The sequence below is a fragment of the Echeneis naucrates genome, chromosome 7 (assembly GCF_900963305.1).
Source record: "Echeneis naucrates chromosome 7, fEcheNa1.1, whole genome shotgun sequence".
NCBI lineage: Eukaryota > Metazoa > Chordata > Actinopteri > Carangiformes > Echeneidae > Echeneis > Echeneis naucrates.
The window spans coordinates 14476814-14695351 of NC_042517.1; the positions used below are offsets into that span (position 1 = coordinate 14476814).

The 218538-nt window shown below is 41.6% G+C and overlaps 15 protein-coding genes, 1 long non-coding RNA gene and 1 other non-coding gene across 26 annotated transcripts; 16 read left to right on the plus strand and 1 right to left on the minus strand.

Annotated features, from left to right (window-relative positions):
* Window positions 1-19071: 19071 nt before the first annotated feature.
* Window positions 19072-37362, plus strand: ngfa (nerve growth factor a (beta polypeptide)). Its single transcript, XM_029505734.1, has 3 exons — window positions 19072-19264; window positions 35505-35612; window positions 36096-37362. Exon 3 carries the CDS (start codon window positions 36107-36109, stop codon window positions 36992-36994), a length of 888 nt encoding a protein of 295 aa, XP_029361594.1. The 5' UTR covers window positions 19072-19264; window positions 35505-35612; window positions 36096-36106; the 3' UTR covers window positions 36995-37362.
* A 4423-nt stretch (window positions 37363-41785) lies between these two features.
* Window positions 41786-53340, plus strand: LOC115045824 (tetraspanin-2-like). Its single transcript, XM_029505743.1, has 8 exons — window positions 41786-41984; window positions 47578-47680; window positions 49627-49724; window positions 49819-49893; window positions 49999-50082; window positions 50178-50234; window positions 50355-50438; window positions 50531-53340. The coding sequence occupies exons 1-8, from the start codon at window positions 41916-41918 to the stop codon at window positions 50594-50596; spliced, it is 636 nt and encodes a 211-aa protein (XP_029361603.1). The 5' UTR covers window positions 41786-41915; the 3' UTR covers window positions 50597-53340.
* A 2616-nt stretch (window positions 53341-55956) lies between these two features.
* On the minus strand, window positions 55957-58618 carry LOC115045813 (mitochondrial glutamate carrier 1-like). Its single transcript, XM_029505731.1, has 9 exons — window positions 58520-58618; window positions 57939-58064; window positions 57696-57751; window positions 57307-57397; window positions 57081-57199; window positions 56801-56993; window positions 56546-56703; window positions 56376-56451; window positions 55957-56230 (listed from the first exon to the last, which is right to left on the minus strand). Exons 1-9 carry the CDS (start codon window positions 58540-58542, stop codon window positions 56071-56073), a joined length of 1002 nt encoding a protein of 333 aa, XP_029361591.1. The 5' UTR covers window positions 58543-58618; the 3' UTR covers window positions 55957-56070.
* A 33281-nt stretch (window positions 58619-91899) lies between these two features.
* Window positions 91900-107634, plus strand: camkvl (CaM kinase-like vesicle-associated, like). The gene is made up of 10 exons (XM_029505712.1): window positions 91900-91994; window positions 93143-93274; window positions 93473-93547; window positions 94394-94532; window positions 95384-95504; window positions 96121-96196; window positions 96349-96485; window positions 96749-96827; window positions 96918-97005; window positions 105498-107634. The coding sequence occupies exons 1-10, from the start codon at window positions 91900-91902 to the stop codon at window positions 106974-106976; spliced, it is 2421 nt and encodes an 806-aa protein (XP_029361572.1). The 3' UTR covers window positions 106977-107634.
* A 674-nt stretch (window positions 107635-108308) lies between these two features.
* uba1 (ubiquitin-like modifier activating enzyme 1) lies at window positions 108309-122719 on the plus strand. 2 transcript variants are annotated; one of them, XM_029505706.1, is made up of 26 exons: window positions 108309-108522; window positions 111633-111749; window positions 111829-111887; window positions 111992-112160; window positions 113204-113338; window positions 113432-113538; window positions 113618-113705; window positions 113793-113925; window positions 114010-114107; window positions 114338-114484; window positions 114811-114987; window positions 115226-115333; window positions 115443-115523; window positions 116150-116302; window positions 116786-116951; window positions 117108-117304; window positions 118387-118451; window positions 118679-118874; window positions 119448-119522; window positions 119626-119815; window positions 119977-120062; window positions 120153-120245; window positions 120514-120705; window positions 121125-121226; window positions 121319-121419; window positions 121531-122719. In XM_029505706.1, the coding sequence occupies exons 2-26, from the start codon at window positions 111633-111635 to the stop codon at window positions 121664-121666; spliced, it is 3171 nt and encodes a 1056-aa protein (XP_029361566.1). In that variant the 5' UTR covers window positions 108309-108522; the 3' UTR covers window positions 121667-122719. The 2 variants fall into 2 exon arrangements, with proteins under 2 accessions (XP_029361566.1, XP_029361565.1); XM_029505705.1 differs by lacking the exon at window positions 108309-108522 and adding an exon at window positions 109948-110177 and having other exon boundaries at window positions 121531-121666.
* On the plus strand, window positions 120843-120944 carry LOC115046919 (small nucleolar RNA U6-53/MBII-28). The gene has a single exon (XR_003840990.1). It is a non-coding gene; the product is annotated as a small nucleolar RNA U6-53/MBII-28 (small nucleolar RNA).
* A 504-nt stretch (window positions 122720-123223) lies between the features above and the next one.
* On the plus strand, window positions 123224-128777 carry arhgef3l (Rho guanine nucleotide exchange factor (GEF) 3, like). Of its 2 annotated transcripts, none has more exons than XM_029505717.1 (13): window positions 123224-123447; window positions 123775-123823; window positions 123945-123992; window positions 124517-124573; window positions 124716-124823; window positions 124899-125057; window positions 125443-125505; window positions 125601-125697; window positions 126244-126320; window positions 126512-126769; window positions 127336-127506; window positions 127758-127950; window positions 128236-128777. In XM_029505717.1, exons 1-13 carry the CDS (start codon window positions 123410-123412, stop codon window positions 128481-128483), a joined length of 1566 nt encoding a protein of 521 aa, XP_029361577.1. In that variant the 5' UTR covers window positions 123224-123409; the 3' UTR covers window positions 128484-128777. The 2 variants fall into 2 exon arrangements, with proteins under 2 accessions (XP_029361577.1, XP_029361576.1); XM_029505716.1 differs by having other exon boundaries at window positions 123225-123447; window positions 123942-123992.
* A 141-nt stretch (window positions 128778-128918) lies between these two features.
* On the plus strand, window positions 128919-134564 carry usp21 (ubiquitin specific peptidase 21). 2 transcript variants are annotated; one of them, XM_029505726.1, is made up of 11 exons: window positions 128919-129843; window positions 130309-130365; window positions 130465-130582; window positions 130672-130786; window positions 131044-131163; window positions 131261-131325; window positions 131425-131612; window positions 132628-132706; window positions 132796-132903; window positions 133610-133724; window positions 133856-134564. In XM_029505726.1, exons 1-11 carry the CDS (start codon window positions 129688-129690, stop codon window positions 133947-133949), a joined length of 1215 nt encoding a protein of 404 aa, XP_029361586.1. In that variant the 5' UTR covers window positions 128919-129687; the 3' UTR covers window positions 133950-134564. The 2 variants fall into 2 exon arrangements, with proteins under 2 accessions (XP_029361586.1, XP_029361587.1); XM_029505727.1 differs by having other exon boundaries at window positions 133610-133741; window positions 133856-133891.
* Window positions 134565-135394: 830 nt separating this feature from the next.
* Window positions 135395-138943, plus strand: LOC115045826 (rho-related GTP-binding protein RhoA-C-like). Of its 2 annotated transcripts, XM_029505745.1 has the most exons (5): window positions 135395-135455; window positions 136014-136169; window positions 136748-136868; window positions 137024-137154; window positions 137243-138943. In XM_029505745.1, exons 2-5 carry the CDS (start codon window positions 136014-136016, stop codon window positions 137414-137416), a joined length of 582 nt encoding a protein of 193 aa, XP_029361605.1. In that variant the 5' UTR covers window positions 135395-135455; the 3' UTR covers window positions 137417-138943. The 2 variants fall into 2 exon arrangements, with proteins under 2 accessions (XP_029361605.1, XP_029361606.1); XM_029505746.1 differs by lacking the exon at window positions 135395-135455 and having other exon boundaries at window positions 136014-136142; window positions 136781-136868.
* A 334-nt stretch (window positions 138944-139277) lies between these two features.
* rbm10 (RNA binding motif protein 10) lies at window positions 139278-148683 on the plus strand. Of its 3 annotated transcripts, none has more exons than XR_003840904.1 (23): window positions 139278-139394; window positions 139930-139976; window positions 140062-140605; window positions 140686-140856; window positions 140941-141010; window positions 142456-142529; window positions 143368-143454; window positions 143591-143651; window positions 143750-143908; window positions 144002-144162; window positions 144262-144359; window positions 144622-144709; window positions 144854-145058; window positions 145156-145265; window positions 145350-145431; window positions 145780-145871; window positions 145950-146135; window positions 146547-146741; window positions 146904-146960; window positions 147050-147244; window positions 147418-147465; window positions 147576-147687; window positions 147916-148683. XR_003840904.1 is itself a non-coding variant. In XM_029505709.1 (23 exons), the coding sequence occupies exons 2-23, from the start codon at window positions 139960-139962 to the stop codon at window positions 148004-148006; spliced, it is 2847 nt and encodes a 948-aa protein (XP_029361569.1). In that variant the 5' UTR covers window positions 139278-139394; window positions 139930-139959; the 3' UTR covers window positions 148007-148683. The 3 variants fall into 3 exon arrangements, 2 of the variants coding, with proteins under 2 accessions (XP_029361569.1, XP_029361570.1); XM_029505709.1 differs by having other exon boundaries at window positions 147576-147631; XM_029505710.1 differs by lacking the exon at window positions 139930-139976 and having other exon boundaries at window positions 139279-139394; window positions 147576-147631.
* Window positions 148684-148766: 83 nt separating this feature from the next.
* lrrc23 (leucine rich repeat containing 23) lies at window positions 148767-151318 on the plus strand. Its single transcript, XM_029505733.1, has 7 exons — window positions 148767-149667; window positions 149749-149869; window positions 149962-150103; window positions 150390-150520; window positions 150614-150750; window positions 150872-151076; window positions 151168-151318. The coding sequence occupies exons 1-7, from the start codon at window positions 149483-149485 to the stop codon at window positions 151198-151200; spliced, it is 954 nt and encodes a 317-aa protein (XP_029361593.1). The 5' UTR covers window positions 148767-149482; the 3' UTR covers window positions 151201-151318.
* A 737-nt stretch (window positions 151319-152055) lies between these two features.
* Window positions 152056-161488, plus strand: tktb (transketolase b). Of its 3 annotated transcripts, none has more exons than XM_029507173.1 (14): window positions 152056-152332; window positions 154302-154419; window positions 154526-154639; window positions 154776-154873; window positions 155463-155705; window positions 155978-156105; window positions 157536-157732; window positions 158664-158828; window positions 159223-159379; window positions 159464-159594; window positions 159692-159775; window positions 159937-160033; window positions 160216-160335; window positions 160614-161488. In XM_029507173.1, exons 1-14 carry the CDS (start codon window positions 152226-152228, stop codon window positions 160784-160786), a joined length of 1932 nt encoding a protein of 643 aa, XP_029363033.1. In that variant the 5' UTR covers window positions 152056-152225; the 3' UTR covers window positions 160787-161488. The 3 variants fall into 3 exon arrangements, with proteins under 3 accessions (XP_029363033.1, XP_029363034.1, XP_029363035.1); XM_029507174.1 differs by having other exon boundaries at window positions 152057-152332; window positions 155514-155705; XM_029507175.1 differs by lacking the exon at window positions 154526-154639 and having other exon boundaries at window positions 152057-152332; window positions 155514-155705.
* A 1852-nt stretch (window positions 161489-163340) lies between these two features.
* LOC115046643 (uncharacterized) lies at window positions 163341-164035 on the plus strand. The gene is made up of 3 exons (XR_003840939.1): window positions 163341-163501; window positions 163665-163795; window positions 163915-164035. It is a non-coding gene; the product is annotated as an uncharacterized LOC115046643 (long non-coding RNA).
* A 50-nt stretch (window positions 164036-164085) lies between these two features.
* Window positions 164086-174546, plus strand: LOC115045666 (extracellular matrix protein 2; the record flags this gene model as incomplete). Its single annotated transcript, XM_029505451.1, has 8 exons — window positions 164086-164136; window positions 164436-164613; window positions 165125-165240; window positions 166791-166923; window positions 167002-167159; window positions 167289-167428; window positions 172135-172461; window positions 173792-174546. Coding segments are annotated over 8 exons (1281 nt in total), but the record flags the coding sequence as incomplete, so codon positions are not given.
* Window positions 174547-179265: 4719 nt separating this feature from the next.
* Window positions 179266-192962, plus strand: bgnb (biglycan b). Its single transcript, XM_029505997.1, has 8 exons — window positions 179266-179541; window positions 185851-186115; window positions 188925-189037; window positions 189664-189877; window positions 189990-190100; window positions 190488-190581; window positions 191158-191296; window positions 191379-192962. Exons 2-8 carry the CDS (start codon window positions 185866-185868, stop codon window positions 191574-191576), a joined length of 1119 nt encoding a protein of 372 aa, XP_029361857.1. The 5' UTR covers window positions 179266-179541; window positions 185851-185865; the 3' UTR covers window positions 191577-192962.
* A 594-nt stretch (window positions 192963-193556) lies between these two features.
* On the plus strand, window positions 193557-199963 carry b4galt3 (UDP-Gal:betaGlcNAc beta 1,4- galactosyltransferase, polypeptide 3). Of its 2 annotated transcripts, none has more exons than XM_029507017.1 (8): window positions 193557-193857; window positions 194406-194499; window positions 194594-195153; window positions 195329-195564; window positions 196839-197029; window positions 197128-197250; window positions 198054-198158; window positions 199100-199963. In XM_029507017.1, the coding sequence occupies exons 3-8, from the start codon at window positions 194871-194873 to the stop codon at window positions 199455-199457; spliced, it is 1296 nt and encodes a 431-aa protein (XP_029362877.1). In that variant the 5' UTR covers window positions 193557-193857; window positions 194406-194499; window positions 194594-194870; the 3' UTR covers window positions 199458-199963. The 2 variants fall into 2 exon arrangements, with proteins under 2 accessions (XP_029362877.1, XP_029362878.1); XM_029507018.1 differs by having other exon boundaries at window positions 194410-194499.
* A 5258-nt stretch (window positions 199964-205221) lies between these two features.
* atp6ap1lb (ATPase H+ transporting accessory protein 1 like b) lies at window positions 205222-216708 on the plus strand. Its single transcript, XM_029505453.1, has 7 exons — window positions 205222-205355; window positions 212393-212430; window positions 213008-213090; window positions 214909-215147; window positions 215464-215514; window positions 215669-215912; window positions 216287-216708. Exons 1-7 carry the CDS (start codon window positions 205222-205224, stop codon window positions 216521-216523), a joined length of 1026 nt encoding a protein of 341 aa, XP_029361313.1. The 3' UTR covers window positions 216524-216708.
* Window positions 216709-218538: the final 1830 nt, after the last annotated feature.

The window sequence follows — 218538 nt, forward strand, 5'->3', positions numbered from 1 at the left end:
TATGTTGCACCAGTTGCTACTGGTGCTGATGATATCATATAAATACATGATTCACACCCATAATTACTTATCACTGCACTTCTGATTTCCATCCTTCTGTCTCTCATGCTGATACACACACACACACACACACACACACACACACACACACACACACACACACACACGAGAAAGACTTACATGCGGTTGGGTCACAGTGATGTCATTTTACAAACATTCAGTACTGTGCACTCATGAAGATCTTGACGATGAAAGTGAAGTAAGTTGGTAAGAAACTAGAAATCTTGTCCATGGGCAGAAAGGCCTGACGGTAGAATTACATGAATGATGCTGCGTTCTTACCCAGATTGTTCTTCATATTCTGTGCTGTTCAGCCCGGTCTCAGACAGCAGCTTTTTACATTTAGGTCATCATTTAGGTCCAACTCTTGAACTCTAGCTGACTGGAGAGTTAAGTTAGAAACTGGGCTTTTGAAATTTCAAGCATGGCAAAAATGTCCATATACATTACTTAAATTATTAAGGCTAAGGATTCCAGTTTTCTATCAAATGTGAGATGTGGTCAAGTTATAATAATGTATCACAGAGTGTTTAGATTGTAGAATATAAGTTTACAGTTGGTGGAGGATTGGTTGAAGTTAGCAATGTTTTACCAAAGTGAGTCGACAGGGTGACTGAGAAAGGGTCTTGTGTGGTCCCTCTGGGTTTGGAGTGTCTTAGTCAGAGGTTTACGAATGGAGTGGAAGAGACATCTTTATGGCTTCGAGGCCCTCTCCTGCCACTAGACGACACTAAACACCCGGACTGCTCAGTGCTACAGACCGCTGGGAGGCCCAGAACTTGACATGTATGGATTTAAGTGTGTTCGTGCGCATGGATTTGTGCATGCTGCCGCATCCATAAAAACTAGATCCCATCTGCAGAATAAATTATGAAAGGGCACCCGTCGCAGAAAAGTTTCCAGTCCTTTTTCCCTGAACTGAAGGGATAAAGTGATAAAGCAAATGCAATGCATTTGTAGGAGTCTATTCAGAGCCTTTTCTATGGAGGCGAGCGAGTGGAAAAACACAGCACCAATTACAGTGAAGGTTAAGCTTGGCTATAATCTCAGGCTAAAATGCTTACTGCAACTATGAGTGTAATACAGTAAGTAACTCCACCTTTGTTGCGTAGACTCAGGATATTGGAATACCTCCGGGGTTCATAATGAAATGATTATGAAATGGTCCCCCATGTTTGAGCGAGGTGATGGTGCTCTGTGCTGAGCGCAGGGTGAAGCCACCACATCTTTTTCAAGTTAGGGAGGCTTAGACCTACCTCCAGTGACCGGAGTTGATTAGAGCAGTGCCTGGCACAGGAGCAGGGTGTGTCTGCCAAGCTTCAGCCACCCAAGATGTGTTACAGACACACACACACACACACACACACACACACTTTTTTTTTTTTTTTTTAAAGCAGACTTGAGAATATAACTACACCCCTTATTTTGGGAACTCATACCTAAAATGGCAACCACAGATTAAAGGGAGTCCAGGTTCCACACCATTTCCAGTCATTCAGGTTCAATTAGGTGCCTCATTCCATTCTTCTGGCATCTTTGGAAATCCTGTAAAGTAACGAAGAAACAAGAGCTGACCAGCACAAAGCAGACTTTTTTAATAAACCCAGGTGACCACTGTATATTTTTAAATCAAATTTACCAACATTATCGTGGATCACTCATCGTGCTGCATCTTTTCCATTCATCTTTTCATTCTTTGTTTCACCACTGCAGTGTTTTCTGCTACCCCGCCCTTTATAGACTTCAGCATAGAGAAAGCTCATGAGTGCTAGACCCCCGCCTCTCCCACCATGAAAGAAGTACATCAAATATCTCAGAAGAAATCCGGACAGATGTGTGTTTGAGGAGAACATCTGTCCTGAGCTGTCCTCGTGTCAAATGAGGTGCCAAGCACAATGAAGCTCAATTGAACATTTTTCTCAGAGGACTGAAAAGAGAAAAAGAAAATCTGCTTTATGTACGTGAGGAGCTCTCTCAGATGACAACTATCCACCAATTTCCTCTCAAAAGACTTGGCTTCCTGAACTTTGGCTGCAACTAACATGAAGGAAGAGTAGCTTTGGATGCTGTGTGTTTCTTGGCTTGGTGTGCTAACATGATCTCCAGCCATCATCAGGCCAGAAGGTGAAATATTTTGGAAGAAGAATGAAACTAGGTATTTAGCTTGACTTTGAATGAGACTATGGGTTTAGAGGCAAATTATGATTGATGATGATGAGGATGACATTTCAACATTTTATTCAAAGGATAAGATAAAAAAAAGGTGTTCTAACAGAAAACATCTCATCGCTTGTTTTCATTTAAACCAGCTTGTTTTTAAAAGTTGATCCGGGTTGTTACTCATCTTGCGCCTTTCGTTTCATGGTTTTCACCAGTGTTTAACTGCCTAAGTAATTTATGAGACGTGACATGAGTTGTGTCATTGTGACAAAATCTGACTGTCCACCGAAGAACTGGTGGCCAGATGACAAGACTATCTGTAACCACAAGAAAACTGTCTATCAAAACTGACACCAGAAGAAACTTCAGTCTCACACTGATTTCATTAAGCTTTGCCCTCAATGGACTATTAATTTCAGTGTAAAATCTCAGAGGACGTCAGTCAAGAATGAAGGTGAGCAGTCAGCTCCCAGACCGCAACGCAGGCAATCATGAGCATGAGTTTATCCTTTTCCACACACTCTGACAGACTGGCTGCACAATATAAACCTCGATAAAGAAGTAAACTTCTGTAATACAACTTTCTATACACTTTTAGTCTGTATGGATCTATTTGTCCCACCAAGTTACCAAATTCAGACTTGGTGTTGTGTTTCATGATTTCTGTTGAGCGTCCTTATGTTAGAATATGTATCCAAGTCACAGCCAATCCGTCTAGTCTTTAACCTGCTTCAGCAGACAGGCTGCGAAGATGTTGTGTACCCACCGTCCCTGAACTTAATACAGCTTCCTCAGTGATGCTTCACTGCAGGCCCTAAACAAGAGACGTCAGCCTTCCTCCATTCATGTTTTATGGTTTGGAGATTTCTTTCTGAAAGACCTTGTCACTGAAGGTCCTCTCGCTCATTGCGCTCTCAGTCCATCTTTCTTTCTCTTCCCATTTCACGTCCTCCCTTTTGGTCCCCCTTTCACCGTAGAGCTGTAATGCTTTTAGCAGATGCTGTTTTGAAGTAGCAGATAGTAGCTACTGTGTGGCAGCAGATGTGTCCTGTGTTCTGGATTTTTGTTTATGGCTGTAACTAAGCCCTGTAGTCCAGTACCAGCCTTGCTGTCTGTCAGATATTAACTGCAAACCACCACACACACACAGGAATAGGGGGGCCTCAACGTCCAATGTGGTTTTGCACATTCATCTGAGTAAATCTCGCTCTTTTCACTCATGTTTGCTCGCCAATTCATGTAAATTGTACATAAAATCATTTTCCCCTAACTTTCAGAGCTTCACTAGTGTCAACTTGCAGAGACTTAACATTTACCATAGCTTGATTGTATTTTTGAGATTTGGGAATCCTTTCTGGTGGTACTACAGTACGGGTCTTCCGCACTTGGAGCTTCACCATTTAGCTGCCAATTCATATGCCATAACCTTCAGAAAATTAACAGGTCATGAGAATTGAATGTTGTAAAAACTGATCATATCCTCTCCTACTGAATGATCTTTTTGTTGAATAAAGGGGGGACACCACCTGTCCTTGGTTTACCTTGTCTCTTAACCAATATGATGAAACAATCTATAAATGTACACTTGCTTTGATGGGAGAAAGGGTCCCTGCAAAGGAAATGACTGGAACTAACTGAAAATATAACTGTCTGGGAATCTACAAGATAACAAATAGAGAAAAACAACATTTTTTTTTTCATTTCAAGGAGAAAACTTGTGCAATGTAATAAGAGTTTGCTCTTGTTTTTGTCTGGGAAAAACTTAAGAAGTCATCTGAAGTGTATCCTTCTACAGCAGCAGCAAGAAGTGCATCTAACCAAGCAGTTCGTAGGAATTCTTAACACAGCTGATTCTCTTGTTTATAGCAGCGATTCACTATATCCAGGGCCTTTCCAGTAAACTCTGACTTTGGTTTGTTCTAAACAAATGACAAAATGGTCTTGTACAAGTTTGGGGATGGTGGATCTGGTGTGTGTACTGATGCACATGTGAACTGTTTGTCCCTTCTTGCAATATATCCCAGGCCCTTGGTGGCTCTACAGCAAGCTGGTGAGCTGATTTCTATTACATGCTAAGCATTAACATACTGGTTCCTATTTAATCCCCTTTTGGAGACTTTGTTTGATGCTGATCTCTTTTTGTCTAAGCATACCAAAGGATGGATCAGGACCAAGTAACAGGCCTAAAAGCTCATAAAACCTTCAGATCCAACCCATTTCATTTTCAGAGCGTATGTTTAAGTGAGGAAAGCCATTCTGCGTTGTTGTGACTGAATCTTATGCAATTGTTATTCCTTTTCAAGTACATCAGTGTAGAGTATAAATTAAACAATATTCGACTATTTGGAAAAGACTAAAAACCAACAGCATGTTTCTAAAGTTTGTTTTAGCTTGTGGTTGTCATAGTATTGTTTGTAAAGTGTCGTAGTAAAGTAGTAAAGCTGTTTAAATGTCCATTTGTTGGGTGCTATTGCTGCTGTATATTTTCACTTCCCCTAGCCCCCAAACTATGTGCATGGCATTCAAAATAAACCACATCGGTACATCCAGATTGTAATGCTGTGCTCAGTGTAAACTGTGAGACTCAGCTTATTGAAAAATGTAAGCACTTTGTAATACCATACCGGGCAGAAGTGCCCATCACTCAGCAAGGTTGAAAGGATTGGAAGGTCGTGGTGGAGGAGGTGCATACACGAAAGTCAGGAGTTTAGATTGCCTAACCTTAACAATACCTTGACTATAGCTGCCAGTTACTGTAGTCAGCAGTCGCAGAATGTCACTAAATGTAATCTGGGCTATTGTCCAGTGAAAGGAAATGTTCAATATCAATGCTCGTATGTGATGACAGGATTGGTTTGCAAATGTTTGCATAAAACACGGATGACACAAAAGCCAGATGCATAGACTGCCTATTCTTTCATGTCCTGTTCGTTCAGACAGGACATGAAAGAATAGACCCAGGTGGCTGGTAGAGTTTTTAACGTCTGGAATCACCGTGGAGCATTTTTCCTGTGAACTTGCACAGAGGGATGCATTTTTCTTTACTGACAAGTGTTTTATATGATCTGATTGATTTAAAGGTGGCAAGGATCCAACAAGTGCAGAAATGTGCCTGCAAAGGCAGGGAAGAAGAAGACTGCAGTCAAACTGCACGGCTCCAGAAATCAGATTGTCACTCAGTAAATACCAACGAATGTGCCTTCGATTGCAAACGTTTTATGTGGAAGGAAAATGAGTGAAACTTGTTTGTAAGACCTGAAAGATAACACAACCAATGTGGTTTGATAAGTAACGCGGAGAGTGAATATAAATGAGTGCATGTGTTGCACTCTCAAAGAGACGAGACTCCTCCTTCTGTTTGGCAACTTTGTTCTTCCCTGTGCTTCTTCTTCTTATTATTATTATTATTATTATTTATTTATCTATTTATTTTTGTGCAGCTGGAGTGAACATGACAACAGTACAGCAAACCTGCGCGCTGACTGAAAAGTGGTGCCCAAAACTGCCTCCTTTACCACAATGAAATAAGGTAGAGCATCAAGCAAAATACTCGAACAATCAACAAAGAAAGGAAAGTGCATTTCTCCTGTAGCTGCCCCCATGTCCCCAGCATTCCAAGCTGTTCAGTATTTCTAGGTCGCAACACCCTCCTCCAATTAAAAAAAGTGTTGCCTAACATCTTTCCTATCTCATGACAATAACAATCATCAACAGGTATCAAGTAAGTAACACACATTACAAATTACAGGATTAGGTTATGTCATTTCTCTCTTCCTTTTTCAGGAACTCCAAAGGCAAATATACAAGACTGAATGTCCAGTCTGTCAGTATTGAAGGGTGAATAGTCCATAGAAGTATTGGTGGGCCCCCCAGTCTTCACCAAGGGCCAAAAAAATTACCATACACACCCAAAAATTATATATACATATTTCAATGCCATACATTCAGGCCGTTTATCCTAATAAGAGTACACATTACATCTGTTCCTTTGGACTTTGTGTACTGCACTATTATCTCACCTTAACTGATGTATTCAGACAGTAACCCGTTTTTGTTCTCATTCTCACTCAAAGAAGTATTCAGATTGCCTGTTTCTGTAATATGTGTTTTCAATACCAGTAATGCCAGTACAACCTAACCATGAACTGTAACTTTTATTAGACAAACGTCATAGTATGAACTACCCAGCTAACTAGTTTATTCAGTTAACTGTAACTCTTTTTTTTTTTTTTTTTTTTTTAAATCTTCTCTGTACCCATTATGACAACATGGATACATGGATGATGATCTGGTAGAAGAGTCATGGCCGGTTCCTGAGGATCTTTCAGCGCTGTAAGGTCGGCTGACCCAGCTGGTCATATGTGTAGATACGCCTTGGCTGTCTGGCTCTCGTTGGCCTCTCCCTCCGTGCTCCAGCTTCCCTTTCTCATCCTCAGATTCAGCATCCTCAGATTCGGCTGCACGCACACAAGTCTGTTCCTCCACACAACATTTCTTCTCCATTTGCTCCTCTTCAGGATTCTCCTCAGGTATAAGTAGTTCCTCAGGCCTCAGGCCGGTTGTCTCCATTCATCAAAGAGTTTTCTGGCTGCTGTCTTCCCAGACTTGTCCTTTGTCGCATAAGCCTGAGCGTACTTGGTGAAATGATCCACGACTACAAACTTGTATTCTTCACCTCCCTCACTTTTTTCCAGGTTCAGATAGTCAATTGAGATCATTTCAAATGGTGCAGAAGTTTCAATGCTCTGGATTGGCGTTCTGGTTACTCTGTTAGGTTTTTTCCTTTTTATGCAGAGACACACCTGTCACATAGTGCTCCATTTTCTGCCTCATCGTGGGCCAGAAAAAGTGTTCTCTGGCAAAAGCAACCATTCGGCCTGCCCATAGGTGCCCCATCTCCTCGTGCAGATGTTTGTAAATGATGGCTTTCAGGGACTCGGGAACAACCAGCTGCGATCTGGGCGCTGTCTCTCTCCTGAGGATTCCCTCCTTATCAACATGCAGGTGGGGCCACTCTCTGATAAGCCGTTGGACGGCTTGACTCTCTGCCAGCTTCTGTCTGTGTTAAATGGGAATATGTTCTTTTCAGCACCAGGATTCTTTTTATGACGGGATCTGTGCCTTTAGCTGCTCTGATGTCTTTCGCTGTGAGACACTGCATCGGCTCACAGATACTGCTCCCTTCCGGCAGTGCGTCTGGGTTACAGGTGATGGCAGAGATCCAATTTATTTCTCCTGTTTTTTCTATCTCCAGAGCTTTTCCGATGCATTCAATCACCTCCTGCTGGCACTCCTGTGTACATTCCTGCATGATTAGCTCGATGGGCTTTGATCGCTGAGATAAAAAATCAGCATCCCTGTTTGCTGATACAGGCCTGTACTTGAGAGTGAACCTGTAATCTGCCAGTCCTGCCACCCAGCGATGTCCAGTGGCGTTGAGTTTCGCTGATTTGGTGACATACACCAGTGGATTGTTGTCACTGTACACAGTAAAATGGGGTGCATGAAACAGGTAATTGCAAAAGCATTCAGTTATGGCCCATTTCTGTGCCAGGAATTCCAACTTGCCGGAATGTAACTTGTAGTTCCTCTCTGCCGCTGTTAATGTCCTGGACGCATATGCTATAACCCTGAGTGTCCCATTTTGTCGCTGGTATAAAACTGCACCCAGGCACTCTTCTGACGCATCCATGTGTAGTACAAAGGGTTTCTCAAGGTCTGGATATGCCATGACAGGTGGGTTCGTCAGCTGACTCACTAACTTGTCCAGTATTTCTTGATGGGTTTCTCTCTACTGTACTGGGTGAGATGGTGGCTGCTGAGCAGACTGGCGGCCAGCACCGTTTTTCTTATGGTTGTTCTTCTGCTCGGTCTTTTGCATTGCCGGCAGCTCGTACAAAGGTTTGGCTGTCCTGGAAAAGTTTGGTATATAGGATTGATAGCAACTAAGGAAACCCATCAGCTTTCTCAAATCTCGAACAGTGGTTGGTGTCTCCTGTCTCAGAGCTTGTACCACCTCCATCTCTTTGGGGTTCATTCTGTAACCCTCTACTGAAATCACCCAACCCACACAGCAGACCTCACGTTTGAAAAAGTCAAATTTCTTGGGCCCTCACTTTATGCCACACTGCTTTTGTCGCTGTAGAACCTGCCTCACATCCTGGATGTGTTGTTTGAAACTGCTGCTAAACACCAGCACATCATCCAAATATGGGGCGCAAACTTCATCCCTGAGGTGCCCCAGGCATCCCTCCATGTAGCGCTGAAAAGCTGCAAGCGCATTAGTGAGCCCAAATGGGATCCTGACCCATTCATAAAGTCCCCATGGTGTTATGAGTGCCGCACAGGGTCTGCTTTTCTCACTCATGAAGCCCTGGTGATAGGCTTTACCCTGGTCTAACCCAGTGTCCCAATCATCTTTTGCAAACACGCCACATTCCTCTCTGAGCATCTTTCGTACCTGCTGCTGTTGGCCCTCAGACAGTTGACTCACATCCACGGGTGGATCCCAGGGCTCATTCTGTGACATCTGGCTGGGTTGCTCCCCTGAGGGTATGACACCGCCATCTGCTGAATGAGATTCCTGGCCCTCCATAGGTTGTGCCTCAAGTGGGTAAATTGCCTCAACACTGTGCATTTTCCCATCATCCTCTTGTTTCAGTTGTATCAGCTGTTCCCTGATGGTAAGTCCTGTGGGCCATGGTGCCTCTTGGTTTGGCTCCAGCGCGACATGTGACACACTGAGCACTCTGATTAATCTGGCCGTCCATGACTTCCATGACTTCGTTTTGTGGTATAGTGACAGGTCGTCTGCCGAGTCTGGCTATGTGGGGATCACTTTCAAGTTTTTGTTTTTTTAGAACTGATAAGACAGCTCCTGCCATTTTACTTCTCGCTTCTAGTGCTGAGCTCAGTCTCTGCACCACGTGACCATGTGAAATACAGTCTCTGGATGTGTTGTTTGTCAGTGTCTGCTCTTCAACCACATTAAACCGTATGATGGGGCGTTCAAAGTCACTGTTGGATACCAGGATTGCGACCAGAATTGGTTTGTCACTCATTCCAGACACAGCACTTTTGGACAGGGTGAATTCAACTCACATCCATCCTACATAGGGAATATCCGTCCCGTTTGCTGCTGAGAGGTCCAACTCTCCTTCCTCAAGCAGCTCCTCCACTGGTCTCACCAGGCAGGTATTCCTTTTTCCAATTCAGTCCCACAATTGACACCTGTGAGCCTGTGTCCCACAGTACGGTGGTGTCAACACCACCAAGGGAAGCTCGAACGAGACATCTCCTCCCTACCAGCTTGGCAGTTTGTTGCTGTTTACCAGTAAGAGGTGTTCTCAGGTTAAACTGATGCCCCTTCTCTGTCTTTTCTCCAGGATGGAGTAGAGTCTCAATTTTATTTGTGGACGCTGAGATGTTTTTGGTGCGACAGCCTGACACCCAGTGTTCTGCGCTGCCACATTTGTAACAGTGTCAACATCTTCCTTTAGGGTTGGACACCTGACACTGCTGACATCGTCTCGGGTTTGCTGCCCTGGGCTGTGGCTGATATTTCCGATTTGTCTGCTCATCTGCTCTCATTGTTTGAGGCGTTGGAGTCTGGTGGAGGCTGGCGATTTGAGTGGTGAGGTTTTGGATGGCTTCACATATGGCTTTGTTACCTTGATCAACTTTTTCCATCAGTGTGTCACAATTGTGTGTCTCACTTGGTTTACTCTTCTTGACCGGTTTGGGTGTGCAGCTTTCCTCTCCAGTTTTCTCATTGTCCTCACTTACTGCTGCAACTCTTACTGTCCTTGCTTTTGATACTGCTGATAACTCGTCCAGCAGCTGTCATTTTTTCCAAGAGAACGTCTTCTTTCACTTTTCTTTCACCTAACCCTAACCCTTTTAAGTATGGTTTTAAGTCTGCTCAGATCGTATCATCATGAAGGTCAGTGATCACAGTTTGGAGGGACTGGTTTTGAATCAGCTCTTCACTGTACTTTAGTCCAGACTCATCTCTCTCTCTGAAACAAAGAGGATTTGCTGTCTCAGGTCCATGGCTTGTACCAGAAACTGGATTAGTGTTTCTCTTGGGTCCTGAACTGCTCAAGTGAGGAAGTGATATAGCTCTGTGGCATCCCTCTCAATGTAACGAGTCCGTAATATCTGTCTGCCAGTTCTCAAGATAACTCGTCAGTTTCGTTCCAGGAACTATATACTACTTGTCTTTCCATGGCGGCATAAGCTGATTTATCCTTTTGGTTGGGTTCTCCTATTTGTCCAACTATTTTTAAGTCTCTTCTGTAGAGTGGATAGGCAAATACAGTGCTTCTGACAGGGATAGCGGCTGGTTCTTTGGGATTTGGGGCAGGAATGCACTGACTTCCCTAATCTGATTTATTGGGTGCAGAATCATGCTTCTGGTGCGCTGTTTGTTTAGGCGGGGCTTCATCACAGCTGTCATTTTCCTCTTTTAGTTTGTCAAGTTTGTCATTTAACTTCAGCAGTAGAGACATCCCCTTGTCCTCTAGCCCAGTCCCAACTTCACTTTCAACAAGTGTCTGTCACTTTCATCCACAGTCACATTGGGTGTTAGACAAACATCGGTTAGCTCTGACGCTGACAGCTTCAGTAACTTTTCTTCTATCTCCGCTAAGCTCTCCCAAGCGGCTGACATTTGTCCTGCCTCGGCCATGATAGAAGACTTTTACCTTCACTCCTCCGTTGATGCACTGTAGTTGAGCTTAGCATGCTAGGCTACCGTTATGTCTGCTTGTTGCCGTTGTCCATCCACTTTGTGGTGAAAACTTCAACCGGGCGGAAACACCAAATTTATGTTGCACTCTCAAAGAGACAGGACTCCTTCAGTTTGGCAACTTTATTCCTCCCGGTGCCGCTTATTATTATTATTATTTTTTTTATAGTTTTCTCTGGTGCAGCCGGAGCAAACATGACAACAGTACAGTATTTTTTTTTTCTTCACCCCCCGCCGCAAACCTGCGCGCTGACTGACGTAAAGCGGTGCCCAAAACTGCCTCCTTTACCACAATGAAATAAGGTAGAACATCAAGCAAAACACTCGAACAATCAGCAAAAACATGAAAGTGCATTTCTCCTGTAACTGCCCCCATGTCCCCAGCATTCCAAGCTGTTCAGCTCCACAGAGCACTTTTAAAAGTTTCTTCATCATTTACCAGTAACCCATAATAACAACGACATCTCCTGATTAAGAGTTACTATCCTGTATTACAGATCATTCACATCTACTTAAGTGTTTTGAGAACCTTTACAGCCAGGCATGATAATTGTCTACATGGGTTATTGATCACCCCGTGCTCCCTTGAAGGTCGAGTGCGAGCGTGATAGATGTGGTTCCAGTGAAATTGGTGAGGGTGTGTCACACCACATGTGACATGACTGGGAGTGTTTTGACTCTTGGTTACAGGTGTGGGAGGTCCTGCCTAAAGCTTTGCGGGGGTGGTAATTGAACTTTTCCGAGTGTGATCCTTAATAACCAGACCACTGTTATTTTCTCTCCTTTTTGCATTCCAACTATGTATAGTAATCACCCTCAGGGGTTTCACTCTACTTTTGCTTTTTACCTGTTTGGAAAACCTGTTTGGGATGGAAACATCCTGGGGTCTCCGTGATGTCATGAGTTTGTTGTAAAATAACTTCATATACCCTGGATGTGAGAGCTCCAGTTTTCTGATTCCAGCTGTTTCCTGCTCCGTAACAACACATACCTCTATGTATGTGACCTCTGGTATACAGTACAATTAAACAATTTTGATTGTTATAATGTTGTCTCCGGTTCCCATGTCAGCTGCTGTAGGCCTGTACAACAAAGGCAGTGTGCGAAGAGACGCTTGGTGATTTATGTCGCACTCAAAGACTTCACACTGCTAATGGAGCATCTCTGTGTCAACATGCCGAAGACAGAGAGATTAAATCTATTTTATTCCCAACTTAAGGAAAGATGACTGAGGTTGTGTTTGGACCTGTGAATGTGTGCATGAATGCCTGGGTACATGTGTGCGTGTTGCCTGTGACTATATATGCAAGAGTGTAAATGTTGACCTGGTTTAACCTGTTAAAAGACCCACTGTGGGGTTTCTGAGGAGTAAAGCCAAGCCAGCTGTTGCTTTGTTCCTATCCCAGGTGTCTCTTTTAACTCACCCCTCACAACTGACTCTGCCTCCCCTCTTTGCTCTTTCCTCGTCTCCTCCTCACCCAACCCTCCTGCACCTATTCTTCAGGCTCTAAAACCCCTCACCTTAGTGGATACTTTTTTCGGAGACAAAGGTTTTTTGCGTTCCCTGATCATTAAATGGAATTGGAAATGTCACAGCTACCTCAAAATAAGAATGATATTTTGAACAATGGTGTCAACGCAGGAGCTCTTCAACTTTTGAATGGAAGTGCGTAGTGGTGGTTTAGTGCTGGCACTTTAGTTTGCAGGAAACACTTAGACTTAATTAACACATTCACCACTTCATAGCTACACAGTCATCTGGCAGCAGAAAGTGATAAGCATATCAGAGAAAGCAGTTGTTATGTTATATAGCATCGGCTCTACTGAAATAGAAACACAAGCAGTCTTAGAAAGTGAAATAGCAAAGTAAAAACTTCAGACATGGAACCATTTGCATTAATCTATTTTCTGTTGATTGCCAATCAGACATCTACATGGGGTGACAACTTCCATGCAGAAATGATGGGATATTCAAGGAAAGGGCGACATGCTTGATTGACATTTAACCTCAGGTCCTCCATAAGGAAAGGTTTAATTGCATGACAGACAAAGAGTGTTTTCTGTTGTTTCACTTTATCAGTGCTCCATGTCTGCCATTGAATCCTTCAGTAATGACTATTAAGAAGTGCCAATGCTTCATTGAACACAGTGGAAAAATACCAACAAATGTGTCGTAACACGAAACAGGATTCCTACAGTGTGTAATTTTAAAATTAGTTTTTATGGTTGCTACATGTTGTTTATATCTCACGATACTGATTGTTTATTGGCAACCGCACAGCGAAAACAGGTGCCGACTTTCTCCGGCTTAGTCAGAACTTATACTGTGCAAATTACCACAAACATAAAGAAAGAGAAAGGGGGGAAAAGTCTTTGACAAATTGAGAGAAAATAATTATCAGTGTGGCATGATGTGTTGACATCAGACAACTCTGTCAAGCTCCTGAGTTATTTTTGATGTTTTAGTATGTCACGTCCTCTTTTATTTTGGTTACTTATGTGTGTTTATCTCCTTCCCCAGATTCGGTCAGTCCTTTTTGAAGTCTTCCCCTCACCTCCTGTGTCACAGCTATATGTTGCTTCCCCTGATTACCTGTGTAGATGTCCCCAGTCTCCTTTCTCTTGTTACCAGTTCTTTGTATGTTGCCTTCGTTCCAGGATTGATTTTCCAGTAAGTGTTTTTGTGGTTTTTTTGACTCATATTCTGCCTGAGAACCTTTTGGACTATTAAAGGCTTTGTATTGCTGACCTGCATGTCTGAGTCTTTGCCTCTGTGACCTTGGCCCTGGTCAAACGTGCTGTGACGTGTGCTTGAATGTGAGTCACAGGAGTTATTGGAGAAAGTTCGTGGTTGTTAAGACTTGACTCACAATCAATGGAATTTGATAACATTATTCCTGGAGGGAAAATGGGAAAACCTGCTAAGAAAATATGAATTTGAGTCAATATCCCTGCTTTAATCAGCCGCAACTGTGACTGCTGGTGGAAAGTTGACCACAACATAGATTCTGATATGTGAGTGAGGATGTGAGCCAAGTGATTTCCTGCTCAGAGCTGGTTTCATTTCTTTCTCTTTTTTAATTTATTCCACATGGGAAATGTAGCCAAGCAAGCATGGCTCCTTAGACAGTCTGCTCCCACATTTTTGCTCCTTTATTTTATTACTGACCCTTATTATAGTAATTCAGCTTGCAATTACTGACTTTCAGATAGTTTGTGTATGGCAGTCTGTGCAAGTTGGATGGATGCTTGACTTAGGCGACATGTTTAGAGGCAGCGATCTAAGAGCATATTTCTATGGGTTGTGACCAGTGAGGCAACAGACCCTCAGGCCAGAGCTCCATTACAGGACACAATGCCCTCTGTGTGTGAGAAACAACCAGTTGCCAAAGATCTTTGCTTTGGAGTTGGGTTATTCGTTCACTGGTAACCACAAATCTGTGCTGACAAAGTTAGATCTGCATTTTCAGTCATATCAGTTAGCAATTATACATTTTCTTGATATCAGCAATTTTAAATGAATCAAATACTTTAAGATCATGAACAGACAACAGCACACAACGGTATCATGAGATATGAGATAGATCATGAGTTAAACAAAACTACAGTATATCTATATAGGTCTGACGTGAGAAGATGTATTAAACTGCCGCCAATATGGCGGAGTTTAACATTCATAATACGACAAGAATTTTCAATTTAAAAGTCAATGGCTGTTAACGTCATCTGACAATAATGAAGAGCCCATTATCAGTGTCCATCTCTATAGTGGCATTCACATAAGCGTATGAGCTTAAGACTGGCTCTTATCCCTTGAGTTTGGCGCAGCCCCAGATGGGAAATTAACACAAGATGTTGGTAGATTCAACATTTTGCCCATATCTCTGGGAACGGGGTTCAGTTGCAGAGGGGCATGTCACAGAGACAATGGTGAGAGAGGTTAAAGGTTAATACACTTACTTACCCAGCACACAGAACCACAGTAAGAGACACACACAGGGACTTTGGGTTTAATGAAGAGCTCGGTTTCCTCTGAGAGGAGATATGGTTGAGGTTCAAGCTTCGGCAACAACTGGAAAACTATTCAGCTTGTAAAAAAAACTTGCAAATGATGGGCAGTGTTTTCATTTTTCTTTCAGTTCAGGTACGTTCTGCTGTTCTTCTGAAGCCATCTGTACATACTGTCCGTACGTACAGAAGTGCGAGGTTGGCTGTTTGCTAGCATGTGTACACTGCTGTCCGTCCTTGGTGGGACAATAGCGGGATTCTGCCTAGCATGGCCGTGTGGGAGGAAGGGGACAGAAGACTCAATGAGTGATGAGTGCTTCTGGGATGCGTCAGCGCAAGGCCATGACGAGGGTGTAGGAGGACGAGCCCGCTAACTCAACAATGTGTGGAGGAACAGCTATTCAGCCGTCTCACAGGACAGCACGCACACATGCATGCGACCAAAGGTACACACAGTCAACAAAGGTGCAGGTGAAATTCAGCCATTCATCCGCCATCGCTATTGCTCATGGCTAACTGGGCCAGAAAGCCTCATTCAGTGGCTGAGCTGACGGCAGAATTGGCTATTAAAGATACAAAATGATGAATGCATAGGATATGTCAGAAGGGAGCTGTGTCATCACGTATTGAATAGAGTCTGAACAGTGTTTATATTAAACCAAAATGGTTTGAGTTTGTGTAATGACTTTTAGCTCCAATTAAGTATTGAACGCATGGAGAAAAAGTCACATCCAATACAATGTAAGATCAATCAGGGGGATGAAGGTGTGCCATTATATAATTCATGAATGTATATTGATTCTGAAGGAACATTATTTACTGCCCGGGTTGGTTACATGATCATGGCAGAGAGAAAATTAATAGTTCTTCTTCATATTCATATTTCTGCCTTTTGTTCACACATTTTGTGTGATCATTATTGTTTAGCTTTTTGCGGTTACGTCTTAGTGAAAATTAAAGTGTGGGTTCATCAAAAGTGTCAATTAGTATTAATAATATTAATAATAAGGGCCATTTAGTTCTCTGTTACTTTGTCATATCCCGAGATACTGTGAGAAAGGTTGGTTTTTATTGGCCCCAGGTTTTAAAATATCTATTGGAAAAACTGTTGTGATCCATTAAACAAAGAAAAATTCCTTTACAGAATTCCACATGGGGTTGTTATAGCTCTGGATGAGTCACAATGCACAGGAGCTACTTTTCCAGCAGAAAATAGCGCCAGTGTAAACAATGAATTGTCCAGGGAAACAGAGAAGACTGGAACCGGCGGGTTCCATTTTTATTGGAAATGTTCAAGTTTAAGTAACCTTAACGCCTGAAGCTTAAACCTTAGGGATGAACACAGATGAGAAAAAACTGAAAGAAGAAGCAGATTATATTAATAGTAGAAAGAGCACAGCCATCCATATGGAGTTACTGAACAGTGTCACGTTTTTCCAGATCTTAGGCGGCTGTCTTGACGGTCAACCCAGATTTTCCCCATCATTTAGAGAATAGTGTTCATGTTTCCAGTTGAGCTCCAGAGATTTGTGGAATCCATGACAAGGAGCAATGACGATGTTTTGGCAACACCACCTTAGTAAAACATTTGTATTACTTGGTCTTTAGTCACTGTCTGTACTGTATCTGAAAAAATTTAATGGATGAAAGCAAACCTGTCTGCATTTCTAAATCCTATGAGCTATGTGAATTCTGGGTGCACTGACCCTGACTTGGTGCAGATCCTGGACCCTGGATGACAGAGGGTCTACAGTAAATAAAACAGAGGCACGATGCTAAATTTGCCTACAGAGAAGCATGACATCATTCTTGACATTATTGAGATTTGTGCTTTAAGATCAGCATGTGAGACTGTTTCAGCAGGCTCGTGTGTCCCTGAACAGCATATTTGTGCCTGTGGAAAAAACCTGTCCGACTGCCTTCCCCAGATATCGAGATATCACTGAGATACCTATGAAGCCTGGCTGCGGATTGTAGCCGCATAGATCTTAAGTGCTCGGAAGGAAGCACTTCCTTCCGAGCACTTATGGCTGGGGATGTAATGCTGCTGTGCGCCACCAGTGCCTGAAGGCTGGCTGCATATCAGAGAGAAATTAATTGACAACTCCGAACTATGAACACTGAGATGATGTTGTAGCATCGAGCAGAAAGCAACAGTGAGAATTACAAAGTGAGTCGCAGTGGCATGACAAGACTTCAAGTCTTTGCAGGCATTTACTGGAATTTATGGAGCTGCAAGTTGAAGACCACACATTAGGGCTCAATTGTGACTCATCCCGGTTATTATAATATACATGCACACTCACCGTCACAGTGATTAAGAGCAGATTTTATTGTGCCAAACCCAGACGCAACCACAAATTGCCATGTTTCATGCCAGTGGAGCAGTGGGATACATTCATTATTACTGTTTTTTGAATAAACAAAAACACCCAACAAATCAGTCTCCATTATTGAATAGATGAGTCAGGTATGAAATTAAAGCTGACCATCAACGCAGTTTTTAAATTACCTGCATTCATGTCTAGGCCCAAAACAAGGTCAAAAGCATGTATACAGAATTTCCAAAGCACTCCCATCACCAAAATGCCAGACGTATGAGGATATCTGTGCACTCTTAACCTCCTTTCCACCCCCCCGGCTCAAAATGCTCACCCCTCCTCAGCATTTCTCACCCTTAACCAACCCCTGTAGAGTTCAGGGTCAAAGTTGACCATCTGGGGTTTCCCCTTTCAGACTCAGTCTTGATAACAAGGGCTGAGGCAGTTTTGACAGTGACAAACTTGCGCACACACACGTATCAGTAAATGTCACACACACAGCCTCCATTAGAATCACACCAGCCTCAGGGAAATGCCCTCTTGGATTTAAACTCATTAGTGAGGGGTCAAAATTCTTCAGAAGACAAATAGAGCCCTTTTAAGTTTTCTCACCTGTGTTAATTCTTCCAGGCTCCATTTGCATACTATGAAGTTTACTGATTAACGCCGAGACAGCACTTTGGCTAAAAGTAAAGGAATTCCATTTTCCCAAGGAGGAGAAAGGGATGACAGTGACACACAATCTGTCCTTTCTCTTGTTTTCTCTCTTTTTTTTTTTTTTTTCTTTTTTTTTTGTCTCTGTCTGTCAGAGCAGTGGGGTGAGATGTCTGCTCAGCGCCATGGGCTCTGACAATGATACGGCTCAGGTCAGAGAGGAAGTGTCAAAGAGAGAAACCCTTACAACTAGAGAGAGGCTATGAAGGCAAAGTGGAGAGACGGAGAAAAAACAATTATGCATAAACAAGAGAGGAGCAGAACTGTCCGAAAGGGACTGTTGTGACACTGGAAACTGGAGGCCCTGTTGAATACAGGGTGTGGCTAATCTCTACCAGGGCGAGGGGATATCATGGTTGCATGGTTTAACTCTTCTTGTTGCTCTATTCCCCATTTTATGTCCGTCTGCCATCGACAAGTAGCAGGGAGAAATTCCTGCTTGCAACGGACCATCAAAGCTCTGTTCTTGTAAAGCCACAAATCATTGAACTGTTCACACTCAAAAAGCATGCGTAGATTTGCGATATCAGCTCAATAAACATGGCAAGGCAACATGCCTTTGAAATGGTTGATGAGTCGTTTAACCAAGTTTACCCCCCCCCCCGACCACAACCCAGGACGTGGCTGAGGCACGTTGCACCTCTAAGTCCTTATCCATGGGTATCAACGCCAAGCCCATAATGACTCAGGTGTGGAATAACAATGACAGTCTTGGGAAGCCCTCAGTGCATGGAGCAATGAAATCATCATTAAGTGACGTCAAATCTCACATGAGACGGAGTTGAATCACTCACCAGTGAAAGTTTATTTCCACTGGTTTTGCATGACAAAAAAAGACAAACATGAATGAAACAGTGAATGGAAAGAGAGAATGAATAACAGCGGGGAGGTGTAAATTATGAGCAGCTGTGCTTTTCTTTTTTTTTTTTTTTAACGGAAGCACGTGGAAAGGGTAGGCACTAGGACCTGCAGCGAGCCACATAGGAGGGAGGGAGCAGCTTTGGGACACCTCTTACTAAACTTTTAGAGCAATCCACTTCCCAAAGAGTGTGGGAGGGAGACAGACTGAAGTGGATGGCCTGAGACCTGGATTCACAGCTTACAAGCAGGAGCAGGATTTGGAGTTTGGGATAAGTCTGCCCCGTGCTCCCCTCCCCCCTCCCCCCCGGCCCGCAGAGAGTGAGGTGGAATATAGCAGAGTTGATCTTTAAGTTGTCACTCACTGGGGAGAAGAGAGAGCATTAACAGGGTGGTGAGTCCTACCTTCTTCGTTTAAAACTCTTAATTAAATATGGTGCCAATGTGTGGAGTGTGTGCACAGAGGTCAGAGAATCAGAGGAAAAGAGGAGAGAAGAGTTTCGCTGCGAACTTTACTTCATACCTGTCATTAAGTGAAAGTGGAGCCTCTGAATTGAATGAAGTCTCAGCAGCAGTCATTTAGTCCTCTGTTTAGGGGGCAAAGACATTCCTGTTGACTGTAACACACAGGAGCTGCTGAGAAAAGTCCAGTTGAATGATGAATGCAAAGTTTGTGCTGCTCTGATGTGTAAACAGTTTGAGACAGATACAGTACAGTAGTTTCCCAGTATGTGCAGATGGAGAGAGGGAATGAAGGAGAGCTTGTAAAGAAAGAGAGAATCCAGGTGAGGATTAGAAAAATAAAGGAGGGAGGGGGTGTTCTCCAAACTTCAATGGGAGCCAGTTCACTGTTCAGAAAGCCCCTGGGACATCAGGTTACCTTCTTTCTCTCTCTCTCCCTTTCTCCCTTTTTTCCTATCTGTCTCTCTCTCTCACCCTCTTTTTCTATCTGTCCTTCTCTCTGATCATGTTACACAACCCTCAAAGGACTTGTAGATTCTGATGAGCTCCGATGTCCAACATGAAGTATGTTGCTGAGTGGTGGGGACTGCTGCATGTATGGATGGTGCGGCTCATTATTTTTTCATATTCCGATATGTTTACTCATGTGTAATTGTATGTGTGTATGCAAGCATGTGTGCTAAACGCAGACCTCATGCCTGCCACCAGGGAATTCCTTTCGGGTTTTGACAGGGGAGGAATGCCACCACGAACCAGTATTACACATTAACACACACACAAATAAACACGACACACCAAAATCTTCAGTGGTGTCCTTTGGGTGCAGTTATTTTGCACAACCTGTTGTTTCGATCTAATATGAATGTGTTGTAGATGTAAAAAAATCGAATAAATATTTGTTGGGTTATTGTTTAAAAATGTGCAAATGGTTTAAACATTCCATCTAATTGTTTTGCACATTAGACAGATATACAATTCTGTGTGTTTGTGTGTGTGTGCGTGTCTCTCTGTGTGTTTACATATGTACTGGATAAGAAATCTTTGAGCACAGGCCCGCGAGTGAAGCCCTCTTGAGAGGAAGGTGCTCCAGTTTGTACAAAAAGACATTTTTAAAATTGTTCAAGAGCTTCAGTGCTTCCAGTGTGGGCCAGAGGGGAGCGGACTGTGTTTTCATCACCTCTGCTTTGGTCCATACATCTAACATGACATCTCAACAGAAACTGCACTGGATAATTCAAAGCACATTCACGTCATGTTCGACTGACATTAAAATACAAATATTTCTTTTTTTTTTTGCTTTTATTATCTTTAAACGAGCCGTGTCTTCACATTTCAGCCATCGTTTCTGCGCTGGTGTCGCTGACTGTAAATCACAAGAACAAAGAGCCATCAATTGTACATCACACCAAACCCGCACAGCATGCACCTATTCACCAACTGTTTTAACAGATCATTCCTACGTATACCTCGTCTTACATTTTGGCTTTCTGAGGAAGTCGGGAATGTGCACTCTCCACAGTCGGCTTGTCCAATTTTAGGAGTTTAAACATTTCCACAAGTCAGAGGTAGTTATTTTTAGCTGTAGTTATGAAAGAGTATTGTCCTTTTTTAAGCCACCACCACAACTAACATTTCATTGCATGGCTTGTAATCTACTTTTCAATCTGTCTGTCCGCAAAGCATCCTGGCTCACCTGTCGATCTGCAGGCCTTCAGACCAACATGGCCATCCATGTTTCATCTTTTTTTTTTTTTTCTTCTTCTTTAATTTCAATATTAGAAACAAATTCAGACTGCAGAAAAGAATAATATAATGTAACTTTGGTCATGGTCATTTTCTTCAAACCCAGAAGTGCAGTTGCTATGCTCGTAGCAGCTTGAGCCATATAAACTATTCAGTTTATGTGTACGGGGGGCTGTGCTGTTTTCTCTGCAGACAAAGATGTCTGTGATTATTCATGACCCTCTCAGGTTTCTCTTTGAAGCTGAATTACAGCTTTCCCTATGTTAGCATCAGTGCATTTGTGTGTGCATGTGTGTGTTTGTGTGAGACAGACAGCAAGAAATAAAGAGTAACCCTGCACAGTAAGATACACAGACCATACATAGCTGCTACAGAACAAATGAATGATTGCCATTTTTTGAATGTGTACTCAGAATACATATGTTTTTAACAACATAATACTGGGATACATCCCCTTTCATCCGGGCCACCCAAGATTACTGCCAAGCTATTTACCCAATCAAATTCATGGGATTTATGTGATAGTCTACTCCAGCTCATTACATGATGCAGTATATTTTCATCATTTCAAGGCAAGGTTTGAGCTTAACATGTCCAACACTGACATTAAATAGTCATATTTTAATCTGGGTAAAGTTGAATTATATGAAAGTGATTAGTATCAAAAGATACAACAGAAATATTAAGTCAAAACAGCTTGAAGCCAGTTAGAGTTTAGCTTTTAGAGTAAAGGATTGTGGTTGATCAATCTGTTCCCGAGGGTCTTCGCTACATTGTTAAAAAGTTTTGGTTCGGGCAGTGAAGGTTCACGGCAAGCGTTTTCATATTGGTGCACAAATGAGTGTTTGATGCATCTAATAACCAGATGTTCCGAGTTCAAAAACTGTCGTTAATCAGTCAAGCACATTGCTGTCAGATAGCAGATTTGGATACAGTTGTTTTGTCCACCGCACTGTTCCAGTGCAGCGACATGACTTAGTGATGTTATCTCAATCAGCATGCAAATCTGTAAAACCGTAATTCACTCTGAGTGTGAAAGGGTTAAAAAAACAAACACATTTTAAACACAAAAAGGGAGGAACGATATGCCCTGTCTAGACTGCAGGGTGTTACATATGACACCTGGACAGGCTGTGACAGCACACCTGGACTGTCAATTTAACTATCGCTCTTCACCTGAGGGCCACATACTGACCATGTCAAAGCAAACCTGTCTCCAGCAGATTATACACCTATTAGCATTCCCAATGATGGTGTGGTGGCGTCACAACGGCTGGCTACATGATGTTCTCAATGAATGAAAATTTACAATTATGAACATCTGAGATGCCAGGAAGAATCTGCAGTGGATAGCAGGCGTACAAAATTGCAGTGACATTGTCACGCCAGAGGTTCACTTCCAGTGTGCTGTCTGTGGTTAGGTTTTTGTTTTGTTTTGTTTTTTTTTTTTCAAATAATTGCTCTTTGGTTGAGGTTGCTGGTTTTAATTAAAATGAAAAAAACTCAAATCACAGTGAGAGCTGTGAATTTCTAAATATAACCACAAGAAATAAAAAATAATAATAATAATAATTGCGCTCCCTTCAAAAGTCATTAAAAGCAATTGGAAAACACGTCAACCAAAATATTTTCCAAAGAAAGCGTCTAAACAGCACCACGCATTTCTTCCAGACCAAATAAAGAAAACAGTTGTGTCTTCAGTAAAAAAAAAAAATGTGTGTAGGTAATATGATTATGATTATGAATATTATTATTATTATTATTATATATTATTAAAACATCTGGGAGCAAGCCAGCTGGCAACAATACATGACTCATGGTTTGTGCACAGAGTGATAATGTCTTGATCTCCTCATGGCACAACATTTCTTATCAGACCACAAGAGCTTGAGGCAGATTAATGAATATGTCATCACAGTGCTTACACACGGTGGTTAACAGACCCAAGAGTGAAAGATTCTGTTTATGTAAACACCTTTTTTCAGTTCATGACTAGAATAGCTGCACTACCTGCAGCTCCATTCAGACTCACAAGCTGTTATGCAGGCAGGTTCTAAAAAAAATAGAAATCACATTTATTCTTTATTCCAAGTCAAAGAGAATTGACTAGTTGAAATTTTCTCTATATATTAGATACTATATACGTCAAAATTTTAAACTGCTATATGAAAATTAGCTTGTTTGACATAGAGACCATCTTCTCAAATTGAAAAGCCAAATGCTCTTTTTGTTATCTAGATCACTTACTGAATGCATCAAGTTGACAGTTCAGTCTAACATATGATTAAGCAAAAGTAAAACTGCGTGTTTCAGTGGGGAAAAGGCTTGAGCTTCCCTGTTGGGGAAATATGAGGAGATAATAATTCACGGGTCAAAGCATTAAACCAAGGCACTACTGTCATTATATTTTAGGTCACTGGCGCTGCAATCTGTCTCAGGTCATTGCACAGAATGGGGTAAGAACATCTGGTGTAAAGTGAACCAGCTTAAATATTCTGTCTGGATTCAGTGGGAGAGGTAAAAGGTCAGAGTTCAGGCTCAGGGTTACGTTTGTGTTTGTGGAGGAAGATGGAGCTCTGGGGGTCATTCTTGTTGACGTTTCCTTTACAAACAACTTCTCACAGTGTTTAGAAGAAAATTTATTCATTAAAAATCACACCTAACATTGTTTGACATTCGTAACTTGCTGGAGTGGGACAGAGTAGTTGTCAGACATGAGCAGGATTCTTTTGTACCCAGAACCTTCTTCCCATATGGACCTGTTTTTCAGATCCTGTTCAAATCCAAGAATAATGCGCCCCTGTGTTTGGACTTGGACTCCATACATAGAGAACTGAAATCCAGGACTGTTAATGCAAGTCAGTCTTTTGTGTTTGACAGTTGAAGATCTGATTTCGGCAGGTGCTCGATCAAAGGGTTGTGTTTGCCTGTGTCTGCGTGTTTCAGTTTCTATAGCTACGCACATGTCCGTGTGTGCGCTATATATGGTACAAAAAAATGACAACTAAATGCGCAGACATGCCTGCTCATTCCTCATTAAATGCCTCTATGACTTTCAGCTATGGCCTGCTCGCCTTTCATGCATGTGCACGCAGCCCAAAGACACAGTAGCTGGTAAATCACCAAATTGCCGCGACTGTGCTAGAATAACAGTGTTGTGGTCTTAATCTCTTGATTTAATGCACGCCTGCTGTTTTGAATTGTTTCGCCTTTTTTGTGCATGCATATGTGTGCGTTTGTGTACATTCGGATTGATGGGATGACACTTTCTCACTCTCACTTTCGTTCCCCTTTATCCCAATTGGTAGGGTGCCTATAGCTTGCCTAGACATGAATTTCCACCTTGTTTCTCTCAACAGAGTGAGAATACTTGAGCTTTTCAAATATTGAAATACACACCAAAAGCTCAAACAGATGAAATTGGCATACGATATCGGACACTTTGGTTTAAATTGTTTTTTTAGCAGCTCAACAATCTGTTCCAATACATTTTTGCGTATTTATGGAGACAGTTCACTCAAACAAAGACAGTACACAGAAGAAATACATTCATAAACCACACCAGCACAGAAGGAATGTGGTCTGTACTGTACATGTGCATGAGCAATGTGCATGTGTGTGCATGTGGATATACATGAATGTTTGTGTTGGATACACACACACACACACACGCCTTAGCCCCAAGGATACAAGTGAATTGATTTGAGAATACACAACAAGCAGGGAGGTGAGCCACCGGCTACTCACATACACAATGATCGGAACAAGTGTCGTTGTTTGTACTGTTGTTTTTCGTCAAAAAGGATCTGACAGCGACAATGAGGAGTTTTATGGAAGATGATGCTATAGGAAACCATTTCTCTTCCTTGGAGTTGCACTTAAGTCCACGCATCAAGATCCACAGTAAATATTCATTAATCTAAGGCCCTGCTGTACGTCACACTTTCACAGGAACACACAAGCAGGCTGCCTGGAAAAGTAGCCGCTTTATCTCTCTCACCATAGCTGTGCTCACACACTTAACATGGCATGTTGCTAACAGACAGAGGATGGGCCTGGGAGGTCCCACGCAAACAGGTGGTGGACATCAGCTACAGATAGACAGGGAGGGAGCGGAGAGAGAAAACAAGCCAAAGAGCCACAGAAGCAGAGAGCAGGAGAGATGACAGAGAGATGTGGAGACCACACAGAACAGAAAATGGCCGGGTCAAGTCTTTAGCAAGAGGGGTGAGACAATAATCAAACAAACACTGGGCTTGACGACAACATCAAATTTTTTACACTCAGAAGACTTAAGTATAGGACAAGGCCATCTGTAACCAGATTGTCTCAGTCATTTGCATTATCTGAGAAAACTAAAGTTCATGTTTTACTGTAGATCTAAAATGTAAAACATACCTTTGTTTTTTTTTTTTTATGTATAAAAAACAAGACTAAACGTCTTGAGGGATTCCAGTACTTTTACGGCCGAGAGTGTGAGGCTTGAAGCTAAGTGCTAATACTGGCATGCTCACATGCTCAGTCATGACGATAAAAACCTGCTGATGTTAGCCAGATGTAGTCTTCGACAATAATGCTGACAATCGTGGCATTTTAGTGCCAACCAACGAATTTTAGCAGGCAAAGGCCGCCTGGGGGAAGGTCAGTATTTTTGCAGGTATTTGAAACATCACTAATACATAACCTCATCCAAAATTGTTGGCTGGACTGCATTAGCAAGACCAGGCTGAGAGTTATGAATGTTCGTGACTGACTGACTGACTAAGTGATCAGTCAGTCTCAGCTGGCATGGATGGCTACACCGTTCGTCAGCCAAATGCTGACATATGGTGGAGCAGTGTTGAGGCACACACTGGTTGGCTTTTGCTGTGAAGAACCAGTGTTGCTAACTAATGTAAAATTTATTGACTTTTTCACAGAGGATTTAAAAAAAAAACAAAACAAAAAAAAACGTTTGGGACAAATTTCTGCATCTGCTTCTTTCAGGAAAAGCAGTTATTTTATTACAGGCTATGCACTGCATAATAAGATAATACATGTTTTACTCTAACCTTTGTAAATATTACAAGTGCAGAAATAAAAGTTGATGCCAAAAGCTCTTATACAATAAATAGAAATGACTCTCCCTGTGGGCACAGAGATTTGGAGAGCAGCTGTGTACAGCACACCTATAGTGGGTTTTGACCTAGTCTTGTGTGATGTTGTGTTATGAATTGGTATGTTATGTCATACAGCTCAACATCGGTTGTAGATTCCCTTAAACAACTTCACCGAATCACCGAAGCCAGGATTCACCCTCAGGGGACTTTGAATGTTTGCAGAAAATCTCACGGCTGTCTATCCAACAGTTGCTGAGATATTTCAGTCCGGACCTGCTTGCCATCCATCCAGCCATGTTGCTAAATTTGGTTTGGTTCGAGATTGCTTTAGTGAGCCTGCCTATTGATGCCGATGGCTCTTTAATGTCACATGGCAGCAGTGAATGATGACTTTAGTGTATTTTGTTTCAGTTTTCTGGAGCAACATACTTTATCCCTTCATGCTTCAAAGGTTCCAGGCCGATTGGTTTTCCTTTGCCCCAAAACTAGGAGGCCGAAAGAAAATTTAATTAGGTGAACAAATCTAATCCATGTTACACCAATTTAAAGGGGAAGGCAAAGCTCAATGCAAATTTTCATCTTGGAGCACTTTCACTGCACTGTAACAGTAGACAGAAACACTTTCCTGCTATACTTGGTTTAATCTCATAGCACGCCTCAAAAAGGAATATTTTTATGTTTACGGTTTATTGCATTCAATTACAGGATCCAAGTAAGAGCATTAAAATAATACCATTAATGCATCTCACAATGTCTAATGCAACAAATGCCCAGCCTACGTGCCCACACCCATGCTCATGTCACCAGGCATGGAAATGCAACGCAAAACTTGGGGGATTGATAGCGCGCATCTGTTTGTGCATGCCTCTGAATGGAGATTTACTTGGGTGATTCATTGAACATTGCGTGCGGTTTCGCTTACAAAAGCACGCCATAAAAAGTGTCACATGCAAAACAACATGTATGATTTCAGACAGCGTACAAGCTGTGAAAGACATATTCAAAGCACAGATAACAAATTGACAGAAGATAAATCAAATCAAAAATGGGCCAATGAGCAGAAAGGCTGGTGTTCATATTCGTCACCGATCTTTATCAGAAACACGACAGAGATGTGTTTGACTTGATCTGTTTCAGCAGAACATGGATATACTCTTCAGGAGGAATAGCATGAACCTTAACAAGTGTCTGCTGTGACGGCGTAATATTTTCAAACACTACACAGATGGATGCCCAGAGATAAGCAATGTAAGCAATATGAGCTCTAAGAAGACAATTGGTTTTCTGTCCGCTGGAACAAAGATCGGAGCGATGATATTTATTTATTTTTTTTTTTTTTATAGCCACTGGGAGGAAAGATTCCTTTTGTCCCTCACTCTTCTCAAATTTTTTAAAACTCCCTGTATTCCTGCCTCCATCCTTGTCCTTGAGCTCTCCTTTGTCTCAGTTTCTGACCCCCTGCAACCTTGTCCTTCCTTGCTATGCATCCCGCTATCACATGCTCCTTTATTTATCAAATTCCCATGACATCTCATTGCCCCTCTGTGCCCCACCCTCCATTGCTTGCTGCCTCTCCCCATCCCTTGACATCTCGGACTCCTTGCTCTCCATCCCTCTGTCTTCATCGCTTTCTGCGGCCAGACAGGCATTCTTGCTTTCTGGCCCTCCTCCTCTCTCTGCTCCTCTGTGGGATCTTTGATTCTCACCAGGAAAGGGGGAGTTATTACCAGAGCCATGCCAAAAAATTAACCATTTGTCAAGAGAAGATTGTTAAATGTCAAGGTCATAAAAACTAGGGATCTGGAAAACATGTTAATCATTGTGTTCATCCTGCTTTCAAGGCCTGGAGGATTGGCCTCCCACGTCTGCCGGTCCAGCTCAGGGAGAGAGTGGGTTGACCAGGGATGGGCCCAGATGGGAAGGGAGATAAAGGTTGCGAAGGCCTTTCACTCATACAAGCATGACGCGCTGGCTGTGGCTTTGCCTCAGTGCCAAAACAGCCTCATGTCTGGAGTTCTGCTGGAGTCCAAGGCAGCAGCCGCAAGTTTACAATAAGAACGACGACACCATGCCACAGAGATTCATTGTCTGCGATGACTTTTTGTGCAGTGAAAGTGTGTCAGCAGAAAATTTCCAACAAACACAGACGAAAACTGACCAAAAAAAACCTTGCAAACAATAACACGTGCACCTGAATTTCTCTTCGATAAGAATCTGGCCTGATGTCAAGCCCACACAATTAAAGTATTTGTTTGACAGCGTCCACGTTTCTAACAATGGCAATGTTTGGAAAAGAAAAAAAAAAAAAAATGCAGGTAGCAGAGTAATGTGAATACACCCTTAGTCTATCTAATTACCAAATTACTTCATCGTTATTCAATTTGCATCGCCAAATGAATAGACTCACTTGAGACTATTCTTTTTTTTAAATAAATACATGCTTTTCCAACTGCAATTCTAATATATAACCCACCTGTTCACAAACAAATCCAGAAACACATGTATTACATAACATCTTTCAACAGTCACAAAGTGTTTGTTATTCTGGGAAAGTGCTACAAACCACATAAATAGAAAAAAGAAATCTTGTTGGACAAAGATGTGCATTTTTTTCACTTTACAGTTTCTATTTGCTGCTCATCTCTTTTTTCCAAATGTAATTACTGCTGAACTGAATGTCAGCTAAGATGTTGTTTATTTTGGGTTCCTTTGATAAACCCAGCAGGATCCACTCTTTCTATTATGTTACATTATTGTTCGACCTACTGTGGGACATAATGCGTGACCATAAAGAAAAAGCTGAGGTTACATCACCGGCATGCCTTTGCTTTATCTCGAGGTTGACCAAGCTAATCAAATGTGACTCTGGAAAGAATACTGTCCCGGGAACTGCCTTAGAAATTTACCACATGTGACGGTATGCACTGCTGAAGATGTGTGAAAGGCAATTTGAGGAGCAGATTTAAAAAAAGGAACCCACAGAGATACAGTGCCCACAAAACCTGAGGCCTGTGGTTCATGGAACTGGGTTTCTGCGTCTTGGATGGGATTAGGAGGCCGTGTGACTGCTGTAGTGCCTTTGAGACTTTCCACATCAAACCAAAATGAAAGTGAGAAATTCACGTATAAACATCATGCATCTATTTTCTGACAGGACTGAGGGATACACTGAATTAGTTAGATGTTGACTCTCAGGTTAACTACACTGGCACGCTCTCCCCTTCTTGACACAAGACGTTTGCAGCGTGCTGCACCTGCACACATACGCTCACATCGTGGGAAGATCTGTTATCAATGTATCGCAGAAACAGTCATGTATCCACATCCACATGACATTGAGTCAGATTCCAGGGGTAGAGAACTGGAGAACCTGAATAAATGAAAGACAGACTGACAGAGAAACAGACAGAAAAGTGCAAGACGAGACTGGAAGGAGACGCTGGCTCACTGCCAAAGTGCTTTCCTTTTAGTTTCCACACCTTTCCGTCCCTGCTTCCTTCATATTCTCAAGATACTCTGGGAAGATATATAAGCTTTTATTTCACCACAGCTGATGAGTAGAAACACCTGTGCAAAGTGGTGATGCATGCATTAAATCCTGCAGGCGCCCACCATGCGTTTATACAATATATATTTGCTCTCGCCGTTCATGTATGGTTTTATTGGAAGTAAATGTGTTTATAATGTTTGCTCGTAAAACCTGAGACTTGATATATTTTGCAGATCTTTTTGGCAGCGTGTTAATGAGCTGTAAAAAGGTTCAGTGGTCGTTTGAAGTACCTGCCTGTGTGTTGCTGCCAGTATCAGAGACTTTAAGTTGAATGAAAGGTCAGCTGTTTGAAAGCTGCTTGTCTTGAGACTTGGTAATACATGTATCCGTACATTGCACGAGCCGAGCACTTTTTATTGCTTCAGCCAATAAACCCAAAAGCTGCACATTGTGTTCTTTTTTCCGTGTTGTAGTCGTTGGACAGTCCGTTACTACAACAGTTAGTACAGTAAAAATCATTGGTCACTGCACGAGAAGTCAAGTGCTTTAACAGGTCGTGTGCCTGTCTGTCTTCTCCCGTGTCCTGAGGCCGGAGCAGCAGAGTTTACTGTTTAATCTATCCCTGATGTACAACAGGTGCCTCAGTTCTAACAGAAAATGTCTTTTAAACGTGAGGACCAGTCAAAAGAACTGGGCAGAAGCTGATCTCTTTCATCAATGCGACTGCTGCTCTCTACTTTACATACAGAATAAAAAACATATTGTGAGTGAAATGGGCCATGGATGCTTGATTCCACCTTTGAACTTCATGGACCGATGATAATCTAATAAACTATTCAGGCAACCAGGGTTTCATATGCCATTTAAACTGAACCAAACCCATCCATTTGCAGAGACAGGGGTGTAAGCAAGAATACAAAAACTTCATCTGTCAACAATTTGCACTAGCACAACCGCCAACCAGCACCGTGTCATCCATGGTCAGTTAAATGGTAATCAAGAACAAACTGAAAGAAGATGCTATCTACACTTACTGCAGTGAAACTTCAGTTTGTTGATAACAGACTCCTCGACTGAATCTGTGTCTCACTGAGATCAAATGTTGGGCTAAATCTCCATGTTGTTTAACCATCTTAGTATGTGCTCTGCTTTAACCAGTCAATCCAGCAGTGGTGGATAAGATGCAAAAGCTGGATGCAGAATCTCTCAATGACGAGGGGTAGATATCAGATTTAAGAGTTTCTTTTTTGTGTGTCAGAAATCCTTTAAGGCAAACTATTGATAACAGCAGGATTGTTGTTTTTACTCCATGCTTTAAAACATGTCTGTTTGCTGTTCTCACTTAAAGCTGGACCATGGACTTTAAGTTCATTGGTGGCTTACTACAATTCAGTTAAAATGTCTTTATTTGTCTCCCAGTGCAAAGATATGAAATATATTACCAAAGGGTCAGGGGTAAAGGAACAAGGAAGGGAAAAGGTGAAATAATAAGTAAGAAAAGTAAGAACAAGGGTGATTCATGTATATGATGTGTGTTCATTAACTACAGAATAAGTGAAAACTGCTAATCCAGAGTTTCTGTTTCTTTACAGTGACTTTCAAACACAATTTAATGGATACTAATGATTGTAAATTTGATTTGTCCTTACTGAATCGTGAAAAATGCTGATGTTTACGAGTATCACACTAAGCTGAATTATATTCATAGCAGAGTTTTACAGTTTCAGAAACAGATATGTAAAGAAATTGATTGTCTAAGGCATCTTTCTGACTCTCACCTGCACTGTGTATTCCAATAAAAGCCATCTGACGGCCTCCTGAGAACGTTTGGCCAGTGTGATGTAGTTGTGGTCCTAACAGAGGCTGCATGACATCATTTTGCGTGACAGTAACTCTACTCATGGCAATGTCAGGGCTGTTGCATCAGTTTCACATGGCAGTTTGTCTAAACTGTGACAGGCAAATTGTCCCTCAATGAGAGACAAGCTTTGATTAGCGTAGTGACCGGAGGAGAAGCGGAAGCATGTTAATTATGAGCATGGCTGTGTAAAGGGAAGAGACATCTGATGCACATATGAAATGTATTGCCTTAGGTTTCCTTCCAAATGAAACCTTTCCTGAAGAACAGTTTGGTCCACAAAGTCCAATCCTTTTACATCCTTGTATTTTTCAAACGCTGATAAACAGGACATTTCTGTAGAGGAAATAAATCTTCAAATATTTGGATGTGCAAAGTGAAAGGGAGCAAGCCGACCTGGCGGTCATCACTCTCGGTAATTATTTCCAACGGCTGACAGCAGGAGGAACTGCTCTTCGCTGAGATGATGAGAGACATAGAAACACTGTTTACCTTTCTCTGTTTTTCTCTGCATCACCCTTTCTCTGTCCACTTTCTCTTTTCCTCTCATTCCCTCTGCAGCTGTCAAACTCTCTTTGTCACCCTCTCATAATCTGATGCCGTTGTCATCACCTGGAGAGAGAGGTGTGTGTTTGTTTGAGAGAACTGCTGACATGCCACTCCAGCACATCTTTTAACAAGGACTTGTAACTAATGACTAATTCATCTCACAGATAGGAAGAAGCCCTCGCTAACTGTAAACTAACCTTGGATTGACGGCGGACAACGTTCTCCTAAAGTGCTCATGATGTGTGGTGCATCCGCCTTGTTGTCTTTGTATCACAGTCAATACATGCTGCTGTACTGTACCAACACGCAGCAGTTTGGCATCTTGCTCACTGGCAAACTAAATGAAAACGTGTCACTAACAGCTAACGCTGCCTAATCTTTACCGGTAACTGTGTGGCTGGACTCCACCGCCTTGGGCTAAGTAATTACTCTTTCGTTTTCCAGGGCATAACCCAGCAGCTGTGTGACGTACGTCTTCCCTCCACATACTTTAATCATCTTCAGCAATCTTGTTTAACCAGGTAGTGCCATGTGGCGCCTTGAACGCTCCATAGCTTCATAGCAATCGAAAGTGGTGAGTGATTCACGCGAATGGTCTTGATTCACAGTTTGGCAAAACCGTGGAGCCAAGTTATTGTGAGAAAGGAAACCTCCTTAAAGCAGGAGATGTTACAGTAAGCCACATGATGCTGTTTTACAAAGTCTGTTTTCATAAACAACCTCCTTGGTGCAAACTATAGAGGGTATGAATCATAAAAGGATATCAAACAACTTCTTTGTTTTTACCAGTTAGTATTAATGCAGTATGTTGAGTGTCTGGAAATATAAACCATGCAGTCTGTCATTTCTGTGGCCTTTGCTAAAATGCATTTGGAATACCTTCGTCATAATTTGGCTGACATATGTGAACAGGACCATCTCCTACTGGCTCTCTTATTCTTCAAGGCTTCTCCCATGTGTGTTTGTGTACTTTTGATTTCTCCGCCTAGATACTTAAGAGGAAAGCAGCTCGCTGTCCTGAGTCAAAGAGCAGGGAGCCTCACACAGTACTCTGAGACTTCCTGTTTTATCAGTACCATATGGTTCGCCTTTGGCCCTCAGTTTGATATAAGATGTGCGTCAGTATGTAAAATCCATTGAACCATTTCAGGTTGCATTTCCTCCCAGGCCCAGTCAGCATCCCGCAAATTATTAAACTTTCCACTGCAGTTAGTTCAGAATGTCTTAGTGCAGTTTTGTTTCCACAAAACCATAAAAAAACAAAACAAAAACAAACACCTTTGGGAGCAAATCCTAACCCCGTTTAAGCGTGGGAGCATCTGAAGACCTTGTATGCTATGGTGATGCAGGCATATGTACAGTATTTGTGCAAGTGGGACACAGCTACAGCCATGTATTCTGATGGAGTGCTGAAGTAATCCTAATGTCAGAGGTGCTCTCTAAACCGCTCTGACCCTTGTGCTCCTGTGCTGCAGTGTTTACGCTGGCTGCACTGGCATTAAACACAAGCCACATATTTTTAACATTTCGATCCTCCCTGCTCACCCTGGGCCATGTAAATACTGAGCTGCCCGTCAGCCTGGATCAATCAGCTCACCGCCTGTTTGGACGAGCTCCATATGTGTGTGTGAGTCTGTGTGAGTCTGTGGGTGTGTTTCTGTGTGATTATGTTTATTGAAACAAAAAGATATCACTGTCAGGTCAGTCTCAAATGATAGTCCTCTCACCCAAGATTAGGCTACTACCACAGGGCCCGTGGCGGGGGTGTTTTCAGATCTCATTACATGTTGCTTTTTTCACTGATTCACTAACTTGTAAGCAACATTTAAGGTCTCTACTATAAGTAACTTTGGTCATATAATGTACAGTAATCCATATTTAAACGTTCCATGTTTTCTACAGGTTTACAGTTTTCAAACATTAGTAACAGTATCAGACACACATTTCTTCATGAGCTGAGTCCTATCTTATTCACTTTAGCAATCAATTAAATGTTATAGGACGCACATTTTTCCATCTGAAGCATTGTGAGAAGGAGATATGAAATAACCTTGTATATAAATCATCCATTTAAAAACAAGTTGTTCTTGATGATAACCAATAGATACTTGATAGAGTTTGTACATTCACACGTCCATACTTACTCTCCAATGCTGTCTTGTAAACCCCCAAGTGTAATCCGAAGAATAAAAAAACTCTTGGGCATTCTCAGCTTGTGGGAAAATACCTGATCTTGATTTAAGATGCTGGACTTGTCTCATGCAGCTGAGTTGTTATTTGTAATGGGAAGAGGGCCAGTGACATTTTGATATCTCTCAGCTGCTTGAAATTGTGTTTGACTCCCTGTCGGAGCATCCAACACTGACCTCTTCAGGTTATTATGAGCCATACAGAGAGGTGTTCAAAGGTAGCCGTCATTATCTGGAGTGTCCCTAAATGCATATATATACATATAACAATGTGAAAATTCCTATAATAATTACCATGATTAATCCCTCTAAGTTTATTTATTTATATATGTATAGGCCGACATCTCATAGAAAGACACTAGATGTCGAGACAAAGCATTCACAAAAAAAACTTTGAGTACACAGCAGCAGCTAGATGAATGTTACAGATATGTCAAACATACTTGCATGCCACTTTCAGCTCACCTTTGGGACCCTCTGAGTGTTTGTGCATAGCACGCCATGAAAACATGCAAAGTATTCATGAAAACAACCTCATATGCCCTAACCTGAACCCTGACCCTATCACACATCCTTATTGCTGTTTGTATTCAGCACAAAGCAGCTGGCAGGAAAGACACTTTTTGTTTTATTTGTGTAACAGTTTCTGTGTGCCCGGGGTCACATTGCCTGTTAATGGTGTATTATTAACATAATTATATACATATATATATATATATATATATATATATATATGAGGTGTGAAAAGCCACACATTCCAGCGTACACAAGCCAAAGCTCTAAAAGTTAAACATGGTGAGCATGTGTGTGTTCTTTGCATGAGATAAGGTCAGACAGTGGTAAATTGTGTGTGTCTCTGAGAGAAGTGGAGCTCAGGCGAAAGATGAAGGCACAAAATTTTGCTGTGAGACTGATCTGACAGCTGTTCGACATATATATCAGGGTCCTTGGCTAACAATTTACTCTGACTTGATTTTTCTAGTTTTCAGGTAATGTTGAAGTGTACGTCATTATGAAAGATGAAAAGTGAAGCATCTAAGTCAGCCAGTTAGTTGGAAAACATCTGTTGGAGATGAGAATGAAAGTGTTTTATCAGAAAAAAGGGAAAACACCTTCTATGAACTTTATAAATTTACTGATTTAGTCTTGAATAATAAATGTTGACGTGTTTATTTAATTATCTGTTATGCGAGATTTGAGCCTTGTTTAGGTTACATGTTTGTTCTGTATGTGTTGTGTTACAGAACTCTGGTTCAGGGGGTCCAGATGGCAGGCATGAGGGGCCCGGCCTGCACTGGAGTCTGGCTCTAGAGTCCGCAGCAGCTCCCACTTCAACTGGACACATTCCACAGGTTCACATTAACACCCACCACAGCAACTCGCAAACCAGCACATTTATGTGTTCTGGGGTCAAAAATGCTCTCATGATGTACTGAAAAGAACAATTAACTTATAGAAATGCAGCTGAACTGAACTCAGAGCAGCACGAACTCTGCTCAGAGGATAAACAAACCTATGAATGTTCTTCAACTTACTGGAGCAATCACTTCATTCAATAATGTAACTACTAGCCATAAAAAATTAACCCGAACCCTAACCCTGGTAATTAATCATTTCATACCATCAAATTATTTCTATCAAGTTAAATATAAATCATAAATACCAATTTTTACAAACACACATTTTCAGAGCCAAATATAGAGCCAAATATAGGCTTTTATATATATATATATATATATATATATATATATATATATATATATAAGCCTAAAATTCTACATTCTCTGACATTTTTAATATGCTTTTGTTTTGTTTCTTTTCCTGTTTCACTTCAGGACGTGTGCCCATGAGGTCGTCACCACTGGTCCTGCTCCTCCTGATTGGCGTCCAGGCTGTACTGAACATGGGAGGTGGAGTAGCCCGGAGTACCGGGGCAGCCAACCACAAAGCAGGACAGCAGACGGTAGCCAATGACAGAGCAGGACAGCAGCGTACGGCGACGGGGGACCACCTCTCTGAACATCATTCTTCACATCAAAGGACCAGCCACCACCACAGGACCAAGAAACACCACCGGGCAGCTTCACACTCCAAGGATAAAAGCCCGGTCACCATCCACTCTACACCAGCTTCCCCTCCTGACCCTTCCACCCCTGTGGTGGACCCCAAGCTCTTCTCCAAGAGACGTTACCGCTCCTCGCCCCGTGTTGTCTTCAGTGAGGTGCCTCCGTCATATGATGCCCTTGAAGGTGAGGGCTATGACATTGAAGAGGTGAGGGGGGTAAGGGTGAGACGTAGGGCAGGATCACACACCATGCATCGGGGAGAGTACTCCGTTTGTGACAGCATAAATACCTGGGTGGGCAACCTGACCCGAGCCACAGACATAGCTGGGAATGAGGTGACGGTGCTGCCCAACGTTACAATCAACAATGTGGTGAAGAAACAGTTCTTCTATGAGACCACCTGCCGATACCCCACGCACAGAGGCTCCGGAAATGGAAGTGGGGGACGGCCGGGGGGACGAGGTGGCAAGCAAGGCGCCAAATCTGGCAACTCGGGCTGCCTTGGCATTGACAGCCGCCACTGGAACTCCTACTGCACCAATACACACATATTTGTTAGCGCCCTCACCATCTTCAAGGAACGGACAGCCTGGCGTTTCATCCGCATTAATGCTGCATGTGTGTGTGTCCTCAGCCGGAAGTCTTGGGCGGGACGGCTGGGACACTGACTGAGGAGGACGACTCCAGCCCACTGAACTATGAACTAAGCGCACACATTTCTCCCAAACAGCCACTGCAGCTTTATTGCCAATACTGTAATCCTTCTCCCCTGCCTCCAAACATTAACACACCAACACACATACACACACACACACACACACACACACAGATTCATCTATCCAACCTTTTGGCCCCTGACCCTACCTCAGTCCGAGAAGTCCTGGTTGTTTTAAGTTATGAGGAGTGCATGTCATATTTATGGTTTATACAGTCAAATACGTAAATATATACGGTATGTGTATATATACAAAATGAATTCAAGCTTTTAATGTTGTTATTGTTGTGTTGTTTATGCTGTTATTTATTAAACACCTCAGTACTTGCCTGGTGTGTTGCATTAGTGTGAGGTGCTGCTGCCGTTCATATCACAGGTTATATTTTAGAGGAAATGACGATGTGAAATATGAAACAGGCCAAGTGGAAGGTTTTGTCCTTATGGTTTCACTGCTTAGGTTGATGCCCTGCAACATCTCAATGGATCACACCGAAATTCTTCTGAGGGAAGAAAATCAGGTGGAAAAGGAAATTCTACTGCATGGGACTGTTTTCTTTTAGACTTCTTCGTTTCTTGTTCTTTCTTATGGAAAGGTTTTGCCTCTTCAGGCTGAGATGGAGAGTCATTCATAGGGGCAGTATTTTTTATTTTTATTTTTTTTACTTCTGGGTAAAAAACATCGTTGCGCAAAAAGTACAATCCTAAAATGTCAAAATCCAAGACCACTAAAAATGACAGGACTGGGCAAATTTTCGACATCACTAGACCACCATTCAGTATTCACATGTTAAACCAACTTAAGTCTCAGTCTCCCCTGCAGTATTTTTCCAGGATAAAATAGTAACCAATGGCAGAGCAGGGTTCAATTCAGAGGAATGCAGCACAGACGGGCTGAACATCCCTCTCATACTTGTACATCCATAGCCTGTCCAGGCTTTTCCTGTGGCAGAGGAATGTGGTTCAGGCCTGAGAGCCCAGCTCTGCATTTTATACACAGAGAGGAGGATGGATCAGCTGGAGTTTGTTCCAGTGTAGCTGGAAACCTGTCACCTTAGAAAACTGCTGTAAACACAAACGGGAAAGACCGATGGGCATGTGAGAGGAAAGAATGGGGAGTGTAGACACAGAAAGGTCACAAAATTTAAACGAGAAAAGCCAAAAAGCCCCGTATTGAGATATTGGGAGACCAGACTCTGCTATAGCAGCCTCAATGCTTCCTCCGATTAGTCTCTGAAGCTCTGCTGAAGGGATAAACATCATTTCTCCGAAGGATAAAGACTCATTTGGTGTTTTGTTGACGGAGATGAAGTGCATTGTTTTCAGTGTGTCACACCAAAAATCACCCAAGTGCTCAGTTCACATTCTTTTTATTGTCATGAAACTATTCAGTGACGCTGTTTCCCTGCATTGAAGTAAAGACATCTGTTATTTATCTCGAATCTACCAGTGCAGAGAGTGACCAAGAGAAATTTATGTCAGAAAAATAGCTCAAGTGATCTCACAAAAACAAAAGAAAAGCCAGTATTTGGAAACAATGACATCATGAAAAATTTGCTTTGTTTTTCCACAAACCTCCATTTCTGTGATGATTTAGTTTGAATTGTTTTGTTTTTATACAGACACAGAATATACACAGTGAGATATGTTGGTTACTGTTACCCTGCTTTAGGTTGTTATTTGAGTTGAGAGAGCGAATGTGTCAACTTTCTGCAGCGCACCAGCTCTCTTCGGTTTACATGAAGCATCTCTTTTTGCTACGTTGTACTGCCCTCTTGTGGTCAAGTTAAAGCTAGATGTGGAGGCTAAATGTGTGAAAGAGGACTGTCACCTTGCTCTCTCTCTCTCTCTCTCTCTCTCTCTCACACACCTTTGGTCCTCTCACTGAAAGTTAAATTCTGCATCCCTCCTCACGTCATCACCCTCTGCAGGTTTTTGCTTGTGCTCTCACCTTTTTGCTAATTCTGCTGCCTCACAGATCCACCTCGATGTTTTCAGCTCCGGATGTGGTGCCAGGAAACCGTGTCACAGCAACAAGGCTATCCAATCAGCAGTTTGACCTCAGGTGAACTTTCACTTTTCAAAGAGCATACTGCAAACCAAAGATGTGGCTTGTTAACCCGCATTTTTGGGGTTAGGGAGGTGAAGGTGAATTGTGACTTCAAATGCTGAACCAGTTACCTGAGAAGACACGGGGAATGGCCTGAGCTGTTTCCCTCTTCAGATATACAAACACAGAAAGATGCAGTAAATAAATAACCCTCCCTTCCATCAGCTGCTGTCAAAAAGCTCTCACTTAAATCACTAACTTCTCTATGATATTTGTAAAACCCTGAGTTAGTACTACAAATCCAACAAAGATCAGTTGCTCAGATCACTGCCGTTGAAGATATTAACAGTTCATGTTTGCAGTTTGACCAGCAGATGGCACAATACTGCCACATTTAGAACTCACAGTCCGTTTAAGTTCCCCCAACCAGTTTATTTTTTACTATTATTATTATTATTATTATCATCATTATTTATATTTTATTGTATTTACAGATCCAAGACTTTATTTTCTATATTGCTCAAAACACTACTACTTTATAGAATAAGACTATTACTAAGCCTGATACCAGAGCAGTAATCAAGGCCTGTCATCAATAATGACCTCACAGGCCAGCAAAAATGTCCAGGCCCTGACCCAAACAATGAGCCCATCAGTCAGGCAAATGAAGTCCATTACTGACCCCACCCACTTAGGAGAGAAAAAGAAAAGCTTGGACTTTATTTGAACGATTATTTAAAAGATTGCATTTGCGAGGGCCATAGTGATGAATAAAGACTTTCAACAAACAGACAAGATGAATCCACTTACCTGCCAAAAAAACAGAGCCAATATAGATCACGCCTTCGCTGCGCTGCACCCATTCAGTGTCATGTTGAGCTCTAAAATGTGCTCTGTCTATTTTCATTGAGGTGATGACCTTGTTCAGATGTTTGGGGCCGCATAGCAACAGCCAACAATAACCAACTAACAGGGACGCCACAGTCTTGTCCCAGTCTTATCGTGCTTTCCCCTTTTGGCATTGCTCTGGTTAGCATCCAACATCCAAATGAAACCTTCTCTGTTTTCTCTCTGTCCTCCAAACCCCCACCGACCCCCAAGCGGGTCTCACAGCACAAACTTGACTGCTTTGAGAGTTTTAGTTTCAACTTAAAGAGAGACACATGTTTAGTGGCTAAAAAGAGCTGAATGTTGCTGATTATTCATATTAATATATCATCTAAGTACAGTATTTGTTCCATACCTTCCGTCCATGCTCTTCATCATGCCATTCCTCATTCCCTTTGGTTCATCATGACGGCCCACTTTGTTCCCCCATACGAGCATTTTCTAACCAACTAATCACACAGTGATAGAACAAACTGCTCTTTGGATCTTAGTTCTGCTCTCCATGGCGGTGGGGAAAATATTTATATTTTACATGGTGTCACTGCAGACTAACATACTCCCAGTCACTGATGACACTGAGGGAAGAAGTCCAGCATAAGCACAAATCTTTCCACTTCATTAAATGTTCATTTAGTTTTTGTCTTGTTCAAAGTAGGTGGTGCCTCGTTCAGGATTGGATGGAGAAGCCAAGACTAAGAGACAAATGCACATTAAAAAATCAATACTTTAAAGTGGGTCAATTAGGAACTGAGCCAGCATGAAAACCAGTAGAGACAAAGAGTTTCTTTGACTCAGTACAGTAGTATGGAAAAAAAAAACAAAACACTGACAACAAAAGCTAGAAACTTTTTTAATTTTTGACCAAATGATTTTTACTGTCACTTTGACATAAGACATGTTTTTCAAAAGACACTATGACTTGCTTTTGATGAAGAGTCAAATTTTTTCCAGGGCATGTACTTACTGAGACAGATTTTCATTAGATAAATATGATTTGGAAAAGGAGTAGACCTGACAGTAAACTTGTGTGAAGTGGAGTGTTTAACTCCTTCATCACTCCAGGACTAAATGGTATGCTACTGGGAGCAAACAGAGACAATGAGGCATACAATAAGTCTGACATTTTGATTTATTGACTCAATTATCTGTGTTTGACATTTCATATTTTATTATAAATTGTATTCATTATATTGCTGCACTGCGATGGTTTGAATGTACAGGAAACTTTGAGGGAGGTTGAGATATTGCATTCTGCTGTTAGAAATCACTCTCTACATTTTGCGTTCATGTTTGTTTAGTGAAAGGAAATTGAGTAAATCCTGCCGGTTGTTAGATAATGTCCTCATAGAAGTGTGTATGGGGTCTGATGTTCTGGTATGATTGGCTGGTTCCTTTACTGTGTACAAATACAAATGATAAGGTTCCGGTAATATTTAGTAAATCTATGATAAACATGAGAAGGACAGCTCACTCAGGAAGTTTATCTGGTGAAAATGATATAAAAAAAACACTGTTTACTGTTTATTTAGAGTTTATATGCACATTTTAAAAGGACAACATCACAATGCTACTTGGGAATCTAAATGCACAAATGTGCAGACAAATGCAAAACGTGCATGTGTAGATAGATATTTCTGCCAGACAGTTGCCAAGTTCCCATCGTGTAGTCTCGGTCCCCCCTGTGGGCCCCCCTCTGTATTATTGAAAGGGGGCGGTCTGGAAAGAGTCTAAGTGGATCCTGCGGTGTTTTGCACCCGTGCACGCGTGCGCGTCCGTTTGTGCGTTTAGAAAGAGAGAGAGAGAGAGAGAGAGAGAGAGACTCTTGATGCAGGAGTGTTGCGGCCGGCCTGGATAGTGTTATTGTTACATTGTGCGCAGCCACCAGCCGTCAGATCGCTTCAGGGGGATAAAGGCAGAAAGAGTCCCGCATCGAGCCGACATGGGGAAAGTGGAAGGAGGCATGAAATGCGTGAAATACCTTTTGTTCGTGTTCAACTTCATCTTCTGGGTGAGTTCATATTCAGCTGATGGGATGGTGAACAAGTGCAGCAGCGCGGGCTTCTCTCTGCCTCTGTCATTCAGTCCCGATGCGCAGCTCCGTCATCTTACCTTCTTTATTTCTCTGCTCTCCGGCGTGGGCTTTCCTCTCCACGGCGCGGAAAGGGTGACAGCCAGAGAGTTTTAGTTGTGGCTCGCCCGGCTCAAATCAGATTTTCCACAGAGGAAAAAACCCGCCCCCTTTTTCCCGGGGAAGCGTGTTTTTGAGAGGAAGACTGAATGAAAAGGCAGAGAGGCTGAGACAGCAAGGAAAACTCTGTCAGCAGCTCCACATGGCCTCATTAACACACACACTGCAGAGCTGATTGATAAAGTCCTGTCTAGACATTCACATCCCCTCCTGCCTCCTCTTCCGCATTTCAGCATTAAAAGGAGCACTTGAGCGCCCAAAGAGTCACTTTACTCAAGAGGGACTGTCAGGTGGATGTGAAAGGTGTGTGTGTGTGTGTGTGTGTGTGTGTGTGTGTGTGTGTGTGTGGGGCACACATGCTTTGTATATGTGCCTTCATACACTCTGATAACATTATATGCTCTAAATGAACATGTTAACTTAGTCTGTAAGAAGTTGGATTGTGTAAATGTACCACAGTTGTGTCTCCAGGAGGGGAAGTTCCTTTGTGTGTGTGTGTGTGTGTGTGAAAGAGAAATTTTCCAACAAGCATCTGCAGAGTGGATCAGGCTCAGAGTGCAGTGTGAATGGATCCATTGTGACAGGGGAGGACAATAGCATAACTTCAGTCTAACGCTCCTGCCCGGCTCAGCAGCAGAGCCTGCCCGAGATCTAAATGCAGCTCAAGTGGTTGCACTTGTGAAAGTGACTTCATCTCACTTCACACTACAGCCCCTGCATCCAGGATGTGTGTGTGTGTCTGCAGCTGAAATTTCATTTCGATTCATGAATGCAGACTCGTGCAAAGACAGACAGTTGAGGATGAGAGAAGACAAGCAAGCGGGCCTCAGGACAGCACGAGTGAATGTCGAGCAAATGAAAAGACAGACAGCAAACGTCACAGAAAAAAAGGGTCATAGGCAGATTGAGAGGGATATTCATGTGCGTGTGCGCGCTCACATGGCGAAAGAGGGACAGTTGGTGTGATTTTTACCCAGATAAAGATGGAAAAGAGATCAGTATGAGGATGGCGGGATATTTTGTGGAAATGCACTATTTGGATAAATTCAATTCAAACCCCCCCCACCCCCAGGGCTGCTGCCCACTCCTGTTGATAGTAGAGAGAGATGATGAGATGAGTGTGTAATGGAAGCAGGTGGAGGAGGGGCAGATACGTTTCCCTTCAAATCCCGAGTGGACAGAAGAGCAGAGACAGGCAGCTGGTGATTTCTTGGATGATGGAAGCTGTTAAAGTTACACACACACACAAACTTCTTTTTATCTAAATGATGAGGTGTGCTTTACACGTAACCGCTTTCCTTTTCGTCTATCAATCCTTGCAAAGTGGTTCTTTGTTTAAAAGGCTGCACGTCACAGCGGTGTGATGTAGTGAGATTCCTGCAGTCAGTAATGTAACGCAGGCCAAACATCTGTATATGTTACAGCAAAAGCTGCGAAGACAAGCGCTCACAAAGAACATCAATACCTTTCTGGCTTCTCTGTGTGGTATTGTTCACTGACTGCCCTATTTGGTCAAAATTTAAGCACACAGGGCAAGCATTGCCTGACGGTGATGTGTGTGGAAGCTGCAGGAAAAAAAGGTTTCCCACTGCTGTTTGCCCATTGCCCTTCTCACCGAAAACAAGTGATAACATACTATGTGGAAACCTTCGGACTCCTCTTGGCTCAATGATTAATTTGGTTTGTTGACTGTGCACCCACCTTAATACTGTTACCTGAACAACACTGTAAAACACGTTGAGGGCCGGTCTGCTGTTCAAATGTAGGGCTACATGCTTTAGATTAGAAACAACTTTTCACCAAATGCACATATATATATATATATATATATATATATATATATATATATCTGTATAAAACTGCTAAACATGCTGTACAAAACAAGAACATTTAACAGGAAATAGGAGTGACTGCAATTTTTTTTATGTCACAACACAACTGATATTTCATGCTGATACAGCAGTACATGAAACAACCACAATTAGGTAAGAGTCTTAAGCGTATCGCATCAGGTGCTGGTGCAGGGCCAGCCTGATTGCCTTCATTTTTTTTCCCGGATAGATGAAGTTTCAAATGAATATAAATATAAATTGCATCCTCCACGTTACTTTGCAATTCCCTTCTTGAATGCAGTACAGGGTGTAGTGCAGCATCTGATCCTATCCCCTTAGTTATATTTTAATGTCAGGTGTTAATTTGCTCCTTTGGGAGAAAAAAAAAAAAGGTGTTTGTTTGATTGTATTTTTACTCTTATTGTTGTGTCAGTATTTATTGACTACAACTGACTCAAATGAATTTACTGAGCTGTAGCGTTGTTCATTGTCAAATAAAACACAACACAACACAACACAACAGTTGTCAAAGCAACTGTACTTTCATGCTTAATGGATATACATTTTTTCATTTCCTTTGTTCAGAAAGTTTGATGTTTAAAACTGACACTCGTTGTGGAGTTGTTTCAGCTTTAATTTTGTGTCCAACACAGTCTTTGATTGAATTTACACAATTTCTGGAACTGACTGTAAAACCAGCATTAACTTGACTGTTCCAATATTCAGCCCTGCAGACACTTCGGTTTGTGCTGTATGTTGTTGAGGTTGTGTGTCACTACGATCCCCCACCCTCGCCCTGTGGAAGAGTACAATGGGATTTACTCCACCCATAATTATCTCACTCCTATTTACACTTTCCTTCTGCCCATCGTTTTTAATGTGCGCTTGCATCTGTTTTCACAAACATACGCCAGACAGGGACCTATTTTCGTCAAATTTGAATCACTCACCAATTACTGCTGGGTATAAAGATGGTGTTTACAGCAGTTTTGTTATGATTGTGTTTTTTGTTTGTTTTTTTTTATTTACAGTAATTCTTTCCCGAATGTAAGGTCTAACCCATAAAGCGGACTGTCTGACCAACACCACAGCCCTGTGTAGGCTCAGCAGCTTCTCTCATGGAAACTTTCCCTCACAAAAACACTATTTAACTACACTGTTAAAAAACGTAGGCCTTACACCATAAAATTACCTCAATAAAGCTTCAGCACAGAGATTTCTAATCCCAGCCAGGAATATCCAGCCCTTCAAACTATCGTCACAGGTGTGAGGAGAGAAAAATGTACATTATCACAGATCACAGATAATAGTTCTGTCTTTGTCTCCGGACAACATGCTCTTTTACTCTGTATCCTCGGGCAAAAATAAAAAGATGGCTCCTCTAATAACTTATTGTCTCCTCTTTCTCTCTCTCATTCTCTCTTTTATTGTGTCTGTCGGTTACCCCCCTATTGTGTGCATATAGTCACAGGGAGACAGTGGGGCTTTGTCCTTTGGGTAACGTTGAGAGGGGAGGGGAGCAAGAAGAGGTCGTATAGGGGAGGGGAGGGGGGCTGATGAAGATAAGTTAGACAGCGACGAGGCATAGAGGAGCAGGGGGGAGGGAGGGGTGTGTCTGGTGAGAGCCCGGGTAATGATGGGAGGTAAAGCGGGGAGGGGTGGTGGCTTGTAAGCAGTGACAGGGTTAATGGGACCTATGGGACAGTCAGGCTCAGGAGGGCCCTGTGAATACATTCAGTATGCCAGCTACTAAAGACGGCGCTGGGTGAGGACCCCTGCTTTAAAAAAGAGAGACCCATCCATTTCTCTCTCTTTATTTTTTTTAATGTAGCCATAATAATAACAAAGTCTGACTGAGCTCAAAGCACCACCTTATCCTCCATAAAGCAATAAATCAATCTCCAGCCGCTCAGGGTTGCCTAGTTTTTCTGCCACTGCATGCTCATGCAGCCAATTCAAAGGGCAGCAGTCCTCATCTCTCACCAAGATCATCACACCATCAGGAGTTCTGGCAAATACCAATGTTAAACAGATCCAGAGCTCCTCTCTGGACTAATCCAGCCTGTTTCAGTAAATCTGCAGATCCGCGGGCTTCACTTCACAGTGCTTTATCACTTTGGCCCTGCTAATCCTGAAACCCCAAGAGTTCAGCTGTCCCATACATCACCAGGCAAAACGCTAAATCCTCGGCCTGGGAGGGAGCCATCTTCCCAACACCTGTCCCATTTCGATGCTTTATAACCGAGCTCCTGGTTTTACTTCAGACCAGCTTTGTAAAATATAACCTGGAGCGGAGGAAGAGGAGAGGATGAGGATGAGATTAAAAGGATAAAGACAAAAAAGAAAAGGAGAAATTGTAGAGCCAGACATGAATGGAGTATATTTGGTAAACAGTTTGTGTTTTAAAATGCAGTCATGGAACGGTTTGTTTCCGCCTGAAGTGGGCAACATGGTGTGTTTCACTAAATAAATTCAGCTGACAGAGCTCAGGGCCACAGAAACCAAACAGTCACACAAACAGTGGTCTACCTAAATTCTGAGTGTGACAAGCTCCCCTAAATACGGCCCATTTAGACAAATCATTTTATTCATCTACACACATAGACACCATCTGTTTTGAAGCTAAGCTCAGCTAGACTTTTTAGAATGGATTATCTTCAGGAGCAGAGGCTCAGCGATCACTGAAACCTCCCAGTATTGATCTGCCAGTGCAGCATGCCCTTGAAAGCATCTTAAGTCTCAGATAGAAGCATTTACTGTACTTCAAGGCCGTCCGATCACCTGAAAACCCCTTAAGGGTGACCTTTACCCTGAAAAGCAAGAGCATTGTGTGCATAGTTATGGTGATTTAGATGAAGGAAAATATGAAAAACATGGAATCCATTTCCAAACAAACAAGAAAGCCTGTTTCAGATCAAGGTGGCACAGTGCTGCCCAAAGCCAGGCAGGTCATTTTCTCCCCGCTATGAAGCAGGACCCGGCCAAGGAGGGATTTAAAGTTCCATAAATTTCATTTTGCGAGGATCTCTTGCTCCAGAACACTTTAATAACACACAGTTAGACCTTTGGTTTAGCTTCACCATCGCAGCCTTAATAAAATTATATTCTGTGGCCTAAGTGCAAAGGGTGGAGGGCTGGAGTGGAAACTCCTTTAAGCTATTTGCTGTTGCTATGTGGAAAAATCACATTTAGAGAGAGCAGAAGAATGAGCCCTCTGAAAGCCTGAAAAATGGGCACTTTGCAAGAGCTCTGCTGTTGTTATGGATGCAGAAAGCCTTTCTTGGAAACGATTTCACATCTGAAGCCAGGACAAAAATGATAAGAGAAAAGTGGTTCATTATAAGATCAAAACACACATCTTCTGTGGTCTGCTTCTCCAAACAATTTGGAAATGTTAGGATTGTTAAATATTTAACTAGATAAGACGATGATGAGGCATTTAGGGTATTGAGATCGTATGCAGAAGGTTTGACGGCCATCAGGAGTTGCAAACATGCATGACGCTGTTCTGTCTGTTCTTTTTTTCTGCATTTATCATGTAGTTCATGTCATTGTGTGAATTCTGTCCTGTCTCCCTTCAGTTGATGGGCTCCTTTGTTCTGGCCGTGGGGCTGTGGCTGCGTTTTGACCCAGAGACTGTGTCTCTGCTAAACGGTGAAAAGGCTCCCGACACTTTTTTTATTGGTGAGTACCGTGAGGCATCTCAGCTAAGCTCCACACTCAATGTACACACAGCGTAGATGTGCAATAGTAACATCCAACAGAAGGCCATCAAAACATATGCTGAATAGTTTAGCAAGGGGCTTTCTCCAAAATCATGTGCAAATGCTATTGCTGTCAGCTGATGATAAATTCTGTTTTTGTCGCTGTAGAGATATTTATTTATTTGTTTTTTTGGTGTTGTTGCTGTTGTAAAGCATCTCTTGGGTTTGTAATTTCAACATACAGCTGGGAAACCACTCTAAAGGGGTCAAGATAGTTTCAGTGTGACCGCTCTGGTGATGTAAATGGAAAATAGAAATTAACATTTTTTTTCCATATTGAAGTTTTGTGGTAACATTTGTATTTTGTTATCACTTTTCTTTTATTAATGTTCTAACCACTGCATTGCATTCATATTTTTTTTTATGTTTTACGACATCTTTTCATGCCACTTGTACTGGCTGTGAATAAATGTCTGTCTCTGCGTCAGAGGGGATACTCCAACCACAGGCTTCCCTCTGTGCCCGCACAAATACACAAAAATACACACTTCATTCCCACTTATAAAAACCCACAAATGCACAGAAATACAGTGTAAAGGACAAGTTCATCTTTTTATGTGTGAATGCTTACGTCCATGACTGTCCTTTCCATACCCAATTAAACATTAAGGTTCAACACGCGCTACTTTTTGTGTGAATAACAAGAAATTAGCCTTTTGCACATGGTATATACTACACTTCTATTAATGCCAGCCATTTAAACAATTTCCACATTACTCTATTCTGTTTTCAGTTGGTACTTAGTGTTTTTCCAAATCCAGCAGCACTGTTTAGTCTAATTGCATTCCCAAGTGAGTTTTGTGGTGTGGTGAGTCCTACGATGGTGTAACATCATTTCATCCGTTGCCTCTGTCTGCCTCTATTTGTGTATGTGACTCAGATGTCCATTGGGTTTGACTGTGCGCAAGTGGCCTCTGTCAGGTCCACTGAGAGCATAGTGCTGCGCGTGGCTTTGACAGCTGAGGGTGCTCAGCGGTTGCTATGCCTTGCTCCCATGGCATCAAGCCCAGGAAATGCCTTCTGTGTACTTTAAAATAATATATATGATGAGGAAATGCAACAGCCGGCTAAGAGAAAACCTGTGCAGTGTTGTAGCTGCAGCTTTGTCGCTTGTCACCAACTTGAAGGCGTTAAAGGCTTATGAGTTCGCTAACTAAACTCTCCTTCCTAACAGCAAACGCAATGGCACACCCTAAATAATCCTCATCCGGTCTTTTTGTTGATGCACTCTGATCTTATGAACCATCTTTGCTGCTCATTCCCACCTGAGTCCACATCGTCCCCTGAGGGCTGCCACGTCCTCACTAACCTCATCCTCCACTGAGCTGTCACCTGGAAACGGCCCCCACCTGCATAAAAACACACTTGGGGAATCAAACTGTTGTTGAGTTCCTCCTTGCAGACCTACCCACGATGTGCTTTTCCTAATGAGAGGGTTTCAAGGACATGTAGCATCCTTACTGCTCCTACTGAGAACAGAACCAGACTTATTGTATGAGGATGCTGTTAAAAGGCATGACAATCTGACAATGCATCAATTACTTTGTGGCCATTTGTTCAACTGATGGCAAATGTTAATACCACTGTCTGAGCCAGGCTGACCCCTTTACTTGACTTTCTTAGCTCTGTGCTGCCACCTACTGGTGTGTAAGTAATGTAACTTGATAGACCATCAAGAGGAGGAAAGCTGAGCTAGTTGGCCTAATAGTGATGTCATGGTGAATACACCCAAACGAACCGTTTGAGGCTGATTTATCTTACTTATGTTCATGTACAGAATCTATTAAAATGTGAGTAAACGTCTCATGTATTTCATTTATTGAGTGATTTAAAGTGACAGTGTCCTGTTTTCCCCTCTTCCTACAGGTGTGTATATACTGATTGGTGCTGGCAGCCTGGTGATGCTGGTTGGCTTCTTTGGCTGCTGCGGAGCTGTGCGGGAATCTCAGTGTCTGCTCGGTTCAGTGAGTGCAAACAGGCAAAAACCGAAGTGAAATATATAACTCTGTCCCATTCTCAAGTACCGTGTACTTACTTTCATTTGTGGATGTTCTTCAGTTCTTCACCTGTTTGTTGATCATCTTTGGAGCTGAAGTGGCAGCTGGTGTGTTTGGATTCTTAAACAAAGACAAGGTACATTTGTTGGTTCATAGCTCTGTAGTTACTGTGATGTTAAAGTACGTGTGCATATACAAACCCTGGTTGCAGCTCGTCATTCAGGTTTTGTCTTTTACACAGATAATTGAAGATGTTCAGAACTTCTACAAAACAACCTACACTGAAAACAATAACAGCACTCTGATCACCTCTTACCTGAAAGTAGTAAGTAAGAAGAATAGATTTCAAGGGACAGAAACAACTTTTGCAAATAACGTAGACTATGTTTCATCCTGTCATGTCTTTTTCCGCACTTTTAGCTGAACTGTTGTGGAACCTCAGCTAACCCCTGCCCAGATCTCCAACCAGGCACCAAGGTATGATCTCTATCATCTCCGGACTCGAGAGATGATGGATGGCTAAATGGTGCCAAAAGTAAAATATCCAATTTCACTTGAATTTGACACTGCTTGACTCCTCCTATCTCTGGTCTTCAGGACTGTGAGACAGGCATCAAGGATTTTTTCAACAGTAAACTCTTCATCATCGGGTATGTGGGCATCGGCATTGCTGGAGTCATGGTGAGTGGAGCTCAAGAGGTGAAAACACGCAGGTAAACACAGACTATGTTTAAAAATTATGTGATAAAAAAAATCTCTTTCGCCTTCTATAGATCATTGGGATGATCTTCAGTATGGTACTGTGTTGTGCCATTCGCAACAGCAGGGAAGTTATCTAAGCTGGAACTTTGACCTGTACCCTTACTCCGCCTTTATCAGCCCCACAAGAGACTTTACAGCCTTCACATCAAATGTCAACCCTTGTTTATCATCCACCCAGGGATCCTGGAAATTGACCCCGTTCTAAAAATGACAGCCTACTGTGGTGTTCAACTCAGCTCTCTGGCCTGATCTCTATTTTCTCTGAAATTTCCTTTATTTATTTTAAGTACCACAGTTGACCTTTCAGAATAAGCTGATAAGACTTGGACCGTTCACACATCCTGTAGCAACAGAACGGTTTATGACGTTGCCCTGGTAATCTGTCAGATTGTTTTCCCTCGTGGCTGTTTGCCATCCACTACAAAATTTTAACCCACATACTGTCGCAGAAGTGCCAATGCTCTTTCACACTGCCTTGACACTGACCCGATGGCTGTGGGAAACTTAAGCCCGGAGGAGCAATCTGAGGGGGAAGCAGCTGAGTGAGCACACAAATCAAGACGCACGCTGACGTGCACATAAACACAGCAATGTTGTGTTATGTGAGACCGCAGCCTTAAAAAAGGTTGTCTTGCATCTAGTAGTGAGTCCGGATTGGTGTGCTCAGAGTGGACTGTCAGGAGAGGGAATGTCCGGCGAATGTTTGGAGCATGTATCCATCAATTAGCCCGAGTGGTCATACTTCGTACATGCCAACTATGCAGTCAACACAGCTTGCTCTTCATACGGAAAATTCACTGTTACCTTAAAGGAATAGTTTCATATTTTGGACAACACTCTCATTCACTTCCTCGTTGTGTTAGATTTATAGATATCTAATTCGTGTATGATCATCACCTACAACCAGCACAATGACTGAAAACGAGGCAATAGCTTGCCTGACTCGGGATCTTATGAGACTGATTTTGTTCCCAGTGGATAAAACCAGACTACTTGTTTCTCCTTGTGTTCAGTTCATATTCAGAGCTAGCCAGCTGATCGCTGTGGGCCTTCAATTTATCATACAAAGTGGCATCTACCTTTTATATATCTCTTAGTTAGAAAGCATTCAAAATGGGAAACTATTCCTTTATATTAGCACATCAGTGGGTTATACTGTTTTAGTCCATTTGCTACAAATTGTGCACAGTTTGCATCAAATGCAAAACTGGTACATCTAAGAAATGTCCTCCACGGAGGATGACACAATTCAAGCAAGTTTCAAGAATCCTATACTGAGCAGAAATGAATGGGAAAACTCCATGTAGTGGTTGGAAAAGTACTGCACATCAAAGCATTACAACTGTGAAGTGTCCATGATTTGAAGTTAAGGGGCTTGAACAGACACCTCTCTGGTCCTTCAAAGATGATTTTTTGTTTTTTTTTTTTGTTTGTTTTAAAGGCCTAACGTCAGCTGAATTATTAACGTAGTCCCTGTTCAGTCTAAAGGAACAACTCGTATATTTGGTGAAGCAGTGCAGTGACATAAATATCTCTTCCTACCTTTAGTAATATGCATGCTGTCTTACATAACAGACTACCCTCAAGCTAGATCATATGGATTTGATTTCAGGCTATACATACACTAGCCAGTCAGCTGAGGGTAGGCTCTGTTGCTGTGAACTTCGGTTATCCGAGCCAGATTTCTGATCTCTTCCTTCCTGTCCTCCCTGTGTGCTTTAAAAGTACACTGCCCACATCAAAAGCCCCAAGGAACCCGCCCCTGTATTATTTTCCTTTTATTGAGTCCAGCAGATAGCCAGCAGAAACACATTTATCCAGGTTAAATCAGGCCTCTCTTTGAATTTGAAGGCTTTATTCCAAGTGTCAGGACTCCGGTATGTAAATACATATGTTTTTTTGTTTTGTTTTGTTTTTTTTGTAGCTGTACATTTTTTGTGGCTGATGTGATAGTTGCTATTTAACTTGCTGTGTTTAGACAGAGGCTTGCAGTAGTTATACAGTGTTTTAGTAATGACAATTTAGTCAAACCAGACACACACAGCCAAAACTGTTTAACGTGCCTTTCTTTGATAGCCAGCTATTTTGGAGCAAAAGGCTGTTTGAACATAGCAGAAGTGTACATGTGTTTGTAGAATTGAACCACATTTAATTGTCATACACATTGGGCGGGTAGCACATATGGCTCGCCTTGCCGTTATTGTTTTGGTTTGCTTTCAAGTCTGGCGCTTGCGTGTGTCATCTTGGCCAAGAGCGCTGAAGTGGTGTGGAAAAAAAAAACAAAACATTTCTCTTTCAAATGATTCAAAAGCCTTTTGGTACTAATAAAATTTTATTCTCAGGACTTAAGCAAGGATAAAAAAAAATGATGAAGTCCAGATGATCAAACAATGCAGGACACATGCACATGTCAATATTCTTCACTTGTATTATTATTATTTTACATTTTAGTGTGGCGACCAGTCGAATGAGCACCACTTCAGGCTGTTGAGATGCCAGTAGGCAGAGTTTACACTGACAACTGAGATGACACAACAGAGTCACCTGACTGTCACTCCAGAGAGTCTGTGAGTTAAAATAGGAGAGATTTAGATGTACTCAATCCACAATGCTGTTCCTGTTTTCCTTAGTTATATTTGCTGGGAAAATCTGGAGCTGTAATGCTAACCCTGTCCCCAATCCTCCACAAAAAAAAAGAAAGTAAAAACTGTGTACACAGTCAGACCTTTTATAGTGGTTGTGTGTTAATTTATTTTATACCATTCCAGGCTTCTCAGGAAGATAGGTGATTGAAGTTTAATAAAGCTTTTAAGGTTTTACAGAATTTCCTGTGTCAGTGTTTCCTTCATTAATCACAGTCAGTTTAGAAATAGTTCATGTTATATTTAAAGCTTGTAAGCTTTCACAGGAACTGACACAGCAAGACTGGTCCAATAGTAAGTGATGGCTTCTCCTTTTGGGAGGAATCTCCTTCCAGGGGCCAATGACAAGTAACGGGTTTACAGCCGTATCCCATTCATTTATCTTCTACTGCTGCTGCAGCCAATCCCAGCTCACGCTGGGCAGGGTACACCCTCAACTCACACTCAAACTTATGGCCAATTTAAAGTCACCATGAGAAGGACATGCAGACTCCGCACAGAAAGGCCCCAGGCCCGGGAACCGAACCCATGACCTTCTTGTCATGGGTTTGCATGACAAGAAGGTCAACCTTAACCGCTATGCTGCTGTGCCCAGACACATGGTAAATAAACAAGCAAACACCAAAACAAAACAAACAAAAAACAGCACAGCAGGGTTTTTAACATTAATCTTCCAGGTCTGAGAAGCTCGTCCAAAGCCTTGTGTCAAAACAGCCTACCAATTTGACTGACCATGACATCAGTTACCATCAAAGTCCACCATTATTCACACAGCCTCAGTCACATACACACTTGCATCTTGGTTTATATACCCCCCACCCACACACACACACACACACACAAACAAACAAAACGTGAAGTTTAACTTACACGTGCTGATATATTACTCTGATCTAACCACTTATGCAATCCTATGGAACAAAACAAAGATTTCTAAATTCTAAAACAAAGATTTAGCTGTTGTCACCGGTAATTTCATTTAATTTATCCGGGCATTGGGGAATTAGTTAGTTTGTCTGAAATTTTTAGGAAACTTTTAAGAAGAAACTTAAAATAAATACATTCAACCTGACAACTTATTGAAAACGTACAATTCTTTTATATTTCTTCCCAATACTGTTTCATATCCTCTATGATTAAGTAGGTTTAGTCGATGAGTCTCATGTCAGAGGTTCACCTTTCTGAGCTTGAGCTTACAGGGCAGCTGAATATTTTGCTGAGGGTATAGTTATGCACGCGATGAGGAATAGCCAGTGTAGAGTTACCCCAACACTGCAGCATGAGCATTTTTGATGCTGCTGACTTATCTTTGCCAGTGGCACATGTGTGGAGGAGTTGAGTAACACTTTCCAAGCTTGCATCAGAAAAAGTCCTACATCGTAGTCAACGAGTTGCTTGTTTCCAATACACTTACCTGAAATTAGAGAAAATGAATGAGATCCAACTCTGTGAATGTAAACTATGTTGCGTTGCAGTACTTAAGACTAGGCACACTCCAGAAATAACACAAATACCTGCTACATTTATAAATATTTATTCAGCATTTAGAAATATGTATTTACATGCTTAAATTCTAAAATGAACTTAAACATTATCCTCTCAACCGGTTGAAACTTTTTCAACACGTTGAAATGTTAAAAGCATCCTAAATTTAAATTGAGGACAGTGTGAGTAAATCAAACAAATACAGGATATATATTTACATTATTTTCACCCATGAAATTTGAGTGCAGCCCAGAACTGTATTCAGTGTCTAACACCATACATTTGTCTGAGCTGACCAGTCACAGTCAACTAAGAGAAAGTGATCACACCAAGGTTGTGGCGCACTTTATTTCCACATCACTTGGTCCCAAAAGCACTACAGATCCCATCCATAAAGTCTTCTCCATCTTCTCTCTGATTTTCCACCATCAAACTTTCACTGCAAAAAGATACTGTAGAAAACTTTACTTTTCTGCTTGAAAGTCACATGATTCCAGAGTTGTGTGGGCTGCCACAGAAAGCTTCGCAGTGCCCGATGAAAAACCCCAAACACCTCAACCTCAATTATTTTTTCAGAAAGCTTCAACAGTAAACTATTACGTTGTGATCGACTATTTAAATAGCAGTATAGAATCCAAGACATTTTGATGCACAGAAAACCTCCCGTTGTTGTAGAACCTAATGCAGCCCAGAAACCTGGGATAGGAAGCAGTCCAAATGCTTGATTTGTTTATAACCCTTCTATTCTTCTCCCGACCAGGCGCGCTTAGAAGACAGCATGTGGAAATGATTTAGAGTGCGGTTACTTTCCAAATTATACTGTACATATAAAATGAATAAAATATACTGTAAAAACAAATACACTATGTACACACAGATGGAGATTCACGACCCAGTTTTACATGTAACCCTTTAAAACAGGATTGACACTATTCAGTTAAGTTTCCATGATCTGCTTGATAGATGTTCCTTTGCAAACTTAGCTCTCTTTTTCAACAGCCTGTAGCAGCCAATACTGAGTGACTGCCAACATGGGACAGTTTCGGGGGGAGGGGGGGGGGGCAGGCAATGCAGGTTAGGATTACTGTGAAGTGCAAGTGCTATTGGGTGCATTGAGTGGTTGGGCTTAAATATAATTAAATGGCAGGAAAGATCGCCACAGCAGGAGAGTTAAGTCAAATACAGTTGAACTGATGAAGATCCTCCAATAAGCCAGGTACATTTCAATCTCCATTTCTTAAAAAGGACACAGCTATGCTAAAGGCATACTTTGAAACCATTTTGAATCTAAATGGTCTACATCTGGTCCCTTTAGCATTTCACTCTGAAAACCTCCAACAATAAAGAGGTACACAGTATTGGAACATAGTCCATAGCTGCCTGTAATTTAATGAGGGGGCATTAAGACCAGGCAACAGCTTAGTTTATGCAGAGTAGATGTTGTAAGGGCTGTACCCCAGCAGGAACTCTCCAACTCCTACAAAGTACACAACCTGGGCAATACCAAAGAGAGGAGCAATAACCAGGGCTCTGCAGCTGGCTCCCTTGAGGAACGCACCAGGCCCCTCCTTTCTCAGGATCTTTCTGCAGAGGACAGGAAAGTTCAGGGTTAGTATAAGTATTTCTGCAATTTGTGCTGAGTCCAAAGAGAGAAAGCCACAAGGTTTGATGACATTATGATTAATTCCAGTTATATTTAGTGGGAATCCAGTGAAAAAGATATAATTACCTGACGCAGTCCACCACTCCGTTGTATGTTTCCTCGTTAGCTCCTTTTTTGAGTGATTGTAGCCTCGTCTTGACCACTGCACAAGACATGAACAAAGCTTGTTTTAGTTCAAAGTGTATTAGCCCCATGTGGTTTCGAACTTGAAACTAATCTTTAACTGAGTCCCTCACCGTCACAAGGACTGACAACTACTGCAGCGATGGATCCAGCCAAGCAGCCGGACGTGAAGGACCAATAGAAGGGCACAGATGGATCTTCAGATGAATGCTGGCCAAGCTGGTGCAGATGCGCGAAAAGTGGGAAGTACACAACAGAGAATGGGATGTCCCTGGAAAAGATAAAAAAAAAAAGTATGTTAAGTTAATTAACAGGCCATGAAGATGGACAATAACTAAAGCAAAGTCAATAATTAAATCTCATGTAACCTCATCAATGTGGCGCCAAGCCCCCTGTACAGTCCGGTGACCCCTTTGGTCCTAAGCAGCTCTCTTGTGATCTCCATAGCAGACACCCGTATGACTTGCGGTGCAGGGCTGGTGTTGTAGGCGCGGCTCAGAACAGCACTGGTTCCCCCCATCTTCAGCGCTACCACACTAGGCATCACCCTCTGCTGAGCAGCTAGCAGGAACCAAGAAACATAGTTTTTTCCCAAGTTGCAACACCACATTATATCTGATGCCATTCTGCCGCTTTTATTGTAATTACCAAGCCTGCCAGCATCCTGCAGCTGAATCTTGAGCATCTCCATGGGTGTGGTGATCGTGACCTGGCACATTCCTGCACAGCATCCAGCCAGCATCTCCTTGAACACTGTCAACTTGCCACTGAAGAGACATGGAGTAAAAAAAAATAAACAAACAGTTAAAACTGTTAAAGACCAAGAATGGCATTGCAGTACTCAACCATCGTCCTTTTTGCTCCTACTACTCACCCGTCTTTGCTCAGCTGGTGGCGGAAGAAGTCATTTGCGGCCAGTTTGATAGCCTTCTCTGGGGTTACCAGGGTGAGATTTACTGCAGCACCTGCAATAACAAGCACTGCTCGTGACAAACTTCACTGGAATTAAAACAATCACTCTCACTTAAACCACAGGCATTCAGAAATGACATTTTTGCAAAGAAGAGACAAATTCATTTTATTTTAGATTTAAAAGATTTAAAAGCAGAGTATGAGAAATCTACAGTCTATGTGAATGAAATGAAATCCACTCAGAGGATTAGAGAAGTTGTTAAGCAATAATGTAGACTTGCAAAAAAGCTAAGTGCATATAATTCAAGGCAAGTACGCAATACTGGCATATTTAAGTGTTACTAGTCTTACCTCTATACATGCCGAAGTAGCCTTCGGATCTAACTGTCTTTATAAGGCAATCCATCCTGAATATTTTTTTTAAAAAAAGAAGAAATTAGCTGGGCAAACTGTTCTATTCAGCTGTGTTTTAAATTATGTTTTGCCATTACAAAATTGCACAAAAGACTCAAACTCATTCAAAACATTTGGCTTTTACCAACACAAATGAAATGGGGGGAGGAGGAGCAGCGATCTTCTAGACAAGAAGCTTACATGTTCTTGTAGAGTTGCTGCCCGCTGCGCTGGTTCTGCAAGCGGGTCTTGGCCAGGTCAATCGGAAACACACAGGTGACTCCAACCATGCCTGCGATCCCTCCGTTGATCAGTTTGGCTGGGAGGCTGGTCGAGGAACAGAAGAACATTATAACCATTAGCACAACGAAATTAAAAATTAACTTGAATTAAAAATTCTTGAATAAAGTAAGGTCGAGCACTGTCGGGTAAAGTAACAAAACCTACTGGAAATGACCTGGAGCGAGGATTAGTTATAATCCTTGCAATTAGGGTCACTATCTGTGTGGGAGGGTAATTCAATATACATGTGTGTACAAGTGAAGTGTTAGCAGTGCAACAGAACTGGTTTCAGACAAACTGCCTCTGAACATCTAGTCAGCCAAAATCAGCTTCAAACTGAGAAATTGAGTCATGTTGTGTTAATGTTTTGGCTTTAGAGAGCAGCAGATTTTTAAACTTCAACAGTTTACAAATAATGTCATAACTAAAGCATGCTTTATTTCTGTTTTTCTCTTTAAGTAGTCGACAGATTGCGCTGGAGGATTTGCTCAGGTTCATACCTAATCTGCGGTTGCTGGGCCATGGTTTCTTGGTTGTTTAAGTGCGGAACTTGGTCAGCACAAAAGAGGAGGCCGCAGAGGGAGAGCAGGCTGAGAGTCCCAGAGAGACACTGAGCAAGGCGGGAGCAGAGAGAAGCTCAGGGTTATATATACAGAGAGGCATGCCCAGCCCTGCAGATACATGGATAAATTCATCAGGCCCACCACCCCCCTCCTCTGCTGCTAGCCAAGAAATGGAGAACAGGGTCGGTTGTCACATCACCGAAATCTAACCACAATGCAAATAGCTTCCTGCGAGTCACCTGCCATAAACCATGTCGAGAAATTATTTTCGATCCCTGTTTGCACGTAGGACCTCTAACTCTAGGTGCAAATTTCTGATTTATCTTCTATTTTTATCAAATTTCTAGAAGGAGAAGAACCTGCCAAGTTAGATGGCACAATGTTGTGCTGTGAAAAATAAAAGGTGCAACTGTAGTGTCAGGCTCATATTACTGTTGTGTAGGTAATTTGCATTTACTGACACATCAATGCATTATTAAGAATGAATTCATGTCAGTGATTAAGCTCTCCAAATGTCCAGGATATTTCTTTCTATCTGTTATCTATTTGCCTCTAAAGAGATGTCAAGTGCAGCTTGAGGGCGCCTCAAGTGGTCATTTATTTTAACAAACTAATTCTGTTGAGTGATTTTGGAAAAAAAAATATCTGAATAAAACTAATCAGGACACAGACTGCCTTGGTGCATCCAAAATAAAATGAAGAACTGATTTAGAAATTATAATCAAATTAAATCTGTCTTGATGTTTTACATTTACTCTAACCTCTGACATCTTCCTTTTTTTTTTTTTGTTTACACCAGCCTTGCTTTTTAACAGCTAGGATAGGTTGCCACACCACAATGAATATCTAACTTCATGTCACTGGAGTATTAAATCTAAGAAAAATAGCACCTACCTTGGAATAAAGCCAAAGATTTAAAACTGCTGCATCTAAGGTTTAGCTGCCAACTTTCACTCTGTACAGCTGTAGGGTGGAATGAATGACAGGAGGGAAGGAGGGAGGAGAGAGGGGCGTTTCAGATCTGACATCATGGCCAATGAGAAAGACTCTGGGATGGGTTTATTTTTAATCCAGGTGAGTATGATGCATCTTTTCACTGAGATTGTTTCATTGCAAAGAGCCAATGCCAATTTAAATAAAGAAATGGCTCGATAAAATATTTTTAGATGCCAAATGAAACATGGTCATTTAGTATTTCTCTCTATACTGCAAATTGCCGTGAAGGATTACATTTTTTCCCAATTGTATTTCAATTGGAGTTTATTTGCCAAGCAGGAAAAAAATGCTGTACAACTGACTTGCAAGTCTTTGTTATCAGTGCAAGTTGAAGTTCCTGTCAAGTCCAAGTTGTCTCATAAATTATGAATATCTGGACTCAGGTCCAAGTTGCGTCCTTCAACACTGGCATTAATATGCACATGCATGTCAACACATAAGCTTAATTTGAACATCTGTGCAGCATGTATGTTTCAGAAACCCTCCATATCAATTCATATAAATGAACAACATCCTTCTCATCCCAAACTTAATGTAGTCCTCAGTGCAGAAATGACATATTGTTTGATATGAAAATACACATATTCTGAATTGAATATCATGCAAGCACCACAATTCATAGTCAATAAAGCATAAATGCATGCTAAATCTTGAATTTTATTGCCTAATTAGAAAAACCTAATATGAACAGCTAATAAGCTGACATGGACTATAGTAACATAAAGAAACAAAAGCATCCAGTTAACGGCTGCATCATTTTGCAGATTATGTGCTCTGTTTATATCAGCAGTGTCAGGTCTCTGAAGCAGACTGGCTTTGGTTCTTCAGGCTGCCAACTGTCAGGGGGCATTGGTCAGAAGAGATTGGTTTGGTGCGGTCGCAGTGCTGTGTGTGTGTATCACAGAGCCTGCAGCTGCAGCGACTGGCCACAGGATAATACAGCAGTGGGGTGACATCTTGAGGGCAGCCAGAAACGCTTGCAGCTCGGTACACCAGGGAGAGGGGCACACAGCTACGCTGGATCAGGAAAGTTCTTCCAAACCATCCTCTCAAGTTGGTGTCCTGAAAAAGGAAGAAGCAGGTTAGAGCCTGTCCACTGATTACTAATTTTTTGCATCCATTTCATTTATCTAAGTCACTTCTTCTAGTGAAACTCTAAATTATCGGTAAGTCTGAATGCGAGTGTGAGTGGTTGTTCGTCTATGTTTGTCTTTGTGTATTGGCCCTGTGATGGGCTGGCAACCTGTCCAAGGTGTACCCCACTTCTTGCCTGGAACTTTGGCTGGGATTTGCTCCAGCAGCCCCACAACCCCGAAACAGAAAAGCGGTAGATTGATGGATGGATGGACTTCTGTGAGAGTAATGCTCATTCTCCTCCCAATGGAATTAGATATTTCACATCTAACTCTGTCATCACATAGTAAATCAACTACTAAACAAAATCTAAGCTTTAGAAGATTTGAGACACCGAAACAAAATAAACACTAACTGAAAAATACGCTGTAAAAGTTAAATATGTCTCTTTCGTGCACTATGTTCAAAAGACACAAGAGTGTGTGGCAGACAGTGGTCACCTGCGTGTAACAGTAGCCGCTGCAAATGGTAGTATTGATGGCCACACACTGGGCGCAGTCCAGTCTCTCAATCCACAAGGTGTGATTCTTCAACATGCAGGGACACACTGTCCCACTGGCAAATGCACACAGCAGCATGCATTTTAACCCAAACCAGGGCATGCTGAAAGGGCAGACACATGTAAGTGTGCAGACAGTGAGCCACCCACCCTCAGAAGAAAAATAAAAAGTGAGGAACAAAACAAATTGATGCACTTAAGCACCAAGACAATATCATCAAACCTTTTGCTTTGGTAAATTCAATTCACATCAAAAGTGAAGACTAAAATAAAACACACCTTGCTACAGGATTCATCAAGAATTAGAGAGACATAAATTGATGACAGAAGGAATCTGCAGATGAAGAGTTATATTAAGTTCAAAATATTTTTAACTATCAAATAATTGTGAGTTCTCTCTTTCAGGTTCGAAGCTTCCGACTCTGCTCTGTCCAGTTTCTCTTCTCTGTGAGTATCTGAAAAAATGAAGGTGGTCCTTCCTCTTTTATTGAGGGCCCTAATCCACTTGAACTGACCCCAGAAAACTTGGCCTGCAGCATCATTTCAGAAATCACATGTCAATATCACAATGTTTGGAGTTAAAGTGGTTGCAAAACACATGTCCACACGGGGCCAGAGAGAGGATGTGGGTGTGCTCAGTGTGCTGCTGTGTGTATGTTTGTGGACTTAAATCCAGAGTTTTCATTTTCATACTAATGAAAATGGACTCATCCATTAGGCGTGCAGGGAGGAGGTCATACTAATGTTATGCAATACCACTGGAGGCAGACCTATTTGTGACACTTAGCACTCAAGTTTGAATGTGAATCAGTTTTGAAAAGGGAAAATGAAGTGGAATTCAGTTATTCAATTGAATTATAAATAAATACTTCCGCATCACGAGTACTGTTAATAGTGACCTCATCAGGCTGCCGTTGGGTACACACTCACATGTTTCTGTCTCACCTGTGTGAAAAGGTTATGGCCTCCTTATTTAAGCCATTAATACTCCCTTTATTCCCATCTGTTCCTGAAGGGAGGGAACACGTACCCTCAGATTTTTTTCCCCCACAAAGTAGGAAATAAACATCTTTACTGAATACAGGTTAAATTGAAAAGGGCCATAAGTCTCAGCATCAACAGTGGTTAACAGAAACCAAGCAACTGTAAATGGGTTGCTTTTTGTAATTTTTAACATATTTTCAACATATTTTTTCTGCATATCTACAGCCAATTAATCTTATTAAATCTCACTCTTGTTATCATAAACAAATTATCTTCAATAACCTTGACTGTAAATCTTGATTGCCAAATCAGTCTTGTGGCTCATTCGTCTGCATCATTACACTTGAATTATTCATTTTGAGAAAGCAAATGAGAAACAATATAGCTTTTCTTTATACATGTCAGTGTATTATAGTAGCAGTTTATATTAGCAGCAAAAATATTCACTGAAAAGAATTAAAAGTGCAAATAGTCTACTTACACACTTCATGATGGATTTTAGATTTTTGCTGTGTTTTTTGTGTCTGACCCGGCCCCCGTTTCTGTTTTTGTTCCACATTTATTATCATGGGTCACAGTTATGTAACACATCCATCAGATAATTAGAAAAAAGTGGGGCAATGGACAGTTCACCAACTATCTGTCCTGACATAGATCCAGCTGAATAGTGTAGTATTATTATATGTACACGTCCTGTGGTATAAAATGGGTGTCAGGCGTTTGACACTGTATAGAGCAAGCAACAGCTTGACACTAAGATTTTTATATTTTTGAATTTATCATTATGATGATATAAATGATATTTTTTGTGAAGGGCCCGGCTCAAAATAGGAAATCCTTTCATTTGTTCTTAGTGGACAACTGGTTGTGCAGAGTAAACAGACACTTATTACAAAACACAATGACACAACATTTAAATACACTTAACATATGAATTCATACTATATATGTTTAAGCTACAATGCACAACAAAGGCTGTAAAGGCTGTAAAACATTACAATAGAGTGAATATTTCATGGTGAAGGGGTGTGAATTGAGCTGATGGATGAGTGAGGCGTTTTGGTTTTGAATAATGGGACAAAAAATTATCTTAAACTCTGCATGCAGCACTGAATAATGCTGAATAATGACATGTCGGGAGTGCCGGGGGTCAAATTCAATCCCCAGCACGACGGATGGAAAGGTGCAGAATTCTGATAGGAGTAGGGAGAGCAGGCCTACAGATCATGTGATTGCCTTCTAATTCAACCCATGCCTGCCTTATTATTGTAATGTCTACTCTGCAGGTGATGTTGGAGGTTTTAATTCCTTGGCTCCAGACCATACTGTACGGGTAACTCTACCCGGCCCACTAAGGACCTGGAACTGGGTCAGACAGACACATGAACCTCTTTTGTCTTTCGAGGGACATAGGTCCCACATAAAAGTCCAGACAATAACCTTAGATGGCGCAGCTTGATTTTAAATACAATCAGCCAATGATTGTGACCGTGGCATGATTGTTGTGCAGCGTTTCTGAAAAAAAAAAGGTGGAATTTATGGGAGTTTTTCATTTTCTTATGCATAAAAGTTCATGATGCAATGAGTACATGAACGTGACACAGTTCATTGGAATTCAATAAACAACCTCTCAACCCTGAAGCTAGAAATAAAGCACTCTTTATTATTATTATAAATCCCTCCCTATTTTTCATATGAATATCTAACATAACAAAAGTGGGGGGAGAGTAGTCTGAATTGGGTTCTGGAGCGGTGCTCCACCTCATCCATCGCACTCATTCGCCAGCCGCGAGCGATTCCAAGCCGGTGGGGGTCGCATCCGCCGGGCGGAGCGTTAAGCTGCCCCGCCGCGGCTTCTCCTGCTAGGACCGCCCACAGTGGCCCAACCTCTCTGTTCACTCGCTCACCCGCATCAGGTGATGCCCTGCGAGGGCAACCATTGGCTCTTGTCTCAGACCTTCCCCGAGGCGATTGGTGGAGTGACGAGCACTCGGCACGTGACCTCTACAATGAGCTTCCGCCCACGTGAGACAGTTAGGAGGACGGGACGTTTATGAAGAGCCGTGTGTGGACATGAGGTCTTAGTGGTGGTGCGAATAAGTTTGTATTTGCTGCTTTCGACATTCAAATAGAAGCTCAGGAGCCAAACAAAGACACAGTACTCTTTTCTGTGTCTGTCTTTCTGTGTTGTGTAGTTCTCGCTGTAATTCTGCCCAAACTTGCAGCAATGTGGACGCGCGAGGCATGCTGGGAAATATGCCTTCTCAGTAGCGACTTTCTGATCTTCCGCAAAAACGGGTTCAATTTCTATGTAACTTCAGTTACAAAGTAATCTAAGATAAGTCATATCATAGTGGATTTTTTTGAGTAGTATTACATGAAGGAAAGCACCAGAAACGACTGAATGTTTTAATCACTTTCTTGTTGCTGGCTGGACTCCCTGCTGTGACTTCATTGGACCACTAGATGGGAGACATACATAAACTCACATTTCTTTGTCAACTGTGAGGTGGGATGGAGTGTGTCTGCATCTGTTATGGTTATTCATTAGTTTGTGTCTTCCACAGCAGAAAGATGGTAATCCTGAAATCATTAAAACATAAAAGCCCAAATGTTGTGCAGCAGTCACACAGCCAGAGGACATGCCACAGAATCAAATTTACGGCTCAGTGGGCGTACATGTAAAGTAAACGTAGCCAGATCACAGCTGGTTTGGAAAGAAACTTGGTTCTCGGCCCCCGAGAAAGGTATTTAGTGTGCTTTTATGTTATAATAAAAAGAAATTCAGGCAGAAATGCTGTTAAACCCGCCAGCTTTGTGAAAACAAGCAGGCAGACAGCTCCATAGCAGGATGCTCGCTGGAGCCTCTTCACATAGAACAGCAAAGACAGAGGGGATTTACAACTCGTTTGATAGAGCACACACACACACACACACACACAAGATTGTTGTGAAACACTTTTGTTCTAATACAGCTCAGAGAAGCATCTCTGAGGACAATCTACGGTTCCTCTCACATCAGTGGCTAACACATTTACTGTACTCAGCAAAATGAGAAATAAATGTGTCATGTCAGTGAAACTGATTGTACAATTTCAAGTTTTAATGAGGAAAGCAAACAGGTTACTATGTTTTGTCCTGAAGGGTTATTACTCTCTGAAAACAAAGGCAGCCCATTTCATGATGGAAGAGGGAGATATTTTTGGGGCCAGTTTTTTGTGTGAACCTGATACACCTCAGGAGGAGGAGGAAATAGTGTGACCCAAATCTTCATTGGTCTCCTTGAAGACTCTTATTAATAACCTCAGGAATCTGGGGACCACCTCTACTCATGTCCTCTACACTCCTCCTTCCTTCCAACCCAACCCTCTCCATTGTGAACTTTCCTGTCCTAACTTTTATTCCAGCTCCTTTTTTGGTCTGCACATTCCTTCACTTTCACTCACCCAACCTGTAAGGTCCCAGCAGAGCATCAAAACCAATCAGAGTGCTTAAAATAATCAACCTTGTTGAGGAGGAGGGCTTACCAATAATATGTACGATAACTCTCTTTCTCGCTCCATCACCTTCCTTAAGTAGCGTGAGGACTGCCAGCTTTTATTTAGCTCTTGTTTCACTGCTGGAGTATTTGGCATTAACGGCAGAATTATTATTATTATTTTTTTTTTTTTATGTCTCCGTGCTTACTTTCTGTTTACACGTCTTGGAAATCTATTTTGTGTTGATGCTAGATGTCTTTTTTTTCACAGGTTATACACATACTTCTGTTCTCTCATTTGCTTACTCATACATACGACACATAATCCAAACTAATGGGCATATATTAAAGAATAAGAAAAACAAACCTACATCATTCACATATACAGTATGTCATTAGTTTGTGTGAGTACAGCATGACTCACTACAGTGTGTGTTTGTGTGTGTGTGTGTCGAAAGTAATATTAATGAAAGCGGAAGGATATAAAGGTTATTGGAGCCCCATATTGGGTGACCCCTGTCTCAGTATGACATGAACCCCCAACAACTAAGAAAATATCATCGATCACCCTGCAGGATAATAATAGCGTCTACCAAACCATCTCCTTAGTAGTTTGGATAATTAACAAGAGCTTTCACAGCAATGTATCTAACTGAGGAGCTTCAAACAACCCTTACTCCTGCCTGTTGCAACCTTTTACTAATGAGTTCTCCTGCCATTTAAGCTGCCACTATCAGGAAAAACATAGGAAAACTATTGCATAACGCAGGCCTGATATAAAAGGGATGTTTAGTGAAAAACAGTCCACTGAAGTCAAGGCTCTTTCCTCTGTGCTTTTTTTTTTTTTTTTTAAATGCTCATTCTATTGTTACAATGGGTTTTTTTTTTCTTTTTTTCTGTGCTATTGATTTTTAAAAGTATGCAAATTTGTCCCAGCCCAGTGCTGAAGTCAAGGAGGCATTGCCCGTCCTACATTACAGCTCAAATATAGCTGCACTAATTAAGGCCAACTCTCCTTTGCTACATTGAGCATATGTCAGGAATCATTTAACATTATTGTATTATTTAACTCGCAATGTCGGACTATGCAGACATGCACATCGTCAGTGAATGAAATGAACTAGAATTTACGTGAGGTACAGGACATTTAGTTGGAGTCATGTGAATCTGATTGTACAGGTATTAAACAGATTCACATGAAAGGGCAAACCTGTAGCAGTAAAAAAAAATAATTCATGGAAATAATAATCAGCGGGCTTATTTTTGTTTTTAGTATCATTTTCTGTTTTTCTTCCTCCCTTCTGTCTTTCATTATGGCTGTGAGAGGAGGAGTGATGTAATTACATCCACACTGGCCTGCAGCCTGTAAAGGAGAGCCAGTGGAGAGCCCACAAAATGAAGATGAAGCAACAGAGAGATGTATTTCTGTAAGAGAAAGGGAGGAAGCAATCTGAGATGGGGAAAAAATAGGGATGCTGATGAATGACAGAGAGAGGGAGAAAGAGGCAGGCCAGATGAGATGATGGGGGGCGAACAGGATGGCAAAGGGGGAAAAGGAGGGTAAGCTTCCGACAAAGGGAAGTGGGAGACAATCCAGTAAAACACATGGTGAGAGAGAGCATCTGTGTGTGTGTTTGCATTCCCACACATTAACAACAAGGAGTACAGGCAGTAGATGGTCACAGCCCTAAAAGCATTATATTAGTTGATGCCAAATTTGAAATATACACGGGGGGGGGGGGGGGGGGCTGCTGGGGATTTATTTCTAAATTAAGCCTGTAAGGAGAAAATGTGCGTATAAACCCATGTACCAAACCATTACTCCATGTATACACAACAATTACAAGCATTTAAATCTGAGCGTTAAGACAAACGAGTGGGTGCCAGGATAGCTCTTACAAATGAGTATACACACAAAAGACACATGCTCAAGTCAGGATGATAATCATTAAAAATATTTCAATTGTTTTTGGCTATCTATTCAAGCCTGTGAGATTTATTATAGTTGGTATGACTCTAAACTCCCCCACGCGCCAGAGCCAGAGCTGTGCGTTCTTCCTGTAGATGGCCACCGGCCTTGAAGCCTGCCGGCTCCGAATGGCACATTTGGCACTGGGATGTTTGCTCTGGGTCCTCAAAGCTACAGTGCTTTTGACTTTTATCACAAAAGCTGCTTCTGCTTTGCTTTAAATGGAACAATTTAGTTGACCTCTTCTCTCTGTCTTGCCAGGAAACTGGTTTGGACCAACTGAGGCTCGAAGGCACTCATGGTTCTCCTCCTCGCAACTACAGTGGGTCATGATGAGTCATTCCTAACGAAACATAATGGTCAGCTTACACCTCTGTATAAGGATCTTGCACATTTTGGCCACAGTTGATCTGTTAGAGGGCTTTATATCCCAACTTTTTAGTTTTAGTTTATTACCTTATATCTAAACAGGAACATATACACGTTGTAGTTGGAGTTTTACTTATTATGGAGTATCTCATCCTTGTGATTTTGATGATTTCACTTTGGGAAAGTTCTGAATACTCCTTCCAATGCTGCCAGAATACAATATAATCAACTTCAACGGTCCTGCTCAAGTGTATATTTCTAAATCTCTCTTTGGTATTAATTAGACACTCTTACTTCAACTTTGAGGTAATCATTGAATTTTCCCACCCGACCATTCAAGCATACAGAATATGCATTATAAGCTGGAATCCATTAGCCACAATATTTTGTTTGCAATCTGCATGATTATGCAATGTAATGGCAGATGCATCCTGTGCAGAATCACAATAAATGTGTTTTTATCATTCCTAATATTTCCACCTCCTGCACCTCTTTATCTTTTGCACATACACACCTTTGTACAAATGTATTTTCAGCAAATGGAAGCCACAACAGACTCAAGGTCTCTTGGGAAAGTATGTGGTAAAAAAACTGTAAGCATCTGTACAAGAAGGCATGAGCATGTGTGCGTGTGAAGGCTGCTGGAAAAGAAAAAAGATATATCTGTTGCATCCCGCTCACCTTGCTCACCCTCGCTCTCTCTGTCAATCTCCGACTCTCTCACTCTCCTCCCTCACACAATCCACCAATAGGCATGTGCACAAGTATGCGACCTTACAAACACAGAAACCCAGTAGTTAGTTACTGCGTCACTGCAGTAGCCATCTGTCAGTACGCAGACACACATACACCAACTTGGCTGTGTGCCTTACACAGAAAACACACACACACACACATACACGGGGGCTTCATGCAGCCACATTGCAACCACAACCACACACAGCCAGGCAGGAAGTATACCTCATGCCCCTGACCCTTCCTACAGCCCTCCCACTGCTCAGATTTTAGATGAACCATTACATTTACATAGATCAATTGAACAAGTCTTATTTCTTCTCTTTTTTCTCTCCTGTCCTCTCTTTCTCCATTTTCTACCCACATAAATCTGTCTGTCTCTGCCTGCCAAAGACTGATGTCACTGACCACCAGTGTGTGTGTGTGTGTGTGTGTGTGTGAGAGAAAGAGAAAGATGAAATGATGAATGTTGTGATATAATCCCAACAGTGTAATCCTGACCACTCCCAATCCTCTGCCTGCACAACACCGGACAGCCGGAGCAGCACACAGACAGGCAGTTTTGCAAGGTTTTGTGCAGAGAGGTGTGTGTGTGTGTGTGTGTGTGGAAGACACACAATTGGGGCCTCCAGCAGACTTGAATAATGAGCTCACATTATTCAAGAATGCCCACCTACTAGGCAGCAAGAGAGAGAGAGGTAGATAGAGCGTGTGTGTGTGAGAGAGAGAGAGAGATGAAAGATTATTTATTTCTCATGGGTGGGAGACAGTGACTGAGAGTGAGTGGGAGGGGAGGGCGGCAGTCAGAAACAAGCAAACTAATTCTCTCCGAAGATCAGTCGTGCCAGAGCCGGAGCTGTGCGCGCTTCACCTCTCTGACGGTCTCTGTGCATCAACTCATAAACGTTGTTGGCGTTTAGTTTTCGTCGACTTCGACTATCAAGTCGGACCAGTGTTTCCATTTTGGATAGTTAGGAGGGGAGGAAGGGAGGAGAGGGGGAGGGGTGGGGGTGAAAGGAGAGGAGAGGACCTACACGCACACGCTCCTACACTTCTCCAAAGCCACGACAACTCAAGGTAAGACCCGCCGTCAACTCAGAGCATGGTGCCTCCATCTGGCTTTAATGACCTGGTTTAATCCAACCCGGGTAGAAAGCGGTTGATTAAGAGATAAAAGAGGTCTTTTCTGCCGCGCTCATCCGCTAATGAGGATGAGGATGATGATGCGCTCTGCGCGGCCGCCGTGCGTAAAACAGCTGCGGATTAAAATCCCCAGCTGGCACGGGATGAGCATTAAAAAGTGTCTGGCAGCTCATCGTGGCAGAATGAAGTTTCACTTGTCACTTGGCTGTAACAGCTGACTTGTTGAAATTGAGGGTGATGCCAAGTTAATGTTTCGTTCCCATCAGTGGAGCGATTGTAACGCGCTTAGTCAACTTTGATGGGTTTTTCCCTTTCGTACCTAGCAGTAATATCCTGATGGCTCTAAAGTGTCCAAGCTTTGTTCACATAGGATAGATATTAAAATAGAGCGTTATTAGAGTCACTCACTTTCAAGTAGCAATTTTTAAATGAAAGTTTTTTGAAACCTCACATGTGCCGTTTAAGCTCCTCATAAAAAAAAGTCATTTTGCAAGTAAGCAGAACTAGTCGCCCCACATAGCGCAGGCCTTTGGCACCAATGAGAAGTTTTCCCAGCTGAATGCATCTGAAATAGCAAATTTACATTTAATTCCTCACACATTCTTCCAGGTCTGTCTGAATCGGTGATGCTGCATCCAGTTTGAGTCCCCCCCCCCCAGATCCTCACTTGTTAATTATACATTAAACAGTTCACAATTCACCAGCAGCTTTATTTCCTCCATACTAGGTCATCGACCTCAGGCTTATGTTGAACCAAGGTTGGCTCAACTAGAATCAGGTTTTGGAGGACAATATGAAATGACTGATAGGCACAAAAATGCTGTTAAAGAGAGAGAAGAAATGTTATTAATTTCACTACTTTAGGTGTCGAGCGGAAAAAAAGAACGGCATCGGGGTCAAATTTACAATGTGAATACATTTTATAAAAAAATATTATGAATTAAGTCATCAACAGTGAGTACATCATGTTTAATTTTGCTACGAAAACAGAGCCCCCCTACTGGCTTCATTAACTTGCTTTATATGAGCTTGTCCAAATTGATAAATGAGGCATGCAGAGGAGAGAAGAGAATACACAACTGAAAATCTAGTGTAGGGTACTACAGTATACTACTGCACCCCAGAGAGAGCTGAACTAAGAGAGCGATCAAAGTGCCAAAAGGAAAAGAGGCTGGGGTTGACAAAAAGGGGGCAGATGAGAAAATGATTTGAAAAAAAAAAAGAAGAGAAAAAAATGCTTCACAAATCCATTTCACTTTCATGATGAGGGCCCCCCCCCCCCCCCCCCCCCCCCACACACACACACACACACACACACAGTCGCTTTTAACCTTTGGATGGTGAAGAAAGGCTTGCTTTGGATTTATGTAAAGCGTCGTGAAGAACCTTCTTTCAAACACCAACCAAGTGCCACATCTCAAACAGTTCACACCTGTCTGCTGAGCTCTAAGCTTTGCAGTGTGCGCACGTCACATGATGTGTTGTCTGTTATGTGATTGTGATATCTATCTATCTCTCTTTGCAGTGACTGTCCTTTCAGCCTTTACCTTTAAGTTGTAACGTTTTCTGTTTGAACTCATCTCTGGAGACCTCATTTAGAGTTGGTTGTAAGGCTCCAGCCTAAAGGACAAAAGGCTTTCAAATCATTTGTGTGCTCTTTCAATTGTGCACTGTGCTGTTCATAGCAAGAAGTCTGCCGTCCTTGGATTTTTCACTGAACATGCCAGATAACTCTCAGCCAACACACCAGATTATCAACCAAAGGTGCTTTCGCTGATACACAGTTTGTGTCTGGTGATATAGAGGTGTCCGCGGAACCTTTTGTTGTCACTTACTTGTTTTCTATATTAGAATGGATGATGCAGTTCAGGTTTCAACCTGTATCCTGTATCACAAGTCTGCTGTTTTTTATGTAAAACTCTGGGATTCATTTAGGAGATTTTCAGCCAACCAACCTATGATGTGTACCCACTAGTCAGAAACATTTGGAGGATGACAGATGGACGAAGGGATATATTTGCATTTAAAACATGGAAATAGACCATCACACAGTAAAACAATAAGCTATATATAACCATTTAAGCATGATTGGTCACATGTAGCTGTGCAACTGCTTATGAAATGCTTGCTTTTGACCTGCTTTCACCTCCAGAAAGCCTAACCCTTTTATGCTTTCGCTAAATTGGCATGATTCTGTCTCTGGCTTTATTTTTAACAGAATATTATTTGGCTGACTGATTTATTTTTTCCTTAATCAATAAATCAGGCCAGCGGAAAGTGCCGACACAGTTTTAATGTCATATAATGAAAGATCTATAAGCGATTGATTTCCACAAAGTGTTCGCGTTTCCATGCTTTGAATGCAATTAAAAGGAAGAGTGAGTTTTGATTACTTACAGCAGCCCCTCCAGCGCATTTCTATTGATTATCATCAAGGTCGGTAAATGTTGTAAAAAAAAAAAAAACAAAACTCCTCCAATACAAACACTTTTCTAATAATGCATTTGTGATTAAAAAAAATAATAATAATGTGACAAAAAGATGAGAAAAGTGATGCTCATGTTTACAGTAGCATTGGTGGTATCGATCAGCCCACATATTTCTCTGAGTTGACTCACTGCAGTCTGAACTGAGGTGCTGAAGGAACTGTACTATCTAGAACAGAAAACACAGAAGATCGTTAAATATAGAACACTTATTATTGTTCATTACGAAGATTAATGTTGGTGAAAGAGAGAGCAGAGCACATCAGGTCCATGCAGATTGAAGCCATTTTTATAGATGCATAACTTCATCACTCATAAGAAACCCAATGCCCGGTTTGCAAAGATGCCGGTGCAATTTGGGCTTTAATGTGCATGATGTACATCATAATGTGATAGTATGTTGTAATGGCTGTTAACAATCGATGTAGAGCATGCCCTCTGATTGTTCGGTGACTGGACATTTCCCACTGAGATTTTTTGTTGAGGCACACAGCATAGAGTCCCAGGCTTTACTGCATTCTGCAACCACCACGTCAACAACAACAGAGGCTTTCCATCGCAACAGCAAGGGTTGGTTACAGATGATGGCGGTAGGAAATTAAGAAAAGCATCAATTTATCAACATGACTTTTCTACCCCACTGCCTCCCGCCGTGTAACGTGACAGCGTGTTCCCTCACTGTCACCCTATATGGCGGCCGTGCAGTAATGATCCTGGTGTGGCTCAAGGGCCCGGGTGGAAAAAAAAAAGAAAAAAATTAGGTGGCAGGGATAAACAAGCACAAAGCAGTAGTTAGACAGGTAAGACAATGAAGCCAGCAGAGTTGGGGGTGAAAGCAATTCTCCTTGCTTATTTCAGCCCTCATTCCACCGATGTTATATAAGGCTGAGCTTCAGGATAAACTGCACACATCGCATATGTTTGTTTGTTTTTTTCCCTAACTGAGTTTGGTGCCAGAGGTGGTTCGTGTCCTGCCCTCCTTGCTCATCTTCTGCTTTCCTGCTCTCACACACTGTCAAGTCATATGTTCCCTGCATCCTGCAGCTGAGCCCTCCATCCCCTACTGAAGCCCCTGTCTGTCTGTCTGTCTGTCTATCCATCCATCCATCCGTAGAATGTACGTTTCACATCTGTTTGCCATGTATTCAGCAGCGCATGGGCGTGATCTCCAGTACGCTTACTCTAGAGCATCTAATACACAGTTTCACATTCCATTTACTCACGTAACATTCATGTTTATTATCATTGTGCATTGTCCAAATGGCCAAAAACCCTTTTTATTGTATTCCTGGCAGTGTTTACTGGTTGCACAAAGGTACATGCATATTAGAATTATAAATCAGCACAACCAATGTTGGAAACATTCTCACTTCCAGACAATTTGTCTGGAATGTCGAATGAAAATTATAATGGCCTTAAAATATGACAGCATGATGAGACATGGACTGTAGTAGGTACAGCTTGACACATAGGGAAATATATTAACTATGCTTGAGCAAAAACAAATGTTAGCTATTAGTGCTGCAGTGAGGATGAAGATTTATGAATCCAGTCATAATATTTGGCAGGGGTGTTTCTAGGAGTAGTCCGCCCTGGGTTCAACTGAACTGAGCTGCAAAGTGTTGACAAGTTGGCTAATGAGAGCTAACAATTCTGTTAACACTAACTTTCATGGACGATGAGCAATCCAGCCAATGAAATATCAGTAGGCAGCAGGCAGAGATTTCATTAGTAATTCATTATATTAGCCAATCTGCCAACTGCTAACATGGAAGGGTGTATATATTAGCTATACTGTCTAGTGCTTTCATGACCTTTCCCATCCTCACAGGATTCCCATATGTATAGTAGGAGAGGGTTGTACAATTGTTTTGTATTTGTAAGCTAAATTGTACAAAAACTCCAAAAACTTTAAAATTGTTATGTCAGAAAGAGGCACGACACTGCCAAAACCTAATCCTTGGCCAAGAGATCTGTTCTCCAATTTCTTGCCAAACTCATTTGTAACTTTTTAAAATAATTTGCAGACAGAGAAGCAAAGAGGGGAGAGCACTTGCACCAACCAACTTCACTGGCAGAGGTAATGAAAGAACCTCAGCATGTGTTACCTCACTAGCACACAGACACACATCCGCACACACGGAGTAAATGTGTTTATGTTAATTATTATGACTTCCTGTGAAATGACAAACTGTAGCAGAGCCACAAAACTACAAATTCAGATTAAAGCAATGAATCACACTCTACCAATTAGTCTGGTGCGACAAGCAAGACAAGCCAAGGAGGAATGAAATTCGTGAAGGCTCACTGAAATCTTTATTATTAGCTTTATGTGCTGTTAGTCAGGTTTCAAATCATTTTTATGCAAATGAAAGTTTTGTATCATCGAAAGTGAGCAAAGACACTAAACATCAATCAAATCCCTACGCCGCTGCGCTCTAAAGTAAAATAAATAATACCATGTCAGCACCTGTTCATTTTTTTCTCATTGTTGTCTGTCCAATATAACTCTATTTTAAATTCAAGTAGTCTATTTTTTGAATCCTTAGGTGAAAACAACACACCTATTTAATGCCAAATTCCTTTTTTTTTCTTCATTTTGGAAGTTCACTTAAAATTATCCTGACAGCCATCGAAGAAAACACAGCTGGACATATTGATTACTGATCTTTCCGCAGTGGTGTCTGACTTCTGTTCTAAAACCCAGCAGGTAAGTGAGAGAAAAAGGCAGATTTTTTTCCATAGCCAGGAGTTTTGGAGCATCTACATCACATGTATAAACAATGCTTTTACCGTGCTTTGTAGCAGTATACCAAATCAACCACGATTTCAGTCTTTGTAAACATATACGTGGGGAGAAATGATAAATTAGTAATAAGCTATTCTATCTTCATAGCTCTCTGGTGTTAGAGGAAAGAGAGAGAGATACTTGAAGTAGCAGAGAAACAGGGGAACACTAGAAAGGATAGATTACAGGAAAAAGAGCAATGGAAAAAGACAGACAAAGACAGAAAAGGTACTTCATTAAAATGGCATTCATCAGTGGAGTCTACAGACAGAGATTATTCTCTCATCTCTGCCTCTGTTTTTGTCTGTCAAATCTCCATCTACTCTTGCTCTTACTTGTCTTATTTATTTTTCTGCTTTTATTATTGCTTAAGCTCATCTTTTTCTGCCACCTCCCTTCTTGGCCCATCTCTCACTTTCCGTTGCCTCTGTTGTCACCTTTCCCTTTCTGATCTGTCCCTGCCATCAGATTGTTGTGTGAATGATTTCAGTGGCTTTTTATGAAGAGAGAATATAGAGAGGAGATAGGGAAAACCAGACAGGTGTAGTTTTTCTTTCTATAAATAACCATCTGAAGGTCAAGCAACCTAAATACTGCAACATACTCCACTTGGCCCAATTTCATATTTTTGATGCCATGCACCTGTTAAGTTTGGATGGGAGAGTCCTCGTGTTGAGGTCCAGACCGAACAAAGGTAAAAACAAACTGCTTGGATGTTCAGGATCAGCATTTCTCAAAGTTCAGCAGAAAAGTGTTGAAACTGGCTTAGAATCTAGGACGAAGAGCAGGAACTGAAAAAAAAAAAACAAACAAACAAAAAAGCTAAAATACTACAAACGCAGATCATCGTAATGTTGCTCAGTGTTGTCATGATGAACAGAAAAAACAGAAATTATACCTTAAGTATAATGGTGTCACTTATTGCTTGTGCATTTTATTTGTCATTGGGATTCATCATTTCTTCATCCTCCACCAGCCCCAGCTACATCACCCCTTACATAACACCCCAAGCTGTTGTAAAGATGGCTCCAACAAGCCACTGCTTTATCAGTCTTTTGACTGTGGCTCCCCATCCAATCATTATGACGCCTGCCAAAGATGCTACCCCTCATCTTCTGCTAGACGTTCCCCAGAATAGCAATATAGCATAGGCAAGCTAAGGATGACGGTAGCACGGACCTTTTTAATTGAAAACGGTTATGACTGGAGGGATGGGTTAGTGTAGAGGGAGACAGATACAGCCAATTAAACATACTGGGGAAATAAGGCACATTTGAAACACTTTCATTGTTCCAGTGAGAGAAGCAGGAGGTGTCAAGTGTTGCTGCTTTCATCCACTTTGGTTTGAATGCATGGAGGGATTCAAGAAACGACTGTACAGCCTCTACTTTTGTGATGCTGCTTTAAGAAGCAGAGACAGAAATAGGATTTAGGAAGAGTTTCTGGGCTGCGGGAGAGTTCGGCTGCTGGAACTCGCTGTCCGATCTGTAGTGAAGACATCCATAGAGAGGAGAAGATAGGGGTGAAGAAAAAGAGGTCAGAACTGATCCGGATTTATTGGCTCAGCTGGTCATAAAGGAAGCTTTATCCTCAGAATGCATTATGCAATCCAAGATCTCTGCCAGCTACAGGTGAAAGATGAGTGCTTTGTAGATGCAGATTGTCTCAGTGTCTCTGATTTTCAGGATGAATGAGTTTAATACTGAGGTGCTTTGAAACAAAGGCATATTGTCCTCACCGAAGTGCATTCCGAACTGTCTGACTCAGGGTGTAACAATGAAGTTTCTCCTCCTTGCCCTCCTTTGGCCTTTACCTCCCGCTATACTTCCCCTCTTTCTCCTTCTCGCTCTCTTTTGCTCTCTCTATTTTCCATCAGAAATCATTCCCATTGATTGCTTGAATGCATCTTGCCATCTACAAAAGACAAGTAGACAGTGAAATGGCGCCGAGAGATAGGATAAGTTCTTCACTCACGCCTTCACTCTAAAATTCACTGTTTCATTAAAGAGAAGCTCTCAGTATCCAACTACTCATTCTCACCCTGATGTACAGCTTTTGCTCAGAGTCAAAATGGTTGGTGCTCTTGTTACATGACACATCACCATGTTCTTGTAGAAGCTAAATAACTGAATATATGAGCAGGCTTATGTGCTCATGGATGGATGGATGGATGAGCAGGCTCACGTGCACAAAATGCAAAAGCCTAAGAACCCTAAGAACAATCATCGGTGGTTCCCCTGCTTGTCTTTGTAGAGACACGGTACTGAGAAGTTAGGAAAGAGGCGGCAGTGAGGGAGCAGGATTGGGAGGGGGCCTGTGAAGATAACCACTTTAGCTTACCTCATCAAAAAAAAAAGAGCTAGAAAAGCAACATCAAGACAAAAATGAAAAGAGAAAAGTAGCTAAATTGGAAGAAAAGCTAGAGTATGCACTGCATTTGCTCTGACCTGGTTCCAGTTAATCCGCCTACTTTACACGATGAACATTACCTCCACACTGCATTTATAGAGTTGTTGTTTCTTTTTTAGTGTGGGTCTTTGTAAGCTGGTGTGTATATGTATGTATTTATTTTTTTTTTTTGATTGTAGATGATTGTAGAGTAAATGCAGTTAGTCTATGTCATATAGGGACACGTAGTCTGAGGGCCAATATGTGCCACAATGTGTGAAATTGTTCTGAAAAGGTGTCTCTTGGAATATTTTACAATATTACATATATTACTCCGCAATATGCCATTATTGCTCACTAAACAAAATGTGCTTTAAAGAGAGAAATTGTTTTGGGCATGCTGGCTTGATTGACAGGTCCCCAAGGCCATGCTTAGATAGACTTCGGCTGTGTGTGTTGGAGTAATGAAATACATCCAGCCAAGCTCTGTGTTGGCCAATCACATGCATGAAAACACACACTCCCTGTGAATCACAGAACAAGACGAGTTTTTCTACAGTTTACCTTCTGACCATCTTGACTAAAGTCGAAATAATTGCACCCATGATGAGCTTTATTCAGCATTTCTATATGCCCCTGGTTCAATGTTCTTTGACTCATTTTTACCAGTTTCCATTTACTGAGCTGTTGTGTTGTTTTAGCACAGGGCTGTGCTAGCCCTGAGCTTATGATACTCATTCTTAACAACTAATCCTAACCCTGGTAGGAGATCAATGAATGTGTCTGTGTAATTTTCTGTCCATGCATCCCATAGTTGCTGAGGTATTGCAGTCCAAATGAAAGTGGCTGACCGACTGACCGACATTGGTGTCCCCAGAGCTGCTAATCACCTAAAATCAACCGTTATTTAAACCACGAGGCAAGACATGCGTTTTTCTGCATTTTTCGTCCAAAAAACATCTGAGAAACAGCTCTCTACTGCCCAAGTCCTGTCTCTCCCCATTATTCCCTGCAACTTTACTGTGGCTTCTATGCAACAAGGATGCCAAAATTTCTGAATCATTAAAAGTATTGTCATTGAACTTTGGTATATTAGTAACATAATACAAAGATTTTGGAGACAATCAGGTTACCAGTTTTCAAATTTGGATTATTGTGCAAAATCAGACCAAAGCTTCAAGGCAGGAAAGACACTAACTTCTTAGTTGCACTTTTACTCTCAGAGGAATGGGGCCTAAAGACAATTTCCATTTCAGGAGAAATACAATTCAATCACTTATGATTTGATTATTATCCTAGAGTGCTTATTTCTCTCCTCAAACCCAGTTGAAAATTTGACATGAGCTCACCTCCTCTAAGCTCCACAGGTATACTGGATGCTATAAGGTGTGAGCAGTATACCCACACACTGTTCAAAAATAGAGAGGGCCCTGACAGTCCTACACGAAGCTTTGCAGCAGAGACCTCTCAGCTGAAATGGTCTCCAGCCTCATGACTCTTATCCAAAACTTCAATCACTTCTCTTTTCTCCTCCTCTTCTCTGTTTCTCCTCCCTTCTGTTCGACTCTCTCCAGAGAGGGGATTCTGCTTCTATAAGTCTTCTATCACACTGAATATTTCACAAAAGCCTTTTTTTTCTACCCTCCCAGCACACTGACTTTCTCACGGAAGTGTTCTCACTTTCATTCGCTCACACTCTTCACATCTGTCATCTTCCATGGTTTGTCTCCATCTTTCATTCTTCCCATTTCTCGTCACCTTCATCTCAATCTGATTTTCTCCTCTTAGTGTTCCCCCTTGTCTGTCTCCAGCGCTCATTCGCCATTCCCCTTTACTTCCCTCTCTCCTCCTCACTTGATCTCATCCTAAACCAAACCACTTTGCTTATTATTTTCAGTTTTTTTCTTTCAGCCCTCCTCTTATGACTGTTCTAGGAATGCATTAGAGATATATAGATCTTAAAAAGATTTAGTGCCTCGTAATCAATACACTCTGTATGGCCTCTCTGCTATTTTCTTATTTGCTGCTATTTCTTTCTTTATTTATTCATAATATAGCATGTAATCAACTCCAACAAAGCTGCAAAAGTAGTTGTAAAGTTCTGTTGTTCCAGTTGAGTTATTGCTGTAAATTAGATTTGTGATATAGTTAACTTAACTATTATTAGTATTAACGTTGACCTAAACGTCTCTTGGCCATTATATGAAACTTCTGAAATACTATCAGCACAAACAACCTGTTTGTATCAGGTTTATGTACTGTGTGTATAAAGTATATACAATCAGAGATGCTCTCCTACCTTTTCTGCTAACTGCTGCATTCTTAATATGAAAAGTGCATTGGATTTCAACTCTTTTATTAATTATTTGTTTGTTGGATGAGCAAATTTAATAATCCTGGAGTCTGTGTTCGTCCTGTTGATTGAGTTTTATTTTATCACCTTTGTTATTCAACACTTACTGCATGTGTATTTTAGAATGTCTCTTTTTAGCATTCATCATTTTCATTCAGTTGAGATGATATGCGTACAGAATAGATATCTGATATTAGGAATCCAATGCAGATCGAGACATTTGACATGAAATCACATTAGAGGCGCTGGTTAATATTTCATACCCACCTAGAAACTGCATAACAGCATACTAAACATCGACAGAGTGTTCAGGTGCCTGCTGTAGCCTCAGGCCAATTACATAATGTCTTCACTTAACGTGCACATCCTGAATATATGAGTAAATGAGGATGGTAACGTTCCAGTGTAGAGTACATTTGGCTGATATCCACCAAAATACCCCGATTTGTACTTATCCTTCTCTGAAATTAAGTCATATGATCAATGCCTAAGCATGACATCCCATTAAAAACGATTTGCTCCCCTCATACAACGTATATGAAATATTTTGGATTATTTACTATTATGTACAGTGGATTCAAAAGTCATGTGCTTTTAACTTGTGTTTACATTAGGAGCGTAACGATACATGTACCAAATGTGCTGGAATTATTACCACACCAGAGTCCGGGTGACGGAACACTGTCGCAAAGCCCCGTACGTTGTTGTCGAGCCATCCTAGCAACCTTGTTTAGCATGTAGCACAGAGCAGCTTCGCTGAGCTTGAGTGAGCAAAGTAAGTTTGAGTTAATTTATCTAACTAATGACTCAGTCCAACGTCAGTAAGGACGAGCTGCAGAGCCCTCTGGAAACATGTTTTAGCACCTAGCGTTAGCACTGTTATTGTCTGTTTTCTCCACTGAAGAAATCAACATGTGAGTAAGATTTCAAGTTTATTCCAACTTGCACAGTAAAGCCAAAGAGGTTTATTATTTAATTGAGCAGTTTGAATGCGATGTTGAAAATGCTGACAGTGTTTTGTACATGCTGCTCTGTCTTTGATCTTTATTACTTCTTTTGAGTACTTGGCCCAGACCCAGGTATGTTTTTATGTAAAAAAGAACCACCCTTTGTTCAGTGAATTGTCTAATGTTTAATGTAAAGTGGACCGAACTGCGACTTTTACGTACTGTTACACCCCTAGTTTACATTGTTGTGTCCAATCAATTGATGGCAAATTAAAACTGAAACCTGCTTCAGTTCGAGGTCCTTATCTTTTCAGCATGAGGCCATATCACTGTGTGTAGATGAACAGAACCAAACTGGATCTGAGCTCTATAGCGGGCCGAAGGACAGAGGATGAGGGGATATCGTTCTGCTCTTCGCCATCTTTTTGTCCAATATCATAACCTTCCTCCTCTCTGTCTCCCACTCTAACTTTCCCATGAGACAGAATGACCTGATTTTCATTGTAAGACTTGCTTTTGTCACACACACACACACACACACAAGTGCAAACTTAGAAGGCGCTATTTCTAACAGTGAAGGGTATATTAAGAGAATCTATTTAAATGCTTCCAAGTTTCTCATTGCTGGAGACTCTGCTTGACATCCCATAATCTGTGCATCTAAAAAAATCTAATATGGCTGTTGCTATTAGTATTCATGTATGTGTGTATGATGGTACAGCTGTATCTGCTATTTTTTTTTTCTATTCAGAACAGTGTGTAAGTGTGTGTGAGGGTTGATGCAACTGCAGATGTGACATGGATGGCAGAAACAACCCCCTCATAAATTAGCAGTGTAAATCCTGACGTAGAAATGACGTAGAAACTCAGAGGCAACTGATGGAAAGCTTAGTTAATGAGCAGCCAAATTTTGCTGAAAGGAATAATAATAATAAAAAAAACGTTGTTATGCCCAAGGTTGGTTTAGGTAAAAATAAGCAAAACTTTCAAATTTTTTATTATCTGCCAGCCTTGAATTCCAACTGAACCTCAACAGCACAAATCAGGTATATGGATTTCCATGAGATGAAGCGGATTGTATTAAACCTCTAATGAGACCATATAAGAAAGAATATTGTGCTATTCTCTTTTACACATTATTTAGTTTGGCCTGCTGAAAATGAATACAAATACAATTCTTGTCTCTTAGTCAAGAAGCATTACAGGCTCTGAACGTGACATTGTCTAAATTCCCTGCTGAGTTGCTTTATTTTATTGATGGAGGTTTGCCTCAGTACAGGCATTAAGAACAACTGCAAACTTATATGAGAGATGGTGTTGAAGGGCAAGCAGGAAGGGATAGAAATACCGCAGAACTCCTGCACATTATCAGGACTCTGGGGCATTTATTCTGAGCAACAGAGTGTCTGTGAGGTGACGTTCACTCATCTGGAATGTCAGTCTGCAAAGGTGGAATACAAAGACGTGCAGAAGTGACGTAGAAGGAGGAAGTGGAAAGATGGTGGAATTCTCCCTGCTGTCAATTCACGAGGGAGAAACAGCGTCTAAGGGTTGTATGACAAAGTCTCGGGCTGAATGCTAAGGTTGCTGTGTTAGGCTGTGTATCTCCCTGTTTCATTGTGTCTTTTATGCAGTTTGCGTGTGTGTGTTTTTGTGCAAGCGGAGGTGTGTGGAGTTGTTTGAGCCATTCAATTGAAGGCCGGGTTGATGGAGTGGCACTCTGCGTGGTGTGTCTAAAGGCCATGTTTGGCCACAAAAAGAGTGAATTATTTCAGCCATGATCACTGGATTGACACATACACAAAATACATCAGCGTGAACACACACACATGCTGGTAAAGAAGGTTTTGCAGATCTAACAAGGAGGCGGCACATGAAAACACGTGTGTGTGCACTTGTGTATGTATGTAGGTGGATTGTGGGTATCACGGGTCTGTATGTGTTCTACACATACAGTCGACAACAGTGTTTTTGTATGTGTGTGTCTCTGATTCTTCACAAATTCAGATGGATCTGCTCATGGCCCTGAATGGAATGGCATTTTTCTACACTGAGTAAGTGTATTTGTGTGCACACACACTCAACACTTCAACCGTGTACTGTGCATTTCTCCAGAGGACACTACTTGAAAGAACGCTGCTCCTCTTCACTGACCCCCTCCCTGTCACAAACACACACACACACAGTGAAAGATCGGCGCAGCTACCTCCATTCCTTCCTCATCCTCTGAATGTTTTATAGTGAATTTAAACTTCTGAAACAACAGCGAACCGTTTCTTCATCATTTTGGATGATTTCCTGTGTCTGCTGAAAGGATATATGTTGCATGCTGTAAGGTGTGCATGTGCTGGAGCTGACAGGCGCCATTTAATTCAGTGCCTTAATGTTCAATACATGAGCCAAGTGTGACTTTGTCTGCTTGGCATGGCGTTTTCTTTTTCCGCACCACAAACCTTTTACATGAAGTCTTTTCCCTACCATCATACTGAGTGAAGCGTGGAAAATAGGTTTTGATTTTCCCAATAAAAAGAAAGAGCGCATGGGGGAAAGAGGGCTGTGCTTTATTGTTAATAATTATCATTTGTTGATAAATCGCTATTTATGCTGTTGTATTACAACAAAAACAGTAACACACAGGCCTATAATAATTGACTAAAAAGTGAAAACAGGAAAAACTGGCAACAAGGTGACTCTTCGCATTATGTGTAATCAGAGATCCTGTCTCTGGATATGTTCATGTAAGGTTGACAGACTGACAATTTCTGTACAAGGAAGCATTTTCAAAAAGCTCTTTTTCTTCATCCTCATTGTAGCATGAGGCTGGCAATTTCAAGCCAGCAAAACTGACACAGAAATCCCAATTTAGAGGAATAGAGCATAGTGGTGATTGAAGGACAAAGTCAAGACTGAATTTTGTGTTTTAAATTTAATTTACACTGCTGTTATCATAGTAAAAAAGACAAAGACATAAAGAACTGGCTGCTGCAAGAGACAGCACAGGGCATTGTTGCTTCAGTTACACACAAACACTCACATCATCTCACATTTCAGCAGAACATAGAGAGCAGTGCAATTATGCACACAGGTTACACAGGCTGACAAACAACAACCCATATTGATGAATTTCATTAAATTCCCTGTTGTACATCGGTGGTATTTACTGTATGCTCAGGCTTCAGACAGAGCCACAATTCCTCGAAGGCACGGTTTGGTTCATGTGAACATAATAAATGTAATACCTGTGTTCCAAAATAACGTCGTATTTTTTCTCGGATTGGTAAAACATAACATTTGGTGCAACCTCCACTGTAGTGAGTTGAGAGGAAATGAGGAAATTTTGTTCAATCAATACTTCTGTGACAGGAGAGAGAAAAATGATGTTGATATTTCATAAATGTTGCTGGGTTCTGGAAGTGAAGGATATTCCTTCCATTAACTGCATACTTGTGTAGGGTATATAAAGTATAATTGAGCGAAACTGGACTTAGGACTCTTTTCCAAGGGGCTTCATCAGTTTGTTACACATTGGTCTGAGTCCTCACTCGTCTTGACAAAACAGTGGAGTTGGACCCAGACATTTAACCTCTGTGGGCTCCTTGTGACAATAGCCCGCTAGTGGTGTTTCACTGACCATTGTCAGTCATGTGAGGCCACTGGTGAACGTCTGTTGTTATGAGCGTTGGTGTCACATGAGGTCAGTTTCGGGCAGCTGTTTGTTGAGTTGTTAATTCTCCTGGGTAAGGTTGACAGTATCGTAGATGTGAGATAGGTGGTGTCGCAGACCCCCGGCAGTGATTAGGGACGGTTTCTTCACTTTTACATAGATGGCTTCTTTTGCTCCTCTTTCAAACCATCTGCCTTCTCTGTCCAGGATTTTAACATTGCTGTCCTCAAAGGAGTGTGCCGTTTCCTTTATGTGTAAGTAGACAGCTGAAACTGGACCTGAGGAGGTGGCCCTTCCGTGTTGGGCCATGCGTTTGTTTCACGGTTGTTTAGTTCCACCAATGTACTGCACTGGACTGCATATAACAGGTTGCTTTTGTGAGTGTGTGGTAGAGTGTTGCTAGGTTTGAAACATACAGGGATTCGATGTTTGTTGAGTTTCTCCGACACCCCAGACACATACGGAATCACTATGTTTCTGCGTTTGTTGTTCCCTTCCCCAGCACCCTCTGTGTTGGTGTTCTTTTTGGAGCGTCTCCTTGTTTTGTTAAAGGCCCAACACGGATAGCCACAAGTTTAAGAGCTCCCCTTAAATGCTTATGCTGTTTCTCTTGGTCCTGAGCGGTGGTGGGTGCTTTATCGGCCCTGAGGTGTAGGGTTCTGACAACTCTCAGTTTGTGCTCCACGGGTGGTGTGAGTCAAAGAGAAGGTATTGGTCTTTGTGCATGGGTTTCCAAAACTGACCTCACGTGACTCCAACGACCATAACGACAGTCGTTCACCAGTGGGCTCACATCCATCTGCGGTCACTAACGGGCGATTGTCACAGGGAGCTTTGTGGACACTCTTCCACAGAGCTTAAATGTCTGGGTCCAACTCCACTGTTTCGTCAGCCTAGTGAGGACTAGTCAGACCGATGTGTTACGAACTGATGAAGCCCCTTGGATAAGAGGCAAAACGTCTTCAAGAAACCTAAGTCCTAAGACCAGTTGCGTGCAATTCAATTGTTGGCCGGATATGACTATGACCTGGATGAATGAGAATATACACATCTCTATCTGATGCCAGATTCTCATGCAACTGAACAATGCCGGCTCAACAGGCTATCATTTGATCTGTTAGTTGGTCCACCACTAGGTCCATCAGCATCACATTCATGTTCCCCTGAGGGAGCGTCATCGTACTGGCTTTCCATATCATGTGACCAAGTTACAGTGTTTCTTCAGTGGAACCAACAGGTTGATACAGTTCGCCGATTAGTGACTTCGCTGTCTTCTGGTGCACAGATTTTCTATTTTGATTTTACTTCCAGCATGGAGAGGAGGTGTTCGCTCCTGTCTCAATCAGAGACTTTGCACGTCTGAGTATATATCCAGCTCATCCTCACAGTCTAAAAAGTTATTTCCATCTGCATATGCACTCACAAATAGCACACAATATCCATCACACAGGCTGTGTATTCTACATGTCTGTGTGCCTGCAGGTCTTGCCTCAGGCGATTCTGGTACCAACTACACTAACTAAACATACGCATGCACATCCTCACACACTCAGGCCCCTTTGTTAAAAAAGAGATACTCATGGACCTTCTCCCTGAGGATGCACTTACTGTGCGGACCCACTAAGTGGACAAGAGACAGAGGACTGACTGAGTTGTGTTTAGAGACAGATGAATCTGATCATTCAGGAAGCAATGGCAGATATCAGTGTGTGTGAAACTGCAGGAATTTAGTAGGTTTTCATTTGTCTGCGTTTGAAAATGGGTTCCTTTCTCTGGGCAGATGTGATGAATTTTCATTAGAGCGTTTCCTTGTTAAGGCTGTTTATGGCCTTGTGTATGCTGTGCAGTCTCACACACACACACACACACACACACACACTGTCAATTTCCGTTATACACACAAGCACACTACATTCACGTCTTGTTTATAACAAGCCTCCCCATACTGGGAACTCAGGAAGCAGATGTAACGGGCTATCGATGCAGCACACATGTAACTAGCCATTATATTATATTTTGTCCACATAACTTTTTTTCTGTAATATTTGTGTTACATATTTGTGTCTGCATTAGGAGTCATAATCCATTCATCCTTATCCTCACATTTGTACCCTGTAGTGCATTTAATTTTAACAAGCTCAGTAATACTGATAATTAGCATTTCATATGCTTCCCCTCTTCAATCCACTGAGTTCTTCTCTCCTGTGTACTCTGCCGTGTCCTCACAACTCTTAGATTTGTCCCACTTTCATGTCACAGCATCCTGATATGGTCTGGGAAAAACCTCAGGCTGCTGCGTGTTTCGCTCAATATCAGACACTCATCCACTCAGGCAATGAGCTCAGTAGGAATAAGTGGACTAATTTCTTCTTAATGCCGTTATATGCTTATTGGAAATAAATTTTGCACACTAACGTGATATTAATGAAAGTGCTTTAAGCTGTGCCTAGAATATTCATTGTGTTATTATTTTCTAATTTCACCAAGTGCAATTCTTACATAAGGCTCTGAATCTATTTGAACTGAATAATCTAAGGCTACATCTGAATTGAAAAATTTAAAAACCTCAGCTTTGCAGTGGTGAGATTCGTTTCCGACAAGGTTCCCTCTGTGTGTTGTAAGTCAAATATTGACTGATCAATAAGGAACAGGCTGCCAATGTCATATCCTGTTACACACGGATGAAGACACGCGTTTACCTGCACACATGAAACACACCAATGATGATCAGGTCGGGGCAATCTTTGCAAATCTTGTTTGGTAAGAAGCTTGTTGGTAACCATGGGCTTTTAACACCTATGAGGGCTCTTGTGGCACATTGCAGATTTCTTTCTATTGAACAGTAGGTGTTTGTACCTCAAATGTTTTTGCCGTGATAAAGTGCAGGAATGCTTCTATATTAGATTCACATAATCAGTCCTAATCCCTGATGTGCTCCAATCCTCACCTCGACGAGGAATTGCCATATTTAAACCTTTTCCGGAGAGGGGGCAAATAGAGAATACTCAATGCACTTCTCTGGGATGTATGGACAGTGAAGTGCACTGAATGATGTATAATTCTGTATAATGTATGTGCCTCTGTCTGGCTGCACAGTACGTGTATGCTCTGAAGATTAGGAAGTGCAGCTGTGTGTGTGTGTAACTCAGGTGGTTAGTGCCCACACAGAGTCTGACATGCAAGGCCTGTCATTTCTTGTTCGCACAGGCAGAAGTAAGTCGAGGTCAGCCACAGACCTTCTGCTGCTCTCCTGAGGCAAAAAGCCATTCTCATTGAAATATTTTACAAGCACTCTCACACACATCTTGTTGTCGTTTACGTTATCATTCAGTAGATCCAGAGTCACCTCTTAACAAAGCCGATGCATCATGACTTTATCACTTTGGGCAGATATCAGGATTTGTATTGTGGCGAGGCCGATAACAACGGCGGTGTTGATTTACAAACATTGCTGTGCTGCATCTGTTTGGCATTGACAAGGACACAGTGACACGCCCTGCCGCTTGACTGAAAACATGGGAAGAATCCACAGTAGTCGCTTTGTGCAGCAGTTAGTGAAATATTTACATAAAACACATTTACATTTGCTCTCTTCTGTAAAGGACACACAGCAGATTGTCACACATTGTGCAGCCCTTCTGTCTTATACTGACTTTCTTTAGTGTTTCAGTGTTTGCGTCTATTGATGAGCTGCAAAAAGTGGAGGGTTTTTTTTTCCCTTCTCCCTCAGTTGCACTGAACACGAGGTACTTAATTGGCTACGATGGCTAAAAAGATGAATGCCAGCAGATAACATATTTTCTGAAAATAACCTTGACACCAAGAACCACTGAAATGCTTCCTCTCCGAGCTGATAGAAGAATGTTCTGAATCCACACGATTCGGTTTTGAGCCTTGCTGCTGACAGAGGACAACACTTGTGAACAAGCACACAGACACATGCAGACAAGCTGATGTGAAGTGCCGTAGATAAAGTGTGATGTTTCGGAGAGCTCGGTGTACCTTCACAGCTGAGCCTCCGTGTACCTGCATATGCTAATGTGTGTGCTTTTCAAAGCAATAAACAGCATGCACAGCAAACCATACCACTGTCAGTAATGCCTGCAAATGCAACGACGTGACTCTGCTGGTTCACCCTGAAACAGTCGACACAACTTAACGCTGAAAATGTTGTATTTACTCCGTACAGACACACACTACTGCAACATATTCACATTCACTTGACAGCGAAACAATGAAGGTAAGCAACTGAGCCAACTCAACAAATGTGATGAAAATTATACAGAAAATAAGCATTGATTCAAAACAACAGTGCTGCTGAGCGATGAGTGGTGGTGTTGCACAGGGTGGTTGAAATGCTGAATTGTACTTCAATGCTTCGTTTTTATCTCTGCTACTGTGCAATGTGCACCAAATGAGCAAAAGTTCAGGGTGATGCGTGTTGTGAATCTTTTAGTGGTGTGGTTGCTCTGCCTTTAAGCATTTTTTCTGACTTTGGGGACAGCCCTTCACACCTTCGCAGAAGACATAATCGCACACTGACACACACACATACACACATACACACCCCCCCCCCACTAAACACACACACATACACGCACACACTTTCACCACTGTAAGCATTCGCACACCAGTAGCTGTGAAGCTTTAAGGTTAAGAGGTAGTTTCTATCTGCCTCTGCAGTTCTGTGTTTTACATTTTGTTCTGTACACTATTTTCTCTATCCACCTTTTCACTTAGCTGCAGTGTACCTTCTCTCTTTGCCATTCTGTTCCTTTTATTTCTCACCTCCTTCCTCATTTTCCATCTTCCCCACTCCTCCGTACTCATCTCCTTTCTTCTTGTATACTCCCATATCTTCACCTACTCTCAGTCAACCTGAAGGATTGTAGAGAAAAAAGGGCAAACAGACAGCCCATAAAGTTATTCGAGCCAAGAAACCACCTGTCTCCATATTTTAAAAACTTGGCAGCAGGGCAGTATTTTATAAATAGCTGAGAACCTTTCAAGCCACTGGGGATTTAGTATTAGCAACAAAAAAGAGAAGCACATCACTTTAAATTTCAGCATCAGCCAAACCCATATATAAATGATTTTTGCAAAGCAGTGTCAAAAACCCCCAACATTGCTGTGGTTTTGAAAAAAAGCTGATGGTATTTACCTCGGAAACATCAGCAGATTTGACACATTATGGTTTTAAAGCGGGCAAAGACCAAAAGATGTTCTCAAAAGTTGGTATCTAGGAAGGCATTTGTTTTATTTAGTGAAAGGTGCTGTATTTCACTGGGGACATTTTGTTCCCTAAAGAGGGATATGCTCCATTCACGACAAGCCAGCCATCACCTTCACTGTCCCGGACCTTATCATGGGAATATTGTTGCGTTTACGTAATCTTCTGGCTAAACCAGGCCTTCTCAATCCAACACTCAATTCCCCTCGCTCTCACTGTCTGGCATTACACACGAGGATGCACAAGTGAACATGCACACACACACACACACACACACACACACACACACACAGACATGTACCCGTCTGCTCACACTTATGATATATCCGCATCAACCTTTGCACTTGCACAGACACACATTCGTGCTTCAATGTACATACACACACAGTGCATCCCAGTGTTTTGGATTAGGGGTACAGATTAAAGATTAGGGCCAGCACTGGGATTACACAGTACTCTCATGCCCCACCTCCACCATAGATCAGAAGCAACTCTGGCCCTATCATCTACAGTGACTATACTACACAGACACACACACACAAGGAGAGAGAAAGAGTGATACGAGAGGGAGTGCGGATTTTATATCAGTGATTCATTCTTTAATCCTAAATTAGCACAAGCAGAATGTCATTACTTCAGAGGATTTCTAGTGTCTTTCTCTTCTAAATCCTGCTATCATACTTTTTTATTTTTTAAGTCCTTCTTTTCACTGTCTTTCTTCACTGAGACATAAAAAACAGCCCTGAAGTCATCTCGATACCATTACCAATTTCCTTTTCCTCATTTCCCTCACATTTTTCCTGCCGTGTTCACTCCCATTGGCTTGCCTTGTTCTGTCCAGAGCCTAACAGGGACAGAAGATAAACTGAGGGTGGAAAATCCCCATTAAGAAAAAGTCAGGAGAAATAATAGAAATTAATTATCCTAGAGGAACGGGTTAGGTCTGAGATAGCATTTAGGAGGAGGAGGAGAATCTTGAGGATGGATGGCAGATGCTTCCAGGGAATCTGTCTCCTACAGTAAATAGAGCTTTTAAAGGATGTGGGTGAGGATTGCCTGAGGTTTGTGGTGAGATGGTATATCGATTGCTGATTCACTATCTACATCCTTGATTTTGTACCTGAGTGTTCGGGACCTTCTGTGGGGTCAGAAGCTATTTTAGGATGGAGGTGAATCACTACTGGTCAAAAGTTGAGGACCACCTCTGTTGAATTTGAATGCTGTCAAGTTAACCTTTCTTGTTACTGACGCTGAATCATCAAATTTTCCTGTTAGACTGCATTTAATCTACATGTATGAGCTGAAAATGGTGATGACATTTTTTCAACAATGGAAATTAAGTATTGGTCTGTCTGCATGTCTAGAGTTCCTGCAGTACAGTGTTGTTCCAATGACTCATCAGTGTGTAGTTACACAGTGTTTTCCAGCACGGCCTTTGCACAGAGAGACAATCATTAACAGTAGTTGGGCACCTGTAGGAATTGTTTGCATTAACTTTAAAGTTCATTGAAAAATGCAGGTTTTGACTGATAGTGTGTGTATATTCTGACCAACCCTTGCAGTGATTGTTGTATCCTCCTTGTGAAGTGACGGGTGGCAGGCAGGTGCATCTCTAACAGTGACGTAAAGGTGAAGAGATGAGAAATTATTAAAATTAATTCTTCCCCAACTTTAAATGTCATGAACCAATTATCTGGTTCTGACAAAATGAATCCAAAGTGACAGATACACAAGAAAAAAAGAAAGAAGAAGAAGAAGAAGAATTTCTGTTATTAAAGCCGTATACTGTCAGTGATTGCTGAAGAAGCCAGCTGCTTTAGGGACATAGAGACACTGCCCTTTATAAATAAAATTTAACTTGAACTTGACAGACGTTGCACAGATTTTGCAGACTTTAGCAGAGTAAAGAGAAGCTTAGTGGGTAGCTTAGTATCTGTTGACAAGGCTGGCACGCAATCAGGCTACCAGAAGCGTTAGTATCCAGATTCGATCAGAAACTGATTTGGCTGTAATTGTGGTTCTCCGATGTGCTGTAGAGTGACTTGGTGCCTTTTTGTGTGTTACCTGAAAGTGTCATCGAAATAATTGTTTTACTTCCCCATTTGAAGTGCAATGATTGAAATCTTTCTCTTTGTTTGTTAGGTGAATGACGTCATGCCATTTGGGTGCCTTGCCCTACGAGATGGGCGGACTTACGATAGCATATCTGATGTCACAGACAAATATGACATTGGACAGGTCCTCCGAGCGTAAGTACCATAAAGCTGTATGAATGTCTAAGCCGTGTACAATTCATGGGCATTTTTTTCATGAATTATTACAATTTGATTTGACATTTGGCAACACTAGACGAACAGGGGATAAAAATAGTCTACCTTTAGTGTTTAGCAGATTTAAGTGACGAGATTTTCAAATATTAAATAATAGATTTTATGTTTTTGAAAATATTATAAATATTTGAAATTTACTGTTGGAAATCTATTAGTTCATTCATCTTCCATCCAAATATTCCATCAGGCCTTAAAAAAATGTTTGTCGCCGTATTTTTAAAGAGATATGAAAAACATTTCTCCTTGACTGGACCATTTTTGACTTTTTTTTGTTGTTTTTGTTTTTGTTTTGTTTTTCTACCTTCAACAACTCTCCTTCACACACACAAAAACACACACCCCAATCAGTGTAAGAGGCCATATGGCAACATCTGCATCTGGCCGCTGAGATTTCTGCTCATCTTTTATGTAACACACACACATCAAACACAGACTTAAGAGCACTCATTAGCTGTTTATGTGTTATTGATAATTTTATGAAAACAGGAAGGGCAAGCATGGATTTATTGCTTTTGTTTTGTTGATTTTCTCTTTTAGGTTTGCCTTAACAGAAAACCAAACACTGCTTAATTATTACTACTTCATTTTTAAAATATGCATTAAAATGATCAAGAGAATGGATGCCAGTATTTTCATCTTTTTCATGACATGAAAGATTCAATGTGAACTGTGCAAACATTGTATTTAAAATTTTAATCACACAGTTACTCCAAATCCATTTGAATTAAGTACTTTATGGCCTCAGGGCTCATATCTTGAGGATGCCCAGCTGAGAGACCAACAGGCCCATTTCAGAGCTGTTATTTTCAACTCTTTTATACTTTCCAATGACTAGCCACTCTTCTCTTGCTTTATTTCACCACACAGCTAGTTTCTTCGCATCCCTAATTTGAATATTATACTGAATCTTTTTTGGTGATCAAAAACCGCTAAAGACATTTTTATGTGCTAAATCCAACACACTGCTGCATCTTTCCTCCCTTTTCACATTTTTACTTTTCTGTCCATTTATTTTTTATTTTTGGGTTTGTTGTTGTTTTTTTTTTTTTTTTGTTGTTGTTGCGTAGGAAGGAGTTCTGCGAGCTGTGCCTGGCAAAGGACAGACAGACAGACAAGGTGTTTGTCTGCAAGAAATTCCTCAAGAAAGACGGCAGAAAAGTCCGCAAGGCTGCCAAGAACGAAATCATGATCCTGAAATTGTACGTAGTCAGCCATGGACAGATGGATGAATGATTGAATGATGGATAAAAACCAGAGGGAGGTGTGTGTGTGGGGGGGGTGTTCTCTCATGTGGTTAATGTCATCACGCTCTTGGTATGGTTAGCACTTTTCAGTTTCTTTGAGACACTTAAGTGTTGTAAAATTATAGTCTATGGCTCCCTTTTTCCCTGTTCCAGGGTCAACCACCCAAACATCCTTCAGCTGATAGACACATTTGAGACCCGCAAAGAATACTTTATCATCCAGGAACTGTGAGTCTTTCTTTTGCTGTTTCACTAATTACTGTTCTTTCAAAAATCATTTGTGTCAGGTTGTGCGTGTGTGTGCACCTGCCGTTATGTACTGTCCCTGTATGCACACAAATGAATAGCCGAAGGGTAGGGGCTGAGTCCATCCCCTTATTATTGTGGGCTCTGTTGCTCCCGTCAGCAACAAAGGAAAGTGTTAAATCTGATGAGCTATTTGCTCTTAGTAACATTCTACATTACTCAGTGCTCCTGAAGCACTAGTTTACTGTAAGAGAGCTTCCACAGAGAGCTCAGGATCAATAAGTCAGAGCATGCCTAATCCACTTCCCAGACTATTGCATCTTTCGACATTTGCAAGAGTATTTAAAGGCAATATTGTCAATTAAGGCTGAGAGGACAACATATTTACTTTCATCACTGAAAAAAAGCAAAGAGATAGGCTGCACCCAATATAATTGCAGCTCTTCAGTGGGTGCATTAGTTTGTTTCTAGTCAGCATATGCTGTAGTCGTTTCTACAGCATATGCTGATGGCGCTACAGGATGATCGCACCTATCATTTACAAGCTCTCCAAAGTTGAGCAAATCTTTCAGAGTAATGACCAGTGCTCTAATTTTTAATTGCTCAGCAGTGGTAGCTTTAGGCGAGTAGAAGCAGATTGCTTTACTAATGAAAAAAGAAAAAAGAAAAACAAGAGCAGAGGGGTTTGGATAACCGTGTTACTGAGAGTGTGAAGTGAATTATTGTGGTGCAACATGTGGTTAACTGGCGAACCAATTTACATTCTTTTTTATTAGTATATCGGGCTACGCATGTGCTGACGCTTTGTTTCCGTGTGACCTCATACAGTGCCACAGGAGGAGATGTATTTGACTGGATTCTGGACCAAGGGAATTACACAGAGAGAGATGCTTCCAATGTCATCAGACAGGTCCTGGAGGCTGTGGCATACTTACACTCCCTCAACATAGTTCACAGGAACCTGAAGGTACACATCCATTCGCTCACTGACTTCCCCATCAGCTGTGGCTATGTGAGTGGTGAATACCTGAATGACAAAAAGTTAGAAGAAGACCAGCGGTTTATATTCCCTCCAAAAGTACAGGAAGTAATGTAGCAAGCAGATTTATAGATTTAGTGGCGTTGTTCGCCTCACAACCACACCCCTGAAAGCAATTTCCAGTGTTTAGTCAACACCGTCTCTACAGAGACACATAAAAACATTGCACTGCCTTCTAAGTTAATGAGTCAACGTTTGATAACATTTTTAGCGAGGAAGTAAACACTGTCTCTGTGGCTTAATGCAATCTCCAGTGATATACGTGCACATGCACACATACACACACACGTTTACACACAGATTCATATCTTTAGCCCCCATTAGATGCCCATTAGGATGGAAGAATAGAATCTCTTGGGCTACAGTCTCCCCCTGCTGGCAGAAGAAAGAATTGTCTTTGAGATCACATGGCCTAGACTAGGTCAAAATGTGGTATAAAAATTGGTAGAGGATGAATGAATATTTACTGTAGAGCTCTAATCCTGAGGCCAAGACTCTTCATTCTCACCAGATATCCCAATGTTACTGCTCTACTGATGTATCTGGTGATCTATTCCTTTTAAGGCTTGCTGACAATTTAGCCTTGACAATGTATCAATTATTACAGATTTTATCAACTGCATCACATTCACATACCTTGAATTTTTATCTATTGAAGTACCTACTATCAAATATTTGCAACACATATTTCTGTTTTTCTTTACTTGTTACATAATGAATTGTAAAGCTTCTGTCTGTGTTTGTAAAAGAACACTTGTTGATTCCATTCTTTTGTTTAGCTGGAAAACCTGATGTACTACACAGAAAACAACCACAATAAAGTAGTTCTGCGAGATTTCTACCTGTCCAGGTTTGAGAACGGACCTATTACAGAGCCTTGTGGAACACCAGAGTATTTGGGTAGGATCTCTAGTTATCACTAATTGTGATTTTGTGTTTCTTACTTTTTTTTGACCTTTTTGCTCTGTATCTCATTCGACAGCACCATTCATCATTCCATTTCCTTTAACGTCTGTTGTGTATATAAGCCTGGGGACATGCTTTAAGTTCGATGTGCTTTCTGAGACGATAATCTGTCAAATATAAACTCTAACAGCAAATAAATAAACAAATAATACAAAACCAAGTAAAATACACACAGAACTGAAAGCAACCAACTCTCACCCTCTTCCACCACCTGCTCTTTCGTTCTTTTCATGTCTTCACATCTCCTGTGTGCTATTTCACTCTTACCTGTCTAACTAAGGTCTATGTGAGGGCAACTTGGAGCGCAGAGCTGTGATTTGGCCTGGCTCTCTGGTGAAAGGCCAGGACAGCTATTCACAATGCTGAGCAAAGTAATTAGATAAATAAATAAGGAAGGATACTATAGGCTTTGTCAGGAAAGCACATGGAAACAAAGCTATAAGAAATTATGAATACACTGGGATGCTTTGTTACTGAAAACCGAAGCCATACATCTATCTCCTCCTCTGACAATATCTCTCCATCTGCCCCTCCTTTCGGTCTCTCTCAGCCCCTGAAGTGGTGGCTCGGCACCGATATGGTCGTCCTGTGGATTGCTGGGCTGTGGGTGTCATTATGTACATACTGTGAGTCTCTTTTAGCTATAAGCTGTAATTACTCTCACAGGACAATACAAACAAAGTTGAGTGTAAACTCTCCATATGAATTATTGCTTTGTGTTATTTAAGATACCCAGGTGTTATTTGCATGGTCCCTGTGCATTTCCCTGTTTTTGCAGTTTATCTGGAAACCCTCCTTTTTATGATGAGACTGAGGAGGAGAACACAGATTTACATAATCGCATCATCTTCTGTCGTATCGTGGCTGGGGACTTCGAGTTCGACTCTCCCTACTGGGACGACATTTCCCCTGCAGGTACCTTTCTCCACCACAGGATGGCAATAAAAACCCAGCTGAATTTTCTACTTAAACGCTTGCCTGTCAGTAACAGCAATAAATATGAGCAGACAGTTCAAAATTATATATCTGATTTTTAGCAATCAAGTGATGAGTCACCATTCACAGTTTCAAACTATCAGCAAAATCTCTCTTTTTATTGGTATTTCATATAAATTCCAATCACAAATAACACTGCTTGAATCAACCTTCTTTTTCTTTTGTTCCTCTTTCTCATTAAGCTAAGGAGCTGGTGTGCCGGCTTATGGAGGTGGACCAGATGCTGAGAATCACAGCACAGGATGCGCTTTGGCATGAATGGTAATTCTTTGTGTGCACATACTGTATACACAATATTGTGCCACACATTTAAAGGACTCACACCCACTTGTGTTCTCCCTGTCACATCAGGATTGCAGGGAACGGGGCGTCAGAGAAGAACCTAAAGGATGGTGTCTGTGCCCAGTTTGAGAAAAACTTTGCGAAAGCCAAGTGGCGGGTATGATTTCATTACATATTCACTTTTTCTTTTTTTTTTGTTGTAAATGAAGCTGTCGACAAAAACAGTGAAGATAAACAGGATAATCGGTTCATTTGTAAGGATGATTGCAAAAATGTGATTTGTATAATATTCAACACACAGCTTTGTAGATATCTGTTATGAATTTTTAAGATTTACAGTGTTGGTCATAAGGTTGTCATGGGGACGTGACCGCTGAAGACAAAGATGGAGGAAGGTGTTTAATTGACAGCATAAGTAACAGCTATAACCATCTTCTCTCTTCCCCCATGTGGTTCCCAGGAGTTAAAGGTATTGTAGTTCATTGTGATGGAGGGTGGAAGGACAGAGCATGGGCAGAAAGTCACATTCAGGCTGGCATGATTTAAAAAAAAAAAAGCATTTTTCTTATGGTTGAAAATCCTCTGGAAATGAACAGACGTTATTGGAAGGTGAAATAAGAAACACATAAAGTTGTACCATACTCCAGTTTGAGACGTATTGGTCATGTTATGGCTGGTGAAGGTCTTCTCATAAGCTCTGTTCCTGCCCACCGTCACTCTACCTGTTCCAGAAGAGACCCATCCACTCTTCCCCACTTTTCTTCATTAGGTTAGGCTCAGATGTTCAAAGTGGCCTACTCTCCTCCTTTCTTACTCCTCATCTGCACTAGTCTATGAAACCACATGAGTAAAAACAAGGTAATGATCAACAACAGAGAGGAAGGCTCGCTCATTATTTTTGTAGCTTTTATGTTAGTGCAGATAAGGAGGGAGAAATGGAAAGGATACAAGGGATATAGGCCGCTGTGGACGGAAGTAATTTGAATTGTAAAACCCTCTGTCATTCCTCTTACATGAATCCTGGCTTATTGTCCCTACTGTACCTCAGCGCTACATTACAGTCATATTTAAAGCTATTTGAAGCTGTTCAGTCGAGCCATGTTGTACTCTGTGACATTTTTTGGCTTTTCACTTCTAGAGTTAGTTCCTTGGTTTAGGAACAACTTCGAAGCTCACGCATATTCCTGTTCCTTTCTACTCCTTTACTGCACTCATCTGACTCAGTCAGATGAGTACAAGAATAAAAGAGAAAGAGAGTCACAATTATCTGTTCATTTAACTTTTCCTGTCAATAAGCAGTCAATGAGTTGCTTGGAGAGAGTGAGTCTTGATATTGATTTAAAGGGCATATTACAGGTTAAAGACAACTAAAGACAACAAAATAACAGAGGAACTTTTTTTTTCTTCAAAATATATTGGTAAATACATTAATTAGGCTTCTACAGTCATTTTCGTGAGAAAATTTATTATTTCTCCATAACGATCGGCTCATTCTACATTATACATACATTATACATACACTATATATACATACATTATACATCAAGGCCATATTATATTATACCTGAAACACACACCTCTTGCATTCAGATGACCACGCATTAGCTTGTAGCCAGAGTTTGGATGTCTTCTGTGGACATCACTTATAGTGCAGCAGATTAGTAAAAGAATCGTTCACTTTGGTATAAAAGCATGAAATTTGGCACAGATACTCTCTAAGGGCCACTTTTTTGGAAAAAGGTGTTGGCCACTCAAAAATTCAGTGTAGTGGCCATTTTTTAAGATGGCCACCATTACTATTCAGTGGTTATTATATAAATTATTCAACAGTGATCCAAACATAACATTTGATATAAATACTCATGATAATGGACATGATAATGGAAAAAGGTGCTTGTCCCAAATTCAAGATGGCCACCATTTTTAAAGATGGCCACTGTTCTTGTAGGATATTAATTATTTCAATTGTTCAAATGGTGATACAAGCATAAAATTAGGCAGAAATACTCTGAAAGGAAGACTCTTTTGGAAAAAGGTATGTGCCACTCAAAAATTCAGGATGGCGACCATTTTCAAGATGGCCGCCATTTCTCAAATCAAATCAAATCAAATCAAATCAAATCAGATTTATTTGTATAGCGCCAAATCATAACAAAGTTACATCAAGGCACTTTACATATAGAGCAGGTCTAGACCAAACTCTTTATAAATTTATTTAAAGAGACCCAACAGATCCCCCGATGAGCAAGCCCTTGGCAACAGTGGCAAGGAAAAACTTCCTTTAAGAGGCAGAAACCTTGAGCAGAACCAGGCTGGGGGGGCGGCCATCTGCCTCGACCGGTTGGGTTGAGAGTGGGACAGAGAGAGAGAGAGAGAGAGAGAGAGAGAGAGAGAGAGAGAGAGAGAGAGAGAGACAGGCATTGGAGGGGGGGGGGTGTAGGCAGGAACATGTTGTTGCATGAAGTTCATGGAGTTGAGCTGTAATACAGAATTCATGCTATATGGGACCAGCAGGTGTTGCAGGAACATGGGATGGAGATGAGTCACCACCTGCAGGATGAGGACAGGGAGAGAGGAGAGGAACTGGGAAAGACAGAGACTTTGGCAGAACATGGTTAGTAAATGCAGTATAAATGAACTAGAACTGGGTGAAACTGTTTTTTATTTTTTTTTTTTAAGAAGGATGGTTTTTATCAGCGCATGCAAGGAGGGAGTTAGAGAGAAAGAAGGAGAGGGGGAGAGAGGGTGACAGGGAGAGACAGAGAGAGAGAGAGAGAGAGAGAGAGAGAGAGAGAGAGAGAAGCTCAGTCCTTCCCACAGCAGCCTAGGCCTATAGCAGCATACCTAAAGAGTAGAGGACTTTTTAACTGTACGCTCTGTCATACAGGAAAGTTTTAAGCCTGGTCTTGAAAGTTACTAAAGAGTCCGCCCCCCGGACCGATGCTGGGAGTTGGTTCCATAGAAGAGGAGCCTGATAACTGAACGATCTGCCTCCAGATTTACTCTTGGAGACTCTAGGAACCACAAGCAAACCTCCATCTAGAGAGCGGAGTGGCCTGCTAGGACAGTAAGGAACTATGAGCTCTCTGAGATACGATGGAGCTTGGCCATTAAGAGCTTTATACGTTAAAAGAAGGATTTTGAATTCTACTCTATATTTTACTGGCAGCCAATGAAGAGCAGCTAACACGGGAGAGATATGATCTCTTTTCCTAGTTCCTGTTAATATTCGTGCAGCAGCGTTCTGAATTAACTGAAGGCCTTTTAGAGATTTGTTTGGACATCCAGATAGTAATGAGTTACAGTAGTCCAGCCTAGAAGTTACAAATGCATGGACTAGTTTTTCTGCATCATCCTGAGAAAGGATGTTTCTGATTTTCCTAATGTTTCTCAGGTGGAAGAAAGCTGCCCGACTAACTTGTTTTATGTGAGGGACAAAGGACATGTCCTGGTCAAAAATTACTCCAAGGTTTCTTACAGTGGAGCTGGAGGCCAAAGTAATGCCGTCCAAACTGATGAGATGATTAGATAGTATTTTTCTGAGGTGCTTAGGAACGAGTACAATAACTTCTGTTTTGTCAGAGTTGAGAAGTAAAAAATTTCCAGTCATCCAGACTTTTATGTCTTCAAGACATGCCTGCAGTCTGACTATCTGACTGACTTCATTTGGCTTCATTGATAGGTACAGCTGAGTATCGTCTGCGTAGCAGTGGACATTGATGCTGTGTTTCCTGATAATGTTGCCTAGAGGAAGCAGATAAAGCGTAAAGAGGATTGGTCCAAGTACCGATTTCTGTCCAATAGTCATAATGTCTGCTTTGTCTGCCTACTCTCCTTTGACCTGTCTGGCTTAGTTAAACTTACCAGGGATATAAAATCCCTGCCGGCATAGCTCTCAGGTTCATTAGAGTACACAAGCCTCTCCACCACGGCAAGGGGCAGTCCACAGAGAGGACCACTGTTAGGAAAAGGAAGTGGCCAGTAAAAATTCAGGATGGAAACAATTTTTCAAGATGCCTGCCGTTCCTGTCCTATGTGCATTGCCACTGTTTCCAAATCGTGATACAGAAAATATGCCACAAGTACTCTGTTAAGACCACTTTTTGGAATTGGATGGCCAATAAAAAATTCAAGATGGAGCCTTTTTTCAAGATGGCTGACATTTCAGTAGCATGTACACTGATACACACATACATGTTAGCAAAAAGCCACACTTTGAGGAAGGTTTAAAGGAAGGATTGAAAAAAAAAACTTAAGTTATATTCACATTTTTGCCAGCTCTTAGGACTTGTGGTTAGAGTGTCCAACCTGAGATTGACAGTTTGTTCCCTGCCGAGTCATAATTAATACTGTTAAAAAGTAGCCAATGCCTTTCTACTTGGCAGTCAGCAAGCGCTGTATTGGGGGCAGCATATCCAGGAAGGTGTACATATACATCACGGTCCAGAATCTCTTTTTATTCACATTTGCAATTGCACAGTTCTGTTCAAGTGAAACCCAATCTAAAACATGTGCATCATCCCCGGCACTCTGATTTGCCTTGTGCAATTGGTGCATTTACTGTGGCATCAGCACCACTTAGTTGAGCCAATAATTTACCACCATTCAGTGTTTGTGCACATTCATGTAGCCTGTCATTCATGCGCATTGTCATTACCTGATGTAGTTCAGATTAAGGAGATATGTTATCAAAAAGAAAGCAAACCTGCAGACTTCTCTGCATCATGCTTCGGCAATGCTTTGTTTGGCCGTCATCTGTCTCACTACATTGAGCATCGGATTGTTGCTTCTGGGCACAAAGTAACTTTGTGTTGTTGAACCGAAGTTGACAATTGTAGTGATACTTCACTTGATTCCTTCTCAAAGTAACTTCAATTCCACCACCTTCATCCAGTCGTTCCAGGTCCAGGGACATTGGAATTTTGTTGATCTTGTGAAAGAGCGGATTGTTTGTGGCAATCTTTTTATAACCATCCTGTTGAGAAACATGATCGGTCGATGGTGATTGGAGGGGTTCCTTTGTGTCTGTCTGACAAAGACAACATTTAATCCAATCTTTTGGCCTCTTGGCTGACATGGGACTTTCATTTAACATTTTGGGGGTTTGTTGTATGATTAAGGCCGAGGGATTATCCTTTTACCACCTCAATCATAGACATAGTACACATTTATGTATGCGCCACAACTAGGTTCGGCTTACCTAAACCTAGCCCGATCATTTAAGTCCCATGTGATCTGTACACCTTCCGGGTAAGTATACATGAACAAGTCATGTATTGTCCCGCTTACCCTTGTCACGGCTCTCCCACGCTGGCACAACCTGTCAATTCAGGCTATCTAATTACATACATTACTAGCTAATTGAGGAGGGGCTGTTAGACAGCATTTGGGACACTAAACCTAGCTATACTATTGCTACTAGTCAAGAACTACAGTGTAAGTATAACTAGATCAGCTGACAATGGACCACATGCTGAGTTCCACAGCAGTGAAGCCACCAGTGTGCCCTGGTTGTGCAATGACGTTCACTCTATGAAACAAAACTTTCCATAACACATTAAAAATGGTTGTCATCTTGATTTTTTATGGGACAAGCACCGCTCTCCAAAAAACATTCTTAAGGGAGTATTTTCATAAAATGTTATGCCTACATCACAGTTTGAATGATCGACATAATGAGCATTTGACAGAAATAGCGGCCATCTTGAAAAAATGGCTGCCATTTTGAATTTTTGGGTGGCCAACTCCTTTTTCCCAAAAAGTGACCCTAAGAGAGTATTTGTACCAAATTTCATGCTTTTATACTAATTTGAATGATTCTCTTGAAATATGCAATTAATCTGCTGTACTATTACAACATGGTCCAACTCATCACTCACAGTTGAATACAGATCTGTCTTTCTGCACACACACTAAAAAAAAAAAAAAAATCATTAACAACGAGTAATGTCCTGGTCCTTGAGTGTGTTGTTGTATCTGAAGCAGCGGAGTACTTCTTTTCTATTTGCGGCGAATATATTTGTCGGAAAGTGCGGAAATAATGGCAACATCTTAAATAACCCCCCCCCCGCGGCCAGGACACTTCCGTGTCACTCTCTGTTACCTGACTGCAGCTGGAGTCCTCTCCTCTCTGTCTCTTCCTTCCTGATGGAGCTACCAAACTCTGCCATTTCTTTGGGGGTGGGGGGGTCAAACTTCAATGGGTGAGTTTGACGGATAAAATAAATTCATGAAGCACTGCAACAGGACAGTGAAATAGGACCTGGTGCCCACATCAGGAATCAAACTCCGCCCTCCTTATTGCAGGGCAGCAGTGATAACCACTACGTCATCGTGCTGCTCAAGTCACCGCATACATTACTTAACCTAGACATGTTCAGGTGGCCGCACCGGGAATCCAACCAATAGATATAGATATCTACTTAATTTATCCTGAGGAAAATTCACTTGAATGCATCACTCACACAACAAACAATAAGACACACAGAGACATGCTGTCTCAGCTTTACACTGTAATGTGCTTTACTTCCCACATGACAGACACACAGCTCGTTTTTGTAGAGATTAGGCGATGAAAGGTTTGCAAACACAAAATAGGCTCAGAAATGGAGAACTATATAGAAATGTATGTTGATACTTGTGGCACATGAGATATTGTGTTAAAACAGCTGGTTAATATCCACACAACTCCACTTTAGGGGATCCGACTCAGGGTCTTCTGTCCTGAGTCTCTCGTTCACTTGTCCCGTGGCCGCTGCAGTGTGACCGGCCTGAGTTTTCCCCTTTAAGGAGGTGGCCTTGTGGATAATGAGAAGTAACGCCAGCTGTAGCCGCCGTAAACTTTATAGTCAGTGTGCTGAAACTCATAAAAGTACTGTGTTGTGATGTTGGAAGGAAGAAAAGAGCTGAATAAAGCCGGTCCATGTGTTCAACTACTCCGGCTCTCCTCTTCTGTGTGTGCGAAATTAGCCCAGACTGCTCGTTACCATGGTTACCAGCGTCAACTACTCAAACTAAGGTGAAATGAGATTTAGCTTTATAGCTAGCTACACTAGCATAAGATGAGCTAGCTAAAGTGTGGAGCCGCGACTTAACTCATTAATTCTCGCCTCCATTTTTGCCGTCATCCTGCATCTATGACAAGAAGTACTATCATAAAAGGAGGCAGAGGAGGAATTAGACATGGAGCACACAGGACTGTCTATTAATCAAGGTGAATAGCAGAGACAGAAACACAAGGTAACACACAGCACAACCAGCCGAGATCGGACCCCCAGGGACTGGACCCCCGGAGTCTGAGACTGTGTTTATTGTGTCTATATAAAACATGTTTTGTACAGACGAGAGACTAGACCAGAGGTCTCCAAATCCGGTCCTGAATGGTTGCTGCTCCAACACACCTGATTCCAATGAGTGACTCCTGATCAGACTTCAGCAGAGCTTGATGATGAGCTGATCATTTGAATCAGGTGTGTTGGAGCAGGAACCACCTACAACATGCAGGACAGTGTCCCTCCAGGACCGGAACTGGAGACTTCTGAACTAGAGACTAGACTGAATCCCTCCAGAGACCGGTTCTTGTCGGGCCTCTTTAATTGAAGGTATTTTTCAGCTATAAACATGTCTGTAGCAGAATCACATCAGTGTATTGAATAATGACAATAAAGCTACTTTCCTGTATTTCATAATGTATTTTTTTATACTTTTACTTTGGAGTAATATTTGACAAGGAGTAACTACTTTTACTTAAGTAGTGAAGTTGTGCACTCAAGGGTGGGGTGGTCTGGGAGAACCTGGTTGAGATCCAGCAGCAGGTGATGCTGCATTCGAAACAACTTGGGGAAAAAATTAGCTCGAAGTTATCAAACTCAGGAATTACAGCTTCCAAAATAAACATAAACGGGTGTTGCACATATTTTAGCGTCGAGCAAACGATGGCAATATACCAAACTTATTTTTTCTCTTAATTCTCGAATTCTCGGTTCTGAGTATTCATGAACTTTCAGCTGCACAAAATGCACCCAGGCACAGATGATAGCGGCATTTTTTTGCTGTTGGGGAACCTGTGGACTCGATGTCCTGACAGGATGGAGTTTGTGCAACCTCAACAAATGCAATAATTTACCATGATAATGATAAAGGAATGCAATACAACACTACTGAAAACACACTTACTCTCTAGAACTCTGACTGCTAACTATAGCTCCCACTGCTGCAGTGTTTCAACAAAAAAAAAAAAAAAGCATTTTTAGAGGCGGAGCTCAAAACTGTCACTTTTTGGACTAAATTTGCATTCATGTCTTGAAAAAAATTTTCAAACCTCCATTAACTAAGATTATATATCTAAAAAAAATTACCTGCAATATGCCCTTTAAACCAGGGAACAATATGTCACAGCCTCCTGGAAGGAAACAACTGGCACTAATCTTACTGCACATTTCAACGCTTGGTATCATGGTGCTAAATCATGGTGCGTTGACAGGCTTACTGTCAAATGTTTGTCTTTGGGGCTTATTTTTTATGCTTTATCATAATCAACGATTATATCCAGGGTTTTTAGGGGAAACAAACCAATATGAATGGTTGCATACTGTAAATGTCTTTTTCTCTTTTCTTTTTGCCCCTCTTCTCTCTGTCTGTATTTTGCAGAAAGCAATTCGTGTAACCACCTTCATGCAACGACTGAAGAATTCTGAGGCATTAAATGACACTTCAGCTGAAGCTCAGGGCGATGAAGGGGCAGGAGATGGTGAAGGCGGCGTATCTCAGGGTACAAGTGATGAGGGAGACAAAGGGACAAGTGATGGTGGGGTGACATCAAGTAGTGTGTCTTTAGAGGTTACTGTTGAAAGCATGCCATCAGGTATGGACCAGGATGAGGGGAGGAGCAAGGCAGAAAAGCATGAAGAGATAAAAATTAGTACATGTCCATCTGTAGGAACTTCCCCATCAGATATTCAGGGGCATGAATACCAATCAAATGGAGCTCCCAAACTCACACAAGAGGAGCCTGATAAGACTGGTGCAAAGAAAGCAACAAGTGATGGAACCAGGAAAATGGCTGCCAATTTGGGTCAAAATAAAGTTGTTCCAGAATCCAAACCCACCCCCATGCCTGACCCCCTCAAGCAGTCAGACAGTTCTTCAGGCACTAATCTTGGCAAAAACCACACACCCGCATCCTCTGATCCCAATAGCAAACGTAGAATGGCTGCAACACTCCATGGCTCGTCACCTACGACATCTGCTGATTCTACAGCCTCACCAGAGAAGAGACCAGCCACACAGAAGCAGCAAAAAGATGAGACTGACAGAAGCTGGTGTCAGACCCAAGTACCTGAGGCAGTGGCAGAGAGGTCAGTGGTAGGCCCAGTCACTCCAGCAATAGGGCCTGGAACCGGGGTGGAGGGTGGCGTCAGGTTAAGGGGGGATGCTAGTCCTGCAGCGGGTAGAGATAGAGATGCCAGGCGAACTGACAGACACAGTGCTGAATTTAGCATAGCCAGGGCAAGTCCTGTCACAGGACAGGGCTGTTATGCTGTAGGTAGTTCAGCTAGCTTGGGCCGTCATGCCACACCATACCACCCAGAAGTTGGGACTGTAGGGATGGGGATGGCAGGGAGCTATGGCAGTCCCTACAGCTCCCTGTATACAGGTGGAGGCGGGCCAGGCTTATACGGGACTGGGCTACAGCACCGAGGAGGTGGGAGCAGCACCACGAGTGACTGGCAAATGGACAGTGTGATAGAGCAGATAGAAAAGCAGATGGCTGCTGTGTTGGAGAAAATTGAGGGAGATATGCCCTCACTGCTAGAACAAATCAGTGACTGTCCCACTGAACAACCACGTTCCCGGAGCACACACAGCTCGCCTGCCACCTCCCGCACACGGCCCTCACAACACACTTCATCTGCAACCTCAGCCACTCCTCCACCTCTCCCCACCTCTCCAAGACCTGTGCTGCCAACTCTCCCTCGCCTTACTATCCCACCTCCGTCATATCCCCCACCCTCTCCACCAACGCAAGCCTCAGCCCAGGCTGTGGGGGACCAGGAAGATAGGGATGGACAAAGGAGTGTTTCCTGTTCAAGCCAGTCACCCAGAGCTGGTATGGGAAGGGGCCTATGAAGGTGTGCATGATGCAATACCCAACATCTGTGGAGTACTGGGTTTTTAGCTTAAACCTGAGGGTCTATTAACTGTCACATAAAAGAAGTATCATTCCATATGCTTCCCAGAAGAAAAATAACCACTCTCTCTTGTTTAATTTGGCTGTGTTTTTAGATTTAGATGACTTGTCAAGAGAAATTTCCATGTGAATTGCAAAGAAGTGGTTTCTAAGAGGGGAAGAGTAATGTATTGTCTTTATGCAGCTGCAAGGACCAAGATCTTAAAAGGTGTATTAGAATGTCAACGTCACATTTTGTGCATGAATGCTCACCACATAGCACCTCTTCCTCGAGAGTCTGAGTGAAAATTACAAATTTCCTTAAGTCAAAAAATATTATACAGATCTTCGCAAAAAGTGAACACCACAGGACATCTTTTGATGTGCAATACTCCCTTCAAACTGTAAATACATACAAAAACAGATCATCACATTTCATTGTTATTTTATTCCTTTTATTTATGTAGCTACTCCATCTATAGTGAAGCCGCGGAATTGTGAGCTTGCAGTCATATAATTGTACAGAAGAATTAAAGTGGCTGCTGGAGATGGAGATTTGGTTTATTATAAAGTTTACTTATTCTCAAACTGTCACTGAGCTGGAAGAATGTCTACATGCAAGATGATGTATAAATGCTTTTCAGTGAACACACAGACACACACACACACACACACACACACACTTCTTGTCCTATTTCTAAAATCTTGCCCAGAAAATTAATTTTGTCAGCCCAACCATTTGGCGGTGTCAATTGGACAGTGTTATTATATTTGCTCCTTTATATTGTGTGTTAAAAAATGTCTTTCTAAATTTCAGTTGCTTTTGGATCTGTGTAAGATCAGGTTTTGTGCTTTTTCTCCTCAATAAAGTCTAGACATCCACTATTCTGTCCCAGTGTAAACTGTGTTCTGCAAGTCTTTCAATAAAAATAAAAAATTAAAATCGGACTGATTTGTTTCATTCGTTTTCACATATGAGTTCTGAAAGGAGAGTCTAACGTCACGTAATGCCTACAACTCCCATCTGGCTTTGCGAGAACTTCGGATTAGTCGAAATTTGGTGAGGGCGCAGGTTTGAAATAAATACCCATAGTCGTTAACAGTCAAGACACGATTAAATAATGAAGCAGCGCGCACTCCAACAAAAGTTAACCTTTCGGAGATATGGCTGAATGTAATAAAGGAGCTAAACGATGTATTTACGATACATTTTTGGAGTTGGATTTAGCTTGAACCCTCCGGACCGGGATGGTGGTTGTTCCCGTAACGTGCACATGTTGCTGCTTTGCTTTGCTTTCAACTGAAATAGAGTGAGGGGAAACGGTTCGGGAACAGCCGGGCAGGCAGCCGTCCAGCGGAAAAAACTCACTGAGCCCGCCACCCTGACACACTTTTCAGTTTGCAGTCAACGGCACTGTTGAATTGTCACGTTGTTTGTTAGGTTTCTTGCTTAAACACAAGCCGATTTTTTAATACTACAGATCAGGCCGAGTAATATCGGATGTGGTAAGTTCTGCACACTTGTGTAAGCTCTCGTCTTGGTAGTGTTAGCTCCAGCTAGTTGGCTAACGTTAGCTAGTTAGCTAACAGCGACACAAGAAGGAAAAAGTGGTTGGGTGGCTAGATGGCTAGAAAGCTAGCCACACACAAGCTAACAACTACGCAGTCGTTTGGTCTGCGCTCTGGGAGTCGTTAACGTTACTTACCGTCGCCTAACTGATCCTTTTCATGTCTCCGTCTCGGCTAACTGTAGCTAGCAAGCCACTGTCACGTAACCGTTTATGTAGCATTTGCAGCCTTTTATGTGCAAGTCAGTTCTGTCTAAATATTAAGTGATAATTGATCTTAACTGTAGCTGGAAAGCTAGTTGGCGAGAAACAGTAGATGGACGCTTTGCTGAAAAGTAAAGACTACCTACTTTGCCTCACGCAACCTCGAGCCTGCTGGCTTTATTTCATCTCGATTATCTAAATTTTGGGGGTTGACGTTACGATATCACGACAATCGATGTTATCACAGTAACGTATTGTTGGTTTGTGCCCCTACATCGTCCCAACTACTGCATCTTGTTAATGTGACATCGGTGATATTCGTACGTTTCAGTCCCGGTTGACTGTGGAAATTGTGTTTTAATTGTTTTGCTGAAGACGTGAATTGGGATCCCCCCACGACATGTGTACCCGGGAATATGCGGCCCACTCTTTTGCTGGGCCTTTGTCATTTGCCAGGCACCCCCTCCCCCAATACTCCTCCTCTACAGGGAACGCTAACCCCTAACCTCAATGTGAGTGAGGGCCCAGACGGTCAGCATCACTAAAACCAGCAAATACTCCACCTGATGTTGTACCTGCCCCCGTTATCGTTGCAACATGTCCTGCTCGACTAGTGTTGTTTTGATGAATGCAGAAATACGATATTATCTTGAAACAACACCACACCAGGTGGCTTTCAGTATGAAAAACAGTTGAGCCCGAACTTATTTTATTTGCCCTTTCGTTGTTGCACGTATAATTTTGTTGCTTTGTACGTATAGTCCACTTACACAAGGAAACGACGTCTCACGCTGAGACAAAGATGCTGTTATTGAATTTCATTCAGCTCGGGCCTTTACTTTGAAAAGATGACCATCAGCTCACTGTTTGGACCTTCCGATTCTCGCTCGTATTCAAGCATGCTCGGCGTGCGTTTGCAGGATATTTGTGAGATGTTTCTTGTGTGGATTTGTGGGGGTCCAACAGTTCATTGTACAGTAATGTACATGGCATGCATCTCCTGGTAGCAGGGGCGGGATGTGTGCTCTTCGGGCTTCAGCGGGCTAACCAATGAGCGGAGCGCCTGGCGGAGCAGCGTGCTCTCGGCCGCCCTTTCCTGTTGAATATTTCAGCCCCTGCGTCACGGTTCCTCCACCCCTTTCTCCCTATCTGCCATTTTGGTTTTGTTCCCGTCTGCAGTCGCAAAGCCAGCAACGCAATTACATAGGAGACACTCAGTTCAACGACATAGTGACTCGACAATATAGCACCAGACTGCCCTAATTCCCGCATCGCGTTTCTTCTTCGTTGTGCAAATAATCGAATTTATTAGTCATCGGTTTTATTGACATCTAGACGCTGACGGAGAGGAGCGGGTTCGCATTGGGAAGGGACCGAGAAGCATTATTGGTAAGGAAAGAGAAATCAATGGGGGCACGAGTGTAATGGCTAGTTTTTCATTCGCGGGATGCTTCTGTGGAGCTATAAGCCTAAATGTAGTTTGTGTTTTTTTTATTGACGGCTGAAAGTTGAACCCGTATCAATACACGAGTTATGCTAGCCAGCTGTCAAACATAACCAGTTGCTCGTATTTCCTAGTCGGTTGCACATAGCTCCTGCAGCTAGCTTGTAAAGTTGTGTTCCGCACTCGGGGTAATTCAGGCCTAAGGCCGAGCGGCTAAAGCTCCGGTCGACAGCGGTGTTTTCTTGCCTTTAACTTATTAATGTTCCCACTCTGTCCACCTGCCAAATCACTCAAACGATGAGTCGTAGGCTTCATACTCGGCCTCCTCTTTGTGTTGACTGACATTTGGTGCACCTTATTTATTTAAATTTTTTAACGCAGGAAATGTTAAAAACTGGTGCCCGCTAACGTTATGTATGAGGTTCAGCAAAGGAACTAGCAACAACAGTACCAACCTGGGGCGGGGGGGTCGGTCGGTGAGTGCTTTGCTGTATCATGCCGGATGCCTTCATTTTCGCTTTTGACGAACAGCGACCATTTAGAGTAGCTGGTCGATTTCGGTTTTAGTCAGAAGTTATTGTTGAAGGAGGTGCCCCAGCTCCTTAAATCATGTAAGATTATAGGAAGGCGTATGAATGGCCAGGTTTGTGCTGCCGGGTAAGTTCGCTGCATTGGATGCGGAAATTGTGGCCGATCAGGAACGCCGCGCTGTTGGGGATGTTCTCCAGATACTGCGGCCCATTTTAGTCAGTGAAGTACCGGGATTTGTCCGGAAATCGCGCTAACCCCACAACATTGAGATGCTATTATTTTCAAAGATTGCCATCTACAAACGCGTCCTGTATATCTTCCGACGGTACAACACTATCCTTGTCCTCACCTGCCAGTGACTGTGTTTTGCCTAAGCTACCGCAGTGAACTTTTAATGATTCAGCTGTTTTTCCGAAACAATGTTAGCGCTCTTTAGAAACCGGAATAATAAACAATACAAGTACATAAACAAGTCAGCGTTGTCTGTGAGCGTGGAAAAGACTCAATGTTTTTATTCACGTCTCTTCCCAGGCTCAGTTCGTTTTCCAACAGATTGGATTGGCTTGTAGCCAGCCCAGCTGCTCTCTAGACTAGAAATCCTCTCTTCAACATGAAGGAGATTAGGCAGCCTTTAGCTAGGACACTCATCTTAATGGAGCCGTAGCAATCAATTATCTGTTTCTTATGCGTTTGAATCTATTATCTTTTGAAACTCTCCATAAAATGTGGACTACCTTTCCTGCTTGATGTATAATGTGTTTAATCTGTAGTATTTAAAATTCATGAATCTTTGTAAATGACAGTATTGATCAATGAGTTTTGAGTGATTACATCACTCAGGTGGTTATTCTAATGTTGGTTAATCACAGATGTCCAGCTCGCCGCTGTCCAAGAAGCGTCGCTTGTCAGGATCAGAGACGAAGACGGGATCCCACTGCTCCTCCTCTAACTCTGTCAGAACTGATCTGTCCCACACACCTGCCAACGTAAGTGCTATTGCGCACACTGCATGCTTTTGGGTGGAACACAAACTTAATGTAATTGGACCTCTTACTCTCTTCTTAGGGCATGGCTAAGAATGGCAATGATGCTGAGATCGATGAAGGCCTGTACTCCAGACAGCTGTAAGTCTTGTTTCTGTACAAGTGTCTTGTGAATAACAGAAAGTTCTGCTTTAATTTCAGTGCTATTCGTTGTGTGTGTGCTGATGATATTTTGTCTTCCTTAGCTACGTATTGGGCCATGACGCTATGAAGCGCTTGCAGAACTCCAATGTCCTAATCTCTGGTATGAAAGGTCTTGGAGTGGAGATTGCCAAGAACGTCATTTTGGGAGGAGTTAGAAGTGTCACTGTTCATGATCAAGGAGTTGCAGAATGGAGAGATCTTTCCTCTCAAGTAAGAAGCCTAATGGCTATTCCCAATTTGCATTAGTACAGAAATTGACTTATTTTTAATAAATTTTTTTTGGGGGGGGGGCAAGTTAACTATGTATTTTGATTCATTAGGTGCCTTGGAGCCTTATTTTCCAAAGTGCAGTGTAGCCCTATTGGTTATGTGCCATTGCTTGTGTGTGTTGCCATCCAAAAAGAGTACTACCTCCACCCCTACCCTCGTTAGCCAGGGACTGACCCAGATTTATCAGTGGGTGGCCCTTCATAATCATTGTAGATCTCAAGCCTGGTTTAGAACATCATTATGTTCCAGAGATTGTTTTAGGCTGTCAGCCTGAGACCCTGATTTTTTTTTTCTATTTAAGGTCAGACTAATACATGTATGAATAGATGGCTCAGGTGCTCATTCAGGATTCTTAGCACAGACTTACCTTTTTGGGACCCTACAGAACTGTGTGATTGTTATTAGAGGCGTGTGCCAGCTGTGTGTAATCATCCAATCTGAGTTTGACCATATGTTCTCAAACATTTATTTCAGCCACTGGTGGCTGATTGTTGATCCTTTCTCCTTTAAGCTGAATTTAGTATGCTATGTATAATTTATGTTGCTTATCATGTCAACCATGCCTGCATGGGAATTCAAACTTAATCAACCACTGGATCTACGACATCATTCTACACTTGGCAAATTTTAAATCTCATCTTTTCTACCGGATTAGGTCTTTTTTCAACTCTTAGTGAGATTAATCTCAGTGACATATTCACCTTTGCTGTAGCAGTGTCACATTTGTGCACAGAAATTGTTTGCACAGTGCAGCAGAATTGTGGAGAACCCTATTCCAACACTTTCTGATTGCTTATGAATTTCAGTTGAACTGATTATTTATTACAGTGAATCTTTTTGTGCATAACAGTAAAAGGACAAACAAAAGGCTGCCATTGTCTCTTTTTACTGTAATTTTTAGTGCCCATTCAATATTATAAGCAGTTATTGTGTTACTGTATTCTGTCATTGCTTCTGAAACATCTTATGCATTGTACTGTCAGTTTTATATCCGCGAAGAGGATCTGGGGAAGAACAGGGCAGAAGTGAGCCAGCCCCGTTTGGCTGAACTTAATAACTATGTTCCTGTGACTGCCTACACCGGAGCACTTACTGAAGACTACCTGACGAAGTTCCAGGTAAAATTTTAGGTAGATGGACTGCATTCCTTTAATATTAGTGTTTTTGAAAAAAAAAGCTGATTTTTAAAATAATCTCTTTGTGCAAACTAGGTGGTAGTTCTGACTAACTCAACTCTGGATGAGCAGCTGCATGTCGGGGAGTTCTGCCACAGCAGAGGAATCAAGCTGATTGTCGCAGATACACGTGGTCTATTTGGGTAAGGTTCTCACCTGTTTTATGGTTCTCATTGAACACACAATGGTGACTGTCTAACATGTTCATTTTGCATTCTGTAGCCAGCTTTTCTGTGACTTTGAAGAGATGATGGTGTACGACACCAATGGAGAGCAGCCACTCAGTGCAATGATTTCCATGATCACCAAGGTTGGTCCTTACGTCTTAGGAGTTTCTTTTTCAAAGCAGTTGCTCCTCTATAAGGATAAAGTTAATTATTTGTATGTGTTTCTGCAGGACAATCCGGGGGTGGTGACATGCCTGGATGAGGCTCGTCATGGCCTTGAGAGTGGTGACTATGTCACTTTCACAGAGGTCCAGGGTATGACAGAGCTCAATGGCTGCCAGCCAGTGGAAATCAAAGTTTTGGGTAAGACCTCTTTCCATTCAAGATATGGTTTGTGCACATCAGATTATCACTTTGAAAAACTGAGATGAGATTTTCTCTTTTCAGGTCCATACACTTTCAGCATCTGTGACACAGCTGGCTTCACAGATTATGTAAGAGGAGGAATAGTCTCCCAGGTCAAGATGGCCAAGAAAATTACTTTTGTAAGTGACAAGTGTTGCCATTTTCAAGTTACTACATTTGCTAAAATACAATTTTCTACTCATGACAATCAATTGCAGTCTAAATATCTTTTCCCATTATTACCAATGGTCAAAAATTATGAATAATTACAATACTTGAATGCTCCTATCATCTGCTGTGCCTGTGACCAGTGGAAAATCACATGTTGAATTCAACTCACTCCTCACTATTTCATGTCTGTTCTGTGCAGAAATCCCTCTCTTCTTCCATGGCTGAGCCAGAATTTCAGATGACAGACTTTGCCAAGCTTGAGCGACCAGGACAGCTGCATGTGGGCTTCCAGGCTATTCATGCCTTCCAAAAGAAACACAATCACCTTCCAGCACCTTGGAACCAGGTAAATAACATGACAGTAGAAATATTGTGCTACCCGAATTTATATATATGTTGTGGCTAAAACCCAACTGTTTGTGTTCTGGTAATACCCATTTGTCTCTTTTCAGTGTTTATAGTCTTAATATTTGGCATTGGTAATTAACCTAATTTTAATTGCAACTACCCTTAATGGGAAGTCTTACTCATCAAGTACAGAAATAAATTATGTAGAATTAAGCATGAAATATTATTCAGCATACGTTTATTCAACAGACAGATACATTTTATAGTTTATTAGGTGAGGTTATGTTTGTGATATGTTTAACATGCTGGATATGTATATTACAGGCTGATGCTGATGAACTGTTGACCCTGGCCAAGGAGGTGAACTCAGCCCAGACAGGTTCTGCCAAAGTAGAGCAGTTGGATGAAGCTCTTATCAAAAAGATGGCATATGTCTCTGCTGGTGATTTGGCTCCAGTCAATGCCTTTATTGGTGGTCTTGCTGCACAGGAAGTGATGAAGGTCAGTGACACCAATGCAAATTGAAATCAATAGCTGAGTCCAGACATAATCTGTAGTTATTGGCTATTGTGTTTAAATGCATCTTTTGGCCAGCTGTAATTTACGAGTCTTTCTGTAGTTATACTGCTATTTGTCACAACACATAATTGGAGTTTTACACAATAATTGGCTTGAATGGAATAAAAAATTTTCTGACTCACAAATGTTCCTTGACATTTTTACCTGATCTGATCCTTAGGCATGCACAGGAAAGTTTATGCCAATAATGCAATGGCTGTATTTTGATGCCCTGGAGTGCCTGTCCGAAGACGAAGGAGAGATGCTCACAGAGGAAGAGTGTGCCCCTGTAGGTGTTCATGGTGAATCATGATCAGTTACTGAAGATGGATGCACATGAAGCTGACAAATGACCGTGTTAAAACAAACGTTCTGCCTCTATCCTTTTTTCCCTCCAGAGGAACAGTCGGTATGATGGGCAGATTGCAGTGTTTGGCACCAAGCTGCAGGATATGCTTGCCAAGCAGCGCTACTTCCTGGTGAGTTGGCCAATGGAAAATTGGCATCCTGTTGCTAAGGGAATCAGGTGATATATTACATTTCTATTTTAAACAAATCTCATGGGGGGAAAAGAAAAATCTCAACTTCCATCTAAGTGATCCTGTAACAATTTCCAGTGTGGCAAACCTGGCAGACTGAATCCTTGTGCTGCAACCTTTCACTATTGTCCAAAGATGCACATCACTCACCTAGAGTGTCATTTTATATGAATTCGATTATAGTTAATAATTTTAAAAGATTTGTCCCTGGTGGGTGCATTTGAGCAATGTCTGAGGTAGTTTGGAAAGTCTAGAGACACAGACCAACAGATGTTGGTTTTGGACTTGATGAAGAATTATCACTATCATTGCTTCTTTAAAAAAAAAAAAAAAAAGAACAAAAATTAATTTTTCCCAATATTGCTTAGTTTTACACTGTTTCCCGTAGCTAAATACTCTGGGCTTCTATATGTTCATGTGATCTGCTCACTTTTCTGTCATTGGGGAAACCTTGCAATCTATATGTTACTCAGTAGTGTAAATGGGAGGGTGTTTGTCACATGGTGTTTTAACATTGATCACAACATGAATAGCTTTATTGACCGAATGACCTGTAATCATTTCAGGTGGGAGCTGGTGCCATTGGCTGTGAGCTGTTGAAAAACTTTGCCATGATTGGACTGGCTAGCGGGGAGGGCGAGGTCATTGTGACAGACATGGACACCATAGAGAAGTCCAACCTCAACAGACAGTTCCTTTTCAGGCCTTCAGATGTTACGGTCAGTATCATTGTCTGCTCAATTCTCTGGAATAGGGAAAACACATTGAGCACATATTGATTCAATTTGATATTTCCAAACAGTTCTATATATGGGTTCCCTGCACATTGCAGCTGTTCCTGAGTGCACTTAATGTTACTGCTGTTGATGGATGATGGCATACGCCATTAGATGGAGGCAAATGGATGCCAGGAGCTATAATGGCTAATTCCTGATATGTTATAGTATCGGAACACTATTATTGTTAGATGGCATTGTTTGCCTTAATTCATTCAATCCATCAAGGCATCTTGGTAACAGAGGTGGCTGGAGGAACCCACAACCCGCACTATCATTATGATGAGAACAATTGTTGAATTATGTCAGTAATGGAATTTAGTTATCAACAGGTGTAACAGTTTTTACCACTTTTTTTTTTTTTACATGTTTGCATTTGACTGGAAATGGTCATTATTAATATAAATTGTATATGTGTAATAACAGAAAATGAAGAGTGACACAGCAGCAGCAGCGGTTAAGCAGATGAACCCCTCCATCAGGATCACAGGACACCAGAACAGAGTGGGTCCTGACACAGAGAGGATCTATGACGACGACTTCTTTGAAAGCCTTGACGGAGTGGCTAATGCACTGGACAATGTTGATGCACGTAAGTGACACAAATCTGCATTTAAAATCTTTGTAACTGTGGGTATATTTTTGCAAGGAAACCTTATTTTGTATTTCACTGATTTAATATTGTATGTTTTTGTTTCTATAGCATGTATTTATGTTGTATTCCCTATGTGTTTTTCTCTATGTGCAGGTATGTACATGGATCGGAGGTGTGTGTACTATCGCAAACCCTTACTGGAGTCTGGTACTCTGGGTACCAAAGGCAATGTCCAGGTCGTGATTCCCTTCCTCACAGAGTCATACAGCTCCAGCCAAGACCCACCTGAGAAATCCATCCCCATCTGTACTCTGAAGAACTTCCCAAATGCCATTGAACACACACTGCAGGTCAGAAGATATACACATTTCAAGTGATAAAGGCAGAGGAAGGCGTGATTCGTACTACAATGTTTTCAAAGTCTAGATCATTTTTACGTTAACCCTGCTGTCATGCAGCGCTCCCAAGAATTTTGCTATAGCCCATGTTTAGGCACAGTTACTACGAACGGGTCTTCACAGCTTTTGGTAAGAATGTATTTAAGTATTAGGTGTATCATAATCTTGATTGTAAATCGGCTATTGATAAGCGCATTTCAATTTCAACCATGAAATTAAAGGTAGAATAAAGGATGTAGCCATGTCCAGGCAGCTGATGATAGAAGACATTAACATTCTTCCTGCTGAAATCACCTGGGTGAAATATTTTGCTTTCCCTTGAGTTATGTCAGCATTCGCATTCGACGAGTCAACAAAAAACTATACTTTGTAAGCTTTATTACATGTATATAAGATCCTCCACATGCAACACAACATGGCAGAGCATCTTTACAGGCACCATAAAGAGGTAGATTTAACCATGAAAGGAACAGTGTAACAGTTAACTCTTGATTTAAGCATTTAATCAGTGTACTGGAACCATGCTTCGCTAAATTTTTTAGCTTAACAATGAAACAAGTTATATTTAACATTCTATTGTTCATAAATTATTTAAAGTTGACAACCAGGCCTTGGTGTGGTAAGCTGCTAACTAATGGAGATGATATCACTCTGAACATGACATTTTTACAAAATAATTGAAAAACTAAATGAATTATCATGGCAAAAAAATTAGTGATACTAGATGGGTTCAAAATATATCTGTATTAAAATGAAATAAAGAGATTGGGATTCAAATGATGACCTTAAAATCGAAAATTAAATCAAATTTAGGAATTAAATCCTGACACCCATATTATTCATGAAAGTCAGTGCTCATGTCTCCCACTCGAATACAATCAAACTATATGATTAAATTGTGCCTCTTTCTCCCATAAGACTTAAGACTAATTTGTTCAGACTAAAATGGTTTTCCATTTTACAAAAACATTGTTCCTCTGGCGTGGTGAGTTGAGTGTATTGATGATCTGTGAACAATATCATCTTCTGTTCAGTGGGCCCGTGATGAATTTGAGGGATTATTCAAACAGCCACCAGAGAACGCTATGCAGTACCTCACGTAAGTAGCTTTGTCATCTTGAAGTGACCATTTGGCATCTCTGTAGTTAAATGAAATGACTGCACATAAGTTTGGGCAGCTCAGACTAAGACACTAGAAAAAAGAAACATTAGAAACATTAATCCCATGTTGAAAACAATTTCTCACCCTGAGGGGTGGGCAACAGATGAACAGTTCTGCATGTAGTGGTCGCCAGCTTAAAAGGTTTATGACTTTTGTTCTTGCAGAGATCCTAAGTTCATGGAGCGTACTCTAAAGCTTCCTGGAGCTCAGCCTGTGGAGGTGCTGGATGCTGTTTTCAAAAGTCTTGTCACAGATTGCCCCCACAGCTGGGCTGACTGTGTAGCATGGGCACGCAACCATTGGCAGTGCCAGTACAACAACAATATCCGCCAGCTACTGCATAACTTCCCTCCCGATCAGGTATACATTGAGCACACTGCATGGTGAATATTAGTCTACTTAAAATGGCTTGCTATCTCCCCCATATGCTCTGGAAAAATTGTCTTGTATCCCCTTCGGTGTATTTTTTGCACTTTTGAAATTTAGTTTGCATGTAACAATTTGGAGACCATGCCCCTCATCTCCTGTCATTTCTCGGCTTTCGTATAAATAAGTCAAGTAAGCTCTACCACCAGTTGAGGGGTTGGCGTGCAAGACATGTTATCGCAGTGTCCTGGGTTCAACTTTGATCAGGGTACCAAAGCTGAATATTATTCGACTCTCTCCCCCTGCTTCCTGTTGGCTTCTGTCATTTTTTGTCTGAATAAATGCATTAAAATCCCCCAAAATAATGTAACTATCTCCCATAGGAGAAATGAAGTGTCCAATGAGCCCCACCTTTAAGATTTTGCATGTTGAGGTCTTCAAGGCATTCATTCATCTCCTACCGCCTATCCCTTTCTGGGTTGCGCGGGGATGCTGGAGCTAATTCCAGCTCCACACAGAGACAATGCTGCCTGGCTTTAAGGCATTAATTTATCACTTTTCTTTCAGCTCACCAGCTCTGGTGCCCCTTTCTGGTCTGGTCCAAAGAGGTGTCCTCACCCCCTAGAATTCAGCACTAGTAATGCAAGTGTCCATTCATTATTATGCAATATGCACCTACTTCAAGTATCATCTGTTCTTCACTTCATTGTCTTAAGGTAATAACAGAGCTGCTTTTGTGTTTTAGGATCTGCATATGGATTATATAGTGGCAGCAGCCAACCTGTTTGCTCAGACATATGGCCTGCAAGGCAGCACTGATCGTGCAGGTGTGGTCAAGATTTTGCAGGAAGTGAAGGTGCCACCCTTTACCCCTCGGTCAGGGGTTAAAATCCATGTCTCTGATCAGGAGCTGCAGAATAGTAATTCCTCTGTTGGTAAGGGACAAATCTCTGCATGGCAACAAGCAGCAGTTTTCGTAACTCATATTTTTAGCCAAAGACTTGTTCATGTAAATTATTCATTGTTGATGGTTGCTTCCACATTTGTAGATGCATTTAGAAAAACAAAATTAACCACAGATAGATCTTTTATGTAGATGACTCAAGACTGGAGGAGCTGAAGGCCCAACTGCCTTCCCCTGAATCTTCCCAGTTCAAACTCACCTCCATTGACTTTGAGAAGGTACACCTTCTATCCTTTGCCGCATATTTTTAAGCTTTGCTGTAATCACCCCAACGTTGCTAACTGTCAATTGTGTGACTGTATTAACAGGATGATGACACCAACTTCCACATGGATTTCATTGTGGCAGCATCCAACCTGAGAGCAGAGAACTATGACATTCCCCCTACAGACAGACACAAGGTGGGCCATATTTTGTGCATTATTTTTGACGTGAAATTCTCTGGATAAAAAGCAAGCCCTTGATCCTTAATAGTATCTGCTATAGCTCTTATCAACTAAGGTGGCAAGTAATCATTGAAGCAAAGCTCTTGTTTTTTTTTTTTTGTTTTGTTTTGTTTTTTTTTTTTACAATGTAACGTGCTGTAATAACTCTTGAAATAATTAAACAAGTTTGTTTTTTTTTTTTTTCCCCCTCTTTCCCCTCTTGTTCACTCATCTTCTAATCCAGAGCAAACTGATAGCTGGCAAGATCATTCCTGCAATTGCCACAACCACGGCTGCAGTGGTTGGCCTGGTGTGCCTGGAGCTTATCAAGATTGTCCAAAGTCACAAGAAGCTGGAGTCATACAAAAATGGCTTCATGAACTTGGCTCTGCCATTCTTTGCCTTCTCTGAACCCATTGCCGCTCCCAAACACAAGGTAGGAGCCATTTACTTGTTTCAAGCTGTAAAGAAATAAAATGCTTATTTTCCTTTTTATTTTATTTTTTTTATTCTCAACAAGTTGCCAAGTACCCTGTAAGTGGCTCCCATATGTATGTACGAGATGTCTTTGTGCTCCGATGATGATCCAGCCATGCTAATACTGATGCACCAGGCAGATGCAGTTTGTCTGCCTGGGTGCAAGTGAGTTTAACTCACCTTCTCACGCTGATGAGATCAGTGTGTGCTGAGGAGAAACAGTGCATTTTAAGTTATATTTTGGCTTGATGACGTCCATCCTGCTTTTTACCATTTAGAAAAGCACAACAATCAGCAACTTTTTGTAAAGCATTGGGGTTTTGTGTGCTTTCTATTAAATTTGATTTTCCTAATCCTTGCTCTCCATTATTTTTGCAGTACTATGAAATTGATTGGACGTTGTGGGATCGTTTTGAGGTCACAGGTTTGCAGTCCAATGGGGAGGAGATGACACTCAGACAGTTTTTGGACTACTTTAAAGTATGTTGTCCTTGACTCATCTCTTCTGTTCAGCACCATGTGGTTTTGGCAAACATTTAACCACATACTTTTATTCTCCTGTTGGTCATTAGAATGAGCATAAGTTGGAGATCACCATGCTTTCTCAGGGAGTGTCCATGCTCTATTCCTTCTTCATGCCTGCTGCCAAACTCAAAGAGAGACTTGATCTGCCGTAAGTAGTCTGCTTTCTTGAGGCACATACAGCAGGAGTGGGTGTTTTTTTTTTTTTTTTTTTTTTTGTCTTTCTTTTCTATTGGATAATTGAATTTTCTGTGCTCTGCAGGATGACGGAAATTGTGACTAAAGTGTCCAAAAAGAAGCTGGGCAAGCATGTCAAAGCCCTGGTGTTTGAGCTCTGCTGTAATGACCTGTCAGACGAAGACGTGGAAGTGCCCTATGTCAGATACACCATTCGCTGAGCTCCACATTGAAATCACCCACAAAGGAGGGGTGGGTGTTGCAGGGGGAGACAGGGTTTGGGTGGTCTAAGTGAGGAGTAGAGTCGAGGTGGGGAATGGGGGTAAGTGATGTTGATCCAGGTCAGCTCTACTGGATTAATCAGTTTTTTTTAGGCCTGTGGTTTGTGTAAACCTGTGCCTGAGTGTACATAGCCCCAGTAAGCTGACTTAAGGAATCCTGTATGTGTGTTAGGGATCCAGTGGGTGCTCAGCTGTGGGAACAGGGGTGTCATTGGAGGAAGGGAGCATGTATAATGGACCCTCTCATGTTTCTGTAGAGCAGAATCTCTCTGCTCACTTTTGTTCTCAGCCTTAGTGATCCTATTGGCACTCCATGTCCCAACTTGTGTCCCATCACGAAAGGGTGGATTTTAATTTTTAATCCAGTCAACTGTCTCCCCTCGTCTTTACTTGCTCTCTTCCCTCTTCTGTCCCCTGTCTCATAGACCTGGTCCTGCTTTGCTGTTTTTTGTTTTATATTTTATTTCAAAGATGCACCTCATTAAGTAAAAGAAATTCTGCTAAAAATCCCCGGAGTAGTGACACATATACTGAGAATCCATTTTGTCAAACCACATATCACTGCCCTTAATTCTGCCCGAGACCCTGAAATTTGTAACTGTAGAAGCACCTGAACAGTTAAACCCAGAGTCGGCAGCCTCTCCTGACTGGAAAATAATCTCACACTGGCAGAATAGGAACCCTTGCTGGTTTGAAGCACCCCTACACCAATCTCATCCAGCACTCTGACTCTGGAGGGGCTCTTGCACATGACATCATTTTTAGCTCTGTTTCCTTTATATTTCATGTGGTTTGTTATTTACAACTTTATTTTATTTTTTGGGTGGGTGGGTGGGTTGGTGGATAAGGGAGTGAATGTTTTTGGCAAACACCTTGTAGATCATAAACTGTCTTCTTTCTACTTTAACTCCAAAAAACATTACAGTGTAAGAGCAAGGCAATGAAATGTATCTTGAAATGCAAGCACTTAGTGTGATAGTGAATAAACATGTAAAATCATTTCTGAATGTCTGTGGTTACTTCACTTTTTGTTGAGCTGTGTTGGTGGCACTGCATGTATGTATCTAATTGAATCTGTATGTGGTTTGGGTCTCCAGTCAAACAGAATTAATTGTTTTTCCTGTGTGATCTGTTTGAAGCTCTCAAGAAGTTTCATAATATTTCATATCCGGGAAACAACCTGAATCAGCTTAACATCTACCAGTGAGGTTGGTCGGTGTTAGGTGGAATCTTTAGTTATAGTTATCTGCCCTATCGTTTAAATGCCCCCTCAGTTAATTCAGGTTATTCAACAGGACATGTCATCTGCAGTTAGGAATCTTTCACTTCCTCTTATCTATCAGCATTTTAACAATCAGGATCAGTTTTCTGTTCAGCAATAGTGTTTACAAATGAAGCTCCATTATCCAGTTGACAGCTTTGAGTGAGGCTAAGTGGATCAGGTTGACGCTGAGTTTTGAGCCCTCCTCTCTGTGAAGAGCGGATACATGAATATGTGCAACACTAAAGGATGTGGTCGGGTCTGAGATGAGGAAGAAGTGCACGGAACTCTGACAAACTCGGCACAAACAACTGTCTTTCAACTAGAAAAGACCAAAGGACCCCTGAGAATTTTTATTATTTAAGTGTTTCTCATTTTTGAGACTCGTGGTTTTTTGAAGATGTGTTGAAGGTGAAGAAAAGATGGAAGTGGAGGAGAGCGGAGACAAAAGGACTTCCTGGTATGATACAATTCACAATAACTTTCCACATTAAGGTGCCGTATATTTATGAGCTGGCTAGAACAATATGTACAACATAATATACCTAACTGCCGAAGGTATTATGATTTGATAGTAATGTCCAGCACATTGGAAATTAATGGAAGAAAATGCTAGCACTAATGAATTTTTGGAATTTAATCCTAATTGTATAACTGTCGCAAGAAATCTGACAAATTATTCTTTTTGACACACACTGCTATGCTCCCATTTAACTACTTTATTTTTTTTTTTACCTTCATCTCAACTATACAGAAAATTGCCCGTTTATAATTTTGTTCTATTTAGGTCAGCAGCACCAGGAGAGTCAAACTCCATTCCCTGTGACCATATTGGGGTATGGCACACCATCTACACTGCTGTGTTTTATCTCTGTTTAATCTTAACATGAAATGAATCTGGCCATGATCCTTACAATGAAGGAACTCACTGTCATGTAACATTTCTGTTTTCAGAAGAAGAGAAAACAAGATGCTGCCCCTGAACCAGTTATCAGAATCACAGAGGTGAGTATGACATTGAACTGCGTTGCAGTGCCTCTTCTTCATCTTCTCTGTTGCTAGCGGAAGTTAGTCAACCTTACCTTTGTGACCACAATGCTGAGCACAGATCTCAGCAACAAGGGAGATGAGAACATTACGTTAAGCTGTGCAGCCGTAGACTCACTGAATCCTGAATCCTTTAAACCTTATCGGTCACACTAATTCAGACAATTGCTTCATTGTTTCATGCACAGGTTACCTTTTTTTTTATTTAATCCATTACACGTTTATTGCACTGAACATTCAGCTGATGTGGTTAGTGTGGAGAAAAAAAAAAAAAAAAAACAGTCAGACATCTTGTATTTTACTACAGAGGCAGAGTTTCAACCTTCTTCCTCTTTGAAATAGTTGCACAGGAAATGAGAGTTCTGCACCCTATAGTATCTCACCCGACTCGACTTTTCTCTCTTTCCATTTTCCTGAACTCCCTCATGTCTTGCTCAAGCTCACTTCTTACTCCTTCTTTTGATCTTTGTCTGTTTAAACAGGATGAGGTGGAAGATGAGGAAGGTGAAATTATGTCTGAAAGCTTGAAGGAGTCAGAGGTGAGGTGTTTCTCTTTTACAGGTTCCAGATGCTCTTTTTTTTTTTTCCTTCTTATCTTGTATGCATAGGCAGCAATCTGTGGGACACACATCTACATTTATTTTAAACACATTTCACAGTGAATTTTATCATTTAACTTAGGAGCCCAGCAACAAAAGGGTCAAACCAGTGTCAAAGTCCAACAGCCTAACAGGGGTCATAACCCCAGCGAAGACTCCTGCTCTGAAGCGCATCGGACTGTCCATTTCGGTAACAACGGTCAAATAAAAATTGCCATTTTTCGACAAAATGATCACCTTGATCACCGCCGTGCTCTCTTCACAGCGGTCCATCAGTTTTCGCACAGATGCTCGGCCTTTGCCCCCAGCTCCCCTGCGCTCTCGCCCAAAGGCCTCGTCATTCCCACGCCGGCGTAACAGCCAGTGCTGGAGTGACACTGTAGAGAGTCATGACCTCACTGCAAAGGAAATCAAACGTCAAGAGGTACGACACGCAGCAGGCTACGTTTAGGCCATTTGCAGGAATATTTCCTTTGTGCATTCTCTGTGCACTTTTTAAAAAGTAGTTTTTTGGGTTTTTTTTTTTTGAGGGTAAGTGGGTCAAACTGTGGGGCTGTGGTTGAAGTGTGGGTATGGTGAGTAAAGTCTACTTTCTGTGAAGCAGTTCTACATGTGGATTATGAAAGAGGATGTGAGCTGGCACTGGAGGCTAAACTTCCTTTATTTAACAATCAGCTGTGAAAGCTGATGCAGTCCATCTGTGTATTTTACTTCTTATGCAAGCATGCGTTTGCATCCACACGATGGTGTCTGCAAATGGTTCCACATGTCTGGTTGAAAACTTTGAACGGTTTTGTTTCTTCCTGTAGGTCATCTATGAGCTAACTCAGGGAGAGAGGCAACTTATCGAGGACCTCAGTCTGCTGAAGAAGGTACGTGCCCACTGAAAGCCTAGCACCAACTTCTCATGCTTTAATGATTTGCATATTTATTTCACTTGAGCCTGGAATCCTGTGTGTGCTGCCAGGTGTACTATGAGCCCATGCTGAAGTTGGACATCATGACGGAGAGTGAACTTGGGCAGATCTTTGGAACTCTGGACTCCCTCATCCCTCTCCACGAGGGTAAACCTCTCCGCTTCTTGCACTCCTGTTATCTTGATCTCCACTCATGCATCATCACACCTACTCACTTCCTGCTCATGTACATGGCAAGTTGAGCCATGCAATAATTAAACTCAGTGAACTACAACTGTCCCTCACTGTAATTAATTTTATTTTGGTTCCTGTCTGTCCAAATAGATTATACTGAGTAATGGTGACAGTTATATTTTTAAAAGCATTAAAAAAGACTTAGACTAAAATTGTAGTATATTTATCAATATTTAGGGGGACTTAAAAAAAAAGACCTTCAGGTAATGGATGAAAGGTGAAACACAATTTACTGCACTGAAGAGTTGTTCAAATATTCTTTTTGTGAGTTTTCATATAATTTATTAATAATAATAAAAATAATACGTAATAGTTAATGCTGTGTTATTACAAGAACATTGTTTAGCTGAGTAAAGAGCAAAGTAAAGTGTGATGTTTTTGAGCTTTGTCAACACTTATTTATATAGTTATTAAAAATAAATAAGAATTCAGCAGGTTAAGTGTTATGTTTCCTATCAGATCTGCTGAGTCGTCTGGAGCGGCTGAGGGGATCAGAGAAGACAGTCGGGGAGGTGGGGCCGACTCTGATGAACTGGGTGAGTGTATCCATGGACACCACAGAGAGAGAAGAGAAAATGTTCCGATCCTCCGTCGCTCTCTCCAGTCTGTGTAGTTCCTCTCAAACTCTAAGTAACAAAGTTCAGTTTGTGCACATCTCTGCTTTTATCAGACTTCAGATTTCTTTCATTGGTTCCCTCTGCCTCACCATCCTCTCTCCTCTCTGCAGTTCCCTTGTCTGGAGGCCTATGTCACTTACTGTTGTAACCAAGTGGGGGCGAAAGCACTGCTGGACCAGAAGAAACACGAGAAGAGAGTGGAGCACTTCCTACGCCTTTGTCAAGAGTCTTCGTTCAGCAGGAAACTGGACCTGTGGAACTTCCTGGATCTCCCTCGAAGCCGCTTGGTCAAATACCCCTTGTTGCTGAAGGAGATACAGAAGTGCACCCCTCCAGAGCACCCTGACGAGGACGCATTGCCTGATGCAGTGAGTTCGATTCCTACGTATTTACATAAATATGCATTTACATCTTAATATGAGTCCATATATAATCAAGCTATCGAGGATGATGAGAATATCAACCTTCTGACGCTGTGTTGTGTTTGGGAGATGTAAGGGGATGAAATGGACATTTAAGATTTTAATTTAGTAACCACTTTAATCAACAATATTTTATTTAGGATATATAGAAAATGTGTGCCAAGTCAACTGCTGAACACTGAAGTAAATTCTGTATATGTTTCCTTTATTAGTATATCTGCAGTTCTTTTTTCTGAAATCTACCTAGCTGTCCAGGATATGGGATGAGAATCTTCTTTTAGCTTCACTTTAGTTACTGTTACCAAATGACTTGAGTATTTACAGGATGAGAGATCTATTTCTGCTTCTTCCTGTTGACATCTCAAGCTTACATTTGAACCTGGATGTTAGCAATTTCAAAATGCCATATGATATAATTTACCCTGAATGTATTGTGGGAGTTGTATTGTACTTGAGCCCAGTCCAGGTCACTGTGTCTCACCTGGTCCTTGCTGGTGCTGTGTCTTGCTCAGCTGGAGCTGATCCAGAGCATTGTAGCAGAGGTAAACAAGAAGACTGGGGAGGCTGAGTGCCAGTTCTACAGGCGGGGTCTGACCTACCTCGAAGAGAGTCAGAGACTACCTGAGATCCAGCAGTCTCGCTTCCTGTACTGCCATGGAGAGCTCAAGAACAACAAAGGCCAGGTAGCAGCCCTTCCGCTGATTTACCTGACCTTTTCTTTGAGTTGTTTGATACGTTTATATCTTAAATGAAAGATACATTCACGTGAAATTGCTGAAAATCAAATTTCGAAAGAATGCCCTCATTCTGGTCCCGTAAAATATTTTAATGATTCTGGCTTTTCTAATGTGTTTGTTCATATAGTAGTAAATATTATTTTCCATGAAGCCATCTCTCTCAGACTCACATAATGGGTGTCTGTCTCCTCTGTCAGCGGCTGCATGTATTCCTGTTTGAGCTGGCTTTGGTGCTGACAAGACCGGGGGAGGACAGAGATGGAGGTCATGTGTTCAATGTGTACAGGCAGCCTCTGCCCGTCGCCTTGATAAATCTGGAGGAGATCCCAGATGGAGAGGCTGGTGGAGGCGGCACCTTCAGGGGAGCCTTCACTGGAGGAAATGACAAAGGTAACACATACATGCTATGTAATAGTAAATATGTTGTAGTCATTGCTAAATGACTTGTATAATCTTAATTACTGTCAAAGTGTCATACATTTTTAGAGTACAACACCAAAGGAGCAGTAAGCCATCAAAACTTAGAAGTTGTGACTTGCATATAGTGATCATTGTTCTTTAATAGATAAATGAAACTGTTACTTGATGGCAAAAATTGTTCACGACTGGGGTTCTTGTGAACATGAAACCTTCCTTCCTTGTATTTCTCTCATTTCCTCCTCTGCCCCCCACCAGTGAAGAACTGTTTCCGTGTGAGCAGCAGAGGGCGCTCGAAAGCTCACTCTTACAGCCTGCAAGCCAATGACTCCTTCAGCAAGCAGCAGTGGATCACCTGCCTGCGCCAGGCCATCGTTCAGTCCCGAGACCAGACAGCTCAAACCAGCCGATCTCAGTTCTCCCTCCATCCTGATCCTGCCCTGTATCACATAGCTGAGCTCAGCCTCAGCTCGGACACTGAAATGCCAGACCATACCAGCCGCTGAGTGGCACACTTCTCCATCAGGACACCAGTGCAGCCTCTGGACATGTGTGCATTTGAGACATTTGAGAAAATAAAAGGGACTGTGTGTGAAAGATGACTTGGCTTAGGCACACAAAATTTCCTATCTGGCAAATTTTATCGTCTTCATCTGTCTGATGGATTGTGTGATTGTGGTCATGCGTACTGTACAGCTTTGGAACAGCGATACCGAATGTGAACTTATGATGCAAAATGTTTTCTTTTTTGTTGTTTATTTGTTTTGTTTTGTTTTTTAATAAACTGACACTGAAACTTTTATAGAGAGATTCGTGGAAAGGTACACAAAGAAATGTCTAAGTATAGCCAAGAAGATCTACAGAGAAAAGATTAGAGATGATTATCCTCCCTCCCTCTCTCCCTCTTTTGTCTCCTTCTGACACCAGTGACAGGGCAGAGGAGACAGGTAGACTTTCAGTTCCAGCCTACAGACACACAGTGAAACTGTAGACGTCCCCTATGCATTTTTAACAGCTCAGCAGGTGATGGGAACAGTTAGGTTGGAACTGTTTGTCCAAAGACAGAGTGACTAAGTGATCAGGTGAGTCCAGACCACTCTGTTTATTTGCTAATTCTCCAGCATTTATTCTGGATTATATGCAAGCTTTCTTTACTTTTAGGATTTGACTCTATCAGTACTAACCAGCAGCGGAGGGAGTAGCTTTGGCAGGTGCAAAACACCTTATTGGTGAGATCAGGATCTTCTGTTGTCCAGTTCATATGTAATTAGAGCGAGCGTTAGAGCACTCGATGAAAACTCCTTCGGTTTGTTCGGTATGTGTTCGGTATGTGCTTTCAAGATATGTTGATATCCGGTGTCACTGAGGTCATGTTGTCAGATTTTGGCCTTCTTGAGGTCGTCTGAATGGCATAGTTACAGAATTGTTAGCCAGAGTAGATCAACTGTACCTACTCAAGACAAGGATTTACCCAAAGGGGAATTCTCATTCACAAATTAATCCTGTTCTTCTGCCCTCAGTTGTGAATGACGTCTCTCGTGAGCCTCCTGGAAAGAGAGGATAACACTCTGTCAGATAGTTTACATGCAACAGCTACATCCTGCTCACCTCTGATCCTGCATGTGAAAAACGGTGGTGCATCTCACCCAGACTGAGGTGCAGACCCCTTTTCTTTGGGAGAGACTTGTGAGTTTTAAAGGTAAAATAGGAATGCCTGGAGCCAGCGGCGTAAACGTGGAGGGGTCTTGCGAGGCCCTGTGTCGGACCCTGGTTTCTCAGAACGGCCTCCAGAGAGAGACGGCTGACATCTCCCAGTCTGTCCTCTACACCTCACTGATGGGCCTGCTGCTGGTTGCTGACAATGAGGTGTGCGCAGCGCAACATGAACTTTTCAGCCTTTTGAGCCTGGTTGTCTTGAGAGTGTGTTCGCAATGTGTACTTGACGGGGCACTCATATCTCCAAGATAAACATAGAAGTCGTATAAAGGATTTAATGAGTAGTACATGTCAACACACGTGTTTGAGCACCTGTCAGCACTCCTTGGTTACTAATAGGATGACTGCTTGAGGCTGACCTCCTTTCAGCCTCCCTTGTTGTCTTAACGAGATAAGAAGTCTAAATCTGTCCCACTAATGTTACACCAACATGAGGAGGTTACACCACACAGACAGGAATAGAGTGTACAGACACAGCCATGGGTCAAATGGTAGGACACACACACTACATGCGCATACTCTTTATTTTAAGACAAACTAACATACATTTATATACAAGGCTGTAGTTCTGGTGCATAGTTCTGCTCCGTAGCTTCCTCTCATTTTGTTTTACAGAAAGAGCAGCTCACCATAGGAAGTGGAAGGGTTGGTCTCAGAAACATAGGAAACACAGTAAGTATTGCTGCAGGATGGAACAGTCTGAAGCGTTGCAATATCTTCAAGTTTTGACATCAACGTGCTTACCTGTCCCTTCACTTTTTTCTGACTTAGTGTTTCCTCAATGCAGTAGTGCAGTGTTTATCTCACACACGTGGTCTAAGGGACTACTGCCTCCTCAAGTCCTACAGGCAGGAGAAGTTTTCAAAAGAGGACGCTAAGCTCATGGAAGGTGGGTTCGTCTCTCCTTTCAAAGCCTCTTCATGCGGATCATGTTATTTAGCAGTTGTTTCCTCACTGTGCCTCGTCTTCTTGTACCAGCTTTCTCTAAGGTGCTGTCTGGCCTTTGGGACGTAAATGAAGGCAATACAGTCGTGAATCCGAAACAGTTTTACAATAGTTTTAAAGATGCGGTGCCTTATTTCAGTGGTTACAGGTGAGAATATGATTTGCTTTCATCCTCTCTGATACTTTTGTTCAGGCAACATTACTGCGAGTAATATGCAATGTATACAATGCAATATGCAGTCCAGGTCTATATAAGAAATAGTGCTTCAACGGCAAGAAAAAGATTTCATTTAACTTCTCGCTTTGTCTTAGGGCTACTGCTGCTGCTTTCTGTTTTATTGCTGAGACTTGTACAGAAATAGTTGCCTATAACAGTGACATTAAGAAAATCTGTGTCTAACTCAGTCAACAGGATGCTCAGGAGTTTCTTAGGTTCCTGTTGGACAATCTGCACACAGAAATAAACCGCAGGCCCTACATTCGACGGACAGAGAAGGAGCCCGATCACAAATATGCAAGAATAAGGTATCTGTGTTCATAAGTTTTCGAAATGAAACCTTTAATGTCCTTCATGTCACAACATCTTCTTTCGCTGTTCCCCTTATTTCTGATCCTCCCGTAGACTTTCTGAAGAGGCAGTCGCCATGTGGAAGAAGCACTTAGAGCGAGATGATAGCAGAATTGTAGGTGAGGAGAAAAATACAGTTAGCATCATCTGCAAGATGAATTAAGTGTAGGCGACCACTGATGTTTCTTGTGACTGTCACCCACTTCATCTTGTGACAGACCTGTTCTCTGGCCAGCTGCGAAGCTCTCTGCATTGCTCAGTGTGTTCCCACTACTCCAACACATTCGATGTTTTCTGCGACCTGTCACTGCCCATCCCTAAGAGGAGCTCTGCAGGGGAGGTCTCACTGAGGGAGTGCCTGGACCTCTTCTCTCAGGAGGAGAAACTGGACAAGGAGAATTCACCGGTATGTTAACACAGAACATAATAACATAGATAACGATGCATCATTGTGTCTATGTGGTGAGTGATACTGACAGTGTGAGGAAGGGATGGACTGTTTTCTTTTTTTCCATACATTTGTAACCTGCAGCTTATTTATTGAAATTAGTATGTTTAGCCGGTTTAGAAAGTGGAATAAACATAAATTATAAATAACATCAGCTAGTGACTCTGCTCTCATTTCTCTCCTGCAATATCTAAACAGATACGTTGAGGGCTACTTTTTCTTTAATGTTTCTTTATTTGTTTGTGAAATGACATCATGGAAAATTAGCAATATTATGTAAAACTGTAGTGCATTTTAAGTCAATAATTTTGTCTGTGATGTAAAGCTTACAGTTTGGCACACCTATAGGATAATGTTATGACGATGTGATGGTAAATTGAAGACAAATAATTATTTTGCAATCAGGGACACTAAAGATGTACATTCTACACTAACTGAATTTGTTATCATTATCATTTCAAATCTTGCAATCCAAAATATTGCATCCAATTAAAAAGTAATTCTTTACATTATTGAATATTCTTTCACTCTTTATAATGAGCAACAACCACTATTCAAAAAAGTCATTGTCTATTTTTATTTGGCATTTAAAACCCAGTTGTTTCAGCAGTTTCAGTTTCAGCAGGGCTGCCCAAGTGTGGTTTGATCAAAAAGGAAATGACAATGTTTATCTTGGATGCCTTGAATGTTTGTGGTCAATTAAATAAACCAGCCCACGGCTGTCATCACAGTTTGACTCAACTGTTGCCTAATTCTGGTCGTTGCATAGATGTACGTATGGCAGCACCTTCTCCATCTCCACCCTCATATTTCATTCAACGCGCACACAGAGCAGCAGAGACTGAAATCTTTCACATGAAACCAAAACAGTTTTCCTTTTAGCTGAAAATGACATGTTCATCCGGGACCACGTCATTTACATAAGAAGGTGATAAAAAGTAACATGATAACAGTATCTGGTTCTGTGTTACAGATGTGCGAGAGGTGTAACAGGCGTACAGAGTGCACCAAGCGGTTGTCCATCCAGAGGTTTCCGCAGGTCATTGTGATCCGTATCCTTGACTCCTTGACAGTATTAACATTGCAAACAGGTGAAGTTTATATGCAGCAGTTAATGATGGGGCTTAACAGTCTCGATCAGATCTGAATCGTTTCACAACAGCACGGTGGTCGATCAGTAAAAGCACAGTATATGTGTCCTTCCCTCTCACCAACCTGGACCTTGGACACTACGGACCTGCTGACTGCGGTAACTACTAAGCTTTCAATCTGAATGTGTCCACTTAAATGTTTAATTGTTTTAATTTATTCCTCCATCCATCCACTGACGATGGAGTTACTATGTGCTGATGAATTCCTTTTTGAGATGGAAGCAATTATTAATGACAAAAAGCAACCAGAACACACAATAACAACAACGAGATTTTTGAAAGGTATTTTATGGTAATTTATTTTGATAGCTGAAAGTTTGGAGAAAAAATACATGCAGAAAATAAATGTGAATAATTTGCAAATAAATAAATAAAAATCCCAAAATTGTGCCTAAGCCATGGAAACATTATGGCTTAAATCACTCATGAAGCAATTGAATATATAGATATAAAGACAGATCCTTATGCTTTGTGTGGAGCTATCACCAGAAAACGTTTTAGTGATATCAAGTCATTCATTCATTCATTCATATATCTTCTACTGCTTATCCATTTCCGGGTAGCAGGGCATTGGTTGAGGACGGGTGCACCCTCGGCAGGTCACCAGTCCATCACAGGGCTAATATCAAATCAATCAATTACAAATAAATTCACTAATTAAGCATGAACAAATCAAACATTTAGTATAAAATAAAACCTGTCACTTGCTTTTATGATGTACTTTTAGTTCTTGAGGTGATTGAAAAGTGTCTCAGAATAAATAAGTGATCATGTGTATATATATATATATATCCATCCCCACAGGCCCAGTTCTGTATGATTTATATGCAATATGTAACCATGCTGGGACAGTGAACATGGGCCACTACACCGCATGTTGTTCAGATGACGATGGTTGGTGCTTCTACAATGATTCCAGGTGAGATGTGCACTCAGGTAATTTTGTTCAATATACAAAATTATTGTCTGTGACATGTCACAGACAGCCTATTTCGTATATATAAAATTAGATATATTTCTCATGATTTCTTTCCATCTATTTGTTTATAGTGTGACTCCAGTCTCTGAGAACCAGCTTCAGACCAATCAGGCTTATGTCCTGTTCTACCAGCGCAGCAACAGCGCTGCCACCGTCAGGAAATAGGCCTCAGACTGGCTGAACCAGGCAGCCAATCAGAGCAACTTTACCTCCAGTGTCCATAGAAACAAATAGAACCAGCAATGCTGGGACTCCAGCATCTATGAACTTCTCTGCTAGAAAGAAGTCATGCCCACTTGTTGTTAAGAGGGGTGTTAAGAGGTGATCCCTCCACCACATTTTAATGAGAAAGATACTCTTAAAGAGTGTCAGTGAGCAGGCTAAACAGCTCAGATGGACTGAAGCCTTAAGAGTCTCTGTGCCCTAGTTCTCAGGCAGGAGTGAGTGAGCTGTGCACATCAACATGATTAATGTAAGATAATCATGACTCATGCTTGTTAACGTAAACCTGAATAAAGAAACATAAATCTGGAGTGGAATAGATACTAGGCACCATTTCATGAGTCAAATTCTCAGACTGCATTTCAAAGTACATTTTTCTGAAAATATACATTAATATATAAGTAGCTTGTCTTTTTATTTATTATAAAAAATATCAAAATGGGAAACATTTTCTCTCACTATGTTATAATTTCCATGTACATATGTATTATATGTATGTGTATTTACATTTTTTATAGTTGTGTCTTCTGCAAAAACACTATTTTGTAAATATTGAAGAATTACACAACTGAATATATTAAATTACTGATTAAACAGTCAATAAAAAACTGAAAAATCAGATGATTGCAGTTAATATTTTAATTAAGTTAAGAGTCATTGTTTTAATTACAGTTGTTACTGTTGTTTTATTTGGTTGTGGAAGAGGGACTCATATATTTGAATTAATTAAGTGCAGCAATAGACTGATGTCAAAGTCACTCTGTACTCAGTGTTATAAGTGTTAATAGTTAGCTTTTAGTATTGAAAGTAAAAGTCAGGCAGCCCATGTCACCAATTTTTTTTTATTATTATTATTATCAACAGTGGGCTGCAGAGCTAACTTCACACAACTGCTTTAATCTAGAATGTCCCAGCCTAGAGCTGGTTAGTTGTTCTAATATTTAAATCTGATGTTCTGGGAAGAATTTTCTCATATCATTGCTTTTTGTGTTATTCTTTCACAAAAAGTTCAAGCTGGAGGAGAAATGTCTCCTTTGAGAGGTGGATCTGCTAATCAGACAACCCAAAGACAACCCAGAATCATTTTACCATATTTCATAACTGAAATTTGACTCTTTGGTGGCCCAACATAAACTCAAAAACTGTACTCAAGAGCAGCAGACTTCTTCACTGCATGTGCTTAAATTTATACCAAATGTACACTGCATTGCTGGCTGTTTCGGTGTTATCGATATTTGAATGAAATAGATAGGTCAGCAGTGTTAAAGTTCATTTTTCCGATGTTCAATGTGCCAGTGAAGGTGTCTGAAAAATGTGTCGTCGCATCTTTTGGTGAAGATGCCGCAGCTTGCTAATAAGTGACGTTATTACGCGCATGCGCAGGAGCGGTGGGCGGAGCTTTCTGGTCGGTCAGGAAGAGCAGAAAGGCGGACACAGAAACATCAAGCGGTAATCTTATTCGGCAGAAACTTTTAAACTCTTAACCTAATCTCGTTTCAAACACGGGGATACCACAGTAATGCGGTTAATTATTTAGGTGTGATTTCTGTGGGAAAACCTGGAGTGACAGTTGTCCAAAACACGGGAAATACCGTTAGCTCCGCGGCTAGCTGCGGTTAGCTGGTTTGACAGGCCCGGACAACACTGCACAGCCTTACAGCAGGAATAAGATCACAGCACGGAAATGCTCTCTTTACACCCTTTGCCGCCGAGGCAGCCTCACTGTCTGCCTGACAAATTTATGTCGAACATCACGAGATGTGAATGAAAATGAAGGCTTAAAGGAGACTGGTCTGTTAGCGTCAGCAACGCTGTTTGTAACTTCTGCTTAACAGGAGGAACTGTTGATGAAACGTATACCGAAGTATTGCATTTGCACCGTATGCAACACAGGGCATTGAACGCCTAACTCGCCCTGTTTGTGTTGGTTAAATGTGGGTAACATGTATCAATAGTGGAAAGCGGTGACTTTTTGCTTGATAATCCAAGTTGAACTTTTCTTCATAGATGGCAGCCATCAGGAAGAAACTGGTGATAGTTGGGGATGGTGCTTGTGGAAAGACCTGTCTGCTCATCGTCTTCAGTAAGGACCAGTTCCCTGAGGTCTACGTCCCCACTGTGTTTGAGAACTATGTGGCAGACATTGAGGTGGATGGGAAACAGGTGAGACTCTGTCCGGCTGAAAACCATTCCTTGAAGAATTAATGTGAAATCCCTGCAAAAATGAGATTCAAAGTTTTACTTAATTTCATTGGCAAATAAGTAAAACAATTGTATATCCTTTTTTTTTTCTTAACTCAAATCAAACAAGGTCTTTGAGCTTGAGAAATTAGAACTAGTGTTTCTGCTATTTTCTGATATTTTTATGGCTCATCAATTCATTTAATAAAATTACAATTGACCTAATCACAATTAGAATAATAAGGTCATTGTTATAACAACTTTTTATAAAAATTTGTGAATGTTTGAATATAGTTGACCCTAATATGCTGAATAATTTGGGCTGCTGATGTTTTCGATTCAGGACAGCGCTGCCTATTCTTTTATCTCTGTGTCTCTTTGGGCTTTTAAAATGCCAAAAAACTGTGAAAAATATTCATCATTGTCTAAGATAACATTAGGACTGCTTCCAGTCATTATTTTCATGATTGATTCATCTTCCTTTTATCTGTTGTTAAAAATCTTTAAACTTTATTTATCTGTTTAACTCGATTCAAATAACTCTGCCTCTGTATTCACAGGTAGAACTAGCCCTTTGGGATACTGCAGGCCAGGAAGACTATGACAGACTGAGGCCTCTCTCCTATCCCGACACTGATGTTATTCTCATGTGCTTCTCTGTAGACAGCCCTGACAGTTTAGGTACTGTTCTAACACTTGCATCCCTTGATATTGAATGCTTATGATTTTAATATGTGTGTATGTATATGATTGTGTGTGTGTGTGTGTGTGTGTGTGTGTGTGTGTGTGTGTGTACATATATGTATTAATGTATCATTTCCTTCAATCTACCCTAGAGAATATTCCAGAAAAGTGGACTCCTGAAGTGAAACACTTCTGTCCAAATGTTCCCATCATCCTGGTGGGAAATAAAAAAGATCTGCGTAATGATGAGCACACCAGAAGAGAGCTTGCCAAAATGAAGCAGGTCAGTTCTGTACAAAACACACAGGAATGTGCAAATCTGTTGGCATAAATGTCAAAATTAAAACCCCCTCTCTAACACATGTCTTCAGGAACCAGTTAAATATGAAGATGGCAAAGAGATGGCAAACCGCATCAGTGCCTATGGCTACCAGGAATGTTCTGCCAAAACCAAAGATGGTGTGAGGGAAGTCTTTGAGATGGCAACCAGGGCAGCACTGCAGGCTAAGAAACGTGGCAAGAAGTCCACCTGCCTTCTGTTATAGGCTCTGCAGGAAGAGTAGGGAGCTGTCCTTAAGCACAGATTTAGAGGGCAGTTTCTTTTGAGATTTGACATAGGGGAAAATATTGGGGAGGGCCCAGAAAAATTATGTGGATACTCAACTTCTGATCACCAAATCATCCTCAGCATGTTAAAGTAGATCTGAAGTGATTTGATAGGCTTCCACACATTGGTTGTTTGTCTACACACTAGGTTATGTGCCATTTTGCTTGCATCTATCAAAATAATTTCAGATCTAGAAGGCAGGTGATGGGCGGTGATTTGAAGTTGAGTAGATGTGAACAGGTTAAAATCTGTCATGATGGGAATGAAGAGAAAAAGGTCCTTACCAGGCCAAAGACAATGGGGACATGAGAGAGAAAAAAGACAGTAATATAAAATAGTTTTCAATTAAGACCATGTCTAAGTGGATTTTACACAGTATCGCCTACTTGTAGTGCCTTGAGAGCAGTGGTCAAGAAGAGTAAGTTGAGAGGTAGGGATTCATAATTCATGGGGTGTTTTGTTTTTTGTTTGTTCTTTTTGTGATTTGTAGTGTCCACACTTCACATTTGTGAATGCTTTTTTCCCCCTGTCATTGGCTTGGCTTCTTCAGGCCCTTAATCTGACTCAGGCTATGCAGGGGTCTGCCTAAACTAGATTGTATGAGAGATTTTCCCATACTGAATAATTTACCCTGACTCCAGATTGTGTGTGCGTGTTGTATGCAACTGAACGGAGGTTTGTTTTTTTCCAGTGCAGGTCTGCATGCAGAGAATGTGTTCCTATTTGTGTGAGTGTGTATTAACATAATGTGTCTATGTACTGTATGCATGGGAAAAGCCCTCTGTGTCAATGGCCTAACCCCTTGTTTCCATGCCAAAGTTACCCATGACGACCACATTTTACGGCTCAGATGGGTAATGGAATTAACAGCTACTCAGAGCAATGTAGAAACCTTCTCTTTACTGGAAGACATTGTACTATAACTAGAGGCACAATCAGGTTAAACAAATTATTAGTTTGTAGGGCCTTTTTTGTGTATACCAGGAATTCATTTGATTGTGTTAATCAGTGGGCCAAATCACAAGTGGTGTAGTTGATAAGTTGAAATACTCTTTCATATAGATGGTAGGCTTATCTCAATACTATCATGTCCATTATGTACTGTATGTCTTACAAGGCCTTGTAAGGACATGTTAATGATGTGTATTTTGTCTTTTACTCAACCCTCCCCAGTGCCCCTTTTATGATATTGTCATCATTGTACTATAACTTTTTATTGTTGATGTCTCTAATTTTCTTAGTATTTTTTAATCATACTTAATCCTGCTGTTATGATCAGTTTATGTCATTTAAGTGATAAAATGTAACCGTAGTATTATTTCATTTAAGTAATTGAAGGTCGAGCTTGGGGTGCAAGGTTGGAAAGTTTAGCGGGTGGGCTGCTAGGAGCATTGTTTTTTTTTCTCGTTTTGTACTGTGACATATTGGGATTTCTGGATTTTTTTTTTTTTTTTTTTTTCAAATAAAGTTGGTATTAGGGGTTTTCTGTTGTTTTGTGTATATGTGCCTTGAATCAACCCCATATTTAAAAATCACAAACACATATTTCTCTCTATATTTTTAGCATTCCATAACTTTTTACCCCGAGAATATAAAACAGTCATGTCTTGCCTAAACAACCACTTTAAATATCTCATATGTGATGTGAAGAACAAATGATGCCCTGAACGTCCTGGTTAATCTGTCATGGGACACACATTAAGGCTGGGCCTGTTTGTCTCGGCCAATCAACGTCCGCGTTAATGCATTCGGTGTGCGAGCACCAATCAGAGTAGAATCAGGTATTAGCCCCGCCCACAATATATGTTGTCTTGATGTGGCCATTTTACACTTGGTTCCTAGAGAAATAAAACACGCTTGTCGTTTGGGCTTTATCGTGACATTTAAAGAACTTCAGTTGGTTACATGTGTAGCTGGTAAGTGTTTTTCCTGCTTCACACACAGCTGGAGTTGGTGAATTTTCAAAGGGCCGGCAGCCGCCTCGCTGCGTTTCTGTCCGGACGAGCTAGCCGACGTCGGGCTAATACAGTTAGCATGTCCGCTATGAGAGATAACCGCCACACGTCATTGTTGATTACTCTCCCAAGTTTGAGCCTGTACACAGCGTGCACTCACTTCGTATCCAACATCATATCCAACACCGAGTCATGTTCAGGTTCTTTCTTACTTGTCGGTTTCGGTGAGTCAGACGTAAACCAGCAATTACAGATCGGATTTTGAAGTTAGACAAGTCTGTGCTTTCCTGTAGCGATGCAGCTAATAAACTGGCGGAGGAGGTGCAGGTCAGCGCTATCTGCTGAGTGCACAGTTTGCACCCTCCTGCATCCGGGATATTTTTTTACCTCATTAAATTAGCTGCTTGTGAGTTTTACTTTAATTTCTATTAAAGATAAAGTGTGTGTAAATCAGTCTGCTCAGTTGACCGGGATTAAAACTTGTCTTCTAAACCAGATAGAGAAGCAGCAGAGTCAGTGCATCGGGATGGAGTATGAGCGCAGGTGAGTTAACCATTTTCGGTTAACTCTTCCGTCCATAGTGCACACATGTCACACACATGTTCATTTTGTTTTTCATGCTCTGCAGGGGTGGAAGAGGTGACCGCATAGGTCGCTATGGCAACAACCACAACGATCACAACTTTCGGGACATGGACTACCGAGGTTATGGCCAAGAGGATGAGGAGGCAGGGACAGGATACGATGCCATCACCGAGGAGGACAGACCATTTGGCTGTGATGAGAAATCACTGGCTGCCCCTGACTTTTCACCAAGTCGTCTACAAGATCGCATGGGGCTTAACCAGAGAGGAGATGGACGAGGGGACATGGCACATGAAGGGAAAGGCCTCCTGTGGCCCCCTTGCACTCAGTCACAACCTGATCTAACCCTTCCCATAATCCAGAGAGAGGAGGAAGGATCCAGGCGGGAATTTGAGCAGTTACGGACTGGTCCACAGGAAAGGGGTCGAGGGAAAAGTACGAGAGCCTTCCCTGAGATTAGTGCCCCCCTCTCAGGGAGTAGGGAGGCCAACTGGGGTCATGGTAACATCCTTTCTGAACAGATGGATTTCAGCATAGCAAGACCAAGAGAGGAGGACAGATTTTGTCGCGGGGCATTGAAGAGGAGGGTAAGCTACAGTGAGTTCATGATCTTTTTAGATTTTATAAATGTGTACTTAACACTTAATCTTAATTTGTGACTCTACAGGCTTTTCCAACGGGGTCAGAGGAGCATGGTTCTAGTAATGCTGGTCTTGATCTCTCCCTTGATGAGTTGGATCAGAGGGACCAAGACTACCGTGCAGATGTAGACCACAACCAGAGGCCCAGTAACATCATAATGCTTCGCATGCTTCCACCCAATGCTACAGCCAACGAGGTAAGTCTTTGTCTCTATAGTAAACAGGTGATTCATGGGTCGTATGGGTAAATCCCCATAATGCCTCTGCCTCTGTTTTCATAGATCCGGGCACAACTACAGGAGCAGGGGATTCAGCCTAGAGAGGTTCGCCTCATGAGGAACAAATCTTCAGGTGAGAACTTTCCCACTGCTGTGATATTTTTTTTTTGTTAGTTTTTTTTATTTGAATGCTTATTTACTCATTCTGTTACACTCATCTCAGGCCTGCTCTGTCATTATCATTTCTCTTTCAGGTGACTTTCTGTTATGTGCTCGGTCCTCTCTCTTATAATAATGTTTCCCTATCATTTTCTTTCGCTCTTTCTGTTTTTCTTCATACTCTGAAAGCAGAGTAGAAAGCTCATGAAAAAACACATACGAGTATTTCAATACAGGCTTGTGCGTAGATATCTGCTTTGATACTTTCGTCTGCTGGTGTCTGTAACCTTTCACCCGGGGCAACAAAACCTCCATGCGCGCTTCAAAGGGTTTTATCTATATTTGCTTTTAAGAAAAGAATGCATGAATACAGCTGTCGGTTATAGGTCTTCACTTCATGGCTTTAATTTTCTTTCTCACTTTTGCTCTCTTGACCCTTCATGATTCTGGCTCATCTATGAAGTGAGGTGTGTCTGAGTAGACATTGCTCACAAACTAACAGTGTCAACTGAGATGTGAACAGCAGAAGCAGAATGTGTTTGATTCTGTGTGTAATGGTAGCTAATTTTGAATGTGCGAGTGTCAGGATGGAAGTGTTGCGGCTACTTCTCAGCTACGAGACTGTCATTCATACCACATAAAAAGCTTGCCGTCTTCCAAAGGTTTTTCATAATGGCCATACTCTCACTGGTCTCACCCTTTGCTGAACTCACTGGTTGCCTGTAAGGTGTGCCTGTGTGACTTTGGCACACTTACAGTTCCCTCCTCTGCTCTGCTTTTCTGACTTCTATATCACTGTTTTCAATCAATTTCTGTTTATCAAACAAATCTTTCAGTTTTAAATGTTAATATAATAACCTTTTGTGATAACACTCAGACACAGTTTTGTTTAAAGTGTTGAAACTAAATGTGTTACTTTAAATGAATTTGTGTAGTCAAATAGTTGATAGTAATGCACGGACAGGATGTGGAGCATTTAAGATGAATCACTGCACTACAGTGTTACATAGTTCAGATAGTGCTCTGACACTCTGAGCAGCTCTGTGTGTGTGTGTGTGCGCGCGCGCGTGTGCGTGTGTGTCTGTCTGTCTGTCTGTCTGTCTGTGCCTCATTAGTCAAGGCTGAAGAACTAGGACTAAACTAATGAGTGGGTAGGAGTCTCTTTCTCTCTCCCCCTCTTTCCCTGACCCTGTTGAGATACTTGACATTGCGTCCTCCCACCCTTGCAGAGAATTTGACAGTGGCTCTCAAACTAGCTGTCAAATGTGTAATTTCCAAGGGAGAGAGGAAGCAATGATGTATTTGATTAGTGCTGATACAGGGTCTCTCTCTCCTCTGTACATGAAGCACTAACCCCTCACTGCGTTGTTGTTATGTTGTTGTTGTTGTTCGGTTACCATGGCGCTGGGCGGTGTCCAGGTCAGAGCCGAGGATTCGCCTTCGTCGAGTTTAATCTCATACAGGAGGCCACCCGCTGGATGGAGACCAACCAGGTCACTCTCCCTTACACAGACACACATACATATATATTTATATATTTATACATGCATACAGTAAGATAAGGAGGATAAGCATGTACCTATGCCCTGTCATATGCACTTGATGCATTCCCGTATGTTTTGCTTTTATTTATTTTTTTTATATGGAATTCCACAAACGGGCAGATTCATGTTACATCATGCTGACGTTTGTCTGTCTGGGGCCCAACTACATAGTTTTCATAACTGGACTATCCTACATGCTCATTTGTCCAGTGCAGCTGTTTCTTCAGTGACATGGTCTCACTGTCTCACTGTTTACAGAATAGTATTGATAGAAGGAATAAAATTTCTCACATGGTCAATGGCATCTTGACTTGGAACAATTATAGTACTTCACTTGTTTTTTTTTTTAATCTTTCACATCAGGGTCATCTACCATTATTACCTATGTAGGCTGGAGCTATTCTCTATTTGTGAGGTGAAGGTGGTGACAATCGGATGGGATGTGCGAAAAACTGAGAAAAGGTTCCCCTTAAGGGGGGAGGGTTGACACAACTCAACAGAACACAGTGCGTCCTTAAAAATGGACACCCTCACACTACACATACAGCATCTCAGTCCGTCCCAATTTTCTCAAGCTGAAGGTTGCAATTCTCTGGTGTCCTCTTTCTCTCAGCCTTACTTCTACTCTTTCTCTTTCTCTCTCCCCCTCCCTCTCCCTATCTGTTGCTCTCGCCCCTTTCACTCTTTCTCATCTCTTGTGAGATGAGGCCTTTCTCTGGCATGTGTGGCCTAATTATCACTGATAATCATTCTTTGTTCCCGTTCCCTTTCTTTTTCTTTCTTTCAGGGAGTGCTGTTGATTCTGGGGCAGAGGGTGTCGATGCACTACAGCGACCCGAAACCACGTGCCAACGAGGACTGGCTCTGCAACAAGGTGTGTGTGTGTGTGCGTGCGCACACTTGCATTGCATTGCATGACATGAAATACAATTTGTAAACTTACCATTTTCAAGTTTATTGTTACTTCAAGATACAATCTTCTAACAAGTGCTCATGTAACATTTCAACAGTGTGGAGTGCAGAACTTTAAAAGAAGAGAGAAGTGCTTCAAATGTAGTGTACCCAAATCGGGTAAGGTTTACATGTTGTGAATATTCTGCCAAAAGTCAGAAAAAATCAACCTCTCCCACTTTCCAGTAATATGTAAATGGCATGTTGTGTTTGTCCAGAGGCGGAGCTGAAATTGCCCCAGTTGCAGAGAGATTTACCTGTTGGTCTTCAGAAGGAGGGAGCCCAAGGGTTACTGCCCCTGCCAGCACCCTACCATTGTTCTGGTCCTACTGTCACCCCAGGACAAGCTGCACAGCAGGCGGATGTTGCCAATGACAGTATGTCTATTTTGCAACATTTTCCCTACCATGGCGATATTTTTATGTATTAAGTTTTTAACTCATATATAATATCCCACCCTCTTTCAACAGCTCTGATACTTAGAAACCTTGGCCCTCACACGTCAGTTGAAGCCATCTTATCTGCTTTAGCCCCATTTGCCACACTCTCCCCTTCTAATATTCGTCTAATCAAGGACAAACATACTCATCTCAACAGGGGGTTTGCCTTTCTCCAACTTTCTACCATTGTGGTGAGAAATTATTTTAAAATAAACTCTGCTGTAAAACAACATTGACACAGGCAATTTTACACAAATGTTTAATACATAGGTCTTTGTATGTTTTATTAGGAGGCATCTCAACTGCTCCAGATCTTGCAAGCTCTCCAGCCAGCTCTCTCTATTGACGGGAAGGCTATTGTGGTGGAGTTTGCCAAAGGCTCCAAACGGTAAACAGGCACACGCCGCAAATTGGCTAGAAAATAAACTGCACTATGCATTATTGGTGATTACTGTAACTTTCAAAACCAGTCATTGTGAAATGTTATAAATCAAATTTGTCATGTGTATAATGTGGATCAGAGAAAGTGACCTCAAACACCTCAAGCAGAAAAATAGTGTCTGTTTCGTTTTAGTATCACAAAAAAATTTGGTTGAAATGTAGGTCATTGACAAAATGAAATCACTAGAGCTTCTCCCTTTCTTTACCAGTGATGTGTTTCTAACTGATGGCAGCAGAGTGAGTGCTGCTACAGTGGCCAGTACAGCTATAGCTGCTGCACAGTGGGCTGTCACACAGGTAACTTTTCTCAATGACTCACTACAAAGTAGAAAACGTTCGGCTGCAATGCACATTTCCTTTCAAATATTTTAAATATTGTGTTTTCATTGTATTCTGTTCTTTCTTTTTTCCCGCATCTTCAAAAATCTTTTCCACACTCAGACTGCTCAGAATGGATCAGGTGTGGGCCAGAGTATAGATGCAGCAGTGTATCAGCAGGGGGCAGCAGTAACATACAATCAGGAAGGACATGAATACTCTGGGCAAGATAGCACAAGTTTCAAGGCCCAAACAGATACCAGAGTACTGCCATTGCCCAGTGCAGGAACAGCCCTGATGGGAGCTTACACGGGAGGAGCTGCAACAGGTTTGTATCACATGTACTAAGTATCTAGAACATAATGTCCTCATGATTTCTGTAACTTGAAATTGACTAAATTGTTTATTCATTTATCCATATGCAGCTGCCATTTCCTCTGATACAGTAACATCTGGATCAGCTGTCGTGCAACAACCTCTGACTCACCCACAGACTGCTCACATGACCACGACTGCCCCCGTTCCAGCCACTCAGGTTCAACATTACTATAGTCTAGTGTTGGTCCTCAGATTATTTTTACCATTTCCATTGGTTTTAAAGAGCTTTCTATCATCACAGGTTGAGATAGTGGGAAAACCACAACCAGCTGCTCCCAGCCAACCTGCGACTCCAGGGACTGAACATGAGCTCCAGCAATACCGTAAGGCTTTGTGTTGCTACTTTGTGTTACCCAAATATGTAACAGTACTGCCAAGCATCAAAAATTTTGTAGGTACAATGTAAATAGATATACCTTTGTGGCAGATGGTTTGTCAGGTCACGCATTCAAAATATGATTTTCAAAAATAAGTAATTTTTAAAAATGCATACAGAGATGCTTTCTCTTTTTTGGCTGGGGCAATATCTTTTGTGCATAATCCACAAATAGATATGAAAAGTATGGGCTTTCGTTAAAAATTAGGAATTAAGAATCCAGTTCAACAAATTTTTGTGATTTATTGTTTCATTTTCTGACCTTGATTCTCATTTTCTGTGTTTCTTTGTGTAGCTGTGCCAGATGTGTCCACATACCAGTATGATGAAAGCTCTGGGTACTATTATGACCCACTGACAGGACTCTACTATGATCCGAATTCCCAGGTAGAGAGTGTGGTGAACATAGCACAATCAAATTGTTAAGAATTTAAAAATAATTTTGTATTCTCATCCTCTTTGCAGTACTACTACAACCCTCACACTCAACAGTATATGTACTGGGATGGAGAGAAACGCATCTATATTCCTGCTGCCAGCCAGTCACATGCTGAAGATGCTTCCATGAGTGAAAGCAAAGCCTCAGATTCATTGTTTGGTACTCCTGGCAAGGAGAAAAAAGACAAGCCCAAGAATAAAACTGCTCAACAGGTACTTTCCGTAGTTGATACAACTTAAACTACTGACAAATGCACAGAAAAAGCAACCTATGAATTTCAGAGCTACCTTTTTTTTTTTGAGTGGACATTTGTACAACTTTGTAAAATGATTGCCATAAAAACAAACAGCCTTTCAATATATCTGTTATTTGACAAACTAACTAATGCCTTACAGAATAAGACTTCAGATCAAAGCTTTGAGCAAATTACCACAACTATTTAACACTGCTGACATTTTCTCACAAACGAACTTCATCAGTGTGTTATTAATTGCATCCCAGCCTAGTTTAATTGCTTTATATTGTAAAGATGTTGTTATGCATATGACATTTACAGAAATTTTACATAGATCTTTCAGTCAACATAAGTGGCTAATATCTTATCTCTGTGTTTATGTGAACAGATTGCCAAAGATATGGAGCGGTGGGCGAAGAGTCTCAATCGACAGAAGGAAAACATGCGTTCTGTCTCCTCCTCCCCTGCTGTTGGTTCTACAGCAGTACCACCTGGTTACACGAGGGCACCTGGACACGGTCGCCAAGATGACCGCAGAGAGTCTGCTAGTGCTGATGCAGGTTATGCTGTCCTTGAGAAAAAGGTGGCTGATCCTTTTGAAGACACACATTCATAGATATAAACACTTTTATGGGTCATAGTAAATGAGTATAAGCCAGAGCTCCTACAAACACCCTACTGAAGTACAAGTAATAAAGAGTTTATTAACTGACCTGGTTTTGTCTTTGGCTTGTCTATCTCGCAGGGGGCACTGTCTGAACGACCTCAGATTTTTCTGGACCAGATACGACAAAGTACAGAAGTAAGAACATACTCATTATAACTTATTTGTCATGCATACAGTTATTATCTCTGTGTTGACTATTTTCTCCCTTTATATTTCATCTATAGAGTTCTCCTCCTCTGCAGCAGGGTCTGGTCCCAGCCTACAGTGGAGAAACTGACAGTGAAGAAGAAGGAGGTGAAAAAGATGAGAAGGAGGGAAGAATGACAGACTGGGTCAAACTGGCCTGTCTGCTCTGTAGGAGGCAGTTCCCTAGTAAGGAGGCCCTCATCAGGCACCAGCAGCTTTCTGAACTACATAAGGTGGTTACACAAACAGCTTAAAGATAATGCAACCTCTTTAAGTTCCCAGCATAAATGGTGATTAAGGACTATAGGTTATCTAAAGGGTATTCCATAAAGACAAAGGTACAGTGCAATGACATGCATCTTGTAGTCATATCTTAACTTTTACTTTTGTGTCCGTTTGCCCTCAGCAAAACTTGGAGCAGAGAAGAACTCAGCAAGAAGCTGCAGGCAAAGAGGTCTGTAAAACCTTTGGCTCTTACAGTCGTTCAACAGGATTGTGTCTGTTGGTGATTGAATTAAGATAGTGACAGCATTGACTTCATTGTCCTCTTTGTTTTGGTTGCAGAGACTTGTGCCCGGGCCTGAACGTCCTGATCCGAAGAAGAGGAAGTTTAGTCCAATGTAAGCAGCAGTGAAGTAATGAAAAGACTCCCTGTCTTGTCCTATAGTTGTTTCAGGTATACAGTTGATTTTAGGTGTACCAACTTCTGTACATTTCTCCTCTTTTACTCTTTAAGTCAGGGTTTTCTACTCAAACCTGAGGCTGTGTATCATGTTATGAATTTAACTGGTTTGTACAAAAACAAACATACCAGAATAAGCATTTGCTTGCAAAAGTGGGCATATTATCTATCTGGACACCTTTTTGTGCGCTCAGTGTTGTTTTATTGTCCCTCTTTCTTCAGTGATGGGATCACAGGCACTAGTCTTGGTGCCAGGATGCTACAAGGAGGTGTGAAAAAGGGACTTCTGTTGCGCAATATGCAAGTGGATTAAGTCCTTGTTCTGAATCCTCAACATCCTGCCCAGTCAGAGTGGAAATAGCCCAGCACACAACACATCATGTATATTTGTATAGAAAAACCTCTTAATTTTTGTTTCACATTACAATTACCTCAATTGTGGTAATGCATACATAGCATCTAATCCTGTAGCAATGGATATCAGGATATTGCACAGAATGCACCTTTTTTGCTTTCGTCCTGTATGATGCAGTTTTGAGTTGTCACTTGCTTCAGAGCTTGTGTGTGATGAACAAGTTTCATGTAATTAGGAAAGATTTGCTGTTGCAAATTGTAAGATCGGTGTCGATCTCTATGGCAGCAAATTTCATTTTCTTATATTACTGTCTATGCACCATAGGTTTTTTTTATTATTATTTAATGTTATCCGCCTTACTATTCAGTGAATAACTGATCTGGGCATGAACTTTGTATACATTTTAGAAGGAGCACTGTCACATAAACACAAGTGTGTGGGTGAAAAGTGTCTCAGTTTGTCATATTGCTGGTTTCAGTTCATAATGTAATACTTTTGGAGAGAGTAATTTTCTATGTCTGTATTTGCTCTATAATGTGACGGTAACTCATTAAGCTCGTGTAAAAATAATTACGAATAACACATTTCATCATTGTTGATGATTGATGTCTCGTATGGGAAAGCCAGTAAACTGCTTTATTATTTCAACATTTTACCTTGAAATGTCCTCAGCTATGTTTCTGCAAGTCGGTGGTTTGGAAAAAAAAAAGAGGAATATAGCATAAGTCTCTCTTTATGCAACAGCCTGACCCGCAGAAACCCTTCAGGTCTGTTTCCACCCTCTGCTGCTAACGGGCCTTGGCGAGTTTCCATGGCAACAACAGTAAACACGGCCCTGGGCTCGTGGTTCCGGGCTGTCAAACTAATAACTGCAGAGCTCTCCTCCGTTACCATTAACGCGTTAAGATCGATAATCTGCCACGTTTTTGTGTCATAATATTTGCAAAGTCGCAGAATGACAAGCTACTCTGACAGCTACGCAGCCCGTGTAGTCAGTTAGCTAGCAGTTTGTTAGCTGCGGTGACCCAGCAGATGTTTTAGCCCAAACTGACGAAGATGTCCGAGGTGGATGAAGATGTCAATCATGACGAGGTCGGAGAGAACGACAAGGTACCTTGTGAATTAGGTTTTGCTTTGACAACTTGTGAAGAAATGTGCACTGAACTGTGTACTACTAATTATGTTTGCCCTGTCGATTAACTGTACGGCATCATACCACATTGTGTTAATGATTTAAATGGAAAAACAATGTTTTTCAAAGTTCTGTTTAGCCTTTAAAAATCATGGGCCTCTTTCCAAATATGAAGATGATCACTTTAGCCTGGATTGGTTCCCAGACTTCCCTCTCTTTTCATGTTCATCCCTCATAGGGCTCCAGGGTAAATAGGTCAATTTAAATAATATCCATTCACAGTAAGATCTAACTCTGGCCTTATGCATACACAAACACCAACAACCAACGAAACTGGGATTTCTTTGACACCTCAATTCCCTCTTTGTGCTCCACAGGTACAGGTTACCCATTTGACCCAAGAAACTATTAGTCAGGGGCTCTCGTTACTGTGTAAAACTGGAAATGGGTTGGGACATGCATTTGTCAAACTGGACCTAAAACAGAAGTAAGTGGGCCTACTTGAAGTCCAAGGTATCCTCCTAAATCTCCTCTCACTTCATTCAAATGTTTCATCTGCACTTCTCAGAGGACTGAATGATATATCTGCAATCAGCAGATTTATTCATGTTCGCTTTCTGGACCTGTCCAAGAACAACCTTACTGATCTCTCTCCTCTGGCATCTTTGACCCAACTGCTTTGGTTGAAGGCAAGGAGCTCTCTAAATTCATTTAGAAATGGCCTGTCAGGATCATTAACTCTTACTGCTAATGAATCTTGAATGCACCCCTTCTATTGCAGGTTGACAATAATACTGTGACAAGCTTCAAAGGGCAACCTTTTGCCGAGTTGACCTACCTGCAGTGGCTGAGTATGTCAGCAAACCAGCTGACGGTCCTAGATGGCTTAGTTGGGCCCGCTTTAGAGAGCTTAAATCTTACAGGTTGGTTTTTCTGTCTTCAATGTCAGTCCATTAGGAAAGGAATAATTTACCATAAATAGTTAATGCTTATATGATATGAAATGAAATGAGAAGTTATAACAATAGTATTGTATGTATGTACTGTTTATTTCAAACAAATTGCAGTGCATTAATACAAGAAACAATATTACAATAAACAATAGACATCCTTTTTGTGTTCAAAGGAGTGGGTGGAAGCATAAACAATAAATTGTAATATATATTTTTGGAAGGGCTTTGACGTGATGTTTTGAAACCTCATTGGCAGGTAACAGTATTAGGACATTGAAAGGTCTTCAGAGTAACTGTTTGTCCAACCTGGTGACACTGGAACTGAGAGGAAATCACTTGAATACCACTGACGGCATCAACCTTCCCAACCTGCAACGATTATATCTAGTAACAAAACGACTATACTTTGGTTAATAGCATTAGCACCCATATAATAACAAGAGAACAGTCTGCTTTGACCAATTTTTGCTGTCTATCAAGGCCCAAAATGTGATCGAGCGTCTGGAGGGTTTGGAGAAGTTGGAGCGTCTCACCACCCTTCACCTTCGAGACAACAGGTTAGAGTCTCTGGATGGTCTCACACCGAACATGAAATGTCTCCGGTACCTCAATCTCAGGTAAACAGGTGTATCACAGCAAACAGATCAGATTGGAGTGCATGATTCTCATTTCAGTAATACACCAAATAAAATGTGAACCCTTGTTTTAGCTGTCCAAAATATTTTTGCTCTCCTTTAGAGGTAATTCACTCTCAGATGAGAATGCCCTACAACAACTTGGACTTGTGTCAAACAGTCTGCGTGCTTTGATCCTTTCTGAGAACCCACTGGTGGAAACAACAGACTACCGGCTAAGTGTACTGACTCTTGTACCACATCTGGAGCGAATGGACAAAGATAATGTCTCCCCAGAGGAGAGGACTGAGGCCAAGGAAAGGATTAAGGTAAAGCTCAAAAGTGTTGCATTTCTATCAGAAGCATGGTCAAACAAAATGCTTCTCTTCCAGCTTTCTGATTGTATGTGCTTCATTTCAGGAACTTAAAGAAGGGGAAATTCATGAGCCATAGATTTGCACTGATGCCCAAAACGAGGAAGTGATTGACTTCCTTGACTTTCCTGTAAAGACTAGTAGGAAACTGTGATTGTATTTTCAGTGTGAAAAGTCATCACAAAACAACTTGTATGCTGCATACATACATTAATACATTAAGCTTGTGTCATAATAAAAATAAAATATACTTATTCAGGAATACAATTTTAACTATACTGCGTCCATTGATATGTGCAAATGCAGAATCAGTTGGAGTTACAAAATAGCTCAGTGGCTACCAAACAAGAAATAATTTAGTACTTGTTATATTTCCTAACTGTTGTTTCCCTGAGTAAGGATGAGAGGGCAAAATCCGGCAGCATTTCCTTATTGGCAGCCGTCCAATTGCAGCTTTAAAGGGACGCGACAAGAACAAGTGGCATTTCCAGTCCACAGTGTGGAAGGTGTCTTACTAGTGAACTGTATTCACTGATAAGATCTCACGTCTGATTAAGCTTTCATATTGATGGGCGGAATTTCTGGCATTCCTCAACAAAGTCATGTAATGATCCCCAGATCTCCACTAAGTGACAGCTGTTTAGAATACACGTGATTTGTGTTTATATGTAGCTTATATGTACGTATATAGTTTATATATAGCCCATGCTTTGATAGAGAACGCTTTCCTGGTTTTACTTACGAAATTTTAAAATAATTTTGAAAGCATTATATATATATATAAACAGAAAAATATATAACAGTTTATATATATATATAAACTGATCTGCACGTCTCATTAGCTGAGGGGAAAGAGACACTTGCGCCACTACTCTTCCTCCAATGATTGGATTAGGTGGGAGTGGCTGTCACAGCAGCCATAAGTCCCAGCTCCGGCCGCCGCACCACCCCCTCTTCGTTGTACTTGCACCGGGCAGCTAGCGACCGAGCAGCGGCGTGGCGCAGCGATAAACCTCCGGCACCGGGAAAGCGACTGCGAGGACTCCAAAAAACGAAAAGTAACTCCTCAACCGTACACGACTACGAAGGCAGATTCCAGACACCATGTCCAACTACCACAAACCCGACGAAAAGACCCTACAGGGGCTGAAAGACATCGCCAACAAGCTGCGGATCCACTCCATCAACGCGACGTGCGCCTCTAACTCCGGGTAAGTTGTTTTCAAGTGAAATGCGTCAGTGTGCATATATGTCTATAAGAAAACTACGAACGAATGAGGGCGCGTTTGTTGTGACGTTACTGTAAAAAAAAAAGAAAGGCGCGCGGCCTGGCTGCACGTGCTGCAGGTTTGTCCACACGCGGCGGACAGCGTTGCTCCGGATGACAGCTAGCAGGAAATAGTTTTGTTTTTGTTTTTTGTTTTAATCCAGTTTTGTTCATGTTTAGAGTTTTAGTAAGTTGAGTGTGCCTTTCTCTGTAGTCCAAGCTAAGCTTAGCATGCCGCTAGCAGCTAGTGGACTGTGCTCCGTTTTATAGGCCGAGTTAAAAAAAATAATAAAAAAAACTAATGGCAGCATCGATAGCTGCAATAGTTTCTGTCTTAAGTGTACAGTTAGAGCAAAAGTCACAGGATTGATCTGCTGTTAGCACCGGACTGCTCTCTGTTAGCTGCCAATATATCACATGATCGTATGAATGGGTGAATCTCGTGGTAAAAGTTACAGCCGCAACCTCAAAAGCCAGAATCATTCAATGAAACGCAAGCCCACTAAAACTGCCTCAAGGAAACCAGTCAAATATTGGGGTGTTGTTTCATAACGATTGTCTCATTCCCAGAAGCTCGATTTCAAAACGACATCTTCCTCAACTGTAATAATATAGGTTGCTTCAGGAATGAGATTAGTTTCCTTGTTGTAGGGTGCAGCCTAATGGCTTCAAGGAAGTAGATGTTATTGCCACTCCGCTTTTATAGCATTTTATTAGAATTAGTATTAGACCTATTTATCAAAAAGTAAATCTGCAACATCCCCCCCCCCCCCCGAAAAAAAAAATAAAAATATGAATGTCTTTAAAATAAAATGATGGCTTTTGGCTGCTAAGTTAGCAGCTACCACCAGTACAGTTAGGCTTCTGTTTAATGAAAACACCCTTTGCTTCACCTTTTTTAGATAGTTATATACACAATGGCTGTGAATCACTGTTCCATGTATCATGGAAGAGCCTATTGTCTACATTACTAGCCACCAAGGAATCCAGTCTGGTATAACCAGCCTGGGAAACAACTGTGGGATAAAGAAACAAGCAGTTTGTTGACGAACCAGGTTTTTTTTTTTTTTTTTTTTTTAAATTCCCCTGCCATCTCCTTTCCTATACCACTTGAGGAAAGTGGCATAAGAATCCTCTGGCTTGTGAGCACTGTCTAAAAATGTTCTAATACTGCTGTCTCCCTTTTTAATAAAATGTCAGTTTTCACACATTGCAGTAAAAACGTGTTGATCATTTGACTGCTAGTGAAGATCACGCTTAGACTACCTGATTACTTGTGTTATGATCTATGTGTTGTTTATTTCCCAGCAGGTTGTCTCTCAAGAAACAGCCAAGCGGTAAAAGGAACAGCAACTTTTTTTTTTTTTCTCCCCTTTATGACATTTAACAGTTACCGTAATGTATGTTTTGTATATAACGCTGTGTGTTCCAGCATGTTTTTAAATGATGCTATTTGTAACTTGACCAACACAAGGGAACTGAGATGCTGTTGAGTAATGTGGCATTTCTAAACATGTTGATTGCAGTCCTTGGGCCACTGTCATGCAGCAACTAACAGTTTCACAAGTTTGCAAATTTTGATATACTTTTTAAATAGATTGGAGTTCTGAAGTGTGGCTTTATAGCTGAGGTGACCATATTACAAATTAACAATCCATTGACATGAATGATATTTCTAATCTTTAAAGGGTTGTTTTCAAAAGTCAAATTTAATGTTTGAAAGTTTGCATTAAGCACCACTGGAATATTTATTTGAAGTATCCTTGACAAACAGGTGACTTCTAACAGGTGAAACGAAAGTGTATTGATCCTTGACATGCATGTGCATGAATGGAGTGGGAATTGTTTACGTCTTTTATGGTGGAATCAATTGTAATCTTTTAACAGGCTTCCTCTAAATTTTGTCTTCTCAGTCACCCCACGTCATGTTGCAGTGCAGCAGAGCTCATGTCTGTGCTGTTTTTCCACACCATGCGCTACAAAGCAGATGATCCTCGCAACCAGTGCAATGATCGCTTTGTACTCTCAAAGGTTGGAATACTTTTGTTTAATAGTGACTTTCTTCCCATGGTCAGAGTACATTGGTCTGGTTAACATGGGTATCTCATAAAGATCTTTTTTTCTGCTTTGCCTCTAGGGTCATGCTGCACCTGTCTTGTATGCTGCCTGGGCAGAGGCAGGATTTGTGAAAGAGTCTGATCTGCTTGACTTGCGCAAGATTGACTGTGACCTGGAGGGGCATCCCACACCAGTAAGTCAGCAGTCCTGAATTCTTTTTTTTCTTTTTTTTTAATATTGATGTTTCCTTGGAGAATAGAAAGAATGACATACCCATTGTGGTCCTGTATATCCTTTATAATTTCTCTTATCTCCTCCTCCTTTGCCAGAAACTGGCTTTTGTTGATGTGGCAACAGGCTCTCTTGGACAAGGTCTTGGGGCTGCCTGTGGGATGGCCTACACTGGCAAAAACTTTGACAAAGCTAGGTCAGTATGTATCAGGAATTTTAGAAAATGAAGAGGTTAAAATTCTTGCATTATTCCTGATTTTATTATGAAACGCATATGATGATCTTTGATCATCTTTGCTCTGTTTTTAGTTTTCAGCATACGTAAGAGTATCCATTTTTATCACCCATTTCTTGTAAGGTAGATTACTTTAGGGCTGAAATTCTCTATACTGCAGTTAAATTTTAGGGTAAAATGGGATAAATGTTTTGACTTGGCATTGTTGCAATAAAGGCATTGTTTAACAAGAGTGTGAAGTCGAAAGTGAGGAGCTGCTTTGCTTCAGGGGTTTGTGATGCACAATAATCTGTTAATTGGATAAATCTGTAGTAGTAGTGTAGTTTTAATTATGTGAAATTACTACCTGGCAAGAAGGTGGAAAGAAGTCAAAAGGTGTCAAGACTGCTCTCAAAAGTTCCTCGCTTCTTTTAATACTGCTAACAATTAGGTGACATGACATCTTAGTTAATAGCTGTCAAGCACCACATACATTTATTTGGCAAAAATCTATTATCTATTTGGAGGCTTGTGACTTGGAACAGCAGCTTATTTCTGACTATAAGTGAAGCAAGGGGAAAGCTAATTTCATCATTTGCCCATTTCCCCTCTCTTGTTATAGTTACCGAGTTTACTGCATGCTGGGTGATGGTGAGTGTTCAGAAGGCTCAGTGTGGGAGGCCATGGCCTTTGCTTCCTACTACCAGCTGGACAACCTGGTGGCCATCCTAGATGTCAATCGCCTTGGTCAGAGTGAGGCAGCACCCTTGAAACACGACATGGAGACCTACCGCAAACGCTGCGAAGCATTTGGGTGAGTATCAACTCGAATTTTTCACTCATCCACTCTCACTTATGTGGTATTAACCAACCTTAATATTGCAGCACAGAGTATCAATTTTAGACTTTGCATTTGGATAATCAGAATTTCATTCTGCCCTTTTTTTTCTTTTCAGTTTCTGCTGCTCTGTGCTGATTTAATACATTGAAGCTGTGACTACCCCCCCACCCCCAGGGTCACAGCCTTTTGTCTTGAGTTTATATTTATGTGTAGCATGCTGTCACTAATGGCCCATTCTTGCGTAGGTGGAACACATATGTTGTTGATGGACATGATGTGGAGGAGCTGTGTAAAGCATTCTGGCAGGCTCAGCAGGTTAAAGGCAAACCCACATGCATAGTCGCCAAGACATTTAAGGGCAAAGGTCTCAAAAGTAAGTGTTTTTTTTTTGTTTGTTTGTTTTCCCTTCCATTTTTTTCTGTTGTTGGAGTAATTTATTTTTTACTTTTGAGTTTTACACAGTTGTGCCACCAGTTCGTTACAAAAACTATATAAAATAGGTACAAATTTAAATGTACATGTGAAACAAACTTTCCTTTTATCAAAATGTGACAGTCAGCAAACAGTAGTGTTCCTACTAGATAATAAATTTGTATAGTAGCAGTTAAACTACACTAAACAAACTAGTAGTACCACTGCAAACCAATAACAAAAGTACATCAGGCTGGGATATTTGGTGAATAAATTGAGGGGAAAAATTGACTCCATGTTGTCTGGAATGTACCAGCAGAACCAAGGTTTTTAATAAGTGGAGAAAATGAATATGTGAAAATGATGCCTGTGATTCTTCTGGGAACATGGGATACATGTTATGCGTCAGGCTACAGACCTGTGTTGCTTTGGCTGAGACTGAAAAATGTTGATGTTGATGCTAAGCCTTTTTCCCACCTTTTTAAAAGACACTATCTGTCAAGGAAAGAGTCAAAAATCATGTTTGGCATCTAGTGGAGCTTAGGTAGAAAAAGCCTGTATGCTTAAGTACTACTTGAGCTAAACCCAGATTCTAAGTTGTTTTAACAGTTAAATTCCTAGTATCTGTAGGAATGGATAGGAGAGTGTAGCAAAGTCCTAAATGAGGCAGGTTTAGCTTCCATGTTATGCCATGCATGAGAGCCAGGATTTAAAAATTCTTGGATTGTAAGGCCAATTATAAAATCTAAAGTTGGGCAGCAACATGCAGGCTGGTTAGGTCTTTGTATGGAATACGAAGGTTCCTAGAATGCATAAACTAGATCTGCCAACTCCAGAATAATACAGTCCACTTTGCAGAAAAACATCTATGGAAAAGAGATGTGCATTCGAGCATGTTCATTTTGTAACAAGGAATAACCAAGGAGTTTGTATCCTGATATCAAGCTAAACAACTGAAGCATGGCTAGTATAGGAGGAACAGAGGTGGGAAAGTTAGAATCAAATGAAAAGAGAGCATCCATTTAAAGCAACGCTCTCAGTCCCATGTTATTTCTGCATTGTGCCTGCAATATGGGCATCAGATCGCAGTTCAATGGCAATAGCTAATGACAATAGACTTAAGTAGTCAATGTTATTTTGTGTCAAAAGACATAAATTGCATTGAACAAACATCTTAAGATTTGAGAATAAATTCCTGTTTGCTCTTGAGAAATTATAAAAGGGGAAACAGATTCAAGATGCAGTGCTAGTAATTGGATTACAATTTAAAAATCAGCATTCAGCAAACTTATTTTTTTTTCCAAGAGGCAACAGCAAGAGGTTTTATATGGGGTATATTTACTTCTCATGGATTCTATGAATTTTATTGACTTTTTCATCGCTTGGCTGTAGATATTGAGGATCTTGATAACTGGCATGGAAAGCCCATCCCTAAGGACCGAGTTAATGACCTCCTGAATGACCTGCAAGCTCAGATCCAGGTCCCCAACAAGACCCTGTGCCCTGAACTGCCTGCAGAAGATGTTGCACCAGCCGACCTTAGCATCATCTCCTTGCCCTCACCCCCAGCCTACAAGAAGGGAGACAAGGTACTTTTGCTTTTCTTAGGCCCAGTCCCAATACCCCCCCCACCCCTACTTTTTAGCCCGACCCCTACATTTTGTGCGTTCCTATGAGGGTAGTGATGTTTGAATTCCTTTTTTCATGTAGAGGTAGGGGCTTTGGATCTAGATGTACAGAAGAAAAACCACAAAATTCACAAGAGACAACAGATGTCGATGGTGTATTCTTCTCTGTGTACTTCTTGGTTTATTTATCACCCGAAGCATGATGAATGCTAAAAAACCAATCGCAACCGTAGACTCTCTTCTTCCTTTTTTTAAAATTTTATTTTATTATTATTATTATATATTTATTTATTATTATTATTTTTTTTTTAAATTGTCGAAGTTTACATTGGTAGACAGATTATGAACATGGTGAGGAGGTTGCATATGAAAATAAAATAACAATTGAAATTTACATGAACTGTAGCCTCCATGTTGCAGCAGGGACTACACAGTCGCTTGCTTGCCTGAACATAAATTACGCAGTGACGTAGCAAGTGGCGTTTCCTAGGGAAGATTACAAAGCCCTAACCCTTGTGGTTTGCTTTCGAGGGTGAAGGGGTAGTGAGTAGGGTGAACATTGGGATTGGGCCTTAGTTGGATCAGAGGTACACATGACATATCATCAGTGATGGGCATGTCAGTTGGGTAAAGGTCACTGATAGCAGTGTTTCAGCAGCCAGGTCTCTTATTGGCTTAATGGGTGGGGGCCTTACTTAACAGATACATGACCTGAAATAACTTTGTGACCTACATGTAGATTATTGTTCTGCTTTTAACTCATAAAGAAGGTTGCAGGTTTGATTCCCAGGCCTGGGCCCTTTTTGTGTGGAGTTTGCATGCTCTCCCCGTCCTCCCAGATGGATGAATGAATATTAACAATTGCTCACATCCATTTCCTTTGTCCTGTCAGATGGCAACAAGGCGTGCATATGGTTTGGCGCTGGCTAAGTTGGGCCAGGCAAGCCAGAGAGTAGTGGCTCTTGATGGAGATACCAAAAACTCAACCTTCTCAGAGACTTTCAAGAAGGCCTTCCCGGATCGCTACATTGAGTGTTTCATCGCTGAACAGAATATGGTACATGATGTTATTTATTTCTTTATTTATTTTTTAATGCTCTTGATGCTTCTATTGCTACAGTTGCCATTTTAACGGTTAGCTAACATGGAACTGATGACTCTGGTAATTGAAATATGCACATTGATTTACATGGATTTCTTGCAAATTGACATTCTAACAGTCCATATGTACAGAGGTCAAACATTCACCTCTGGAACAAACTATGTTGGTAAACAGTGTCGGAACTTATGAGGATTTACACGCCAGACTGAACTAATCTGTTACTATACATTCTCAAACCTAATAATCCCAACCTCTAACTACTGCTCGTCACTTGGGACCACTTTACGTGAGCATCCACATATAAGACCACATATATGACTAACCCAGTTTGCAATGGTCTCTGCTGCAGGTTGGCGTGGCCATTGGCTGTGCCACCCGTAACCGCACGGTTGCTTTTGCAAGCACATTTTCTGCTTTCCTGTCAAGAGCTTATGACCAGATCCGTATGGGGGCCATCTCCCAGACAAATGTGAACCTAGTGGGGTCCCACTGTGGAGTCTCCATTGGTAAGCTTTGTTATGAAGCACCACTCGTTTTCTATTGCACAAAGTTGAGAACAGAGTAGTCACTGACTAGTAATTACCCTTCAGGTGAGGATGGTCCCTCCCAGATGGCCCTGGAGGACTTGGCCATGTTCCGTGCCATCCCAACCTGTACTGTGTTTTACCCCAGTGATGCAGTGAGCACAGAGAGGGCTGTTGAGTTAGCAGCCAATACAAAGGTTGGTATTCTTATCTAAGGGTAAGACCTGTCTGACAAGTTGTTGACAGAAGAGCAACAATCCCCATAATTTATTGCTGATTTTCATGCTCTCTCAGGGTATCTGTTTCATCCGTACCAGCAGACCAGATACTGCAGTCATCTACTCCCCAGATGAGAAGTTTGAAGTTGGCGTAGCCAAGGTGATGAACGAGAGAACAAGACAGTTCTTTTTTTTTTTTTTCTCCCCCCCCTAACCCTAACCCTTGGGTTTAAATATTACCTTGTGTGTTACCTATTGGTGACAAAAGAAGATGAGATTGAACACTAGAAGAACTAACTATAAATGTCTCAACTTCCTCAGGTGGTGCGCAAGTCTGACAATGATCAGGTTACTGTGATTGGAGCTGGTGTTACTCTGCACGAGGCCCTGGCTGCAGCTGATATTTTAGCTGGGGAAGGTAAGTTTACATTGCCCTCTAGTGGATAGATGTTGTAGTTTGAGGCCCATACTGGATCTCAACCACCCTAGATGAATTTTGAGGGCTTGTTGCACCAGTATATGAAGTCATCAGGCACTCTGTCTCCTGGCATTGCATAGTAAACATATTTAAATCAATCAATTGCTGTTGCTTTCCTCCAGGAAAGAACATCAGAGTGATTGACCCATTCACCATCAAACCCCTGGATGCTGCAACCATTCTGGCCAGTGCAAGAGCCACAGGAGGACAGATCATCACTGTGGAGGATCACTACAAGGAGGGTAGGTTTTGTGTTGTTGTTGTTATTGCACATGCTGTTGCAGGATTCTTTGAATTATGTTCCAAAGATGTCTCAGAATTTGCTTGCTTTAAGTGCTGTAGGTAGATGGGCTCTTCAGATTTGTCTTTATTTTATTTATTTTTTTTAAGAGTACCTTTTTCCATAAGATGTGATCATGTCATTTTAGTAATTTGAAAGGGGTGTTTGCTACTTTGTGGCTGTGACAAAGTATTATGTATCACCAGGATGTATTGATTCAGTGGACTGTCCTCTGTTCAGGTGGTCTCGGTGAAGCTGTGCTGTCAGCAGTGGGCACAGAGCCCGGCATCACTGTGAACCGACTGGCAGTGTCTGGTGTTCCCCGCAGCGGAAAGCCCCAAGAGCTGCTTGATATCTTTGGCATCAGTGCCAAGCACATTGTTAATGCTGTGCGCCAGACCTTTGCAAACTAAGAACTCTCGCTAATCTCCCACTTGATGCTCTGTTGATTCTCAACCATCTTTCTGCCTAATTCAACTGCTTCCACATCTGGAAGCTTCACCTGAAGGCCAGTTTAACTTTGCTGTGCTTTAGTTCCATCTTGTGGTTTTGTCCTGAGTGCAGTGAGCTCACCTTATCACTATCACAGCTGGAGAGAGATGGAGAAAAGGAGTGCAATGTTCCTACCTGTACACACTTTCTGGTATCCTTCTCCCAGATACTATTCATTCCTCCTGCGATGACATTCCTCTCTTGAATTTTTGGATCTCGTTCTTAATTGGTGGCTCAGATAAAAGCACCACTCAATACTGTAAATGTGGTATGTTAACAGTTGGCTCTGAAAGTCCAGTCAGACCACCAACCTGTCATCATTCCAGCTGTTTGTGAAATGTCAGTTCACAACTATATTTTCTTCCAACTAAGCCCTGCACTGTTACAGTTTGTCCTAATCCTAACATACTAGATTGTTTGTAGTTTGCATTCAGTCAGTCTTAAACGATTAAGTGGGTAGAGAACTGTTCTATAAAGACCAGGAAGTGTGAAGTCTGACCAGTTCTCTCTCATGATCCCCGTCCTCATGGGCAGCACAGTGTTACTGCCGTTGCAGGTCACCTGTTGTGCTATTGTTGCTGTGATGTGCTCAATTAAAAATAATTAAAGAATTGACTTTGCCATTTGTCTCCTGTTTGTTTTTGTAAGCCTTGACAAAGTCTCACTGTTCTAACATTTTGCACCTTTCTGCTTTTTAAGGAAATGTCTTGACTGCTGCATCATGTGGCGTTTTATCCTGGTGGTTTTTCTATCATTGTGCCGTCAACAGGTTAAAGATTCTGTTTGTTTTTGGTTGATTCGTTGCAGCATATTAATAAATCAAATGAACAGGCTGAAGATACCTCCTTAGCATCCATGTGTTGACAAACTACTGGTGTTTAACTCAAAGCAATGTTATGTCTCAGCTGTTACTGTCGTCGTAGACATTTAAACTTAACTTGAGTGTTTGCTACATGTGACCAATGTTAGAAAACCTGGCAGTTGTCTGACGCTAAGCTAAGTTTATTCTGAGTGAGAAAACAAGCCAGTAAAGTTGTGGTGAAATGCCAGAAAAAGTACAATAGCTACATGAACGATGTTTGGAGGAAAGGAAATGCATTGTATCTTAAGACCATTGCCTATGGTAGGCTTGTAAGTGCAATGGAAATTCTTAATCCAGTTTGTCTGGCTAAAGTTGAGGAAAGGGTTGAATGTGGTCAGTGGATTACTGTGTGCTCCTGTCAAGATTTAAATGAATAGTCTTTGGACAGCATCAATATTTACCTTGGAAGGTCATGTTAGGAACTCAGTGTTTAGTGTTAAATCCAATGTGCCATTTGGAATATGTCTGGCCTCTGCTGTAGTCTGTGTCTGTGTCATCAGCTGGTCTGCAGTTTCAAATGAAACCCAATCTGGCCAATTGCTTAATGTATGAATTTTTATATTTTTCTGTAAAATTTGTATTTTTAGGACTACAAATGAATCTTGCTACTCAGGTGTTGGTTTTCTGGGATAAGATCTCGCTATCTGTCTAGATAGATATGGATATATATATATTTTTAATGAATGTTTTTGAACAGATTTGCTGTGTGTTTGGTTTCTGAGTAAAGAGGAGCTGTGAGCAGGTTACAGCCTACAGTGAAAATCCCCGTTTGGCTCAATATTCAGCCAGTGGCACCTGCTTGGCGTGAACTGATAGTGTGTGTACAGAATATATGTAGAGAACGTCAAGATGTCCTCATTGTGCACTTCTCAGAGGTCATGTTTGTTTCATATGTACACGCTAGTGGAGCTTTGCCAAACAAGGTTGACCCAACTGTCTACCATTCCTGTCTCTTCTTGGAAAAGGTCCAGATCAGCATACTTCTTCACACAGAACACACAACAAAAAAAAACAAAACACTGAACTGACAGCCAATCAGATGTATCAAACCACTTGAGAATGCTTACCTAAAATCTATCACATGTACATGAAACACTGTTTTCCAGTTTCTGTATTTTTGCTGCCTGCCTGTTTCTTGCTCCTGTCTCTCCACAAACCGTGGTGTTAGCAGACACTTATGAAAGGAAGAGGAGACAAGGAGGAGCAGGGCGGGACTGTGTTTCATGGAATGGTGAACAAGGCCCCTTATTAACAGTGTTAGACATTTTTTTTTACTTCTCTCCCTTGTAAGTATTCCTCTGTATACTCTTGTCTTTTCTTCATTTGTGCTTTCACTCTTGAGAAAGGGTTATGTGCAATACATTTTAGATCCGATTTAGGCTGACTCACAACAGAGAAAGTTCGCTCTTACTCCTAGTGTTCATATTTGAAATTCTAGGATTTTCTTGGGGCTTGTCGTCTTATGCAAACTTTAATTTGGCATAATAATTTTCACATTTTGGGGATTGTCTTCCAAAGGGTTCGGATGTTTTTTCCCAACAGAAATAGCTTGAACTGAATTCACATTCAACCATGCAGACACCGAGGACGTGGATCATGTTCATTTGTCTGAGTGGCACAGTTTCATCAGGAGTAAGCCTCAACTTGTGGTATGACATGGATCCATACTTTGGAACTTCTTTTGAGGCACCTGATCTAGAAATGGCAGCAAGTCTTCCACCAGGAACTGATGCAGCATCAGACACCTATCTTTCAAGTTCAACCCTTCCTGCAGGTAAGCTTTTCTTTTTGTCTTCATGCAGCTTTTTATGACAAGAATGCTTTAATAACTAAGAATTATTCAACTCATACACCAGAAAGAAAAAAAAAAGTTTTTTGTTTGGGTCTTCAGTTCTTTTTAAAATTTCTTTTCTGTTTTCGTTCTGTCAACTCGAAAGAAGAGAGAAAGAATGAGCATCTCCAAATGGAGGCAGAAGAGGAGATGGGGCAGCAAAGAGCTAATGACCAAAAGCTGGATCACAATAGAGGGAGGAGAGAAGCTTCAGTGGAGGCCGCTGCGTACAGAATAGTATGACCATACAAACCGAAATCCACAGTGTGAATCATAATGTTTTTCGCTCATGGGTTTGTGTACAGTGGTCCGACTCATGTTGGTTTACAAGGTCGGCATTTTCCTGCTCATTGTAGGCAGGGCTGGGGCAACCCCTGATGGGCTGGGGGAAGCGTGGGAAAGGAGCTGATGGATCCAGCACTCTCATGTCTGTACTGAAGGAACTTCATGCTGAGAAGAGGAGGCTGATGGATGAAGTAATGGCACAGGAGGAGGAGGAGGAGGAGGAGGATGACGACGACGACGACGACGACGACGATGATGACGACGATGATGACGATGATGATGACGATGATGATGACGAAGACGATGATGATGACGAAGAGGAGGAGGAGGAGGAGGAGGAGGAGGAGGAAGAGGTCCTTTTTTTGAGACAAATAAGCCCTTTGAACTATTGACCTTTGTTCTTTTGAACTATCCAGTTAAGTTGATGACATCATTTAGGGTAACTGATTTTTTACATTTTCTGAGTCAGGAAGAAGAAGGAGCAGGAGAAGGAGAAGAGGAGGGAGGAGAAGCTCAAGAAGGAGAGGAGGAGGAAGGAGAAGCTCAAGAAGGAGAGGAGGAGGAAGGAGAAGCTCAAGAAGGGGAGGAGGAGGAAGAGGAGGAAGAGGCTACTGAGGCTCCCAGGAATGAAACAGAAACACAGAGTAGTTCTACAAAGTCACCTGTTGGTCAGTGTCAATTTGCTGAGAGAGAAATCAGCTGCCGGAGTATCGGCCTGACTCACTTGCCAATCATTCACAACCTGGAAGCCACAAAGCTTGATGCAGCAGGTGTGTGTGTGTTTGTGTTTTTTTTTTTATATGTTTACATGTTTGTTAGATTTAATCACGATTTACTGTCATGATGTATTATTTTATAGGACATTCTGTTAGTATAACTGAAAACTGGAGTTGAAATACTGAACGAAGGTGTTGCAGCTCAGCATGGCGGCATAGAGGCAACTCTAAATTGTCTGTAGTTCTGTGTGTGAGTGGTTGTGGGTCTCTGTCTGTCTCTGTGTGTTGGCACTGTGATGGACTACTGGCCTGTCCAGTATAGCCCCACCCTCACCCAGTGTGAGCTGGGATTGTCTCCAGCAACCCCTGAAACCTGGAAACGGATAAGCTGTTGAAGATGAATGAATGAAGGAAAAAGGCGTCGCTTTGTTTCCAGAAAAATGGCGGAATGATGATATTATTTACCGATAGTCTAATGGAGCAAATATGTCAACATGACATGTCAAAGTCCTTTATCACGCTCCTGTCAAAAATGCACTTTTACTTTTATGATTTGTCTTGGAAGAAAACTACATCAGCAGCCTCACACCACAGTCGTTCTCCGGCCTGCTGAACTTGGATGAGTTGGACCTGAGCAAAAATGAACTGTATGACGAGTCCTTCAGCCAAAACGTCCTGTCTGTGAGTATCACTGCTCAGCGTGTGCACCTGAACATGAATCAAACATGAATGTACAACTCTCTGCTACCTCAGGGTTAAATTAACTAAGGCCTGTTCTTATTTTAGAATTTGACATAGTTCATGTGTCATCATAAATTCACATGGTGCCATTGATGCAAGGCAACCAAAACCAGGCCTATCCAAATCATTACAAAGCTTCTGCAGTTTCCTCAAACATGTAATTGCAGTCTAGCCTTTTGATCTAACCACCAGATTCTTTTCTAACTTTACTCCTTAGATGTAAGTATTATTCTTTATGTATGTATATTTATTTTGTTTGACGTATTTCTCTGATACATTGTCATTGGATTTTTGGCACATTGCATTTTTCTCAAAGGTGTGGGGAAAAAAAAAAAGAAAAAACAACAAATTCGTTTCGAGCCGGAAAGAAAACAAACAACAAACGAAAAAAGTTTACATTCACAGAATGATACATATTTGATGTGTAACTGTGATGGAAATTAGGTATCTCTTGTGTGATGTCACAGAGAAAAAGCCTTCTCAGAAGACAAGGCAGGAAGGAAAAAACTGATGAAATCATTCAAACTAAACAGGACATTAAGAGCTATAAGATTAATTCTCTTACGTAATAATCGGGATCTGCTGGAAGTTTCATAATGATTAATATTGAAGTTCACAATTATTTAGTTGTAATAACCTCCACACAAGTAGACCAAATGATCTTGGATTTCTGCAGCTGTTATTTTGCTTTTCTTTTAGGGGCTAAAGATTAACATGCCGATAACTGATCTGATATTGACACACACACACACAAAACCTTCCGTGTGGAGAATCTGCAACCCGCTACTTGTGCATGAATGAATCTTTGAATCACGGGACAGTTTTATGATTTACTTTACATCTAATTAAAATAAAAAACAGGCTACATCCTGTATTATTATGGCAATAAAAGAGCACCAAAAATTGCATTAACTAATCCTTTCTAAGAATAACCTCTGGTCTAACCTCTAAATGACCACAGGCCAAACACAGATCCTGACCACACTGAGGCAGCCTACCACACTCTGACCAATCATTACACACCAGGCCTGCATTACTCTCACAGTATTGGCTGGAATAACCTGTCGGAAAATAGCTGCAGCCAATGATGTGGAGAATAAAAGGAATTTATTTTGAGAGATTTTTTTTTTCTCCAATTTTCTGCCTGCATCCCAGTAATGACAGAGGACTGATGGCCTGGCGAGAGCAATGCTGCAGAAGAAGCAGTCCGCTGCCTTTTACTTGACACACACCGACCACAGCAGGTTTCACTGAGGAGCCACACAGAGTGGCTTTGCTAAAAATACATGTTAGACATGTACACAACATGATAGATGACGCGGAGGAGATGGACAGATTTTACATTATCTAATTTGGTGTAGTTCTGTGAACTCTGTGATTGAGCTCTGCTGGATAGGGTTAGGGAAAATTATGGATTTTAGAGAAGTAGCCATTTTGTTTTTTTTCTCTCTCTGCCTTGGGCATCCATATATTTGCTGTTTGTCATGCAGAACATGACCTTTCTGAGGAAACTGAACCTAGATGGTAACCATCTCACCAGGATCCCAGCGTTGCCTCCATCTCTTGAAGAGCTCAAGATAAACAACAACAAGCTTAGCACACTCACCCCGCTCTGCTTCAAAGGTAGGAGCTGCGTCCAAATTCATCACAGGGAGAAACACATCTGAAACGTAGACAGTGATATTTGACTTCTCCTTCTAGGTTTCAGAAGCCTGTTGAGCCTGGAGCTGGGCGGAAATACTCTTCATGAGGGCAGTGTGTCATTACAAGCCTTCAAACCTGTAGAGAAGCTTCTGACCCTCCAGCTGGACAAAAACCACTTCCGTTCCCTCCCTGGGGGCCTTCCTCCCCATCTTCAGGTCTGCATAAAATAGTGAATCTTTTCTCCTTAGAATGTTATGATCAGCTGGAGGAGCCAGCCAGGAGAGCTATGAGACTTTGACACCCCAAATCTAAAGTCTGTCTGTCTTTTTTTTTTTTCTATACAGGAGCTGAAAATGAATGAAAACCAGATTGAGGAGGTGCCAGAAGATGCACTGAGGGGCTGCGTTCACCTGAGGGGACTGTACCTGAGTCACAACCTGTTGCATGAGCACAGCTTCACTCATCGTGCCTGGACAGGTCTCAGGTATGTCTGTCCGTCTATCTGTCCATCCATCCATCACAAGCTATTTATGAGAAAAGTGCTACAATCCCTATATTAGCCACTAGAGGGCAGACTGGTGTTGTTTGGGAACCTGAGCACCTTTGTTCTAATTTTCAACGTTTTATCATCACCATGATTGCGATACTTAAAATATCTAAAATGGCACTTTCTCACCAAAAGCTAATCCAGAGCTCCTGAAAGATCTCTGTATTATTCCAAACATTAATATCAATATCTATGACTATGATTCACCTGGAGTCACACACGTCAACACCCAACAGCCAAATCCTTTCAACTCCTTTAGTTTGTCTGGCACCAATAAGAAATAAATGTGGTAAATGGCTGGTGTGCTGGCTGATACACACTATGTGCTCTTCTCTTTTCTTCTTTCGCTTTCTCTCTTTTTCGCTCTCTTTCTCACTCACACATTGCACTACACACTAACATACTCTAATGCGGCATGCAGATTCACAAATATCACACAAGTTATGACAGCTGACCTTGTGTACTTCGATGTGTACACACATGAGGGAGACCTTTAAGGAAACGCTGTATTTGTGTGTGTGTGTGTGTGTGTGTGTGTGTGTGTGTGTGTCTTGTTTAAATATAGTGAATTCCAGCGGATTTCTCTTTGCTCCCTGGGATCCTTGTGAACCAGAGTTGGAGCTTCAGGGAAAACTGAAGAAAAGAAAATGCAAAAGAGAATAAAAAAGGGGCAAGGACTTAGGATTGGACCAAAATGATTAAATGAATATATGCAAAAATCTGTATTAGGGAATCTATAGGTTGAGAAAATGTATTGAAGGAAGCCCCCCCCACCTAAAAAAAAAAAAGAAAGGCTCTTGAAATCTGAAATAAAAAAACAGACACCTTATCCTGTGGAGGACAAAGATCATTGGAGACAGTTGTACCTGGCTGTACTCCAAGCTTTCATTAGTCTTCTGAGTCAAGTGTATTTGATGCCTGACACTTGACCTCATTAGTGGGGAGCGCAACAGCCTTCCTATTGGCACTATATGCTTATTATCTTCCTAAAGGCTTCCCTCAGCAGTCGGACAGGAAGAGTGTGACCAAATTCAACTGACACTGCAGGAGAAGTTACCCCTAAAGGGCAAAGTTATGTTCGCAAGACTCAAGTAGCATATCGCCTCCCTGGAGTCAGATCATTTCTCATTTTGTTCAAAATGATTAAATCCATGTTGAGCGTGGAGAGACGTCTTCATCATGTAGCTCAGCAGAGGTGTTTGTGGAAAATTAGGCAGAAACGGGTTGAAGGGAGGGAGCAACAGAATGAAAAGTGAATTGAGCTGCAGTGTGCTGGTTCTGCTTAGTGGCGCGTCTCTGTTCCATGTCATGAAGTCAGTGTTGTTGCTGCCCCGTGCTGAGCTTTAGGGATTGCTAGGTACAAGTGATGGATACTGAAGGTTACGAGAAGCTGGGGAGTGCAGCTCCACCTGGTTCCGGACTCTGTCTCATACAAACCAGGCTGTCAGCCAGCATCTCACCTCATTATGCGGCCTGTTAATACGGTTCACTGAAGCTCTGTCTATGTATTATAACCTAATATTTAAGGTTTCAAAAAAATATGAATCAGAAAAGTTTGTGTTATTTCCGGGGTGTTTACAGACACCGCCAATGTATGGACATCACCAAGCACACATGCATTACAGCCAGTGGTGGAAAAGACTAATCATGTTTTTCCAATTTGTGTTTTAACAGGATATATTATATATGGTGGGTTCTTTCTCTTTGACTCAAGTAAGGCATCTTATTTCTTTCTTTTACTGGTTTATTCAGACGTGTTTTACGTAACCTGAATGTGCAGTAGAGTACAATTAGTGCTGCAGCTGTAAGAGCCTAGTTACCTCTCCTTAGGGCCACAGTGATCAGCTTTAATTATTAAATACAAAGCAACACACGTCTGTTTGCCATCTTCTCCTGGCTCTCTGGGAACCTGTCAGCTCAACTGAGAGTCTTAAATGCCTCCATGAGAGTCACTGCTGCCAACCATCAGATCTAAATCCAAGCACATGTTCACAGAGCAAAACATGCTCTAAATTACTTTCAACAATTTAAACTTCTCAAGCATCAGTCATTCTAAAAGTCCAAACTTATATTTTATGGGTAGCATGTTTTAAATTACAATTTTACATTTGTGCTGTTGAACATTTTTATTGGGAAAATGATTGCAAGCTGGATTTTTGTTTTGCAATTTAACATAACTGCCTTGTAAAAGTGTCATTAACGTGAAAATAGGCAGTAAAACTTTGCTGGTAGTATTAATTAGGATTTGACACATAGATGCTGTCTTAGCTGATTTCACGTTTAAACAGAAAGCAACTTTGTGTCAAATGACATATTTTTTTTTTCCCTGCTTGGTTTTCATTAGATGAGTCATGTTGAAAGTGGTCATTGGAAGGAATCTCCGTTTAGGTTTTACTGTCGCTGCAGGCTCAGACTGGCGACACGAAGACACAGGTTCACTGATCATTACATCAAAGTTGCGTGTCACATTGATGTGTCTGAGCCTTATAGGTCTTCTAATGGAATTTTTTTTTTTCTATCATCTTTGGACCAGCGCAAATTGGTTTCATAATAGTCTTATATAAACTGGAAAACAAGAACACATACAGACACCACCACATAAAACGTCAGCTTTGCTAAAACAGCAGCCTCATGTCAAGCGAAATGTCACGTTTGGTTGAAAACAAGCACATCTTGCTTGCGGCAGCCCTTTCAATCTGACACAGCAGTTTTTGGGTACACTAGGCAGGCATACCTCACAGTGGTTGAACAGTGCACTGTGCTTCCTCAGTAAAATATTAAAATCATATTTAAGTGTTTAAGTTAATCCAAATGTACTTCAGTCTGCATTTAACAGATGTGAATACTGGCGTAAAATATTTCCAGATATCAGTGTTTGATAATAAAGTCAGTGCACACAGGAGCCACTGCCAGAGGGATACAATGAGTCACTCTCTGCAGTCATTCATCCATCATACCGTTTTGTTTTTTTTTTTGTTTTGTTTTGTTTTGTTTTTAGTATTTACATTTTTTGCCAGGTCATCTTTCCAAAGTGTGTAAGCTATCTTGTGTTGTGCTGGCACAGTGAGCTCAGCGCAGATGGGGCTTTATTCTACTTGTATACACGTGTATAAACCCTAACCCTTTAGGAACCAACTTCAGCAAGATGAGCAGACCATCATATTGATTATTGCTCACCAGGCTTTACCATAAAACATGGACACACATACACATTTATGCTTTTGGTTTTGTGTAATTGATGCTTTTCTCGTCTCTAAACGTATCAAGTAATAGATGAATCGTTAAATTTTAGCGAATAAATAGTATGTCGACGTTGTATATATAAATTTACATTTTAAAATACATGTTTTTGTTTGAACCTACTCATCCTTTGTGCATCTTTTTGTCCTCATACGTGTTCGCTCATTGTGTTTGTGTTTGTGCATCTTCTTGGCATCATGTTTTACAGGTCTATTGGGTGTTGTGTGTGGTGCCAGTGGGTGGGAGGGTGGAGGACTCTGAGAGGAAAGGACTTTGCGTCCCTCTTCTCATTTATACCACGTGGAGCTCTGAGCAGCAATCAACAGCTGCTGAGCTCCTTGGCAAAGATTTAGAATACAAATCAACAGCACACAACTGGTTTGAACTGGTACTTTCAGTTAAAGCTGTCATTGTTTTGCTTTGGGTTTTTTTTTTTTTTGTTTGTTTGTTTGTCGGTTGATTGGATTTTTTTTTTATTATTATTCTTTTGTGTCTTAACTTTGTGTTCAGTGAAACATTTATGGTTGTATTGGTGTGGTGTTATATTATAGTTACATTAATCAGAAAAGCATGCAACTAACCTCAGGTTTCCTGAGGCCACAGTGGCCTTTGTTTGCCCAAACCAAAGGAAGAAGGTGAAATTCTTACTATTTACTTTCAACTGATAATAAATGTGTTCAATTTAAGTCATTGCTACATTAAAAAGAACAGTGATGAATGGAACCAGGCAGTTAATAAAGTGAATTTTATGAATAGCAGAAGTACTGAGGCAGTGAACATTGGTCGGTCGGATGGCAGTCCACGTGTCTCCCACATCCATAACCCTCCACTGTCTTTGGTCTCTCATCGGTCTTCATTTTTCCTCACTGTGTTGTCGTTGGCTAACCACCTGAGGAAGCGCTGAGCCCTCTGGCTCTTCAGTGTGGTCGCCGAATGGCAGAAGAACAGGAAATGGGGTTCCTCTCCTGCTGTGAGCCGTGTTATAAACTCACAACAGCTGTGTGGGATCTTCCAACAACACTTAATCCTTGTGTTGTATCGCCGCTTCAAACCCTCTGAGCTCTGCTCATAATGCTATAGCTCTGCATCGCTTGTGTCTCAAACATTTGCATACCTCTTTTCAGCCACTTAGCCACAAATTAGCCTGCTCAAATTGCCATGCTTTTTGGCAGTGCAACCCCTCCAGCCCCATTATTTTCTCTCCTACTGCTCCCCATGTCTCCCCCGCAGCTTAGCCTCCCCCCTCCTGCACTCCCTACATCTGTAACACTGCAATGTGGAGTCAAGCTATAAAACATGAGGCCTGTAGTGAAAAGCTTTTGGAATCAGAGTGGAAGTTGCTCACAGGGCTGGCAATGTCCCCCTGCGTCTGTCTGACTGAGACTCCGGTTTGTTCTCCTCAGGTCACTGGAAACCTTAGACCTTTCCTACAACCAGTTCACCACTGTCCCGACGAATCTGCCTCGTCCGCTCCGTAAGCTGACCCTTGAGCACAACAACATCAGCCACATCCCCGCCTTTGCCTTCCGTCACTTGCGGCCTGGCCTGCGTTCTCTCCATCTGTCCCACAATGCTTTGGGCAATAAGGGTATAGAGCGAATCTCTTTCGTTGGGACATATCGCTCAATGGAAGAGCTCCTACTGGACAACAATCATCTGTTAGAGGTACCTCGCTGTGTTCGACAGTTTAAGAACCTGCGTGTGCTGAGACTGGACACCAACCAAATCAGGTATAAACAACACTCGGCATTACACCATTTTTTTTACATTCATTCATACCCAATCCTGTCCTAATACAGGTCTAGCTTCCTTTAGAAAATGAAAGGCAGTAAAGAAGGATATTGTAGCATAACTAGGCATTCAGTCACAAGTTTAGACAGTGAGTGTCTCTTATCACTATTTGGACAGACTGTTTCACTGTAACAGTGGTGACCAAAGCAACAGCTATGATTTGCATGACTTGTATTTGTTATTATGGGCAACAGCCAAACTCAGTCAATATATTGTACTTGACATAAATCAGGGGAAATTGCCTACCACTGTCGAGAATTATTAGCAGGTTGATATTCCTCTCTTGGTTAATAAAACTTCCTGTAGTGATGTAAGAACCACTGCTCATCTGGAATGAATGTGGAAAGTTTTGATTCGTTTCTGTTTGACTGACAATGAATAAGTGACTATTCATAGCTTCCTTTCTTTCTTTCTTTTTTTTTTTTTTTTGAAGTCTATAATTCTGCTAAAAGATGATTTAAGAGATGAGTAATAGAGAGCACTTCAAAGAAACATGGGTTTTGATCCTATACAGCTGTCTGTCTTTGCACATTTAGGACAACACAGAAAATGATCGCTTGCGATGCACACATTCAGCTGTGGCTGCCCCTCCCTTGTCAGATGAACTCAGTTACCTGGAGTTTGATTAATTAGTCTTCATAATGTTTTCACTTAAAATCATATACACGTGGTAAGATGATGCTTTAACTGCTAACTCTTATGTGTGTGTGTGTGTGTATATATGTATATATGTGGAGACATGGAGATGGTGTCTAGGAGAAGCTGAACACAATGACAGCAACAGTGGTGAAGACAACTCCCATGATGCCACGATACCTGATACACAACATCTCTATCGTTTGATCTTTTTTTTAAATTGGGATGGGAGACTCCGAGCAGCAAAACGTGCTCAGCAGAAGTGTGCATTAGAATAATTTACAGATTTGTTTCAGCTGATAATTTAAATAGTTCATCCATCACATTCCTAACATTTTACAGCTCTACTTATAAAATGTGCGCACAGCTATGCGCAAATAGATGAACTGTAGTTAACACACATCATCAATTCTCAAGCTCAGCATATAATACTCAGGTCTTGCAATATGTGATTGAAAAAATACGATCTTAACTTTTGTTTGTTCAAATTAGCTGAGCTAAATTCTTTCTACGTATCACGTGGCAACTGCAGCAGCTCCAGGGGTGAATGCGCTTCTGGTCAGGACTCACTAAGGTAAAGAATTCAGTTTGTGGTAGATCTAAATTTAAGTGTTGTGTATGTTGTGGTTTCAGACTAGTGAGGCAGTGGGGGGTGTGCCACCCTCGTAATTCTGGCTCCACTTTGGCTTCGGTCCACTTGGAAAACAATTTGCTGGAAGTGGCGAAGATTCCTCCAAATGCCTTCTCCTGTCTTACTGATGCCCAGGGGCTGGTCCTCCATCCACAGCAGTGGGACACGTCTGACCAATAGGCTGCACAGATATGCAAACAAAAACACACGTGCATCATAATGGGACACATCGACAGTTTTTCTCTGGGGGTTTTCTGTAATCTCTCCTTTCACTGCTCGTATTATTTGATGGTTATCACTAGAATCTCCATAGTATCAGGTGGGGTTTGCCGTAAAATAACTTTATCATGTAGTTTGCTTTGGCACTGAGAGCTTTCACTTCAACATCACCAACCCCATCGTTTTCTTTCACATCTCACCTTTAGTTAAGAGAATGTTTATCGTGCTCTGCTATGTATTGAAATGAATATATAATTTCCACAGTAATGGAACTGATTATTACAATATATGCTCTTAGTTGTGTGAAAGGATAAAACTCTACAATAGAATCTGGATTTGCTCAAAATACACATCTTACTCTTTTTATTTAAGTGTGGGACATTTGTATTTGCTTAACGTGTTGGTGTTGACTGAGAAGGATTTCCCATTGTGTGTAGTTTGAGTCCGTGCTGTTTGCAGGACCTGCAGAGAGCCTTTGTTCATTGTAAGTGGAAATAAAAGGATGCTTGGATGTGAAAGGGAAATCTTGGGACTGCAGCATGGGGGTCCCTGAGAAAAAGTGAAAATGTTTGGTGACACAGTGTGAACCTAAGGAGCCCATTAAAAAGGAAAATATAAACATCATCCAGGTTCTCTATCTCCAGATGAGCTTCAACATAAACACCTTCCACCAGCCGCTATGTAAAAATACATAGGGTCACCCTAACTTTGAATGGTGCCCCGGTGCAAATATGTAGAGGTGACGTAAATCATTATAGGATTGTGTAGAGTAATTGGAGGACAAGAATGTGTGCGTGTAAGATGAGATGGGAGTGGGGGAGTCGAGGAAAAGGGGATCTATGTGTTAGTGCAGAGTGGAGCAAAAGGACAAACTGCAAGCTGACTTTTCACACACAGTACCGTGTTTGTTCTCTGAAAGTCTCAAAGCTGATCAGGGAAAGATGAGACAAGTAGCAGAGTCCTCGTCTGGTTGAGTCCAATAAGACGTGGCTGTGAGACAGAGGGGAAAGGGAGATTTAAAACAGAGAGAGAGGCAGAGAACTGGAGCACGTACAGAGCTTTTTCCCATCTGGGAATGAAAGCCGCTGGAGCTCTGGTGCCCTGCCAGCCTCATTGACAAAGCAACTACCCAGATCTCAATGTTCTCTCTGTCTCTCATCCTCTCCATGCATCTACTGCCAATACTGTATCTCACTGTCCATCTTTCCGACTGCTTGTCCTTCATCGCATAACTTGCTCTCTCTCCTCCTCCTCCAGCATAGGAAGGTAAAAAAAAAATCACACACACACACACACACACACATATATATATGCACAATTTTTCTGTCTCAACAATTCTGCCATGTTGGACGCTTATAGAGAGACTTTGTGAGAGTCTTCCCAATGTCAGCGGCGTGCTAGTTACATGTAACATGACATGTAGAGAAATAATAATTTGATTAGCTGTTGAAATATTAGCAGTCTCACGCAGTAAAAAAACAAAACAAAGCTGATGCAAGTGCAAGCAATTGACTTTGGTAACTTTAATTTGTCAACCCACCTGTGCAAAGACACAACAGACTTCACAGTACGTCACTCAGGGTAATGAATATAATTAAAAGAGATTCTTGAGCTGTGCTTGTCGTATGAAGTTGTAATCTTTCAGCCTTTGCACTCGCTGTGTTGACTTGCTGGCTCCAGGTATAAGGTTTTGATACAGAGTGGTGTTTCTGTAGCTCTAAATGAAGAACACAAGGTCCCCTGCAGATACTGGAGTTACACACACACACACAAAAAGAGAGTGGGAGGGAAGCTGGAGGGCTAAGGCAGTGCAAGATAGACTGTTAATATGAGGGACAACAGAGCTGGGTTATTAAAAGCCAACAAAGTTAACAAGTAAATGGGAGCACAGTACATGCATTGCTGCATATGATGCACAAGCAGGCGCACACACACATATATTTATACTTTTCACTCTTGATGCCTGGGTGTGTAATCACATGTTAGATTTCTGCTCTCAGTCTTGTGCATGTGGTGCAGTCTTCATTCTCCATAATTGTACAGTCATTTTGCAAACAGCACATTACTGTCTAAGAAACTACACATTCTCATTTATACTGCAGTTCCTGTGCGTACAAGCAGAGCAGACGTTGCCTAAAAACCGCCAGACTTCATCAGTTCTCTCTTTTTGACACTTTCTCAGTTTTGTGACATTTGTACAGATGGATTTGTCTTAGCTTTCATCTGAAATCTTTAAACCTCCCATGTCATATGAGCACTTTTCAAATTTGACAGGTTTTGCCACTTTATTGTCGTCCATCGTGTTGCGTGTGACACTACCAAACTGTTAAACCGACATCCCATCACATCTAACAGATGTTTCGTGTCCCGTTGAGCCGAGGCCACAGTCCGTTTGAAAGGGGTTGACCGGAGAACGCCATGGTGCTTTTCTTCTCCCATGTACTCTCTGTTCTGCCCGGCGACAGCAGCTTCCTGTGTTTGTTATTGGAGGATGGGGAAAGTACTGACTGATAAAATAAAAAGCGCCAGTTCACACAGATAAACAGCTAAAGAATGTCTTGTCCTCATTCAGAGGGGCATCAGAAACAAGTGGATAACGCTGGGCGAGAAGAGAAAGGATGGTTGAAGAGTGACACCAGTTCCTTTGAAAGCGCACGAGATTAGGTTCCAGTGTTAAGGGTCGACTATTTGGATCAGAAAGAATGTGCTTACTGCAGCGTGCAAGAGAGCCAACTGCTCAGCCATAAGCCCTGATATTCTCATCCATGATAGCCAGAAATATTAACAACAACCAGTTGCACTTTTGGGCTGCATTCCAAATCCAAAACGCATAAAAACAAATCTTTGGTCATTACTATTTTCTTCCCCCTCTCTCTTTCTCTCTCCTGCATAGAAACACACATGGCAACTAACAAGTGGGTGTGCTAATCTCTGGAGACACTTAAGTTGAACACTCGTAGGACAAAAAGAGTTTAATTTGGATGCCAAGCCCTGTAGCTACAGACCAACACCATAATCAACCGAACCACAGCGAGAGGGAGAAAGAGAGAGGGCGGGGGGGACAGACAGAAAAATAAAGAGTGAGAAACAGAGAAGAATCTATGAATCAGGACAAACTGAGGAAGCTATATATTATCTGCAAAAGCTTTTATCAAAACTCTATCCTGTGCCAATGCTCCTCCGAGCTGCCTGCCCTGCCCACCACTGTGAATGCTGTAGAAAAACATTTTATTGAACAATGTCAATCTGTGAGGAAAATGATTAGGATTTAATGCTCAGTCGGAGTTCTGCAGAGCCCATAGATAATGTGTAGATCACTGCCCACGTTTATGTGGCTGACTTGAGTGGAAAAGCTCCCAGATGGCGTGGCTTGCCAAACGTACTGCCTTGCTCTGAGTGCTGGCAATGTGGAGAGGAAATCAGAGAGTCAGTGAAAGAAAACACTTCATCCTGCCAAAACAGAATTTAATAGAAAACCGTGAGAAGACACAAAATCATACGTTTTATAATCACAGTCCTCAAAATACATTTGCGCCATGATTTTGGTGGAGCTCCGTAGTATCGCCGTATACTCTCTCAGTGCTAATCAGGGACAAATGTGTTACTTTGGGTTATGCAATTAAAGAGGGGGTTGATTTAAAAGAAAAAAAATAAAAATAAAAATAAAAAAAGATAAATATGACCCTGTAAAGACAAAAACAATCCATTTGACACATCCACAGAACGTGTCAACGGACTCACCATTGTGAAGAACAATAAAAAATAAAAAAATTGGGTTTTATTTTCCTCCCAATGCGAAAATGAGTCACACTTTTTGTAGCTCTCAACTGAAATATTTAATTACAGGAGCCACAATAAACAGCTTACTTTGTTTTCCCTTATGGCACCATGATATATTGCAGTTACACCGTAGTAGCAGTCTGTCTGACCTGCTTCAGACAATGTCATGTTTCATCTTCTGTCTGAATGTGCTAGAATTACAATATCCTGTGTTTGTCTTCAAAAGCAATTAAATATGGCAATAACAGACCGCAGACATCAGGTTTATATAAAGTGCATTGTCTTCATCTGTTTCTTCTTTAGGAAACATCACTCAGATGTTCCTGCTTGGAAAACATTTTATTTTATTTTTGACTTTGGTAATATTTCCAAAAATAACAAGAATAACTTGTAATCTAATAAAATCCAGTGTATCAGACTTTTGACTTATATGCGTGTGCAAAATAAGCTCAAATCATCTGACAATGTGTCAGAAAGAGTCTTTATACAATATTTTTTGGTTTGAAAGTTTAAGGAATTTGTGTAAAACGAGGAAAGTAAGAGGTCTTCCTTCTATTTTGTACACCTCTTGTATCCTAAGACATTGTAATAAGTAAATCGTGGGACAGCGGAGTGGTGGCTAGCCCCATTGTCTCACAGCAACAAAGTTCTGGGTTTGATTCCCAGGCCTCTGCCCTTTCTGTGTCCTCCCTGTGTTTCCTGGCACTCAAGTTTCCCCCCACAATCTAAAGACATGCAGGTTTAGGTTAATTCCTGACTTTAAATTGCCTGTAGGGATAAATGGTTGTTTGTCTAATATGTCAGCCCTAAGACAGACTGGCAACCTGTCCAGGGTCTACCCCGTCCTCGCCCACTGTCAGCTGAAATTGGATCCAGCCGTTCCGCCTTGACAGACGAATGGTAACGGATGGATCATATTATACTTTAAAGTACAGTCCAAAAGCAATCACTTCTATTTTCATGTCACTTTTTTCACATTTTGTAGCTGTGATCGTGAAAAAGAATTCTAAAATCCCCCATCATTTGCCTCTCTGATGACAAACCTGAATAGTTGTTTTGTTTACTTTTCTCACATTTTTTTAAAAAAGTTAAAGCGAAAATACAACATTGAAAGAAGTCCTCTTACGTTTTGGTCAGAAAAATGACATGTAGCTGGAGTGTCTACCATTCCTGTGTGATGTTTTAGTTTTTCTACGTTTTGGTCATTCTGATCAAAGCTATGAGGAGGTTTGCAGCCTGTCTGAATGGTGCCACCCCCCCTCCGTCACTTTCTTCCATGTCAGGTGCCTCATAGACTGTCCCAGGAAAGCGCACTAATATTAGAAGTAAAATTAAGCCATTTTACTGTAACAGCTACTGTACTCGGGCCATCCCCTTTCCCAGTTCTCCTCCTCCTCCACTTTCCTGCTTCTGAAAAGGAGGCTGGCTTGTTAACTTTATGGGCTCGACCCCCCCGGCTCTAAGTCATTTCCTCTGGACTCAAACGCGCACACACGGCTCCCTGACGCGTCTCGCAGTGGCGGAGGATCTGCGACTGGACGTCAGAGGACCGCAGGGAATTACTGCAATTATCCCTAAATGTGATCAAAACATAGGACAAAATTTCTTTTTTTTAAGCGCCCGGATAATTTGGCACGCAGAGAGAAAAGAGGAAAAAAAACAAAACAAAAACAAAAACAAAAAAAACCAAACAAACATCTATCGACCAGTTTTTTGGGGGATTTGGAATTAATTTCTTATCTGTGTCCAAAAGGTAGGGGAGATGGGTTATTTTATAGCATGTTTAAACTTCTGATTAATTTTATTTTAACGTCAGAAACCTACAAAGTAAAGTGATTAGAAACGCTGTTGGAATATTGTAATTGGAAAAAAGAAATCACTATCAAAGTAAAAGTAGCTAGTAATTATTTGTACTGTAACTTTTTGCACTTTGCTATGATTGATGATTTCTGTTTATTTTGTGTGTCGCTACTTTTACATCTTAATGATTGGTTTTCTTTCTTCTTCTCCTTTTTTAAGCACACCGCTTTCGCTGTTTAATGGTTTTTGATTCAACCTATTTCACCCTGTCATCTCATCTGATGCTGCAGCTTCTCAGTCAACTCTTATTCCACAGCAACACTAGATGGCGCGACGAGTCGCCAAAGACTTCAGTGGGGGCCAGTTAATAGAGATTTAAAAAAATCATTTCCCATCACTTTATCCTCAGATCAACAAACCGCCACTGTCTCAGCATCAGGCTTTAGCGAGACTCTTACCTCCATCCCCGTATTATTATTCAGAGTAAATAATTATAGAGAAACGTGCCAGTCAAGTCAGGCCTCTCTGGTATCCAGCCCGCAGTGCCCTTCTCTGCACACACACAGTCTGGGTTCATATTGAAATGTGTTGAGAGAACTGTGGCCTGAGAAATTTTATTTGGCAGGGAAATTATTGTAGCATCCAATTTTTCCTTGCTCTGTATTATTTTGTTACAGTATGTGATGCGAAGAAGTGCGCGGAGACTTTTTCCTGCTTTGTGGCCCCTTTCTGTCCTGTGCTGATGACCTCACGTCCTGCTATGGTTAACTACCATGTATGAGCCGTTTATACTAGTGTATTTAACTGAGGAAACTTACTGCACAAAGACAGAGCAGACAGTGTTAGTTAGGCTGCGGAGTCCATGGTCAGACAGTCAAAATGATGGTTTAAATCTGTCTGTTTCCTGACTTTCTTGTCTGACTGCCTATTAGCCAGCCTGTGGGTTGACCACCCAACACCTGCTCGTCTGTCTGCGCTGCCATGCTCGCCGTCTGTCTGTCCGTCCACCTGGTCTGTGTCAACATGCTTCTCAGTGCTTTACTTCATTTTCTCCTGTTTTCTGGCTGGTTTTTTTTTTCAGTCACAGTTTCCTCTTACCTCCATGTTCCTGACTTTGAGCCATCATTGATCATTTTCAGCTTGATGCCAAATCAGTGGTGGCATTTTTTCCCTTACTAATGCAATTCAAGTTATGATTAACTGAATTCCCTGGACATCTCGTCTTTGCCATGTTGTGACAATACAATTTACAGACTGTTCCCTTTTGGCAGTCATTGTTCACAGTCTCTGTTCATAGCCCACTTATGGCTGGCACAAACTTTGAAATGCTTCACATTCTCTGAATTAGGCTCATCTGCCCACTACAGACATGGGTGCTCAGATCAGCTGTCCCCCTGCCGACTCACTGATTTCACCCTTTTTTTTTTTTTTTTGTTCTGTGTAGCTGTGCTCTCTTAGGCCTCATCCCCACAGCACTGAGCAGCTTGCCACCACATCCAAGCTTGGCGGCAACAGAGAAGCTGCCAAACAGTTCCTTTTTTTAGGGATCGCAGTCACCAAATTACAGCTGCTGGGGCACTTAACTCCACCCGAATGCTCCTGTGGGATCCGCCCAGCACTAACAGCCTGTGTTTCTGAAGAGCACATGAATCTGGGTTTGTCTGTGTGTGTGTGTGTGTGTCCACCTTCACACGTGTGTTCACGTGTGGAGGTGGAAGGGGACATGGAATAAGGAAATTAAGGAGGTAGCAAAATGACCATATTGTTTCGGAGTTGAAGTTCAGATTTGGAGACTAGACTAAAAAGATGGTTTACATATGTGTGTATATCTCTTGTACTCCCTCAAAAAATATATGTGTGAGCCAGATTTTACTGTCGCTTGGTCTTGCTCTGGAAACACGATAGGATAAAACACAAAACAATCTTTTCCATTGACTCCAAACAAATTTTATTGTTTAGTTGTTTTTTTTTTTTTGGATCACAATACTGAGATATGTCAAAGAATTTTGTGGATAGTCAGCACTTTGATCAGTTTTAGCCACCCTCTGATGGTAATCTGTGCTGAGTGTTGACGTGGCGGCTGCCAATAAACTAGCCTCGCGGCGCCATCTGGCACTTTTGGCAAAGCTTTATGCCCCACCTTAACTCCGCTTACACAACTGCCAGCACACCCAGAGGAGCTGAGCAACTCCTAAATATGAATACGCGGATGAAATGAGCCAGCATTTTGATGCCTCTGATTGACACCCCTGGGTTCAAGGGTTCATGGCACTGCCAAAGGGTTCAGACAAGAACACCAGTTGCGAATAAACCGGAGTGGCCATAAAAATGGGTTATGTGCATATAAAATGTGATGATTTTGCGGTCGTGTCAATTAAAACGTTCTCTGCTGAGGGAAAAAAAGGTGGCGAGTCAAAAGAAAATGGGGCTTGGTGTGAATTGGTGGGAGGTAATAGTGATTGCCTTTCTCTCGACTGTGGTCATGGGAGAACTAACATTGTGTGTTGTATCGGAAGAGGGGCATATTGCTTAAATATATGTTTGTTTAGTTTGACAAGGGCAGAGGGCTGCCGTGTGGGAACTCGGGGCAGATCAAAGTAATTGTGGTGGAAGTGAGCGCTGACAAGTACCCACCACTTGATGGATAGTGTGTATAGGAAATGTAAAGCTAATCTCTGGCACTCAGTGTGGGAAACTCAAACAAATGTTACACTGGTAAGGTGGATTGTTCGCCATATGGGGCTTTCACTGCTGCTTTTCCATGTCCATCCCTTCATTCGTGAATTCCTGAATCCTCTCTCAAGCGTCCCCTGTCTTTCTTAATCCTGTCTTCACCTTTTTAATCCATCAGAAAACCACTGGAATTTCTCACTTCATAAAACTTTGTTCTGTGGCCTGTTGTGACAACGTCAACCACATTTAGAGGTGCAGACAGTCACATTAGCTGTCTCTGTGTACTGTGTGTGTCTGTGTGTGTCTGTGTGTGTGTGTGTGTGTGTGTGTGTGTGTGTGTGTGCGCACACTGGGTACGAACTGACAAACCTTTGATTTCAGTTCGGGATTTTCCTCCTTTTCTTCTCAGCTGGCTTACTGAAGAAAAAATAATCATTACTGTAGGGGAGAGGGAGAAGACTCCACCACATGAAATTCTGAGATAGGGTGTCTGAAATATGTGGACACCATATCCAGGTGTGACACTTAAATACGCCATTTCAGCAAATAAGACAGCTATGTTTCTGTAACAGACTCTTCTGTTTTCACATGAAATTTTCGACCTGGCTGCAGTGGTGAAGGATTAGAGAGGCCCGACTCTGATGCTGAGAAGTGAAGCCAGGATCGCAGGTATTACAGAACAGAGGTCCAGCTTAAATCCTGAAAAACAGTTGGGAGCGATCCCAACTCCCCCGCCTGTCTAGATATGTATTTTTGCCTGTCTTTACGTAGTTCTGGTCATATGGTGCCACTTGGTGTGACTGACACTTCCCTACATCTTTATTAGCTCCCACTTTTTCTTTCTGTCTGTCTGCCCCGCCCTCTCCTCCCACACCCCCCCCCCCCCCATTCACAGCACCTTGGAGACAGTGAGCGAGACAGGAACACAGTTCATCCATCTACCCATTAGGCAGCTTTTGGCCTTCGGGTTGAAACAGGAGATCCGAGGCGACGACAGTTAAGATTGAAGCCTTTGTTTTGTTTTCGTCTCAAACCGGATGTTTGACGGCTCACAGTCACTGACAGGACGGGAATCCATATACACAAGGGCTGGATAAAAGTGGTTATTAAAGCCAGAGAGGCTGCTTGATTGTGGGATGTAGTTTAGACCTATCGTCATGTTATGTTTATGGTAGCCTTATGCACCATTCCTGGATGATGACAGACTGTTCTTGTTCCTGTCTCCCTTTTTAACTCCTCAGCCATCATCCTCAGTACCTCTGTCTGCAAATCTTTATCCGCTGCCGCATCTCTACAAATGGCTGACAAATCATTGGTTTGACCAACAAAATTTGGCTCCACCGATCAGAGTTTGGAAGTCACATTTTTAGATTTACAATGCACATCTTCTGTCATATTGGCTGGTACAAGTTGCAGAAATTGTAGGTGTATGAATAAGTGTGGTGGTGTCCTTCTGTGTGCGTTCCAGCTCCTTTTGTGTGCCTTTGTGTGGTGTGTGTTATTGTGCGATGTGGAATATATATGCCCTAGCTGTGTCCTCTTGGCTACATTCTTCTGGCCAAGGCAAGGCCAGTAGGGTTTTTTTTATTTTCTCCAAAATGGTATAATTTGGCAGCTATTTTTATTGCAGGCAGCAGACTGCCGGGGCCAGTCAGTCTTCCAGTCCAGGTCCAAATCATGCACAGACTCTTTGTTCCATAGATTTTAATGCCCTTAAATAATAATCTTTTATTTGTTCGACTGCAGAGAAAATACTTAACAGTTGCATATGATTGCGTGACTGAAGTCAAAGTGAATTGTACACATTTGAGGTTGTTGAATCGATAAGCATGTGTTGTTAATTTATCATCCACACACTTTGACACATCACTCTGTGGTCAGTGATATGTCAAAGTCTTGTCTTAGATTTCTTTGTGATGTGTTTTTGTTCAAGCTTTACTTTTGCTTTTTTTTCCACCAAGGGTGGAATGAGAAGCATTTCCCCAACTTTAAAAAGAAAAGCCCTAGAAGCCCCTCACTAGCTTTGTTATTGCAGCCTCCCTTTTAGGCCATTTGAAATCTTGTGAACACTCACTTCTACCAGAAATGTCCTTGGACATTAAATGAGACAGCCAGGGGAAAGATCAAGTAAGTGCTTGAAAGGAGTCACTTTTTTTCTTTTTTCTTTTTTTTTTTTTGGAAGGACAGAGACAATTTAGGAAAACACACAAAGACAAAAGTAAATTTTTATGTTCTTGCTCTCTTAGGTTTTCAGTCTTATCCTCAACCTCCACCTTTTCTATTTTTCTTTGATCAGTCTCTTGGTCCTGATCATGTCAAATTTCCTTCACTTCCCTTCTGATGAAAAACCTGATCATGTTCCGACAGATCCTTCCATTCCTCGTGAATAAACGATAACAACTGGCATCAAGACTTTGCATGCCCTTACGGGATTACAGAGCTGTGGATCAGAGGAGGAATTAACAGAACAAGGTTAGAGATTACAGTAGAAGGTTTTAGTTCACCCCAGTGGCTGGGCTTTACTTCATAGCTTTAGCTTCAGGTCAAGGGTCACAGTTTCCTGTTGACGTGACCAATTGGCCTGTAATAATTTGTTTTTCTTGGAATTAGGTTTTTGGTTGGGAAGCTGTGTTGAAGTGTTAGTTAGGTCAGTGCAGGCAGGCTAGAGCAAGACACGCACACAAGCACACAAAACACACACACACACACACACACATACGTGTCTGGTGACCTCAATTAGCCGTAAGTGTGTGCACAGCTATGACATCATGGCATCTGTGTTTCATGCGTACACATTCACTCATGTACACACGCACACACAGACACACACATATTCCTTTGCACTTGGTTTTGCACACCCAGTTTCCTCGCTAAATGAATGGTGGCTTTGTTTAACTGTTGGGTTGCAGGAATAAAGTTTTCCACCGCTGAGGTGATGTCCTCCATACTATCTGATTGGCCAGTGAGAAGAGACTTGCTCTGCTATGCAGGAAGCAGACAGTGACATTTCGTCAGTGTGGTTTAAGTTACTTTGGTTTCCAGAGTCGGTTCCTGGCAAGTGTACCAGGGGGAATGAGTGCAGCTCTACTCCCCAGCCCTCAGCTCCTGTCCTGCGTGTTAGGTGTGGTGTAAACAATAAGGCTTTGTAATTAGGGATTAGCAGACCATTTCATAATAATTCAATGTCCATTTATTGCTGATTACCACCTATGCCCTGTGTTACACTCCCATTATGGCTCCCACAAACATGTTGCCATGCTTTGGTGCTGGGCTTTGTGAATGCTGCTACACACGCACACACGCACACACACACTGCTTTCTGTTTTTGATGATTTTGACCATTTACATTATTTTATTTATTCACATTATAAATGGAAATAATTATCCACCTTGATGCATCTTTGTTAATATAGTGCAGCAAATTTCAGAAGAAAAATAACTGATTAAGCAGCTCTCTAAAGTAAGTCAAGCAAAAGCACTCCAAGCTTTAATAATGCTGGACGCATTGCAGGACTATTGTGTTAAACAGGTGAGTTTGATAAAGTTGATTTAAACCCACTCTCTTTCCCTTCCTCTGCTGTTTTCTCAGGTGCGTAAGAAAAGGATGTTGCCACATTGCACACTCCTGCTCGTACTAAGCATGGTCCGGCTGTTCTCCCCCTCCTCTGCCCTGCCATTCGAGCAGAAGGGCTTCTGGGACTTTGCCATGGACAGCATGGACAGCGGCGGGATAATGGCGATGATGAGGGACGAGGAAGAAGGTTCAGCCATGGAGGAGCTGATACCCTCCGGCGGGCCCATTTGCCCCTTCGGCTGCCAGTGTCGACTCAGGGTCGTCCAGTGCTCTGACCTCGGTCAGTGAGAGTGTGTGAGAACAACAGACACATATGTTTGTGACACTTTGTCATCATTTCTCAGTGTGTGAATGGGCAAGAGGTTCAGAGAGGAGAATAAATGAGTTGAATGGCGGAGTGAGAGCATGACCTGAGCTTCGCATGTCTTTCATAGCTCCAGAGAATAAAGCCCCCCTTTGGTGCATTATTCAAGGGAGGAATTTCTACCTCAGGATAAAGCTGGTGTATTTTCACGAGAGAGAGCATCTCTTTAAGGGATTTTGTGTTCCAGACTTTGCCTGTAGATACCGGGTGGGAGAAGGAGAGAGAAACAGTTTGGGCAGAAGAAGAGAAAAGGCTGAATCCAGGGAAGTGAAGAGGAAAAGAAAAAAAGAGATATGAAAAGGATCAACAGTGAGAGTTAGAGGCAGCATGAGAAAAAAGTGTTTGGGATACTTTAATCTCAGGGGATGAAAAGTTTATAATATCCTCACTGTCTTTAAGGAACCACTTCATGTTGTTTTTGGGGTGTAGACAGGATGTTTAATTAAAACCCCCAAACAGGAAGGGAGGATGGAAGGAAGAAAGACTTAGTCGAAATTGATTTAAAGATGGAAGAAAGGCTTGAAGGGAATGGAGGATACAGATCAAAATTTATATTTGCCTTTATTTGCAGAGTTATGAGTATTTACCATTGTGTTACGAAGAGTTCACTCTTTCCAGACGAACCAAACTTAAACGTAACCTCCGTTAAATATGACTTTAATGATGCTTTTACAGTCTCTCTGTAACTTTTTTCCCTTTTAAAAATATTTTCCAATATCCTGACTATAGATTATAAGTGCATGTTTGTCTTTCTTTGAGGACCAAAGAAAATCCAGTGCGATTTAAGAATACAAAGATGCCTCATATTATCCCAGCTAAATAACTCTAATAAACCGTCCGTCTTTAGATGTAATGGTTTTGTCAAATTGTCATTTTACAAGCTCTATATATTTACTGTCCCTGGTCTTTCTTCAGTGCGTAAACATGGAAGCTTATAATTTGCTCAATGTCAAGTACTTATTTAGAGCACATATATTTTGGCTGTGGTGTCTGTCTCCACTCCATGTGCATCCCAGTATGATGTTGGGCATTTGTGTTGAGGGGCACTGGGGTTTAGGAGGGTGCTAGTTTTGTGCGTTTGTGGCAAAGGCTGTGTGATTTGTGGCAGATATGGGTGAAGTGGTTTGTGGCTTAAGGGTTAAAGGATTCACTTAATCAGGGCATTGGTGAAAGTTTTTTTTTTTTTTTTTGTGGTTGGATTATCATGTCTATCAGATTTGATGAAGGTACATTAATTCAAAGGCATTTTGAAAACTGCAGGTGTTAACTGGAAGGTAAATATTTCCTCCCGCTAGAAATCCACCTGGAAATATTTTGGATCATGCCTCTCTCACAGCAGCTGTAATAACTCCATTACAGTGAAGAGAAAGAGAAATCACAAAGTCAGATTCTCGTTTATAATTAAAACCATGTTTAACTCCCTTTTTTTTGGGGGGGGGGAGCATGGAAATTTGGTCACCCACAACTAATGAATTTGCATTAATGGCCTTTTTAGCCGCTTGCACCAAATCCTTCAGCACTGTGTGGACATGGTTGGAGCAGAGGGAACCGCAGAAGGTTTGATCCTGTGTGGTGACATGAGGGTGTGGTACAGTACAGCCAAAGCCATATATCTAAACTTAACTCCACATGGATAACTCTGAGAGTCATGTGGGTCAGATGTGGTTTTGTGGCAGACTGGGTCCCAGTGGGACAGCTGGCACCCCTTCTCTCCCTTCAGTAGGCCCGGTTGCATCATGGTCATGGTTGGGATGATGTCGGCCCTTGATGAGGACTTGCCTTACGTGGCCTGTCTGTGCCACTGGCCACAACTGATGCGCTTGTCGACGTGGCTCTGTGATGTGGTTTTGTTAATGACCACTTGTTGCTGTGTTTGTACGTCTGCTGAGTCATTTTTCCAGAGCGATTCCTGAACGGAATAATGCAGGTGTGTTTCTTAACGCCATCCACTTGTTGTAACCCGTGTTTAACCAGGATTAACTTACCGCTCGGTGAACAATATTCACAAACAACCCAAATCATAACAACGTTTCGTGTTTATATGACTGAAGCCGTCAACCACACCGTTTCACTTCTTCTTCACTACTTCTCAGCAGGTGTTTACAGTCACAAAAGAAGCCAAAATTAAAACACCATTTTTTCCAAATTCATGTGCAGCTTCACCGCTTGCACATTATCACACACAGCTTGTATTTCTTTGTTTGTGTGTGTCTGGGTGGTGCCAGTCTCCCTTTCTATTTGATGTGTGATTTTGAAAAGAGTTTTTAAGTCACATCCTATGCGACTTCTGTCAAATGGAAACCAGCTGGGAAACATCTGGCCTCCCCATCTGGTGTGAGGGGAATTTGTGCTTCTGTCTGTATGTGAAAGTGTGTCAGTGCGTGTGTGTCTTTGACAGTGACAAACCAGTAATGTTAGTTCTTTTTTGTTTTGACGTGTTTGTGTGTGACCTCCATGGTTGTGTATGTCCACCTCTCACTAAAATAATCGACGAAGACACAAAGTGCTCATTTGAGATTGTGTAGGAGTGTGGATGGTTCATTTTTAGGCCTGATGGAGGTTTTTAAAACACAAAGTGAGTATTTATTTTCCAAAGTATCTGTCTGACTAAGATAACGTAAGAGTTTGCCGGTTAAATGAGTGTCCGGCGTGAGCTCACAGTCGCCCACGGAAGCGTTGCATGGAGTATGATTCCCTCATGTGTTTTCACTGGTCTTGTCTTCAGGTCTGACTGAAGTGCCGAAGAATATTCCCCCGGACACCAAGTTCCTGGATCTGCAGAACAACCGTATCACTGAGCTCAGAGAGAACGACTTCAAGGGCCTCACTCACTTATACGTAAGAAACAAATGCATTCTGGTCACATTCATAAAGCCCCACTCAGCGTCAGCTCAGCACCTCGAAAGGATGAGCAACTGATTCAGCTCAGCTTTTTTTTTTTTTATTGGCCTCGCTTGTGTGTAATATGATGATGACCCCAAATTGCCACAGGGATTTAGAGCTTCATTTCCTTTTTTTTTTCACCATCCGCTGCCCTTCGCCTTGAGAGCTTTAATTGTATTCAAGTTTGAGCCTGAAGCCAAACGAGAGCACACAGGCTCTCTTAGCAGAAAGTCTTTGCTCACTCCTGACCTGCATTCAGGAACACTGACCAAGAGCAACATTAAGGCTGGCAGCTCAGGAAACTCCTGACATGACATTATACAATAACCTCTCTCTTAAGGTGTGTTTACCTAAGCCAGCATCTGTCTCCATCCTTCAGCCAGCACAGGTGGAGAGACATCCTGCTGGATCTGTTTTAATTCACATTCACTAGAGACTGAAAAATGAGCTTTTGAACACTCTGTGTGTGATTTTCTGTTTGGGTGCTACTGATTTTTTTTTTTTTTTTTAAACAGATGCAACAATAGAGGTACTAAAGTTGGATTGTCCTTGGTTACTTTTTTTTTTTTTTTTAATTTCAGGGTCTGTCCCTGAGGAATAACCATATTTCCAAAGTCCACCCCAGAGTATTTGCCCCTTTGAAGCACCTCCAGAAGCTCTACTTCTCCAAAAACCTGCTGACCACTATCCCTAAGAACTTGCCTCCTTCTCTGGTTGAGATGAGGATCCATGAGAACCGCATCAGGAAGGTGGAAGCTGGAGCGTTCGCTGGGCTGGTCAACATGAACTGCATAGGTCAGTGATGCTGATGATTCTGTGCTCCTCATTGCGACCTTCTGTTATGTAAATTGGATTTCAAAGATGAAAGGCCCTATATTTTGACAAAAATATTTCCTTTATCTTTCAGAGATGGGAGCAAACCCAATCCAGAACAGTGGTTTTGAGCCTGGGGCCTTCAAGGGACTGAAACTTAATTATCTGCGTATCTCAGAGGCCAAACTCACAGGGGTTCCCAAAGGTAACAGCGTCCCTATTTGACTAAAATTAAAACATATTTATTTCACTTTGTTAATATACATATGTTATTATTTTATGTCAAAACATTAAATGGAAGATAAATGTAACTCCCAGCTTCTGCACCCCTCATCTATCTTTCTATCTCTCTCTTTCTTTTTCCTGTTGGCCTTTCTGCCAGTTACTGACTAAAATAAAGGCATGAAAGCCCCAAAATAACTCTTAAAAAACAAACAAACAAACCATCAATCACTGAGTCAAACAAACATGAACTCATCCTTTTCAAAACTAGTCACAAATGTATCTATGTGGAAGAAATAACATGCTATGAAAAATGAATCAATATCACCTCTAAAAGCAGAGGTTTAGAGGTATAATGTCTGTCTTTCAGATCTCCCAGAGAGTCTCAATGAGCTTCATTTGGACCAAAACCAGATCCAGGCTGTAGAACTGGAGGACCTGAAACGCTACAAAAACCTGTACAGGTACCCACTACGCTTCAACATACTCATTTTCCACCATCTCCAGTCTAACAGCCTGGGCTCTGCTTGCATTGCAGAAGGAAGAAGAGTGATCCTATCAGTTAAAAAAGAGACAACATCCAGTTCATTCTCATGCTATTTTAAATTAGCAGGATCACACTGGGAGAATACTGTATATGTTTTCCCACTCCAATCAAAATGGTAGCTGCTACAAAGTCATGACAACAAGTGTCTGTCTGTTTGGCATCAAGACAATGAAACCGACACAGCTAAATGAAATTCAGTCATTATTTTATTTTATTTACTCCACTTCCGTGCCTCTTTCTGCGATGTGTCAAAGTGTTTTCTGTGAAAAAGGGCCTGTCACAATGTTTTTCCTCTGGCTCCTAATGGGATTATTTATGGTCCCGGTTGCTTTACCGGGCTGATGTGACTCTAATTGTCACCTGGCCTAATGTTACTGTTTTGCAACGATAAGAATAATTTCAGCTAAGCAGACAAACCGTTAAGGTAATGTTGCATGCAGAAACCTTCTTTCTGAGTAGTTCCCGTTTTCCCTCTTTGTCTCACTTTTTCCAGGTTGGGCCTTGGCTTTAACCACATCCGGAACATAGAGAACGGCAGCCTGGCTTACCTTTCCAGGCTGAGAGAGCTGCATCTGGACAACAACCGCCTCACTCGTGTCCCCAAAGGCCTCCCAGATATGAAATACCTCCAGGTGAGTCTTATGTTGGCAAGCATCTGTGAATTTCCAGTTGGCACAATGCAATATTCATCCACGATGCAAAAAATTTTTCTAGGTGGTGTACCTGCATTCCAACAACATCAACGTTGTGAATGTGAATGACTTCTGCCCTCTGGGATTTGGCATGAAGAGAGCTTTCTACAACGGCATCAGTCTGTTTGGAAACCCAATCAACTACTGGGAGGTGCAGCCCGCGACGTTCCGCTGTGTCACTGACCGGCTGGCTATTCAGTTTGGCAATTACAAAAAGTAAAGACAGAGGGATGGAGAGAGAGAGAGATGGGCGGAGGAGGTGAAAGAGGAGCAGATAATTTAAATAACAAAAACTTGAGAGATAGGAAGGAAGTTCATATTGCAAAAGATTATTTTTTATTATTAGATAAAATGTTTTTCTGGAGAGAGGGGGAGTGGTGGAGAAAATGGGTAGTAAACTGATGAAATAGAAGGAGAAGTCATGTATAAAATAACACAACTTGGAGACAGCGGGCGAAAGCAAAGTGCTTGCTGTTCTTCTACAGAGTTTGTGGATTTTTTTTTATTCTAAGAGTTTTACCATTTTAAATAGGATGAAACAGAGGAGTCTATCTGAGAAGAATGTGGTCCCTGGTCTAAATCGATGAGAAAGGAGAACTGAAAACTTGTGAAGCATTTCATTCCAGTTTTTTTTTTTTTTTTTTTTTTTTACACAATAGTGCTTATTGTGATAGAAGTCATTCTTTGTTTTGATTAACATTTTGGTTAAGATTATAGGTAATGAACAGAAACGCAATGCTTTATAGATTCATATATATGTGTGTGTATATATATATATATATATATATATATATATATATACACATATATATAAATATGTGTGTATATATACACAAAAAAGGTGCTCCGTATATGACTTTTTGTGTGTGCTGATTTGAGAGATCCATCATGTTGTCCCTGTTTCACTGGTCTGAAGCCATTTGGTCCTCAACTGTATTGAAACAAGTGGTCACAGAATAGGGACTATTTTCCACCATATACAGACGTGAAAAAACAATTGCACAAAAATTTGAACATTCAGCTTATGTCTATCACCAGTTAAACAACATTTTTGTATGTATCATAGCAGTTGATTATAGGCTGTTGTGACCAACAGGCACAGTTTTGAAATTCCCCTCATCAGAGCTAAACATCTCTCTTTTTACTCTCCTGAGGTGAGTGAACCACCAACGTGCTTGTGTAAGGAGTCTGCTCTGTGCCTTACTAAATATTGTCTGTATGCTACTTTAATCCAGTATTCCTTGAGGGGACACTGAGGTGGTGGGGGTTTTTCCCCAGATAGAGAAGACACACACACACGCTTTGCTACGAAACAATGAAGGCAGTGTGTTCATGTAGTGCTACAAACAATAGTAGTGTTGATGCATTGTTTTGCACAGTTTTTTTTTCCTGTTATGCTTTATCTGCTTCAGGGTTACTGGGGGGCTACTGGGGGGTTGCCTATGTGGAACTACTTTAGCCATAAGTATTCTGTCCTGTCTCTGTAATCTGACAAGCTACTGCTGCATGTGAATAAAAACATTTTAGCCTACTGCATTAAGCCAGTGAACAGCTGATACCCCTGCGTTGGATGCCATGTGATAAATAAAGTCAAAATAGTCTTTTTGTCAAACAGGGTCAGCATGGTACTTGTGAGCGTGTTCACAAACTTGAACTGTTTTCGACAGCAAGTTTTCCATCGATGAAGAGAGTGAAGACAAATGTGTTGTTGTTGCTATGTGGTGTTTGGATTTTTGAGTGTGTGTGTGTGTGTGAGAGAGAGAGAGAGAGAGAGAGAGAGAGAGCAAGCTGTGTCAGACCTACGTATCTCCAACTAATGGACTGACTTGTACCGTGAGACCATCATTGTGGTATTTTTCCATCTTCCCTCTGCACAGACAAACACACAACCCCAAAAGAAAAGAGCAATGTGAGAATTTTCTTGATGAATGTGCACAACTCGCCAAAACGCAGACATTGGAATATAACTAACACGCGGGTACAGTAACTTGGAGCCATACATTTCCGCTTCCACAACTTAAATTTCTGCCGGGTAGATGATGATGAACATGCCGTTAACCAATCCATCCGCGTCGGCACGATTTCCTTGATCGTTTTCAAATATGGCGCTCAGCACGTCACCGCCGTGCGCCCCGGCCCACCTGACTGGATGAGACCGCCGCGTTTGGATGACGCGCTGCGCACTCGGCTGTGTTGACACTGGACGAATATGCGGCGAGGCTTTTGCGTGTGAAAGCGTCTGCAGCTGGATCTCTGTGTAAGCGGCTACGGGGAGATTTTGCCTCGGATGAGAGATTAGGAGGAGGAGGAGGAGGAGCGACGAGCATCAGACATGAAAACAAACAAACAAAGAAGATAAAATAACAATTAAACAAAGGCAAAGCAAAACATAGCAAAACGGCAATCTGTCTTTTGGCCCATCGCGTCCACTCGGTGCCAGCGGCCCGTCGGATCCGAGAGGAAGCCGCGGGCTGGATTTGAAATGTCGCAGGGACGTGCTGGTGAGTCGGCTGGTGCAGCCACAGCTTCTACCGAGCTCAGAAAGAATCAAACCGATTTAAGAAACAGCCTCTGTTGCAAGTGATCCCCCTAGAATATTCATTTGACTTGAATGGTGCCCGCACAGGCCTTGATGCTGATCACCTGGATGGAGAGCTATCTGTAGCCTAATGATGAGACACCATGGCGCTGTCTCTCCTCTGTTATTCATAGCTGTGGGTTTTTGTTACATGTCACAGGAATTTCAGCTGCATGCACACTAATGAGTTCAGTCTCAGAGGGTTAACTATAGCATGAAATTGTTCAGAAAATCAGGGAGCTTTGATGTTGGATTAATTTGATCTGCAGGCATCAGCCTCTCTCCTCCATACATGCCCCATAAAATGAGCCATCCTAAATAATGAAGTAAACATGACATTTGTTTGCAGCTGCTTGCCCTTCCTCGGCTCGCTTTAGCTTACAGTGGACTACAGAGCAGAACTGATGCAAACCTGATTGCCTGATGCTGCATTCAGGGCACTGCACTCACTCGGGTCTTATTTTCTTTCAGGAAGATTGATGATGAAAGGGGGAAGAAGAGAAGAGAGGTGGAGCGAAGGCTTTATGGCCCAGAGCTGGTTTTAATTAGGCCTGTGCAAAATCAGGTACCCTGCAGATAGACAGATTTGGTGCACCGATAACAAGAACCAACAATAATTGTCGTTAATAAACAATAATGTTCTTCTTCTTCCCTCTCAGTGACGTCTATGGTCAGGAGGTGATGGCTGCACTGACTGAGCTTCACCGCTACTATTATCCATTCCTACAGGTGGATAACCACCACCTCCACGTCTGAGCCTGTACCCAGCACTCCCCCCCCCCCCACCCTCCTTCTCCTTCTGCTTGTCCTTGCACATTTCCTGCCAACTCCTCCACCCTCCTCTTCCAGCTACCACTTGCTCCTTTCCCTCTCCATATCCCGCCATTCATTTTCCCTGCTTGGAATTTCTCTGTCTCGCCGCGGTCCTACTTCACGATGGCGTGCTTTGGACGCTCTCTGGACTCGCCATGCACGCTGGCCTTGCTGGTGGGCTTCCAATTCGCCTTTGTCCTCTATTTTTCCCTCGGGGGCTTCAAAGGCCTAGTGTCTGTCCTGGTGCACACAACAGAAACAGAGTTTGATTACTCTCGTCCACACGACGTCTACACCAACCTCAGTCAACTGGGAGTCCCGCCCCCACCACCTCGCAATTCAGGCACTGGACCCCCTGCCACAGGGCCGCCACTGAAAGACTGCCAGATCCCCTCCCCACTGCTGGGTAAGCGAGTGAGGTGTGCTAAATGTGGGATGCTGGACGTATGAAAACAATACCCAGGGTAGTGCTCAGTGAATTTGGCGTGTGCTATCTGACTAATTTGTTCGACAAATCCCAGACAGTATCACTAAAACTTCCTTTCCTCTGCTTCCTTTCTTCCTTTCTTCCTGCGCTCCAGTCGGGCCTGTGTCCGTCCATCTTTCCTCTCCTCTGTCTCTGGAGGAGATCAGACGGAGGAATCCGTTAGTGTTGCCAGGCGGACGCTACCGGCCTCCAGACTGTGAACCTCGCCATCACACAGCGATAGTGGTGCCGTATCGGAACCGACAGACACACCTTCGTGCCCTGCTCTACCACCTCCACCCCTTCCTGCAGAGACAGCAGATCCACTACAGCATCTATATTGTGCAGCAGGTCAGGTTACACACAAGCGTTTACAGGCTGTTTTAAAATGTTTCTTTCAGTATATTTTACAGTGTGTCTGTCATAGTATTTTGATGCTGGTATAAAACTGGTGTGTTAAATATGTAAATATTCCTGTAATTATTTGTCCATAGGGAATGCACAAATGCAACACTGGTATACTATTTCTATACTAATAGGGTGATATTGTTGTTGTATTATCAGTATATTTATTTGGTACTAAAAGGGTTTTACGGCTGGAACTGTGTAATAATGGATTACTACCAGAGTGATAATGGTTGTGACTCCTGTGCATGTGTAATCCATCCAGCATTAATGCTGATGTGTAGTGGGTGTATAACCATTATATCACTGCACAAAGGTTATTAATCAAGAACTGCATACATGTCAACTAAATCCTACAGCATAGTGCTTAGTGCTGTTGCTCCACAATAAGAAGGTCGTGGGTTCGGTTCCCGGGCTGGGGCCTTTGTGTGCAGAGTTTGCATGTTCTCTCCGTGCCTGTGTGGGTTTCCTCCCACCGTCCAAAGACATCATGTTTGGGTTAACTGGTGACTCTACATTGTCTGTAGGCCTGAGTGTGAGTGTGAGTGTGAGTGGTTGTTGGTCTCTGTCTGCCTGTGTTGGCGGTGTGATGGACTGGCGACATGTTCAGGGTGAACCCTGGACATCTCTGATGTCTGGCTGCTGTAAGAATTTCCCAGTTTGTGATCAATAAAGTGCATCCATCTATCTATCTATCTACCCCGCCCTCGCCCAATGTGATCTGGGATTGGCTCCAGCGCACTCTGCGACCCAGACACAGATAAACGATAGAAGATGAATTAATGAACCTTAATAAATCCAAAGCTATTTGTAATTTATATCTTGTTGTACTTGTACTATATACTCAACATTAGTCATCCATCAGTCGAGAACAAACGCTGTGAGCTCAAAATTATTTCTTTTCCAAGGGCTGGAAGCAATCTTGGCTTGCTTCTATTTAGTGTCCTTCTACTGAAGTTGTCATGCTAATCACATATCACTTTCTGCTACTGGACCACTGTTGTGTCCAGTGTTAAGTAGCGCTTCTGAAAAAAGTTTAATAACCTCTTGTCTCGTAAATGACTGAAGCACCTTTACAGTAGAGAGCTGTTCATGTTAATGCTGTCTCTGCAGTAACACCAAAACTTACCAGTGTCTTTAACATGTGCTGTGCCTGTTTTAAAATGAATACATTTGCATGTAGCTAACTGTTCTCCTCTGCTTCTGTTTTCTGGCTTCAGTGGGGGAACGGCACGTTTAACCGAGCCAAGCTGCTAAACGTTGGGGTACGGGAGGCACTCAGAGATGAGGACTGGAGCTGCATTTTCCTGCACGATGTTGACTTGCTTCCTGAGAACGACCACAACACCTACACGTGCCACAAACAGTTTCCCACTCATCTGTCTGTGGCCATGGACAAATTCAGATACAGGTAAAAGAACAGTGTGTGTGTCCGTGTGTGGGCCTTTTGTTTTAAGACAATGTGCTGAGACCTTTCAATACTGCGCATTGGTGATGTAACTCCCCCAGGCTGCCATACCCCCAGTATTTTGGCGGGGTGTCTGCAGTAACCCCAGACCAGTACATGAAGATGAACGGCTTCCCTAACCAGTACTGGGGTTGGGGTGGAGAGGATGATGACATTGCTGCCAGGTGAGACGACTGAATTTGAAGTACACACCCTGCAACTTCGTGCGCACCCATTTAAGTCTCTCCACTTCACCGACTTTTGCTTCACTCATCCATTTGTCGCCCTTTTTTGCTCATGCTTTCAGATTCATTGCCACGTTTTCGTTTTTTCAGTGACTTTTATTTTATGTGTCCTAACATAATCTTTCATCTTCGTGTCCCCTCCCTCTGCTGTGGCTTTGCTGTGTGTCTCTTGGAGTGAGTTCAGTGAGTATGTTTGCACGGACTAGCTAGCAGATCTGGGTTGGGCAGTGTGCTGTACAGTTTTAAGGCACATCACATTTCTATGATGCTTTGGTCCCCTCTCTTTCTCTTCTAGCATCTACCAATCTATTATAAGAGGCAGGGAATGCTGAATGATGAGCTTTTAAGCTGCAAAACAACAAGTTTTTTGCTCTGCTTTTGATCAGACTTTGCTTTTTTATTGTTTCCTAACTTAAAACTGAAACTTAACTTAAAAAACGTAAAAAAATATTGTATGGATGACAATTACAGTATTAATAAACATGTTTTTATTGACACAAGCTCCAGAGAAGGAAAAAGGGGATTAAGTATGCAGCATGTTATCTCCAAAATTCACCAAAAGCTTTGCTTCTTTTATTTTTCTTGTAGGTGATTGTCTTAGAAAGTGTGATTTATGTTATAAAAAAATAGCACACCTTTTTAAGAACCAGGTTTGTTGATCATATATTATAAATGTTGATTATATCCTTTTCACTGACAATATGTTGTTTCTGTTGACTCCTGTTGTGTGCTGGCTTATCCAGAGTGCGACTGTCTGGCATGAAGATCGTACGCCCTCCAGTGGCCATCGGTCATTACAAGATGATCAAACATAAAGGAGACAGAGGCAATGAGCAAAATCCTCGCAGGTACAGATGGAGACATAAAAAAAAATTGTGAGGGCATTTTTTCCCCCTTGATCTGAGTTTTGGTGTTTGCATTTATCCTGGATAGAATCACTCTGTGCTACTTTGTACTTGCTTTATTCTCATTAATGGAAACAGCCATTAGGATTATGTTGGCTCTCAGTTTTGTCCAAACCTGCTGGAGCTCCAGCTTCTGGCACGTTGAGTTTTTACAGTAACTGTTGTTCCTTTTATCTTGCTGTTTGGAATGCAGTCAACATTTTACTTTGCTTTTTTCATGGTGCCAACTATGTCTGCTGCCTCGGGCAGCTCGCTCATTTGTTAGTTTAAACTAAACCAGTTTTTTTGAAAAGATTTTCATCATTATAAAAACAAGCTTCTGCAAATTAGCTATAATGACACTTTGGAATAATTCTAACCTTGTTCTACAGTGTCAAGAGCAGTTTATTCCCTTTTATGGAGTGTTTTTCTCTGTGACACTGGTCAAGGACAATTTGGGAAATACCCTTATGAAGAATGATACCGCTCATGCTTGTCCACAAAATATGGAGCTTAGCATAATGACTAAACATGAGGAAACAACAAACTGGGGTATTTACAAATGCAACAAAAACGGCCTTCCAACAACAACTACAGCTCACTGATGAACACTGTATTTCTGTCGTATAGTCCAAACAAAAACAACTTGTTGTACAAGGTTGGTTTTGTGGTCTTTACCAAAACTAGTTCTCTCAAGGCCCATTTATTCTCTGTGGGAACTCCAGGAAGTCATTTCACCTGACCAAAAAATACTTAGATTGTTGAATCTTTTAATTTGGTGTTTAGTCATGCTAGCTGTTTCCCCTAGCTTCCAGCCTTTACTGTAAGATAAAGTCTCCTGGCAGTAGCAACAAAATTTCAAACAACAGACACACAAACCTAAGAAATTCCATTTGTCTTTCTAGGTTTGACCTTCTGAAAAGGACCAGACTAAACTGGCGCTCTGATGGCCTCAACTCTCTCACCTATGAGCTCCTTTCCAAAGAGCTGGAGCCCCTCTACACCAACCTCACTGTCAACATCGGAGAAGACCTCCATCTGCCCCAGGGCAAAGTGCCCAGCCCTGTGAAAACAACTACCCCTGTCCAGCAACGTAGCACCAGCAAGACCGAGGGCACAGGCAGACTGGAAAAGAGACAACAGAGCAAAGAGCCTATTGTGTCATATATGACTGCGGCCAAGCAGGTCGGTGTAAAGACAGAACCCGTGCAGTCAAAAATGTCCAATCAAACGACACAGCAGAAGACCGGCGTGATGAAATAGGATGAGCTGAACATACAGTAAGGTGTATAATAAAGGGACTGCATCACATCGGTAGCATTAAGGAGTTTCCTTCCTCATTGCTGAACTGACAGACCATATTGAGGAAATCAGCTCGGACAAGTCATGTTGTGGGACTTCAAGTACACCAGCATTTTGTGCTAAGTGCAGGCTAGGCATAGTTATGCAACGGATCAAATGAAAAGGCCATTTTTGATTACGAGGGTGCATCCAGGAACACGACTGAGTCACCTCTTGCTTTATTAGCCACTGAATGTGACTCTGGCTCTGACTCTGAGGTCAAAAATAGGAGAGGAATTAACTTAGTCATATCCACAAAGAGGTCCAAAACAAAGTAAACGAAAATGAGACAGCAAATATATAAATCTTTGCTCTTTTCCAGACATTGCGAGTCGTGTGCAACCCATCTGCTGTCAGCAGACCTGCAGCTTGAGCGAGTCTGTGCCCCCCCCCAAAAAAAAAAAAAAAACAAAAACAAAAAAAACAAACAAAAACTGCTGCTGTCAGTTCACCCCACTCCACAGTGGGTTTGTGTTTCTGTGCCTTCTATCTTTTATGCTCATTTTATAGACTCGTATAGTTGCTTTTAGACGCCAACCTGGGGTTAATTTTACCTCTTCTGCCCCGTGGCTAAAGTTAGAGAACAGGAAGGATAAAGCTGGTCCTCTTTCAGAATAATTGAGTTGCTCCAGGACTGCCGTTTTTTATCTGTGTGCACTGATGAAGCGCTGACCAACTCATAGTTATCAGACAATACTAGAGTTTATATTTATATAGAGACTTCTTTATTTGTTTACTGGTTTGTTTTACTTGTCCTTCCGTACAGTCTGGTGCCTCTCTCTCTCTCTCTCTCTTTCTTAAATTTAGTTTCTAGACAATCAAACAATAGCTCTTCATTCACATAACAAAATGAAGAAACATCATGACTATCTTTACGCCTGTCAGATAAACATAGACTTGGCATGATAGTTATTGTCCTACTTTGACTATACTCTTGATACATGGATAAACCTGTGCTTCTGATGTTATCTGTGGTTTTTAGAAACTTTCATTTAGATAAGTTAGGTGTGGAGGTAAAAGTAAAATTGAAGACAGTACTGAAAGCATGTGACTACACTTCTGATTGTGCTTTAGCAGCGAAAGTGTGCTTAGGATAAAGTAGTGTGTATAGATCAAGGTGAGCTTTTTAATAGAAGCCCCAACATCTTCACAGAGAGTCGCTGAATGCATTATGAAAGACCTTGGCGCATCTAAAAGCTGGGATGGTATGTCTGCCTTTACTTGTCTCGCTTCACTTATTACAACAAAGCTTTTGCGTTTGGCAGGAAATGAGACAAGGAAGACGAAATCTCATGCATTAGACAAGAAATCATAGAATCATTCTATTGTGAGGAAGACCCGAATCAGTACATTTACAAATTGTGTTCACAGCTCAAATGTCATCTGCTCTTGTGATCTTGAAGCCACTATTTTGTATTATTATTGTTTTGGGGGTTTTTTTTTTCACATCAGCCATTTGGAATGTATTATTTTCAGTGTCTGTTAATTTTCCTTTTGATGAGGTGCTTAGTTTGTTGATGTGGACTTGAATCTGATTACTTGGTAGACCATAGGATTTCTTGCTGCTATTTGACAAGGAGCATCGGTAATTGTACAGCTGAATAGCTTGAGAAATGTAACACAAATTTTGCTGGTGTGGAATAGTTTTATCATGTTAACAGGTAATGTATTACTTATGCTAATTTGAATGTATTTATTGATAATTTATGGAATCACTGGTAGAACTCCGTGCACAGACTTTGAAATTGACTTTTGCAGGGCTGACGTGTTTTAGGGCTTCAAACACCCTTCATCATTGCAGAACAGATTATTACCGGTTTATACCATACCTCCACTTTTATGTTAACATTGTGCCTCATGAAATAAGTCCAGATGACTGACGGATAGAAGGCATCCTGCTGGGTCATGTGTGGGTGCCCTCAGGTGGCACAGTCTGGCATAGCACCAGCTAACAGAAACCAAGGACTGAATGAAACTGCAGTGTTGTGACATGAATGTTAATCATTTGATGTTGGCCATTCACTGGTTTCAGCCAATCAAATCTTTGCACTGCTCTGTGTGGAAGGATTTTCGTTTGCGTTGTATCACATGATTGAGCCTGCCAGCTTGAAGGCGTAGAGCAGATCTCTGAACTTGACTGGTTAAGGAAACCAAACACTACATGATGTGTGTTTTATGAATGGATATAGAATTTATATGTGTCTATGTTTCTATATGGAGAGGTGTATGAACAGATTCTTATGACAGAGTGCATAGAGATGGAAAAAGCTCATTTCTTAGCTTTATGCATCATAATTATTTATTGCATATCAATGATATATAAATAATATAACCTGCATTTATCATATTGCCAAGGACAATGCCTATATGACATGAAGCAGTGACACACTGGAAGCTTTTAAGGAGGTTATGTATTCCTAACAGATTAATCAGCGAACTGTGCTTAGCTGGAGATTGTGGCTATATTTAATAAATAGGCTAGTTTTTATAAAGGATGTGTTGCTTAAGTGTTGGAAATATATACCATGTAGTTATATGAAGTCAGTAATCAGGAATGGGACTCAGATTTTTTTTTTTTTTAATTAATTTTATAAGTTTGCCAGTTTATATTGTCATTGAACAGACTCCCGAGAACTGTTTGTGATGAGAGACAAAGTAAGAAATTACGTGTGACATTATATCACTTTAGGGGAAGTACCATAATATTTACATCACCCATAAATGCCTGTCATCATCTTGGACTGCCTTATTCGCTGACCTCGTCTTGAGGATGGAGGATTGTGTGTGTCTGTCGTTTGCGTATATGTACACATGTGTTGGCTTGTGTAGAGATCATGGTCAGCGAAAAAGGCACCAGAGGCAGTGACAGACGGCAAAAATGTATACCAATAAAACCCATCGTCAAAACTGTGTGTCTTTCCACATTTTGCGTCATGAACTAACACATAGACCAACATGCTACACCATCTCTACACTTGAGTTCTTTGAGTGAAGCACTTAGCCCTCCTGTAGCGCTTGAGGCCTTTTAATACAAGCTTTCGCATTGTGATTAATGCTGCTGCAGTTTTCACATTTCCAACATCAGCTGTTCATGCTTGCTGCTAGATTAGCAGTCCTATATCATCATAAACACATGCTGTAGTGCAATCTAAAACTGCTGTAGGCCATTACATCACTCTGCGTATTGCAGGCCTCTGTGTTCTATGTGGGCATAAAGAGCAGGATTAAAAAGTTGGATATGAGATCAGACCTATAAATAAACAGTAACCCTCAGATCTGTATGTACAATCTGTTTCATAATCAAAAATACTGTGTGACTCACAGGGAGCAGATCTTACCATGAATCCCAGTGCAGCACCAACACAGACGACAGCCTCGGAGAGTAACATCGAGGTGGAGCCTGCTGTTGACAGTACAGGGTTGGTTTTTTTGTTAGTTTTTTTTTTTTTCTTGCATACTTTTGTCCCCTCCTGGCAACATCTATCCAAAGCTCGCTGGCAGTAGTTAACATTAAGTATGCATCAGCAAGACCACTCAATTAAATTTGGTTAATCTGTTAAATTGACCAAGGTTGTGATTTATTGTTTATTAACTCTAAATTTCTTTAGCGAGAGGAAGGCTGTGTTGTTTCTTATTTTAAAGTTGCATCAGCTCACTATAATGAGTAGCCCGGAGCCTGTTCCGCAGACTCGGACACTTGGTGATACCACATCACAAAAATGTTTGATAAGACTTATAAACCAGCCATTACTAACAACACACACAAGGATGAGTAGCCAGTATGTTACATTGCACCTGGTGTCATTAGCCTACGAGAGAGTGTGTTATCTTCTTTTAAAGTTGTCACACCTGGATGTCTCTCTGTGGGTTGCCTTGACTTTCTGACAGCAGCAGTGACTTTCTGTCTCACTCTGTCCCTCCAGTAGACTGACACACTGGCCTGCTGAAGTGACCATAGCGGGCAGATGCAGAGGGCTGAGGCAGCCTTTAGTCACCTCCTGTTATTCTATAACCTCAGACACATAGCTGACCTCTCATTCCCTCAGTAAAACTTTAGCCCTCTTAGCATGTCCGCAAGTAACACAAACACATGCACCACAGGATGATATATATATAGTCCTATAAACCTTTGCTTAAGGATGCATATAATGAGCGAGCCACAGGAGTTACACAAAAGTAGATTCACAGCTAGTGAGAAGGCTTGAAATAGCAAAATCTTGTTTTGTTGCACTATGTTTATTTTGTTAAATCCTAAATAATCTCCGGACCTTAACTTGTGCATATATATATATATATTTCTTTTTTTTCTTTTCTTTTTTTTTCAGTTTTAACCATCATACTTACCAAATGTAAATTCATCAATCCTGTTGATACTGTATCTGTATACATGCATCTAACTGCATTACAGGGCAACCCAATACTAATATTATATTTTAATATTCAACTAAATTGTATCTATGATATTACTTCAAACATAAGATAATGGATAGGGACACAGGCCATGTGTGCTCACTGTGTGCGTTATGATTATAATATATGATTGTATAAAGAACTATCAAAACTCAGGATATCAGATATCAGATCTGCTGAGTGTTGAGTGCAAACAGCGCAACAGCTCCAATATCAGGATGATGGGAGGCTGGTCGGGCTGCCATCAGAGGAGCACATGTATTGCCTGACAGCAGGAAGAGACCAGATTTTGCAGTCACTCTTTCAGCGTGAGTCATTGCCACGCATCGATGTGAAAATCAAGCGCGATAGTAGGTCACAACATTTGGTTATATAAGCCCTCCTAATGTTGAGCTGTGAGAATCATCACATCGTGGGACATGGGAATCAAAAGATAGGGGAGGATGGATGATGATCCCGGGGCGTCTGATGCAGGAGGAGGAGGAGGGGGGGGGGGATAATGAGAGAGAGACGGGATCAGCAGTCAGGGTCGTCAGGGTCGGACCCTCATCCCAGGGCTGCTCAGCTGCTCCTGTCATCCATATTTGCAGCCTCAGTGGACAATTTCCTCCGCTGCGGGGCCTCTGGGCGCTCACAACAACACATAGATCAAGTGAATTAATTCTGCTATTGTGGCAGCCCGCTGCAGATCTGGGTCAGGCAGCCCTGGTTCTGTTTGGGCCCCTGTAGAGCCACGTCTTCATCCTAACTGTCCTCCTCCACGGTCTGACCTTGGCATTTCCAGGTGATTTTCCACAGAGGTGTGTTGTGCATGTGTCTGCTTCAGTTTTTTTTTGTGCGCAGGCGTGTGTCCCAACGTGCGTGCCCGAGCATCATCCGTGTGTGTGTGTGTGTGTGTGTGTGTGTGTGTGTACATGTCTATTAGGCGTGTTATTGTCTGTAGGTATCGCAGGTATGATGGGATGTGTTATGGAAATAAATGAGCCGGCTCTCTATACTTAGGGCTCGCCTGCAGCTATGAGTGCATGGAAGAGAGGAGGAGGAGGAGGCGGTGGATGTGAGCGGGGTGAGAGAATCAGAGGGACGATGACAAAGAAGGGAGGAGGAGGAGGAGGAGGAGGATGCAGCGAGCCGACGGTGATGCACGTTTATCGGCTCGGCTCGCTTCTGATTGGCCGAGGCGACCGCCAGTCAGAGGAGCTGGGAGTCAGCCACTGCTAGGAGAGCAGATTATGAAGCGGAGCTCGACCAGCGGCAGTCCCCTCTCATTGTCTCAATGGCTGCACACGCATTCCTCCTCTGCTCCCTCGCCTTGCTGTCTGCTCTCGGCCGGCCCGGGCTCTCCTTCTCTGACGAGGAGCTGCAGCCGGGACTCGTCTATGAAGAAGTGCCTGAAATCCTGGACAGGAGGTAAATCCATCCTCTCCAGGGCTGTGAAGGGAGAGGAGGGGTGTGAGGGGGGGGGGGGGGTGTAGGGGTATGCATGCAGGGATGCTGGGATGCTGATGTGCTCTCTCAGGGTCTTTCTTTCTCCCACTCAGCTCCCTTCCCTTTCTCCCCATCTCACTTTGGGCGTAACACAGACTGAAATGCAGGCAGGGTTGGTGTGTCAGAGAGAGCTGAGAGGGAGCTGCAAGCCTTTGTTTGTCTCAGTCCTGGGGACTGCATCAGACGCTGCTCATCGATCACGGATGGGGCTGTTGTCTCAGTACAGTAGCGTTGGTCTGGCAAGGGGGGGTAAATAAGGCTGGGGCAGTGGCCTGCAGGAGGGGTACAGAGAGAGAGAGGGAAAGGAAAGGAGAGGAGAAGGGGAGCAACACAGAGGAGGGGCAAACAAGGATGGGACAGGGAGGAAAAGAAAGGATGCATCAGAGATGGTCTGTTGGGGTCTGTTTACTGATGCAGTCATTGAGAGGGAGCGAGGTGGGGGGGGGGGAATTCAAGCCGGCCCTGTCTGCATAATGCACATGCAGTTCTGCAGGTCAAATCTGGATAAAATATTCAGAGCTCAAACCTGGGTGCACTCAACAGCGTTACAGGGACTAGACTGAACCAGCGGCCAGCCTGTGCTAGCACCAGCTTCTGCCTGCTTACAGAGACATCAATATTGAGCCAAAACCATGCAAGGCTCTTGAAACTATGCCATGCACGGTGGCTAGCGCAAAAGCTTTAATATGCTGCGGACATCCTGCTTTTTAGTCATTGTTGGAACAATTTCCCCCTATTGTCGTACTCCCAGCACAGCAGTAAACTTGAATCTTTAGAGCGTAAGAGGATATTACTGTCGTACTTTTATTTACACACACTCTTACCTATTGACATGTCCACATGTCTAATAACTTGGATTTAGAGTTCAATTTACAGTCTTGTGGGATCGCCCTCATTCCAGCTCAATTTGGTGAGACCCTGACAGATGCCTCTCTAAACTTTTCACTGCAGTCACTCTAACAGGGGATGGCTACTGTAATTTCTCCCGGGGGTTTTGAGCCTATTCCCTGGATCAAACTTTGCATGTAACTGTGCAACATAACAATATTGGCCCCACCAGTCACAGCTCTCTTCAGCTCTGACACACTACAAGTTACTGTTATATAAGAGCAGCCATTCATGGCTTTCATTTCATGTGCCTCGTATGATATGTAACATTTGTTAGAAGTGTGGGAGGAAAAGTGCAGTGAGTTGGAAGCTTCTTCTGCTTCTTCTGCTTTTGGGCTGGAGCAAGATAATGAAGAGAAAATGCTCAGTGAGTCTAGTTTTCTCTGGTAAATGACGTGTGGTAATAAGACCTACTCAGAACTTTACTACATGATTACCAATATTGGAAAGTCTGGCTACATGGTAATATGTTTTTTTTAGATGCAACAGCCTCATTCCATATTGTCCAAAAGCTTTATGTCCGAAGGACATTTTAGAAATTTATGTCTCTCCAGTAGACATTTGCCTGTTAAAAACATAAGAATTGCAGTTCAAAACAACACCAATAACTTGATACATTTGCCAAGTTGACACATTTTTATATAACTGTAATCATGTCTATGGCACTGCTGCTATTTGGAAAGCACTTCATACATAATACATGTCTGCTGAAAATAAATATGATCCAAATGTGGGAACAGATTACGGGTCAAAAGACAAAGTTTTCATTTTGAAAATGACCTCTTCACTCATCCAGACCGAGCCTTTAAAGAGAACAAGCACAGATAAAGACTGAGAGCAAAACTCCAGCCAGATGAGATTTTGCATCTGTAGTTTATATTTGTTTGTAAAATAATAATAATAATAATTTTTGCTGTCTCCAGCTGATTTTATTACAAAGCTGAAGAGTGCACTGATGACAAATAATAAAATGTCATGCAAATGTTCTAATGTATAGAATTATCATAGCATAGATGATAGATTTATCCAGAGTATAATTACTATATAAAATGTGATATACGTACAGTACAAATCATATTTTAATTACACAAGTTATTTAGATATGATCTAATTTTGTGAGCCTGAAACAGCACATTCAAATAACATGACATCACTCACACCATCTAATGAAAAATGGTCACTGACACATTTAAAGGACTAAATGGGGTCAGCACAGTGGCACAAGAATCATGAGTCTTTCTCATTCTCAAGCATCCTGTTTCTGTACCAAAATGACATGTTTATGTCTTAAATAGCATTTCCTGGCAGTTTTAAAGGTTTGTCCGCCTGAGCCAAATCAACATGTGCTTAAATTTATCTTAAAACTCTTAAACACTGACAAACTGACCCCAAAATAGTCACAGATTAGAGGTTAAAGTATTGGATTTCCAGTGACATGTTGGATGAGTGATTTTTTCCTTCAAAGAAAGATTAAAGAGTTAAAAAAAAAAAAAATCCCCCAAGTGCTAGTTTTAGCAACAGTTCATTTCATAAAGACATTTACACTATAAACTGAGAGAATCAGAGAGTGAATGATGGCCAAGGAAAATGTGAATAGCTGCATAGAAGCATTCGATTTCACAAGTATGGGAAGATTTAGACAACTCAAACTTTTGACCTCAGGTCAATTTTGAGACCGCAATCACAGCTACACTGAAATGGCAGCGGAGCTCTGAGCGGCATCTTGGTAAACACCTAAAGCTTAATCTGCGCTAATAAATCTATTAATAGGCCAGCACCTGTCCAGTGTAGGATTATGTTTCCCTGCGTTGTCAGGGACACAATAGTTGATCAAATCATTATGTGTTGTTTTTTTATTTTTTTATTTAATTTTTTTCAAAAAGTTAAATCAAATCTAGACAAAATTACTTTCTCTGAAATTAACTTCTCTTTGACCCTGTATAGACACAATCATAGCTGGGTTTAATATCTCATCTTGACATAGTAAGGAAATATGAGCGCATACACAAAGGCAGTAAAATCGAATTCATTCAATCTATTTTTGTTTCTTAAAATATTTAGTATTGACTTAAACGTAGCACGCAGAAAATACTTTGCTATTGTAGTCAACAAAATTATTATTTATTATATAGAGTACGGATGGGCTGATGCTTGTTTGGGAGTCTGGGTGCAGTGGCTTGGCACTCTGTGGTGGTGGAAGCTCTGTGGAAGCAAAGCGGGACTTGTTTACAAGTTAGGCGAGCAGACACCACACCTTCACTCTGCGCAGCAGCATATCCCAGGCACAGATGAATGATCAGCTATCCCTCTGGCTTGGATAAGGATGTCCAGGAAAAAAAAAACAACAAAAAACAATCAATGAGAATGTATTGATCAACACATATTTGGCTGCATTCTCATCATTCCATCTGTTTAAACTTTACTTATCTAAAACTAACTGTAAATTCACAGTGTCATGGTTTATATGTTGTGCTGCTAATTTGGACATATTTCATGTGTGGGTGCACCCTTGTCCACTGGCCTGTACACATTTGTAAGGGTATGCAGAGGGAGTGAGGTGAGCCAAGGAGCGGCCCTGGCACGGCTTTGATTATATAAAAGGCCTGTTCAGCACCCAAGCACTGTGTGATGGGCTGAGCCAATGATGGGGCCGCAGCAGTCCTAGGTTGCTGACCTCGCGAAACTGGCACAGGAACAAACGGCTGGGTTTTACTTCACACTCACGCTTGCTTCTTTCAGCCAGCTGAGGCCTGGGTAGGTGCAGAGGAATTAGTGCTTCATCACCATTGTTTGGGGTAGCTAATGGGGCTGGAATGTATCTACCACAGCTTTTGAGAGCTCAGTCACAATTACTACCAAATTCAGTAAATCTGATAGCTTTATATATATATATATATATAAATAGTCTTACTCAGCAGTCACCTGTGCAAATAAGTATTTGGATTTAAACTTGCTCTAAGGTTGGCACGGTGGTACAGTGGTCGGCACTGTTGCCTCACAGCAACAATGTTGTGGGTTTCAACTCTTGGCCCTGGGCCTCTCTGTGTTGAGTTTCCATGTTGATGTTAATTAGTGACTCTACATTGCCTGCAGGTGTGAGTGTGAGTGTGAGCGTGAGCGTGAATGGTTGTTTGTCTCCACGTCAGCCCTGTGATGGACTGGCAGCCTGTCCAGCAGCCCTGCACACATATCCCAGGGAGTTTCTAAGTAAGCCAATCATGATGCTGACGGTGAAGCTGGCACACACACATGCACACCCTTGCACATAGGTTGGGTTAGGGTTAGACCTCGTGTTCAGGCAATAGCATCGCACTTCGTGATCTCTTACTTCCATTCTGTCCATCATTGTCAACGATGATGAAAGTTTTTCCTAATTCATTTGATTTGTTGAGAAAAGCAATGTGATATCTTTACAGCCGTGTACAGTCTGTAATAGTGAACCTGGAACTAAGCACAAATGACTGCTGCATAATCACCCAGTTGGATGAGTTGGTCTCACGGCAGAATTTTATCCTGTGTTCCTATAGAATCATATGTTTTATCATATTACGACAACTTTGTTTTGCTATTAATGATAACAAAAAGTTACAATACAATCAATCTAGGTCCAATAAATAAGCCTTTATATATAAGGAAGGTACATGGTTTTATCCTGTTACACAACTAAATATACAAAGTTAACAAAATAAAACTGAATTTGATCAGTGGAACTAAAACTCTTAACTTCCAGGGAAGTCATCACATTTCAGAGGTCAATTCAAAGATATTAATTAGTGGATAAACTGTCCAGAGTGCCGTGAGCTCTGACATCATTCGTAATCTCTTCATCTCATTCAGGGACTACATCTCTCAACTGGACTTGACCTGTTCTTACCCCTAATCCTAATCCATCTGGCGCAAAATTATAGAATATTGCCCAGGTGCAAACTGCAACAGACGGGTAGATAATTGCTTCAGGCTGCTGGCATTGATATGTCTGGCAACATACTCTAAAACAGCAACTTCCTGTTTGATCAGAGACAGGACCTGTTAATTCCTTTTCATTTGCTGGCTGCTGTCTGAGTCTGCTCACCTTATTTTGACCTGTAATCGCAGCAACTTACATTTTGTACCTATCATAATAGACAAGTGGGATGGATTATTTCTTTCATCTAAAATAGCTAAATATGGAGACATATGGTGTGTGATATTGTGCACGACATGTGAATGAAGAAGTAAAAAAAAAAAACACAACTCAGTTTATGCAGTTTATTCAAAAATTTTTTAAATCTAACTCAGTCTCCCTTTTTATTCCAAAAAATATGTTTAAGTTGTTCTTGCTAGATCACCTTACTACATGCTGTGGGCCAGCTCTGGACAACTACTGTCTGGGTCACCAAATGAGAGAGTGTCTTGACAACAGTAGCTACAGCAACTGACTGGACTTTTGTGTGGTCAAATTCAGTAAATATTCAGGTCATCTTCAGTCCGTCTTGTGAATCCCCAAAACACGGATACACAACTTGTGCTTACACTCAACATTGACATTGCTTTAATTAATTAACTAACCCTAAAATAGAGATATCTATTACAAAACCTAAGAGATAAAAGCAACTGAATTGATTCCTGGTGACATGGCTCAAAACATAGACATCTTCTGTCACATCCACTCCCACAATTATTTGGGTTTACCTTTTACAAGCCCGTTATAAGAGGCTATTGTGTAGAGATTATGCAGTGAGCCCAGATGATCACCAAGGACAGGCTTGGACTGAAAAGACCATGCCGTCCAGACCAATGGGCGGACCATCACAACAGGCAAAACTGACCATGTCAGTGCCGCTCAGTAAGCCCATTGCTGCCGCATTACGTCTTTGATTAGACAGTTAAAAGGATCAGGATTAGCGTCAAGAAGTCCAAGGCTATGCAGGGTTTAGTTAGACTGAGAGGAGGACAGCTAGGGCAAACATGTGAAGGAAATGTAAATAGTGAGTCCTCAGTCCCTTGAGAACCAAATAGGTCAGTCCCACTTCAAAGATTCATTTAGTAAAACCAATATCTGCGACTGAATTCCTGTAACATAGACACTAATCAGGCCAACTGATTTTGTGAGCTGCTTCTAAATTTCTCTGGGTAAAGAATAGTGTCTATATGTGCAGTCTCACATGAAAAAAATGTTTGTCATATGTTGTAAAATGTTATATGAATCTGAACCATGACCCCTAGACCCCTGGGTGCCTCTGGATTATAAGACAAGTGACTAATATGGTACTTTCCATGGAGGTTACCTTCATACGTATCTGTTACACAAATACTTATGCTTCTTTTTAGGAACCTAGTTAAAATGAATATGGTATACAGTTTTACAGTATACAATAGCTTTCATGCAGGTTGTAATGTTCTATTTGAGTGGAAAGGTCTTAAGATAAATCAACTTTATGATAATTTTGCTGCGGTTTGTAGTGCAGTTGGCATTTATTTCTGTTATTTTGCTCACTCCATTTACTTCATTCAGGGTAGGGTAAATAACAATATTACACGATTCTCTGTATGATCCGGCTACTTTCTCCAAAATGGTAATACAGTTGAATCCAAGCTACCTGAAACTATTTGAATAAAGTCTGAACATTATAACCTTCATGAATGGAGGATGATTTGCAGGACTATTGTGGTCGACTGCATCAGTTTTAGCAGGTGGGCATTCAGCTATTTGGTGCTTATTAGTTTTAAGAACAAGTAGCTTTGTATGTACTGTTCTATGTTTCAAATGAAATTTGAAGCACATAAGTACAGAAAAATGTTATGCATGTGAGTAGTGCTAAATATTTGTGACCACAGTATTGACAAGAAACAGTAGTTTGCAGGTTTAAAATTAATTTTATAAAATATTTATAGCTTGTAAAATCATTAATCGGTTATTGTTGTGTGTTTGCTCCTTCTGCACCAGGTGACAGAAAACCTTTCTGCTCAGGGGAAAAGGCTAAATCAGCATCCTGTGCACGTTTTGGAGCATTATGTAAAAAAGGAAACGTCTTTAAAACTTCCCTGCATCTTGCGATGACTAGACCTTATTGTTTCTGTCTTTTCCACAGCAAAGAGAATCCCAAACAAGCAACAAGAGTCACATCAAGTAAGTAACACATCTAGTGTAACACAAGGCCTGATTCCATCAGACTTGCCAGGGTAATCTTGATGCTGATGTGTTGGGACAGTCCTGACAAATGCATTTTATTCCTGATGCTGGAGACATTTTTGCTAGTGTAACACACAGACTTTTAAATGTTGTGTGTGTGTGTTTGTTATCCATACATCCCAGTGAGAAGTCACAGATGTAGCTATAAGTTGTCCCCTTGACTAAGAGGCAAAAAAAATGAGCGTGACGTTCATTAAGATGATATGAGGGGGAATCGTATGTTTCTGGAGCAAGATGAGCAGTATTTGTAAACACAGAACAATATGAGTACATCTGTGACATAAACTGCTGATGAGTCACAGCGATGACGCAAAACAACTCGAAATAGATAGCAGCCCGAGCACTGAGGTCTCTCACAGAATATCTTCGTGCTTGTGTTTGCACGTCTGTAGTGTGTGGACTCTGTTGAACCTTTATGAACATGTTGCAGTGCTGTAATGCAGCATTGCAATCATCTTTATATGTACACGGATGTAATCTTTCATGGTGTGGTAATGTGTGTCCATGTTTTCAGGTCAGGATGGGGGCTACGGCTTAGACAGTGAAGAGGTTATTTTGACGCCTGAAGATGAAAACCCACTCAGGAGAATACTGCAGGTACTCCATTTCCCCCCTTACTATCTGCACCATCAGCTCGCTCTCTTTATCAGTACATGCAAACACACACACAGGCACACACACTGCGATGCCTGCAAACAAAACAAAGCATACTCACTCAGCCACACTGCTTGACCTTGGATGTGGGAATACTGTTGGTTTCACATTCACTGGAGGTAAAACATCCTTGCCACCCACACACACTGAACTGCTCTGAGTGAAAAGCCAGTGAAACCATACACTGTAGCAGCTGATGCATCCAGGCAGGGTTACATGTCTCATATGGATTAACTGACTCCTTGACTCCCAACAGCAACCTCTGCTTAATTACAGTATTCAGTATTGTAGCTCCAAAATATTTTGGAAACGTTGTCCCACGTCACAATCCCAATTCTTGTTCAAATGCTCTACTTCGAACAAGCAATGATAAGAAATACAATAATCATTTTATGGCAAGTGTGACTGCTACTTTAAATGTTTTGTAAAATCGAGACGGATTAGCCCAAATGTTCTCCAATGAGATGCGGCCTTGGAGCAAAGTGATTACAAAGCTAGAAAGGGCAGTTTCTATGCGCACACTGTGCGCATAGAAACTGCTCCTGTTTTCTATAGAAAAGGATCCAGCAGTGGTTGAAACACTGTACAAGTTATACATTTTCTGACTATACACATTCTGGACCTCAGTGTGGAGTTTTTGTGATCACATTTAATAAGTTAAGAAGTTTTTTTTTTTGTCTCCTTTGATATGAAATACCACTCTATGCATACATGGAGGTACGGTAGTTTTTTGCACTAGAGCAAACCTGTTTTGGGAATGAATCAGGAGCTGCTATATATTGATCAGTGATGGAAATAATGGCGTTCAAGTAAGCAGTGTTACTTTTTTTTAATGAAATACTGTTAGTGTATAGTTACAACGCTGTGACTGTTACAAGGGGAACATTACTATGATTGAGCTCTCAGGTTAGAGAAGCTGCAAAGTTTTTATTTATTTATTTTTGTTTTCACACAAAACACAATCCCACAGACACACACACAATTGGCCGGGACATATATGAGTCAAGACAACTGTTTACAAATTGGAAGTGCAGACATTACAATGTTTTCTAAGAATAAGTTGTTATATTAGCTATCCATTCATTCATTTAAAAAGATATAATATTCAGTTGTTATTAAAAATTATTGAATAAACTGGTGAATTTAAACTTCCATTATATCCATTATATTCCATTATATTTAAGGGAAAGAAGAAATAAAAAGAAAAATCATTAAATACTAGTATATAAAAAAAATTGTAACACAACAGTTAATTTTCCTGGTAACTAGTTACTTTTATAATACTGTAACTTGTAACTAACTCAGTTATTTTTTTGAGAGAAGCAACTACGAACTACAACTAATTACTTTTTTTAAAGTAACATACCCAATGCTGATAGTGATATACAAAGACTGCACTGACACAATTTGAACTGTCTCCATACAATATGTAGAGGAACTGCATAACTCGATTCTTACATGGCTGGATTCTTCAAAGCATACGTTTCTAATATTTTATCTGCTTCCTTTAAATGGTGATGCTAACTATTCTAATGACAGAAAATGATGAAAGGATGAAAAAAAAAAAAAATCCTTCAAAGCACACACCTTTTCACTCGCCCCTGAAATGAGGCAGAGGCTGTGTCTGAACAAAACCCTGATCGCCCCCTAGAGGGAAGTGAATGAATACAAAACTGCTGCAGCCCACATTTTGGCTGGTAGTTCACAGCAGTTTTTTTTTTTTGCTCTTGTAGTTAATTCCTTTTTCTCATATCCTTGCAGCCTTTCAATTGGCACCAGCCTGGGATGTCTCTTAGTAAAAGGAAGCTCCTCCAGTCTCTGATGGGACCCTATGGTCCTCTGAGTGTGTCTTACAATGGGAAGACCTGCATTCTGTTCAAAGCAAAGCGCCTGGCAATCCGCTACAGGAACCATACCTTCATTGATCTGACTGAGAGGGTTTTTAACCCAAACTTGCCTGTGGATACTAAAGGCTCCGTTTGCACCAAGGAGAAAGCTACGTAAGTCATGACACGACATGCATTCAGGGATTTTGACTGGGCATTAAATACATAGTTCCTGATACATTACAAGGGTAAAAGGGTTCGTACGATGTACTAGATAAATACAACAAACGCTCACTTATCTAAAGACACAATCGACCAGTCAGCATAACTTCACTGACTTTTTTATAATAGGTGCAGAAGTAGAAATAATATGATATCAAGAATAGCTAAGTATGGTATTGCATCGGGGTGCAATATTTGATCTGGTCAATTGTGAATTCACTGTGGTAAATCAGACATTTTTAACATTTGTCATGCTCTCCTTCACCAGGCTTTCATTAAGGTTTGGTGATGTGGAGGATTTGCGAGGTCTAGTAATCAGGTAAAATCCATGTTTACCTCAAACAATTTCACTAATCGCACTCACAGAAATTACATCCACTTAAAAATGGTAATTTTTCACAATTACTATTAAATTCACTTAAGTATATGTTAGTATATAGTATATAGTATAACAGCACTGTCTCCTTTGTCAGGCTTCAGATGTCCAACACTTTTTACGAAGCAGCAGGTCAAAACTGGTTCACACTAGACAGTGTTCACATCCATTACAACTGGACCCAAGAGGCCACATTCAACGCCAGCGAGGTCTACGCTCCTGCCACGTCATCCTACCATTGCCAGCACGTCAGCAGCCTGCACAAATATGACACCCTGCTAGTTCCCAGCTCCCACACTGACACATCTGCTAACTGGCACATCACTTTCACTGATTTCCAGGTACACTTGAGCACAAGAGGCCGAGCCATTGTTGTGCAACTTTTCTCGTAATGCTTGCACAATCACAGTTATGTCAAACTCTTTCTCATCTGTTTCTAGTATGTGTGCATGCGTTTTGTTTGCATGCCAGCCTTTCCCTTTGGCTTCCACCTGTTTGGCTGTCAGTCAGTCACTCAGTCAGTCAGTCTGTTTGTCCTTGTAGTTTATTTGGCAGTCTGTCATTCTGTCTGTACACTGTCTGTTTAGCCATCTGTCAGGATGTCTCAACCTGTCCATCTGTCTAGTTTCTCTGTGCCTTGTAAGCCCAGTAAGAGCCAGTCGTCCTCTTTAGTTCATCCTAATCTGATTTTGACACCTTCTCTTGACTCTTCTAGATCCAGGCCTTCAATGTACAGTCAGAGAAGTTTGCATCAGCAAGCGACTGTGCCACTTTCCTGACGCCAGCCATCCTAATGGGCCTGGTGACATCTTTGATCCTGCTCTTGGTCTTAGCCTATGCCCTACACATGGTCGTACACCTCAAGCACATCGACCGCTATGAGGAACACAAAGCGACCGTCTACTTTCCCCGTAGTCCGGAGGCCGAGTTGCCAGACAAAAACAGCCTGTGAATGAAAAAGAATAGCTGGAGGGGAAGAGAGGGAGAGAGGAAGCTGAGAAGCAAGACTGAGGGCAGAGCGAGTGAACGCAAGAGAGAAAAAGTATTCTCCACTGAATATTTGTTCAACAAAATGTCAACTTTGCCTGTTCATATGAAAACCTTTTACGTCTTAACTACTTAAAGTAAATGCCAACTGTGGATGGATATTTTTTCTTCTTTCCTCATCGACCTGCATCTTGGCATCCACATTTTGAATAAGGCCTTTGGATGTTCAAGCTCTCCCCAGGAGGCAGTTCCTGATCCTACTGTCAAAGGTCAAAGACAGCCCCAAGGGCCCTGAAGGGTGACAACTTATATAGGCCTTTACCCCAGCCAGACACTAAAACCACAACAGGCTAGCAACTGTAGCTAATACAGCTAACATCAGATGCTCCTGATTAAATGTACGTATTACATGGCTCATAAGTGTCATATTACAAGCTTTCATTACACACATTGTCTTTCCAGCTTTCATTACAGTGTAATTTGTCTAATACTGCTGCAAGAAATATATACTTCAAACAACCAGTTTTATCGCTGAAATAGCCGTATTAGCTGCATGCCACAAAAGGCTGGTCTATCTGGGCTAGCACAGTGTTTCCTAATAATAAGGATTACAACTACAGAGTCTTGCATGAGTTGCAGTTTAAAATAATCACTTATGGCACAAAGTAGAGGGAGCTTTAAAAGCTATTGAGTGTAAGAGAAATGAAATATGCAGGAAATATTGGGAACCACTGGTCTACCATCTGGCTGGAGTGAATGGACCAGCTATTGGCCCTTCAGAGCCTCTGGCTTCTCTCACCTCACCCCTGAACAAGATTGCTGCTTGGGACTCAACTGTGAAACGGCCTTTTACAGACCAGCCAGACGAAGGGGGTTCTATAAACTAGCACAACATTGGTTAGTTGCAAATGCACTAACGACAAACTCTCAAAGACTATACAAGGAACTATGCTGCACAAGACGGCCCGTCTGAGGGCACGGCAGGAATGCGGGTTTCGGGATGGCTTGATTCTCCAAGAGTCAAGTGTTTGGACAAGCGAGGCCATGGATCCTCCATCCACGCCACTGGATTTGACTGCCAAAGTGAAGCTATAAAGGAGTTGCCATAAAGTATGGTGAGAAACTGAGTTAGATAATGTGAAAATTAAAGCTAACCATTACAGCTATGTACAAAACAAAAAACATACATGTACAGAAATGTCACTCTGCGGAGGTCTTTTTTTTATATATACATTGTAACCATGAAACTATTAGGTACAGGATGACTATGCTAATCCTCATAACCAAAAGGATATACAAAGCTGTAGATACGTTAAGATCTCTATATGATCATAGCCGTTTACTATCTTCAAATATTGCACAACTCATAAACATAGGTATAAATAAGACATTGTGCTACGAGGATTGGTGAAAATATCAATGCATATGATTTTTTTCTACAAAGTAATAACATATTACATTGTCCGTCTATTTGTTTTAAGCTGGGCCAGACAATGTACGGTCCAGTTTCATCTAACTGTAAATTACAGTAAAAAATTCCTACCATAGGAGGACGATACTATGGAATGCCGTCCACCCACTGGGACTTATAGATGCCATTATTATGCCAGAAGCCACACTAGCAGCAGTAACAGCATCAGTAAGTCATTATTACTGATAAAAACACTCAGCATGACAGTAAATAGATATCTTAACATTCGATATGGCAGTTCTGTCAATCTGTAGCAGTGTGAAATGTGTTCTTTGGTCATAAATGTATCCTACAAACTATGAAATGAGTGGAGGTGGTTTGTCCAAGGACCAACTGATGTAGAGTGAACAATAAAAGATATTCAGAGGAAGAGACGTGCTGTGTATATTTTAATATGTTAATGTTGAGCTGTGTACATGAACATACTGATCACATATTCTGCTAGGCTTTTCATTTTGGCAATTAATTTAAGTGCATAATCTATCTCTCCAAATTTTAATCATGTTGGT

What these genes read in the sequence shown, in the direction of transcription:
- ngfa (XM_029505734.1), top strand. Translation starts at nt 36,107, where the DNA reads ATGAGGTCGTCACCACTGGTCCTGCTCCTCCTGATTGGCGTCCAGGCT.
- LOC115045824 (XM_029505743.1), top strand. Translation starts at nt 41,916, where the DNA reads ATGGGGAAAGTGGAAGGAGGCATGAAATGCGTGAAATACCTTTTGTTC. An exon ending in TCCCGACACTTTTTTTATTG is followed by an intron (nt 47,681 to 49,626) that starts GTGAGTACCGTG and finishes CTCTTCCTACAG; the next exon opens with GTGTGTATATACTGATTGGT. An exon ending in ATCTCCAACCAGGCACCAAG is followed by an intron (nt 50,235 to 50,354) that starts GTATGATCTCTA and finishes TCTGGTCTTCAG; the next exon opens with GACTGTGAGACAGGCATCAA.
- LOC115045813 (XM_029505731.1), bottom strand. Translation starts at nt 58,542, where the DNA reads ATGGCCCAGCAACCGCAGATTAG. An exon ending in CTACTTCGGCATGTATAGAG is followed by an intron (nt 57,398 to 57,695) that starts GTAAGACTAGTA and finishes TTGTTATTGCAG; the next exon opens with GTGCTGCAGTAAATCTCACC. An exon ending in GCAGGATGCTGGCAGGCTTG is followed by an intron (nt 56,994 to 57,080) that starts GTAATTACAATA and finishes GGTTCCTGCTAG; the next exon opens with CTGCTCAGCAGAGGGTGATG.
- camkvl (XM_029505712.1), top strand. Translation starts at nt 91,900, where the DNA reads ATGCCATTTGGGTGCCTTGCCCTACGAGATGGGCGGACTTACGATAGC. An exon ending in GAAATCATGATCCTGAAATT is followed by an intron (nt 93,275 to 93,472) that starts GTACGTAGTCAG and finishes TCCCTGTTCCAG; the next exon opens with GGTCAACCACCCAAACATCC. An exon ending in TTGCGAAAGCCAAGTGGCGG is followed by an intron (nt 97,006 to 105,497) that starts GTATGATTTCAT and finishes TGTATTTTGCAG; the next exon opens with AAAGCAATTCGTGTAACCAC.
- uba1 (XM_029505706.1), top strand. Translation starts at nt 111,633, where the DNA reads ATGTCCAGCTCGCCGCTGTCCAAGAAGCGTCGCTTGTCAGGATCAGAG. An exon ending in TGATTTCCATGATCACCAAG is followed by an intron (nt 113,706 to 113,792) that starts GTTGGTCCTTAC and finishes GTGTTTCTGCAG; the next exon opens with GACAATCCGGGGGTGGTGAC. An exon ending in CTGCACAGGAAGTGATGAAG is followed by an intron (nt 114,988 to 115,225) that starts GTCAGTGACACC and finishes TCTGATCCTTAG; the next exon opens with GCATGCACAGGAAAGTTTAT.
- arhgef3l (XM_029505716.1), top strand. Translation starts at nt 123,410, where the DNA reads ATGGAAGTGGAGGAGAGCGGAGACAAAAGGACTTCCTG. An exon ending in AGGAAATCAAACGTCAAGAG is followed by an intron (nt 125,058 to 125,442) that starts GTACGACACGCA and finishes TTCTTCCTGTAG; the next exon opens with GTCATCTATGAGCTAACTCA. An exon ending in GGCCGACTCTGATGAACTGG is followed by an intron (nt 126,321 to 126,511) that starts GTGAGTGTATCC and finishes TCCTCTCTGCAG; the next exon opens with TTCCCTTGTCTGGAGGCCTA.
- usp21 (XM_029505726.1), top strand. Translation starts at nt 129,688, where the DNA reads ATGCCTGGAGCCAGCGGCGTAAACGTGGAGGGGTCTTGCGAGGCCCTG. An exon ending in TGCTGGTTGCTGACAATGAG is followed by an intron (nt 129,844 to 130,308) that starts GTGTGCGCAGCG and finishes TTTGTTTTACAG; the next exon opens with AAAGAGCAGCTCACCATAGG. An exon ending in TGCTTCTACAATGATTCCAG is followed by an intron (nt 133,725 to 133,855) that starts GTGAGATGTGCA and finishes ATTTGTTTATAG; the next exon opens with TGTGACTCCAGTCTCTGAGA.
- LOC115045826 (XM_029505745.1), top strand. Translation starts at nt 136,014, where the DNA reads ATGGCAGCCATCAGGAAGAAACTGGTGATAGTTGGGGATGGTGCTTGT. An exon ending in TTGAGGTGGATGGGAAACAG is followed by an intron (nt 136,170 to 136,747) that starts GTGAGACTCTGT and finishes CTGTATTCACAG; the next exon opens with GTAGAACTAGCCCTTTGGGA. An exon ending in AGACAGCCCTGACAGTTTAG is followed by an intron (nt 136,869 to 137,023) that starts GTACTGTTCTAA and finishes AATCTACCCTAG; the next exon opens with AGAATATTCCAGAAAAGTGG.
- rbm10 (XM_029505709.1), top strand. An exon ending in ACTATGATCCGAATTCCCAG is followed by an intron (nt 145,872 to 145,949) that starts GTAGAGAGTGTG and finishes TCCTCTTTGCAG; the next exon opens with TACTACTACAACCCTCACAC. An exon ending in AGATACGACAAAGTACAGAA is followed by an intron (nt 146,961 to 147,049) that starts GTAAGAACATAC and finishes TTTCATCTATAG; the next exon opens with AGTTCTCCTCCTCTGCAGCA.
- lrrc23 (XM_029505733.1), top strand. Translation starts at nt 149,483, where the DNA reads ATGCATACACAAACACCAACAACCAACGAAACTGGGATTTCTTTGACA. An exon ending in AGAGAGCTTAAATCTTACAG is followed by an intron (nt 150,104 to 150,389) that starts GTTGGTTTTTCT and finishes CCTCATTGGCAG; the next exon opens with GTAACAGTATTAGGACATTG. An exon ending in AGGCCAAGGAAAGGATTAAG is followed by an intron (nt 151,077 to 151,167) that starts GTAAAGCTCAAA and finishes GCTTCATTTCAG; the next exon opens with GAACTTAAAGAAGGGGAAAT.
- tktb (XM_029507173.1), top strand. Translation starts at nt 152,226, where the DNA reads ATGTCCAACTACCACAAACCCGACGAAAAGACCCTACAGGGGCTGAAA. An exon ending in TGATATTTTAGCTGGGGAAG is followed by an intron (nt 160,034 to 160,215) that starts GTAAGTTTACAT and finishes GCTTTCCTCCAG; the next exon opens with GAAAGAACATCAGAGTGATT. An exon ending in GGAGGATCACTACAAGGAGG is followed by an intron (nt 160,336 to 160,613) that starts GTAGGTTTTGTG and finishes TCCTCTGTTCAG; the next exon opens with GTGGTCTCGGTGAAGCTGTG.
- bgnb (XM_029505997.1), top strand. Translation starts at nt 185,866, where the DNA reads ATGTTGCCACATTGCACACTCCTGCTCGTACTAAGCATGGTCCGGCTG. An exon ending in CGTCCAGTGCTCTGACCTCG is followed by an intron (nt 186,116 to 188,924) that starts GTCAGTGAGAGT and finishes TCTTGTCTTCAG; the next exon opens with GTCTGACTGAAGTGCCGAAG. An exon ending in ACTCACAGGGGTTCCCAAAG is followed by an intron (nt 190,101 to 190,487) that starts GTAACAGCGTCC and finishes TCTGTCTTTCAG; the next exon opens with ATCTCCCAGAGAGTCTCAAT.
- b4galt3 (XM_029507017.1), top strand. Translation starts at nt 194,871, where the DNA reads ATGGCGTGCTTTGGACGCTCTCTGGACTCGCCATGCACGCTGGCCTTG. An exon ending in ATGGACAAATTCAGATACAG is followed by an intron (nt 197,030 to 197,127) that starts GTAAAAGAACAG and finishes TAACTCCCCCAG; the next exon opens with GCTGCCATACCCCCAGTATT. An exon ending in AATGAGCAAAATCCTCGCAG is followed by an intron (nt 198,159 to 199,099) that starts GTACAGATGGAG and finishes TTGTCTTTCTAG; the next exon opens with GTTTGACCTTCTGAAAAGGA.
- atp6ap1lb (XM_029505453.1), top strand. Translation starts at nt 205,222, where the DNA reads ATGGCTGCACACGCATTCCTCCTCTGCTCCCTCGCCTTGCTGTCTGCT. An exon ending in CCTGAAATCCTGGACAGGAG is followed by an intron (nt 205,356 to 212,392) that starts GTAAATCCATCC and finishes TCTTTTCCACAG; the next exon opens with CAAAGAGAATCCCAAACAAG. An exon ending in TTGCGAGGTCTAGTAATCAG is followed by an intron (nt 215,515 to 215,668) that starts GTAAAATCCATG and finishes CTCCTTTGTCAG; the next exon opens with GCTTCAGATGTCCAACACTT.